The following is a 288,358-nucleotide window of genomic DNA, read 5'->3' as shown; positions in this document are numbered from 1 at the left end:
ACTTTGCCTTGTTGGTAGAATAACAGGGAAATCCAATCAGTTTAGAAAGGAGATTGCTTACAAATCACTCATGTGATCTGTCTTATAATATTGCTCAAGTGTGTAGGATCCATGCCAAATATGACTTAACACAGGATATTGAATACATACACAGAAAGGCAGCATGAATGGCCACAGATTTGTTTGAACTGTGAGAGTGTCTCAGAGATGTTGAAATAACTGAACTGGGCAAACTGTTGAAGACAGATGTAAACTATTATGAGAATTCCTATGAGTACTTACAAAATTTCAAATACTGGCATTAACTGATGTCTTAAAATATACTACAACCCACTACATATCACTCCTACAAGGATGGTGAGGACAAGATTAGATTAATTAGAGTATGCCCAGAGGCATTTAAACAGTCATTCTTTTGTGTGCCATATATGAATGGAATGGGAAAAAGATCTAATAAATGATACAATGGGACATACCCTCTGGCATGCACATCACAATGGCTTGCTGACTATGGATATAGATGTTAAGCTTTCAAGTAGCTCGTTGTTCACAAAACTCCCATTTGCCTTAGACTGACATGTTCTTTACATTGCCATTGGCTAATTACAGATCTGTCATTGGAATGATGGGTTTAATAATGGTGGATATCCTTATTTTTTGTAAAAATATGTAATTTTTCATGAATAAAACATATTGTATTTTGAATATAAAGACAAGGCATTGGCAGGATACTGAACTAAAGAAATAGTTGTTTGGTGATGGGGATGAGATGCACATGTCTCTTTATCTTAATTACTCTCTTCTGCATAATAAATACCTGTCTGTATGAGACAACCAAAATGCAGTGCATGAGTTCAGAGGGTACAAGTATGAAGTATGCACATTTTAGTATTATTTTGTCCCAGATTTTACTCAGGGCATTAGATGCATTGCACAAATTCCTCTATCTATTTACTAAATTCTTTTATGTATGTCCCACAGTAGAGTGTCATCTATCCACACACTAAGGAATTTAATGATTGCCTCTCAGTTTATAGGTACATTTTCAAATCTGACATAATCTATCCTTGCTGAAACTATACGTAATACCCAAAAATCTACATAAACAGTTCTGTCCTTCTTCAGAAACACTTTGTTTGTGTTTAACCAATTTACCAGCTGGAATTCATTAACACAGTGATTTGAACACAGTATGTGGTGTCAGCAACAAATATTACTGGTAGATCTTTTCAATAGCTTTAAGATACATCATTGATAAATATAATAAACATCAGTGGGCCAGGTGTGATACCTTGAGAAAGCCTTATCTAGTGATTTGCTACTCTGACTTTATGCTTCCAACATTTTCTGAGGTGGTTACAACTTTTTGTAGTTTTTCTGAGAGATGTGTAATCTATACCAGTCATTGTAATTCCCCCTATTTCCATAGTGTAGCACTTTACCTGTAAGAGGGCCTAATTTACCATTGACAACGAAAATGTTGTTGTGAGATCAAGGAATTCTCCTCTTGTATGCTTTCTGATATTGAGCTTGTTTGCTTTCTGTCATTAAGTGCACCTTAAACTTCATTTAAAATTAACATAAGACCTCATTTATTGATCTCTCTTTTTCAAGAACCAAAGTGATGGCTCCATAAGCAGTTGCTTTGCAGGAACTGAATAAAACAGCCATGTCCAGCTTCCTCAAGAACCTGGGATATGCTTGATGGGATTGAGATGGGTCTGTAGTTATTAACATCTGTTCTTTCTTCTTTTTTTAATAAGAGACAAATGGCATTTGCTACCTTGAAAATTTTAGATAATTGATCCAACACAAAGGAGCAGTTTATTATATCTCATAGGGTGCAAGACACATGGTGACAGATGTTTTTGAAACGTAATTGAATATGCAATAAATACCACATGAGTGTGAGTTGTATTTCTTTTTTTATAATAGTACAGAATTCAACTGGTGTGACTGGATCGAGAAACAAGGTTTTGGAGAACAGGTCCATTTCTGATCAGGGATAGGGCACAAGAGCACTAATTTGAAAAGAAAGTTTGTTGCCAATGTTTAGGAAGAGGTTATTGAATACTTCACATATTTCTTTAGGGTTAGGTATATCACTGTCCTCATTATTAATAAATGTTAGTGTGTTAATCTTTCTTCTCTTACTGACTGTCTCATTGATAACTTCCCACATGGTTTTCATTTTATTCCTAGAGTTGACCATAAATTCTTGGTTATACAGCTTCTTGGCTTTGCAAATCACCTTGTTGAGAATTATTGTATACATTCTAAATATTCATAGAGTTACTTATTGTCTGTAGTTGTACTATATATATAATCAACGGTTTTTTACTTTTGCAAGAGATTTATATTCCTAAAGATAACTGTTTCTTACTATATTTATTACATTGGTATTGTGTAGGTGTAAAACTGTTGTTGTAGGTCTGTGATTTGTTCTTCATAGTATAATACTAACACATTCACTAGTTTTTACCAAGGTAAGGACTCTTTTAAAACACAATGCATTAAGGTCATCATGTATCTAAATATGAAGATACCTTGAATTGTATAGAGTTGCAGCACTGTGTCAAGTTGCGAAATTTAGTATTTGTATACCACCATCTTATGATCAGTAGTAATGTATAATTAAAACCTTGATGAATTTAATCTCTACTGCTATATATTCAAAAAAAATTTCATAATTGAGTTGCTTGATTTTGAGTATGTGATTACACTGTAGACTGTTTATGGCAAAAAACAGACAGTGACATCACATTTTGTCACTTCTGCAGAAATGATTAACACTGTGATAGCCTACAAGGAAAAACAGTCAGCTTCATCATTCTTGAGTAAATGCTCAGCTACACATAGAAAATATACAGTTTCTGAGTAGTTCAATGAGAAATATCGTAGGTTTAAACCTTTTTTTTATCCATTGCAGCTTCTGGAAGAAAACAGTAATTCTTGTTTTTTGTATGTGTGTCTTGCTGATAGTTGATGTTTCTCCTGCATGCAATCACTTTAAATATAGGAGTAGCAGTAGTTTTATTTCATAGGAGTAGTAGTAGTTTTATTTATCTGTAGATCTCTTTTACAAGAATACTAGGCAGGTCTTGGTATTATAATTTAAGAACAACAAAAATAAATTCACATATTCAGACATTTACAGACTTATAGGGCTAGAAAGGCAAGGATGGGACAATTAGTCAGCCATGCCCTTATAGTAGCAAACATCCTGACATATGGGTGAAGTAATTTAGGGGAACCATGGAAAAAAAAATGGTTCAAATGGCTCTGAGCACTATGGGACTTAACATCTATGGTCATCAGTCCCCTAGAACTTAGAACTACTTAAACCTAACTAACCTAAGGACAGCACACAACACCCAGTCATCACGAGGCAGGGAAAATCCCTGACCCCGCCAGGAATCGAACCCGGGAACCTGGGCACGGGAAGCGAGAACGTTGCTGGAACCATGGAAAACCTAAATCAGTATGGCTGGATGAAATTGGAATTTGCACCCTCCTGAGCACAACCCTAGAAAGAATGTCATAACTAAGAATTGAGTGTACATATGGATTGTGTGTAACTAAAAGACAATGGCTATTACACATTGATGACAAGATTCTAAAAACATAACATGCTAATGCAAGTAACTTTGTTTTTTCTACACCACTTTAGCTGAGAATCAATATTCATTCTTAGAATGAGGAATGAGTGGCTCAAAAATTTTAAATCATTGGGAGAGGGACTGGTCTGTGCTCCTACTTATGCTAAATTTGGATTCTTGTTGAGGCAGGATATCAAAAATTCTTAAGGCTTGTGACTTTTCTGCTTCCAGTGATTCTACTGCTTTTCCTACTGACTTATGAGAATCTGTGAGGGTTGATGGAACAGTCTGGTGGCTCCACTACTGGCTTTTCTGCATGTGGCAGTGATGGCATTGTTTTTTGCCAAATATTGTGATCACCTTATGACAAATTATTCAAGATTTCTGACTGACTTGACTTGTCTTAGTTCCTGTCATTCCCTCTGGAACATAGGGCAATGACAAAATTCCTCCTCCTGCTATTATTTCTAGCAATTCTCTTCACTTCACTCCAGGTTTTCCCATCACCTGCACCTTCTCTCTCGATCATCCTTTTCCAAGTCTGTTTGGGATGACCACGTTTTCCAACTCCTTGAGGGTTCCAGTCTAATGCCACCCTTTCAACAGCTCCATCTGGTTTCCTCAATGTATGTCCAATCCATTTCCATTCTTGTTCCTTGATTTGCACATTGATTGGTTGCTGATTTGTCTCCCTCCAAAGATCTTAATTTGTCAATCTATCTGGCCATCTCACATTTAAAATACGCTGGAGACAGTGGTTGAAAAAACCTTGGAGCTGGTTTTTGATGTGGGTAGTCACCTTCCAAGTTTTGCAGCCATAAAACAAAAGAGACTTCACATTGCTATTCAAAAGCCAGAATTTGGTCTTCTTTGAGATGTTCCTGTTTCTCCAAACAGGGTACAGTTGAACAAACCCACCATTTGCTCTGCAGATGTGAGTACAGATGTCCTCCTCAGTGCCTCCTGTAGTCGTGACTACATCTGTGAAATCTAGATCTTCGAGCCTACCCTGCATCCCCCATTGCACACCTCTCTTCCATCCCCCCATCACTCTCATCTTCACATGGTCCAGCACCTAAAGAAATAGTGCTGTTGAAAGAATATACCCTTGTCACACTCCTGAATTAACTTAGAAAGGCTCTGTTAGTTCTCCACTATGTAGTACTTGGTATTCATTGTCTTCATACATTTCCTTTATGATGATGATAATCTTCATTGGAATGCCATATTTTGCAAGTGTATCCCACATGACTCTTTGACTGACAGAGTCAAAATCCTTTTCAAAGTCAATGAAGGTGAGATAGAGGGTGTGTTGCCACTCCACACATTGTTCCAGAATAATTCTGAGAATACTGATAAGGCCCACACAGCTTTGATTTTTTCTAAAACCCGCATGCTCTCTCCTCAGTTTTGCTTCCACAGAATCCTTAATGTGGTTTAAAATGATCCTCAAAAGTACCATATTCAGTACTGACATTACGGTAATTCCCCGCCAGTTGTTGCAGTCAGTAACTTCTCCTTCTTTGGGTATTTTCATGATAATACCCCATTTCCAATCTGTTGGCAATTTCTCCTCTCTCCCTAGCTTCTCTAAGAGGATGTACAATATCTCGACAGCGGTGTCCAAGTCTGTTTTCAGCATATCAGATGTTATGTTATCTGGTCCTGGTGCCTTCCCTTTCTTGATTTGCTTCAGGGCTATCTGAATTTCTGCTTTCGTGGGTACGTTTACACCAATGCTGGGACTAGGATCATTGTATTCCATTTGTTCTTATTCTTCTACCTCACCTCCAAGGTCTCTGTTTAGAACTTTGTTAAAGTGTTCCTTCCACCTACATGATTGTTCTTCATGTGTAGTTAGTATCTCCCCTCTCTTATGCCCTACTGGTCGGTTCCTCTGGAAACTTTTCTTTGAGAGCATCTTAGTGATATCATATAGTTCTTTCACAGCCCCCTCGGTGCTGCCTGTTCTGCTCTATCAGCCTGTCCATCTATCCATCTCCTGTGGTCTCACACTCCTTTTCACTTCCTTATCTGCTGCTCTATAACCATCTTGTGCCCGTGCTTTCTGTTGCCTGGTCCTGCTCTGGTTTACTTTTCCCTTGACCTCCTTTCTATGGGTGATCTTCCTCCAGGTATGTTCAGACCTCCAATCTCTCTGCTGGTGATTTTTAAAGCCAAATTGTCTCTCAATCACATGCACAAAAGTATTCTTAATTTCTGTCCACATTTCCTCCATGTTTATCCTCAGTCATCTCCAGTTCCAGTGCCTGGAATCTTTTCCGGATTTCCAGCTAGAACCCCTCAGCTATCTGAGGATCTTTCAGTTTAGCTACATTGAATCTTCTATTTCTTGGCTCAAATTCCTTTCTGGAAGTCACCATCTTCATTCGGAAACTGCCAGTAACAAGATGGTGGTCACTACTTTCATCTGCACCTTTTCTATTCCACAGATCTTCCAGGCTCTTCCTGAACTTCCCGGATACTGTGATGTGGTCAATTTGATTTTCTGTAATATGATCTGGGGATACCTATGTTATCTTATGGCATCTCTGATAAGGAAGCAAGGTCCCTTCTATTACAAGGTCATGGCTTGTGCAGAAGTCACTAAATCTTTCCCCATTATCATTCATTTCACCCAAGCCATGAACCCCCATTATCTGTTCCAACCCATCATTGTTATCTCCCACCATGGTATTTATGTCTCTCATAACAATGAGAATATCTTTCTTGCTCACTTTCCTTACAGCCTCTAGCAGCAGGTAATAGAACTCCTCCTTCTTCTCAATCTCTGATATCTCTGTGGGGGCATAGCATTGGATGAGCATCACATTTGGATCTTCATCTTAAATCTGGCAATCATGATTCTACTGGACACAGGTCTCCATTCTAGAAGGCTTTTCTTTGCTACCTTGGTCAACAATAGCCCGTCTCCATCCCAGTGTTCCTCTTACTCTTCACAGCCTGAGTATAAGAATGTAATTCCATCCAATGTCTGCATTTCACCAAACTCTGGCCACCTCACTTCACTCAATCCCAGTATATCAAGCTTATAGTTACTCATTTCTCTGGTCACTTTGTAATGATTCATGTTGAATGTTCCTTAACTTAAGTTTCTTCTGCCTGGTTCACTGATGAATGAATGGGAAATTTTCATGTTTCACAAACTTTATTCACATTAATTGACATACGAACTGCACACTCGTCATGTAAACAAAACACCGACAGATTTCACTGATCTCTTTGACTTCCAAAATTAACTTTAAAACTGACTGAGGAAACAACAACTCAACAACTCAGTTGCAGCCTTGCTGCATCACTTTATTTGGAATTTTAACAATAGCTTCCAAAATATGGCATTATTGATTTTATACAAATTTGATGTTGCAATTAAAATTTACAAAATGTAAAGAAACTGATGTTAGAGCCAAATAATGTACAAAGTAACTCTTGTATATAGATCAAACCCTTATGGTATGTGTATACTACTACTTGATGCACTGATAAGTAATTCTTGAACTTTGTGAAAGCCCAATAGACTGCTAACAATTCTTTTTCTGTGACAGTATAGGACTTCTCATGTTTTTGCAAAGTTCTACTGACAAAAACTCTTGATCTATGCTCCATCACACCATCTACAAGCTTTTCTTGGAACAAATGAGCTCCCAGTCCGTAGTCACTGCTGTTGGTCATAATGCAAAATGGTTCTGTAAGATCAGGTCTGTATAACATTTTACTATTGCACATCTGTTTCTTGATGATGTTGAAAGCTTCTTGACAATCCTTGTCCCATATCCAAATGGTGTTCTTCTTTAACAAGTTGTTCAAATGTTGTGCATTTAAAGCTTGATTGCTGACAAACTTCCAGCAGTAGCCACAAATTCCATAGAACAATTTAAGTTGTTTCTTAGTCTTGGGCGCAGGAAATTTTGCAATGGCTTCAAGTTTTTCTTCATCAGGCAAACTTCCTTCTTCTGAGATGGTATGACCTAAAAATTTAAGCTTTCTAAATCCAAATTTGCATTCCTCTAGTTTTAATGACATCCCTCTCTGCCTCAATCTGTATCACACTTCACCCAACAAACTATATGTTCTTCCCAACTCTTTCCTGTTACAAGTATGTCATCAACATAAAGGATTAGTTTGCCTAACAGTTCTTTTCCTAGAACAAAATCCAATGGTTGGATTAATTCTGCAACTGATACATTAAGGCAAAATGGTACAACACAATAACAATAACATCTTCCTCCATACAAAAGTGCAGTATATTTTCTAGAGTGTCTCTCCAATGGTACCTGATGAAAACCAGCTGTTAAATCTAAACTAGTCACGTACTTCATATGTTCAAACTCATGTAATAACTTGTCTGTGTTCTCAGGGTGATCAGTTTCCCTCTCAAGGTATTTGTTTAAATGTCTTGAATCGAGCACAAGTCTTACTCCACCATCACGTTTGGAAACTACCACCAACGGGTTATTGTATGCGCTATTGCACCTTTCAATTACTTCCCACTCTTCCATCTTGTAATTCTTCCTCCACAGCTTTTCTTTTTGAGATGGGTATTCCATATGGTTCGATGAAAAATGGTTCATGAGGTTTTAGTTTAAGTCTACATTATTCATAGTTTTTCACTTTCCCAGGTTTCTCACTAAACACATCTTTGTATTACCACAACAATTGATCTGTCTGTTCTTTGTCTAGACTTCCAGCTTCTTTTAGTTTGGTGGCCACTAATTCAGCATACTTTCCTCCACAGCATCCTTCTTCATTGTCTTCCTTGTTAACGTTAATCTTTTCAGTTGCACAAATCACTCTTCTAATTTGAAAATTGTTCTCTAGGCAATTTTGGATGATTAGTTCAGTGAAATGTGTTACATCTGTCTTTGGGTTGGTAAGCCTTAACTTTTTGTTATTCCAGTCAAAATCTACATTTAGTCCTTGTATCCAATTCATTCCAAACAAAATATTTTCACTGAGGTCAGGTATTACCAAATATCCTTGATTATACTGTACATCATTAATGGTGAAAGATATTAAGGCTTGCCTTTTACAACTTTGCTGTGCCTACCAGTTGCTTTCTTACTTTTGATTCCAATAACAGGATATTCTTCAAAGTCAATACTATGTCTTATGTGGTCTCAAAATTTTTCAGAAATGGCACAGACAGAACTACCCATGTCTAATAGGCAAACTCCTTCATACTTTGCAACTTTTATACATATATATGGGCAAGCGAAAACATTTTCCTTCCTGCATTCCTCATCTTCATGCAACAAATCATTCTCAATCTCTTCTAAAGTCGAAGTCATTTATATCATTTTTTTCTGCAAAATTTCACTCACTTGTCTGAATGTTACTTAGAGCTACATCAAATGACTGCTTGATGTCACATCCCTCTTTTACACACTGTCTACTTTTCTCAGAACTGATCTCATTGTAAGCCTGCTGCTTGGTTCTTCCTTCCCAGTTGGAATGCAATTCTTCACAAATAACCTTGATGACCCTTTTTACTCTGTCGCTGTCTCTATAACCCTTATAAGTATCCGATAAAGTTTCTAGCATCACATCTAAATCATAATGTCTGTCCACATGTTCCTTATCTGATTATACCTTCCCAGTTTCCATTGGTACAATCTGGTTCTCATATTCTTCACAAATACTACTGACATCATCTTCTTCACCATTAATTAAATCTTCATTGACCTTCTTATACACCATGCTGCCTAATTCTTCCTCCCATTCAACATTATTACTGTCACTTTCACAATCAACATCGTCACACATGATATCATCTCCAATACTAGGCACTTCAACATCTTTACAATTATCATCAGAATTGTTGACAGGTACACCAGTATAGGTATCATAACTTAAGTGCTTAACAGTAATATATTCTTCTTCTATTAATTTACTTCATACAAACTCATCAAAATTACCATCAGAACCAACATTCTCTTTACAAACTTCTTCACCACACTGATTATACAGACTTGAAATAGTTTCCTCCTCTAACAGAAATTCTTCAACATTCTTACAAATACTATTACTTCTATCTACAACACTCTCATTCATACTTTTCCAGAATTTACTTTCAAACTGTAATTTGCTAATGTGATGTGCTCTTCTTACATTAGTTCTGTCATTTCCACTCCAATATCTTTAATTATTCTGTCTTCTGTAATTATTTTTGATGTCTCTAGGCTGGAGGTGTTTAGCCTGATTTCTGTACTTATCTCTTGCCCCAAAGTGACAGGCTCCCAATGAGGCATATGTCTGTTTAAATTGCCTGGTCTTAATTGGTGCTTCTCCAGTTGTCTGTTATTATTCTCCCAAGGTCTCTCCCTGTTGTCATACCCTCTGTTTCCATTCCCATTTCCATGGTTGACCCATCTATTATCACTTTATTGTAACCTCTATTATTATTCTGATATTCACGGTCACTCCTAGCTTGATTACTGCTCCGATTCCACCCCCAGATGGTTGACCTCCTAATCTGCCATTACTTAACCTCTCATCTCTCTCAAAGACTCCATTCAACTTATATACATACCTCAAGAACTGATCTACAGAGTCATCTTGTCCACAAATCGACTCCCACTGTACTCTTTTCGGTAATCTCCTTTTTAAAACATCTATTTGTATTAGTTTGTAAAAAGGTTTATCTAAGTATACTAATTTCCTCAATTGCTTTTCACAAAAACACTTCAAGCTACCATCACCTTCTCTATACATTCAACCATTCAAAAACTCACGCTTAATCCTAGCTTTTTCAGATTCTGACTAAAACTTATTTAAGAACTTTCTTTCAAATTCATCATATGCCATGGTACAATTAAAATTCTGATTGGCCAATGGGTTTGCTTCTCCATCCAAAAATTTTTTAACAAATTTAATTTTAGCATTGTTTCTCATGTCATTACTAAAATTATCTTGACAATGCTGTAAAAAGTCAACAGGATGTAATTTACCATCTCCTGGAAAGCATTTTAAAGGTGTGCCACCCCATACACAATTATTATTGCTAACAAAATTTCTTTGAGCCACAATCTCTTTAGTTCTACAACTTTCCTACTTAAATCTTTTTACCCAAGTCTATTTTCTCATCGCACTTCAGTTCTACACTACTTATTTGATTAGTAATGTCTGTAAGTTTTGACTCAGAGTTCCTTTTGTAAGATTCTACTTTTTCTTCTAAAATTCTCCTAGTCTGGACAACCTCTACTTTAAATTTAGAATTTTCTACTTTTACATGTTTATCTAATTTTTTGAATCTTCTCATTTATGGATAACTCTTGTGTGAAGTTTGTTTCTAATATCCCTAACCTTCCTTCTACTGCTCCTACACAAGTACTGAATTCACCCTGCCCTGTCTCAACAGTAATTTTTAGTGCTGCCAAACCCTCCTCGATTTCCCTTATCTGATTAGTATTTTTACTTAATTGCTGACTCAAGTGTTTGCTGACTGGTATCCTGCCTAATCTCTTCCATCTGTTCCTTTGCTTCTTTCATGTGCTGCATTAATAACATTAACAAATCATCTCTGCCTACTCTTCCCTGTGCAATTGGAGCACTTGTGGAAACATTTTCACTGGAATCCTCTCCACTAAACCTTTGATCTACACTTTGATTACTATTGGGCAATAGTCCCCTGATACTTGTTCCTAGGTCCAAAGTGTTTTCTACAGATTCACTACTAACTCCTTTTTTCTCACTCATTTTTACATAGTCTTTATCAGCCATACTAAATTATAAAATATAAAACTTCCCACATAAATGTTTGTCACTTTCACAAAAACACTAATTAAGAAAATAAACTGTTACTCATCTGATGGTTGACGGTGCTGTCCAAGAATTTGGTCCTTTTTTATCCACACCAACTCTTCCCATGTGGCAACCAACATCTATTCGTTCTGTGTGTCCATAACACAACATTTTTCAAGACATTTTATGCTTTGGATTCATCTTATGTTCACCTGAAACAGTCACTTGTTAAACATATTTCCACATTTCAACATCGACCCCAGCTCAACTCAACCAAATGTAACAACTCATGTTGAATGTTGCTTAACTTAAGTTTCTTCTGCCTGGTCCATTGATGAATGAATGAGAAATTTTCATGCTTCATAAACATTATTCACATTAATTGACATCCAAATTGCACGCTCGTCATCTAAACAAAATACCGACAGAATTCACTGATCTCTTTGACTTCCAAATGTAACTTTAAAACTGACTGATGAAACGACAACTCAACAACTCACTCGCAGCCTCACTGCATCACTTTATATAGAATTTTAACAATAGCTTCCAAAATAAAGCATTATTGATTTTATACAATTTTGATGTTACACTTAAAATTTACAAAATGTAAAGAAACTGATGTTACAGTGGAACAAGGTATAAAATACAATATTCAATCACAGTCTTGTATAGTAATATCTTTAGTTTTCCATAAGAATATCATTCTGAACTTTAATTACAGTAGAATTTGGTTTTTTATATATATATATATATATATATATATATATATATATATATATATATATATGAACATAATAGAGGGAAACATTCCACGTGGGAAAAATATATCTAAAAACAAAGATGATGAGACTTACCAAACAAAAGTGCTGGCAGGTCGGTAGACATACAAAAAAACACAAACGTACACACAAAATTCTAGCTTTCGCAACCAACGGTTGCTTTCTCAGGAAAGAGGGAAGGAGAGGGAAAGACGAAAGGATGGGTTTTAAGGGAGAGGGTAAGGAGTCATTCCAATCCCAGGAGCAGAAAGACTTACCTTAGGGGGAAAAAAGGACGGGTATACACTCGCACAAGCTTGTGTCTGTGTATGTGCAGATGGATATGTGTGTGTGTGCGAGTGTGTACCTGTCCTTTTTTCCCCCTAAGGTAAGTATTTCCGCTCCCGGGATTGGAATGACTCCTTACCCTCTCCCTTAAAACCCATATACTTTCGTCTTTCCCTCTCCTTCCCTCTTTCCTGATGAAGCAACCATTTGTTGTGAAAGCTTGAATTTTGTGTGTATGTTTGTGTGTCTATCGACCTGCCAGCGCTTTTGTTTGGTAAGTCTCATCATCTTTGTTTTATATATATAATAATAGAGGGAAACGTTCCACGTGGGAAAAAATCATCTGTGTTTTTAGATATACATCGTACAAGGCCTTAGGAAGCACTGAATTGTCTGATAATTATCTGAATGCATATAAAAAAAAGGTAGTATTGGACATTTCATATGAGTCCTGGGGGAGGCAGTACCGTTATAACTTATTTCAGCTTGCTACTCTCCCTCAAGGTTCGTATATTCCAAAAACAAATTTTCATTTTCCTTTTCACGCCAAAGGTCATCACCAGTTCATCCATCTGGGTTTGTATTCTCGTCTCGGTTTCAGTAATCAGGTTATTTAAGAAGGGCAGGTGACTGGCCCACCGCTTCTGATTGCCTTGGTCGGGCAGCCACATTATCACCTAGGCACTGATGACTTACCTGATGTTTGGTATGTGGGCTTGGCATTTCCTCCACAACATTTCGTGGTTTAACCACCAGCATCGGTTTAATTGGGAGAATTTGAGAGGAAAAGAAAAAGAATGGGCTAGGGATAGGAGAAGGATAGGAGACAGGTGTTTGATAGGTTGTTGTGGGACACACTTGGTCTGGCTCCTCCCCTTCAGCCTGTCTGGCGTGGGTGACCCTGCTGACACAACTGCTGCCATAGCCCTCCAGATCCAGAGCACACAGACTTCCTTGCCCGCACGGACAGTGCTATGTTAAGGTGGCGTCCCCTGAGGAGGATTCAAGATTTCACTTTTAACTATATTATGGCTTGTAAAAGTAACCAGTTTTGATTTAATAGCTATTGAACAAATATTTCTGAATGTTATTCCAAGCTCTAGATGAAGAAATTCAGTGTTACACTCTCCTTCCTATATAAGCTTAAATTTCTCACTTACATGACGTGACTAAGTCATTGTTAAATGTTTCATTAGAAGCAAAATTAACAAACAATTTATACATATAATCACAGCTCACATTTTTCTTACCATGATAAAAGGTGAGAACTGCTATAGATCTACATTTTGTATCCAACTCCATTACAAAAAGAGAGAAAAAGCAAGTGAATATTATTGTTCTTTAATGATTGCTTATAGTAGATTGGTTTGCCATTCCTAGTAATCTCATTTTCACCTAACTGGCTTTCAGATGTCAGGTGATGTCTGTTTGTTGTAACTCTTTTGGCTGAATGACACTATTGATATTTTATCTCTGAGAACTGACCAGGGCACATGCATAAAAATGATTTATATATGCTGCATTGAGTTCTCATATCTTTAAACACTTTTCATATATTTATTTCTTCTGTGATATTTTACCATGAAAATACCGAACTAACTTCTCCTAACTTCTCAAATTCCTTTATTATGAAAGTACCCTTGGTGGTTGGGGGGGGGGGGGGGGGGGGAACCCGCAAGTATGCGCCCCCCCCCCCCCCCCCCCCGCCGCCACCACCACCACCACCATCACCCAGCACCCCAGCACCCAGCACCCCAATGATTCAGGTGAAAACTGTTTATTGAAAATACAAAATCTGTACTACGTTTTACATTCTACACTCCTGGAAATGGAAAAAAGAACACATTGACACCGGTGTGTCAGACCCACCATACTTGCTCCGGACACTGCGAGAGGGCTGTACAAGCAACACGTGGGGCGTGAGGTCTCCACAGTACATCGATGTTGTCGCCAGTGGTCGGCGGAAGGTGCACGTGCCCGTCGACCTGGGACCGGACCGCAGCGATGCACGGATGCACGCCAAGACCGTAGGATCCTACGCAGTGCTGTAGGGGACCGCACCGCCACTTCCCAGCAAAATTAGGGACACTGTTGCTCCTGGGGTATCGGCGAGGACCATGAAGCTGGGCTACGGTCCCGCACACCGTTAGGCCGTCTTCCGCTCACGCCCCAACATCGTGCAGCCCACCTCCAGTGGTGTCGCGACAGGCGTGAATGGAGGGACGAATGGAGACGTGTCGTCTTCAGCGATGAGAGTCGCTTCTGCCTTGGTGTCAATGATGGTCGTATGCGTGTTTGGCGCCGTGCAGGTGAGCGCCACAATCAGGACTGCATACGATCGAGGCACACAGGGCCAACACCCGGCATCATTGTGTGGGGAGCAATCTCCTACACTGGCCGTACACCACTGGTGATCGTCGAGGGCACACTGAATAGTGCACGGTACATCCAAACCGTCATCGAACCCATCGTTCTACCATTCCTAGACCGGCAAGGGAACTTGCTGTTCCAACAGGACAGTGCACGTCCGCATGTATCCCGTGCCACCCAACGTGCTCTAGAAGGTGTAAGTCAACTACCCTGGCCAGCAAGATCTCCGGATCTGTCCCCCATTGAGTATGTTTGGGACTGGATGAAGCGTCGTCTCACGCGGTCTGCACGTCCAGCACGAACGCTGGTCCAACTGAGGTGCCAGGTGGAAATGGCATGGCAAGCCGTTCCACAGGACTACATCCAGCATCTCTACGATCGTCTCCATGGGAGAATAGCAGCCTGCATTGCTGCGAAAGGTGGATATACACTGTACTAGTGCCGACATTGTGCATGCTCTGTTGCCTGTGTCTATGTGCCTGTGGTTCTGTCAGTGTGATCATGTGATGTATCTGACCCCAGGAATGTGTCAATAAAGTTTCCCCTTCCTGGGACAATGAATTCACGGTGTTCTTATTTCAATTTCCAGGAGTGTATTACTATATTCTATATTGTTGGATCCCAAGAATCTATTCTTTAATTACTTATTCTGTTATAAGCAGGCGTCATTCAACACTGTGCTCAGGAAAGAAAAGTGTTGTGGAGTAACATGAATGTTAATATCAGATTCCCATAAATGTGTTCAGTTACAGTTTAAGTACAGATTTATCATTCCTAAGTTAACTTCCTCTATCATTAAAAAATGTTAGATGCCTATCAAAGAAATACACATACCTTCCAAATTAAAATACAGGGCTTTATTGTCCTTAGGTGTTATGATATTTTAGAAGTGCTACCACACATGACATGATGCCAGCTAGATTTTTAGAGTTGAACAGAAAATGTAGAATGGTCACATAGTGTGCCTATGTTTATACATGGAGACATCATTTATAATTTCTGTGCTGTGCTGGTTGACATAAAAGGAAGAAAGAAAACAGAGCCTGAAGAAATTTAGTACTTTTCTTTCACTTCAAATCACCTGTCTTTGGGGTACGTCAGATCAATCACTTCTTAGATGCTTGTGCTCTTTTTTTCTCCCAATAGTTCTTCATTTTATCTGATCTCTTGTTTCTTTCCTCCTCTGATATCTGAATCGGTTTCCTGGTGTTGGTCTTAACTTGGAACCTCTTAGTTTTGTCTTTGGTCACGGTCTTAGCTGTACCATTCTTTAACATGACTTCGGTAATCCTTTTTCACTTCCTTAAACCAATTGGGTTTAGTCTTTTTTTTTATAAAAGAAGTCAAAATTTGTTTAGTTAGTCTGTTGGGATTCATTTGGAGTTTGTGTACATAGAGATAGAAATCAATCCTCCTTTTCCTCATGGTTTCTGAGAATCTATTTGACTTTGCATAGAGGGCTTTGTCTTATAGAACACTTGTTTGTTATTTTGGAATGTGGGACCCATGATCTTCCTCAAAAATTTTCCTCTCCTTGATTTCCAGTTTCTCCATTTGCCCTTTCCTTCCCATGACTAGAGTCTCTGCTGCATAGAATGCTTCCCACTTAATTACTATGTTATAATGCCTTAGGTATAGTGAAGGCAGCAGACAATCAAGTAGGTAAAAAGATGAGGGCTAGTAGAAATCCTTGGGTAACAGAAGAAATATTGAATTTAATTGATGAAAGGAGAAAATATAAAAATCCAGTAAATGAAGCACGCAAAAATGAATACAAACGACTCAAAAGCGAGATCAACAGGAAGTGCAAAATGGCTAAGCAGGGATGGCTAGAGGACAAATGTAAGGATGTAGAGGCTTATCTCACTAGAGATAAGATAGATACTACCTACAGGAAAATTAAAGAGACCTGTGGAGAAAAGAGAACCACTTGTATGAATATCAAGAGCTCAGATGGAAACCCAGTTCTAAGCAAAGAAGGGAAAGCAGAAAGGTGGAAGGAGTATATAGAGGGTCTATACAAGGGCAATGTACTTGAGGACAATATTATGGAAATGGAAGAGGATGTAGATGAAGATGAAATGTGAGATATGATACTGCGTGAAGAGTTTGACAGAGCACTGAAAGACCTGATTCGAAACAAGGCCCCGGGAGTAGACAACATTCTATTAGAACTACTGACAGCCTTGGGAGAGCCAGTCCTGGCAAAAAAACTCTACCATCTGGTGAGCAAGATGTATGAGACAGGCATAATACCCTCAGACTTCAAGAAGAATATAATAATTCCAATCCCAAAGAAAGCAGGTGTTGACAGATGTGAAAATTATTGAACTATCAGTTTAATAAGTCTCGGCTGCAAAATACTAATGTGAATTCTTTACAGACGAATGGAAAAACTAGTAGAAGCCGACCTTGGGGAAGATCAATTTGGATTCCATAGAAATATCGGAACACGTGAGGCAATACTGACCCTACGACTTATCTTAGAAGCTAGATTAAGGAAAGGCAAACCCACCTTTCCAGCATTTATAGACTTAGAGAAAGCTTTTGACAATGTTGACTGAAATATTCTCTTCAAATTCTGAAGGTGGCAGGGGTAAAATACAGGAGCAAAAGGCTATTTACAATTTGTTCAGAAACCAGATGGCAGTTGTAGGAGTTGAGGGACATGAATGGGAAGCAGTGGTTGGGAAGGGAGTGAGACAGGGTTGTAGCCTCTCCCCAATGTTATTCAGTCTGTATATTGAGCAAGCAGTAAAGGAAACAAAAGAAAAATTCAGAGTAGGAATTAAAATCAATGGAGAAGAAATAAAAATTTGAGGTTCACTGATGACATTGTAATGCTGTCAGAGACAGCAAAGGACTTGGAAGAGCAGTTGAACGAAATGGATAGTGTCTTGAAAGGAGGATATAAGATGAACATCAACAAAATCAAAATGAGGATAATGGAATGTAATCGAATTAAGTCGGGTGATGCTGAGGGAATTAGATTAGGAAATGAGGCACTTAAAGTAGTAAAGGAGAGCAAAATAACTGATGATGGTCGAAGTAGAGAGGATATAAAATGTAGACTGGCAATGGCAAGTAAAGTGTTTCTGAAGTAGAGAAATTTGTTAACATCGAGTATAGATTTAAGTGTCAGGAAGTCGTTTCTGAAAGTATTTGTATGGAGTGTAGCCATGTATGGAAGTGAAACATCGACGATAAATAGTTTGAACAAGAAGAGAATAGAAGCTTTCGAAATGTGGTGCTATAGAAGAGTGCTGAAGATTAGATGGGTAGATTACATAAATAACGAGGAGGTATTGAATAGGATTGGGGAGAAGAGAAGTTTGTGGCACAACTTGACTAGAAGAAGGGATAGGTTGGTAGGACATGTTCTGAGGCATCAAGGGATTACCAATTTAGTATTAGAGGGCAGCATGGAGGGTAAAACTCGTAGAGGGAGACCGAGAGATGAATACACTAAGCAGATTGAAGGGTATAGGTTGCAGTAGGTACTGGGAGATGAAGAAGCTTGCACAGGATGGAGTACCATGGAGAGCCGCATCAAACCAGTCTCAGGACTGAAGACCACAACAACAACAACAACAATGCCTTAGTTTGGTGTTCCAAGAGAGGTCTTTCTTATTGTTTGTGTTTTTTGTTTTCTGGAAAGGTAGTTCCATTTTGGTCCTTGTTGCTTCCATTGCTTTCCCTTCAGGGTTGTCCCATTCAATCCAATCTGCTAATACTTGAATACTTGAAACTCCTAACCACTTCTGTTTTTTGAGTTCCTACTTTAATTCTGTATCAGACCAGTCTCTGGTCTGAAGACCAGAACAACAACTGGTGTTTTTTTTTTTTTTTTTTTTTTTTTTTGGGGATATCTCAAGTCCTATCTCCCCTGCCTGCTCTTGTAACTTGGCGATTTGTTCTTTAGCTTCCTTCCATGTTTCCACGAGCATTGACATGTCATCAGGATCAGGAAATACCAAACACTTAATCATGATTCCTTTCCTTTTTGTTCCAAGTCTTATTCCCCCTCTCATTCTTGCATTCCATTCCCTGACAACTTTTTTGAGTGCACAGTTAAACAGCAGGGGTGAGAGACCATACTCTTGTCGGATCTGTGTTCTGATCTCAAAAGGTTCCAATAGTTCACCGATGAATCTGACTTTAGAGGACATATTCATGAGTTTTCCCATCCCAGCTAAACTCCTCCAAAATACTGAACAACCATTCTCTGTCCATGGAATCATAAGCTTTTTGGAAGTCTACAAAAGTCACTGTATATGTTTTCACCCTTTGCTTCTGAAATGCTAAAATGTTTCTGAGGGTTAGGATCTGTTCAGGGCAGGATCTTCCTTTCCTAAACCCTGCTTGATACTCCCCAATTTGGCAATCCAGCTGATATTCTGCTCTTTCTACTAAAGATCTGTACAATATCTTGTAGGTCACATCCACCAGGTAAATCCCTCTGTTGTTGTTGGGATCAGATTTAGGACGTTTGTTGTGAAGAGGGTGTATCAGGGCCATTTTCCATTCTTATGGAATGATTCATTTCTTCCATATATCCTAAAAAGTTTCTGGAGTAAGACATTTGTATTTTTGCTAGCATACTTCCATAATTTGCCTGTTATCTGATTTTCCTCTGATGACTTGAAATTTTCAATATGATTTAGTATTGCCTGGGTCTCACTAACAGATGGGGGTTAAGAGTCTGGGTTGGGGATGACTTTTGATGTGGTTCCTCGCAGCTTTGAAGTTCCTTGAAGTATTCTGCTAGTATCTTACAGTTGCTCCTATTACTGAATGCAATGCTCCCTTTTTTGTCCTGAAGATGTGAGATAGTTGGGGGGTCATATCTCATTAGCTTCTCCCTGAAGATCTGATAATAGCTTCTCATGTTGTTCTTAGTAAAGTCGTGATTTATCTTCCTGAGCAGTTGGTCTTCTTGTGCCTTCTTAGCTTTCTTGCCCTCCTTGGACACCATCTTTTTAGTTTCCATATAGTGCTACCAGGCAGTCTCGTATTTAGTATTATAGAATGGTAAAAGGCAGAAATGTGGAGACAGCTCTCCCATCCCAGTTCTCAGTGCAGCAACCTCATCTGCATAATAGGAATGCCACCATATCCATTCAGGCCTGTTGTTTCTTGGATTTATAGAACATTAGGTGCAGTTCTTCCTCCCAACAGCCACAAAAACTGATCCTGACTCTCTGCTACTGTAATAACAGTGATGCCAATAGGATATTCCCTTTATCTTTTCATAAAGACATAGTCCATAATTCCTATCCTTACAATATTTCTGAAACATGCAGATCCCTATCAAATATGAGTAACAGAAATACTGAACATATACACTGAAGGACAGCATGTAGGAACACAGGTTGATTTGACCCAAATGAGAGTATCACAGAAATGTTGAAAACCTAGAGTGGCAGGTACTTGAAGATTGATGTCAACTATCCCACAAAAATTTACTTTCCATGTTTCAAGAACCAGTATGTGTGTTGGCACACACTAAGTAAAACACAAGTGCACACTCAAGTTCATATTCATATTTATTCAGCTTTAAACATTTTACATGTAATTGATGTCATATAATAAAAGTTACAGATACATTGCATACATCTGTATAAATATATACACTCCTGGAAATGGAAAAAAGAACACATTGACACCGGTGTGTCAGACCCACCATACTTGCTCCGGACACTGCGAGAGGGCTGTACAAGCAATGATCACATGCACGGCACAGCGGACACACCAGGAACCGCGGTGTTGGCTGTCGAATGGCGCTAGCTGCGCAGCATTTGTGCACCGCCGCCGTCAGTGTCAGCCAGTTTGCCGTCGCATACGGAGCTCCATCGCAGTCTTTAACACTGGTAGCATGCAACGACAGCGTGGACGTGAACCGTATGTGCAGTTGACGGACTTTGAGCGAGGGCGTATAGTGGGCATGCGGGAGGCCGGGTGGACGTACCGCCGAATTGCTCAACACGTGGGGCGTGAGGTCTCCACAGTACATCGATGTTGTCGCCAGTGGTCGGCGGAAGGTGCACGTGCCCGTCGACCTGGGACCGGACCGCAGCGACGCACGGATGCACGCCAAGACCGTAGGATCCTACGCAGTGGCGTAGGGGACCGCACCGCCACTTCCCAGCAAATTAGGGACACTGTTGCTCCTGGGGTATCGGCGAGGACCATTCGCAACCGTCTCCATGAAGCTGGGCTACGGTCCCGCACACCGTTAGGCCGTCTTCCGCTCACGCCCCAACATCGTGCAGCCCGCCTCCAGTGGTGTCGCGACAGGCGTGAATGGAGGGACGAATGGAGACGTGTCATCTTCAGCGATGAGAGTCGCTTCTGCCTTGGTACCAATGATGGTCGTATGCGTGTTTGGCACCGTGCAGGTGAGCGCCACAATCAGGACTGCATACGACCGAGGCACACAGGGCCAACACCCGGCATCATGGTGTGGGGAGCGATCTCCTACACTGGCCGTACACCACTGATGATCGTCGAGGGGACACTGAATAGTGCACAGTACATCCAAACCATCATCGAACCCATCGTTCTACCATTCCTAGACCGGCAAGGGAACTTGCTGTTCCAACAGGACAATGCACGTCCGCATGTATCCCGTGCCACCCAACGTGCTCTAGAAGGTGTAAGTCAACTACCCTGGCCAGCAAGATCTCCAGATCTGTCCTCCATTGAGCATGTTTGGGACTGGATGAAGCGTCGTCTCACGCGGTCTGCACGTCCAGCACGAACGCTGGTCCAACTGAGGCGCCAGGTGGAAATGGCATGGCAAGCCATTCCACAGGACTACATCCAGCATCTCTACGATCGTCTCCATGGGAGAATAGCAGCCTGCATTGCTGCGAAAGGTGGATATACACTGTACTAGTGCCGACATTGTGCATGCTCTGTTGCCTGTGTCTATGTGCCTGTGGTTCTGTCAGTGTGATCATGTGATGTATCTGACCCCAGGAATGTGTCAATAAAGTTTCCCCTTCCTGGGACAATGAATTCATGGTGTTCTTATTTCAATTTCCAGGAGTGTATTTGACCAGAAAAATTACCTGCATAATATTATATTTCTAATTTTGTAATATATACTCCTTTCACAAAATGCACCATAAAAATTCAATATTATTTATTGCATTCTCTTGAAATTCTTGAAATGTATAAGATAATTTACTTTTTATCCATTTTGCTACTTTTAGTTTGAATTTATCCATGGGCATAGAATGTGCACTTCGGGTAATTTGTTAAAAAATGTGGGTGCTGGATACTTGTAACTACAGTGAATCTTTGATAGTCTGGCAAACGGAATGTCAATTGTATGTCCATTTCTTATATTATGTGAAAGCATTGCCAACCTAAGGTCAAAGTTATTTAAATTTTCTTTCGCATATATCAGGCAACTATAAATATATAAGCCAGGGACTGTCATTATATTTAATTCTTTAAAATGCTGCCTGCATGTGTCTCTGGGTGGTAGTCCTACAAAGCACCTGATTGCTTCTTTTTTTTCTCTTTTTTTTGCCATTTAAACACAGTCTTTCAAATTGGGCAGTTTCCCCACAGTATAAAGAGTGGAAGAAGGCAAAGTATGCGTATAGTAGAAGTGTTCTACTAACAGAGCCCCTCAGTTTATGTAACAAGAAGATTACATGTAAGAGTTTTTTGCATAGCATGCCTGTGTGAGTTTCCCAGTTAAGTTTTTGATCAATATGGAACCCTAGTAATTTTACAGATTTGTTTTCATGTTTGGGGCATTTAAATTAAATACAATATCTTCTGTCTTATTATTATTGATCTGTAATGAATTTGCCCGAAACCAGCTGATGCATCTGTCCATTGCCATTGTAACGTTATTCTGTAGGTCATCCATGTTGTTTCCCTGAGTAATTGGCATTGTATCGTCTGCATAGAGTGCTGTGTCACAAGGTAATGTAGGCAAATAATTTATGTAGACTACAGAAAGAAAAGTAGGGAGCCCTGTGGTACTCCTTTGGTAACTGGCAAGAAACTGGATCTTTTTTCATTTATAGCCACTCTTTGTTTTCTAGTGCACAAGTAAGATTGTAATAGTTGGAGAGCATTCTCCCCTATTCCATAATACTGTAGCTTTCTTATAATAATATTGTGGGATACAGTATCAAATGCTTTCTTAGTTTCAACAGTCTTGCACTAATTATGGATTTATTCTCAAAGGAGTTGTATACTTTAGTGACAATGCTCTCTGCTGCTTTCAGAGTTGAGAGACCAGTTCTGAACCCATACTGCGTGGAACATAACAGTTTATTCAATTCAAAATACTGGCTCATTTGCTGGTGGATACAGTACTGTATTATTTTTGAAATTATGGGAACTAGTGAGAGGGGTCAGTAATTGTCAGGTAAATCTTTGTCACCTTTCTTATATACAGGTATGATAACAGAAATTTTTAAACAATCTGGGTAAACACCTTCATTTAATACCTTATTAATTACCCTTGTTAAGGGGATTATTATTTCTTCTCTTATATTTTTATAACATAGTTAGATAGACCATAGTAGTCTTCAGTTATGGAGTTACTGAGCTTGGCTATTGATTCACTGACCTGTCTAGGAGTCACTAATCCCCATTCAAATTTATCACTCAGCTTTCTGTGTATTGTAGGTAGCAGTACTCCTGCCTTTCTCACATCTTCCTCTCTCTTAATGTCAGAGACAGGACTGGCAAAATGTGCACTTAATATATGTGGAGGAATTTGCACACTGTTTTATTTCTTTTGGCAGTTTATTTCTATTTTAATGACTGTCCATGCTGCTTTGCATTTATTTGTGAAATTGAGTATGAATGTGTCATTGGTTTTGCATTTTGCTGTCTTAATTTCAGATATATAGTGTTTTCTGGCTAGTTTGTACATATTTTTATCTGCTTCACTATGGTGAGACCTGTCATAATACATGGGCATAACTGTTCTTAAATTAAATGGTGACTAACTGACAACCTCAGCTGCCGACAGGTGTTGTTGATATACCTCAATGTGGACAGCTGAAAATGTGTGCCCATACCAGGACTCGTACCCGGGATCTCCTGCTTACACGGCAGAAGCTCTATCCATCTGAGCCACCAAGGGCACAGATGAATAGCACGACTGCAGGGACTTATCCCTTGCACGCTTCCCATGAGACTCACATTCCCAACTGTCCACAATTCTACATATGTATTGTACCTTATAGGCATTTGCCCACCCACTCATTACTCGTGCACACTTTGGCGATTCCCATAAGAGTTTGGGCAACCTGTGCGCATTCACACAGACAAAGCTGCACGGTCATCAACAGTAACCGTTCTTTTGAGAACAAATTACTGTCATTGTATATGTAGTTAAAGGCTACCCAGCCATTGACCTTCGTCTGTGCAAATGCGCATGAAAAATACATTTTTTAAACATTATTACAATCTGTTTATTGGCTAGCAATACAAGTCCCTGACTACCAATCCATTCAATGAAAAGCACACATCAATAGCACTTCCTATTTCCACAATATTTGTGATGCACGTTTTAGGAGATTCACCCATCTTTCATTCCCCTAGGGACAAAAAAGATGAGATTAGAGAATTCACAGTGTGCACAGATGCAGTTAAACAGTCATTCATCCTGTGCTCCATTTGTGAACTGAATGGGAAGAAAACCTAATATGTAGTAAAATGGGAAGCTCTTTGCCACACACCTACAATGGTTTGCAGAGTATGGATGCTGATGTAGATGCAGTGGAGAGATAACACCTGCCTCTACTCTATATTATCACAGTAAATACCACAAAGCTATTTTCCCTCCAGGTAGAGCTTTATAAATCTCACAGAAGACAATTCTTATGCAAAATAGTGGTATAAATGTTTTCCTGTTATGCCATAGTGTGCTGGATACAGGTTCCATACTGTCTGTGTCAAAGACAAAAGAGGTTACCATAAAAGAGATAATAAAATTCTTATTAAGGCAGACAACTCTGTTAAGTTCTGAAAATATGGAACTCCATATTTGTAAGGAAGGACAGGACCTCATCCACTTTGACCATTCCCTCAGTAGATTCAGCTGCCACTACTTAGTCCCTTTTTGGGCTGAGCAGCAGAGAATGAACTGGCGTCTCTGGTTCACCTGTAGTGTCAGCTGCAAATAAAAGTTTCTTGATGGATAAGTTCAGTTGTTACAGATGACCAATGGGGAAGCAGAAATAAACGTTATGTACCACGAAGATTTGAGAACTGCACTTACATTCTTCTGTACTGAAAAGACAAAATGAGTGTGTACTGAATTTTGTGGACAGAATTCAGAATATTAATGACAATACCTATGAATTGATGGGAAGCGATGAAGCAAATAGAATTATTGTAAAGTAAGCAGAACATAGGGTATTAGATGCAAACCTATGGGGATTACAGCCTGATGTATCAAGAAGGGTTTGAGCAGAATTTCCAAAGGACTGGTCTGACACCATCAGGTTGCAAAGACAGACATAGCAATGAAAGTGTGGGATGGAAGGAATGTCATCTCTACTCATATGAAGTGTTATTGATGTGTAGAAGTCCCATCTGAGAATGATACCATGACTACATTCTGTTAAAACAACAAAATTCAAGAGCCTTGTCCTGTCATTCATAGTTATTCTTGCAATACATATTCCTGTTGGCTGAAAGTATTTTCCATTTGCTACCTCCAGCACAACAACTTTCGTATCATGTAACATTGTTTTCCTTATGACAACCATTCAGCGTTACAGGAAAGGAAGCCACTGAGTCAACTGTCACCCAGACTGGTTGGCCATTGATAAAGACCTTGAATATCTTTCCTGTCATTTTAGTAATTGTCATCCATGGAGGGTTTTTGTTTGTTGTGATATTACCTTACCTAGTTTTCCTGAAGTCAGTAGCTAGGTGAGTGGCTGGGGAATGGCTATGGCCTGTTGGAGAGCAACCTCGTCCAGCGTACAGCAATGAGATTATTCCCACATGCTGTCTATAATCATCTACAGTTGATTTGTATAAATAGGACTGTTGTGATTATTGGTGCCTTGCTGTGTAGTAGTTTAACACTGTCTTTTTTTCTCTGCAGTATTGCATGCATTTAGGGCGTGCACAATGGAACAGACTGGCATGTTGTGTCCTTCTGTAGGGTGTTTTCCTGGGCGTGATGCTAATCCTGAGTGGTCAATTTGGCATGTTGTTGGGCCCATCTGTACCATGCTGCATAGTGTTGTGGCTGCAAAGCTGGACCTCGCCATGGACATCAGGAATGAAGTTGTGCACCGTGCAGCCTATTGCACACAGTTTGAGTTGTAATATGACATCCTGTGCCTGCACAAAAAGCATTATTCAACATGCTGGCATTGTTGTCAGGGTTCCTCTGAGCCATAATCCATAGGTAGCAGTCATCCACTGAAGTTTTAGCCCTTGGGCAGCCTGAGCGAGGCATGTCCTTGGCAGTTCGTGTCTCTCTGTAACTTTTCCATCTCTCAACATCACTTTGGTTCACTCCGAGACGCCTGGGCACTACGCTTGTTGAGAACCCTTCCTGGCACAAAGTAATAATGCGGATGTGATCAAATCGTAGTAGTGACTGTTTAGGCATAGTTGAACTACAGACAACGTGAGCCATGTATCTCCTTCATGGTGGAATGACTGGAACTGATTGGCAATTGGACTCCCTCTGTCTAATAAGTGCTGCTCATACATTGTTGTTTACATTTTTTGGTTTAGTGACATATCTTAACAGTCAAAGGGACTCTGGCTGTGATACAATATCAACAGTAAACGTCTATTTTCAGAAGTTCTGGGAACTGGGGTGATGCAAAACTTTTTTTGATGTGTGTACATTACTTCATAGAGATGGTCATGATGTCCCCTTCTTGATACAGCTGAGTCTGCATTGTCTATGTGGCTTCTCATTGTCTAGGCAATGATTCCTTTGCTGCTCTGGGTACAAGAAAAGGTACAGGTATTTGATTATCACTAGATTAATGAAATCATGACACAGGATTCCACAGTTTGTTTAAGAAAACACATATTTACAGCCAGAACTTGAAAATGACTGCACTCAACAGCGGCCAAAACTCAAGAGGCTGATATCCCATTGCTCACCAATGATCACAGTCATAGCGACAAAGAACAAACAATTTCTGTATTGATTATTGATAGCAACACCTACCCTAAAATCATATTAAGCAAATGCTTTTCAACACAACTTTAATTACTGTGTAATATACCAAAATGAGGTCTATTTGTCAGTTCCATTAGAATCCGTGTAATTGTTAGGAAAATGAATAGAGGCGAGGGTAGTATTGACGAAGTGAAAGCTGTTGGACATAACCTAGACATGTTTAAACCAAATGAAAGAGTAGTCAGCAGATAAACAGTTAAAACTGACATTATTCAGTTGATTTTGGCAAAACTGAGTGCAGTTACTGATCCGTTAATGGAAATATGAACTGAAACCAAAGATGAATTGGACAGGGTACAATACCAAGTAGACTAACTTAGTGATCAGGTTTCAAAGCTAAAAAATGGTTGTCAGATGGTTTAACAAGTGTGAATCACAATGTCAGTGTATTAAAAAGTTAATTTATTGTTTCGGAAAATGAGTTAGTTGCACAATCCACAAATCAGGAGAAGAATGTTAATGATGCCAGAGTTCAACAGAAGGCTGCAGAGGAAAAAACTGGAACAGAACTTCAGTAGTTTATATAAAAAAATCTTAAATGTTGAAAACAGTATGCTAACTAATGTAAATGTTTTAGATAAAAAAATTTCAGTAGTTCAGAAAAATTGTATTCACAACAATGTGTATTCAAATAACAGTATTGTGTGGTCCAATATTCAAATCAAAAGTTTTCCATTAGAGAATTTACATCCAATGGATTTTCTGCACCACTGTAGAGATAGTTTTGTGCTGGGCATGAGTGATGATAAAAAAATTAAGTTCATTAAAATATGTCTGTCGTGGACAAACATAAATTTAAGTCAGTGGGAAACATATCATATTTTTGAAAACACTTTTTTAAATAAATTTTGATCAGAAGCTGAACAAGGGAGAATTAAAAGTGAATTTCTGAATGGTCCAAATGATAGGGATAGGGACTGTACACTGAAAGAGTTTTGTGAGAATCAACATAAGAAATTAGCACACTTTGACAGGCCATTTGATGAAATGACATTAATTGATGCACTAAAAAGAGATTACCAGAAAGCTTGCAGTGGGATTTAGTACACAGACCTGATGATCGACTTGAACAATTTTTACTTTATTTTGACAGGCTGGATCAGACAGCAGAAAGAAAGATGTACCATAACAATCATAATGACAGAGATCATGGTGATAACTTCAGTAACATAGATAGTGGTAACTTCTATCACAATCAGAATGGTAATAGAGACAGAAACTTAGAACATCAGCAGAATAGGAATAATGGTGATAGCCATGGGCAATTTAATAAAGGAAATAATCATAGGGGTGACCATTCAGGAAATGGTGGTCCATCTCAATGAAAGTCTGCAGTTTTGGGGCAAGGAAACAGAACGAGTACAGGACCCCAATTTACACACAATAATAACAGTATTAATAATGTGGTACAGCTACCTGAGGTTGAACAGAAGGAATGTCAGATTTCTCAAGTATGTTTAGATCAAAAGTTTTGGAATACTATGTTTAATTGTAATAATGTAGATACTAATCACAAACCAGAATGTGAGAGTAATGAGCATTTTTATGTAGTGTATACTAATAATTTCTACTCTTGGTCAGACAATTGCATTATTGATATATGCAAAACAGGTGATTATTGTTTGAATCTGAATTATGTGATACTTTTGATGTAGATTTGAATGAGAGCTGTGAAATAACTGAGGCTGGTAAGTCTGAGACTGATAGCTTGTTTGCAAATGAATGTAGATAAGGTGTGTGACTTTGAAGTGATGAGACTTGTGTTGTTAATGATGTTATTGATAAAGTAATTTTGGAAGAATATGAGGATGATGATGATAATGATGAGTATAAAGTTTTTGTGGAGTTTAAGAATAATGAAGTTTCATAGTTATTTGTGAATACAGGTAAGGTAAGTGATGTTTGTGATAATGTAAGTGAGAGTTATGGAATTCCAGCACAGTCAAAGCAGTTTTTCTTTAATGTCATGCAGAGTAATGATTCAAATAGTAAAGGTGATTTATCTGTAAGCTTAGAGAATAAAGGTGAAAACTTTTTGAAATTTGTTTGGAGCCAGATTGATGATAACATAGATCATAGGGAAATGTGCATTCTGGAGTAAGTTAGCTGTGGTTATTCAAAATTTGTATCCAAATTGATGGGATGAAGTAAATGAATATCTAAGTAGGAAATGTAATTTTGACAGTAATATACTTTGTGTTCCTCCTGTAATAACTGATGTTAGTTGTGTTATTTAATCCATTCACTGTGTTCAATCTTTATCTGACAATATGAGTAACCAGAGTAATGCTATGGTACCAGTAAAGTTGATAAAACCCCACAAAAACCGTGTAGATGTAGCATTTGATGAAATTGAAGGTGATCTCTTACATGAAGTGTCTAATAACTGAGATGATGATTGAGATTTTGGATGTAATTAGATTAAGATTAAGATTTATCAGTGGGAATGAAACTGTTTGATTGATACTGATAGGCTAATTTGTGATATATCTGAACAGCTTACAGACAAAATCCAGTACAGTAAGAATTTTGTGGAAATGCCCATTGTAGGTGTAAAGATAAGGGGAGGTACAGGTAAGCAAAGCATAATTGATAAAAGCTCAGGTACTTTTAACATTCGGTATAAAAGGCAAAACCTTTGAACACGGATTCTTAGTGATCTCTAGTCTGGAAGAAAATATAATTCTTGGCATGCATTGGATAGTGAAAGTCGAGTCTTGTTTTGTATGTAATGCTAAAGAATTGTTTATTTTTGAACCTAAAAGTAATACTTATGTGAAAACTAATTTCTGTATCTTAAACCATGGGAAAAGTTGTAACTATTTGCAATACATTGTGAACCAAGGCAAGTACCAGATGATATAGATGTTTATTAGAGTGAGGATCTAGATTTTAGAAGTGAAGTAGATTCTAGAGCAAGGGAAGCTATAATCTTAATGACCTACAAAAGGAACAACGTAGGAATTTATCAGAGTTTAGAAATGTGTTTAATGAAAAACCAGGAAAAGTGAAAGGCCATCAGTGCATACTTTTTTTGGAGATCATCAACCTGTCTTTCTCAAGCCATATAATATACCATTTTTAAAAAGTAAAGATGTGGAGAAAGAAATTCAGAAGGTGGAAACATGGGGTGTAATTGAGAGAAGTGAATAATCCTTTAGTTGTGGTAAGTAAGAGAAATGGTGGAGTGAGAACCGTTTTGGACTCTACACATCTTCATAAATTTCTTATCAGAGAGACTGATCATCCTGAGATTGTGGATGAGCTGTTACACAAATTTGGTTATGTAAAACACGTGAGTAGTTTGGACTTGACTTCTGAATTTCATCAGATCCCACTTGAAATTAATTCTATGAAGTATACAGCATTTTTGTATGGAGATAAGTGTTTTCAATATTGTGTAGTGCCATTTGGGCTAAATGTATCTGTAGATGAATTCATATGAGCTCTTGATTCTGTCTTAGGAAATGAAGTGAGTTCAAAATTAATTGTGTATGTCGATGACCTTCTGGTCACTCAAAAGACTTGGGAACAACATTTGAATTTGTTAAGAGATGTGTTTTCAAAATTAGAATCAGGAGGCATGACTTTTGAAAACAGGTAAGTGTAAATTATGTGTGGAAGTAGTTAAATTTTTAGGGCATGTTATATCTGAAAAGGAATTGCACCAGATAAAGAGAAACTTGATGCTATTGGTAATTTTCCTCCACCTCATAATAAAAAACAGCTTAAATCATTTTCTGGGTTAACTGGATTTTATAGGAAATTTTGTAGCAGCTAAGCTTTGAATGCTCCATGCTTTTGTGGACTTTTGGAGGAGAATACCGGTGGGGATTGGAATCAGGAGTGTCAGGATGCTTTTGATGAGATCAAATGACAGTTGTGTGAAAGTCAGATATTGTTCGGACCAGATTTGTTTCTTCCTTTTTGTGTTATGACAATAGTGATGTTAGATTGGATGCTCATTTATTTCAGGCAGTTGAAGCTGATGGTGTTAGTGACCAAAGATCTTTTGCATTTGCTAGTAGAGGATCGCAGAAACATGAAAAGACATACACTGTAATTGAAAAAGAATTTTTGGTTGTACATTGGGCATTCCACAAATTTAAAAATTATTTACCAGGTCACAAAGTCATCATCTATGCTGATCACAAATAATTATGTGATCTTCAGGTGTGTAAACTGTGCTATAACAGAATTACTCATTGGGCTTTGTTTTCACAATAGTTCAATTAGGAAATCAGATACATTAAGGGCACAGACAGCGTAGTTGCTGATGCTTTGTCTAGGCTACCTTTAGGAAGTGAATCATCTAATGACTTTCATGAAGGAGTAAAAGAGATTAAAATTATGCACTTGAGAGGTGTGAAAGAGGAAAGAGAGATCTTGAAAATTTGCAAAGACAACCAGACGTATCAAAATCATGATCAAAATTGGAAATTGGTTAGGAGCATGTTGAGTAAGAAAGGAGGAGAAAAGACAGAATAGTATTATAAGGTACAAAAAGGTATTTTGTTCAGGAGACGTAAGACTGACTCAGAGGATTGGAAACTGTTGGCCAGAACAATGTATTGATACTTTAATTTCTTATACATATGAGAGTTTTTGTATTGTGGATCAACCAAATGCACACAAAAAATTCAGGAAAACATCTTCTTTTATAATACAGAAAGAAGAGTCAAGAAGAAGATTGCCATCTGTAACAGATATCAAAGAGTGAAGGTGAGTAACCAAACAAGTAGAGGACACATGCAAAACATACTGCCTAATGGTAATCTAGATCTCGTGTCTGTGGATCTTTATGGATAGTTACCTAAATCTAAGAATGGATTTTGTTATGTTTTAATGGTGGTTGAAGTTCATAAAGATGTTTCCTCTCAAGAAAGCTGCCAGCAAGCAAATCATTTTTAAATTTGAGAACAAATACTTTCTTCAGGTGGGTATTCCTAAAACTATTTTATCTGATAATGATTCTCAGTTTACACCTCAATCTTGGAAAGATTTTGTTGATTGCACAAAAATAAGGCATAGTCTAACCTTAGTCTACTGTCCTTCAAGTAATTCAGCAGAAAGATATATGAGAGAGATTGGAAGACTGTTTAGAATGTATTGTTGGAAGAATCATACCAGTTGTATAGATTATGTCAGTGATTTTGAGGATATAATAAACAGCTTACAACATTCTTCAACAGGTTTTCATCATTTGAAATCATGTTTAATCGTAGACCAGCTAACTTTATTTCTGAAAATGTAGAATTTCCACCAAGTAAAATTCTGTCGAGAATGTGTTAGGGAGATGATGAAAAAGCAGGGTGATAGGAGAAAGCAGAGACATGATGGTAAAGGTAGATTTTCTAAGTTTGAGGTAAGAGAGCTTGTGTTGGTGAAAGTAAAAGAGAAATCTAAAGTGTTGACATCAGAGATTAAGAAAGTTTTAGATATTTATATTGCACCATTTGAAATTCTTGAAAATCCACAGCCTAATGCACACAGACTTTTGTATCTTAAATCTACGAAGCTGTTTGAATTATGCAATATCACTAAACTGAAAGGATGTAGATATGATCCGTAAGTATCTAATTTTCGTTCGTTTTATCTTTTTCCATTGTCATGAATTTATTATGTAAGATCATGTAGTTTCCAGAGTTCTATCATATCCATTGACTGAGTTTAACTCTATCTGCATATGCATAAGACTAGATAATTGTGTTTTGTTTGCCTGGAATTTAGGATTTAAGATGATGTGATTTCTAAAGTCTTGTCTCATCTATTGACTGAGTCAAAGTCTATGATACACTACGTAGTTGTGTTCTGCAATAGATTAGGGATTTCAAATTTGATACATGTATGTCTTGAGAATAAATGAGTAGATCCTTTTGCAATTTTGAAATGAACAATATTCATAATTTGTTCTGCAGAAATTAGGAATAGTATCTTAGTATATCTGTGTGTAATACCTTGATAGTCCATTTTTTAAATTGCATTTAATTCTTTTTATTAACATTTCATATGTGAACACTTTTTAATTTCATCAGACATAAATCCCATATAAGCAAGTTTGAAAAGTTACAATATTGTGAAAAGGAAAATTGCTACTCAACATATAATGAAGATGCTGAGTTGGAGATAGGCACAACAAAAAGACTGTCACAAAGTTGTTCGATTTAGTTTGAAAAGTCATTAAGGAGAATGTATTTTGTGTGATGTGAAGGAGGTACTGAACAGCATATTTAGTACTCAAAACAATGTTTCAGGCTTTGATGTGATTGCTAGAGATGAAGTTACCTATCTGTTGGAGTGTGTCATGAGAACTCTAAGGAGGAAGCTGAAAGATCTCGGCGGGCCCACACCCCACACTGCTGTATGGCTGTACCCTGCTGGACCAGTCACTTTGCAAGAGATCAGAAGGTGCTGGGTAATGTACTCAAGCATCTGTCGACTGGATTTGTGTTGTGACTGATATTTGTGAATTGTTAGCCAAGACTGCTAAAGACAGTGTTATTCAGCATAAATGCATGTTTTTTTTCTCTTCAAGTAGGGGTTCTGTTTTTCTGACACATTATGTAACTTTAAATCAAGTTGGCATGGACAGATAGCAACTAGTGTGGAAGACATTTACTAGTAAGGACAATATTACAAGATTTATATATGTCTGTTTTCATACACTGATTTTGGTCTACATCTACATCTACACTTTGCAAGCCACCTGACGGAGTGTGGCGGAGGGTACCTTGAGTACCTCTATTAGTTGTCCCTTCTATTCGAGTCTCGTATTGTTCGTGGAAAGAAAGATTGTCGGTATCCCTCTGTGTGGGCTCTAATCTCTCTGATTTTATCCTCATGGTCTCTTCGTGAGATATACCTAGAAGGGAGCAAACATACTGCTTGACTCCTTGGTGAAGCTATGTTCTCGAAACTTCAACAAAAGTCCGTACAGAGCTACTGAGCGTCTCTCTTGCAGAGTCTCCCATTGGAGTCTATCTATCATCTCCGTAACACTTTCACGATTACAAAATGATCCTGTAACAAAGTGTACTGCTCTCCATTGGATTTTCTCTATCTCTTGCATCAACCCTATCTGGTACGGATCCCACACCGGTGAGCAGTATTCAAGCAGTGGGTGAACAAGTGTACTGTAACGTACTTCCTTTGTTTTCAGACTGAATTTCCATGGGATTCTTCCAATGAATCTCAGTCTCGCATCTGCTTTACCGACGATTAATTTTATTTGGTCATTCCATTTTAGATCACTCCTAATGCCTACTCCCAGATAATTTATGGAATTAACTTGTTCCAGTTGCTGACCTCTATATTGTAGCTAAATGATAAAGGATCTTTATTTCTATGTCTTTGAAGCACATTACACTTGTCTACATTGAGATTCAGTTGCAATTCCCTGGACCATGCGGCAATTCATTGCAGATCCTATTGCATTTCAGTACAATTTTCCGTTGTTACAACCTCTCGATATACTACAGCATCATCTACAAAAGCCTCAGTGAACTTCCAATGTTATCCACAAGGTCATTTATATATATTTTGAATAGCAATGGTCCTACAACATTCCCCTGCAGCACACCTGAAATCACTCTTACTTCGGAAGACTTCTCTCGATTGAGAATGACAAGCTGCATTCTGCTATCTAGGAACTCTTCAACCCCAATCACACAATTGGTCTGATAGTCCATATGCTCTTACTTTGTTCATTAAACAACTGTGGGGAACTATATTGAACACCTTGCGGAAGTCAAGAAACATGGCGTCTACCTGGGAATCCGTGTCTATGGCCCTCTGAGTCTTGTGGACGAATAGCGCGAGCTGGGTTTCACACAATCGTCTTTTTTGAACCCATGCTGATTCCTACCGAGTAGATTTCTAGTCTCTAGAAAAGTCATTATACTCGACATAATATGTGTTCCAAAATTCTACAACTGATCGACGTTAGAGATACAGGTCTATATTTCTAAACATCTGTTCGAAGTCCCTTGTTGAAAACAGGGATGACCTGTGCCGTTTCTCAATCTTTTGGAATCCTACACTCTTCTAGAGACCTATGGTACACTGCTGCAAGAAAGGGGGCAAGTTCTTTCATGTACTTTGTAAAATTTAACTGGTATCCCATCAGGTCCAGTGGCCTTTCCTCTTTTGAGTAATTTTAATTGTTTTTCTATCCCTCTGTCATCTACTTCGATATCTACCATTTCGCCATCTGTGCAACAATCTAGAGAAGGAACTACAGTGCAGTCTTCCTCTGTGAAACAGTTTTGGAAAAATGCATTTAGTCTGCCTTTAGTCTGTTATCCTCTGTTTCAGTAACATTTTGGTCACAGAGTGTCTGGACATTTTGTTTTGATTCACCTACCACTTTGACCTAAGATCAAAATTTCTTAGGATTTTTGCCAAGTCAGTACATAGAACTTTACTTTCATATTCATTGAATGCATCTCGCATAGCCCTCCTCACACTACATTTTGCTTCGTGTAACTTTTGTTTGGCGGCAAGGCTTTAGCTATGTTTATGTTTGCTGTGAAGTTCCCTTTGCTTCTGTAGCAGTTTTCTAACTCGGTTGCTGTACCACGGTGGCTCTTTTCCATCTCTTATGATCTTGCTTGGCACATACTCATCTAATGCATATTGTACAATGGTTTTGAACTTTGTCCACTGATCGTCAACACTGTCTGTACTTGAGATAAAACTTTTGTGTTGAGCCGTCAAGTACTCTGATATCTGCTTTTTGTCACTTTCGCTGAACAGAAAAATGTTCCTACCTTTTTCAATTGGATTGTGTCATCAAAGATAACTATCACTATGATTACCTGAATTTATCCTGAGTATTGCAGTATTGTATCAGATTGGAACTTGAGTTATGGACAAACTTGCTTAACTCTGATTTGGGTACCCCTGGTCATCACTACTGTGTGTAGACAAGGAGAGCATACAACCATTGATAGAGGATGGATGCTTCTAATAATTACTCTTTGCGTATGATTGAACTTATTGGTATGATTATGGACTTCATTCATTTTGTTGTGTCGAAACATTTTTTGCTGGTTTGCACCCAGTGTGGTTTGGATTCATCCCCACATTGTAAACTTAGGCCATAATATTTTTCCATTATTTTGTTCTTTCACGAGTCAATATATCTGTGAATACTACATTTTATATGGCTGGTTGGTGCCCGCTCATGATTGAGCATATTCTTCTAGTCTATACCTGTTGTGAGTTTTTTGAGTCGGCTCACTCATCGTACATTTAGGCTCCAAAATTTTTCTCTTCTCTTTTGTAGATTTTGAACAAGCGATTTTATGCATGTGAATGCACAAATTGCATACTAGTAATTTACATTATCTGTGTATTTATTTCTATAGTTTATTGCCATAATGTTTTAGTTTTGACCTTGCAGTATTTGTCTTGTGACAGTATATTCCATAGATCTTAGAATCTGAATACCAAATCCTGATGTATGTATATATTATGACTTGTATAGTAGATATTTTTCTTATGTTTTGTGCAAAGGTGAAGATGGGAAATCACTTAACTGAGGAGTTTGAAATTGTGACAGGACTCAGGCAAGGAGATGGATTGTCCCCTATCCTGTTTAACTCTGCCCTTGAGAAGATCGTACGCGAGACCTTCCAAGAGAACGAAGGGATTGAAATCGAAGGAAAGAGACTGGCATACTTAGCCTATGCAGACGACATCTGTTTACTCTGTAGGTCAGAAGGGGAGTTGGAGCAAATGACCAAAGCACTAAAGGAGGCTGCCATCAAATTCAGGCTAAACATAAATGAAGGCAAGACAGAGTACCTCGTTATGACGCGTGGTCATTGTCAGACTGCTGATCATCTATAATCACTTCAGGTTCGGGGCCATTCCTACAAGAGAGTGTAAGAATTCAAATACCTGGGGGCACTTTTCACTGAGAACTCATCATGTGAAGCAGAGATCAATGCCAGAATACAAGCAGGAAACCTATCTTACCACAGCCTAGTACAACTGCTTCGATCCAAATCTCTCTCCAGACAGTTCAAGATTCGACTGTACTAAACCCTGATCCAGCCTGTTGTTGTATATGGCTGTGAGACATGGAGTATCCAGAAACAGGACTTCCATAAGCTCCTTGTTTTTGAGAGAAAACTGCTTCGGAAGGTCTTCGGTCTGGTTCTGGATGCAGATACGGGGGAATGGAGGATCAGATACAACCAAGAGCTTGAGGAACTATACCAGCAGCCCAACATAGCATGAACTGTCAAAGCCAAACAAATGCAGTGGGCCGGTCATGTGGCCCGGATGGAGGATCACAGATGGCCTCGGAAGCTCCTGGATTTCACACCTACAGGAAAGAGACCGTCAGGGAGACCCAAGAAGCGTTGGAGGGATGGACTCCATGAAGATTTAAACCAAGTGTCAATAGATGTGGACGAATGGCGGATAGCAGCAATGTACAGACTACATTGGAGGAGGAAACTTGTAGATGCATGCGGTCCACTGGCCCTGATCACGTAGTAGTAGTAGTAGTAGTAGTAGTAGTAGTAGTTTGTGTAATATGTACCAGATACTTCTATACATCGATATTATAACCTGGGGATCATTTTGTATGCTGTTTGGCAAACTTTGTAGTCTGTAACAAAATATTGTAAACACCCTGTTTTTATAGAAATAGCCGACACCATCCATACTATTGATTCTTGTATAGGTGAACATTATTGGCTGTTTCTCTGAAGTAGTTTCATTTGATTTTGTGTATGATGTATTGTGTTTCAGACTGGAATGTATAAAAAGAAATTAAGTTGTTGCAGATGATAGAGCTAAAATTGTTTTTCTTTTAGAAATATCTGTCATATTTAAAATTCATATTATTAATTGCACAGTCTAGTGCTGATGATTGCATTTATTTCTGGATTCATGTATAAAATAATGTTATATCTTGGTGATGATTCTTCTTTTGTCAACAAAGTTTGTAAACTATTTTGCTGTGTAAATGCTTTGGAGTACCACAGAATGTAGATAGTAGTGAGCACACCTCTGACGGAAACACACATATTTTGCTACTCTTGTCAGAAGCAATGTAATTGATGGGTCTATGAAAACGAAAATTGTGAAGTCCATGTGATATAGAAGAATGTGATAAAATAAAAGAAATATACCGGCAAATCTTCATTTAGTCATCAGGAACCCACAACGTTAAATCAAAATTTCAGCTACAAGAATGTACTCCTAGAGGCAAGACTTGGAGCCAACTCCAAGAGAGGATGAACTTAAGTAAAAAGTTTTTCTTTTGTTTATCTTATGCCTCTCAAAGCTTTTGAAAATAATAGAGAGACTAAGAAAACATTAATGGTGATGTGTTGGAGGGTAAGATTAGAAGCCTAAGTCTAGGAAGCAAAGTTTTAAAAAAACCAATAAGCTTTTTGAGAGATTAAACATATAAAAAGGAAAGGCCTGGTAGAAATCTTTGGATATCACAAGAGATATTGAATTTAATTGATGAAAGGAGGAAATGCAACAAATGGAAAAAACAAAAAGGAATGTGAACACACAGATAATGAAATTTATCAATGAAAGTAATTAGTGCCTGAAAATGAAGTATTGACAGATAAAAAAAAAATCTACTCACCACACGTTGGCAAGTGGAAAAGCATAAAAGATGTGGAAAAGCATGAGCTTTTGGAACAATGGCTTCTGGCAGAAGAGTTGAAGGTAAAGGAATCCTTCTGCCTATCCCTTCAATACTTCTGCAAGAAGGAGGAGACACTGGCTTAGAAAGCTCGCATATTTCCACATCTTTTACATATTTTCTCCATCTGTCACTTGGTGGGTAGATTTTTTGATCTGTCTGTATTATATTTTTAAATAACGAGATTGACAGAAAGTGCAAAATGGCTAAGCAGTTATGGTTACAGGACAAATGCAAGACTATAGAAGCAGATATAACTAGGGAAACTTTATAAGGCAGCTAAAGAAAAAACAAGTAGAGCTTTGGAGAAAAGAGAAGTACCTGAATGATCAAATGGAAAGTTATTTCTTTCATTTTTCCATTGAGGGTTAATGTATGAAGGGTGCCAATATTTAGGTTATTTTTTAGTACAGTTGGTTTCATCTTCTTGTACTGATGAATATCATCTGATCTCCCATCACTCGCATTAGTAATTGAAGAAGCAGTGGGGTCAAATCCTGAGTGGTTCATTCCGAGGCTCGTCTGTGTTTTGAAAGTAGTATATGAAGACTTTCATACTGGCTTGCTAGGCCAAATGTAAGAAAGGATTTTCTGTTGTGGTTGTCTCCCTTAGCCTTTGGAGTTTCTCCTCCACCACAAGGCCGTGGCTCCCTTCTCATTTAATTCCTAGAAAGGAGGGTTACCTCATCTGCCAGCTATGTTATCCCAAAGTCTTCCTTCTCCACTGTCACTGTCATTAAGGTCTTCACCCATAACCATGGGCATGGGTTCCATGTTCTACCCCATGGGATTCGATCCCTGCCATCCTAGCACTCCGGTCTACTGAAGTGTAGGATGCCCACCCCTGCGACATGGACGCACTGGGCAGGAATTAGCCCAGTGGAGGAATAGGGAAGGGGACCCTACCTGGAGCCTGGTTAATGATTGTCTATGGTGCCACCACCAAAGGTCCTTCTGGAATCACGTAAACATATAATGTTACATATAATGTTACTACAACCAAATGTGCTTAAGTTACTTAAGTGATAAATGAAAGTTTTGTTATGTTTCCTTTAGATTTATTACCAAATAATTGTGCTGTCACACCTAGTTCAATTCCTCAAGCAGAACAGAATGAGTTGAACATCTGATTTAAAACTGCTGTTGAAAAGAAATGGTACATTTCTGGGCATGGGTTCTTATTCAAAATATTATGTACTTGCTCCCCTATACGAGTCCTAGAAGTTTGTAATAAGAATTTTGGAATGTCATGTATATGAGACAGGTGAAATGCCCTCAGACATAAAGAAGAATGTATTAATTCCAGTTCCAAACAAAGCAGGTGCTGACAGGTGTAAATTATCAATATAATAAGTCATGACTGTAAAATACTGATACAAATATTTTCGGAAAAATGAAAAAGCTTCTAGAAGAAATCATGGGGAAAATCAGTTTGGCATTTGGAGAAATATCAGAACATATGAGGAATATTGAGCTTGTAGTATATCTTAGAAGATAGGTCAAAGAAAGGCAAACCTATGTTTACAGCATTTGTAGACTTAGAGAAAGGTTTTGACAATGTTGACTAGAACACACTCTTTGAAATTTTGAAGGTAGCAGAGATAAAGTGCAGCAAGTGAAAGATTATTTACCACTTGTACAGAGGACAGATTGCAGTTCTAAGAGTCAAAAGACAGGAAATAATGCTGTATGGTAGATCTGCAGTTATTGGTGTTTAATGGGCAATTATTTGCTCTCTGCTCTTTCTGGTTTCATTCCTTATTTCTGCAACCTTGCTCCTGGTGCCCCACAATGCCACATATTTTTCACACTGTGGTTAGTAACACTCCATTTGTATGTGATTCAAACATGGAAATTGTGGAAGGTCAGAGCTCCAACAAGCACACATGAAAAAGATTGCTGTGGATGGTTGTTTGCCGTTTTATCCTGCCATCATTAACGAGATGAGTTCTAGTCATCAGTTGAGATGCCTGGTTAACATGTGAACCTTTTGTCAGCTGCAAAAAGCTACTCATGCTCATAAAAGAAATATGCATGCCAGCGATGATCATGACTTAGGAACAATGTTTGTGAGTAATAGCCATTCTGCATCAATTTTTGAATGCTTTCAAATCCAGTGTGGAGGAAATACAGAGCAAGCACTGAGGATCATCCACCAATTACACAGCACTCATATAGAGTGCTGCTGGCTGAAATGGAGAACCCAGGAGGAAGATATTGCAAGATGACATAACCGAACCTTCAGAGAGTCCTTGGTCACATCGAGTAAACCTTGTGAAGAAAGAAGGATAGCAGATAATGTTTCTGCGCTAACAATGACTGAACAAAATCATGAGGCAAGATATCTATCCATTGTTGTGCATTCATGACACCCTGGACAGCTTGAAAGGGACAAAATATTTCTCAACAATGGATATATCAGCTACTGCCAAATCCAGCTGACAAGGCTGATTGCATCTATGAGTTCAAGGTTATGTCACCTTCAAATGTGTGATGGAGAACCTGCTGTGGCACTTTAATGCATTGGCTTATTTTCACAGCTGCAAGCCATGCCACCTGTCAAAGTCATTCTCTACCTTCATGAGTGAGAGCCATGTAGTGTAACTGTAAGCTGTTTGTAATAGATCTTCAATTATGTTAAAAGATGGCACGAAGTGTTATATATCAATGGGAAGAGGAAAGATCAGTCTTTCATGCTGATCTTGTATGTTTTGATTCTCTTGACAATCTCAGTTGTAAGATAGAAATAAATTTGAGGAGTTCCATCCATTTCGACTGTGTGATAGTCAGAATCAAAATGTCATCACATAAGCAAAAGTTTCCATAGTGCTGCCTGACAGATAAGGAAATTAGTGATATTTTCAATAAAAAGGGAAGTGAATCTTCACGAAATTATAGTTCTAATTCTATTTCTGAAGATGAATTTAGTAATGAGAGTATTAATGAAAATGCTGAACTGACAGAATCTGATGGTGCAGATGGTGGTGGTATGGATGACACAGCACTCAAATGGTTCAAATGGCTCTGAGCACTATGGGACTTAACTTCTGAGGTCATCAGTCCCCTAGAACTTAGGACTACGTAAACCTGACTAACCTAAGGACATCACATACATCCATGCCCGAGGCAGGATTTGAACCTGCGACTGTAGCAGTCGCGCTGTTCCAGACCGTAGCGCCTAGAACCGCTTGGCCATCCCGGCCAGTGCAACACAGCACTCAAGTCAAGTACATAGCAGATAAAGAGAAATGAAGAGGACAGATGGAAATGGGGCAAACATTTAGACAGATCACTAAAATTTCAATTTCACAGAAACACAGGTATTATTCCAAGGTACTTAGATAGCTTCCACTTGATCTTTGCCCTCATGATGCTGCTTCTAGATTCACACAAGATGATTTGCAGAACTATACAAAAATAGAAACAAATGTGCAAGTAAGATTTACAATAGCAATCCAAATTATAAATGAGAAAATGATTTGAAACCACTGCAGAGTGACTGAAAGGATTTCTCTTTGTTTATTCTAATGTGCTGAGTTAAAAACACTTCTCTTCAGCCCTGTTGATTCATAAGAAAATCCATCTACACTCCATTCTTTTCATCCATCATGGCTTATAAAAGATTTCTTGTTCTGTCCAAATTCCTTCACTTTACTGATATTAAGAATCATGATCCTAATAACAGATGCTTCAAAATAATACCTGTCAGTCAACATATTGACACAAATTTCAGAGAAACCTATTATTCATAAGCAAATATTGCAGTAAATGAGAGTCTTATCAAATACTGGGGTGGGCTGTGCTACATACAATATAATCCATGAAAGAGGACAAGATTTGGTATAAAGGTCTACAAATATTGTGAATCTTCCAGTAGTTTTTGTTAAGGATTTCAAATCTACACTGGAAAAATCCAGATGATGCCACTGGAGAAAAACCCTCTAGCAGAACTGTGGTGGGGATTTTGTATGGTTTTTGTATATAACTGGTATACTTCCCTCTCTGTTAATCCGACTGATAGAAAGGAATGCTATGCAATGGGCACTGAATTGATGTCCCTGTCTTTGGATAATATAAAAACAAGTTTTCAAATAGCCACAGTAGTTTGTACTATGACATTAAGTATGTGACATAGGACACTAAAATGTCTCTGCATTGTGTTTTTACATTCAGTAATCACTTACTACAGTGCATTTTGGGATACCTTTCACAAAAACATACCTATTATGTAGTAGTTAATGAAGCAAGTGCCTCTCTCACCCACTGATCTCTTAAGAGGTACAATATTTTGCCAGTGCCATGCTGGGGAACATTACTAAAGATAAAGATGTCCCACACCATGAAAACCATAATTCCATTGATATATTTACACTCAATCAATGGCACATGAAGATACTTCTGTACAGAAATCTAACTGGAACCTTAAAAATCTATTCAAAAAAATTTCAGGCCCAAAATGAAATTGGTGATACAAGAACACTGCTTTTATTCTGCAGATGGTACTGTGACATTTATCATTTGAAAATTTGTAAAATAACGGATATCACAATCACTACCAAAAAATATACTTTGAAAATCTATGGTTAATTTTTTTGGAACAGTTGCAAGTGTACATCACAGTGAGATAAAAGTTCCAATGGCAAACCCACAACTAAGGAAAGTTTTAAAAATGTCACTGGGAAAAAAATCACTCTCACTCACTCACACACACACACACACACACACACACACACACACACACACACAGATATATACACAATTAAGGTGAGCCAGCCAATGATCTCTTCAGTGAAGGTGCACTCCATGCTTGAATCTTACACGAATTGGTGAAATGCCAAGAGTAATGAGGATAATGGGCAAGGGGCACTAAATTAGTAGTATGTGGATAGGTTGAGAATTTGGGTCTCACAGGAGTCATGCTACAGTAGTCCACACAGTTTTGATGTTCACTGTGTCCGGATGGCACAATAGTCAGCAGATCAGCCTAGTAAGTCAGAGACCTTGGTTTGAATCCCAGTTCGGTGTAAGTTTTCAACATTACTCATTGATTTAAATCAATGCCTCCTTGCAGCTAATTTTTGTAATTCCTTTGTATCTTAAAAATAATATAATTTTACACAGTTTTGACATTAAGGTTATCCGTAAACAATGAAGAGAGACTACCTGACTTACATTTGAACAAAACAGTAACTACTACTACACTGCCAGATTCCATCACTGTCTATAAATATAATCAACAATCAGCATTTTATGTAGCATTGTTTACACAAGTGCAGAATTAGAATTAAAATTAACAATTATAAATCTCTGACCATTGGAATACAGGATTTGCCATTAGAGAATACAGTTACAAATTTCATATAAATAGAATTTAAGTAGAAATAGATTTTAAGATCTAAAATGAGATAAATACATTTAGTGAAAAATATGAAAAAATTAATTTATATTTTAATTACTTATTAATATTCTCTCTGATTATTTAGCACAAAATAACAAATTTATACACTCAAATATTTAGTTACTATTCTGTAAATTTTTTACGTCAATGTCAAGTTGTTACAATATCTTCTGGGATATTCTACAAAGAAGTTTTATGAAAAGAAAATAATTGTTGTTTGATGGCATTGTGTTTGACATAATTATATTTGCAGACTGCTAATCAATCAAAACTGGAAAATGTCCATGGTTATAGTAAACACAAAAAGTTTATACAATTCCGATATTTGGTCTGGCTTGTTCATTAAAGTTATTAGATCAGATTCTAAACTAATCTGTACCATTACAGTATGAAACAAATGTGAAGCTGGAATGCAATGTTCTACATGCCTGGATATGTGAATGAGTAGCATTGCAGCCCAACTACATGAAGCAGATAGGAATAAGACCATCTACATTCAGCAGAAAAATTACACAGTGAGTTTCTCATTCGGAATTCATGTTTGAATGTTGGCATTGCATTAGAGTATCATGCTATGCCTCTACTAGAATATGTTGGAATTCAGGAGCAGCAGTATTGTGGACTATTAAGATTGAGGTTGATTGCTCCGTTATATTGCTGTTCATGTTATTTAGGATCTCAAAATGGAGAATATGGAATTGATGTGTTGAGGTAGGCTATACTCAGTATCATGAAGGATCTCAGTAGCTACATGTGAGTAACAGCCTAAAGAATAGATAAATTGTTCACTCAGCTGCACAGGATCATATGAGTGCTGTTCAATAAGTAATGCAACACATCTTTTTTTCTGAAAGCAGTTTTTACTTATGATTTCAATACACCATATTATTTACCACACTTTTTGCTATGAAACCCTATTTTTCAAAATAATCGCCATTCAATGAGACAGCTTTACACCACATTGCTGGGAGGGCCTGTATGGCCACATGGTAACACTCTACTGGTCTACACTGGAGCCAGTGTCTTGCTGCATTAGTAACCTCCCCATCATCCATGTACTGTTTTGCATGAAGTGCAGCGTTCATTGGGTCAAATAGGCAGAAGTTAGAATGTGAGAGAATCAGGCTTTAGGGTGGATGAGGAAGAACAGTCTGAACAATTTTTGTGATTGTCTCTCGGGTGAGTGAGGACTTGTGTTGTCATGGATAAGAAGATGTTCATTTGCATTTTTGTGGTGATGAACATGCTGAAGTTGTTTCTTCAAATTTCTGAGGGTACCACAGTAAACTTCAGAGTTTATCACTGTACCACGAGGGAGGACATCAAAAGGAATAACGCCTTCAGCATTCCAGAAGACTGCCACCTTGACTTTGCCAGCTAAGAGTGTGGCTTTGAACTTTTTCTTCAGAGGAGAGGTAATTTGGTGCCACTCCATGGATTGCTGTTTTGTTTCCATTTCATAATGATGGACCCATGTTTTATCATTTGTGATGTTTGACAAAAAGTCAAATGTCCAGTTGAGCAGCAAAGTGTTTGATTGTGACCTGTTGATTTCCTTGAATAAGAGCTCCACACATTCCAACATTGCAGGAGTTACAGCTCTGTATGGCCAGCTGGCATGTAGGAGATCAGAAAGGAAATCACACCAATGTCAAACAAACACATGGGACTGGAATGAAAACCCAGGCATCCTTTGGGAAATAGTGAAATGCATTGCATGTTTTTTAACGTTCTGCAATATTTGCACTTTGACTAAATTTGTTTTTCTTTGTATGTGGTGCTTAATGACTTACAGCATAATATTAAGTTGTAATGTTGTTAATTATCAGTCCTCTATTATGTTTCTCCATGTCCTTAAGCCAATCTTTTATGAAAGGGTAGTAAAAAGGAATCAGTCTTCATTAAAACTAACAATTACAATGTTCAGAATTGTATATTTTCAGATACTTTGGTTATAAAATAGTTTTCTTCAGTTTCCCACAAATTTGTGTTTCTTAACTTATGGCCTTTTAAAAAAGACTGATTCAGCTATGGCAATCACTTTTAATTTGTAGGTCTCCAAGTTTAGCTGTGATCATCTACATATATTTGTGCATGTATAGGAATGTTACATCAAATGCATTCAATAGGGGCTTGCTGCATGCCCTTGAGTCCTATGTACCCAGAGTCAAATAGCCCTTTTTTGTTTAATACTCTACAAATTTTATCCCAAAATACTTTTCCACAAGCTAGAAGGTATTGGAAGTAGCCAAAGTGAGCCATTCGAGCCGCTTTTACATCTACAGTTTCATGCTGCAGACCACCATGAAGTGCAGGGCAGAGGATATGTCCCACTGTAATAGTTATTAGGCCTTATGGGAGAAAGGCCATTCACATGTGGACTGCAGGAAAGATTACTGCTTAAATGCCTCTGTTCATGTTGTAATTAGTCTAATGTAGTCTGTGTAATCTCTATGGGAATGATACACAAAGGGCTTTAATATATTTGTAGATTCATCACTTAAAGGTGGTTTTAGAAACTTTCTAAGTAGGTTTTCACAGGATAGTTAGCATCTGCCTTCAGCATCCCCCAATTTAATTCTTTTATTATCATTCTGATGGTCTCCCATGAATCAAACAAACCTATCACCATTTGTGCCGCTGAGGAGCCAACTTCTGGAATGATTCTTAGAGCAAAACATGCCAAATTTGATCTCTGTGAGAGTTTTGTTACAAGATTTTTTTTACCAATTTAATTCTTGACCAATGTACTTTTATAAAAGTTTTTTTACATCACATTCTTTCTGTCTCATTGCCCCTCCCCATACCCCTCCCCCTCACTACCAGCTATAGATCTTAGTTTTGATTCACATTTCTAAATTTAATGTAATCTGTTTTCTTAACATTGAAGGTCAGCCTATTGGACTTATGGGCATTGAACTATGAATACAGGCAGTTGCTGTAAACACAGATTCCTCATCATCTCTCATTATTACACTAGTGTCATCTGTAAATGACACGATCTTATCTGCCATGTTTGACATCAACATGTAGCATATTACCTTGCAGTACACATATCTTGACTTTCACTTAAATCTTCCATTCTGACAGGGTTTGGTCAGTATGTAACGCTTTCTTCTAATGTTTCATCTCCTGCAGCCAGAGACAAAATGTTAGGGGAAATTTTACATACCAACCATGACCTGTCATCCTAGAAGTCTTAAGTGAAGTTAATACAGGCCTTGAAAGTCTACATTGTATATTTTGACTTTCCTTGCAGCAAATAGTAATTTGACTTTGTTATTAGTATCAGCTAACATAAATTCTGTTTCCAGTGTTCTATTTTGCAGACACAATTTGAACCAGCTATTTTCTACCCCTTTAATTTCTATTGCTTCCAGCTTAGCAAAAATAATTTCATGACTAACAATATTGAAAGGTTTAGAAAGATCTAAATTAACTTCTACAACACTATTATTGTGTTCCAGACTTCTAATAATTCATGTGTGTAATCCCTTGTTAATGTTTCTTTACTTCTTCCTGTCCAAAAGCCATGCTGATTCCTTTTCAGTGGCTTGTGGTCTTTTAAGTATTTGGTAATTTTGTTGTTTCATTAATTTCTCGAATACTTTAGGACAAGATGAGAGGAGTGACATGGGCTGATAGTTTAGACCTTTATGCTTGTTACCTCTCTTGAATAAAGGTATCACTTCCAAAATTTTTGATATCTGGGAGAAAATTCTCTCAGTAAATGACAAAACAGCAATGCATACCCAAGGCTTTGTAGCTTGTGAGGTTGAGACTGTAAGTGACGTTGGTACTTCATCTACACCTGCTGACATTTATATTGGAGTTTTTTTATCAGTTTTACTGTTTTATGTTCACTAATTGGAACTAGCCTCATGCTATGTGCAGGTCTTACTATGTGGGAAGTGTTATAAAGTAATCAGAAAAGCACATGGGAGTTGCTGCCTGAGGCAAAGTGTGTGTAGTGCTGTGTAATCAACATAACCGTAAAACACAAATTACGTTTCTCATAGTGATTTGTGCACCAGGATTAAATCCATGGATACAAATAACCCTAGATAATGAGCCTTAAAATGCTACAATCAATCTATAAAAGTGTGTACTACTGATGATGATTGCTAGCTCACTTTAAATTGGTCATGCTGCAATAAAAATTAAACCAACACTAAAAGGCAATTAATTGTAGTTGTTTCTGAAAAACTTTAATTATGTACACTCCTGGAAATGGAAAAAAGAACACATTGACACCGGTGTGTCAGACCCACCATACTTGCTCCGGACACTGCGAGAGGGCTGTACAAGCAATGATCACACGCACGGCACAGCGGACACACCAGGAACCGCGGTGTTGGCCGTCGAATGGCGCTAGCTGCGCAGCATTTGTGCACCGCCGCCGTCAGTGTCAGCCAGTTTGCCGTGGCATACGGAGCTCCATCGCAGTCTTTAACACTGGTAGCATGCCGCGACAGCGTGGACGTGAACCGTATGTGCAGTTGACGGACTTTGAGCGAGGGCGTATAGTGGGCATGCGGGAGGCCGGGTGGACGTACCGCCGAATTGCTCAACACGTGGGGCGTGAGGTCTCCACAGTACATCGATGTTGTCGCCAGTGGTTAGCGGAAGGTGCACGTGCCCGTCGACCTGGGACCGGACCGCAGCGACGCACGGATGCACGCCAAGACCATAGGATCCTACGCAGTGCCGTAGGGGACCGAACCGCCACTTCCCAGCAAATTAGGGACACTGTTGCTCCTGGGGTATCGGCGAGGACCATTCGCAACCGTCTCCATGAAGCTGGGCTACGGTCCCGCACACCGTTAGGCCGTCTTCCGCTCACGCCCCAACATCGTGCAGCCCGCCTCCAGTGGTGTCGCGACAGGCATGAATGGAGGGACGAATGGAGACATGTCGTCTTCAGCGATGAGAGTCGCTTCTGCCTTGGTGCCAATGATGGTCGTATGCGTGTTTGGCGCCGTGCAGGTGAGCGCCACAATCAGGACTGCATGCGACCGAGGCACACAGGGCCAACACCCGGCATCATGGTGTGGGGAGCGATCTCCTACACTGGCCGTACACCACTGATGATCATCGAGGGGACACTGAATAGTGCACGGTACATCCAAACCGTCATCGAACCCATCGTTCTACCATTCCTAGACCGGCAAGGGAACTTGCTGTTCCAACAGGACAATGCACGTCCGCATGTATCCCGTGCCACCCAACGTGCTCTAGAAGGTGTACGTCAACTACCCTGGCCAGCAAGATCTCCGGATTTGTCCCCCATTGAGCATGTTTGGGACTGGATGAAGCGTCGTCTCACGCGGTCTGCACGTCCAGCACGAACGCTGGTCCAACTGAGGTGCCAGGTGGAAACGGCATGGCAAGCCGTTCCACAGGACTACATCCAGCATCTCTACGATCGTCTCCATGGGAGAATAGCAGCCTGCATTGCTGCGAAAGGTGGATATACACTGTACTAGTGCCGACATTGTGCATGCTCTGTTGCCTGTGTCTATGTGCCTGTGGTTCTGTCAGTGTGATCATGTGATGTATCTGACCCCAGGAATGGGTCAATAAAGTTTCCCCTTCCTGGGACAATGAATTCACGGTGTTCTTATTTCAATTTCCAGGAGTGTATATGATTTGGCAGGCATTTTTTTGTCCCTGTTAATGTTATCAGTGTTCGCAGGTATGATTTCCTACTCTTGATGTCTCTTCCACATTTTGCCTTTTACAATTATCCATATAGATTTTTATTACTACCCGAAATTCTTATTGGGTTATCATTTCTCAGTTGTTTCCCTGTACCATTTTCTTTTGATATATTTTCTCTTAAGTCTTTATGTATTCCCCAGACAATCACAGTGGCTTTTCAGTCAACATAATGCCCAGCAGAGACTCTAATTTATTGATAAATCTGTCCATATCCTCACTAGGTGATCAATTTTAGGACAATCAGACATTCCTTATTTTATGGGCTCATCAGTTATTTAGTTTAAATATACCACTGTCCTGAAAAAATACATATAGGACATATATTATCCCGTTCTCAACTAACCCATTATTCATTATATTTTAGCTTGTTTTTAAGTAACATGTAGCACAACCAAATGGAGAACAAATATTATCATACCAAAGAATAGAGAAAATACACTCATTGATTAAACCAAATTGAATGTGACACAATTTCTGAAGTTCTTTGGTTGGTACCGTGTAATGCTTCCACAGCATGAGCAGTACGTCACTTCTGCTTTCTTTGTACATTGTCTATTACCTCAGGTTGTTGCATTCAGAAGTGTGGTTTTAGACTATTAGTCATAGGTTTCATTACTTGATGTGATATATTGCAAATTTTCACTTAAATGCCAAAAGGAAGTGCATATTTACTGAAGAAATTAACTCCCATCCCCCACTTCCCAATGCAGAGTCTGGCAGCCTTCTCATGCTGCCTTTTAGTTGCTGCATGCTTCCCCAGACAGTAGTCCTCCTCCCCCCTCCCTCCGTGCATACCTTGCTGTCCTTCCCCCTTCCCTGCCTCACTCCAGACTGCTGCATTTGTTCAACACAACAACTGCAATCTTACCAGAGTGGCTGAAGATAGCAGTCATGTGTGCATGAGGTGTGTCTGCTTTTGTGAAGTATGTATTTTCCTTTCTTTTCTAAAGAAGGCTTTGGCTGAAAGCTCTGTGTGTTACAGTCTTTTCATTGTGCCTGTCTGTAACTAAATGTTTCATGCTTACAGTGAGTAGCAGTCCACACTTTTCATAATTGTTTATATTCCAACCAAGACTTGTTCGTGGTCTTCCATACAGTTTTCTTCCAGATTCTGTCCATTGCAGAGCTCTTCTTGGTAGTTTTTCTTTTCCCATTCTTTTAACATGACCAAATAATTTCGTCCTATTTCCCTCCATGGATGCAACATGGGATTTAATAAAAATACAAACTCATCCACTTTTGGTAACCTCCATACTGCAATCACTTCATCCACTTTTGGTAACCTCCATACTGCAATCACTAACCAAATTACGAGGGCCGTTCAGAAAGTAACCTCCGGTTGATTTAAAAAAATACACCAAGTTAAATAAAAATATTTTAATATATACATCTTACAACTACATCTTTGCACTATTTTTCTACATAGTCTCCATAGCGATTGAGGCACTTATTGTATCTCTTCACAAGCTTTGAAATTCCTTCTGCATAAAAATCACCCGCTTGTGCCTGGAGCCAGCCTGTGACTGCATCTTTGAGCTCTTCGTCGTCATCAAACCGCTGTGACCCGAGCCATTTCTTCAAATGCATGAAGAGGTGATTATCACTTGGCACCAAGTCTGGGCTGTAAGGTGGATGGTTGATAACGTCCCACTTGAAGGACTCAAGAAGGGCCGTTGTTCTGCGAGCAGAGTGAGGACGGTCGCTATCGTGCAAAAAAACGATACCGGAAGTCAGCATACCACGGCGTTTGTTCTGTATAGCCCGTCGTAACTTTTTTATTGTTTCACAGTACACGTCTTGATTAATGGTCGTACCATGTTCCATGAATTCAACCAACAACACCCCTTTGGCATCCCAAAACACCGTTGCCATCAGTTTTCTGGCAGAAAAATCTTGCGAGGCTTTTCTTGGTTTGGTAGGCGAATTTGAATGTGCCCACATCTTTGATTGTTCTTTTGTCTCAGGGTTCACGTACTTAATCCAGGTTTCGTCACCGGTCACGATTCTGTTTAACAATGGTTCTCCTTTGTCCTCATAACGTGACAGAAAGTCTAATGCAGAGGCCATTCTTTGAGTTTTGTGGTGGTCGGTAAGAATTTTGGGCACCCATCGTGCACAGAACTTCGGTAACCCAATCTTGCTGTCACTGTCTCATACAAGAGAGTCTTAGAAATCTGTGGAAAACCAGTAGACAACTCCGACATTGAGAAACGTCAATTTTCACGAACTTTTGCATCAACTGTCTGAACGAGTTCGTCAGTCACCAATGATGGTCTACCACTCCTCTCTTCATCATGAACGTTTTCTCGTCCACTTTTAAATAAACGTACCCATTCATGGACAACTCCTTCACTCATAACTCTTGGTCCGTACACGGCACAAAGCTCACGATGAATAGCTGCTGCAGAATATCCTTTGGCTGTAAAAAACCTTATGACAGCACGCACTTCACATTTGGCGGGGTTTTCTATTGCAGCACACATTTCAAACTGCCACAAAAACTAAACTAGCGCAGGTACGACGTTCACTCGACCACGGCTTGGTGCCGACTGACCTGTGAGTGCGTGAACGCTCAGATGGCGTCGCTACTCCCCCCACAACCCGCACTGTGACCAATCGGAGGTTACTTTCTGAACCGCCCTCATATAATGATTTTTGTTAACAACACCTAATTCAGAATTTCCGCACCAGTGTTCCATAACACTCATACAGTCAAAATTAGCAACATTAACTGCAACTTCAAGTTCGAAAGTTTTGTTTTTCAGATTCCATATATTATAGTTTACAATGTGAAAACCTCTAGAACAGAGGCTGGTAACAGTTACACTTTTAAATTTCATATCTAATGCTGTTTTGAGACTGGTACCAAAAATCCATGAGCCAAAAATCCTTGAGTGTTACATAGTTCTTGTAGCCTACCTTGTTGGTCTTTCTCTGGCTTTATTGTAAGGCTCACTGAAACTAATACTGGTGAAGGTGGGTCTTCTGCTGCTAGTGAAAGGTCTTTTTCTGCTGTTGCTGTAGTTGGGTATCACCTGACAGTGTTGGGTTTGCTGCTGAATGTGACCTGAATTCTTCTGAAGTTTATCTCTGAACTGTCTCTTAACCATAGCTCATACATGGGTTTAATTCTTTCAATCCAATAAAAATTACTGTCCCTGTATCTGGCTATTTCTCAATGTCCTTTGATGTATATACATTTCATAATTATTTCAATGAAATAACCAAGCACACAAATCTTGTTGTTTCATTTTTTTTTTATGTGCATTTTCATTATGACACAATTCTTGTGAACTGAGTAGTACAACTGCATTAAGTGGAGACAGCAATACAATTTTCTTTCCTAGTTTTTGAAAAAATCTAGGATTAGGTTCTATCTTTCAATTATTCATTTTGTGTTGAATTTAGACTAAAACACTCTTAATAATGAAACTATCAATAGTGTTCTCACTGTGAAATTTCACCAATTAAATGGTTTCTTGATGAACTACATCAAATGATTTTAGTTACGCTGTGCTCATGGTGGCTTCATAAAAGATATAAGATTTATTGTTAAGTTGGACACTTAAAAATTGTTGACAGTGCCAAACTGTTTGAGGGAGAAATTTTAATTGTTGGCTTAATTTTTATTCACCAACTGACAATGCAACTATTTGTGAGATTTTAGAACATTTTCAACCCACGCATCACTTGAACATTCCTCTCTATCTCAGGCTCATTGTCTCTAAAAACCTTCATTGCAGCATCTAGCACTCAGAAAACCTCTGCCATCTCCTTTGTTGCCTCCTTTTTTGTAGAGTGAAATTCCTCCATTTCAGTTTTTCCTTGTTATCACCACCTTTCCCTCTGCTTCAGAATGAGGATTCACACACAAATACACACACACAAACACACACACACACATACACTTACAATGGCAAGCTTACTACCATTTTTTTACATTGTGATGTGTCTAGATAATTTTCTGGAATGAATACAGCTTCAGACATTGGTTTTCTTCTCATACTCCATTCATACTTTTCGGAATGGTACATGTTCCATGAGTCTCAGATTGGGAAATTCCCTATCTTAATAGCCTTGCAGCATATCTTTGAGAATCACCTCTTTATAGACCTGCAGAACAAAAAGTAGATCTGTCAAAGTGTATCAATTCCCTTCTTAATGATAAATAAAGTTTTTCAAAATAACTGCAACTAGTCATTTTTTGTGATGGTATAATTTTTATTTTACCATGACAGGAGAAAGTCAACTAGTGACTCATTGTCAAACAGTACACAGTTTTAATGACTGCTTGTAGCATTGTGGGGTCATTGTGTAGTGTAGTTTATGTTTTCTTGTTGTGTTGATTACACAGCACTACATAAAACACAAACTTTGCCACAGGGAACAACTCCCACATGCTTTGGGACAGAGAGAGAGAGAGAGAGAGAGAGAGAGAGAGAGAGAGAGAGAGAGAGAGAGAGAGAGAGAATACTACAAAATTCCAAACCACGTCAAATTTATTCTGCAGATGTTACCTTTCATATACTCTCCAACAAGCATTAAGTGTGAACTTCTCTCACAATATGGGCTGTAAGGAATCATAAATGCTCCCAGACATTCTACAGCATCTATAGTCTGCTCAGTTGAATACTGACATCCATTTTATCATTTCAGTTGCAAACTTTCTGTTCTTCTACAGTGCTATTCACCACTGATATTGTGCATTTTATTTCTTAATCTTGCCAACCTTCCACACATTCATCCTGTACTCAATTGTCTGTCATCATTTCACTCCCTCTGGCCACAATAAATACTTCATCATTCATATATGGTGTATGTTGTTAGAGATGAAACCATGTCGATTTTGGATTATTAATATACTACTTGATAACCACAGTACATTTGTGGTGTATTTTTAACAACTACCTGTCAGTTTCATAACAATGTTTAACTGCACAGAAATTATCATGAAAGTTAAAATAAAATCTGTGTTATTTAATAATTTAGCCTTGCACAAATTTCTTGTTTAGGTTCATTTTTAACAAAAGGAATGTAGAAAGTTCTGAAAATTTCAGGCAATACAAGCAAGAAATTCTATGTTAATCTTTTGCATCAAATCATGATTGGAGTCACAAATTGTTCCCTTTGGATCTACTCCTATTTCTTATCTTTGTAAACAATCTTAGACTTCACGCATACTAGCCAGTCTGTATGTTATGGAACTGACACAAATGTTATAGTTAATTGTATTAGAGAGATGGCAACTGAAGCAATTGTCAACAGTGGCAAAAAAATCTAGGGGGGAAAACAGTTTATTGAATTCCTTACAACAAAGAGTACTATGAATATGATAAATATTTCACCCTAACATGAGTCAGCAAATAAAGCATAATATTCCAAATTGTTGAGCATATGTTTGAAGAAAAATTTGAACTGGATTGAACATAATATTGACTTTCTATAATTGTTTGATTAACGACATCTACCTTTCACTTAATTGCTAAAGTATTAATTGCACAAAAGCCAGCAGAAATAATAGTATGTAGTGTTATTCAAAGTCATATTCCAGGTGCTTGTTTAAAGCAATCTACATACAACAAAAATGTTTTGCATCACCTCAGTTCTGAGACTTCCAGAACCTGTACAGAAAATGGGAATAGAGATCAATATAAACATCATTCCTGACCTTTTTATTGCTCATGAAAACCACACATTGCATGTTGTACCATCATACCAGTAGCATGTCCTCTTGCATTGATGCTTGAATGTTTTTGTTGTGGCATACTATCCACACTTTCATCAAGGCACTGTTGGTCCAGATTGTCCCACTCCTTAATGGTGATTTGGTGTAGATTCCTCAGAGTGGTTAGTGGGTCACGTTGTCCATAAACAGCCCTTTTCAGTCCATTCCAGGCATGTTCGATAGGGTTCATGTCTGCGGAACATGCTGGCCACTCTAGTGAAGCGATGTCATTATCCTGCAGGAAGTCATTCACAAGATGTGCACTCTGGGGGCACAAATCGTCATGCATGAAGACCAATGCCTCACCAATATGCTGCCAATACAGTTGCACTATCGGTCAGAGGACGGCATTCACATATCGTACAGCTTTTATGATGCCTTCCATGACCACCAGCAGCATATGTCGACCCCACATAATGCCACCCCAAAACAGCATGGAACCTTCACCTTGCTGCACTCACTGGACAGTGTGTCTAATGCATTCATCCTGATCGGGTTGTCTCTGTTATATCCTAGCCAGTAATGCCACCCGAGCCCGCTGCAAAAAGGTTGGCAGCATCAAAGTCCGGACGCCGTCCGCATAAGCAGTGCCAGCGAGACAGGAAATCGCCGCAAGTCTGCGCGCGCCACCGCTGGCTTCTAGCTTCTTAAGCGCTGGAGTCACGAGCGCTAGGACAGTTCTGCATTCGCCGCTCAGTTGTGTACTCGCCACCGAATTGTGTACTTGCTAGTCAGTTGGGTGTTCATCGCAGCAGAGTTGTTGTTTGTCGTCAGCCGACGCTGACCTAGCCGCTCCGACTTGAACTAGACAGATTTCCGTAGACACGGAGTTCACGACCTTGTTTCTGTATCTTTGTGAATAAAGATAAGTACCGACTTTTATTTAATCTGAGTGTTTGGGCTTTCATCTTTCTGTTCACTGTTCCAGCGGACCGGTCGGCCCGCTATTAAAAGTGTGGCGGTGACTTCGTAAGCCGTTTCTACAGCAAATTGCTTGTCGCTACGAACACCGCCACAAAAGTCTCCAGACATGTTTCTGACGATTGTTTGGTTGAAAGCATATGTGACACTTATCGGTGAGGAGAACATGATGCCAATCCTGAGTGGTCTATTCGGCATGTTGTTGGGCTCATCTGTACTGTGGTGTATGGTATTGTGGTTGTAAAGATGGACCTTGCCATGGAAATTCGGAGTGAAGTTGTGTATCATGCAGACTATTGCACAGTTTGAGTTGTAACATGACGTACTGTGCCTGCACGAAAAGCATTATTCAACATGGTGGCATTGCTGTCAGCATTCCTCCAAGCCATAATCCATAGGTAGCGGTCATGAAGTATTAGCCCTTGAGTGGCCAGAGCGAGGCAGTCATTGACAGTTCCTGTCTCTGTATTTCCTCCGTGTCTGACGAACATCGCTTTGGTTCACTCCGAGACATGGACACTTCCCTTGTTGAGAGCCCTTCCTGGCACAAAGTAACAATGCAGATGCAATCGAACCATAGTATTGACCATCTAGGCATGGTTGAACTACAGAGAACAAGAGACATGTACCTCCTGGCTGTTGGAATGACTAGAACCGATCGGCTGTCGGACCCCCTCTGTCTAATAGGTGCTGCTCATGAGAGGTTGTTTACATCTTTGGATGGGTTTAGTGACATCTCTGACTGTGTCTGTGATACAATATCCATAGTCAACATCTATCTTCAGGAGTTCTGGGAACCGGGGGTGATGCAAAACTTTTTTTGATGTGTGTATTATCTTCACATCTATACATATACAAGTAAACCATGGTCCATGCAATTTTGTTGCCTTGTTAACAGCCTTAAATGATTCATGGTTCTAGTGTGTGTTCAGTACAGTAATTGGATAGATACTTATCATTAAGTGCACCCTGCAACATACTGTCTTAGTACCTCTTGAGATGAATATTTTCCAATGTTGTCACATCATCTGTCTCATGGGCACCTACCACCATGGCACAGCACATCCCCAGGTTGCGGATAGGGGATATGGCCTTCAGATATGAAGGTTATCTGCGAATACAATGAATAAGCAGTCACAGACAGCTGGTGGGGAGCAGGCAATGGTGTGATGAACCATCCCTGTTTCTTCTCCTCTTACTATCAAATCTATTCATCAAGAATCAGCAACAATAATGGGCATGGGTCCCTTTGAAGTAAAACATTCCAGAGGTAAACTAGGTTCCCATTTGGATCTCCAGGCGGAACCTACTTCGAAGAGGTTCAGGCCAAAAGGAACTTTCAGGTTGGGAATATGGAACATTAAAAGTTTGAACAGGCCAGGAACATTTCAGACATTATTGGACAAATTAGATAGATACGATGTAGACATTACAGCTATTCAAGAACCTCGGTGGCAGGGGGAGGGTAGCATAAAGACAGGTAACTATACATTTTTCAATGGACATGCGGAAGCTCACAGTTTTGGAACAGGTTTCACAGTACAGAGAAAAGTGCTTCACGCAATCAGAGATATAAGGTTCATTAGAGACCAACTATCAGTTATAGTGTTATCCGGCAGGTGGAATAGACTAGTAGTAATTAATGTACATGCACCAACTGAGGACACTGAAGAGGTTGTTAAAGATGGATTGTATGAAGAACTAGATCAACTGTGGGATGAGTTCTCATTGTACAATACAAAATTAATCATAGGTGATTTTAATGTGAAGATAGGGATGGAGGAAGCATTACAGCCTACAGTTGGGGAAGAAAGTTTGCATAACATTTCGAATGATAATGGCACAAGGGTGGTTAATTTTGCTGTTTCAAAAGACATGATTGTTGAGAGCACATATTTCAAAAGGAATGACATTCATAAAGCAACTTGGGTCTCTCCAGATGGACACACCCGAAACCAAATTGATCATGTTCTTGTAGATCAGAGATGGCACACTAGTATAGAAAATGTTAGGACTTTCAGTGGAGCAGAATGTGTGATTCTGATCATTCACCAAAGTTCACCAACGGCTATCTACAGCAACATCAAGGTGTCACAATGCAGAACTTGTTAGTTTCATTAGTTTCAACACTGACAATCTAAATGATGAAAACTTTAGAAGAAGGTACATGATAGAAATTTCAAATAGGTTTTATGCTCTCAGGACACACGAAGACCAAGATGAGGATGTAAATAAACAGTGGAGCACTGTGAGGAATAATATCAAAGAGGCAGCGAAGGTCACAATAGGTACAATTAAGAACAGGAGTAAACCATGGTTTGATGAGGAATGCAAGAAATTGGTAGAGGAAAGGAGAAAAGCACGATTAGATTGGGATAGAATGGGAGACAGAAAATGAGGGGAGTTCTTGAATGTGAGAAGGGAAGTTGGTCGTAGGCTATGGGCAAAGAAGAGGGATTATTTGAACAATCAAATTAAAAAAATGGAAACAAACAGTAAAACGAAAAACATTAGGGAACTTTATCTAGACATAAATGAGTATACAAAGGGGTTCAAGGCTAGGACAAGTGCACTTCAAGTGGATGCCGGGGGAATACTGACAGACCCCAGTGCTATATTAAGCAAATGGAGGGCGTGTTTTGAGCATCTATTAAATGTACACCAGGAAGCAGGAAATGAGCAGGCGTACGAAATACATACAGCAGAACCACAGATACCTGAGCCAGCGTTAAAGGAAGTAAGAGATGCAATCAATAAACTGTAAAACCATAAAGCACCAGGATCATATTGTGTAACTGCAGAATTAGTTAAAAATGGGGTACAGAAATTGGTGGAAGTAGTTTACAAAGTGATAACTAATGTATGGATCTCAGAGATGATACCTGAAGAGTGACAGGAGTTGATTCTGATCCCAGTTTTTAAGAAGAGCGACAAAATGGATTGTAGTAATTATAGAGGGATATCACTATTGCCAGTATGTTCCAAAATTTTCTTGAATATTCTGCTAAGCAGGCTTACACCACATGCAGATGAAATTGTGGGGGATTGCCAAGCTGGCTTTTGGAGGAACAGATCAACTAGAGACTAAATATTCATCCTACATCAAATTTTGGAAAAGAAATGGGAATACAATAAACCAGTTCATAATCTTCTCATAGATTTTACAAAAGCATATGATTCAGTATTGCAATCAAAATTGTACAGAATTCTTTTGGAACTTGGAATACCAAAGAAGTATGTTAGACTTATAGAAGCAAGTTTGAAAAACACAAAAGGTAGAGTATGCATGGGGAAATTGGAGACAGAAGAATTTGTAATAAAGAACGGACTTAAGCAGGGAGATGCCCTGTCTCTGCTACTTTTTAATTTAGTCCTAGAATATATTATATGAATGACAGCAGATAATTCAGAGGGTGTGGAGCTAAATGGAAATATTAAGATATTAGGGTTTGCAGATGATCTAAAACTCATTAGTGATAGGAAGGAATCTGTAACAGCAAATGCAAATGCATTAATCAAGGCTAGTGAAGATGTAGGTCTAAGGATAAGTGAAGACAAAACTAAATACCTGGTTACTACTAGAATGCCAACAGCAGTAGATCAGGAAATGTTAGGAGTTGGAGACATGCAGTTTGAAAAAGTGAACACATTTAGGTATCTAGGTGTGGACATCATTTCGAGAAAGGAGATTGAATCCGAACTGAAGAAGAGATTATGGGTGGGAGATGCGTGCTACTTTTAACTGAATAGATTACTTTCATCACGGATATTGTCTAGGAATTTAAAGATTAGTATATACAAAATTATTATCCTACCAGTTATGCTGTATGGGTGTGAGACTTGGTCTTTCACTGTGCAAAATGAAAAGCTGTTTCGAGTATTTGAAAACAAAATTTTGAGGAAAATTTTCAGAGCAAAAAGGGATGACATTAGCAGAGAGTGGTGAAAACTGCATAATGAAGAGGTTCACGAACTCTATTCAAGCTCTGACATAATCAGTATTATTAAATCACGTAGATGCAATGGGTGGGTCATGTAGCTCGAATGGATGAGGGCAGGGCAGCACACAGAGTACTGGTACAGCACTTAGTGGGAAAACGTCCTGTGGGGAAACCAAGGCGTAGATGGGAGGAAAATGTGAAGGCTGATTTGAGGAGCCTAGGTATTGAAGATGAATGGAAGGAAATAGCACAGGATAGAGACAGATGGCGAAAATACATTGCTGCAGTAATGGACTCTCGAGCCTGGTATGACCAGTGAGAATGAATGAAAGAATGAATGTTGTCACATCATAGAACCAGCATAAACATGGGTGTAAACAATTAAAATTTTAAAAGGTCACAGAAAATAAAAGGAAGTGAGTCTTTCAAAGAGAAAATACAAATATAAAAGCTATACTCTCCTGGAAAGTGAATAGAATTTTGGTTCACTATGAGAAAAGTGGCCACACTGTTGACATTCAGTATGATATTGAAATTAGTGAGTTCAACTTGGGGACTACTGGTGGCAAGGTGGAATTAATTTAACAGTGCTCAGTGTTGAGCCAACCTCACCATAATGAGAGTGAATAAATTTTCCCAAGAGACCATAGGATAAAATGCAAAAGATATTAAACCTTTGGCTTTAGTATAATAATGATGAATACAGGCTTCATTCTTCACCTGCAGTTTATGCTAAATCTAAGGGTCTGTTCACTAATCTCACTAAAAAGTCTGGGAAAACAATTACCACTGTACCATTTCAGAAAGAACCAAGAAGGAAGATTTTTAACTTTGATGAAATGGAAATGAGTTTCAGCTGTACATCCTTTCTGGAGAAGTTAGTAATCATGTTTTTTGGTTGCCAAAATGTTTACTCCAGTTCAACATATCTCATCTTCATCAGAATTTAAGAGAAAGTGAATAGCTGTTGATCTCTTCAATTAAGTCCATTTTGTGCATTAGTTTGAATTACGTAGAATGCTTGGACTGTTTCTGATGTTATTAGCAGAGCACTCATCACCAGTAAGAAGTGTGTAAAAGTAGGACTGATGACCATAGCTGTTAAGTCCCATAGTGCTCAGAGCCATTTTGTAAAAGTAGACTGCACTTCTTCAATTTAAGTGCATTTTCAATCTATTCAATTTGAAAAGCTGTATCTGTCTCTCCATTACTATACTAAGAAAATGAACAAGATTTAAATGTGTAATCCATTATGTAATTTTTCAGTAATGTATGTATGGGAAGCATAATCATGAACTTGTCTTAATTAACTCTTTCATCTCCTCTCATGGACTAAACAGTCCCAAAGTAAGATACACTGAAGTCAAAGAAATATTTAATGTGATTTGTTATGGGGTTGGTTTCATCATGACAAACAACCTAGAAGGAATAACAGACATTCAATACATCAGTGAGAGAATATTGAAAGCAACATTCCATTTAGGGAAAGGGAAACTACTGGGTACTCCAGTACTGGAGTATGCACCCCAAACTGGATGTTGCCAGGATGATAAGAATCAGTTTCTGGATGGTTTGGAAAAGGTAATTAGTGAAGATATAATCATAACTGCAGGAAACCTGAATTCACATATTGGTAGAGACAGAAGCAAATATGAGAGTGCAATGGTACCTCATGGACATGGTGGAAGAAATGTACAAGATTAATGTTTCCTAGGTTTCTGTATGAGGAATAGTTTGGTGATAGATAAAACACATCTGAAGAAAGACAGTCTTTAGGTAACACAATGCAGCTGGGAGGGAGAGCCTAAGACTGTAATAGATTATGTCACTAAAAATGAAGAAAGGAGTAGATGTTTTACATATGCTACCCTGATACCCAGTGGTAGTGAGCATCACCTGTTAGTAGAGGACTTAAACACATCCATAGGCCAAAATCACAGAATAGGAAAATACCAAAAACAAGATATGGAAACTCAAAAAAATGGATAACAGAGGTAATCATCAGAACTTGATAATAACTTCTATATCAAATGAATTGAAAACTGAAGAGGCTGAATGGGCTACACTACAGGATACCTTGGTAAGGAAAGCAGTAGAGGTTTGTGAGGGGACAAGTGTGAATCCAAGAGAGAATGAAATGCTTTGGTGGAATGAAAGAGTGAGAACAGCAATAAGGGAAAGAAATCTATCTGGAAAGACAGACTCAAGAAAAAATGAAACCAAAACTTACTAAAAATGAAGCTAGGATCTCGAACAAACATACCAAAATAAGGAATTGTTAGTTAAAAGAACAGTTGCAGAAGAGAATACCAATACATGCCACATGATAACCCAGAAATTTAAAGAGGATAGTAGAGGCAATAATCAGCTTTTGTCTATTGTTATCAGACCTAAGGGGAAGCTAGTGAATGTTGTAATGACACTTCAAGATGAAAATGGAAATCTTTTTAGAAAAGAAAATGACGTCAGGGAATCCTGAAGGACGATTTTGACTAGTTAGTGACTGGATTACTTGCAGATTGTAACAAAGAGCCAGATATTCAAACCTGCAGTGAGGGGCCTCCAACACGTGAGTACAAACAAGAACACCTTTAAAATCTTCCCTGGAGGAAAATCTCCAGGTGCAAATGAAGTGAATGCAGATATGATAATGGAAGCAGTTGTACACAGCCTACATTGTCTGTCCAGAACACCAAGTGTACAATGGAAATACAACAAGATACCTACAGTCTGGAGAAAGGTTAAGAAAGGCAGTAGATGGAGGCCTACTAATTATAGACGGGTTACCTTGCTGTCACATGGGTTGAAAATCCTGGAGGAATTTATAGAATGGAAACTGAAAATGATCATAGAACTGTAGCTTCAAGAGAAGCAGTATGGCTTCTGAAGTAACTGAGCAACAGTGGATTCAATTTTCAGTACAGTACTCTCAAAAGCTGATTGAAAAATATTAGGCAAAGGGCCAGAATCTAATTGTGTCTCTAGATGTAAAAAAAGGCACGTGACAATGTTTGAAGGGAGAAGATGTGGGAGTGCCCAAAGAAAAGGGTTGTGTCTGAAGGACTGGTAACAAAAATCTGGATGCTGTACAGGGATGGTACTAGCTAGAGATGGACAATCTTCATTGTTGCCGACAGAGAGTGGAGTTCAGCAAGGCCGTGCACTGTCTTTGCTCTTGTTCACCACTGTTATGGATGATGTAATAAAGGACACCAAGAAAAATTTTGGGGAACTGATAGCAGTTGCATTATCTGGTGGTGTCATGATCTAAGGTGAACAGCAGATCAGGTCATTCGGACAAAACTCAGCTTGTGGAAATCTCATTCCCGTGACTGCAACCTCCACATCAGTGAGACCAAGACAGTGGTAATGGCACTCAACCAAGATGACAATCGTGCAAGGGTGAAACTGGGAGAACACCAGCTAGAGTGTTTGGGTAGTTTTCAATACCTCAGAAGTAGAGTTTGCAGGGATAGTCTAAATAAACAGGAGATTACAAACAGAGTATGCAACATTCCCTTACCTGTAGTTAGATGATTCTCTTAGTTTTGATGAAGCTCTAAGTCTCATATCTTGCTGTACTGAAAAACAGCACTGGAGACTGATGCTGTTGAGGATAATGCCAAATGATGTAGACCGGGCTTGAAATGAATTTTAAAAGTGGTTCACTCCATTAAAAACACACTATACTGTCATTGATTGCCAGTTGTGGTTTTGCAATTTGGAATTTATACATGTAAAGGGATATGTGTGTAACTAGTCCAACTCAACATGGATAAGTTACCCAGTTACTAGCTGGCTGCAGGCTGCAGCCTTTGGGGTAGAAGTGACTAAAGACAAGTGTAAGAAAAGATGTGTATTCTGAAATTACATAATGCTTTGAAATTCAGCTAGGTTAGATCTTACTAATTTGTAAGAACTCTAAGACTTTACTGTTGTTTGACTTATGAAAATATGTTTGTTTAGCAATTCACGAAAGTTCATGGAACATTACTGTTACGTGTTTTCTGAAATTCCCTAGTTATGAGCTGGCATCTATCTTTGAATAAATATTTTACAATTCTAAATGATTCAAAACCTTTATTACTGACTGAATTAATCCATGAGAGGTGTTGTCTGATTCAGAAAAATTACAGCAATAAAACTATGTTGTCGAAGTTCAGAATCTTGCAGTCATTAAAGCAAAACATGCTGATTTTTAATGTTGATTAATCCACAAGTTAACTAAATTTAAGGAATTTTAAATATGTTATTGGAAAGTTGGGAGTATCTGCTTTCAATAGAGTGGTACCAATACCTCATCTACTGCTTGTTTGCTCTCAGTGTTTTTCCCGTTGTATGAAATTGTTGTAACTTTAATTAGATGTCACTTGTAATTATTCAGGCTTCCAGTAAAACAAATGGTATCATTGTACTCATGAACAACAGTATAAGCAACTGAGTTATAAGTTTAAACCAGATTTTGCATAAATAACAGTTTTACATATTCCTGTACATATGATATATTACGTGTGCACTGCATTAGATACAGAATGAAAACTGAAAAAAAAGTTACTTTATTGGGTTATAACTTAATACATCTCAAATGCAAAAGGGTTTGAGTTCTAGCAACAAGTAAGAACCCTTTTATGGGATGGCATGATTCCATAAATAGCAAAACAATATTCAGCGTCTACTTCATACCAGTACTAGTACTAATTTATGGTACTGAAACATCTACTCTCACAAAGAGAGAGTCATTGAGACTTCAGGCATCAGAAATGAAGTTCCTTAGAGCAACCATCTGGAAGACCAAGATGGATAAGTTAAGAAATGGGGTGGTGAGGAAGAAATCTGGACTAAAGACATCTCTTTTAGACTCAATTAGCACTTCCTGACTAGTTTACTGATGCTGGGATGTGTTAACAGATAAACACGGGATGTTTTACTCTTGAATATTGCAATTCATAGGGATTCAGACTGTAAATGATTTTCACTGCTCCTCCGAATGGGCCAGATTTGATCGCTTTATAATTTCCAAAAATGGTTCAAGTGGCTCTAAGCACTATGGGACTTAACATCTAAGGTCATCAGTCCCATAGGCTTAGAATGACTTAAACCTAACTAACCTAAGCACATCACACACATCCACACCCAAGACAGGATTTGAACCCGCGACCGTAGCAGCAGCACGGTTCCGGACTAAAGGGCCTAGAACTGCTTGACCACAGCTGCCGGCTTATAATTTCCACCTCAGGTTTCTACTCGCAGATGAGAGTTATCTATCTTGAAGTTTCTGAGCACCTCTATGATCCTGTGCTTGGTGATTGGCATCAACACCTCTATGAATGTGTCACAACAGACCTGTATATTTATTAGGGCACTGGTTGACAGTAATGTACTTAAAGTGATCAATTTTCCTTTAAGCCCTTGGTTCTTCTTCCTCTAGGTCAGGCATTTCAACATGACAATATTTGAGAATAAATGCTTCTTGCCTACTCTTTTCAGGGATGGAGTAAAATGAATCTTGGAACTCTTTGATGCCAGATATTTTTAGTAATGAACAATGTTAACCAACTCTATGGTTACATGTATGATACTCTGTGATGCCTTTATCAGAACACCTTCACATGCAAAACAATGAAACCACCATAACGATTGTATGTTGTCTCTAAGGATAGTAGGTCCATGTAACAATTGAAGAAAGTATACAAAAATCGAGACAAAGCTATATACAAACAACAGTAATCATTTGTATTTCTCCATTAACATGACTAATTGTAAAATTATATTGACAGCACTGAGTATTGGATCATGTTTGCTTTGTTGGTTCAAGTTTTGCATTTTAATATTTATTTTTCTTGTATTTCAGTACATATTTTTAAACAGTGAATCTCTCACTCATTTCCCTATGCTCCTTTAGTCAACACTTCAATCCACATCATCACCAGAATGGCTGAAGCAATCAGTAATGAGTAACAATTTGCCCATCTCTCAGTCAGTAATATGGCCTGTACTACTATTCTCCAAGGCCCTGTATCTAAAAAATTCTTGGTGTAAAGCCAGATGAAACTTTTATAAGATTTCTCCCCATATACTCTTTACATTGTTTATGACAACAAAATTCTTCCCAACAGTTGATAATTATATAGAATACACACAAAAATGGAACAGTGTAGGTTACAAGCTAGCCTTACCTTTGTCTCTTTTCAAAGTTCCTTTTTCACTTTTAAGGTTACCAAATTCTCTACCTGGCTTTTTCTTCTGCGGCTGGTGAAACATTTTGTTCCATTTCACTCACTTAACTGTTAATTATTGGTAGTAATACAGGAAAAATTCTTCTAAACCTGAAGTATGGGTTAGCATGTTTGTTATCTTGGAAGAGCAGTTACCATGTCAGATTTTGAGGATCATTTGATCATATATGGTCTTATCATTGGTTGACATTGATTTATTCAGGAAATGTCTGATTTTGAAACCAAGCTGTTGTGTAGGTGTCCAGTTTTGAAGTGAACAGTGAACTTCAACATTTAATTTATCATAATTACATTCATTTCTGAAACAAACAGACTTTGCTCATGAAAAGATCAGAAAAATCCCTATTGGAATCCACTGATAACTAAATTTCAACCATATGAATGAATATGTCTATATATCTTTTGGTGTGAACTTATTTGGGTAGTCAGTCAGTGCTGACTGGTGAGATGGGGAAATATGGTACAGAGACATGCACGTGATGAACTTGTTATGTGACTATTTACAAATTATTTTGCCGCTCTCTTATACCCATTATATTTGGTTACTTATTTGGTTTACTGTTGTCAGTGTATTGAGGGAAAGCAAACTGATCATATCAGTATTACTAATGGAATTCTAGTCAACAAAACAGTAGTTTTATGAAAAGGTATTGTGAGGCCTGGTCATTGCTCAAGTGTAAATGAATTGGAATAAATGTGGAAGCAGTCAAATTGAAATCAGTAGTGTTACATTTGCCAATGAACTGCAGGACCAGAAATTAAAACAATTTCTGGATATGAGAAATAATTTTTTTGTGTGTCAATGAGAACTCGCAGTGATATCAACAGGTTACTAACCTTCTACACTGTGTAGTGTGTGTGGCACACGAATTTTTATTGTATGCTGTACTGTTGAACTGATTACCCAATAATATGAGAATAACCTTGCTTGTTAAGCTGTTCTAAATATGCCACTATTGAAGAGTGAATATAATAATCATTTACTGTTTTATTTTAATATTGTGGTATCTGTTAAGTTGAAAGGCTTAACTGAGTATAAATGTAAATATACATCTTGATATGTTCCCCATCCAGGGCAATTTCATTGTTGTACCAATCCATGGAACACACAAAAAATATATTAAGAATAATAAAGCAGTGGTGGTCTGCCTACTCCAGATAATATTGAAGGAGCTTCATGTAAGCTTGGAAGAGGTATATTACATAGCTTTCTGCTTTATCCCACAATACCTGCATAGTTTAGAATTTTTTTTTCACAGCTGAGTATGTATACTGGGAGCACTCCAGATTATGCTACTGAGGAGGTTACTGTCTGCAGGGCTACATCGGCTTACGCAGATCATACAATACTCATATCACTTTCTTTCATTTTGGTTTGTGTTCTAGTAAATACAAAAGAAATTCCTTTGTCTCAGTTATTTTATTGGTGTTTACAACAACTAACATCTTTCCAGTTTTGTGAAATTTGTGATATGGAGATGTCTGTATTCCATTATTTCATTTGTTTTTCTGTTCTGAAATTTCAGCTTCATTGGAAGAGGTTCAAACTGGACATTTCTTCCAACCAAGTGTGTCTGTTTCTTTTTTTTTTTTCTTTTTTTTTTTAAATAACTTGATCATAAATGTATACAGTGTCAGATGTTTGGTGCTGGTTACCCTGGCAGACCTGTGTAGCCCATTGTTGGATTTAGGTCAGTTGGTGCCATGTGAAAAGCAAAAATTATGATCTCCCTCAACAAAAAGAAATAAAGGTAATATGTATTGTAAACAGTTTATCTGCAGTGAATTTTTAATATGAGATGTGCAGTATTTATTTTTCTTCTTGGAATTTGTCACACTTTAGAGGAAGACCCACTAGTTTGCACATTTGCTTCTATCTTGCTCAATTTTTGGCCCTTTGAGTACTAACTCCCATTGTGTGAGGCCATTTTATAGCGTGTCAAGACAGTAATCCAATAATTAATATAAGTAATTACAGTGTAATAATGTTCATTGAGTTTTGAAGTTATAGATGAATTTAAATGAACTGGGTTCCAAGTTCATAAAATTCACTTTATGAAATTCTCATTGAGGTGACAGAAGTCATGGGATACCTCCTAATGTCATGTCAGACCTCATTTTGCCCAGTGTAGTGCAGCAACTTGAGGTAGAATGGACTCAACAGGTCATAGGATGTCCCAAGCAGAAATGTTGAGCCATACTGCATCTGCAGCTGCCCATAATTGCAAACGTACTGCTGGTGCAGGATTTTATGCACATATGGACCTCTCAATTAGGTCCTATAAATATGTGACATGGCACATTGTTGTTTGGGAATGTGCAGTCCATGAGTGGCTGCACATGGTCTTCAAGTAGCTGAAAATAAACATTTCCAGTCAATGATCAATTCAGTTGAACCAGATGATCTAGTCCATTCCATGTATGCATAACCTACAATGGATCCACTGCCAGCTCGTACAGTGCCTTGTTGTAGCTTGGGTCAATGGTTTCATGAGGTCTGTGCCATTCTCAAACTCTACCATTAGTTCTTACCAACTGAAATCAGGACTCATCTGACCAGACCATAGTTTTTGAGTCATCTAGGGTCCAACTGGTACGGTCACAAGCTCAGCAGAGGCGTTGCAAGCATTGTTACGCTGTTAGCAAAGGCACTCATGTTGGTCATCTGCTGATACAGTCCATTAACACCAAATTGAACTGCACTGTCATGACAGATACATTTATTTTAAGGCCCACATCAATTTCTGCAGTTATTTCAAATAGTGCTGCTTGTCCATTAGCACTGACTGCTCTATGAAAATGCTGCTGCTCTCGATTGTTAAGTAAAGGCTGTCAGCTAGTGCTGTGTCAGTGGTGAGAGGTAATGCTTGAAATCTGGTATTTTCGACACACTTGACATGTCGTGGATCTTATAATGTTGAATTCCATAGTGATTTCTGAAATGGAGTGTTCCATGCATCTACCATCTAACACCATTCCATGTTCAAAGTCTATTAATTCACACTGTGCAGTCATAATCTCATTGGCAACATTTTCACATGAATCATCTGAGTACAAATGACAGCTCTAAATGTGCACTGGCCTTTTAAACCTCATGTACATATACTACCATCATCTGTGTATGCATATCACTATCCCACAACTATTATCACGTCAGTATAAATTAACATAGTAAAATATGTGAGTTGGGTGTGTGGTCACCTGCCAGTTGTGATTTCCTATTCTCTACCTGTGTTCATCACAAGAGTCAGTGAATGTAAGGAGAAAGGTTAGATCACAACTGTTCCTCCCTCCTCTCTTGCACTCTTATGAGCACAAAAATTGTACTTTGATTCTTTTCCAACTAAGTTTGCATTCACCTTGATTATAGGACAAATTCAACCCCACTGCTCTATTACAAGAAATGGCAAAAATTTGGATATGGTGAGACAAAAATGATGAAATAAAGAAAACAAGTAAAGCTGAGAGTCAGCTTAACAAAGCCACGAGACAAATGAAGGCAGGACTGCAAATGGCACTCACGGCAACTGACTTTATATGTACTGTGATAGTCTAGTCAGGGCTACTGATGGGAAGAGTTTCACTTGTCATGAAGTACACGTAAGCAGATTTGAGAAGGGATGATTGATACAATTGATTTGTGAAAGTATAGTGGATGGTTCACAAGCCAAGAATGGTGAAATAGTGAAATACCTGTTGTCGTAGGCAGGAGAAGTAGGTATCCTAAATAGTGTCCCCACCAGCTTAAAATCTTATATAGGCTTCACTCCCAAGGCAGATTCTGACTCACAAAAAAGCATCATTGGGAAAATTAATATTGAATTTTTCACAGGTTAAGAAACCTTCAGCAGAACTCGCAATATATAAAAAATAATGTCCAGTAATGCGCCCCAGTCTTGGAACCACACTAATTTATGTCACAGAGTACTGGTGCAGAGATGCAGAAATCAAGTATGTAGTATTATCATCGTATGAAAGGACAGAATCTTAGTGTAGGACTTCTTCAAATGGTGTATAATCTTGCATTTATGCCAAAAAAGAAACAGTTTAAATCAGGACATTACCTCAGCACAGGTGGAGAAGTCAAATGCTTTGAAATATCGTTTATTGGATTAACATAGCTTGACCCACAACAAGATAATTATTTTGTGGAAATATGGATAACATAATGGTAGTGTGGATACTTTTTTTAAGTAAACTAACAACAGTTCTTCAATTGATAAAGTTCAAACCACAAAAATAAATACAATTTGGTGTAGTGACATAAACCAAAGTACAAATTTCACAGATGAAACAAGTTGCTTAATTGGGCTCTCAGATAATTTCTACTTGATGATAATGGTAAATCCAGGAATGGAAACCATCCCTAAACTTCAGCCATATGAAAGATTTCTATCAGAGTCCAAAATGCAAGATTTTTCAAAAGAAATAGCAAACGAAAATTTGGTCTTGTAAACTGTCATATGGCAGGGAGAGCCGTGTGCTGACCACATGCCACTCAATATCCCCATCCAGTGACACCTGTGAGCTGAGGGTGACATGGCGGCTGGTCAGTACTGTTGGTCCCGCATGGCTGTTCAGGCAGAAATAGTTTTTAGGAAACCAAAGCTGAGATGAAATTTTTAAAGAAGCCAATACGACTGTCTACTTCTCAAGATCCTCAACAATATTCAAACAAAACTTTGAAAAGACTTTTACAGAAATATTCATTACAGTGGCAAAATATCATGAAAAAAATGGCTAACTTTAGACATCAGAAAATCATCACAGACTCTTGAAAATGAATGCCAGATTTCTTAAATTTCTACCACAGCTCCAAAAATATTTATAGGAAGATACTGACTGCTGCAAAAAGGACTCCTAATGACAAAATAATATGCAGTGAAAACAGTAAAAACAAAGCAGTCTTGAATATCATAAAATAGAAAACAGAGCGAGGCAAACAAAAACATAGTAATACAATGATAAATGATATGATTTAAATAATAACAGACCCACACCACTTAGCAGACTTTGCATGAGTATTTTTAAAGTGTTGCAGTGGAATTATGACAAACGTGCACAACAGATGGAACATCAATAAATAATTGTGCATTAACTGCAGTGACAACAGAATGTGTAGCCAGTAAAACTGTATAAAATTAAACCTCAGTAGTATACATTACAGGGTTAATAATGCCTAGAATAAGAGTGATCATCAGTTGTCGTCATGGTCCTCCAGAACTGCAAAAGGCACATTTTGTCAACATATCCATGAAAAATTTCTTTGTCGAAATCAGAAAGAAGGATGGACATTCCTGAGTTTGTCGTTAAATGATACACAGGAGAGGGTTTTGTTCTAGGAACTGCCAATAACAAGTTTATGCTGGTTGGTGAACACTAAAAATTTTCCACAACAGTGGAAGAAAAACAGTTTCTGCCTATTTTACTACTGCACACAATATGCATTACGACTTACCCACAAAATTCCCTTTACATTTATTTGTAGTTGCAATCCAGAGAGGATTTCAACCTTGTCCATTTATGGCATGTATGTGGACATATTAGTAGCTATCTCTCATTTATTTTTAATTCTTCCCTGTGAAGAACATGCTGTTTTCCCATGTCAAGTATCCATAAAAATTTCCTATGTGTCTTTTTGGGTCAAGCACATTTTATATCATATCTATCTGATAATAGCCTTTAATATAAGAGGCAATAATTCTCTTTTGTAGCAGATAGTGAAATTGACCTCTGTCAGTTGATAGCGTATGAGGGTGATGAAAAGGCATTGCATGTCCGTTCACACAATTACCATATTTTTTATATGTAAAACATAATTTGACCTGTGCTGGTCATTTGCTATTACATGACAATGAAGTGGCGTTGTCTGTTTACTCACGTTATTTTTAGTAATGAGATAAAAAATTAATCTTGATAATATTCTTCATTCAGTGCATGTCAGCAATAAGAAGTGTACCTACATCAACTGATAAAAACACCAACTTGACCATCTGTGTAGAGGTTAACCGAGATTATTGCATTATGGCATTTCGGTGTTTTATGTTTTATGTCCTATGTCATCTTTCATTAATAGTGATGGGTGTGTTATGCAGCATTCATTGTGAAGGGGCTGATATTTTCTAATAATGTAAGTGTGTTCGAACTTATATAAATCCATGCACAGTTAGCTACGTGTTAGTCATAACCTGGTGCAGAGGTTCTATGTTTTAGATTTTCAACTTTCTTTTAAGATATAACTGTGTTGGTCTTTTATCTTTGACAGTCATGGTCTCAGTTAGACATGCGCATTGTTCCCCACCATGTTATTTTGCAGCGTGTTATCTAGTCCTACTTAGTTTCACGTGCGCTCCCGGGGCCCACTGCACAGCATCCATGGAGACGAGGCGCATGCCAGAGCTTAAGTTATGTCTTGGTGGTGACTTAATACTTATGTACCACATTTTTAAAATATGACTATGCCTACTCAGGCTGTTTTAGTTTTATTTCTAGACCATGCCCTGTTAGACAAATTATAGATTCAGGTATATCTTCTGAAGAAGGCTCAGTTATATGGGCTGAAACCTAGGTAAAGGTTGGTTTCATTACCGCAATTGATCCTGATAGTTTCTTGTATAGTATGGGTAGTGGTTATACTTGACAATCAGACTAAACTTAATTGGATCATTTTACAGACCCCCCCCCCCCCAAAATCAGAAGATATAGTTGCTGAACAGTTCAAAGAAAACCTGAGTCTTATTTGAAATAGGTACCCCACTCATACAATTATAGTCGGTCATGACTTCAATCTACCCTCAATATACTGGAAAAATTATACATTTAAAGCTGGTGGCAGGCATAAAACATCATCCAAAATTGTTCTGAATGCTTTCTCAGAAAATTACTTTGAACAATTAGTTCATGAGCCCACTCAAAGCATAAATGGTTTGCAAAAGCATACTTGACCTCTTAGCAACAAATAATCCTGGACAAGTAGGGAGTATCTTGACAAATACAGGGATTAGCGACCAGAAGGCAGTTGCTGCTAGGCTTAATACTGCAACACCCACAATCATCAAAAAGAAATGCAAAGTACATCTATTTAAAAAATGCTCTTAACGCCTCTTTAAGAAACAGTCTCCACCCCTTCTGATCTCATCACGAAAGTGCAGAAAAGATATGGAATGATTTCAAAGAGATAGTATCAATGGCAACTGAGCAATATATAACACATAAATTAAGAAGTAATGGTACTGATTCCCCATGGTACACAAAATGGGTCAGATTGCTGTTGCAGAAGCAATGAAAAAAGCGTGCCAAATTTGAAAGAATGCAAAATTCCCAAGATTCGAAAAGTTTTGCATAAGTTTGAAATATAGCACATACTTCAATGTGAATTGCTTTTAATAATTTCTACAACAAAACTCTGTCTTTGAACCTGGCAGAAAACCCAAAGAGAGTCTGGTCATACATAAAGCACACCAGTGGCAAGACACAATCAATACCTTCACTGCGTGATAACAACAATGAAATTACTGATGACAGTGCCACTAAAGCAGAGTTATTAAACACTGTTTTCCAAAACTCCTTCACCAAAGAAGATGAAGTAAATATTCCTGAATTCCAATCAAGAACAACTGCTTGGATGAAAGACATAGAAGTAGATATCCTTGGTGAAGCAAAGCAGCTTAAATCCATTAATAAAGGCAAGGCCTCTGGTCCAGATTGTATACCAGTCAGGTTCCTTTCAGAGTATGCTGATACAATAGCTCCATATTTAGCAATTACATACAACCACTTGCTCACAGAAAGTTCCATACCTTAAGACGGGAAAATTGCTCAAGTCACACCGATACCCAAGAAGGGAAATAGGGGTAATCTGCTGAATTATGAGCCCATATCACTAATGATGACTTGCAGTAGGGTTTTGGAACATATAGTGCATTTGAACATTATGAATAACCTTGAAGAAAATGATTTGTTGACATGTAGTGAGCAATGATTCAGGAAACATCGTTCTTGTGAAACAAACTAGCTCTTTATACTCTTGAAGTAATGCGAGCTGTTGACAGGGGATGTCAAATTGATTCCATATTTTTAGATTCCCAGAAGGCTTTTGACACTATTTCTCACAAACTTCTTCCAACTAAACTGCGTGCCTCTGGAATATTGCCTCAGTTGTGCAACTGGATTCATGATTTCCTGTCGGAAAGGTCACAGTTCATAGTAGTAGACGGAAAGTCATTGAGTAATATCTGGCATTTCCCAAGGGAGTGTTATAGGCCCTGATCTATACTAACAACATAGGAGACAATCTCAGTAGCTCTCTTAGATTATTAGCAGATGATGCTGTCACTTGCCATTTTGTAAAGTCATGACCAAAACGAATTGCAAAATGATTTAGATAAGATATCTGTGTAGTGAAAAAAGTGACAGTTGACCCTGAATAAAGAAAAGTGTGAAGTTATTCACATGAGTACTAGAAGAAATCCACTAAGTTTTGATTATGCGATAAATCGCACAAATCTGAAGGCTGAAATATCAAGTAAATACCTAGGGATTACAATTACAAGTAACCTAAATTGGAATGTTCACATAGATAATGTTGTGGGTAGAGCAAATCAAAGACTGCAGTTCATTGGCAGAGCACTTAGAAGGTACAACAGATCTACTGAAGATACTGCTTACACTACACTTGTCTGCCCTATTTTGGAGTATTCCTGTACAGTGTGAGATCCACATCAGGTGGGACTGACTGATGGCATCGAAAAAGTTAAAAGAAGGGCTGCTCATTTTGTATTATTGTGAAATAGAGGAGATATTGCCACAGACATGATACGTGAATTGGAGTGGCAATCATTAAAACAAAAGCATTTTTCGTTGTGATGGGATCTTCTCATAAAATTTCAATCACCAACTTTCTCCTCCAGTTGCAAAAACATTCTGTTGGCACCTACCTATATCACGGCTCACACAGAGAAATTTAAGTGCTCATTTTACCCACGCACCATTTGAGAGAGGAACGGTAGAGATAGCTTGAAGGTGATTCATTGAACCCTCTGCCAGACACTTAATTGTGAATAGCAGAGTGATCACATAGTTGTAGATGTAGACCATTTAGAAGAATGTGGGACCCAGAAATCTGGCTATTTATGCTATTACTTAAAACATTCCTAGCACATGTATAACTGATGTGTCTTCGGGAGTAATATACAGGGTGAGTCACCTAACGTTACCCCTGGATATGTTTCGTAAACCACATCAAATACTGACGAATTGATTCCACAGACCGAACGTGAGGAGAGGGGCTAGTGTAATTGGTTAATACAAACCATAAAAAAATGCACGGAAGTATGTTTTTTAACACAAACCCACGTTTTTTTAAATGGAACCCCATTAGTTTTGTTAGCACATCTGAACATATAAACAAATACATAATCAGTGCCGTTTGTTGCATTGTAAAATGTTAATTACATCCGGAGATATTGTAACCTAAAGTTGACGCTTGAGTACCACTCCTCCGCTGTTCGATCGTGTGTATCGGAGAGCACCGAATTACGTAGGGATCCAAAGGGAATGGTGATGGACCTTAGGTACAGAAGAGACTGGAACAGCACATTACGTCCACATGCTAACACCTTTTTATTGGTCTTTTTCACTGATGCACATGTACATTACCATGAGGGGTGAGGTGCACGTACACACGTGGTTTCCGTTTTCAATAACAGCGTGGAATAGAGTGTGTCCCGACATGTCAGACCAATAGATGTTCAATGTGGTGGCCATCATTTGCTGCACACAAATGCTATCTATGGCGCAATGAGTGTCGTACATGCCGCAGTACATATGGTGTAATGTCGCCGCACGCTGCCACAACACGTTGTTTCATATCCTCTGGGGTTGTAGGCACATCACGGTACACATTCTCCTTTAACGTACCCCACAGAAAGAAGTCCAGAGGTGTAAGATCAGGAGAACGGGCTGGCCAATTTATGCGTCCTCCATGTCCTATGAAATGCCCGTCAAACGTGTACCTCATCCCTCTTAGTAATGTACATGTGCGTCCGTGAAAAAGACCAATAAAAAGGTGTTAGCATGTGGACGTAATGTGCTGTTCCAGTCTCTTCTGTACCTAAGGTCCATCACCGTTCCCTTTGGATCCCTACGTAATTCGGTGCTCTCCGATACACACGATCGAACAGCGGAGGAGTGGTACTCAAGCGTCAACTTTAGGCTACAATATCTCCGGATGTAATTAACATTTTACAATGCAACAAATGGCACTGATTACGTATTTGTTTATATGTTCAGATGTGCTAACAAAACTAATGGGGTTCCATTTAAAAAACGTAGGTTTGTGTTAAAAAACATACTTCCGTGCATTTTCTTATTGTTTGTATTAACCAATTACACTAGCCCCTCTCCTCACGTTCGGTCTGTGGAATCGATTCATCAGTATTTGATGTGGTTTACGAAATATATCCAGCGGTAATGTTAGATGACTCACCCTGTATACTAAAAAAAGATCAAGCTTCAAGATTTAATTTTCATATCTACCTTAGGATTTTGATAGATTACAAATTTTCAAATAAGGATGACATTCCCAAAGAAAGGTGTGAGATTACTGAGCAGTTTCTTCCTCCTGAGTTTTGAAAGTTTCTTGCTCAGTCATCAAACGTGACTTATTTGTAGCAGAATTACAGAAAATTGTGAAATCTATTGCTAAGAACACCTGGCTGTGTGGGTGGATCCATATAGTCTCAGATTGGATGAGTATAGAATTATTTTTACCCATTCTACAGCATTTTGTCAAACATGACAATGATTGTGGACAATCATGAAGACTAGAAATGAATAGCAATGGTGTCATATGCAAAAGACAATGGTAATATTTTGCTCACTCTGCCTCCTCACACAAGCTGTGTGTTACATCCTCTAGGTTTGGAAATTTTGCTTCTTTCAAGAAATTCCCTATTACACCATGCTGTGATCTTACAACACCTTATGATCTTGGTAGATTAGTTTCCTCCACCAATTAAAATACACAGAAGTAGCAAAAGTCGCGGAACAGCAACAGCTGACATACAGAGGCCAGTAATATTGTGTACACAAGGCAAAAAAGGGCAGTGCATTTGGGGAGCTGTCATTCATACTCAGCTGAGTCATATGAAAAAGTTTACACCTATGTGATGGGAATTCAATATTCTGAGCTCCTCAATGTTGAGAGTGTGTCGAGAATACCAGAGCTGAGACATTACTTCTCACCACAGACAGTGCAGTGGTTGACAGTCGTCACTAAATGATTGAGAGCAATGGCATCTATATAGAGTTGTCAGTGCTAACAGACAGGTAACATTGCATGAAATAACCACAGAAATCAATGTGGCAAAATTTGGTGTTATTGTTCTATGGCAGCAAATGACTGATGCTAGTGTATTTGCTAACAGCACAACATTGCCTGCAGCACCTCTCCTGGGCTCATGACCATAGCGGTTGGAACCTAGATGACTGGAAAACTGTGTTTTGGTCAGATGAGCCCTCATATCAGTCGGTAAAAGCTCATGGTAGGATTTGAGTGTGGCACAGACCCCTCGAGGCCATAGATCCAAGTTGTCAACAAGGCACTGTGCAAGCTGTTGGTGGCTCGGCTCCATAATGGTGTGGGCTGTGTTTACATGGAATTGACTGAGTCCTCTGGTCCAACTGAACCAATCATTGGCTCAAAATGGTTATGTTTGGCTACCTGCAGAACGTTTTCAACCATTCATGGACTTGGTGTTTCCAAACAACAAGGAGCAATGTTGTTGGGCCACAATTATTTGTGACCGGTAGGAAGAATATTCTGGGCAGTTCAAGTGAATGTTTTGACCACTCAGATTGCCTGACACTAATTCCATTCAACATATATGGGACATAAAATCCTGCACTGGCAACACTTTCACAATTATGGACAGCAATAGTGGCAACATAGCTCAATATTTCTGCAGAGGACTTGCAACGACTTGTGCAGTCCTCAAGTTGCTGCACTACACCAGGATGAAGGGGGTACAATAAAATATTAGGAGTCACCTCATTACTTTTGTCACCTCAGTGTATATGAAGCATTTTAGAGCATGTGGTACATACTGAACTACTGAACACAGATATTTTAGGACTTAAAGAGCATTACCCAATTTGTCTGACTAATCTATTTTTGCCATGTAACTAATATGCCATTTACTTTAACTGCTGATGTTTCTGACTAGGTCATAATTACAGAGCTGAACACTCCTCAGGCTCCTTAAAAAGTAAGGGTAAGTGGCAAAAGAGCTGAATCAGTATCTCCAGAAGACCTTCAGCCTCATCCCAAAGCCCCTCTTTTGAGGAGAAAACAAATTAAGAAACATAAATCAGTGCTTTGACATACACTCCCATCAAAAATAGCTTTGAAGCAGCTAGATTAATAGAAAAAAAGAAATGAAAAAGTACAATAGGCATATAGGAAAATGGTCTAGAAATGAAAGGAAAAGAAACTTACCAAAAAATGTATTTGACTTGGAAAAATCTGTTGCATAAACATGACATTAGTATGGCAGAGGAGGCTGATATTGTATTGAAATTACCTAATCCATCTCAATTAAGATCTGCTCAGTATAGAAATATGTTGACTTTTAATTGTGATATGAATGAGTTCAGTTTGTATTAGCTCTTTATTAGCCTCTTGTGTGTTGTTCTGACTCTATAATTTATTGTTTGTATGTCGTTATATTGTATTTTGCAGGTTGCTGTCATTGGCCACATTAATGTCCATTTTGTTCCCAAATATATAGCAGCTAATGACAATGGTTCAATAGCTCCTCTGTATGGCTCAGATAACATCCTGCAGCAGATTAAGTGAAATACTTGCAGCTAAGTTACAGTTTAGTCTCTGCTTTTGTTAATATTTGGATTAGGCACTTAATATTTCATTCAAATGTTCATTATATAGCAACCAAAACTGTGATGTGCTCAACATTTACATATTGTGAAAAATATGAATATGAAAAATCAAAATGTGCAAACTGCCTCACAAGGGAAAATTCCCAGGTGGAAATCAATGATCCTGATCAAATTTGGTAGGTATTAAGAGAGATCAAATCAGTGCAGTTTACATTTTTTTTGTTTTAGCCCTATTGCACTTTTAAGGGCTAAAACACATCTTGAAACGTGATTTGACATCTTAGATGGAAATATCTTCAAAATGATGATACATAAAAAAGTGTTTCAAATTAAAGTTGAAATATATTTAATGTTATTGAGAACTGTACATTCAACTTTTGTAGTAAAATGAATTTTTTCAAAATATCCCATCCCTCTCACCAGTAATTAAGTTGGAGAAATGAACATTTTTTTTATGACATACATTAAAGAAACTTTTACACCACATACATCGATATGCAGTAAAGCTGCTTTGAGAAATACTATTTTTGGAAAATGAGCTGTACACAGTCCACATTTTCAATGTACCTATTTAAAATATTTTTACTTATTTGTGTTTTATGTTGTAAATTGCTAGTTCACATTTTTCATTCATATTTTTTCATGTTTTTTGTTATGTAATTCACTATTTTCTTAGCTGAAAATAATAAGCAACCTATTACTATGATACAAAATCATTACAGTAATGATAAGCTGCAAAGAAATGCTTAAAACATAATGTTTTTATACCATATGCATACAATGAATTAACACAATATAAAACAAAATTCAGTATGATTCTGAAATTATGACAGCTGATCCTGTAAATATCCTGGTTTGTATCAGGTGTATTTCAGTACAATGGAAAATTTGGTGAAGAGAATTGATTATGTACCATTACTAGTGACTGCAGCTTGATTATATTGTTTCTCAAGTGGAGGGTGACATGATAATCATTCAGCAGAACCCCAAGTGATATGGCTGTACCTATCATGTTGAGTGAACAAATTCCTTGTCACCAGGTACGATGCTCAGCAATGTTCTTTGGTCTTGACCACCCCAAGAATCTAGCAATAATACAGCTTTTTCTCTTGTACTGGGAAAGAAGACTTCTGTAAAATATATTTGATGCAATGAGAGTGAGCAGTGTGAAAAGAAACCATATGACAATCATACCTAACAACAAGAAATTTGTTTGTCTGGTGATATAAAAGGCTTGATGGCACAGGTACAGCCAAGGGATATATATGGCTTTTGATGTTGGAAGAACTTTGTCAGAAGAATGTTAGATTTATTTCTGTTTCCACTTGAGAACCAATATAATCAAGCTGCAGTTGCTAATACTGTACATAATCAGCTCTGTTCACCAAATTTTTCCATTGAGCAGAAATATGTCTCATACAAATCACGGTGCTTAGAAGATTGGTTATCACAATTTTAGAATCCTGTTGAATTTTGTTTTGTACTGAGTTGTTCACTGTGTGTGTTACATGAAGAAATTTTGTTCATTGTGTGTGTGTGGTGTAAGTTTTTAAAAAACTTTATGTTTGAAGCATTTATTGACAGATTATCATTAATGAAACAATTTTGTATCATAATAATGGGCTACTTATTATTTTCAAGTAACGAAATGCATATATATGAGAAAAAAACAAATAAGTAAAATAAATAATTTAAATAATAAAGAATGTTAAGATGCTTTTTTTATGTATGTTGGAAATAATCTGACAGCACATTGTTTACAGCTTAGTTTCCTAAAATATTATTTCACAAACCAGCCTTATTATGCATGGATGTATGTGTTGTGATAGCTTCTCTAATTTATGTTGTAAGAAATGTTTTCACTTCTCAAAATTAATTGAGGGTGTGGGGTATTTTACCCAATTTCAGATTATTACAGAAGTTGATTATGTGATTTTCAAGAATGGTTAACTGCATTTCAACTTTTATGCAAGACATGCTTTTTATATATCAGAGATCTGAAGATATATCCTCTAATCGTAATGTGCCAAATTACTTGTCAGGTTGTGTTTTACACCATAGTAGTAAAGTGGGCAAATACAAAAAAATATGTACTGGATTATTTTGACTTATCCACATACCCACAAAGTTTCATCAAGATTGTTTATTAATACCTTGGAATGCTCCCTTGTCAGTTAACCTAACTTGACTTTACTATAGGACCCCTGAGCTGAGTGGTGTATCAAAGTGTGACTGATATGCATATGTTTGAGTAACATCTGTTTGTTTATTGACCATGAACTAACACAGTACAGCTTTGGAGGATGAAGGTCCCCACCTATGTGCAACTTAATCGTTCTATAATGATGCACATAGGAGGCCACTACATGGCAAAGTTTACCGTAATCAGTAGGGATGAAGAGCTGAGGAGATGGACCTTCCAGGATGGTCGTTGGATGGTAGTGGCTGTGGTCCTGGCAGAGGTCACAGGTCCCATTTAGTGGGACCATCAAGAGGGGCTGACATATGGCCAATGGCTGTGATCCTGGTGAAGCTGTGATATGGTACGTCTGGTGTGTTACCACAATGACAGGCATTTTTATCTGAAGCATAGGCTCAAGGGCAGCTAGCAGTCAGTCTGGAACCTGGAGTTGAACTGGCCATGAAAGGTCTGAACAGGGACCTGAGTACCAATCAGCAGAAAAATACAGGTGTAGTGTCATGGCCATGTGAATGCACAGATCCAAGTAGGTGACTGCAGTGCAGCACTGTTTAAAATGACCTTCATGCTCCATAATGGCACAGTGCATGTCCCAAGATGCTATGCTGCAGGAGGCTTGGTAGTAAAAACCTTAGCAACTCTTCCATTGACAAACATCCTCCCAAGGTAAGACAAGGGCCATGCCTGGCCCTTGGATCATATTCGCAAGTGTAGTGGCTGAACATGTGGGGGCCCAACTCTGCCTATACTATATTCCTTCCCCCTTGAGGGAGGTGGTGCAATCATATCAGAGAAGTGTATCATCCAGGTGAAGAGGCATTGGGCATCTGTCAGAGAGAACTGAGACAAGACAACAGGACAAACACGCAATGGACACAAAAACTCATCCCAACAAAAGAAGCATGTTGTGTCCCCATGGGGAATGGCAGTTGACCATCATAGGCAGTGACAGGGAAGGTGTGGGTAGAGGAAGGTCTGGCTGTAAAGAGTCCCCATGAATATACAACCCAGGTGTGGACAACCACAACAGGATTGGTAGTGCCATCGGGTATGGCTTTCTGGATGCAGGGATGCCTGCAAAGGAGCTGGTGGCAGTGGCAGTAGTGGTGATCCCTGGGAACAGCACTGTGAGTGTCAGCTGTGACAAGGACAGTGATAACCGCAGAGGAGGCCATGTAGTCAGCTGTGGAGGTGGCCACAACAATGGTGGCAGCATTCCATGGGAATGGCATTGCAGAAGGTTGACTGTGACAGGAGCGATGATGACTGGAATGCCAGCCACGACAAGGCCAGAAAATGAGTGGGTCTCATTGTCTACAGGGAGGGAGTGTCGGCTCCACACAGATGGATAATGACAGGAGGGTTCACTGTGACATGACAGGGCCATTGATGAAGGCCTGGTATATGATGACATCATGTTCAAGGGCTGGGCTGGTACAAGAGGCATATCAAGAACTCTGTGAACAAGAAATGGAGTTCTGCATATCTACATCTAGATCTACATTGATGCTCTGTAGATCGCTGTACGCTGCATGGTGGATGCTACCCTGTACCACTACTAGTCATTTGCTTTCCTGTTCCACTCACAAACAGAATGGAGAAAAAGTGACTATCCATTATGCCTCCATATTAACCATGATTTCTTGTATCTTATCTTCATGGTACTTAAGCGCAGTGAATATTGGAGGCAGCAGAACAGTTTTGCAGTCAGCTTCAAATGTTGGCCCTCTAAATTTTTTCAATAGTTTTTCTGGCAAAGAATGTAACCCTCCCTCCAGGGATTCTCATTTGAATTTATGAAGTACCTCCATAACTCTTGTATGTTGTTCGAATCTGCCAGTAACAAATCTAGCAGTCTACCTCTGAATTTCTTCCATGTTTTCCTGTAATCCAACGTGGTGCAAATCCAAAAAGTGCAAGCAGTACTCAAGAATAGGTCATACTAGAATCCCACATGTGGTCTCCTTTGTAGATGAATCACACCTTCCTAGTATTCGCCCAATAGACCAAAGTCAACCATTCATGTTTCGTACCACAATCATCACATGCTTGTTCCATTTCATATTGATTTGCAATGTTATGCCCAGATATTTAAATGATGTGACTGTGTTAAGTGGGACACTGTTAATATTGTAACTAAAAATTATGGGTTTGTTTTTCTTACTCATCTGAATTAACTTACATTTCTCTACATTTAGAACTAACTGCTATTCATCATACCAACTAGAAATTTGGTTTAAGTTGTCTTGTATCTTTCTACAGCCATTCAGCTTCAACACTTTATCATACACCACAGCATTACTAGCAAACAACTACAGATTGCTGCCCACCCTATCTGCCAAATCAGCTATGTATACTGAGAATAATAGCGTTCCTGTTACACTTCCCTGGAGCTCTCCTGACGATTCCCTTGTCTCTGATAAGTACTTGATGTTGAGGACAACATGCTGGGTTCTATAAATTGAGAAGTCTTTGCAACACTCGTATATCTGTGAACCTGTTATATATGCTTGTACTTTCTTTAATAGCCTGCAATGGGTCACCATGTCAAACACTTTTCTGGGAATCCGGAAATATGGAATCTACCTGTTGCACTTCATGTATAGTTGGCAGTATATCATGTGAGGAAAGAGCAAGCTGAGTTTCACACCAGTGATGCTTTCTAAAACTACGCTGATTAACAGTCGGAAGCTTCTCGGTCTCAAGAAAATTTATTATATTTGAGCTGAGAATCTGTTCATGGTTTCTGGGACAGACCGAGGCTAGGAATATTGGTCTGTAATTTTGCAGTTCCATTCCTTTGCCCTTCTTATACATGGGAGTCACCTTTGCTTTTGTCCAGTCACAGTGCTGAGTGAGAGCTTTGTGATAAATGCAAGATAGGGAAGGGGCCCATGGTAAAATGCTCTTGGAAAAACCGAATTGAGATTCCAACCAGACTTGGTGATTTATTTGTCTTCAACTACTTCAGTTGTTTACGTACACCAGAGATGCTTATTACAGTTTCATGTATATGGGAGTCTGTTTGATGGTCAAATCATGGCATATTTGTCTGACTCTCATGTGTGAACAATTTTTTGAATCTGAAATTTAAAACTTTGGCTTTCAGTTTGCTATCTTCATCTGCCACACAAGACTGGCATTAAGTGATCGTTCAATAAGCCTTAGACCCAATCAGTGATTTTACATAGGACCAGAATTTTCTCAGGTTCTCTGTCAGATCTTTTGCTGAAGTATGACAGTGGTAGTGTTGTATACTTTGTGCATGGATATTTTCAGAGATGCATGAATCTTTACTAATCTTCTGAACTGAGAGTGAAACAGTGTCTACTTCTTCAGCATTTTACCAATCTTGTTACTAATCAATGGGGAATCTTTCCATACTTAATCCATTTACTATGCACATAATTCTCCAGGTCATCATTTACAATGTGCTTAAATTTTGTCGTCTTACTGCAGCTCGGTAATGTCAATTCACTGTCTAAATTAGGTGCTGCCAACTGCTTATCTTCTCTTTGTAGCCGAAACACTTTCCTAATCTCCTTAAGTGATTTATAAACTTTTGTAGTCATAGTTGCTATAATAATGTCATGGTCGCTAATCCCCATTTGTATACTAATGTTGTCAATAAGGTCTGGCCTTTTTGTAGCTACCATATGATAATGTTGTGCTAGGTGGCCCTGAGTGCCACAAACATAAAAGCTTCTGGGTGCCCTGTCCAAAAGCTGTGGAAAAAACTGGGGAATCTGAATGAGCTGAAGTGCGCCTTGCAGCAGGTCCTGAGATGCTCATCCCTGAAGTGATGGGCTGGAGGCCACAAGAGCTCTGATAATACACTAGAAGTAACTGATAACTTGAAAATATACAGAGACTTGAGAAATATGCAATCCTACAAAAGTATGTTAGAGAATGCACTGAGCAACAACATGGGAATGGATCCCCTGACTATGGGGAAGAGAGAACCTGGGCAAGTACAAGACCTGCTGCGAAATATGAGCATGGATGTCTCAGTTACACAAACCAATATTGAGAGAACCAAACACTGGAACATAGGTACTCAATCCAAGAAATGAGTAGTCCATATCTGGTATACGGGGAACATAGACACACTATAGCAAGGAATGAACAATCTGGGTCTGGTACGTGGCTAGACACATTTTTAGGAGTTGAATGCAGACTGGAATAGAGTGGGGACAAGAGTTGGCTGCTCCACTGAGACAACTTGCACACAAGCAAAAAAAAAAAAAAACAAAAAAAAATTATTAAATAAATAAATGAATAAAATAAAAATACGCAAACAAGTGAGAAGTCCAAAGCCCAGCTACAGCAATACAAATGAAGATACCTCAAGAAACATGGAAAAAAAGAAATGTGACGACACAGTCCCATTATTGTTATCCTGTCCAGGCCCTGCCATCCAGTGGAAGAGAGTCGGCCATGGCTGCATCATCTGGGAAAAATACAATGCAGCTTGGCATGGAGGAGGGCAGGCAGCTGGGTGAAGGGCAAGACCAGAAACTGATGGTGCAACCAATGAACCATTAGCAGGTGCTGGAATTAGTGAATCTTGAGGAAGCACTACTCTGTGAATCAACATGAACTCTGAGTGTCATGTGTATCATGAGACTGTTTTCCTTGTTACCTATTACTGTATATGTCAGACAAGGAAGAATTCTATGTCATGAAACCAATTATCTTTGTTGTCTACTATAGTATATGGTGGATGAAGTAAGAGTACTGTGAGGTGAAACAATTACCCTCTTTACTAACTATAGTAAACCTTGGCTGAGTGATGTTCCAACAGTGGGGTTAATATGCACACATTAGAGTAACAGCTGTTTGTTTATTGACCATTAACCAATTCAGCACAGTTTTGGAGGATAAAGGCCCATATACAAATACGACTGAAACATCCTTCCACAACAATATGTAGTGGAGGGCACTATGATGAAGCCCTCTGATCAACAGTAGTGGCAAAGAGCTGAGGAAGGGGGCCTTGTGGAGTGGCTACCGGTTGGTGATGGCAAAGGATGTAGGTCCAGTGTAGGGGGGTCTCCTGGAGAGGCAGATGTATGGTGAGTGGGCACAATCCTGGTGAAGGGGTGAAATGGCACGTCTGTTGGGTAGTGGCAGTCATTGTGGCCCAAAGCATAAGCTTGAGAATAGAAGGTGGTTGGTCTGAAGCCCAGGGCCGAACTGGGCATCAAGGGGCTGAGCAGTGACCTAAGTGCCCATCAGCAGAGGAATACAGGCACAGTGCTACATGGACACATGACAATGCAGACACAAGTATGTAGAAGCCTGCAACAGGCATAGTGTTATGTGGACACATGAATGTGCAGACACAAGTAAGTAGATGCCTGCAACTGCAGTGTTGTTAGCCACAACTTGCGTGCCACATATCAGTCTGTGCCCTCAGATGATATGGTGGCTGCAGGAGGCTTGGTGATAAACTGCTCAGTGACTCTTCTGTTGACAAACAACCTCCTGAGGTAAGGCAGGGGCCATGCCTCACTAACAAAGCATATCCTCAAGTGCGGTAACCAGACACACTATGCCAGCTTACATGCCACAAAAATAAAATTTACAATCTGAATATTCAGTGTGAGTTTATCAATAACCAAAAAGAGAACAATTGAGACACCTAAAATTTAATACAAGTTTAATGAGGAAACTGCTGGCAGGAAAGAATATTTGTATAATGAAAGAAAATAAAATACAGTTAATATCAGGAACAACAACATAAAAAAAGAATAGAATATCCAGGAAAATATGGAAAAAAAGTCTTAAAACAAGAGCTTTTCTTTACAAAAAGTGAAATAAGCAAGTTCTTAGTCATAATGGAATAAAAAGCTCCAAATATATCAGAAGACAGCAAAGTCTTGAAACTAATCATTTAGCAAAGATAAAATTAGCAACAAAATAAATGAAAAGTACTGAAATTCACTGTCAACCCACATTAAAGCATACCAAGGTACCAACTTTAGTAGCTTACCACAAGCTGTGAATCTGGTGTCTCACATCGAAGATGAAACTTAGAAATTCATCAATGTATAACATAGCAAGAAATGTATATTTTAGGAAACAACAATAGCTTTGAGATAACAGAAGCAGTAGCTATATCCACAACTGCAGAGAAACGGTTTAGCGACATCCTGGGGGAAGGTAGGAGATCAGGTACTGGTGGAAGTAAAGCTGTGAGGGCAGGACATAAGTCATGCTTTGGTAATTCATTCGGTAGAACACTTGCCCACGAAAGGCAAAGGTTGTGAGTCTGAGATTTGGTCCATGACACAGTTTTAATCTGCCAAGAAGTTTCATATCAGCTCACACCATACTGCAGAGTGAAAACTTTGTTCTGGAAACATTCCCCAGACTGTGGCTAAGCCATGTCTCTGCAGTATCCCTTCTTCCAGGAGTGCTAGTCTTGCAAGAGTCACAGGAGAGCTTCTGTGAAGTTTGGAAGGTAGGGGATGATGTACTGGCAGAAGTAGAGCTGTGAGGATGGGTTGTGAGTCATGCTTGGGTAACTCATTTAGTAGAGCACTTGCCCATGAAATGTGAAGGGCCTGACTTTCGGTCTCAGTCTAGCAACAACTTTAATCTGCCAAGAAGTTTCAAACCCTAATCTTCCTTTCACTTATTTAAAACAATACAACACACACACAGTTCAGTTCACAAGCTGCATTAGTGCATTGCTACAACCAAATCTATACCTTAACTGAATCAGAGTATGTTTTCCTGGAGCAGAATATAAAGAACACTGCTAATTTTTAGATTATTTACAATGTTCATTCATTAGTCATTCCATTCCTTGCACCACTATGAACCTTCTCAATATTAAAAATGTTTGCTGTTATGATTAATTCAATACAATATTTTTTATAATCCCAGATTAAGGGTCAAGCTATCTGGACCCTCACTATGCAAGAGTTACGACACATTAAACTACGTAAAAAATTTAACTTAATGTAGTACTCAGTGATTATCCAATAATTATAAAAATGGGTAAACTAAATTGTTCACTTACATTAATGTGACTACTACCTATGTTCAATGTCAATGTGGAATAACCACTCACAGATAGCAGGTGGCAGCAATGACAGTGGAGATTATACAAAGTATGTCAGGGGACATTGGAAACAGTGCAGTTGTTAATGTAGTGTAGAAATGGAGCAGTTAGTCTGATGTACAAGAGAGTGTGATCATTGGCTTTTGGGCCAAGGGTGGAAGCATTTCTCTAATGGCTAAGTTTGTAAACTGTTAGTGTGCTACCATGGTTAAAGCATACCGTGCATACATTTTTGACTGCTTGACAAAGGTGTGCCTGTGGCATCAAGGGTGCTGCTGAAGTAGGAGCGTGTGTGTGTGCACAGGAGGGAGGCAGGGAGGGGGGTAGTTTAGAGGGTCCTTTGCCATTTTTTTCATATATGTGTCAGTGTCACATCCCCCTGTGATTATGTCACTATAGGGCATTTAACAGGGTGAATGAAAAATCATAAATACCTTTTGATGCCTTGCATGATGTGAAAATTTCTGCAAACGGTTTTGTGTGTGTTGGGGATTATGGGTGCTCAATGTCGAGGTCATCAGCGCCCTGACACACATTAAAAGGAACGAATGTGGACAGACCTAATAAAACTGAAGCACACACACAAAGAAAGCAGGAATAGAAGGAAAATGCGACATAAGAAAGTAAAACGTAAGGAAAGGGAAAACGTAGCAACAAGAATGCCACAGGAAATTGTCATTGGCTGGCCACTTACATAAAATATGGGCGAGCTTGTCACACAGTGAGCAAATTAAGATCCTCTCCCTAAAATCTTTGTAAAAACATTTGGCATGGCACAGAACTTTAATACTGTAACCATATTCGTCCGAGTGTTGCCTAAAAGAGATGGCAGGTCCACTGGCAAGTCAGCCGCGGCTCGCTGGTCATAAAATAAAACACAGTCCAATTAAACGTGATGCCCAGTGACCTGGATGCCACAAGCACCACACATTGGAGGATCCTCTCGCTGGAGCAGGAAGCCATGCATCATAGGGCTGTAGCCTGTCCAAAGCCGAGTGAGGAGAACCTCCTCCCATCGACGGGGCTGAAAGGAAGTACACCACACACGCATTGTGGGCTTGACCATATGGAGCTTATTGTCAGTCACTTCCAGCCACTCATCCTCCCACTGATGCATGACTCGTGAGCTCAACAGCGAGGTGAGTGGTGCAGAGGGATAGCACACTGGGATACTTGTGGATCGAGACACGCCTCCTTGGCTGCGAGATCTGCCCTTTCATTCCCAGCAATGCTGACATGCCCAGAACCCAGCAGAAAGCCACCACCTTCCCAGTTGCTGTAGTTGGAGGAGGGCATCCTGGATGGTCTGCACTATTTTATCTGCTGGATACAAACGTTGCCATAAGTGAAGGGCACTTAGTGACTTGGAACAGACAAGAAATTTAGGACAGGAAGAATGTCTCATCTGCTCCAGTGCCCACAAGATCGCAGACAACTCTGCATCAACGACAGTAAAAGCCTGAGGCAGTCGGACCTTGAGGACACGATCCGGAAAAACAACAGAGCAACCAACGGAATCCCCTTCTTTCGACTCATCCATAAAAACAGAAACATAGTCGTGGTGCTCAGATAAAACGGCAGAAAATGCTGTATTAAAAACGGTGGCAGGAGAGCAATGTCTCTTGTACTGCAATAAATCTAAAATAACTCTGGGCCTCTTCAGTAACCAGGGGGGCAGGTGGATAAGACCCAGGCGTTGGGGTTGTACAGACTCCACACTGAGGGACTCTAGCACACGTTGCACACGGATCCCAAACGGCAACGTAGCCCGGGGACGGTGGGAAGAAAGGCACTCCAGAGGTGAATGAGCTACAATATGGTGAGCAGGTGAGGTTTGAGCTGCAAGAAACTTACAAGCCTGGTGGACCAGCAGGAGCTGCCACCGGATGGTAAGTGGCTGTTCCCTAGCCTCAGCACAGAGGCTAGGTATGGGACTGGTCCGATAAGCACCCGTGGCCAGTCGAATCCCAGCATGGTGGACAGCGCCAAGGATCTGCAAATAAGACGGCCTCGCCGACCCATACACTGTGCACCTGTAGTCCAGCCGTGAACGCACAAAAGCCCGATAAAACTGAAGGAGACGCGCCATGCCCGCTCCCCAAGACCTGTGGCTGAGGCACTTGAGGATATTCAGTGCCTTCAGGGTTCTGGCTTTCAAGTCACGTAGGTGTGGCAGCCATGACAACCTGGAGTCAAAAACTAGGCTCAGAAACCGAACTGTGTCTAAAATGTAGGACAGTAACCCCCATATGCAAGGCAGGCAAAGTAAAAAGACGACGAGAACGATTAAAATGAACACAAACACACTTATCGGCAGAAACCGAAAACCCGTCTTTGCAGCCCACTCCTCTAACTGCCGCACTGTTAGCTGCAACTGACGGCTCACGGTTGTAACACTGGAGGAGGAACAGAAAACAGCAAAGTCGTCCACAAATAAGGAGCACTGTACTGGACTCCTCACTGTAGACGTTTTACTGTTGATGGCTATGGCAAAGAGGCTAACGCTTAAAACACTGCCCTGGGGGCACCGTTCTCTTGCTCAAAGCGATCAGACAATGTGTCACCAACTTGGGTTCGAAAAAACTGCTGAGACAGAACAGACCGAATGAAAATTGGGAGGCTGTCACAGAAGCCCCATTGACACAGTTGTGCAAGAATACAGTGTCTCCAAGTAGTATCATATGCCTTACTGATATCAAAGAAGATACTGATACAGTGATGCCGACGGAGGAAAGCCTGCTGAATAGCCGCCTCTAGGAGGGTCAGGTTGTCGACCGTGGACCGAAATTTTCGGAATCCACACTGAGAGCGGCTAAGGAGCTGCGTGGTTTCTAACAGCCAGACCGGACGATGGTTAACCATCCGTTCCAGGGTCTTTCCAACACAGCTCATTAAGGCGATACTCCGATAACTACTGGGACATGTGCGGTCCTTTCCTGGTTTGAGGAGAGGGATGAGAATTGCCTCCCTCCACAAGGTGGGGAACACTTCTGTCTGCCATATGAGAGTAAAACATTCGAGGAGGATTTCCTTTGACGCCGCTGGCAGATGAAGCATGGAGTACCAGATGCGGTCGTGACCTTGTGTCAGAAGTCTCAGTAAGAGCTGATTCAAGTTCCCACATGGAGAAAGGGCAGTTGTAGGCCTTAGAACTGTTCGACCGAAAGTCCAAGTTTGTTCTTTCGACAGTCGCACGGTAGTGACGAAATGCTGGATCCTGGTTTGCAGTGGCAGTACTTTGTGCAAAATGCTCTGCCAGCGTCTGAGCAATGGCTCTGGGTGTCGTTTGGAGGCATCCCTGGTTCAGGACTGCAGCTATTGGTAAACGGCTGCGTTTACCGGAAATCCTCCGGATGGCTTCCCATATTTTTGTGGAACAAGTGGAATGGTTGATGGAGTCCAGGAACTCCTTCCACGACCTTTTCTTGCTCACTTTAGTGACACGGCGTGCCATGGCTCTCGCGATTCGAAAGGTGGTAAGACTGACCGCTCTTGGGCGGCATTTAAATCGTCGAACAGCCGCACGCCTGTCCCGGATGGCTGAATGGCGCTCTTCTGTCCACCAAGCCACAAGGCGCTGCTTAAGAGGGCCAAAAGACTTTGATATGGACAGGTCAGCAGCATGATGGATCACAAGTGTGATGTGATCCACCCATTCCTGTACGTTGTTGCGGCGGTCAGAGACAGCCAACTGACTGAATGGTGGCCAATTAGCCCTGCCAATCATCCACGATGGCGCCCTCTGCTCTAGCAATACACCATCCAGGAGATGTGATCGCTGGAATGAAGGTCGCCAGTGACCTTCCACTGGACAGAGTTGGTGAGGGTTGGAGAGCAGAAAGATAGGTCAATGGCTGAGAATGATCCAATAGCAGCAGAGAAATGAGTCGGAGTACCAGTGTTGACGATGCACAATACTTGAAATGTCAGGAGGCTCTCCAAAACTCGACCTCGAGCGCATAGAGAAGTGGAGCCCCACAGGACATGATGGGCATTGAAGTCGCCCAGGAGGAGAAATGGGTGGGGGAGTTGTTCGATAAGATCAGTGAGAGCATCTACGTTCACTGTATCCAGAGGAGGTAAATAAAGGAAGAAAACAGCAAGCCTCCGAAGTGAATGAATTTCAACTGCAGCTGCTTGAAGGTCAGTATCCAGGGGGAGAGCAGAGGAGTGGTGGCCATTATTGACAAACACGGTGACACCGCCTTTGGCCCTTTCCCCAGTCAGCTCATCCTTGTGATATAATGTATAGCCCCTTAGTGCAGGAGCGTCAGATGGTTTCAAATGTGTTTCCTGTAAACACAAGCGCAGGGGGCGTTGCTGTGCTATGAGTTTCAGTTCCTCCACATGTGTCTGGAATCCATTTACGTTCCACTGTTTAATGGGAGTCATCTATCAGTGTGGGAGTACCTTCATCTTCACTTTATGTCGGGGAGGAGAGCCCACAACAGGTGGAGGCTCAGTTTTGGGGCGAGATGGTTTCCCCAGTGTGACATCAAACTCCATCGCCTCTGAAGCGGAGTCGAGAGAGACGTCAGAGAGAATAACATCAACATCATCAGACTGTATAACTACAGTCTCCTTCAGCGGGCGAGTTTTGACCTCTGGCTCTGGCTTAGATTTTTTGGTCTGAGGTGGCATTGGTGCCAAAACCTCAGAAGCAGTAGGGGGTGTAGCAGCGCTGGGCAGTGCACAAGACTGGACCCAGGAAGGGGCAGGAAGGTCCATGATGTCAGCAACCAGGCCTGGTCAGAAGGCCGGGGGGAGCAGCAGGCTGCACAGGAACTGCAGCAGTACACATACATTGACAAACACAGTTGCTAGTGCTGACAGTAACAACCTCCGTTTGTGTAATGGCATCGGTTTTCAAGACTGGCTGTTTCAGAACGGAAGAAAAGGAGGCAGCGAAAGTGGGCGGCTGCATAGACTTGTATATTTTCTTTGCCTCGCCATACGGGATGCGTTTTGTGGTTTTAAGTTCCTGGATCTTCCGTTCCTCAAGGAAAACTCTGCATTCCCTACTCCACAAAGGGTGATCCCCAGAGCATTTTACACACTTGGGAGGAGAGGAGCAACCAACTCCCTCATGGGTGGCTTTACCACATTTCCCGAAAGTGGCTTCCCCTCTACAGCCGAGATTAGTTTGTCCAAAGTGTTGGCATTTAAAACACCGCATGGGGTTGGGGTAATAAGGCCATACATTGAGATGTAGGAAACTTGCCTTCACATGCTCTGGCAATTTTCTGCTGTTAAAAGTAAGGATAAATGAGTCGGACTTCATGAGAGCACCATCCACCCGTTTCATAACGTGTTGCACGTCGACAATTCCTTCCTGGGACCATTCAGCTTTCAGTTAATCTTGGGGAATGTCAACGATATCTCTGCAAGTCACAACACCTTTGATTTAGTTCAAGGTGTTGTGAAATTCAGTCTCTATGGCAAACTCCCCAAGAAATTGTGCCTTCTGAAGGTTCTTGACTTGCTGGAAGTTAGATGTTTCAACCAAGAAAGTTCCATTCCGCAAGCGCTTGACAGATGTTTAGGTGCCAGCAATGCCTTCTAAGACTTTCTGTATATAAAATGGTGAAACTTTATCGAAACTCCCCTCTTTTCTTTTAATTATAAGAAACACGTTCTGCGAAGCAGTTTGCATTCTGTTACCAGTAACTGAATCAGGAGGACTGGCTACACGAGCCCTCTTGTTGGATTGGGTGTTAGAACCTACCAGCGGCCCACCCTTTCCACTGGGAGGAGTAGAATAAAACTTCGAGGGTTCCATCTCGGTCCCACAAGCAGCTAGGGACTAGAAATCCACCTAGACAGAGCCCCACGTGCCTAGGTAAGCCGTATACAACTGAGGTTCGGCAGGTTTCCCAGAGGTTGCCCGCTAACGACTGTTCCTCCTCAACAGCCATGCATCTCATCAGCGCGCAGCACACCTTGAGATTGAGGGGTTGTTTAATGAGGTTTATTCCATCCTCCCGATCCGGGTGGTCAAGCCAAGATCCACATTCCCTGAGACACACAACATTCCACTGCCGCGCCGCACGGTGGTCGCTGAAGTATGCCCAGAGCTTACGGGGACAGGGGACTGGCGGCGCTTACCAGTCCCCAGCTCAGGAACCCAGGGATCGCCAAGCCCGTACCCAGCAAATGAATGCTGAGCCCCTGGGGGCTCAGACGGTTTTGAATGCCCCCTAATGGTCCCTCCCTGTATACAAAAAAAAAAAAAAAAAAAAAAAAAAAAATTGCATTGCTGGGCGGCGCTGATCTGACCTCTGTCGTCAAGAGAAATAATGAGACGTGACGACCTTCCCATCCCATGACAGAATTGTGGTGAGATTTAGTGCTAGTGTGACGTTATTCACCCACTTTCCGCGACACATGATCTTCTAAGCGCTGCCCTTTTTTCGCAGATGTTGACGCCTTGCCGTTTGAAGCATCACCGAGTCCGCGGGTGACGTTGCAGACCGCCACGCTTTTGCACCGTTTCAGAGGAACGCTGTAGGCAACTTTGAGCCACATTAGAAACGTCTGCTTTGCAATGGGGAAAATGTCGGTGGTCCAAAAAGCACCCCTTAAAATGTTTGCGCAGTGTAATAAGCAGATTGGAAATAGCAAGGAAATCATTTCTGAAGAAGAGGCCTATATTTACATCGTATGGTATATAAGTTTAAATGTTAGGAGGTATTTTCTAAAGGTATTTGTCCGGAGTGTTGCCTAATACAGTGGTGAAACGCGGACGATATACAGTACAGACAAGAATAATATAGAATTATTTGAAAGTGGGTGCTACAGAAGAATGCAGAAGATTAGTTGGGTAGATCGGATTAATAATGAAGATGTACTGAATCGAATGGGAGAGAAAGAAGTTTATGGCTCAAACGGATTAAAAGGAATTATCATTAAATGTTCAAAAAGGGTTCAAATGGGTCTGAGCACTATAGGACTTAACTACTTAAACCTAACTATCCTAAGGACATCACACACATCCATGCCCGAGGCAGGATTCGCACCTGCGATCGTAGCGGTCGCGCGGTTCCAGACTGTAGTGCCTAGAACCGCTCGGCCACCCCGGCCGGCCTTTAAATGTTCATTTGTTGTTATAGTTCATGTTTATTATTCACTCTTTATTCAGTGAAGTCTGTATCCCAACCTTTTCTATTGTTTTGTGAGTTGGACAATGTTATTCTGTATAATCTTTGATGTTAGGCAAGGTGACTGGACACTAGATGTTAGGTACTAGATGTATTTTTCTAGCTCTGTTTCCATCTAAAATGTCTGTTCGGGATCGGCTGTCACAAAATTTTGGCAATGGTTGTCCCCTTTACATCTGACAACGCCTAATTTTTTTAGTATTTTATTCGCTTATTTGAGATAAAAATGGTGTGAAATCGTAAAGGAAAGACAAACGGAGCAGACGTTGCTCCAAATATAATTTTTACAGAAGTGGAAAAAGGGGGATTATATCATTTATCAAACTTAGGTATGGTACTGTGAGAAAATTCTCCAAGATCAGGTGTAAGATGAACAGACTGTTCGGCCTTTCATTGCTGTTGGTTGTTCTCTATACTGAAACATTATTTTTTTGATGTCGACAAGAACGAATTAAAGCAAATCTGTTCTTTAGTCTGCTTATGTTCACTACGGTTAAACGCTGAAAGAAATCGAGTTTTTGGTAATGATCTTTACTCGGAAAATATACTAAGACTCAAAAGTGCGCGCAAGCCACCTCCTGTAGTGAAACCTTTACCAGATGCTGGCGACAGGAAAATATCCATTGACGGAAAAAAATCGCAACACCAAGAAGGACTTGTGCGACATAACGAATGTTGGTAGGCGTGTTTCTACATCTGAAAGATGATGTCTCTTCAGATTTTAAGCACGACACGTAAGAGTGACGCGAATGGTGCCAATATGAGCATGAATATCAGGTTTGCTTTAAATACGCGCTTAACGGTCGTGACAATTATTTACCTTTGAGATTGGACATGGTGTCTTGATGTTAGTCAAGAATTCTTTTACGGCGATAATGATAGCATTACCAACATCTTACGTAGTGTGAACGAGTCTTGTAATAGGGATACAGTGGCTGAATGTTCCTTCCGTGATATTGCCAGAACACTTGGCAGGAATGTAGCCACTGTACATGATCACTGGCAACCGTGATCACACGAATGTATGATAGGAAGAGGAGTGGTCTCCAGACAGCCACGTAGCATTACCGAGAGAGAAGGCCATTGTGTACAGCATATGGTTGTGCCGCATCGTACTGCATCTGCAGCAGTAGTTCGAGCAACAGTTGGCACTACAGTGACACAACGAACTGTTACAAATCGCTTCCTACAAGGACAGCTCCGAACCAAACGCCCTGTAGCGTGCATTCCTCTCACCCCATACCACCACCAGCTTGCTGTTCACGCAGCCAAGCGACCCTGCCAGGTTGCGCGCCGTGTAGGACTGGCATTACTATACTGTGGTCATTTGCTAAGCGCGATACACACGCTGGCAACCACGCTTCCCTCTACTCGCTCCGTTCTGAACTGTCAAAAGTCGCAACTTATTTTAAACGCTCTATAGACAAATTTATTCCCGAAATTTCATTACTTCATTATTAATTATTTTTTGGTGTTGTGGCTATTTCCTTCCCTGTAGAAAGAAATGTCGACCAAAACAGAAATGCCACATTTTCAAAAGATTCACCAGTTAAGAAACAGCTTAAAGAAATATTTGTAAATACAGTTAAAAATAAATGGAATGTCTAATTGGAAAAGCAACAGAAAATGACGCAAAAAATAAGAAAGAACGTAAATAGAGGGACGAACCAAAAATTGAAATTAGTGAACAAGAGGATGACAATAACTGTTTCTGCTTAGTGGTTTTGAATAATCATCTAATAGTAAAGCTAAGGAAAAATGGATCTAGTTTACAGAATGTAGGAAGTGAGATCATGATTTATATACCCCAGGCTCAATTAACTTTTATACATGTCAAAAATGAGAGTGTGCGCTCGAAAGTGAGTAGATTCACACAGGACCTTACGTTAAATATTTACTTACATTAGCGTACCACTTTAATATCAAATCGGTCGTAAATACTTGTCCTTTATCAAATAATTGTTTCATTTTCTTTTCTTAATACAACCTTTCTTTAATGAATGCACCGTGCAAAAAATTAAAGGCCCACTTTTTCGAAAACTCGTAGGTGTCTCCCATTACAATACAAAAAGTTTGAAATTTCACTCAAAGGCACCTAAAGCCTTGATCTGTAATGATGCAAAAGCGTGGCGCCCTGCAAAATTACACTCGGGCACAGGAAGGTGCCGACATATGCAAAAAGAAGTTCATGTGAGGTGTCAGGTGGGTTAATGTTGTCACATTGGCTGAAAACTTCGCCTCAGTTCTGCCCAGTGCCATTGTGGACGTGTCCAGGGCCACCGACTTATAAAAAATATTGAGGGAGGGTGGCATATGTGGGTGTCTTGCCCTGGGAAATTTTCTAAACTTTAGCCGAAAAATACTCAGTTTCGAAAGTTTTTAAAGTATTTTATAGTCATATGATCAGTGAATATATAGCTCTTAAAAGACTCAAATTGTATTTAAATAAATCCTAAACTATCATTAAAAGAATAAAATATAAAATATTGCTTTCGCACAGTAATAGTACTTTGATAAACAAGTGAAATAGCTAATTTAAGCTTACTTTGAATAAGGCTCAGGGTTAATTAAATAAAAACAATATCTCAAAGTTAATAATACAGTTAATAATATTTTCAGTCAAAAATATGTAAATAGTGGGTTTTAATTGTGTCTTACACCCTAAAAATGTTTAAGTATTTGAAAATAACTTATACAGTACTATAGTAATACAGTACTAAACTAGTACTAATATTTCGAAACTGAAGATTAAACATTATGTATGTTTTTAACTCTCTATTTTATAAAGATTTTTAATATTGCTTTAAATGCCATTATTAGGGCTAGAGTGTCGACTGCCTGACTGGATTACTGAATATGAAGCCGTTGATGACTGGTTCGATATCCAATTCATCCAAAACATCTCGGTGGGCATGAAGAACAGCCAAGTTGTTCAACCGCTTCTGTACCATTGTTGATCGGAGATATGACTTCAGACATCCAAGGCCGCTGTTGCTGTCGTGATTGGAACTACTTGGAGAAGCTTAATGCACTTAACTACTTCACATAACATTTCTCCAACTGCAGTTTCTTGAGTAATATACTTTCTTACATCACGCATGTTTTTTAAGACCAGTTTTTTTACAAGGGATATCGACTAGCATATTCAAGTCTAAGCGCAGTCTCTAAATGTCTAGGTCATTTCTGAAAAACTCAGTTGATTTTTCCAGATTTGTTTCACCTGTGTTTACTAAAAGCAAGCACTCTTGTTCAACTGCAAAGGCCTGTTTGAGTTCAGTTGAAGCAAACCACTCAGTAATGCAAGACTGCACCGTTTCACTAACTTCAACGTAAATAGTTTTGTAGTATTCCTTTGGGGTTTTGAAAGTGTGTGGTGAGCTGGCTTCATTGTCTTCATGCTTCTTTGGTATACTTCGATTCCGAGGAAGTGAAGGATCATCAACCTGTGAAGACTTTTCTTTGAAACACAATTCCCAAAAGTGTTGAAAACTATCACGCCTTCCATTCAATAAACAAATCAAGCCCTCATATATTTTTTCGATATCAGCAACACTTAGATGAGGGCATTGAATTTTTTCATTGACATCGTCTGATGGGTTCATTGAATCGCAATAAAGACGTAAAAAGAAATAATTCTTGAATTGCAACATTGACTCAAGATAGCCAGCACATTTGTAACCTGCCTCTGAATTGTCCTCTGCAGAAAATGTTTAAAAAAACGCTAGATGTTCTTCAAAGTTTTTCAATATTCTCAAGACACTAGAAGCTCGCATAGTCCATCGAGTCGGGCAAAGGGGTCGTAGACCAGCTTGGTCATTGGCGCTCTCACACCGTACGCTTCTGAAAAGTCCCATCCTTTTGTTGGATTCCCTTACAGTGTTTATTAAGTCCCTGGCCAAAGCCATAATATCCCTCATAGACGTAAGCCTGTCTACAACTGCCAAGTTTAAACAATGAGCAGTGCAGTGCACATAACGTGCTTTTGGTTGTATATCCAAAACCACCTTTTTTTAGTCCTTTGAACTTACCTCTCATATTCGAGGCACCATCACAGCACTGTCCTCGTAAGTTACCCATTGACAAATCAAGTCGAGCAAAAACGTCTTTTAAAATACTAAACAGAGTTTGTGATTCAGTGTTGGGGTCTCATATAGGCCAATAAAGTCTTCTTTGATGATTAAGGAATCATCGACAGTACGAATACAAAATGACACTTGTTCGTGAATTGAAGAATCACTAGTTTCGTCAACCATAATAGAAAAATGTCCACTCTTCTTGATTGAAGCCAATACCTTTCTCAACACAGACTTTTCTGGTAGATCGACGATCTAATTCTGAATATAGTGGGATGTCCACTTATATCCCGAACGACCTAACCAATCTTTAAACTTAGGTATGTCATTGTTTTGGAGTTCCAAAAATTGAAAAAAAATTGACTTTACATCTCCATGCCCTCCAATTGCTAGTCATTGTTGGCATAGAAATTGCATGGTAGTAAAAATTGTCTCAAAAGCTAAACGGCCTTTCTTCATAACACGATCTAGCTGTTCATTCAATTGGGAGGCCACACTTCGGTTAGTGATAGAATTTAGTTTCAGAATACCTTCTTAATGCGTAAACATATTTTCATGGAGGCGGAATTTTTCCAAAGCCTTTTTCCAGTTAGAAAATCCCATGGAAGTAAATATATCTTCTTTTTTTGAAGAAAATTGTAATAGATTTTTAGCATTTGCCTCTTTGCAGGTTTTGCAAAAAAAAAAAAAAAAATTCGGTGGATGCTTCATATTCTAGCCATGTATATTTGATCAACCAAGACTCCTGAAATGATCTCCCCTTGCTAGATTGTCCAGGTTTTGGCTGTGAACGGTTCTCGCCTGAAGATGACGAACCAATTGACGACACATGTTGTTGGAGGTTGACTTGCAGTATCATCAACTTCCAAGCGCGCCTTTTTGGTAACAGATTTATCCATTGCAAACTTAATTCACAATACACTAAGCGACTAAAGTAAACGAATAAAATATAGTCATGTAAAGTAGGCCACTAGACACTAAAGTCGGAACACTAAACACTTCTGCAGCGTGCACTGAACGAAACTATCCACACTGAATGGCAGCAGGGTGGGCTTTATACAGCCGCGGCGTCGTAATGTCTCGAAGCTTCAAGGCAACGTGAGGCGGAGGGTTCCAAGCACTTCTGCTCCCGTCCTTTTGATGTCACCGCAGCCGCAGCGCTGGCCCACCGGCGCCAGACCTTACCCAAAGATTAGCGCACCGGGACAAATTCTAAGAGTGCCCGCAGCACCGTATCACTCTCATGATTCACACCGCTCGTTTTCAGTTAACCTGCTTACTACCATAATAATTATTTGTTTTAACTCATTACTGAATATATTTTAAAAGGCAACTATCGACAAACAAGGACAGTAAAAAATTCCGATATAATTTTGTGATTTTACAAACTATAATATAACTAATAATTTTCTTAAATTATTGGGGACTTTGCCGCCCCAAACGAATTTTTAAGGGGGCTCGGGCCCCCTCAGGCCCCATGGAGCCAGCGCCTGTGGACGTATCGAACGGTGATAAGGTGGTCACATTTTACCACTTGTTTTGTCCATCTGCTAAGCTGGGTGGTAACGTGTTTGCTCACATGCACTGGGCCCGGGTTTCATCCCCGATCAGGTTCGAGATTTTCTCCGCTCGGATACTGAATGTTGTGTTCTCCTCATCATCTTTTCATCCTCATCATCAGTCACAAGTCGCCCAATGTCGTGCCGACTGGCACTTGGTGGCCAAACCCGAATGGGACATCCAGGACAACAATACCATACGATCACTTCATTTCACCCCTTGTTTTAAAGCCTCTGCGATTAAGGTTGGAAGCGTGATACCCAGCATTGAAATCACGTGTTTCTCATATGGGTGGCCGAGAAGAACACTTCACACACCACCTCTCTGTATCGACACAAGAATTCCACAGGCAGTGGCATAAAAGCCATTAATGAAATCTTCCCCTCTCTTGGGGCCTTCATTCCCACACTTTTCGCGTCGAAAGCGACAGTTCGCAGAGCTATTAACAACAGTACTACATTCGTGGCAGTCTTAGCTCCTGCTGCCTCCTACCCCCTCCTCTGTACGATTCACCCATTCCCTAAGGACACCGGTGGACTGCAACCCAACTGAATGCAACAGCTTTGTTACAGGGTAGAACTACTATTAGGGACCCCAGTTCCCAGAACCCCTGAAGATAGACGTTGGATGATGATATTGTCTCACAGACACAGGCCCATCGACTGTTCAGAGATGTCACTAAACCCGTCCAAAGATGTTAACAGCCATGCATGAGCAACGCCTATTAGATGGAGGGGTTCTGACAGCTGTTCAGTTCCAATCATTTCACAAGGAAGGAGCTACACGGCTAGTGTTGTCTGTAGTTCAACCGTGCATAGACGGTCAATACCGTGGTTCGATCACATCCGCATTGTTACTTTGTGCCAGGATGGGCTCTCAACAAGGGAAGTGTCGAGGCATCTCAGAGTGTACCAAAGCTATGTTGTGCAGACATGGAGGAGATACAGAGAGACAGGAACTGTCGATGACATGCCACTACTGCAGTGGTTGACCGATACCTATGGATTATAGCTCAGAGGAACCCTGACAGCAGCAATGCCACCATGTTGAATAATGCTTTTCGTGAAGTCATAGGACGTCGTGTTACGACTTAACTGTGCGCAACAGGCTGCATGATGTGCAACTTCACTCCCACCGCCTATGGCGAGATCCGTCTTTGCAACCACGACACCATGCAGCACGGTACAGATGGGTCCAACAACATGCCGAATGGACAGGTCAGGACTGGCGTCACGTTCTCTTCACCAGTGAGTGTCGCTTATGCCTTCAACCAAACAGTCGTTGGAGACGTATTTGGAGGCAACTTGGTCGGGCTGAACACCTTAGACACACTTTCCAGTGAGTGCAGCAAAGTGGAGGTTCCCTGCTGTTTTGGGGTGGCATTATGTGTGGCCGACATATGCGACTGGTGGCCATGGAAGGCGCTGTAATGGCTATATGATACATGAATGCCATCCTCAAGCCAATATAGCTACTAAATCAGCAGCATATAGGCTAGGTATTCGTCTTCATGGACGACAATTCGCGCCCTCATCGTGCATGTCTTGTGAATGTCTTCCTTCAGGATAATGACATCGTTTGACTATAGTGGCCAGCATATTCTCCAGACATGACCAGATCATGCCTGGGATAGATTTAAATATTTAAAAGGCGTGACCCACCAACCATTAAAAAAATGTTCAAATGTGTGTGAAATCTTATGGGATTTATCTGCTAAGGTCGTCAGTCCGTAAGCTTACACACTACGTAACCTAAATCATCCTAAGGACAAACATAAACACCCATGCCCGAGGGTGGACTCGAACCTCCGCCGGGACCAGCCGCACCAACCACTCTGATGGATCTACATCGAATCGCCATTGGGGACTGAAACAATCTGGACCAACAGTGCTTTGATGAACTTGTGGATAGCATGCCATGATGCATACAGGTGTAGCTGTCACAGCCAAATGACGATGTTGGCGTGTGGCGGAGGAATGTTGGATGTGGATGTAAACTGTCAGGATGCGCCGTATTAAAACTTGGCCATGATCTTCAAGTGTTTTATTATTCCCAGCTACAGTGCCAGATTCCTCTCTGTCCACGTCTGTCTGCAAAACAGCTTGTTGCGGAATGGATACCTCAGTGAGCCATGCAACGTACTGCGGCGTGCCTGCCGTGTACAGCCGCAGTGTTTTGACGCCGTCAGGATGCGCTGGCAGGTGACTCAGTGGCCTTTGTCCCCGTTGCCTCAGCGCCACTCGCCAGGAGCTGCAGGGTGGCTCACTGCATGCTTCTTCGCCATCGTGGTTAAGATTGTGGGCGACAACAAGCGCCTGCGATCTGATAGCCAAATCTGCGGCCCTCACCTCAGGATACCTCTGGTGTGTGTTGGGAGCCAACAAGACTGCCCGCAGTAGTAAGCCATTGAGTGGCGTGCCACTGGCTGGCTACAGACCCTGTGTTGGCCTCAGAGGGTCGAACCAGCGACCCATTGCGGACTGGAGTGCTTGTGCCCCATCTACTGCTGCGAGTAGCCGGTGGTGTGACACGCCGTGCCGTCCAGGAGAGCTGCCACGCTTCAATTCCCTCGGTAAAAAACCTGGACCAATTTATAAGCGGCTGTGCGTCTCTGTTTTGCTAGTGCACTGCTCTGAGACATGTACTCATAACACCTAGGCTGGGCCAGTGGACCCCTTCTGCCTGTAACCTGCGCCATGCAAACCATTGCGTTTACTCTTTTCAGTGGTTCTATGGCCCTGTGACCTCCATTCTACTTCATAACCACTGGTAAGCATAACTTACTGTCAACAGGCCCGCGCCTGACTGTAGCTTCTGCGCTCAGATATATTGCACCGAATCTAACTTTTCCCTGTCTGAAACGGGGGTGCCACTACATAGGCATTCATCAATGTAAGAGACATGCTACTGGGTGTTAGAGGTACCGGTGTGTGCAGCAATCTGGACCACTACCTCTGAAGGTGTCGCTGTATGTTGGTACAAAGTGTAATATGTGGTTTTCATGAGCAATAAAATTGGCGGCAATGATGTTTATGTTGATCTCTATACCAATGTTCTGTACTGGTTCCAGAACTCTCACAACCGAGGTGATGCTAAACGTTTTTTGATGTGTATACATCCAATGAAATGTGAACGTGATGCGAAGCTGTAAAGTGAGTTTGTGTTTCGTCAGCCCTTCTGTGGCGTCATCTGGAGGGGATGCAACATTGACTGACATGCGTAAATAAAGTGGCAAAGGATCGATCTGAGACACCCACCCCCCGTGTCACCAGTTCGGCAACATCCTCAGTACCAGCCATGCACCTTCAGGGTGCTCATACAAATGGAACTGTACGGAGACCACCAGTCCCTGAAAACTAGGCACCAGTGTGAAAGCCAACTATTTCGACGTCCCTGAGTGACGCCATGGAGGTCAACTAGCACACATGACAGCATGTAGGCTCTAAGGGGTATCGAAAGGGATGCCCACCACACTGGCGACTTGAGTCAGCGACAGGCTGTCTGTGCACAGGCACATTTGAAAAGCGTGGAACAAAGGTGCTCGGGTGGTAATAGTGGTGTTGCCGAACTAGAGAGAGAGGGCAGGGGAAAGCGTGAAACAAGAGGGCTGAAAAAGGATAAATGCTCTTTGGTGCTTGGGATCACGCTCAGATTCCGTTCAGTGGCACATTTGAAAAGTGCGGAACAAAGGCACTCGGGTGGTAATAGTGGTGTTGCCGAACTAGAGAGAGAGAGGGCAGTGGAAAGCGTGAAACAAGAGGGCTGAAAAAGGATAAATATTCTTTGCTGCTTGGGATCACGCTCAGATTCCGTTCAGTGGGTCTGAACAGTTTCTAGTGGCTCCGCCATGTATACCAGAGCAAAAATTACGGTCGCTCTACACTCCAAAGCCTCACTGTGTCCTTATCGAAGATCTTAGTCATCTGTGGGTTATCAGCAGTGTTGTAGGTGTCAAGATCGAAGTTCTGATGGACAATGTGCTCCAAACTGTCGTTTTCGAACGCCCCAAGGCAAAAGGTGGTCCCACTGGCGCTCTTTATGCATCTCCAAGAACGTTACGAGTATGATATGATTTTGGGCAACGATGTGCCTGAAATACAGGATCGTTGCTACATGTTATGTCATCTATGGGAGAATTGAAAAACTACACCCGATCTTTTTTACTATCATCGGTCTCGCTGATATCGCCGCCCCCCTCCAACACCACCAAAAAGCAATGTTTACAACAATGCAGATTTGCTGTTATACTTTTAATCAATAAACTGAGGCGACTAAACGTCCCTATTTACTGGGGACAGTTCTCAGTTTTAATGCTTTTCCACAATTCCTTTAAAACTGATTGAGGAATACAAATGTCCACAATTTCTTATTTTTTCTCCTCAATTTTTGAACTTTCCCAAAATAATTGAAATAAGAATAATGTGCTGAAACTAAGCTGAATATAACAGTACAACCAAATTTGGCATCAATTAGTTATTTTAATTACCTGCAAGAAAATGAACTAATAAAGGTGTGAAACTATACGTGTGAATGAATTTTTCCTTGAATTTAGAAGTTGTGCTAGTGAGAAAAATTCCGAAGCATCGGGCTGGGCCAGCTGCATAATCATGGTATTATTTCGTTTCTGTTTTAATTGAAACAATATGAGGTATAAATCTCATATTTTTCAGCATCCACTTCCTTGTGATTAAATTAATAAATGATGCATAGTTTTAATTTTCTCTTGAGAGTTATACAACTTTTATTAGCCGCCCCAGTAGCGTTGTGGCAAGGGCCTTGTTACAGTGGATACACCTGTTCCCGTCAGATCACCGAAGTTAAGCGCTGTGGGGCGTGGTCAGCACTTGGATGGGTGACCATCCGGGCCGTCATGCACTGTTGCCATTTTTCGGGGTGCATTCAGCCTCGTGGTGCCAATTGAGGAGCTACTCGACTGAATAGCAGCAGCACTGGTCAAGAAAAACCATCATAACGACCCGGAGAGTGGTGTGCTGACCACACGCCCCTCCTATCCACATCCTCAGATGAGAATGACACGGCGGTCGGATGGTCCCGATAAGCCACTTGTGGCCTGAAGACGGAGTGCAGTAGCGCAGGGATCTAGGAGATTTCCGTTTTCTTCTTAGTAGCAGCTGCTTTAGTTCAGAATTAAGTAGAGGCAATGAATTTACTTTTGTCAATGTAAGTAATGACTGAAGTAATAAATCACTATGCTTTTGAAACCAGTTCAGTGTTTCATTTTTTCCTCTTTTCCATTTGCTTCTCCTCTTTTGCTCAATTTTTTCGCTGTCTGATGCGAAATTAATCTTTTCTGCCCTTTGCTGCGCCCAAAATATGTCCGGCCTAGGCGGCCGCCTACTCTTGCTTAATGGTAGAAACGGCTCAGCTGAACCATTATCTTCGACCACTCATAAAAAAACGGTGTCATTTCAACGCTAGGTACCGCTGTTCTGACCTCCATCACGAAGTCATCCAAAGAGGGGGTGAAATGTTAGTAAAAGGGGCTGTGACGACCTTTCGATTGTGTGACACGTCTACGCTGGCGTCGGGCAGAATTGTGGTGAAATTTGGTGCCAATGTCACATCGTAACCCATCTCTCACATTACATGAGCTTTGTTTTCGTAAGTGTCGACATCTTGTTGTCTGAAGCGTCGCCTAGTCTGAGGGCGACGTTCCAGTGCGCCACGCGCTTGCACCAAGAATGAGGAAGGCTGCAGGGGCATTTCAACCAAATTTCAAACTTCTATGTCGCAATGGGGCACAAATTTGGTTTTTGTTAAAAGTGGCCCTTTAATTGTGTTGCACAGTGTAATTTTCTTCCCAACGTATATTACCAGAGACAGTGACAACTAACCCGGAGTTGGAGCTGGTTGTCACAAAAACTTAATCAGATAGAAAGTTTTCCTTCTAAAATGCCAAGTACAGCTATGACTTCAAATTTGTAGGATGCGTAGCCAAAGATGCATATTACGACATATACTAACGACAGAAAGTCAAACTGTAAACACTTCCGCTTCAAAAAATTAAAAAAAAAGACCAAATTGTGATAACCTGACCAGTTCTCGCCTAATTTAAAACAATTAAATGACACAAACATATTTCGACGTTTGAAATATGAACGTACCAAAGCTGTACAATTAATTTGTTGTGGTAATTAATACACCTTGTTTCAAAAATTGATATTAAATGAAACACAAAAGTTTACTTAATACAGTTAATGATACATGATACGAACATCTCCAATAAAAGGAACTTCCAGGAGGAAATTTCTCTCAGCATCAACCCCCCCCCCCCCCTCCGGTCTGTCAATTAGCTAAATCATTCTCGAGAGAGAGGAAGAGGGAGAGACAGAGAGAGAGAGAGAGAGAGAGAGAGAAAATGAAAGCTGACACAAACATCTAAATATGGATTTGTTGAACTCATTACGATTCTACATCAATTAACCTTAGTAAGACATTACAGTATTTTCTCAAAGAATGAAATTAGCCATAATTATGCCACGGAATCCTTTTCTGCCTTAGTTCTCAAGTGCTTCGTAGCTTTGTGTTACTAGTGTCAATTTAACTTAGAAATGTTAGGAAATAGAATTGTTTATGTCGATATCTACTGTCTATTTACACATTGATTGCTTTCACTTACAAATCTTTGGAAATAGAAGTGTTTGTATTGGTTTCTGCTGCCTATTTACACATTTATTGCCTAGCTGCAAGTATGATTTCGAAAGACAGAATGAAGGAAGGAAGGAACGAAGTATGAAAGTAAGAAAGAAAGGAAGATTAGAATTTAATGTCCAGTGGACAGTGAATTTATTAGAGACGGAGCAAAAGCTCCGATTATGAAAGGAGGGTGGAGGAAATCGACGTATTCTTTTCAAAGGAGCTATCCCAGAATTTGCCTGGACTGATCAGGGAAAACAACACAAAACTGAAATCTGGACGGCCGGACGCAAATTTGAACCTCCAGAAAGCGAATACAACGTGCTAACGACTGCACTAACTCGCTAGGTGTTCCGAAAGATAACCTGTTTTGTAATGAAATGTCGCTGCTCGACGGAAGTAGACGGTAAAATTCCATTCTTGTGTTCCGATAGCAGATAGTAAGAGCAATTAATATCCGAGAAAGAGGTAACACAACAGAAACTTAATTATAGCAGACAATATCTATTAGAAGGGGCTTCGAACATCACTAGAGTTGCGAGATAATTGGACGCGGGGCACTTAGTTAATTCTTCGATTAAGAAATGAACTGCCAAGGAAATTTGATGAGCTCTGTTCGCTGAACCTGAATCGTAGTACAGGCGTGCGATGGAGTACTCGACAACCAGCGACAGTGACAAATAAACATAATACTCGACGTTAATCTTTTAGTTTATGGTGCACACAGGCAAGAATATTAAGATATAAATAAAACAGTTTGTTCATGGCCCTAAAAATCGTGTTTTAAAGTGATTTTCGTTCTATATATTCAAGTCGAAACTCTTAGTTATTTTCTTGTGGTACATACAGCTTAAGATGCGAGAGCATACTTTCAAGACTGCCATTCAACCTTTGTGTGTGGTCAGCAGAGTATTTGGTCTTCTCGTGACAAGCAGCGAACACAAGACTCTAGAAACTATCAGTTGTAAAGTGCGGTGCAGGAGATATATCAGCACTGTCACAACCGTAGTATGGTTAGTTTGCATCATGGTAATTGGCATTTACTGTAGCTACAGCCACATCTGGACACATGCACTGCCATACATTGTCCATACTCAGAAGATGCCTGGAATATTGGGTTTTCTTCTGACGTGGATGCAATCAGCTGCTATGTTAAGCTCGTGTCTAATAACCCGGTGCAAGCTCGTAAGTGAAATTATCAATCTCATCGAGACAGTGGACGGGTTACTTTCGCAGCAGCAGCGCTGCTATTGGAGACAAGCATTCCTGCAGACTCGGCGGGTCTCACTTGGTATGTCTGTAGGATTTATTGCGCTCGTTCTGGGTCTTATTGTGTTCAGTGCGATGGAAGGTTATAGTGGTAGCTGGCACTATAAATCTGTTTATTACTTTGGAACATACTCTTGGCTTTGGTACATGCAGTTTCTCGGGGTAGTGGCTGTGGTGCGACACCGAATGGGCGCCATCCGCACGCAGCTGCTGAGGAGTGTGCGGCCACCGCTGCGAAGGGAGGCGGAGCTGGAGGAGGCGGCGACCTCCGGAGGGCAGTGGTGGGTGGCGGAGGGTGAGCTGCGGCGGCTGCAACGCGCTAGACTGGCTCTGCACCGCGTCGCCCACCTCTGCTGTCAACACTTTGGCCTCGCCCTGTCATTAAACGTCCTCTGCAACTTGATCCAAATAATGTTATTAGCCTACTCGCTTGTACTGTTGTTACACAAATGGCCCGATTTGACAGGAGGCGTGTTCCTGCTTTGTCCATTCCTGCTCCTTGCCTCTAGCAACCTACTGGTGATGTGCTGGTTGTGTTCATCTGCAGCAGAGCGTGCAACCTCTGTCGGCGTGTTAATAGACAGGTGTCAGTCACTCGCGCGACACGATGCAACACTACGTGCCCTGCGTTTGTCCGTGAAGGAACTAAAATTCTCCGCCGCCGGTTTCTTTAACGTTGATATGCGTTTATTTGTGACTTTTTCTAGTGCTTCTGTCACTTATGTCATAATACTCTCTCAATTTTATATGTAAAAAGTGAATTTTGGTTATAATTTCGTAGTTAATCTACTGCAAAGCTGGACATTACATATGCTGGATAATGTTGAACTTTGCTTAAAATAAATAATCACAGTGTTTCTGTGGCCTCGTGTATGTGTCTGTGTGTCTGAGTGTGTGTGTGTGTGTGTGTGTGGGCGGGGGGAGGGGGGGGGGGGAGTCAATCGAAACGAGCTTATCTGCATCCTTACTATGATAATTAGAAATGAATGTGTTTAATATGTCTAAAACATTAAGGAGAGGTAACATGCAATCTTAATGCACCCACACAATCAAACTGTCACCTAACCCTTAGTATTTTAAAATTGTCTATTTAAATGTGGATAACACAAGTCCATGAATGTGTTTAATATGTCTAAAACATTAAGGAGAGGTAACATGCAATTTTAATGCACCCACACAATCAAACTGTCACCTAACCCTTAGTATTTTAAAATTGTCTATTTAAATGTGGATAACGCAAGTCAAAGGCTGAAATAACTGATACCTCCCAAAAAAGATGAAAGTCTAGTCATCCTGATAATACATTATATACTCCTCACCGTTTTTTTTTTTTGAGTGAGTCGAACCTTTCACAGAGTCTTAAAAGTCTTACCTCAGTCGTCTCATTATCAACCAGAATCGAGAGCGCACCTACTTTAGTCACTGCCCTCTTGTTTGAATATGGAAACCAGTTACGCGACATGTGCCGTACTGTGACGTGTACAGTACAAGCACCATACTTTCCAGGGAACAAGAAGCCATTCATCAAGGGGCTGTGTCCTTTATGCAAATGACTGAGAAGTACTTTACCTCGTCTATGAGGCTGGAATGTGATATGACATGAGCAGGTTGCGACCTTACTAACATAGCTTACTGATTGTCATTTCCAGCGATCTTTCTTTCAATCTAGGCACGAGTCTGTACCTTAACAGCGATGTGGTAGCATGTAGGATGATGAGCCAATGAACCAGCTATCACTATACGTCCCCTTGGCTCCTTCATCTGATTTTTCGTTTGACAGTATTCCCATTAAGAATAAAGTAACTGTGAATGATGTGCAGTCTAAATTATCAGTCTCCCGGCACTTGGGTGTTTTCTTCCTACGTTTTGAGGGACCATCGCTGGCACTGAATCTGAAACGATAGATCAATGAATCTCAGAGCGGTGTAGGAGTCAGGCTGCCAGAAAGAAAAGAACAGGACGTATTGTGACAGACTAGTTGCCACTGGCAGAAGAAGCACATATGAGTGGACATAGCACTCACATATTAATTACAAAGTTCCAAAAATTTCACCAACGAAAGTATTTATATTTTACCCTAGTACTCTGTCGTTCAAAATTTTTGTGATGTTGCCATATGTACATGTGAAATATTAGACAAATTGACACAGTAATCAATTTTTCAGAAAATATATTCATAATTATCTACATGAAACAAGTGGCTGATCAGTGTGTAAACATACTATCTCCTCTCTTTTGAATTTGTTGAGGGGATCTGTAGGAATGTTGTAGAATTGTCAGAGTGGTATAGTAATATTGGACATCCAGTGTCATGGTATGGTGCTGCATAATATTCACAAAAATTCATAGACAAAATCTTTATTACCTACAGTATTTCCTACATTATTACCTAATTTTTATTACATTCACATACATGTGTATATGAGCAGGAAGTACATCACATTCATGTAATGTTTGATTTTATAATGTCATTCAATGATTGTGGAACATGTATCAAATAACTGTTTATCACTTTCACAGTTTATTTCTGTCAGTCTGCTCATTGCGAGCAACCATTAGGTCAACAGAATGTGTTAGGCAACCAGTGAGTTCGATACCACTGCAGAAATTGGTAAACGTGATGTTTTAGTTACAAGTGAATATTGGTACATAAATGAGCTAATTAGAGTATGTAAGCCACTCTCCATGATCTTTTACTCTGCATTCAACAGAAAAGATAAACGTGGTGGTGGGGTAGCTATCTGTACATAGATTGGTAGTAACTATAAGGTAATAGATGTAAGAACTTTATATGTTGAGGTGTAATAGAACTACCAGCGATTAATTACAAAAAAGGGATAGAGAAATTAATTATTGTAGGCCTGACAGACTTTCATCTGGCAGCATAAATAATTTCTTTGATGTTCCTAATGACCTGCTTGTTGACATAGATGGTAAACACTGCAATAAAAATGGCTGGGTTAACATCATACTAACCAGAGATTTAAAAATAGAGTTGCTGTCCAATGCATCTATGTCTAAACAACCAATGCTAATATGACATCAATTTAAATTAACGTTTCTGATAAATGAGTTCACTAGAGAGATCAATAGCATAAAATTATGTATTGACAACATTATAACTAACATGTAACACTTTACATATAATGTATCAAGTCTGAAGCTTGTCATTTCTGACCACCATGCTGTAAGATATTGATAGAAGCTGGAAATCTCCATGTCAACAGCAAAAAGGAACAAACTGTGACAAAAAGAACCACCGATGATGACAGTGTTAAAGATCTCAACAGTTTGCTGAAACACTTACAATGGGGTGAAAAAAATCATACCTTTCAGTGAATCTGCATCAGATATTTATTATTGCTTCAATGTCTCATGCCCAGAAATGACCTTCCCAGTAGATGACTGCAAAAATATACAAAAAACTGAATAAATCACGAACTAAAAATAGCAAGAGAAAAACATAACTTTCCCAACATAGAATGCTAAATAGTAACAATAATAATAGACTAAAAGTAGAATTTTAGAACTATCATGGTTATTATAAAGACCTGGTACTGGAAAGTAAAAGTAAATGTGTAGCTACAAAGTTAAGAACCTCTGCTAACACTGATTTAGCTGTGTGGAAAGTAATAAATAACTCTAGGAATTGAAAGGACAAATTAACTAATGATCTTACTATAAACCATAAAGGATGTATTGTGAAATGTCAATATCAGAGCCCAAATGGTTTTAATGAGTACTTTTCTTCTATTGGAAAATCTGTGAGTGACCATTTCAACATCTTCAGTATAGTTATAAGAGCATTCCAATTAAACAAAGCACATGCTTGCTCCAACTAATACTAAGAAAATAAAACGCATAGTGAGGTCATTAAAAAAATACAAACCAGCAAGCTTCGATGGTCTGTCTATCAACACAGACAACATATCTGATGCCATGGTCACAGCAGTAAACGATGTAATTGCATTTGGTAGTTTCCCGGATAGTATAAGGGTAGCACAAGCTACCCCAATACAAAAAGAAAGGTGATAAATCTAAAATTGGAAACCACTTCCCCATCTCAATTTTACCTGCATTTTCTAAGGTAGTTGAGAAAGTTATTTACACTAGACTAATGACATTCTTCAATCAACACAACTTAATATTTGAAAATCAAAATGGCTTTATGAAAAACAAATAAACTTTGGTAGCTGCAGCACAATTAACAGATGAAATAATAACTGACATAGTGAACAAGGAGTATGTTACTGGAGTGTTTCTTGATCTAGAAAAACTTATCGATTGCATCAGCATCATCATATGACTTGACAAGCTGTGGAACCTGCGTACTAGAAAAATTGGCTATGATTTAATAAAATCATATATGAGCAATATAAAACAATTTGTCCTACTTAAAACAGTGGGTCTTTCAAATCCAAAATTACTGATTTAGAATAAGGAGAACTTCAAGGTTCCGTCTTGGCACCACTTCTTTTCTTGATTTATGTTAATGATACATGGTATTGTTCTCTTAACTGTAAAAAATATTGTATGCAGATGATACATCAACTGTGTGCAAACAAGAAACCTATGACAGTCTGGAGATGTTGTGCAACTGTCTAACGAATTAAATAGTCATGTATTTCAATGAAAGCCATCTAAATGTAAGTTCTTCAAAGGCTGCAATAATGGAGTTTAACTCAAGGAAACAAAGAGAATTTGGCATGAAGTTACCCATTCAAAACGACATTGTAAAAAAGGAAAAATGGATAAAATTCTTGGGGATCACAATCCAGGACAAACTCAAAATGCATGTAGATTCTTAAGCCTGTAAGCTGTCAAGAATGTACTTAATTTTGCCATAAACCTTATTAGCAAATATTATAAGGATATATGTATCACCCACTATTCTCATCAAATTTAAACTATACTGTAGAAATGTGGGGTGCAACAACTCAAGCCAACCTAAGCACATTATTAACACTATTGAAACAAGTTGTCAGAATTATTTGTGGTGCCAAACCTAAAGAATCAAGTCCAATTCCGTTCCCAAAATTAGATGTGTTTGCCATTATAGATATAGACCACATTGAGAATTATATTTCTTGTGAAAACAACAAATTCAAATTTCAACTGTGACCTGCACCAGCATGGCACAAGACAAAAATTCAAATACCTTGTAAATAGCCATAGAACAAATTAGTACAAAAATGCACATGGCTGAAGCTACGAATGCGCTACCAAAAAGTTTCACAACTCTTTCTACTATCAAATCAAAAGACCAACTATAAGGAATTCTAATTGGAGACCTTTTTTATTCTCAATATGAGTACTTTTCAGAAGAGTAATTTCTAAGTGCATCAAGTTCATAATTTTAAGTAACTGACAACTGACCTAATATTAATAACAGCAATCTTTGTAACACTGTTATTTGTAAATTACCAAATGTAAAATGCATCAAAATGTTATTTTTTTAAATTTCAACAAATCTTTAGTTTGTAACTTTATAAACTGACATATTCAGAAGGATAATCTTCATGATGTCCTGAAAGTGTATTATTTCTAAGGATTGTACTTAATTATTTTATGTTGAATAAATATTATTATTATTATTATTATTACATTCTGGTGTTTTGCCAGTATAAATCAGTAATATTAAAACATGTGGAATTTAAATTTAACGCAAATGTGAGAATAGTGCACTGAATTATAGCAGTAGTCTTTAATTATTAGTATTTACCATAATATGAATTTAATTCCTTGCATTGTTTCAATATATGTGCTTAATAAATATTAGATAGACTTTGCAATAGCTGACATTTCTGCTCTAATAATTGTCCTAACCAATATTTTCTTCAGAACTTTAGCCTCCTTTACTAATCTTCTTGCTTACATAAGACTGCATATCTTTTCTCAGTCACCAATGTGAAATTTATAAATTTCTTGGCTTATTATTTTTCCTTAGAATACTGTTCTGTACCAAGTTTATTATTTATTTTAAGTATTATTATTTTTCTAGTTAGTATAAATTTACAGAACACTTTACAGTTAAGTTAGTAAATACTTGTGATGTTTATTTTCACACCCTTATTATCTCCAAAAAATTCTGCACCTGCTCAAAGTGGAAATTTAACTGTCATGTAGTACACCACATGAGGAAGAATCCTTACTTCGTATGGGCTTAAAACACTTAACATAGTTAATTGTGAAACCAGAATTCAATATCTTGACAGAATTCAGAGGTGTAGCACTAGCCTCAATCCCTTAGGATGTAGGAAAAATCTGACAGTACTCTTTTTCAACAGTTATCTATGCATTTAACTAATGTGACTTGAGCAGATCAAGGAAATCCTAATCATCATTGCTAGATTGAGATTGCTATCATCCTTCTCCAAAATGTAGTACTGCAGCAAAAATCACCCAGTTAACATGAAAATGGTTTGCAAAGGAATGTCAGATAGTAATTATATATCAAATTTTTTCAAAAGGAACTTAATAAGAAATTCAAAAGTTCCTATGCTATAATATTTGCATTGTTTCATGACGTCTGTTTAAAACACAGATGAACCAACTTATTACTGTATCTTCTTAAAGTTAATGTGTTTACTTCAAATGGTTCACGTGGCTCTGAGCACTATGGGACTTAACATCTGTGGTCATCAGTCCCCTAGAACTTAGAACTACTTAAACCTGACTAACCTAAGGACAACACACACATCCATGCCCGAGGCAGGATTCGAACCTGCGACGGTAGTGGTCATGCGGCTCCAGACTGAAGCATCTAGAACCTCACGACCACACCGGCTGGCAATGTTTTTACTTCTAACATGTCACAGAGTAAGTTTTCTGCAGATGATGACCAGCAAAAATTTCTTTGTAAATTGCCAGATATTTTAACAAATGACAATATTATTAAAATTTTGTCAGAGATAGTAAAAGGATTATATTTTGTGGAAACATCTGTATGAATTAGGAACACTAAGGTTCAATTCACTGAAGTATCAAAAATTCTGAAATAGTAACAACAACAGCCATTACTTTTAACTGTCATATTAGATGGGGAAGTTCAAATACATACAAATTATTTTAAAACATTCTACTCAGTAATAAATTTTTCTCTGAAAAATGTGTTCTGATGAACTGTAAACTTCAGATTTAATCTGCTCTTAAATACATGTAGAAAAGAAAACGTTTTTTAATGCTTATAAATACATGAATTATCTCATAAGAACTATATAGAATAGAGAGAATAATGTCATTCTTTATAATGAACACATTTCCTATGTAATATTAACATATATTGTTATGTGTAATTTGTATACTTTAAACTATGTACCATCTGTGTATTGGAAATAAATAAACATAATATGTAACTTCAGATACATAAATCACCAAACAATAGTGAAACACTTAAATATCTCCTTACGTTTCGGTAATTTCTGCTCAGATAACTCTTTTATATACCCTTTCTCAGAGGATAAAAAAAAGTACACAATATTCTTTTTAGATTTAGTGGCACATGAAGGTTTCTTGATATCTGAAAAGCTATGTCAGGAGCATATTGTTATATGAAAGTGACTTATGACTGTGTGAAGACAAGAAATAGAAGCATTTGAGTTGTGGTTTTACAGAAACATCCTCAAAATTATGTGGACATATTAGATAAGAAATTATTTGCTTAACATTAAGTGGAGGAATGGAAATCATAATAATTTGTTCAGACATCAGAAAATAGCTTCTATGGTAATGGAAAGAGCTGTAGAGAGCCAAAAGCTTAACGCAATCTATAGATTGGAATATGTACAAGAAAGTAATGATATCATTAGGTATAAACAATTCTTAGAGATGTAGAGATTGGTGTAGGAGAAGAAACTGGTGGGTCACATCTAATCAGTCTGGAGACTGATGACTCCAAAAAAGAAAGATTTCATTTCCATTATCCAATAGATACTAACGTACTACAAAATCTAAAAGTCATCAGACTGTTGTTGGATAAAGTGATGTGAATTTTGAACTTAACTTCTCCATTTACAATTATTAGTATTCTTGAATATTTTTCATTCCTTTAAAGATATATATTTTTGTCTGTTATTTACAATCACTGAAGAAACTTAGTAATACTGTTCAATTTTATTTTATATATTATTTAAAAGCAATAAAGAATATTTTTCTATTATCGATTTAAGAGAAAATCTGTTTTCGAAAAACTGAAAACGGTTCATGAATATTGTTACCTCTTGTCTTTCCACCTTAAATATGATTACGTATTTTTTAGAAAACACATCATTACATTAATACATATATTTTTCATTAATTGAACATATTTTCCTGAGTCAACTGAGTTAATTTTACCTGCAATAAATCATAGATTTAAACTGAATGAATAATTTATTTGCAAGAGTTCTGTCTCATTTGTTTATGTAACTCATTCATATTCAGTATTTCCAGATATATTTATAATATATGTAATAAATTTAGAGATACATATTACACAAGGATTTTCAACGACACCCCTTCTTTTCTTAGTGTTTTATATTTGAAGATACAAAGCTTATGTTAGCTTTTTACTGGTTAGGGCTAAATAATTATACAGAATGGCTACTTTAACATAAAATTAACTGTAGAACTTAGAATTATAGTAATAGTTCCAGTGAGGTAATCTTTGTAATATCATGTGGTAGAGCTGGTGTACTTGATGATGCAATGTGATTTATGAAAACCAGCAGAAGTTCTGCACTTAACTCTGTATCAAGGAATAAATTTAGTTTCTACTAGTACTGTATTTAGTACCGATTTTCATTCACACTAATCTGTTTGTTTGTATGAACTGCATCATACCTTGAATTCTAATACCCAACAGCAATCAGACCTGTTCCTCCATCTCACTGTACTTCTTACCTATCCAGTGTGGTGAGGCAGTAGGGTAACTGGTGAAGTCATGATAATGCTTTTCTGATAAGATGGTGTAAATTTTTCTGAATTTTATAGGCATGAATGGTTGTGAAGTCTGGTGGCGCTTCAGTCAGCTTTCTTAGTGGTGTCAGTGCGAAGCCCAAGCAGGTGAACATTTTGTGTAATCCCACTGATTGGCAGAAGCTGTAAGGTGGACAGTTCAGAATAGAAAGAAAGTTTACAGTAATTGTGACAAAGACTTAAAAGAGTCAAACTAAAAAGCCATTTAGAATGAAACTGTTAAATAAGGGAAACTGTGCGTGTGTACAAATATTTCTTAACATTATGGAATGAAATCTATTGAAGGAAAGATGTAGATGGAAAAGGAGCAGCGAACATCCACACACCATGTGGTGTCATGGGCTGTAGTGGTGTCGAATGTCTGAGTGCCTAGGGAAATGGGGACAGGATGTGGTGAGCATCAGAGTTGCTTGTGTAGTGCACAAATTAGGGTCGAACATAAACCTGGTAATATCAGTGCACGAAGTGACACAAATGAAGTTGCTCTTGCAAATGTGGGCAACAAACTTTCTCAGATTTGTAAAAAGGCAGTAAGCTGCAAAATATAACTAATGAACGGTAATATGATAATATGCACACTCTTGTGGTGTTACAAAAGTGAGAACAGTGACTACTTCCTGAGGGAAACCGATTTTGAGCGATTTCAACGTTATATATGGTTGCTATTGCAACAACATTAGTTAAAATTAATTCACAGCCCACACTGTCACCCCATTCAGCACAGTTTTTGTGTTGATGGTAAAATGTACAAAAGCATCAGTATAACAGATGCAAGAAGTTGAGATTATTTTTACTTGCCGCAAATATTACTCCCTTGTCCGACGATATCCAAGTACTTTTTTGTGCCAGAAATCGCTAAAAACATCTTTCTAGTACACAGATCAAGACGAAAGACAAAAATTCCAAGTGATTCTGTAAATGTCAGTGCCGGCATACAGAAGATGCCGTCTGCAATATCTTGGAGCTTTCACTAACCACCAAACGCTGAAGTGCCCACTGAGACTATACAAAACGTACCAACTCTTGGATAAATAGTAATGTTTAACTTACTGAAGATGAAAACTTGCAGGTCCAGTTACGTTATAAGTCAGATATCTTATTAAACCAGCAGTTTACTGACTTTCGTTGCAGGTCCATTATAAAAGCCACCCACTAGTGATACTTCAAATGTTGACCACAATCACAGTTTCTAGTTAGTTTGAGCGTTGTCCTGTTTCTTTCCTTCCTTTTATAGTGTCGTTATTTCCCGCGTAGGAATGTGGGTACCCCAGCTGACTGTGTATAGTGTCATTCAAGTTGAAATGATCAAACGTTTTACCAAACGCTGGCAGTTAGTGTAACTTAGGAGGGACTCGTGCACCAGCCTGGTATTCACCTAGTGGAAAACTGCCTACAAACCACATCCAAACTGGCCAACACGCTGCCCCTTGTAGTTAATCTGCCAGGCATCTGGGACTGGCACTGTAACATGCATGGCTATGCGCGTGGGTACTTTGTTTTAGCATAGGAATTGTAATGTAGTGAGATAACTGAAGATCTTACTTTTTACAATTTGGAGTCGACCTTCCAGTGTTGTGACTTCTAAAGTGAGTGAAACCAAGTGGGAGACGTGGTGACAGAGCTGCTCAATTTGCAGAAGATTATTAACTGTCAGTGGGACAGTGATGGGAATACCAAGACATACTGGACGAATGAGTGTTGAGTGGAGGGAACGGACGAATATTACAATGGGTGGTGTTAGCTCCAGCCGGCAAGGAGTCAGCCCACCGAGAGTGAAAGTTCAGACCAGCAGTAAAACTGCAGGAGGCCAAGCCCGCGTATTGTCCAAGGGTGCTAGCCAGATGTCGGACACAGGGTACTTTGTGGTGGCAGACGTGTTGCTGGATCATGCGGAGCGCCAGTGAGAATTAACTCAAGAGAACTGCTCGATCGATTCAGTTTATAGCGTTCGCCAGCTGGTTCGAAATGCAGTCCACAACAGATGGCGATATTGCCGCTACTGTCTTGCAAAAACACTGCATTTCTGTCTAAATGGTTGCTCGTTACTGTACATTTGTATATAGGTAGTGAGTCAAAATGAATACTGAAGAGCCGGAATCTGTCGGTCAGAAAGTCATACAAATCAGTAAGAATAAAGGAAGAAACAGATTATATGGATGAAAGGCACATGGGAGAACAATTTCCATGTAACATAAAAAAGTCGTTAACCTAGAGGAACGCAACGCAGATCGATATGTTGCGAAACGAGAGTGTGCGGACGCACAACGTAAGATAAACAAAGGAACACAAATGGCGACATTACTTCAACAATTGCTCACTCATTTATAATGGTACATGAAACCATACTTATCATCTTCAGAATCACAAACTGGAGAAAAAATGCGTGTAACCTAAATTAATGTAAACTCAAGGGGCGATGTTACAGAGGAAAGAAACGGGACAGGAACATATGTGTAGCAGTCGAATGAGGAAGATAACAGTAGAACATTTTATAAAAGAAGTATATATTAGGATATGCAATGGGTTAAAACCGTGAGAAGGTAAAAACAAAGTCAATAGAATATTAACAAGACTGAAAAGGTACTGAGTTAGACTTGATGGAGGGAAGGAAAAAGGCCAGTGGATAAACGAATGACAGTTACAGTAAGAGAGTTCACAACTTACCTGAAGATGTATGTGGTGAATACGGCTTCCCTGCCTATTAGCAGCTTTCTGTTATTTTCTTTTTGCAAACTATAATCACTCAAATCTACATCTGTTCCGTAACGCTGTAGTAATCTTTTCCTGGCGAAATTATTATCAGACTTGACATAGATCAACCAGGAGGAAAGTAATATCAATAAAGGAAATCGAGTGTCACTTAACACAGAAAAAGATGGTGAAGAAGGTGGTTTCGCTTGAGGTGGGAAAGCCATTGACATATTGACTAGAGGAAGAAGAAGGTGTGGCAGAAACGGTAAATGAAGGGTATTATCCAGTTAGTGTAATACCTCTGTACTGGAACACATTTTTGGTATAAAGCAAAATTTAGAAAATGTTGTGCCCTACAAGTGCTGACTCTCAACGTTATATGTACACCAGGTTTGATCGTTCGTATTTTTTATAAAGTTCAGTAGTGTTCATATGAAGCAGGGCATGGTCATTTTCTTTTACAGGATACGAGAGTAAGTATTGAATTAGTTCTCCTAATGTTCCAACCTACAAAATTAATTCTCGTTAAATATATGGTTGAGGACTGTGTAGTATCCTGTAAATGGAACAAAAGTACAATTTTACACGTACCTGTTACTGATTAAAGAGCTCTAAATAACCAAAAACATAAAAAGTCAGTGGAGCAATTATAGTACAACTTTTTATGCTTAGGAAACAATCTTGCCTGTGTTTTTGCAGAATGTGTATGACTGGTTCTTTGTGTTAACTCAGACGTGATTAACAGGTAGTCCAACTGCATATGAGTTTCGTATCCATTGCGTACTGGTATAAATCAGTTACATTTTCTCTGGCTCTGTCCCCGCAAAGAACAAGTATAATAAAATTCTCCAATGCTTCATGCACTGCTCTCACAACGAATGTTTTCCTTCTCAGACTGTTTCTAAATGGAAAGGGAATGCAGCGACTAATAATGAAGCATTCTTAAAAAGAAAAATTCAGACGCCTGAAGGTAGTCTGTCTGTATCCTTAATCTGAAACGTTGCTACGACAGGGAGCGGCATAGAGCATAGACACGTAATCAGATAAAAGGATCGTCAGCAATGTTCACTATGTGATCAGAAGTACCCAGACACTTGGCTGAAAATGACTTACAAGTTCGTGGCACCCTCCATCGGTAATGCTGGAATTCAATATGGTGTTGGCCCACCCTCAGCCTTGATGGTGGATTCCACTCTCGCAGGCATACGTTAAATCACATGCGGGGAGGTTTGTAAGGGAATGGCAGTTTATTCTTCACGGAGTGCTGCACTGAGGAGAGGTGCCGCGGGGAGTGGCCGCGCGGTCTCAGGCGCCTTGTCACGGATTGCGAGGCCCCTCCCGCCGGAGGTTCGAGTCCTCCCTCGGGCATGGGTGTGTGTGTTGTTCTTAGCATAAGTCAGTTTAAGTTAGTTGAAGTAGTGTGTGAGTCTAGGGACCGATGACCTCCGCAGTTTGGTCCCTCAGGAATTCACACACATTTGAACATTTGAGGAGAGGTATTCATGTTGGTCGCTGAGGCCTGGCACGAAGTTGTCGTTCCAAAACATCCCAAAGGTGTTAAATGGGATTCAGGTCAGGAATCCGTGTAGGCCAATCCATTACAGTGATGTAATTGTCGTGTAATCACTCCGCCAGAGGGCGTGCATTATGAATAGATGCTCGATCGTATTGAAAGAGGCAGTCCACATCTCCGAACTGATCATCAACAGTCGGAAGTAAGAAGGTGCTTGAAACATCAGTGTAGGCCCCTGTTCTGATAGTGAAATGCAAAACAACGAAGTGTGCAAGGCCCCTCCATGAAAAACAGGACCACACCGCACCCGAAATTTCCTGTTGGCACTACACATGCTGACAAATGATGTTCGACGGGATTTCGCCATACACACACCCTGCCATCGGATCTCCACATTGTGTACTGTGATTCGTCACCCCACACAATGTTTTTCCTCTGTTCAGTCGTCCAATGTTTACGCTCCTTACACCAAGCGAGGCGTCGTTTGGTATTTACCGGCTCGATGTGTGGCTCATGAACAGCCGCTCTACCATGAAGTCCAATTATTGTCTCCTCCAGCCTAACTGTCACAGTACTTGCAGTGAATCCTGCTGCAGTTTGGAATTCCTGGATAGATGTCTGCTTATTACACATTGCGATCCTCTTCAACTGTCGGCGGTCTCTGTCAGTCAACAGACGAGGTCGGCCTGTCCGCTTTTGTGCTGCACGTTCCCCTTCGTGTCGCCACTTCACGATCACATCGGAAACAGTGGACCTAGGGATGCTGAGTGTGGAAATCTCGCGTACAGACGTATGACACAAGTGACACCCGATCACCTAACCGGGCTCGAAGTCCGTGAGTTCCCTGGAGGGCTCCATTCTGCTCTCTCACGATGTCTAATGACTACAGAGCTCGCTGATATGGAGTACATGGCAGTAGGTGGCAGCAAAATGCACCTAATATGAAAAACGTATGTTTTTGAGACTGTTCGGATAATTTTGATCACATAGTGTACATGTTTCTTGGAGCCAAATTGTCAGCGCTGCTGAGTTGTGTGTGTGTGTGTGTGTGTGTTGAGGAACAGATTGACGGCAGGGTTGATTGTGACATAGTTTTCATCTAATGTTTTATGTATGTGGCCAAGAGAATGTCCATTATACGGCAAGCGGCAGTATAATGTCTTATTTATGGAAGAATATATATGTAATAACGTTAATTTTCACATATTCAGAGATCTGTATCCGTTGCGGTACGTTTGTAGGCACTTACAAAGAGAAAATTGGGACGTTGCATATAATGTATCACTATTAGTTTCCTATATTTTAACGTCACATTTTAAGAAACTTTCTCTTACAGTGACCATTAGAAATGTGTTTAGCGTTGATGGTGCAACAAGATTTTTAAAAAGGGTATAATAAATTTTTTACCATGATAAATCTACTAGTATTAAACGTAGGCCCTTATCTGATGAAGTTTCTGAGAATGTACGTTTGGACCACTACTTTGTATGATAGTGAAACATGCACTTGGGAAAACTGGAACGAAAGAGAATGGAAGCATTTGAGTTGAAGTCCTACAGAAGAAGGTTGAAAATTAGGTGGACTGATAAGATAAAAATAGGCGTTTCTCCGCAGAATCGGCAAGCAAAGGAATGTATGGAAGACACTGACAAGAAGAAGGGACATGACGCTAAGACATCTGTTGGGACATCAGGGAATAACTTCCATGGTACCAGAGTGATCTGTCAAGGGCAAAAACTGTAGAGGAAGACAGAGATTGCAATACATCTAGCAAATAACTGAGGACGTAGGTTGTAATTGCTGCTTTGACATGAGAAGTTTGTCACAGAAGAGGAAATCGTAGCGATCCGCATCAAGCCAGTCAGAAGAGTGAAGCCCTTAAAGAAATCCAAAGTTATTAGTTAAATAATTATTTTGTTTTAGAGTACAGCCACAGAAAGGTATTATGAAAAATGGAGTACTGATGAGTTGCTTGTTGTAACAACATATCTGAATGGGGATCATGGATGAAATGAACGTGCACAAATATAATGTGTGTCCAAACAAACAGGTAAGAGACATGCTGAAAATAAAACAAAAAATGAAAGTGGGAATATAGAAGTTTTTTCCAGAGTAAACTGACGAAGTTGGAAACGAAGAGCATATTATTCTCCTTCTGAGACAGTATTGTAGAGCAGACGCAAGTCAAGAACCGTGCTCGTATTTGTAACAGATGGATAAAAAGTTTACCACAGTTTTTCTTTGGCTAAATTGTTTAAAGAATCAATATTTAATTTTATACTCGTACGTTTAGAAGTAATCAAACCAGCAGCCAACAGGCGGAAAAGTATATAAGAAAAGATATTAAAATTTTGATGTACCTTAGCAGAGAGTTTTCTTAAGAAATGTGGGTCCACATTTTAACAGGAAGTGGTGTTAGAGAAGGTGAGAAAAAAACGTAAATAACATACTCAGCAAAAACAATGCAGCAATACCTAAAGAACTGGCTTGGAAATGAATACTTTTTTTACCATTCGTTTGGTAAAGAATATTATTAATCTATTAATAGAACACTTACCATATGTTAAAAGAGTGAGCCTGGTACAGAGTAATCACAGTTTGAGAGACGTTTTGGGCGGTGTGGGAGAAGCTCGTAGTGCCAATGAGATTATAATCACAGGCATTGCGAAGTTTATTATGAGGGGTGGCTCGTGAACTTAGTTCCTGAAGTTTGGGATGAGGAGGTGAACGAGGAGGAGGGCATGATAATTTCGAGATATGGAGGTTGTCATAATCGTAGGAGGACAGAATACCATATGGTAAACGATATGTTTCAGCAGTGAGTCTCTGAACTGTCGCTGATCAGAGTAAAGGATCCAATTGCCACAGGAATTCTCCACTTGTAAACTATAATTCTGCACTCTCCTCAGATAAAAATTTGTGGATAAACAGAGACTGAACGAATGTGCGAACCGCAGAGTAGATGGCGGTTGAGAGCAGGAGTTTAAGGTAAAGTGCTTGAAAAAGTATTTGTATGTATGAATGAGTTCATTCGTTTATGTGACGCCTATAAAATGTTGGGGAAGCTGTGGACTGGGAGAAATAAGCGTTGGATTATAAAATGAGAAATGATAATATGAGCAGAATAAAGGAGAAAGATTTATCAAAAATAATGAAAGATTTGACCTTAAGCACAGGCGGGAATTACGAAAAGAGAATGTTTAGCCGAGAACATCGTCTCAGGGAAATTGTAGTTATTCTTGATGCCGAGTCAATGTGAGAAGATTGGGAGTTGAAGGTGTTTCTGGTAGTTAAAAGTATGAGCGTGAAAGAAAATGGTGAATTACATGACATGAGACTATGAGCGATAAAGTGATTGAACTAAGAGAAGGGGGTGCGTTAAAGGAAGAAGGAGACAAATGAGGTTGGTAGCCAACAATCATTATTATGGGCTGAAGTAGAAGGACATGCATCAATCAGTGGAGATATAATTGCCAAAAGTACTTAGGGGAAATTCCCAAAGTTTGGGAAATGGGTCAGCGAGCTAATTGATAAGGACGCAGGATTTATGCAACAAGAGGAGAATAAGGAAAAGTGAATTAAATTGGTATGAGAGAAACGACGAAGGAAAAGTACAGTGATGATGTGAAGAAGGTGTAGAGCGTATAACAGAATTAGCCGCACTGATGATGAGGCAGAAGAAATTTCAAGTAGTAAATCTGATGGAGATTAAACTGATAATTTGGAAAAGTAAATTCTTAATTGTACAGGTGAGACACAAGAAGCGGCAACTGTGTCAGCGCAGGATGGAGAAGTACGAGTACAAGAGAATGACGTCAAACCAACGTAACTCAACCAAACAAAAAAAAAAAAAAAAAAAAAAAAAATAGAAAAAAAAGAACGAAGCGAATGTCTGTTATGTGATGCGGTAAGAAACGAGATCTAGCAAGCGAAACAGATGGAGCAGAAGGTTTGGGATTTTATTATAGGAAGACCTCATGCAAAAGAAATAACAGGAATTAAATTCAGTCTGATGCTACAGTTTCTAGGGACGTAGAAGATAATGTGGAGTCAGGAAGAGAACGACAGCCTAACATTAGAATCACGTGGATATCATTCTCAGTTGGTAGCTTTGTCTTCAAAGATGACTGATGTGGTGTCACCGCCAGACACCACACTTGCTAGGTGGTAGCCTTCAAATCGGCCGCGGTCCGTTAGTATACGTCGGACCCGCGTGTCGCCACTGTCAGTGATTGCAGACCAAGCGCCACCACACGGCAGGTCTAGAGAGACTTACTGGCACTCGCCCCTGTTGTACAGCCGACAGACAGAGATGGATCATTAACAACTACGCTCTCATTTGCCGGGACGATAGTTAGCATAGCCTTCAGCTACGTAATTTGCTACGACCTAGCAAGGCGCCATAGCATTTGATATTATTTTATATTGTGGTTATAACATGTACCGTCAAGAGAGATGTTCTACAATTGTGGATTAAAGTTAAGTATTACATCAACTACGTACTTTATTTGCTACTATTAATTCCTTTAACTGTTCCAGACCTCACGCCAATCTGCGTGAGCTTAACGCGTACCTTTCGGCTTCCTCTCATTGTGACTTGGCTGTCTTGCCAAGTCACAACAACTGAACTAGTCTCGCTGCTAGATACAGAATTTATCCCTGATAAAGTCTTTTTAATCAGAAGAAATGACATTTAGAACTGGCCAAGGAAAGAATGTGGGTAATTATTCCACTAGGCTCTGGAGAGCTCTAGCGAGAAAAATATTTCCTTACACAATGCCGGAAGTGTTCAACTGTCTCCGAAAAATAATTCAGTAACTACGTGTCTTATAAACTGGAAACTCTACTATAGTTTTGTCATGTAATGTAGCAGTAACATTCTCAAGTTCGGCCTCCCCTCAGTCTTGGCAATTTTTTTTTTTTTTTTGTACAATATTCGTTAGTAATATTCTGACTCATCGGGCGGCTGAATTTCAAGCTATCCCGGTATCATGGCCTCAGATGCAGTGTTCTCTACTCACACTCCGTTGCGTTCATCACACACCCGCTGACGGACGATCTGCCCAGCTAGCGGATTTTGCAGGCGGGAGAACACATGTTCACCTGTGCCAGTGGACCTCTGCTTACTGGCTTTCAACAAAGTTTAAATTACCGATCATTCAAATGGAAACAAGTACTTGTCAAAGGTGACTAGAATCGTCACAGGGAGTTATTTGGTTTTTGTGTGTGTCATTTCGCTCATTCGTTCTGAGTGTACAAATCACTACGCAATGTCAGTAGCTGTATCGAAAACTTATCCTTTGCGAAGAAAGATTTGATTTCACGTACCCTTTATTTCTGTTTTTGTGAGCTAAGGTGACTCATTAACAAGGTTAGAAGTCAGAAGAAGGACGTCACGTGAAAGACGTACCATATTCTCCATTATATTAAAGACAGCGCTTGAACAGAGTAAGCATTTTGCGACATTCGATGTCGCAGGTACTGTATAACGTAACTACCATAATGGCGTGGCACTGGACATTTGAAAAAAAAAAAAAAAAACTCAAAACTTGATCTGATGACAATTCGTAGAATTGGATTCTATTGAAATTACTGTTGTTGAATCAAAGTTGATTGTTTCCTAAGTACGCATTTCCTCTTTCATATTGTTATTGCACTTCTTTTGCTATTTTAATTAATATATCTGCAGTATTCAATTTTTCTCAGTACATCAACTACAACTACAATTTCTCAGCCTTCTACACAAATAACTGAGGCTACTTAGTAATAAATGGATACACTATGTGATCAAAAGTATGCGGACACCACAAAAAACATACGTTTTTCATATTAGCTGCACTGTGCTGCCACCAACTGCCATGTAATCCACATTAGCTACCTCAGTGGTCATTAGACACAGTGAGAGAGCAGAAGTCCGCGGAAGTCGGACTTCCAACGTGGTCAAGTGATTGGGTGTCACTTCTGTCATACGTCTGTATGCGAGATTTCCACATTCCTAAACATCCTAGGTCCACTGTTTCCTATGTGATAGTGTAGTGGAAACATGGAGGGACACGAAAAGCACAAAAGCGTACAGGCCGACCTCGACTGTTGACTGACAGAGACCACCGACAGTTGAAGAGGGTCGTAATGTGTAATAGACAGACATCTATCCAGACCATCACACAGGAATTCCAAACTGCATCAGGATTCACTGCAAGTACTATGACAATTAGGGGGGAGGTGACAATAATTGGATTTCATGGTAGAGCGGCTGCTCATAAGCAACACATCACGCCGGTAGATACCACACGACACCTCGCTTGGTGTAAGAAGGGGAAACATTGGACGATAGTGGAAAAACATTGGCTGGAATGAATCACGGTGCACAATGTGGCGATCCGATGGCAGGGCGTGGATATGGCGAATGCCCGCTGAACGTCATCTACCAGCGTTTGTATTGTCAATAGTAAAATTCGGAGGCGGTGTGGTCGTGCTTTTTACGGAGGGGGCTTGCATCTTTGTTGTTTTGCATGGCACTATCACAGCACGGGCGTACACTGATGTTAGAGCACCTGTTCAAAACACACGGGCTGTGGCGGAGTGGTTAGACGACAAAAACATAGCTGCAATGGAATGGCCTGCACAGAGTCCTGACCTGAATCCTACAGAACACCTTTGGGATGTTCGTTTTGTAACACCGACTTCGTGCCAGGCCTCACCGATCGACAACGATACCTCTCTTCAGTGCAGCACTCCTTGGAGAATGGGCTGCCATTCCCCAAGAAAAGTCTCAGCACCTGATAGAACGTATGCCTGCCAGAATGGAAGATGTCATCAAGGCTGAGGGTGGGCTAACACCATATTGAAGTCCAGCATTACCGATGGAGGGCGCCACGAATTTGTAAGTTCATTTTCAGCCAGGTATATAAATCTGTTACCATTTAGGATACTTTGTGAATAAAACCGTCTTGGTCACATAATAGATATCTTCATTTACAAATTTGTCCCAGCTACTGTCACGATAATATCAATGCTTAGAACTTGTAAAACAACGATCAGTATCAATATCCATACAACATCGGCTAATCGTGGCTTCAACTCACTGAGAACTCCACTTGGGCATGGGGTTTTATTGATACTAAGGCTGAACGTTGTTTTACAGTGTGTAAGTTCTGATCTGATCCATAAATCAGTGTAATAACCACGATATTTAATCATACTACCTCGTGCACTACGAAACATTATATGTAACTTCACCGTATTTTCTCTGGAGTCTTTTAAGATCAGGCTAATGTTGTCTGAGGCAATAATTGCGGTCTCACTTGCACAAGCATAAATGGTCCATCTGATCTCGAATTATATTTTCCTCTATCGATTATCGAGCTATAGTGGTTACATTCCACATCACATGCAAAGATTAGACTGAGTTACACGTTTTCGCATTGCGAAAGTTGATTGAGACTTTTCCTAACCATTTACTATATGTTGGTGCCGGGCACGTATCGTCATAGTACGACCATACCACCTGTATTTTGCTGTATTCAAGATCAGTTTCATGCTTCTTGATTTCTGATGTCATTCATCAGTTATTTGTAAAGCGACTATGGCGCTCTTGTGGAGCCTTTAATGACGCATATGAGACATGGATGGCTGAAAACGATATCACAAAGAAAGAAAAGTAAAGTAATAAAATTATAAACAGCCGACCAGTTGCAATGGATAAAGAATTCTTTACCTAGGTTTCAACAAATTTAAATTTGTCTTCTTCAGAATGTGGCAATTTTTCATTAGTATGGACTGATGTATCATCGCCGTTTTTACAAATGTCGGCATAGATCCATTTGTCAAATTAAAACCGTGTCGGTTGTGAGCTCTGCAACATCCATGTACTAATTTATATTTACGTGACAAACCCTATTTCTAGGGCTATATTTTAATTTGACAAATGGATCTATGCCGACATTTGTAAAAACGGCGATGATACATCAGTCCATACTAATGTAAAATTGCCACCTTCTGAAGAAGACAAATCTAAATTTGTTGAAACCTAGGTAAAGAATCCTTTATCCATTGCAACTGGTCGGCTGTTTATAATTTTCTTACGTGGAACCGTTGCTGTTGTGCAGCTATGTTTAAAATACTGGAAAGTAAAGTAAATGGATGGAGATGAGTGAGGTCGGTTATGAAAAATATTTACTTGAATTTCTCGTTAGATGTCGCAAAACAGCACAGCTTTCCTATCAGACTGCAATCCTTTACCATCGGTACTGCCAACTACTTGTTTCGAGTTAATTAGGAACCCCATACATGTTAATATGGAGTAATGAGGGACGATGTAATGATAACACTCTTGACACCATCGAAAGCAGGAATGTAATTCATTACGTGTGATTTGTCAGTGAGGTAAAGATCGTTGTAAGCAATTAATTTGAGTGATTGCAAACTAATCTCACTAAATATTGATCAAAAAGCCATCTACTTATTACATCTTCCGCCCATACTGGTCAACGACGAACATTCCACACGATATTTCAGACTATCTAGAGTCACCTGAGTTGCTATTTGCTAGTGGTAACGGTGTGAACAGAAAGCCGACTGTCTCACACTGTACTGTTCTTTGTTGAAATTGGATATGAGCAAACAATATGAGCAATATCTTGTATGGTTAGCCGTACATCATATATATTAAAAATCGTATCTCTGACTGTTAGTCTCAGACATAAGCATTCCGTAATGGAGAATTACAGTTTCAAAAGCGCTTTCAGACCATTGTACGTGGTAAGCCAAATCTGCGGTCTCAGTTCTGCACCCGGCGCCGACAGAAATGTCATATTTCAAGGTGGGATCAGACGACTTCTCGGTGCAGCCGTAAGTGCGGTGTGGTTAGTTGTCATCGCAGGTGCTGGCTCTTACTGCAGTTACAGCCAGTCATGCATGTATTCTCTTCCAGATTGGCTGCACGCGGCACAGTTTCTGTTAAATGTCATTATTCTGTTAATGTGGCTGGAACCCACATCGCTGCTAATTACGTGTCTTATTACGAGAAACCAAATTATATGTGAACTTACTGATCTGTTAGAAAACGTGGATATTTTACTTGCATGCCGGTATGTTAAAATTAGTATGCAGACTTTCAGGAAAACGAGAATGGTGTCCATTCTTCTGCTTGCTACCGTTTTATTAAGACTGCTTTCTGTGGCTACATCTGCTCTTATTGAGTTATCTGAAGGGTGGACAGTAAATGTTATCTACTTATTCGTACCATATTCGCATCTGTGGCATGCGCAGTTCTTCAGTATAGTGCTGATAGTGAGAGACCGGATGGGTGCCGTCTGTACACAGCTGTTGAGGAGTGTGCGGCCGCCGCTGCGCGGGGAGGCGGAGCTGGAGGAGGCGGCGACCTCCAGAGACCAGTGGTGGGTGGCGGAGGGTGAGCTGCGACGGCTGCAGCGCGCCAGGCTGTCCCTGCATCGCGTAGCCCGACTCTGCGGACACCACTTTGGACTCGCGCTGCGTTGTTTGTGCTCAGTGGCCTGGCTCGCATGGTGCTCATGGCCTACTACATTGTGCTGTCTGTGAGTCGGAAGCAGTTCCTCAACAAGGAGATGACTGTCAGCGTATACGTGGCCTCCGTGGAGCTGGCGGTGGTAGCAGGCAGTCTGCTGGCCGTGTGCTGGGCCTGCTCCTCCGCGTCAGACCGTGCTGCCACAGCGGGCAGACTGATCGACAGGATTCTGGCTCTCTCACCGCCTTCTCCAGCGCCGGGTATTCTCCACCTGTCAGTGGAGAAGCTTGCATTTTCTGCCGCCCACTTCTTCGACGTAAATCTGCATTTGTTTGTTGCTGTCGCTGGCACTGTCGTAACTTACATTGTTATACTTACCCAGTTTTTTGTATAATATCTGGTAGAGCCTGGATGCAGAGACTCACCAGTAACACAGATGCAAAAATTAAATAGTTTTTCATTGTGTAGCAGAAGCTGTTTAATGCCTTAACCCAGTGCTCTTCTTTTAGCATTAAATGAAAGTTACTACACTACTGGTCATTAAAATCGCTACACCAAGAAGAATTGCAGATGATAAACGGGTATTCATTGGACAAATATATTACACTAGAACTGACATGTGATTACACTTTCACGCAGTTTGGGTGCATAGATTCTGAGAAATCAGTACCCACAACAGCTACCTCTGGCCGTAACGACGGCCTTGATACGTCTGGGCATACAGTCAAACAGAGCTTGGATGGCGTGTACAGGTATAGCTGCCCATGCAACTTCAACACGATACCACAGTTCATCAAGAGTAGTGACTGGAGTATTGTGACGAGCCAGCTGCTCGGCCACCATTAACCAGACGTTTTCAACTGGTGAGAGATCTGGAGAATGTGCTGGCCAGGACAGCAGTCGAACATTTTCTGTATCCAGAAAGGCCCGCACAAGACCTACAACATGCGGTCGTGCATTATCCTGCTGAAATGTAGGGTTTCGCAGGGATCGAATGAAGGGTAGAGCCACGGGTCGTAACACATCTGAAATACAACGTCCACAGTTCGAAGTGCCGTCAATGCGAACAAGAGGTGACCGAGACGTGTAGCCAGTGGCACCCCATACCATCAAGCCGGGTGATACTCCAGTACGGCGATGACGAATACACGCTTGCAATGTGCGTTCACCGCGATGTCGCCAAACATGGATGCGACCATCATGATGCTTTAAACAGAACCTGGATTCATCCGAAAAAATGACGTTTTGCCATTCGTGCACCCAGGTTCGTAGTTGAGTACACCATCGCAGGCGCTCCTGTCTGTGTTGCAGCGTCAAGGGTAACCGCACCCATGGTCTCCGAGGTGATAGTCCATGGTGCTGCAAACATCGTCGAACTGTTCGTGCAGATGGTTGTTGTCTTGCAAACGTCCCCATCTGTTGACTCAGGACCCGAGACGTGGCTGCACGATCCGTTACAGCCAAGCGGTTAAGATGCCTGCCATCTCGACTGCTAGTGATACGAGGCCGTTGGGATCCAACACGGCGTTCCGTATTACCCTCCTGTACCCACTGGTTCCATATTCTGCTAACAGTGACTGGATCTCGACCAACGTGAGCAGCAATGTCGCGATACGATAAACCACAATCGCGATAGGCTACAATCCGACCTTTATCAAAGTCGGAAACGTGATGGTACGCAATTCTCCTCCTTACACGAGGCATCACAACACCGTTTGACCAGACAACGCCGGTCAACTGCTGTTTGTGTATGAGAAATCGGTTGGAAACTTTCCTCATGTCAGCACGTTGTAGTAATCGCCACCGGCACCAACCTTGTGTGAATGCTCTGAAAAGCTAATCATTTGCATATCACAGCATCTTCTTCCTGCCAGTTAAATTGCACGTCTGTGGCACGTTATATTCATGGTGTAGCAATTTTAGTAGCCAATAGTGTACTTGAAGGTGACGTCAATTTAATTGAAAAATTGAAATATTTAAATAGTCATGTACTCATTTGCTCTAAGGAAGAAACTGATCCTGAGTCACAGAATACAATTAACACGTCACACATTATAGAAATCAGCTATTGTAATTTGTCAGTACTGTAGCTTCTTTGCGAAACATATCAGTCTGTGGACAAATTTGAGGGTGATAACGTCAATCAATTGGAATAGTTTATCGGGGTGTGATACATGACTGTTAGTGGATCTTATGGGGTGCACTTTGAGTTCGTCTGGTTTGAGTTTGCAGTACAGGTTCACTGTTAATACGTCTACGTAACTTTCACCACTTCCCATCTCCATATTGATAGTCTGAAGTCAGATCGCAAATAATGCATTTTGTTTGGTGCGTGGGTAGTGGTCTTAATCCTGTAGGTGGTTACTTCAAGATAGAGTGAGCTATAATGTTAACCCTAGTCTCAGCAGGCTCAGATCTTTCATACATAAGTTTTATTTACAGTGACGTTGAGTACGAGTCACTCGTTTGACTGCATCATTTTGTGGTCTTTTGAATCCATAACTTTTTCTAAGTGATTTGTCTTAAAGCTCTGGCTGGACTTTTGAATATTCTGCTAATACATTAAGTCAGTTGGTAACATCGCTTCTCCTCGAAGTCACATAATAATTCCACCCTTTGAAAGCATTTTAAATAGCTGTAAGCCGTGCTTGCAGTAAAGTCTCATACTGACTTCGTCATGGCACATGTTACTTTAGGATTGTGCTGAGGCATTCATTGCATGTCTCAGTACAAACAAATGAAGTACACATGCTACTGCACTGTTTTTAGTTATCAGACCCTTGGCCGAATTTCACTGTTAGGAGAGAGAGAGAGAGCAGTTCAAAAGAGACGCTATCCTCATGAAAACATTCATTAACTTTATGCGATTCAGTAACTTGTTCAAGATTGTATGCATATGTGTTGTTTCATTTGCTACAAGGGTTAAATATTACCAACTGGGTTCTTCATGTTTTGAAGCAGGAGCCATCTGACGTGTACGTGTCGTGTTGAGGAAGTGTAACTTCAAATTAATCTCAGTTTCATGTATGGACCAATGCCAGGGTCACACAGTGAAAAATTCGCCTACGAAACAAAAATGGGTTGCATATCCTTGAGTTCGTATGTCTACAGAAACATGTGCCACCCTTAGTTGGGCAGATCCTCTGCCACATGTGATGCATCAGGCTAATTTTCAGTCTCATCATATCGATTAGCAGCTGTATCGCACTATTAACGTGTCTTAGAGCAACTAGAGCTGTGCGTTTATGATCCATGTAGACAGATTTATTTTGCGTACTGTCTATCTGGTCACGTTAGCTGCACACTATGTGGGTACGAATTTGCTTTAGATGAGTAGATGCTCTCTTTCTATTTTGTAGAGATGTGGTAGTACTACATATGCATGTACGTCTGATGTTGATAACTGCAGGATACATATATTTGCAGTTGGTACGTTGACAATGAAATTTGAACATCATCTGTTAAAATGTGTCCAAGGTACGCAATACTTTAAGAAATTTTGTAGCTGAGCGATGTATTCCCCACTACGTAGTAGATTTAGAGTCATGTACATTAAGATTAAAAGTCGTTTTATTTGGCCGAAAAGGTTTTCATTATTCAGGAACACACATTTTATATTACTTTCTAACAGCCACAGAAACTTCAGTTGCTAATGAGTATAATTTAAGATAAACGTAAAAGATTTAATGCCGATCAACTGATTTTACTCCACGAACGAATTTATTAACAGAACCACTTGATGTATATATTATTCGTAGTATCAAATAACGTTAGTGTTACCTAAAATCTGACTTGTGCACATCGGCAGTGCACTAATGTTTTCTGTGTAAGCAACTGTAATATAGTCGTCTTATGCACTCCAGTGATTATACGTCTACATGTTTCTGACAAGTCCGGTATTATCTTTTATATTAAAAATTTGTTCAGATTTTTTTACTTGTTTCAGTGCCCCTAGGAGCATCTTCTTCAGCGTGTGTGCATAAACCGTGGGCATATACAAATAAAAGCTTACATGCGCTCTGTGTACCACACAAACAGGCATCCACTAAACGGAGAAGAGTTTGACACATCACAGTTAGAACTCATGAGGCAAGCACTACTTGGCACATAATCTATGCTCTGTCTAAGTAGTAGATGGTTAAATCATTCTTCATGACTTGGCACTTGGAACAAGGCTAGGAACATGCAGCAGAATACTGAGACCACAACAATACTAAAAGTGCGGTCTGTGAACCAGCTGCACTTAGAATGTTTGGAATTTCCTCTCTCCAAGTATTTTATTTGATGACTAGTTGAATCTAAATGTTCGAAAAGTATATGTGTCTGTCGTAGTAATATTCACTCCTTACTGACCATAGTCCAGCGAACTTTAGGAGACAGTTGCTAGCTGATATCAAATAGTGGTGTTCATGGGATTTCCAGCATCGTCGGAACGCTGTTTCCGCTCGACCTAAGCGTTTACCTTGTTAACTCATAAACATTCAAACATACAATTCATTTTCTCTGAATGCATAAAAGAATATTTCTACAATACTTTTATTATCAGAAATGTTATTACACAAGTAAAACTTTATTGCAAGTTGGTTACTGGTTATAAGAGTATTTTTCTTCTTTGTCATTGTCTCCCAAAAATGTGCTCATTGGTTGTTAATAAAACCTGATTGTGAACGTACTGAAAACCGCGAGGTTCCGTAGGCGCCTTTAAACGATGAAAGTAGTTGTTAAAAATCGGTTTTTGTTTTTCATGGGTTTGTCGAACAAACGACGCATGCATACAAATCTAGTTTGACAATCATAACATAACGTTTGGAGCAGCTCTCATGTTGCGTAGTTACTATGACACGAAGTATTTTGACATAATTGGGAATGGCACCTAGCACAGAGGGTTCATTTGTTTGCAATGATGATAGCACTGCGCATAAAGAACAATAAAACAAAATGCTAATTTAGCGTGGGTTGAAAATGAGAGACAAATGTACCCATGAAAATCTGCTGTAGGAAATATTACACACAAAATCTAATGCATACATCAACTTTCTCATAATGTACAACCTTCTAATAATTTGTTACAAATACTTGGCGTTGGTATTGAAGAAGAGACGCTCTTATGCAGAAGTCTGCTCCATCTGCACAACATGTGTGCAGCCTGCCATCTCGCAAGTTTGATAAGCAACTGATCTTTGTTTGACCAACGCAAGTGAACACTATTGAACTTCTTTAAAGAACTGGATATCAACCCAAATTTCTCTCAAGCAGCATCAGAGGAGCAAGCTGTCAACTAATAGGTTATTTGATCGACTGGTAACTTTTATAAGACACACGTACTCCATAATGACCAATTAAGTAAGTAATAAAAGAATTTGTTGTGATTATAATTTTATCTACATGTGCAGCTAAATAAATACCTCAATCCACTAAATAAAACAAAGAAGCATCTTAAATCCAAGTCAGTTCTAACACACCCATATGAAATTTCTTCGTTTTGCAATTAATAAAAGCCGGTCGTTAAAATTAAAGTAGTCACTTTGATAGACAGTGCTGCCTAAAATTGATAGTTTGGTTTAAACCAATAGCTTCAAGCAATTCGAGATAAAAGATTCACAAATGGAAGAAACAAAATTTTCAGTTCAACATAGGTTTTCACAATATTTATCTTCACTGAGGCTCCATCGTTTATTCAATAGCAGTTCATTGAAGGCAATGTAGAACGACGTGGTATCTTACAACTACGGCACAATATAGACACAACAGGAATTTGTCGCTCAGAATCATGAGGAAGGCTCAGTCACAAGCACGGCAGGTGGTTGGCTTCGGATCGTTGGTTGCAGACTACGAAAACGCAAACTACAAAAGCGGTGGCTAATGAAACACTTGAACGATCCAACCTAGAATATTTCTCATAGGTTTGCTTTCCTCCTAGGAAAGCGTCACGGGGTGCTAGAAAAACTGAACTAGCAGACCCTGGAACAGAGACACAAACCATCCCATGGAAGTATACTTTCAAAGTGTCAAGAAAAAGCTTTAAGTGTAGAATTTAGGAATATATGAACTTTTTGCTTTCGGCTGGAAGACTACACGGCCAAATCTAGGAGTATTCTGCGTTTCCTTCTTGTTGGTCCCCCAGGGTTCATGATGATAAGTTTTTACTAGTTACAGCGCACACAGAAAGGTTTGAGCAATAATTCGACCAAAACCCCATATGCGAACATAAGGAGGAGAAGTCCTTGATGTTTTCAGCTATAAAAACGTCACGCAGCCAACAACAGAGGCAAGTGCAACTACAAAGTCCGCTGAACACAATCTCTTCGTTGGCTCGTCTGTGGAATTTTCGTTCGAATAGTTCTACTTTGTTAGGTACCATTTGACATCTGTCTCATGCACTCTTCCACATCATTTAACTGCTTTCATACGCTTGCAAATCATATTTCACAGAAAATTCACACACTGTCTCTAACACAACTACCTACTCTGTTTCAACTGTCTCGTTCTTTCTCGTCACTGGATTCATATAGATAATATTTTCTCTATGCACATGGCACTTAAATTACTTAAAATTTACCTGCATAAAACTTCACATATCTTGTAACATAAACAATATTAAGGAAATTAGGAAAAAATGTAAACCAACGCGCAAAGAAAATTTCTGATTCGGTTTCCCTTCTGACTTTGATAGTGGGCCAATGTATACTGCAGGCTAACTGATAGAGTATTCAGGAAACTGGAGAAGTATACTACTTATGCCACAGAACCAGCCAAATCTGAGCCAAATAGAGGCATATTTATTTTGAAGAAGCCACAGGCAGAGAATTGCAGCACATCCATTGGCAATCTTAGAGCGCCCAACGTCTCCCACGGGGCCAGTAACACCTGAACTCTGTCATGAACAGGTCTGACTGCACGGCTTGGCCTGCAGTCGACGAGCATGCCCAGCAGAACGTCAGCAGTCTGGTCAGGATGAGATACCTCCACAAGAACAATGCCAGTCTGATGATTTATGGAAAGGTTCAAATACCTTTCCCCAAATTAAACTTTAACCTAAGAAATGATGGTAAATTTCAAAAGGAAAACTACTCCAGAAAGTAACTAATCTTCTATCGCTATTCATGGCGCTGCAACTAGGTCTTTGGATTCTGGAGAGCCTAGAACATAATATAAGGAAGAGTCGGGGCTTCCTAGAACTTCTTCAAAGATAAGACACAAGAAAAAACACCTAGAGTTATTAGTACTTCAAGAAACAAGGCATGTGGATCAAATTCCTTTGAGTCAGGTGGATACAGGATCTACAAAAGAAAAACAGCCATTCAAAATTCCCATAATACGACTATATTAGGAACAATATTTATGGTCAAACAGCAACTTACGGAATCAATAACTAATTTTAGCTTTCCATCAGAACGAATTTATTTTCTGATGTTCAAGTCAGGCAATAAACGTTACACGATTATCAATGCAAAATTTTAGTGACCGACTTTAAAGCAGAAGTTGGCAAAGAAAGCAAATTTAAATCAGTAGTAGGAGATTATTCAGCACACGAAAGAACCATCAGAAATGGGGAAAGACTTATAGAGCTTTGTAATCAATTTGACCGAAAACTGATATTGACATTTTTCAGAAAACTTGTAGGAAAGAAAAAAAAAGAACATCTGTATCACCTAATCCAAATCAAGGTGAATATCAATTAGACCATGTGGAAATAGCGACTCGTAACCAGAAGGAAATCTTGGATGTCAGAATGAGGAAGGGCCTAAATACAGACTTCGACTATTATCTGATTGAAATAAAGACCATGTTCCAACCGAACAAACCTAACTCAAAACCAAAAAGATTTACAAGAGTAAAAACTAAATTTCTCAAGCAAAATCAGGACAAATTCTCTGATACATTAAATACAAGAAAAATGGATGATTGGGAAGAAATTAAAGAAACAATGCTCCAATCAGCTAAAGAAATAGGACAACCACGAAGAATACCAAGACACAGGTGGTGGAACGAGCTGTGTGATGAAGCAATTGACAATCGACTGAAGGCATGGAAAAATGGAACAGTAATAAGAAACATGAATACTGGGAAAAGTTTAAAGAACAAAGGAAAAAGACTGCAAAAATCATCAGATCAGTGAAAAGAAAATATGACAAAGACACATTAAAAGAAATGGATTCAGACTTTAAAAGGAAGAACACAGAAACTTCTAAAAGACTTTAAAAGAAGTTTTAACAGGATTCCAGTCACCAAGTTTACATTTTAAAGATAAAAATGGAGAATTGGCTTTAAGCAAAAAGAGAACTGCCAAATTTTAGCTGAATGCTTTGAAAATCTATTAAATTGTGAAGAGCTTACTGACAGACTACAGTTTCAAAACTACAACATGAATAACCACCATCGGAACAACCTACAGTAGAAGAAATAGAAAAGATTATCAAAGCATTAAAGAATAACAAAGCACCAGGAGTGGATGAGATTGCAGCAGAAATGTGGAAAGTAGGACGCTTATTCGCATAGCAGAAAATTCACAAAGTAATTAAAGACAAATGAACAAAAGGAACCCAGTGACTGGAAACAAGCACTGATCCATCCTCTCCATAAAAAAGAAGATAAAACCGACACCAACAACTACAGGGGTATATGCTTGTTACCAGTAACATACAAAATACTGTCTATATCACTTTTAAAAAGAATAGAGGAACAAGCAGTATCTAATATAGGAGATTACCAAGCAGGATTTAGAAAAGGTACATCATGTGCAAAACAGATTCTTAATTTAAAAACAATTTTGAGAGTGAGAGCTATACAAAATAAATATACAGAAGTTACTTTTATAGACTTCAAGAAGGCCAACGACTCAGTTGACAGACAAACACTATTCCAGATACTTTATGAATCAGGGATAGACGGAAACACCAGAAGACTTGTTGAACAAACGCTCACGGATACAACATCAAGGATTAAGTTTCTAGGCGAAATTTCTGACCATTGAAAATCAAAACAGGAGTTCGACAAGGAGATGAACTTTCCCCAATTCTCTTTAACTTGTTTTAGGTAAAGTAGTAAAAATATGGGAAAGCACATTAAAAAACAGAGGCACGAAGGGTATAAGCATGGGCCAAGGAAAGAACAAATTTGAAATGAAATGTTTAGTCTTTTCGAATGAAATGGCATTGATAACTGAAAACCGATCAGAAGCAACAGTTACACTTGATCTGTTACACGAGATTGCTGAAAAGACTGGGCTAAAAATATCCTATGAAAAACCCAGTATGTAGAACACAAACATAATACAGAGAAGTTTATGGAAACAAAGTATGGAAAAATTAAAAGAGTTGATGAATTCAAATGCCTTGGGGAGTGGATCCAAGCCAATGGACTGGATAACACAACAAATAAAGAAAGAGTAAAAAAGTTAGAATTAGCATATAAATTAACTCAAATCTACTACAATAAGAAATCAATATCCATACAAGCGAAGACTAGCCATTATAATTCAGTTCTTGGGACACAAGCAACATATGGATCAGAGTGCCTAGCATTGAATAAGAAAGGGAATTAAGAGAACTACAAAAAAACGGAGAGAAAAATGCTTAGAAAAATTCTAAGTCCTGAGAAAAACGAGAACATAGGTGGATTAAAAGGAGAAATGAAGATTTATATAAAAATACAGAAAAGGTCACAGATACAATGAGGAAGAGACGGCAATAATTTTATGGAAATTTAAAAAGAAAGGAAGAAACACGGATTACAAAGAAAATTTTTAATTACGTTAGTAAGATGAAAGAAACTGTGTGGTGGATAGAAGCAGTAAAGAAAAATGCAACAAAATAGGTGTTACAGAAGAAATAATACTTGACAAGAATCACTTCAGGCTACTGATAGAAAACGCGAACTATGAAGAAGATGAGCCAAAACCTTGACCCAAGAGAGTGTGGACAGATGAGGAGAGACGAGCAGTTGGAGAGAAAATGAAGAATACTGAGAGGAGAGGAAGAAAAAGGAACACCATAAGTCTGTGTGGGCTCCATAGCTGGCCAACTTCATAAATAAATACAAAGAAGACATATGTGAGCGTCAATGTGGCGCGACGTCAGTGCTATGGCGAACGACAGGTTGACCAGGGTGACGGAGGTAGCGAGCACGTTCATCAAGAGCGCGGGGCCAAAGTGTCGTCCACAGAGTCGTGCAGGGCGGTGGAGAGCCAGCCGAGCACGCTGCAACCGCCGCAGCTCATCCTCGAGCATCCCCGGATGCTCAGTCCGTGGCACCAGGTCCTCCGGTCTGACTCTCTGGTCACTGGCGCACGCACGTTTCTCAGCAGTTGCGCTTTCACAATGCCCAGCCGGTGACGTAACGTCAGCAACAGCCAATGAACTGAACGTGCCCGACATTGCAGCCTGCGAGTAGACTGAAGAAGAAGTCTGCTCCTGGATAAACTTCGAGAAAGTTGCATACAGTATTGGCGACTGGCCCGCAAATTAGGTCTACGAGAATTCACGGTAGCACATTAGTTGTTAAGCGCGTTTTCATAAATACTGTCTTGCCGTGCGAATTTACCCGTTGAGAAACCAAAGCGTCCACAAGTTCCAAGACATCAGTCGTTTCCTGTAATTTCCTTTTACCAGTTAACGGACATGTAGATAGTATCACAGCCGCTTCTAACCAGGTGAACAGAGCAGCATATGCGTAATTCGATTTAACAGCTTTAGGTTGGAGTAAGGATCTGCGTTCCATGGGCTCACCATGTAACAAACAGTAACTGCAAGAATGGTGGACAGCCAGAGTGAAGTAATTATTTATTTCAAGTTTCTCCTACCAGTCACTTTTTATTTTATGCTTAATCTAACATAATGCAACGCGTTTAGAACATGTTTTGTTCATCTTCAAGCGTTTATACATACATACATAGAGAAATGTTAATTAAAATAAACAGTCTTAAACTAGATTAATCTAGAACACTTTGTCCGTTGTTTTTTACTGCAGCTGCTGGTGTGGCATTTGGGTGGAAGGACGGGGGCAGTGTATGGCTAGAAATCGAAATCAGTGATGTCTTCTGCTGGTTTTCTTCTTTGGGGTTGACTATGTATATGACAGCAATTTCATCTTTTATGAAACTCTCTCATCTATTATGAAATTGCTATGATATACATAGTCAACCAGAAAGAAGAAAACCAGCAGAAGACATCACCGATTTCGATTTCTAGCCATACGCTGCCCCCTCCCCCCCCCCCCCCACCCCTCCTTCCACCCAAATGCCACACCAGCCAGCAGTTACAATAAAAAACAACGGACAAAATGTTCTAGATTAATCTAGTTTAAGACTGTTTAATTTAATTAACATTTCACTATGTATGTATAAACGCCAGAAGATGAACAAAACATGTTCGAAATGCGTTGCATTATATTAGATTAAGCATAAAATAATAAGTGACTGGTAGCAGAAACTTGAAATAAATAATTATCCCACACAGTCACGGTTCACAAACATAGCCATTACGTCTGAAAATAATTATGATACAACCAGAGTGAAGTAGTTGCTACACCAATGACTTTGTTGTTATGCGAAAATGAAGTGAGAGTTAGTTGCCGTCATTGATTATGAGAGCAAGGCCACCTATCTGACTTAGCAATAGGAGCGGCCTCACTGCCTTTCGGAAGCTGTATTCACACATTATCCTTATCTTCCATGGAAACTCTCACTGCATTAAAGTTTCTTGGCGAAACGCTGGACTCCAGTTAATTTTGTTTTGGAAACGTTACTAAAACAGCAAGTATTTGTGGTTCTCAGTAGAAAGTTAACCACCAGCGTAAAAACACGTAACTACTATTCCACAAAACACTGCTATTTAGCCAGACTTAATTTTAACAGTCGCTTAACACATATCTAATCCTTCTGCTACAGAAATGTCATCACACCAAAGCTAACGTCTTTATGGCTTTGTAATCCGTATGGAATATTTTCGTTCGTTCATTGCTGCTAATGAAACAGCGATCGAAGCTCTAATTTCTCAGAGTACAGGGCTTTCGCTATTACACAGACAGTAAAGAAACATTTGCCCTCTGTTTCATTTGCTACGTCGTTGTTAATGGTCTGCCACTCATAGCACATTAGAAAATTACTTTGAAAATGTCCTTTCGTTTTCGAGTATTAGTCTTTCATTAAGTCTCAAGTAAACACACTAACCTACATATAACTTTTTTGTTTAATTTATATAACAAACTCTTGATATTGCACTGTCCATTTTCTGTGATGGTAGGAAGTTGTGTCTACAAAATGGAACAAACTATCCTCCATTTTTCTCAAGGTTGCTACGTACTTTGTGGCACTTAAAGATATGGAAATCATATCATTGTTTGTCTCTAAATGCTTGCAGTATTACATTTGTCTACGTACATATTCAACCGTTTCTTTCCTGCAATTTTCCTAAGGCTGTAGATCGCTCAGAGGTTATGTTTTTCATACTTAATGACGTCCCTAATGCGGCGGGGACACTTGACAGAAAGCAGAATCAACTTATGTAAAATAAACGTATGTAAAACGCTTCACTCAAACGCCTGAAGAAGTATAAAGATCTCCACAGTCAGTGTATTTTTACTCTACGATTTCTTTTCACACCTGCAAACAGTGATATCACTAAACTTGTGGTACATAGATCTACAGTTCTGGCGTATAACGTTATCGTAACACCATATGAACACTGCATTTTTGAGAACATTTCCTTCAAGTAATTTTGGATAGAGAATGCAGGTAGGTCTTTTTAAACCAAGCAACCTATCTTTGAACTATTTTCTTGTAAGGCTGGCAGGTTACCACCAAGTAAATAGATTTTTAAACAAAAATTTCTGAGATTTGACAGAAATTAAAATACAATTTGTGACTATGGTAGGTTTCACCCGATGTCGTCAGTAGTAGATATATAAGAGTTCAGCGAGAAGCGGAATGCATAAGGTACTAAAAACCAGCAACAAATTCAATTAATAATGAGGCCTGTGTCCGAATTATGTAGGCAGTACGACAACATCACTGTTAGAAGACGAATGAGTGAATGATGCAATGTATGACTTGCAAGAAAAGTTCCACGAGATTCAAGAAATGACCGGTTCAGATATCTCGGGAACGTACTGCGTATCACGCAATGAAAATTAAATTATGGATCACGATGAGTGTTCCACCATTCACGTCCACTAAGAATGTGCCACCGACTCCTGTCTTCCAGCCACGCCTCTCTGGAAACACATCATATAATTAAAAACGTAGAGAAATAAAAAGGCTTAAAATATAATTGAAAGGCAGAACAATTTTGACTTTTTGCTATATTAAGGAAACATATATAAGATTTTCATAGGAATGTATACAAGAGTGCATCAGAATGGCTCGATATCTTACCAAAATAACACAAGAAAAGCGACTCTTATTCGAAACATCAGAAGAATAAAAATAGCGGACGAACGAAATTAGTGCAAAGTTTGCATTTATCTTGAAGACACGAGGTTTTAATTATCGATTAAGCAAAATAAGTGAGTAAATTCGGAGTAAGTGCACTGGTGCATAGATTACATCACTATGTGCAAATTCTAATTGACAAAATGGAGTAGTACATAGGCGTCTAGAAGGCTTGAAGGTATACGAAGTGCTGAATACCTTCAAGTCTTCGACCAGCGTTGGGATGAAAACCCTAGTACCATAAAATGCATCGTTTTCGCCTTTCAAGGAACCTTAGTAAGTAACGGCAATTGGTAGTGGTTAAATATACATGTAAAGTAAGAAAATAACAAATTATTACATAGTAGAGTCAGACAACCAAGTTGATCAATTTACACGAATAGCGATTGGTACAGAAAATTATCAATTATTGCCAGTTTCTAAAGTACCTGCATCTTTACAGGTAACATAATGATCCATGGATCAATCACAGATTGAAATGATCAGAACTATTACAGAAATACAGTGTGCTTCAAACAAATGATAAACAACAACTTGCTAGGTTGTGAATTACACATGGTGTACCAGATTTCAGTAATTTCAAATCGTAAGCATGTGTAGAATGAATTATGGATTAATTACGATGCAAATCATTTTTAGAAATTTGGCTGCATATAACACTAAGCAGATTCGACGTCATCATGGATAAACGATCAGCGATGGTCCAAGAAATATGTTTGAGTTATATAAACGCAATATAGACTCGATGTCTTTGGTGGTTAAATTAGAAATTTCGTTCAAAGAAAAGTGAATTTCTATAAATTCGAAGTCGACTTCTAGCCTCCCGACCTAGCTGATAGAAAATATGTCAAAGTGTGGTGAATATATACGAAAGTAAAGTAGACTTGAGGCGTTCTCATGCTGAGTAGTGTTGAAATACTCATAAAAATGGATGTATACAGTACCAATACAGACTCGTGGTCATCTGGTTTAGTGGTTTATAAATATTTGCGTATGTGATATATATTCAGTGTTACTCGTTGTTTATATGTTCTGCGCACCCATGGAAAAACACTTTAAGTAAGAGAGGGAGAGAGATAGGTCGCCTTTTCCCGTTGTTGATGACTGCAAGCAGCCCCTCCACGCACACCGTCATTGTAGCGGCAGTGTGCAGAGGCAACATGCGCTGGAAAACTCTGCAGTGCTTCCAACTGTTTGCTCAGTACTCCAGATTTATGAAAGAAGTCAAATCGTAGCATCAGCGCTTTATGAAGACTCAGTCGTGCAATGATGCCAATACTGTGTTCTGAACTGATGTCTCTCACAGTAAACAGATTCTTATTGCATGTAAAACTTCGGACACGATATGATGCACTAGGGACTTGTTTTTCATACACACTGTAAGTTAATAGTATACAGCCGGTCTGCTATCTCAACAGTTATTAGCGTTCAAAGAAATTAACCTAAACAAACAACGCTGCTTGACAGCGCAAAAAGGTCCCTCAAACTCACATCCATACTGAAGTGATGCCAGAAGCACTCCTGGAGTGTCCACATGTTGCACACACGTACATTTTAACTGCTTTCACAGAAAGTCTTACGAGTCTGAGAATGTACACGCCGTGTCAAGAATCGGGTTATCTGAGCCTGAGACCATTAATACCGCGCGTGACCAGGTGACTCAGAAGAATGTGTTTACTGTGAGAGGCATCAGTTCAGAACATAGCACTGGTATCATTGCACGATTGAGTCTTCCTTAAGCGCTGATGCTACGACTTGACTTCTAAGCTCGTCACATGCGTGTCTCAGATAGTGGTTGTGAAAAGTGCACTACCCGCAGGAACAAGATTATTGTGTCCGAAGATTCAGTGGAATTAAAGCACGAAATGTTACCTTTCCGAACAATCGGATAATTTCCCCGTTCAAAACAAGAGAGCTGTAAGAAGATAAAAGTTGTGACGCAATTCCTGATTGGATGTTAATTAACGTGTAAAATGTTTTATAACTAAGGCATAGAGGAGAGAATAGATTAGTTTGATTCACTCTTGGCGAATAATATTGTTACGTGCATCTGTTTGTGATGGATAAAAAGTGAAACGGTAATAGGTGGCGGTGCGAAGTAAATCTGTTGCACTCTGAATAAACTAAGTCAGTCTGAAGAAAGTACATTTCACTTACCAGTGGTGGGAGGTCGCGGAAGCAAGCGGTAGTTGCAGTAACAAATGGAGCTTTCGCTTCTTCTAGTGAACAATACCGAGGACTGTGAATTGCTAATGATATACACCTTTTGAAAGTTCACTAATTCAAAAGTATGTATGCACACGCCAGTCCGTGTGAGATCAAGGCGCAGTCCAAACTGTCGACTGCCGAGTGTGGTGACATAAGACTTAATTACTGTCGGTGTTGTGATACAGACGCGCACATTCTTAACGTTCAACGGACAAATAGAAGTTGTTTTCAAATGACAAAACGATGCACAAAGACACTGTAAGCTACACCAATGTTTAGTTATCCCTAGACTGAACATTCACTAATCAAAATACTACGACTTTATGAAATTTAAGATTACTGAGCCCACTGAAGATTCAGTATAATGAACGACAGACTTATCTTTTATCTACGTGTAATCGTACAACGTGTGAGTCAGACAAATAAAATGATGAAAGGCATAACTGCGGATCGCAAACAGACATTTGTATGAATGTTTTATATCAAGGAGGAAGTATGGACACGCAATAGTATTTTCTCTTTACTTTCTTTATTAGATGAAATTTATTATGCTATTTAGAGCTGATATAGTGGTATGATTGTGGAATACGTTATCTGTAATAAGAAAAGGATCCATGGATTATAAACGTAAAATAATATAAATGGCATCAGTTGAACTTTGGAGGAATAGAGTGAACAACGGGACCATTGTGTAAAAATCAATATTCGTCTTTTGTTGACATAATTCACCTGTTACTTCACTCTTCATCTTTCCTCGCCGCTGCCTTGAACAGTTTAGTCATATATGTTAATGTAAGTGAGTTTGAACAACAATAACGACTAAATTTACTTCCTACGTTATGTAATGCTTTTTACCATGATAATAACATGATTTTTTTATGTTATTAACAGATTGTGTGACGAAATGTAGATGAATATTACTGCATGAAGTAGTAGTTAAATCTTGATCACACATGTACACTCGTTTGAACTTTTAGTCTGTCTAAGAGAGTAGATGTTTATTCTTCACCCAGAGTGTCACAGACGTCGATAAAACAAATTTTAACTGACTGTGGTTTATACGAGGATCTGAGGCAGCCCTGTTCCCCCACAGGACCTGTACTCTGTTTTAACTGATAATAATGCAAGTGTGGTTCTTGTTTTAATGTTTTATGTGATGTCAGGACTTCCTCCCCAAATAATGGGTGTAAGATACCGATGCGTCGCAGAGTAGCTTGGTCACCCAAAGTTTCTAAGCATTCGTCTGTCTTATTTTTAACTGTGTCGCTATTGGTATTTTATACTTTACTTTATGTAGCTTTCTACTGTGCTTTTTATTACTTATATGTATTTTCAGTTCTTGTGTACAGACGTAACTTATTTTCAAAGCTTATTTTTAATTTTAATTGATTTCCATCTCCCTCTTCTGTATTTATTTCAAGCAAGTGCTTTGACGATCTAGCCGTTAAGCTAATTAAACCACTGATCATCGTCGTCCAAATCACTGCGTGACCGTTTTAGGCCATTAGCAATACAAACGAGGGTTTCAGGACGGAACCTTAAGAACAGCGTCGAGCCGAGTTATGAGCGACGTATCTATTTTGTGTTTGGAATAGAAGCCAATGTAGTCATAAATTCATCATGGAAGCTTTTTTTTCATTTATTTCGAACGACTAGAAGCTAGTTTTCTTGTCTGTTGGTCTTGGTGAGATGCTCCTTTCCTGTCTTGTTGGGATTTTACGTATTTTTGATGACTGTTATTCGCGGTTTTCGGTGTGTAGGTGTGGTTTAAATGAGTCTGTTATGATTTTTATTCATGACGACAGATAGTTTCGATTTACTACCACATTTTTTTCGTTTCCGCTAGTATGTATCCTAGTCTTTAATTTGCGCGAGATTCTCGCGCAAAACACTAGTGCCCATTCTCATTAGATGTGTTCCTTAGCGCAAATACTAATACAGAGGGTTTGAATTAGCACAAACTTCAAAATTTTGACGCGCATGAGTATGTATCCCTGAGTTTTCAAGTGCGCGAGTGTCTCGCGCATACATGTGCCCTCTCTCGGTGAAACTGCCTGCCCTAGTGCTTCCACACTCTCTTCACGCTAGTTTACAGGCTAGGTATTGATAATATGCCTTGTTCGCATCGACCATCTCTTCATAATTATGCTGAACAGATAGAGGTGATACTTTAATTTTAACTATTGACGACGCGCTTTGGCACGGTTGTTTTTTGCATATCCACTGCAGGATGTGATTTTAGTAAGTGATTGAAAGTTTTTTGGGCTTGTAATTACTTTGCTAATTTTCATGGTTACTTAAAGCTGTAAGTTTTTGTTTGTTATTGTATCTCAGTTATGTTGCTAAGTTTTTTCATAATGAATGTGTCATCCTGTTCAGGTGTATTTTTGCTTCTGATGAATGTATATTTAGATACACCGAAACCGTGGTCAAAGAGTTCGATAAATCTTTATCCTGCAGCGGTTTGGCTATTTCATTTACCGAGAAGATTTTCAACAGTTGCTTCTTCAGCCATGTTTAAAATTTTGATACTTAAAATGGTAATGCACATTATCATATGTAGCAGGGTACTGGGGCTCTGAGGACACTTCTGATATCAAATTGATGTTCAAATTAATTAAATTCATCAATTAATTACTCCCACCCTACCCACAATCCAGATGACGCCATGTCTTTTTCCCAGTCAGCACGTGAGGCCCACCCATTCCCCCTCCTTAAACATAGCCCTCACTCACCAAATGTACTGGCAGGAATTTAGAATGTTGGTGGGAATCCGAACTTTGGCAGGAATTTCGAATTTTGGTGGAAATTTCTTGCCCCAGGGCTGTGATGACGTCTCACCCCACACAGCACCCGGGAATTGACTGTAAATTAAGGATGGCGGTGCCTTTTGTGGGATTTGAACCCTGGTCCTTTTGGACAGAAAGTCTAAGTGCACCCCTCAACACATGGGAACAGCCCAGATGCAGGAGAAGAGGGTTAGGTTAGTGTAATTCATTTATTTTGGTTGGGAAATTGAAGCAAAAATCGGTAATAAGTATATAACTAATCGTAAAGATCGGTTCTAATTACTTAACAATATGCATTGCGCTACAGAAGGAGCTACTAAAATCGCAATACAGCTCAAAAACTAAAGATGCCACACAACTGGTGTTATCCTGCAGTGAAAAAAAATTTCACAGTAAAATACGGAAGTAGTAGCAAAAGTACTCAAACTCTATTCTTCACCTACAAGCTGGAAGGAAAAAATGCTGAAGCGGAAGTTACTATTTCTATTTTATGGTGGGCATTGCGTTCAACTGATGAGATGCTGGTGTTGGACAGGGAGGTGTTTAGTAAGTTTATTACCTGTAATCTTACAGCTGAGCACCGTATGTACTACTGTTTGAAGTTAGAAATCGCTACAGAAGGCTCCCGATGCATTGATGGACAATCACCATGCAGCAAAGGAAACAGAAGACAATACAGGCTATCACAATTGGCGGAAAATGGCTCACTGTTCTAATCACACATCGAAATTGTCGTGAAAAAAGCCAGCACTTGGAATCAATGAATCGTAGTGGAAGACATGTACAGGGAACTAGAGAAAATAGTCATCCCAGAAGATTGCAACAGGAGAGAGGGATGACAGTTGAAAATGCGCTCTCCTCGATGTGTAATCAGGAACTAGCGAAATTAAAGGCATTCTTACCACCCCTCATCCATCATTCTTCATAACATCACCCAAGGCAGGGAGATAGGCTTCTTCAAAAGGCCAATGGCTACTGTGCATTGCTCTCTTATTTGTGGTGCACCAGCCTCCTGATGGCAGACGAGTGGGTGCTCAACATCTGCACCCAGCCCACCTTGGGTGACAGCAGTAGATGGTCCAGGCAGAGGCTCATTGCTAACACAAAAGCCTGTAACACCCACTAAACAATGAAAGATAAATGAAGCTAAAATGAAGTAGTGCCGTAGTCCAGACAATCATTGGCAATAGCAGTAGATTCCTGCATTCTAGTTTTCTAAGCAATTGCTCATCAGAGTACAGCATATTTCACTCAATCTACTCATATTTCGTGAAAAACACTATCATTTCTAGGTTCCACATGTAACACCATAGCTCTAATGCTGTATGGATTTATTTTGACTTTTGTTTTATTTAATGTTACATCGTTGAGCTTCTGTAAATATTGTTTGATTGAATAGATAACACAAAATTGTATATTCCTTTGTTTGTACAAACTTTGATGTCATGATTTGATTGTATGCAATGTAGTATATCTGTCATTTTAACTCTTTGTCTCATTTGGAGGGAACAAAACTTACTATACATAATTGTAATTTCTGTGTGAATAATTTTTTGTAGAAATGTCAATATGTGCAAATTTTCTGTTTTATATAATGTGTTTGTTTGCTGTTATGTAAACTGCTGATCCTCACTTAGGGTTCTTAGTCATTTTGTATGTAAAACGTCTTGTGGTTCCCCTTGGGAACGGAACTGTGTAGCGCACACAAATTGTGGTTGGCCTAGTTAGAAAAGGTGGAACAAAGAGACAGTCGGGAACGAGCTACCGAACTGTTCACTGCTATGTTAATGTTGTATATTGTGCTCATTCCGAGAGAGGCTTTTTCTGTCATTTTACAATGCGTCGGATGGATGGATAAATAGCTGGAACGATTCTGGAATTGGTATTTATCATCGCCACCACGAAGGGCCTGAGTCCAGCCATTCTGTCTGCAAATCCACCTATCAACGTGCAGTTGCCACCACATTGCGCAATCACTGTAAGGGAGTACTATAATAATGTACAGTGAAGGATCAGCTTATTTGGTGATTTAGTGTGCTCAAATATAAAGTAATTTATGACTGAATTTATGTACCTACCTTGATTTTTTCCCTATCACAACACCTTTCAGGTTCCTCTCCATTTGGACTATGAATACTGAGTGTCCTATTTTGTGGAAAAAATGAAAGCCTCAAAGTCAGACAGTTAATTACATAATGTTGTTTGATCTTTGATAAGAAGGGAATATTCAGATTTACTGTGGATTTAGTGAAATTGTGGGAGATAGTAAATGTAGTTTTGTGAAGTTAAATCATTTACTTGAAAATAGAAGATTGTGGTAATAAAAACATTTTGCTGCTTCTTTTATAAATTAAAGCTCTTAAAATTGAGGCTTATAAAGTTTTGCTTAGTAAATGATCACATTGCTGCCTGTAATAAATTCTAAAAGGTGAGTCAGTTTCTTGCAATTTTGTCAACATTGTGTCTCACTATAGTAAAAGTGTTAAACTGCAGTAGTAGAAAATTATATGTTCATGATTGCTAAGTGTTTGTCTCTCTTGTGTATTGGAAGTGCATATTAATAGTATAACAGGGTCCACAGTTTGTCTATTATGCTAATGCTAGGTAACAAGTAATGGGAAGACCACTATTTATGAAAACCATAATTTCTTTATTCAAAAGATAGTGGGAAGCAACCTGTTAGTGGATTACAATTAACTTTCATTTTAAATAGTAAAGTACTTAACTGAGGGAGACTTTACCTATGTCCAATTTATGATCCTGCAGTAAATGTTAACAGTAATGTTATAAAGACCATTCAGTTTGAACAAGCCCTGAAAGTAATAGTGTGTTTCGGTATATGTTATAATTTTGCAAATAGTTTGTGCTGCTCTAACTGTTAGTTTCAATCTTGCTGTAAATATATGTATGTGTCAGAGTTCATTGCACTCCCGTGTGACAAAGTATAGGTTGTGTTTATCCATTAAAGTTACTAATAATAACTATTTTCTTGAACGAGAATGTTAATCATCTCTTGCCTAGTTAGGCTGTCGACCGTTTTCTTTATCCGTTAAACAGTACAGATAGGCAAAATTTTGTTTGTTACTGTTCAAATATTTACGTAATTCTGACTTTCACTTCTGATATGCCACGTCCATTAGGTACAATACGGTCAACATAATAAAATTCCTCTCAGAGGGTAACACTGCTCTGTTGCTTTATACCATAATTACTCAGCCAAAATAATTCTGTTTTTCAAACTGGCTCCAGCTTTGAGGTTATGGTATAGCAGTAGCGGACGGTAGTGTTATACACAGGAAGCTATAACTCATGTGGTGTCTGCTTTATGTTGAGAGGTTATGGAGTATCAAATAACACAGGACTAGCACTTACACTTATATTTAAAAACGCAATCGTGATGATAGTAATAAAAACAGACATGATTCCGTGAGAATAGATATATCCGATTCCTGTTAGTTTTATGAGCAAAATCGGTACAGTTTGATAGTAATCTGTGTGTTCGTGCACGAATGCATTACATTCATTACAGATGCACAAAATAACGTTACAAATCAGTATGTATACAGTTATATAATATGTTCAGGGGGACCCCTCATTATATTTTGTAACATCCAGAGTATGTAAAAAACTATGAACTATCAGCACCCAGACTTTAATCAGTCATACCACTCCATTTAATAGAAACTCCTATAAGATTTTACCACATCTCTCTCTTGCGATACTTCGAAAAACAAATACCATCTCGATGTTGACATAGAATATATACATATATATGTATTGGTCCATAGAAGCAGGTTGTCAGTGGTCGAAGTCGCTTGCACGGACTTATATAAAGTTTTGTCGCCTGTAGTGGAGGAAGACCATATCCAACAGACTATCAACCACAAGGGAGGAGACCTGTGTTGTTCATTCATAAGCGGTTTCATAGATTGTTTTTCAGCTGTAATATATCCAAGCAGTGTATGACTACAGCTTTGTACATTGCCATACAGAACTCCTGAAGATAGACGTTGACTGTGGATAATGTATCACAGACACAGACCCTTTGATAGTTCAGAGATGTCACTAAACCTTCCCAAAGATGTAAATAACCCTGCATTAGCAGCACGTATTAGACGGAGGGGTTCCGACAGCCAATCAGTTCCAGTCATTCCACCAGGAAGGAGGTACACGGCTTGTGTTATCCTTAGTTCAACCATGCATGCCTAAATAGTCAATTCGGTGGTTCGATCGCATCCACATTGTTACTTTGTGCCAGGGAGGGCTCTCAACAAGGGAAGTGTCCATGTGTCTCGGAGTGAACCGAAGGTGATGTTGTTCGGACATGATATATATATATATATATATATATATATATATATATATATAGAGAGAGAGAGAGAGAGAGAGAGAGAGAAAGAGATAGATAGATAGAGAGAGAGGAACTGTCGATGACATGCCTCACTCAACCTGCCCAAGGGCTACTACTGCAGTCGGTGACCCCTACCAAGGGATTATGGCTCGGAGGACCCCTGACAGCAACGCCGCCATTTTGAATAATGCTTTTCGTGCAGCCACAAGATGTCTTGTTATGACTGAAACTGTGCGCAATATGCTGCTTGATGCGCAACTTCACTCGCGATGTCCATGGCGAGGTCCATCTTTGTAACCACGACATCATGCAGCGCGGTACAGATGGGCTCAACAACTTCGCAAATGGACCGCTCAGGACTGGCATCACGTTCTCTTCACTGATGAGTGTCGCAAGGCCTTCAACCATACAATCGTCGGAGACGTGTTTGGAGGCAACCTGGTTGAACGCTTTAGACACATTGTCCAACGAGTGCAGCAAGGTGGAGGTTCCCTGCTGTTTTGCGTTGGCTTTATGTGGGGCCGACGTACGCCGCTGGTGATCATGGAAGGCGCCGTAACAGCTGTACGATACGTGAATGCCTTCCTCCGACCGATAGTGTAACCATATCGGTAGCACATTGGCAATGCTATCGTCTTCCTGGGCGACAATTCACGCGCCCTTCGTGCACCTCTTGTGAATGACTTCCTTCAGGATAACAGCATCACGCGACTAGAGTGGCCAGCATGTTTTCCAGACATGCACTCTATTTAACATGCCTGGGATAGATCGAAAAGAGCTGTTTATGGGCGACGTGACCTACCAACCACTCTGAGGCATCTACGCCGAATCCCCGTTGAGGAATGGGACTATCTGAACCAACAGTGCCTTGATGAACTTGTGGATAGTATTCCACGACGAATACAGGCATACAATATGCAAGAGGACGTCCTACTGGGAATTAGAGGTACCAATGTTTGCAGCAATCCGGACCACCACCTCTGAAGGTCTCAGTGTATCGTGTTACAACAATGAATGTGTGGTTGTCATGAGCAATAAAAATGGTGGAACTGATGTTTATGTTGATCTCTATTCCAGCTTTCTGTAAAGGTTCCGGAACACTCGGAATCGAGGTGATGCTAAACTTTTTTTGGTGCGTGTAGTATCCGAAGTATAAGCCATGCAGAGTTCAACGCTCTTAATATTCTAATTCGGGATGTATTTGTCCAGCATCAGATATACGACCACCCCGCAATTTTCCTACCCTAACCATTACGGCGACAAATTTTAAAAAGAGAAAACTACTTTCTTCCACACTATTCTGGAGTCCTAGGAAGGTATCGGCGGTGTATATCCGCTCTTCGAACTGCTTGTAAACCAAATAGAACGAAGCCAGGAGGTGACTGTTCTGTCTCTTAGGAAATTAATGGATTTTGTATGTCTTATTTAAGTCAGAAAAAAGCATTCCCTTAATCACACTTCCCACATCAGTCGTGCTTATTATTAGTAGTAGTACCTGCGGTATTGACGGATGCGGCTGTGCCGCACTAGGAAATAGAGCGAGGAAAATACGACATGAATATTTTCGATTGTTGACACATTGAGTCACCAATCAATCACTGCCGCACGAAAATGCAAACGAAGAAGCAGCAACTTCTTACGAGGGAGAGTGTACCACAATCTGTAACCAAGGGAGATGTAACAGTGTTGCTGCTGTTTACAGTAACATCACAACGGCTCTCGTAGCATTCCTGTAGCACAAAGAAGTCCTCATGTCTAGGATTACACAGAAATTTCGTCCTAACACCATGCTTCTCGAGTACAGCCTCCTCACACTATTAAAGGTGATATAAGTGGCATCGGTACACTCTCCTGCAGAGCACTCCAGGGCCAGCGTAAATCTGATAAAGGCATTGATTCTTCTCGTTAATACTTACGGAGTAACATTGATAATGAGAACCAACCATAATTCTCTAGTTCCTATATTCAACTGCATGTGTGATAACACAGTTCTGGGCCGGCCGGTGTGGCCAAGCGGTTCTAGGCACTTCAGTCTGGAAGAGCGCGACCGCTACGGTCGCAGATTCGAATCCTGCCTCGGGCACGGATGTGTGTTTTGTCCTTAGGTTAGTCAGGTTTCAGTATTTTCTAAGTTCTAGGGGACTGATGACCTCAGATGTTAAGTCCCATAGTGCTCAGAGCCATTTGAACCATTTTTTAACACAGTTCTGGATTGGGAGGCGTAAGTTACGCCTGCTTCAATATGGCACCCCTGTGAAATACTTATATCGTCTTCCCTGAAGTATGTGTTACGAAATTTGCAGGGGCAAGGGGATGGTTAAAACTGAATGTAGACAGAATATAATGTTTAATCTTTTCTCGGTCTTGAGTATCCAGGTATCCCCAGCTTACCTCACTTGCCGTCACATCCTCGTGCTTTTTGTCTAATGTTACGTATTTTCAGTCAATTTACGTAATTTTGCAGGTTATCCGCGATTTTACATACTTTGTCTTATTTCTCTCGTTTTTACGTACTTCCCATTAATTTGTCATAATTATACCAGGTTTTCCTCGATTTTTACCGATTTTATGTCTTTATTTATATTTTTTCGATAGTTTTCCGTGTGGTCATATTGCTGGCATACCCATTTGTTGTTTGATTTCATTCGAGGAAATCTGCGTTTCCTTTACACCAGCCTTCTAAAAAATCCTAAGAACTCCCCTCTCAGCGACGATCTACATGCAAGCATTTTGGATAGGAAGATCATGAAAGTGTAATAACACTCGCCTCATTGCTAGATGAGGCTCAATGTGCGGTGCAGATTGGAAACTCGAAGTCTGGAAACAAATCCGTGTACTACTACGACATAACAGAGTGCTTGTGTGTGATGCACCTAATAGAAACTCGAAGTCTAGCACAGTTCTACACATTCATTTTACTTACTTACACACAATCGTGCACTGATCTGCAACAGGCAGTTGACATGTCTACAGAGCTGTTTTTCTCTTGCTGTTGTCTTATTTTTCTCCGTAATTACATGCTCTTATTGCTAGCCAGAAGCAGTAGAATTCAGGTACTTCTTTATACTAGTAATAAGGTATTCGTTAGCTGACAGTGTGTCACCTGCACTTAGTATCCTGGAATGTAGGAATTCCCCTTCTCCGTATCTACAGAGTGATCATACCCGGCAGTGTAATTTATAGACGAATAGTTAGCCAGTCACGCATCTGAACCACGACCATCCGCCGATGACAGCTCTACACACATACGTATGGACACTATGCACGTACCAATCACGAAGTCTCCATTTCAACCACTTGTACGTTATTTTCGACAATGCTACAGCCTCGCAAACAGCGAGGACGTGTAATAGGTCTGTGCAATTGACTTTCATCACTGGCCACCTGCTGCAAAGTTTGAATGCAGATAGTTCGTAGTTTTTTGCCTTCTCTGAATGTTGCAAAATAATAATGAAGAGTTCTCTCGAATGTACTAATAGACTGTACAGATGCTGAACTGCATCGTTATTTTATACTGTTTGAAAAAGCCTACCTTCCTGCCGTGGGTGAAGGGATGGAGAATGAGGGATGGTAAGAGTGCCTTTAATTTCGCTAGTTTCTGATTGCATGTCAAGGAGAATGCACGATCACTTACCGCTCCTCTGACCTGTTACAATCTTTTAGGACGATGACTACCCCTCGTCCCCTGTACATGTGTTGAATTATGACCCATCCCATTTATTATGAGTGGTGTTTTTTTCATAACAATTTCAAAGTGTAATTAGAACAGTGAGGTATTTTCCATCAGTTGCGTTAGCGTGTATTGTCTTCGATTTCTGCACTCTGACTAAGAAATACCCACCAAAATTCGAAATTCCGGACAAATTTCGGAATTCCCAGCAAAATTCGAAGTTCCCACCAATGAGGTAGGTAGGTGAGGAGGAGGGGCGGGAATGGGGAGAGGTCGAGGACCCATGTGCCAGCTGGTGAAAACACACGACAACATTCGGAGATGGGGTGGGGGTTATTAATTGATCAATTTAATAAGTTTGCATACCATCTGATGCCCTTTTTTGAACATTACGACGTAACATGAGTTTCCTACAGACTAAAACGGCCGCTTCGTTTCGCCTATTACTCATATGAAGACTACAGAAAATAGTGGATGCAGCAACATCGTCTGGATCCACCGAGGTACAAGAAACACAGTAGTCAGCCTACACTAAATTACACATTTTGCTACGCGCAGTATTCCATCCTGCATGTTTGACGTCCAGAAACATATTAACAGGGCCGGTACGTACACTTACGAGCAACGTTCACTTTAGAGAAGATATTCAAAGCGACCAACTTGCATTTGCAAACACTTCGCCAGTCGCTAGGCCATACTTCGGTTTATCCTACGCCATACGCATGGGTCCACCATTGCTGAAGCGGCGTTCACACGAGCCATTAGATCGTGTACGTCCATGAGTGGAGTGGTATGAACGTGTTCCTTTAAGCGCCCCAGAAATAAAAATCTAGTGGCGTAAGTTCTGGTGAATGTGAAGCCAGAACATTGGACATCCATGACGAATCCATTTCCCAGGAGACGCTTCATTTAAATAGTTAATCTCATTCATTTCAATGTGTGGCGGTCCAACATCATGCGGAACTAAATACGACATCTTTTAGTCAGGCAAAATATTGCAAAGAAACGTACGACGCAGGGGCTCTTTCAACTTGTTCAGCAATAGCCAAGGGCACAAAAGCACTACTAGCACGATTCCTGCCCAAATGTTTATACCAAAGCGTGTCTGAAATCCACGTTAACGGGTGATTTGTGGTTTGTGTTTCGACCAATAACAGCCGTTGCGGAAGTTGAAAATACCGTCAAGAGTAAAAATGGTTTCGTTCGTCCATATCACATTATTTACAAGAGGTTCGTTATCATACATATGAAATGTTCGCTGTCTTCCACTCGGTGCAAAAGCCATTCACAAAACTAATCGTCGAATGCGGTCTTCTGGATGCTGGTGTTGAGTTAACGCGTAATGATACGGATAAATTTCTTCACGATGCAACATTTCAACAACCAGTCGACGAGACATCTGGAACTACATTGTAGTTCACAGAGGTGATTAGTGAATGGTTCAAATGGCTCTGAGCACTATGAGACTTAACTTCTAAGGTCATCAGTCCCCTAGAACTTAGAACTACTTAAACCTAACTAACCTAAGGACATCACACACATCCATGCCCGAGGCAGGATTCGAACCTGCGACCGTAGCGGTCCCGCGGTTCCAGACTGTAGCGCCTAGAACCGCAAAGCCACCCCGGCCGGCATGATTAGTGAATGGTTTCAAGAATAGCGTCTCTGTTTCTGGAATCGGTGTAGTCCCTTAAAGACCTCCGTCTGTTACTTGGGGATGAAGTTTACCGGTGTCCCGAAGGCGTTGCACCAGGCGACGAAAAACGTTCTTATTGGGAAGGCGCCTTAGAGGATACCGTGCAGCATACGCACGATCAGCAGCAGCAGCTTGGCTATCGGATGCACTCGATCTGGAAGCCGCCCTGTATTAAACTGACAGGACCAGCTACGTTTGCGAACTACGCGGTTAGTAGGCACGCGCATGCAGTTTAGCGGATCTCAACGACACATGATAGGCTGTTGTCATTTGACTAAGTTATGTCCTGCGAGTAAGCGACGAGAACTAGGCCAGACGTCTAAAAAATAAAAAGGAACCTCACGAGGATTCAAACGTAGCTCCATGTTGGATGTGGGTTAGATGTGACAGCAATGTATTCAGCTACGACGACTGGTACGGTAGTGTATGATGACACACGTTCCCATTTACATCTCGACGCCCTGCACCATGTGACAGTATTGCCAGCTATTCGTTTTCAAAATTTTTTTTAAAAAGCAGTCGATCTGTCTTTGCTAGATAAAATTTTGTCTTGAACCTGAGCGAGGTATCGCATGCCGTCATCCAAATGCGGCATTTTTTCTTCATCCTATATAAACACAAGCATAGGTTAACGCTATTGCCAAAAATTTCGAAAAGCTCTTCAATGATTTACTTCAAATTTTTATACGATACTCTAGTAAAGGTTCAGACGAACATATGCTACATATTTTTAGTACGGACAGTACATAAATACACATATACACACATAAAAAATGAGTTGCATCACCATGGTTCCCAGAACTCCTGAAGACAGACGTAGACTGTGGATATTGTATCACAGACACAGTCCCTTTGACTGTTCAGAGATGTCACTAAACCCGCCGAAAGCTGTAAACAACCATGCATGAACAGCGCCTATTAGACGGAGGAGGTCCGACAGCTGAACAGTTCCAGTCATTCCACCAGGAAGGAGGTACACGGCTCGTGTTGTCTGTAGTTCAACTATGTCTAGACAGTCAATACCTCGGTTCGATTGCGTCCGCATTGTTACTTTATGTCAGGAAGGGCTCTCAACAAGGGAGGTGTCCAGGCGTCTCGGAGTGAACCAAAGCGATGTTGAAACTTCCTGGCAGATTGAAACTGTTTGCCGGACCGAGATTCGAACTCGGGACCTTTGCCTTTCGCGGACAAGTGCTCTACCACCTGAGTTTCCCAAGCACAACTCACGACTTGGCCTTACAGCTTAAATTCTGCTAGTACCTCGTCTCCTACCTTTCAAACTTCACAGAAGCTCTTCTGAGAAACTTGCAGAACTAGCAGTCCTGCTGTTCATTTTGGGAACACAACGTACGACCATCTTACAGACAGAAGTGAGGACACCTTCTGCCGGACCCGACCATCATTTTGCAGAACAATGCTCAAACACGTACAGTGCAAACTGTACTGTTTGACTGATGGAGCTGCTAAGTTCTATACAACCTACTGCACTACCCTGACTTAAGCCCTAGTGAGTTGAACTCGATATCTAAACTGAAGGAAACACTTCACGGCATTGGCTTCAGAACTGCTGCAAATTTGTCGGGCAATAGACCGCGCAGCTCGAACTGTCAACGCAACTGGCACTGCTAAGAGTATCCTACGACTTCCACATCGCTGGCAACGGGTTATACACAATGTTGGTGACTACTTTGAAGGTCAGTAAACTTTGAATAAACTTTGAAACACGTATGTATTTTGTACGAACTGTAAATAAATAGTTGCCACTATTAAAGTTCCAACCCTCGTATTTATAGTTCGCTGTTGCTATTTGAGTTTACACATTATCATTTGGAGATAATGAGTGCTACTTTGAGCGCTATAAGATGGCGTGCCAAGTGGAAAACTCGGAGCATTTGTGACATATTCTTCTGTTTGAGTTAACGCAGTGGTGACAGCAGAGGAGGCAGCCAGAAACATTGGCGCCGTGTATGGGGATATTTCCGTTGGACAGAGCACGGCAAGAAAATGGTTTTCTCGTTTTAAGGAAGATAGTTCTGACACTAGTGACCCTCCCCGTTCAGAAAGATCGTTTAAAAGCATTGATCCAGAATCATCCACGTCATCGAACACGAGAACTGGTAAATGTTATGAATTGTGATCACTTCACCATCGTGCAACATTTTTATGCAACGGGGAAGCTTAAAAAATGGGGTATGTGGGTACCGCATGGTCTAAGCCAAAATCACAAAAATCAGCGAGTGACCATACGTGTAATTCTTCTTGATCGTCGTCAACTGGCTCTTGAACAACACCAACCATTCCTATTCTGTGTCGTTAGGGTTGACGAGAAATAGTGTTTTTATGCTAAGATGAAAAAAAGAAAGGAGTGGTTGAGCCAAAACAAAGCAGTAACTTCCTGTATAAAGACCTGCGCACATCCACAAAAGGCAGAGTTATGCATCTCGTGGAACGAGGACGGTGTGGTGTACTACGAGTTGCTTCCCCGAGCTGTAACCGTCACCGCTGACATTTATTGTCAGCAGCGGAGACGTCTTGCAGACTCAGTGGAAGAACAACGACCAGGAATACTTTCACACAATGACGCCCGCAACATCCTGCTAGACTGACAAAAAATTCTATACAGAAGAAGGGATGGGAAGTCATTCCGCATCTGCCTTATTCACCTGATCTTGCGCCCTCAGGTTCTAATCTTCTCCGCTCTCAATCGAACAGCCTTCAAGAAACTTCCTTTCCCGATGAAAATACGCTCCGAGCATGGGTCGACGAGTTCTTCGCCTCAAATTCATGTGATGTCTACCGTCGCGGAATCTAAACGTTAACCAGCGTTTAATATTTTTTTTTGTGGGATCTGAAATTTAAAAACCTCTCTCGCACCGGCCTGATTTAGCTTCACTGATCAGGATAGTAAAAACATGCGTATGTTAAGGGAATTTTCATTCACAAAGCAGGCTTATCACATTCACACAGTTCAATACTGTTCTGTCCTGATTAAATTAAGCTCAACTTAATTCCATAAGGCAGTGAAGCAATTTCGAAGTCTCGGTGCGACGAAAATTGTCAGTCGATCTCCTGAAAACATTTGTAATAATTATTAACTCTCGGTGATCAAATGGGGAAGACCGGAGATCTGCTGGTAAGACCGTGTTAGCCTATTTATTTGAAGTAACTGGATATCTTGAGCATACAAAACGGCAGGTTCGTCCAGTGTAAATCAGACGTTCCCCACTGACCCCGTGCAACACAGCGTAGTAAGCAGACACTGTCAATAATAAACAGTTAAATAATACGCGAACACACTTACTTTAGTTTAGTCCATGTATTAAATTCCTTCTCATACAGAATCTCATCAAAATGGCGACTAGCTCAACAATACATACAAATACATCCTCCTTTTTTCACGGCTAATCGGCAAGCATTGCCTCATTCTTTTCATAAGAGAAAACAAATAGCAGAGAAGCTATTCCATGGAGTAAATGGACGCTCCAAGGAATAATAGGGCTTGAAACTACTTTGCATTGATAATCATCGTTTATTAAAGTTTAGGAATCGGTAAGATAAGAAGAGATATTTCGAGATATGTACTGAGTTATATAATTTGTAAAAGTTCTGAAAATATCGCGGAGAGACCGCTGCAAGAGATATTTATAAGCGTTGGTACGTAGTTCAAACAGTGAAGGAGAATATATTGTTGATGACTGAAGTCTCTGTTATGTGCATCTGTTGTGTTTATTAAACTTATGGAAAGATTCTACTAACTTATGCATGAAACAAATAGTTTCTCCCTAAGCTTGAACGAAAATGCTGTATTAATTTCTTAGATTTGGTTACCACTAGAAAATAAAACTCGCAAACATTCAGCATTTTTCAGAACCCGAATACACTCACATCATTATAAATGCAAAATCTTTCTACTCATAATGCTACAAGGAAGCCTTCTTCTGATCCTTGATACATCATCTTTTACATTTGCTTTTGACCCAAAATGAAACTGAAAAAGAGATTAACGTCTTGAAACAGATTGTACTAGCTAATGGATACAGAAAAAGAGAGATCATCACTACGTATAAAAACTTCATAGACAAGGACACTCATAGACAGCTAGTGACGTTTCACCTTTCGGTAACAACAGTAAATCAAAAACTAGGTTTGTAACTAAGGCCAGTAATGGATACGTATCCCTCAAACTTGAGCAAATTTTCCTTTAATCGAATGACAACCTAGAAATCGAAATAACCGACACACTTAAAACGTTCCTCCGACATCGTATGGGCCCAGATTAGTGTATCAATGCGTGTTCCAGCCAAGATAACGATCTTGTCTCAAGATCCCAGATAAGGTAAGACTTCCCACCCGCAACTCGTCATCCCGTGAAAACCTATGCATCTTGGATGATTGCGTGAGTTGAAACTTCCTGGCAGATTAAAAATGTGTGCCTGACCGAAACTCGAACTCGAGACCTTTGCCTTTCGCGGGCAAGTGCTCTACCCACTGAGCTACCGAAGCACGACTCACGCCCGGTACTCACAGCTTTACTTCTGCCAGTACCTCGTCTCCTACCTTCCAAACTTTACAGAAGCTCTCCTGCGAACCTTGCAGAACTAGCACTCCTGAAAGAAAGGATATTGCGGAGACGTGGCTTAGCCACAGCCTGGGGGATGTTTCCAGAATGAGATTTTCGCTTTGCAGCGGAGTGTGCGCTGATATGAAACTTCCTGGCAGATTAAAACTGTGTGCCCGACCGAGACTCGAACTCGGTGCCTTTGCCTTTCGCGGGCAAGTGCTCTACCAACTGAGCTACCGAAGCACGACTCACGCCCGGTACTCACAGCTTTACTTCTGCCAGAACCTCGTCTCCTACCTTCCAAACTTTACAGAAGCTCTCCTGCGAACCTTGCAGAATTAGCACTCCTGAAAGAAAGGATATTGCGGAGACATGGCTTAGCCACAGCCTGGGGGATGTTTCCAGAATGAGATTTTCACCTTGCAGCGGAGTGTGCGCTGATATGAAACTTCCTGGCAGATTGAAACTGTGTGCCCGACCGAGACTCGAACTCGGTGCCTTTGCCTTTCGCGGGCAAGTGCTCTACCAACTGAGCTACCGAAGCACGGCTCACGCCCGGTTCTCACATCTTTACTTCTGCCAGTACCTCGGGCGTGAGTCGTGCTTGGGTAGCTCAGTGGGTAGAGCACTTGCCCGCGAAAGGCAAAGGTCCCGAGTTCGAGTCTCGGTGGGGCACACAGTTTTAATCTGCCAGGAAGTTTCATATCAGCGCACACTCCGCTGCAGAGTGAAAATCTCATTCTGGAAACATCCCCCAGGCTGTGGCTAAGCTATGTCTCCGCAATAACCTTTCTTTCACGAGTGCTAGTTCTGCAAGGTTCGCAGGAGAACTTCTGTAAAGTTTGGAAGGTAGGAGACGAGGTACTAGCAGGAGTAAAGCTGCGAGTACCGGGCGTGAGTCGTGCTTCGGTAGCTCAGTTGGTAGAGCACTTGCCCGCGAAAGGCAAAGGCCCCGAGTTCGAGTCTCGGTCGGGCACACAGTTTTAATCTGCCAGGAAGTTTCATATCAGCGCACACTCCGCTGCAAAGTGAAAATCTCATTCTGGAAACATCCCCCAGGCTGTGGCCAAGCCACATCTCCGCAATATCCTTTCTTTCAGGAGTGCTAGCTCTGCAAGGTTCGCAGGAGAGCTTCTGTAAAGTCTGGAAGGTAGGAGACGAGGTACTGGCAGAAGTAAAGCTGTGAGTACCGGGCATGAGTCGTACTTCGGTAGCTGAGTTGGTAGAGCACTTGCCCGCGAAAGGCAAAGGTCCCGAGTTCGAGTCTCGGTCGGGCACACATTTTTAATCTGCCAGGAAGTTTCATATCAGCGCACACTCCGCTGCGGAGTGAAAATCTCATTCTGGATTGCATGAGTTATTTGGTGTAACCTGAAACACCTGTGATGTGCTGCCGCAGCCACAGTCGGAAATTGAAAGAAATGAAACTGGCGTGAAATATAGGGTGAGTCACTAACTATTGCCACCTAGAATTACTCCGAAAGTAGGATAGTAGCTGAAAAGTTTGTGGGACAGATGCTGCATGAGACAACGGTGGCCAGAGTATGACGTTGGTTTTTCGTTGCTAGGTGGGGTCACTTCAGAGATATGAAGGTCAACTTCGTTCTTTTAAATGGGATTCTATAGTGTGGTACTTATTTTCTCATAGCAGCAATCGAGACGAATCCAACGATGTGTCACAGTAATGTCTTTGAAGGTCAACGAAGGTCACAAAGGAGACATGAACGTTCATTTACGGAAGATGTTCGAAGCGATGACCATTGGTATCCGTGCCTTGTTGCAATCTTATCATCGACTGAGTGGTATTCCTTATCATTTAGGCACTTATCGAAGCAGGGAACTGATGACCTCAGATGTTAAGTCCCATAGTGTTCAGAACCATTTGAACCATTTTTGAACTTATCGAAGAACACGCTCTCACAATTCTCTCTCGTATATCGTGCAAATAGTAAATATTCGCCGAATACGGCGTATCCATCTAACGTTCCATTGACATGTAAACACCATTCGACGGTTTCGTAATACAACACTAATAGAAACGCAAGACTACTATCGTCGAATCCAGCGAATGTGAATGATGTATTCCTTCGAAGAACAAGTCGATATGTCTCTAATTTACGAAGTATTCCAATGAAATTCAGTGAGAGCTAGAGACTAACACTGAAAGATATCGTCAACGTACTCACCCTACACGTCATACACTTAAATATGTGTGTGATAAGTTGAGAATAATTACATATTTAACGCATCGGAAACTTATCCGCCGGCCGTTGTGACCGAGCGGTTCTAGGCGCATCAGTGGGGAACCGCGGTACTGCTACGGTCGCACGATCGAATCCTGCCTTGGGCATGGATGTGTGTGCTGTGCTTAGGTTAGTTAGGTTTAAGTAGTTCTAAGTCTAAGGGACTGATGAGCTCAGATGTTAAGTCTCATAGTGCTCAGAGCCATTTGAACCATTTTTTTTTTTAAATCCATGTTGGCTGCGAGAAGTTGCACACTAAAAGCCGTGTCCGATGAATGTATTGTGTGGGATTCTGAAGGACATAGTTATTGGCCCCTACTTCATCGAAGGAAATCTTAATGGTCGGAAGAACACCACATTCCTGCAAGAAACATTAGGTCTGTTGCTGGAAGAAATATGTTTAGGAACAAGGAATACAATGTGGTACAAACACGAAGGGTGTCCGGCACATTTTTCGCTCATGGCTAGGAATGAGTTGCAGAGACAATTTCCAAATCGTTTGATTGGACGCGGAGGAGATGCGTCGTGGCCGGCTCGGTCGCCAGAATTGACGCCTCTGGATTTTTTCTTGTGGGGATTCGTAAAACACATTGTTTACTTTATAAAGACGTTGCACCTACACCTGAAGATATGCGAGAGAGAACTGTCAGAGCATGTGCTTCGAAAAGTACCGATATGCTAAGAAATACCACTCAGTCCATGATAAGAAGATTGCGGCACTACATTGATACCGTTGGTCATCACTTGGAACATCTTCCGTCAATGGAAGTTCATGCCACCTTTGTGACCTTCGTTGACCTTCAAAGACCTTACTGTGACACATCACTGGATTCGTCTCGACAGCTGCTGTCAGAAAAAACTACCAAACTACAGTCTCCCATTTAACAAAACAAAGTTGACCTTCATATCTCTGACGCGATCCCACCTAGCAACGAAAAACCAACGTCAGATTACGGCCCCCGTTATCCCATGCAACTTTCTCCCACAAACTTTTCAGCTCCTATCATACTTTCAGAGTTATTCTTGTTGGCAATAGTTAGTGATCACCCTTTATATCTCCTCCCCTCCCCTCCCCCGGACCACAATTGAGTGGCAGGAAACCCCTACTCTTCCTTTCCTCTCTCTTGAGCCTCGTCAGTTTCGCCCTGTGCTCCAGTGAGAGGATCAGGATCTTCTTTCATACATAATAACGTGTATCTAACAAATATCTGACTTACTACCAATAATATATTTAGAATACGTTATTTGTTTCGTACTTTAATAGAAAACGTATTTACATTGATGTAAATAGAGATACATATGGACAGTATGTAGCACATGGCCTTGTGATTGAAAGACTACTTGGTGCACCAGATGAGGATGTTGAGACGTGGCACAGCAGAATCGCAGGGCAGGCACTCCCAGCTGAGACACTGTTGGTAAATTGTGAAAGTAATAAGCGGTTCAACTCGTGCGACAATTACTGTCCGATGACGAATCATGGGAGGGAAAGAGGAGAGAATGATCTCAATGACCTAGAGCGCTCGTAAAAAAGAGAAGCTTATGACAAAAGGTTACACAGAAAATAAAAATTTATCGTAGGGGACGAAGTACTGCTCAGAACCCATCAAAAACCTTCCCTAAGGATGAAAATGAATACGATGTGGCAACTGATTTCTTCTGGACCATTTAGAGTGGTAAGTATACCCCGCCAGTGACGTTACGTAATAACATACGAAGCTTCGGAAAAAAAGAACCCGAAAGCTTCTTAGAAGATTAATAAAATTTTATATGTATTGCATCTGTAATGATGTGATATGTTTGTAGTTACCTATATTTACAAAAACAAAGGTGAAAATTTATAGCATAGTGTAGCCTGATATGAAACAATGTCCCAAGCGAAAGACGATTAAAAAGAAAATGAACTTGTGTAAAAGTCACCAATAAATCGGATACCCATTTTGCTAAATACAATGACTACGTTATGAATATGAACTATACGTGTGATTAATGGCTAGACAAACAATACTGCATAACTTAGGTTCTACGTAGACTGATATATATTTAATTTTTGTACGCTAAATGAATATTTTTCTTCTGCAACCCAATATAAGGATACTGCTTACAATATTTTCATGTGTTATACGTTTAAGAAGTGCGATACTAAACAAGTGCACTTGAGAATGCACAGTTAATAGTGATATGACGTGCACTCGTCAATTTGTGAATAAGAGATGGAGGTCAATGAAATGCATCTCAAGGCATTGGCATAAATTAATATAAGACAGAGAAAAACAGCAGGGTTGAGTTAATGACAGAGACAATTTCAGTAAAATAGCAATCGGATTTAGCGAAATGTAAACACGTGCATATTCTACTAACACTTGTAAGAGAAAAAGTTTTTACAAGTAATTGTAAGTCAGTTTATACGTTTTTTTCATGTATGTGTAATTTAACATGCCCATAAACAAAACGAGCTATGATGGATCTTCTAAGGGCTTGAAGACTCAGGGACAAATTCCAAATATGGCAAGTATGTTTGTGCTACCACATAAGTTTTTTCGTGTGTGGTATGCTTTGCATTTATCCGAGGTGGTCAACCCCGCAGAAGTAGGTACGTGGTACTTGCGGGAACAAACAAGGATGTACTGATGAAATCATAACGTAACTGTAGAAATATATATATATATATATATATATATATATATATATATATATGTATAATTAAAACAAATGTTAAAAATAGAAAAGAATACTAAACCACTCTGTATGTATCAGACCCTTAATCATACACGGGAGTCAAAGAAATGACTATATATATTTTTAAATTTTGTTGTATGTGTTGATGTGCAGACTACTGTGTATAATGGATTTAAAAAAAAAAACAACTTTACATTTAGTATCGCTAAAAATAAAATTGTGATCCCTTGGCAATAAAAATACGTACGCATCGGCAACGTAAATATTGTAGGACGCAAGGTGTGTACAAAGTAGGGGAAAATGTCGTACAGTGGATCTGCTATTGTGAGTAAGCTATTCGTATTAGCTGAAAAAGGACAACTTTGGATACTACTATGCGTGAGACTCGTGATTCAGTGTAAGAGCAAAGGCATAGGGAACATTGACTGAAAAATTAATGAAGTAATCACTTACTTTTCTCATCTCGAACTGCGAAGTGTAAATTAAATGCACAGCAGAGTCTGCAGTGGATGAGCTCTTCAAATAAAATAACGTAATTCCACAATCACAACGATAGACACTTTGGAGATACGAATCACCGCATACAACAGTGGGAACGCAGCGCTACTGTCAGTGCTTCTGCCAGCTTCGACAGTACAGTTATTGGCGAAAATCAGTTGCTACTTTTGAAACCTAGGTGCGTCACCACTGCAGTTAAGAACTAATTGTAAATTAGTAATTAAAACTTCCGGGCTAAGAGGCCGTGGTCCAATAGTAGAAATACTTCTCCCTGACGTTTCGTTGCCAGCTGCGGGCAACATCATCTGAGGTGAGTCTCACTTCTCCCTGACGTTTCGTTGCCAGCTGCGGGCAACATCATCTGAGGTGAGACTCACCTCAGATGATGTTGCCCGCAGCTGGCAACGAAACGTCAGGGAGAAGTATTTCTACTATTGGACCACGGCCTCTTAGCCCGGAAGTTTTAATTACTGAAGACGCCGGCCGTGAAAGCCTACACGCTATGATTAATTGTAAATTGTTACCGAAAGCTGTCATGCAAGGACTGTTCAAGAAGTCGTTGCGATGGTGATCCAGAAATGAATAAATACTATGGAGGACATGCCACTTCTTGATAAATAAGAAACTTTTTAACTTTATAAGAAAAATGGAAGGTTATTGACCTGTTATTAGTACACTACTTTTCATGACGCGAGCCAAAATTTCCATTGACGAATACGGATCAAATAAATAAAGGCAGACATCCAAAACAAATATTCTAACTTATTGTAAACCAAGGAAACCGTGTATTAACATCATTGCTGTTCAGCATAAGATAAAATATACTTTATCCTCTAGAAGACTGATACTGATGTTGCCATACGATTGTAACATGTAGTCACCCATGATTAATGGCTGTTCAGCTCGAAGGAGAACATCAGCCGAGTGGTACTGGCGTCAACAGATCGCTACCCAGAGCTGTACAGCAACAGAGGCGGCAACAGCTGCGGACTGACTGCAGTGGATCTCGTGTCGCCGATATGACAGCATTACATGCCTCCTCGCCGTCTCTTACCTGGCAAAGCTTTGAGTCTTCCGACGTAGAAATGCGACGTCAAAATCGTGTCCTGTAAATCTGATTGAAGTAATTAGGAGAGAAAACCATACTGAAAATGATGAGAATCGCATAAATGAATCCATACTAATTATAAAAATGGGTGTATGTATACACATATCTCACGTACGTTCCACGTCTCCTCTTAAACTACTCCAACGATTTCAACCAAATGTGGTACACATACCACTTACTGTCTGGAAATCATTGCTGTCAAGGAAAGAACCACCTGCCTATCAATGGGGTGGCGGTGAGAAAGAAGAGTAGACCCCGACGCCCAAATTCCCATATTTCAGTCATTCAAGATTTCAGAAGGAAAGCATTTGGAGACTTGGAACAAACTTAACACTTAATTTCGAAACTTTACGAAACTTTTTGCTCGTTCACTACCCGCACAAAACGATGAAATAAGAAAATTTCATCATATACTATATTTTTGTGCATCAAGCAATAAAACCGCCGAATGAAGCACGACGTTTTTATTAAGTGCTTCTTTAGTACTATCTATATTCGTGACCAATTTTGCAGACAATGTTGACATATCACACAAAATGTACCGTAATTATTATATCATTGTACGATACGTAGTTCCGGAAATATGACGTCATAAATACGGAGATGCGTAAACAACGACAGCATCATGCAAGACGTTTAAATTTATTACTACGTTGCAAATATCTCTATTCCCAGGACTTTTCACAGACAGTAACTCATCTGCCGCTTGATGAAGGTTCAAAAATAAATCACTGCATGCAACATAGTTCATGAAATATGACATAAAACACTAACATGCGAGAGAAACTGCCACATTGTGCATGACATTAATTTATTACCTCTTTACTACTACCTATATTCGCAACACATTTCGTACTCAGTATCCATGTATGTTGCTGAACGTACCTACAAAGATACATAATTTTTCAGCTCATAGTTCAGGAGGTAACGACATAAACATTGAGATGTGTGAAAACGAAACAGTAGAACGAAATTCGCTAGAGATACAGGTGAGATATGTCTACAAATACGTGTGGCACATGTTACATAAATGTGAAATATACATGACATGTGCGTACATGGATAGGAAACTCGTCCTAAACCCTTGGAAGGATATCAACCAAATTTGGACATGTATTAGCTACAACCTGGAAAGAAATAGTGTCGTGGTAAGAAGCGCCAGCCTCCTCCTGAGGTGAGTGTGATAACATGGAGAGAGAAGGGGGAAGGATGAGATGGACAGACTATGAGGGTAAACGAGAAGATGAGTACAGAGAGGAGGGTGGAGGAAATGGACAGAGAGGTCAGGATGGGGAAATGGACAGAGAGAGAGAGAGAGAGAGAGAGAGAGAGAGAGAGAGAGAAAGGAGGACATGGACAGAGAAATAGAAGAAAGAAGGTATGAATAGAGACAGAGGGAGGATGGAATGAACAGGTGTCCGCAGCTCGTGGTCGTGCGGTAGCGTTCTCGCTTCACGCGCCCGTATTGCCGGGTTCGATTCCCGGCGGGGTCAGGGATTTTCTCTGCCTCGTGATGACTGGGTGTTGTGTGATGTCCTTAGGTTAATTGGGTTTAAGTAGTTCTAAGTGCTAGGGGACTGATGACCATAGATGTTATGTCCCATAGTGCTCAGAGCCATTTGAACAATTTTTTGAATGAACAGGGACAGGGGGGGAGGAAGAGGGTGACAGAGAGAGTGGGGGAGGAGGAGATGGACGAAGAGATGGAGAGGAGTAGACGGACAGAGAGGGGAAGAGAAGAAAATTAAAGGAGGGAAGAGGAGATGGAGAGGGAGATGGGGAGGATGATGTGGACAAAGAGAAAGGGGAGGAGCAGATGAAATTAGTGGGTGGAGGAGGAGACAGCGGGAGGGGGGGGGATGGAATGAGGAGGGAAGGAGCAGGTGGAAACAGGAGGAAGGAGTAGCTTGGCAGAGAGAGGTGGTAGATGTACAGCAAGTGGGGAGATGGAGGAGGTGGACAGAAAGTGGGCGTGGAGGAACCAGGCACAAAAAAGGGGTGGCGGAGATGCACATAGATAGGGGAAGGAGGAGATAGGGTAACAGAAGATTGGAATAAATAGGTAACCGGGAAACGCCAGGTACTCAGCTGGTTTGTAAACATTAGGGACCCGTCACAAAACATCAACTAAACCTGTTATTGTGCAAGCAAGATATGACATTATTCTTTCTCTTTTTACGAATTGAGTATTCATTTTATATTTTTTCCGCTTTACATAAATGTACTCGTTCATGAATATAGTCTAATCAAATAGCATCGAAAATGAGGAAGTGTAAAGATTCAGATTGGGGTTATCAGGTCTGAGTTCCTCAATTTCAGTCCCATATGCGTGAAGGGAAAAAGAAAACAATCCAGACTACACTCAAAATGATTCCAGGCAGGTCGTCGCCTAGGAAGCGCCGGAATAACGCCGCCGCTGTAACTATCGTCGGACGCTGTCAACAGGCAACCACATGTCACGGGAGTCATCACTTGGGATGCGTTTTGGTAAAGCTCTGTCTCCGGGGACCGTTGTCCACCGTCGCCAAACAGCCGCCGCCGGGGATGGTCGATGTGACAGGTTACTGACCTATCCCACCGCAACTGCCACAGCCCGGAGCCGCAGTCACAACACAGGCCTATGTTGTGTGGTCTCAGTCGCCGTAGTACGACACTGCATGGACATAGCGGCGCTGGCGAGGCAGCAGATCCCAACGGGTGCGCGTGTGAGGGTCTGCCGACCACCTTCGTCGCCGTCGAGAACATTACAAGCGGCAGCAAACATCGCCCGGAGGGGCCACTACCATTATATTGCAGTTGCTATAACTGTTGCTCCCATCAGGAGCCATCCGTGGACACGCACCCACCATCGTCTTCCTTACAACCAGCAGAGATCCCACTTTCGAGTTCGGCGACGCGCAGTGGAGTCCGGTGCCTGTTAACATGGACTGTTTAAAATGGTATTATACTCTAGAGAAAACGTGAACGAACTTGTACTGTTCTAAACAGACTGGTCTTCATACAGGAAGCTGGATGCTCTGATCTTCATCCGTCCATACTGATCAAAGCTTCTGTGGTTTCCCTATAGTACTTCAGATTAATACTTTGATCGTCCATACTGAAAGGATATAAGTGACTGACTGTGTGGTCCAAGTCAAACTGCCGCGCGTGGTAGCTGCGCAGTATAACGCGCGTTGTCACTGTCAGCGCGGCTCCCCCCGTCGGGGATTCGAGGCCTCCCTCAGGCATAGATGTGTGTGTTGTCCTTAGTGTAACTTAGTTTTAGTTAGATTAAGTAGCGCGTAAGCTTAGGGACCGATGACCTCAACAGTTTGGTCCCATAACACCAGAAATTTCCAAAAATGTCCATGTCAAACTAGACACTGTAACCTCCTCCTTCCTAATCAGCCTACTGGATTGCGATGTAACTGACCGTGATGGCATACGCCTAATGCAGTTTTACAGTGAGGAAGGTTATAGTTATCGAAGCAGCCGCGCGGGATTAGCCGAGCGGTCTGGCGCTGCAGTCATGGACTGTGCGGCTGGTCCCGGCGGAGGTTCGAGTCCTCCCCCGGGCATGAGTGTGTGTGTTTGTCCTTAGGATAATTTAGGTTAGGTAGTGTGTAAGGTTAGGGATTGATGACCTTAGCAGTAAGTCCCATAAGATTTCACACACATTTGAATATTTTTGAGTTATCGAAGCAAAATAACACCGGTTAGTTGGAGGAAATTGTACAACAGGCCCTTCTGAAGGAAGAATCTATTCTAAACTGAAGCTACTGATGATAATTTTGAAATGGATGGGATATTCGAACGAACCGCGCTGGGCGAAAAAGGGTACCACGTAATATTTTCTACAAAAAACTATTGATAGTACAAAGAAAATACTGATTAGCTACAACGGGGACAACTAAAGGGTCGCCAGCCCACTTGGGCAATGAGTCTGCAAAATCTTAAGAAAGGTAATGGCTAAGATACCCAAGCAAATAATCACTGGTGCGGCAACAGAAGGTTGTAACGCTTTTCCAGAGCACAACAGTTCGCGAGAAAATAAATGAATCAGAAAGCACTGAGTTTGAAGTTACTTATTCGGAAATACTAAGTTTTGAAAGTAAAATTAAATGAAGTAACCTGTTAAACAAATGACAGGCTTTACTTAAACTGTGTTATGTTAAAAATGACTTTCAATAACCTCAGTTAAATGTAATGCAAAATTAGAAAAGGCAAGAAATTTACTTTTGATTTTTGAGCGACAGAAATGAGTTTACTTTAAGCAAATGAGCAACTGACTTTACTTTCAAAGTAGTAACACTAAGATACATACCAAGCCATCAGAAGTCACTCACTAAGATGAATATAAAATAACAGAAATAGCGCATTCCTAACTTGTGCTGCATCTTTAGTTATTAGTTTTGCCAGTGAAGTTTTACTTTAATTTAAGTGAATGAAGTTAATACACAAAACACCAAATTAGTTAAGATTCTGTTATAGAATACAAGAATGAACAGTTATTGAGGCAGAAAGTTTAGACCGAAACTGGTCATTACCAAACACGCAAAACTAACAGTAAACAGTTAATCAATTTACGTATTATTATGACACTCGGCAATTGCATGGAAAGGAAAGGAGACCCTGCTTGGTAGTAATGTCTGAGGACAATGACAACACAGGTGCCCTACAAGTTTTAACTATTGCAAGTTATTATGCAAGTTAGTCAGACTTTGTGAAAAAAAATGTAGCTGGGTAAAGCCCCTACATGCCTATATCTGTCAGTAACAGTCTTACGGTGCAGTAGCTGTGCGGACGGCGAAGAATGCGGCCGAAGACAATTCTGAGATGCCGCTGCTGTTTGAGAACCGCGAGTCGTCTCCAGAACCACGGATAATTACGGGGCATGCAATAGTTAGAATTTCAGCTACCTCGCCCGTCCACTCCTACCGTACTCTGAATACTCGATGGTCAACGAATTGGGTGCGTCTACAATGGCGCGATCTTAGCTACCGCGTTGCGGGAGCTCCCAACAAACACTTCGGCACTCTTCATCATTCACGCTGCTCTGCTTCCTCTCTGCTCACAACGCGACAAAGACTCTCTATACGCAAGGATAAACAACTGTACAGCGACTGCCGTTTGGTCATTGCTGTTAGTACGTTTACATAAAGTTTCCTTGACTATTACCCAGCAATTTACAATCAATAATATACAGTCAGAAATAAATACACTATTACATCTATTACGTATTAAATATAGTTTCTCCAATGAAGCTTACATATTCAGAATCAGAAGCACAATACAAGCTATCAAAGCATATTCAACGGCGAAAACTTTTGGTTGGTGCAGAAGGTATTTTATCTGCATTTTCGGTGTTACAACCTCTCGTATTTGTGAATGGCAGTAAATATGAATTTATGTTTGTTTGTTCTGTAAGTTATACCATGACATGTCTAATACCCGCATAAAAGTGATGCAGACATGAATAAAACTGCTATTGTTACTGCCGCTGCTACCGCTACTACTGCTACAACTGCTGCTGCCTACTACCAACACTAAAATATAATCACATACTGAATCTCTGCTAGATCACACACCACGAAAAGATTTCCCAAGTAAATAAAAAAAGGATATGCAAAACACATTTCTCGGAGGTCTAGTCAGAAATACTAGCATATAGCTCAGAAAATAAGTGTAGTGTTTGATAGGAAACCAACCAAACACAGTATACCAGCTCACATGTCACAAAATTAAGCAACAAGAGAATAATTTTGAGTATTAGATTTCAATATAAGGTCTACGAGGGAGCCGACTGCAAGAAAGAACATATGAATAGTAAAAGAACGTAATAGTGGGATAATACCTGGAAGAATTATATAAAAAAAGAATTTCTAGAAACACAGAATTACAAAACAGAGGTGCCTCTTCATAGTTATCCTCATAAAAATAGAAAACAGGAAACCCATGATAACAGCGGCTTAAAAAGCGGCAAATATTTCAGAACACAGCAAAGTAGTGTACCTAACGAATTAGCCAACATACGAGGGTTATTCCAAAAGTAAGGTCCGATTGATTGCCAAATTGAAACCACAGTGAACATCGGAAATGTTTTACTTGTAACAATTAGCTACACCTTTCAGCTACTTCTCTACGTAGTCGCCGTTCTGACTTAGACTTTTGTCATAGCGTTGTACCAACTTTTCAATAGCCTCATCATAGAAGGCAGCCGCCAGTGCTTTCCGCCAATTCTCCACGCTGGCCTACACCTCGTTGTCTGTGTCAAAATGTTGTCTTCAAAGACAGCGGTTCATGTGACCAGAGATGAAACTCAGGGGGAGACAATTGCGGACTGTATTGTGGGTAATCTAACATTTCCATTTGAAAACGATGCTGGAGCATCTTCATTGCCCCTGCAGAATGCGGCTGAGAATTGTCGTGAAGACGAAACAGCACGACAGTTATGTAATGTTGGCTGCATAGCTTCAGGCGAAATTTCTCACCAGGCCCTCGTACTTGGCGGCAGACACTATTTTCTAGACATCTTTACGCACTCACTGCGAGCTCAGAAATGAGAAGAGCGACGTGATGCTAACTGGGGTTATACTAGAGACACTACCCAACACATCTGTGCAAAGCTTTATCGGATTTTCATAGTCGTTTCCATTTCGCGACCGATCGGACCTTACTTTTGGAATAACCCTCGTATAATTAGTAGCAAAACAAATGAAAATTGTACCACACCAATTCACTATACAATTAAGCATATCTAGGTACCATCTTCAGCGGTTTTTCCACATACTATAAGCTTAATACCTTGGCGAGACCAGTGGGCAAACTTAGAAATTAATCCACACATAACGTAGCTAGAAACGCATAATTGAGGGAAGACTGAATTTTACCAGATAATAGCAGCTTTGAGAATACAAAATGTCTCATTACCTCCTCTGTAGCTACACTTACATAATTTAAAATCACATTTATGGGGAAGAATTACTGCAGTCCGCAGACCATCAGCATCATTAAACAGTGCCCACAGAAATGGAAGATCATGTCATAGTCACACCGACATAAAATAAGAAACTGTTTATAAGTAATTCTACAACATCACTTCTTCATATTTATATCGGTTCAAGATGGTCCCGAGTGGTGTTGACTTCGTAACAGGCCGTGATGGCGATGCAGGAGAGTAGAAAGGACAGCCGGTGCAAAGAATCAGTTCCTTAGCTATCGTGAAATTATAAATACAGTGCAAATAATAAGGGTACTAATACACAGAAAAATAAAACTGTTCACATCTCGCTGCAGTAACAAGACAAAAAACATCCCAAGTACAAAATACAACTGCTCTCCAAATATGGAATAAATCTTCCATCAGTAAGTAACGACCTCCAAAATCTACACTATCCTATACACAATTGTATCCACTTATCACTTGGAAATCCTTAAGGTGCTGATAAGTGTGCAAATTATGACGGAAAGTCATACTCCTACAAATAACAAAAAAAAAACGAACATGCAAAGTACAATTTAGAACCATGGAATTAATGTCTCCAACAAAATTCACATGCCTCAGAAAGCTACCACATATTGATTTTACCCACATATTATGATCACAGCAACACATGTCTTCCTTCATCATATGTACAAATTCGACACCATTTTGTTTGCGCGCGCAATAAGTGAATCCAGGAAAACATAAAAATACTAATGTACTACTATTTCCACGATCTCAGTGGATATAGTAATGTGCGTGTGGCTTGTGCAGGTGCGGCTAGTTTATCCTTCTTTCTATCCTCTTCCTCCTTCTTTGGGAGTGCCGCTGGTTCCAGTGGCAATGAATCAGGCGCGCTCCTTAAAGGCCGTATACGTCCGACATGTAGGACTATTATACATGTCGGCAAGAGCAGTCTGACGTTGACCGCTGAGGTCATCTCAATAACCTGATATGGATCTTGATACTGGGTGAGGAGTTTGTTTTTCTCCTTTGGGTGTTTGGAGATTTCCCTTTATGGTATTTGGACTTATCATTATGCACTGGCCCACACGATTCTCCGCTACCTTAGCACTAAATCGCTCACTACCTCTTGAAGTTCAAGGACGTCGGTACTGGATTTTTGTACTCGTTTTCGTGAAATTTCGTAATGGCTCACCGCTTTTCCCAACTGATATTTGATTATTTCAAATGGTGACAGAATTTTTCGATCAGCTACCATACATCACCATAGGCCTGTACTTTCATGGGTTTTAGAATCGTAAGCCATGACAAAGAATGGCAATAAGTGTACGTCATCAGTACTTTTCAGCTACTCTCCGCTCCATGCTTCTGTTCCCTCCATTACGGGGTAATGCATGATCATGTGCCTGCTCTACCACTTCTCGAAACGTGACAGGAACACAACACGTGGCTCAAGCTTTATCATACTGCACAGTACATCATCATGTGTGATGAAATGTGGTTTCATTCTCACCAGCAACTTGTGCTTTTTGCTAATGTGCAATAGTATGACCTAGTATCTGAATTACTCGAATCTTCGTACTAATGCCAATTGGATTACTCACGGCCACGTTTCCTATGTACTACTTCGAAATCAAACTAGCTCACTTTCAGCATACAGTGCGTAAGTCTACGAGACGAACCTTTAGCGCCAAGAACCGTTTCAAGGCTGCATGCACCATTACCACTTTCAATTTTTTACCACACAAATCAATCATAATGGGATTTAATAAGCAGAACTCATGTAGTCGAATTAGTAAGCATCCCAAGTGGCACATGTTGACCCTGGGTGGCAGAACCTTAGGTTGATGTCTGGTGTAGAATACGTGTCGATGTAGGATACTGTTAGCGACAGATACCACATGTCTCGAGCAGGTGATACTTATGGTCCCCAGTCTTTCTCTGTCATGCAGGACGTCATAACATAGTACACAGAAGCGGTCCAGAGCCAGTTCCCAGGGCCTATTGCAGTGGAGGTAGCCACCTCGGTGGTCCAGCCGTCCCAACATGCTGCATCGCAAATGTTCCAGGCCTGGAAGTTGGCGGCAAGGCTTGGTGTGTAGCAACTCACTCCCACGCCGGAACAGAGACTTTCATCATTAGACCTGAGCACGATCTAGCTTCTTCGGGGGAATGCCGTAGGAACCTCTCAGTTTGCGTGGCAAACAAGTAACAGATGCCAATTTGGAAAGGTGCTAGCAAAACAAACTTGACACCAAAATCAGCTCAAAATATGACTGGCTCTCCTACATATTATAATGCTGGATATCTCTCTTAAATGTTGTCTGAAGATATCATTTGAATATCTAGCGTAACACAATTGGTCTTAGTTGTACAAACGTGTTTACTTTCTGTGCAATGCCACTGCTCACTATTTTACAGTACTTTCATGTGGTACAGCCATTTTGCGAATGGAATTGTTGTTGATGAGATTGATAATAATGCAACGAGACTGTAATTATAATAAGAAAGTCCACATAAATTACCATTTCAATTAAGGGAGTGAAGCAGAATTTCTATTACCCTAACAGTTACTCAACTGACTCTGTAAGCCGAAACCACCCAACAATGACAATGCCAATTAGTACCATGCAGCTCAATCACAGCAACAATGTTAGGAGGCGCAGTGGTTAGCACAGTGGACCTACACTTGGGAGGACAATGGTACAAATTCACGACTGCCCATCCTGGCTTAGATTTTTTGTGGTTTCCCTCAGCCGCTCCAAGCAAATGCCAAGATGACTCATTTGAAAGGCCAGATCCTCCTTGAAACAATCTGAGCTTGGGCTCTGTCTCCAATGACCTTGTTGCTGATGGGACGTTAAATCTTATTCTTCCTTCCTTCAGTCGCAACAGAGAATCGTCAAATTACAAAGCGGAACTGAGATGAAAAATGGAATATGAGCTCTTTATTTTATGCCAATATTCCATTTCACGTTAATATACGATACATATAATTACAAGTACAGTATTATAATTAAATATTCACTGGTTCAAATGGCTCTCAGCACTATGGTACTTAACTTCTGAGGTCATCAGTTCCCTAGAACTTAGAACTACTTAAACTTAACTAACCTAAGGAGATCACATACATCCATGTCCGAGGCAGGATTCGAACCTGCGACCGTAGCGGTCGCGCTGTTCCAGACTGTAGCGCCTAGAACAGCTCGGCCACCACGGCCGGCTACTCACTGGTGCACGAATGCTTAATATTTCCTCCACTTTCCCTTCATGTGAGTAATGAAGTAACTTCCAAAAAGTTTTAGTTAATCGATGACTGTTCTGCAGTAATGTAATGTTTGAGAACATATAGAAAGTTCACAAGCTGGATAAGTGTAATGCTACAATCAGATTCATACCTTAATTGAATACGGAAATGTCATGCTGGAGAAAACTATATTGAACAATGCTAATTTAGAGAACAAATAATGTTTATTCCTTAGTCATTCCATCATTTGCACCACAGAAGGGCTTCACAATATTAAACATTCTTGGATACATAATTAATTATTTATCAGATTTATTCAACACAGTACTTCTTGTAGACCTAGATAAGTTAACTTATTAAATGATCTGGCGTAGAGCTGTAAGTAAGTAATTACATTCTTCAATAGAGACAGCAGTGTGACACATTAAACTATACACAAAATTTTACCTGCTGCAGTAGTCAGTGAATATGCAATAATTATAAACACAGTGAAAAAGTAACACTGGTTTGTTGGGTAGTGTTCTTACAGCAAAAGTAGTGAGTGCACTGTTAGTATACATATTTAAAATGGTACAGACACAAAAATACGTGAAGCAACAGTGAAGTTCTAACAGAAAATGGAATATAATGTAATTGTTACATTGAGGATATAGTCTTTCTAGTCTGACAAGTAAAGCAACTTTGTGATAAATTTTAACATTAAAGTTTTACTCATGCTGTGAAAAGAAACAACTGACGACAAATTAAATTTAATTGAGCTTATGACGCATAAAAAGTAAATCCAGCTCAAGTTTCCAGAACGGAAAGTGAAAAACATCACTAGCACAGTCACTCACATCACTTACCAGTACATACAGGCTATACATTTAGCGCAATACCCACATTGTGAGCACAATTTCAAAACCCAATTGTAGTGAACCATTATCTTTTAGTGGATTAAGAACTATGAAGAACGTCTGTGATGGGCAAGCACATGGATCCGGAACAATGTCGTTTGCGGAAGGTGTTACCAACACGTGTTATAAGGACTAATTCGAAAGTTCAGTTGCCTTTTGCCATTATTGAGAATTGACGAGTTGAAACTGCGAGCTGGTCCTTAAGGAAAGTGGAGTGCATAATAGGAGGCACATTGCCTACAAGAATCTAGACTTTGAAACAGTGTCCATAACAGCATCTCTCTTTTTGGCCGAAAAACACTACCATTGTAAGTCGAGTCTCTGTTGTCAAACAAGTGTAGGGAGAATGGAAATAAAAAGTTTATTATCAAAAATTAGTACCACACAAGTGATGAAACTGGGGAAATTTGAAGAGTAGTGCCTGTGACACGGACACTCACGCACATGTCCATGTTGAAAACGATAGAAGGGATTATTCCTGAACGGCCTAATGATGACAAGACTATTAAATTCTCAAAATCAGGGAGACGCTGCAGCAAACGCATACCGCTACAGAACAATTAATAGTGGAACATGATATCACTAAGAATGTCCCGGGCAGATGTGCTTAAGGAGACTGAGAGATTACAACTCTTGGATCTACCTAAATAGATGAAGTGTTTAAATTTATTTGCACGTAATTTACATTCCCCAAATAGTAAGTGGGCTGGCAGGCAGTTTGGAGAAGAAGAGATCCATGCAACTTGAAATGATTTGAATATATGTGTGGTTATGAAAACTGTAAATTTATTGGTATTTTTGGCTACTGGTAACTTTCTATGCAAGGGATCCGGAAGGAATAAGATTTGAATGAAGTGCTACTAAAACAATATGCGGGATGAGTATTGGTGAGGGTCAAAAGAGGTTGAAAAGTTGAAGTGGGGGTACGATGGAGGCAGGGGAAGGTAAAAATATACGGAAACGGAGGCAGAGAGAGTGAAGTTCACGAATTTGGGGAGTCTGGTGAAACATATGAGGGGTAGAGATCCAGACGTTATTTAAATGGAAGACGGATGGTTCCACCATCTAAAATACGACTTCTAATACACAAATTCATTTGTTTCTCTTTTCTTCTCTCTTTTGCATACTTGCCACATGTACCACAAATATGTGAAACATTAAAATTCTATTTCAAATTGTATTTTCTTAAACTTTATTTTGCAACTTATAATTTACGTCTAACTGAAAAGAAGTATAAATAGTTCGTAAAGGATCGTTTCCTTTAAATAAATGTTCAAAATCTAATATCTGACAGATAAATGTGTACTTAAAATTTTCGTCTCACAAGTAATTGTTTGTTACATGATTGACGTAGCTTCTCTTCACATAGAATATCGTATCTTCCCAAATGTTATTAATTTAAACACTGTTTCTACTAAAATGATTAATGATATAAAATGCCAGAATTCTCAAGTCCTGAAACATAGTCTTTTCACAGTTTTAGTGTTATGATACTATAGGCAAGTATTTCGTCCTTTCAGAAATGTGTAAGCTTACATTTACTAGACCAACATTGAGCAAGTTAAATGTTTGAGATATAAAACATGAATTTCTAAGACTATCTTGGTACTGATAAAAGTGCACATTCAAAAATGTGCTCCAGAGAAGGAAAGGCGATATTTATTTATTCTAAGGAAATATAGCCAGCAGTTAAACAAAATAACTCCATTGCCAAATGAGTATATACATACTTTCTGTCATTCCTGTCCATTAAGCTATAAGCAACAGTTTAAAAAAGGCTCTGCGAACGATGCCCTAGTCAGCCGGCATATAGAATGCATTAAGTAATTTTTATGCCGTCAATTTACGTTCCAAGCCAAAAGTGCATTTACTTGCATCAGGTTTATTTGAAACGCTTATACGGATAATGCCGTTTAACGCCTAAGTCCCACAAGTCGCCGCGTGGGACTTCAAGCTGCGGGGCGCCAGGAATGTGCAAAGTGCTACATTTGTATAAGGGGTGGATCAAAATTAACAGCGAAAACTGACACACATGAAAAGATACTACAGTGGACGCTGAAGTGTTCTAGTAAACAGTGTCGACAAATGCGGTTTTTGCAAAAGAATTAGAAATGTGTGATTGTTAGCCAACACTGACCTCTGTATGAAGCACTATCCAGGTTTATACGAATGTATTCGAAAAGTAAACGTTTGGTCAAATCCTCATCTAATTGGGTTCAAATTTCAACCGATAAACAGAGACTGGTAATGAAATATGAGCACAGTTATCTGGGGACTTATCGAAAAGTTTGCTCTTCATGTACATTTATAGTAACCAAGACAATGTTTAATACCGAAGTCAACGGCTGCTAACCACCTGTCTCTAATTATCTCTGCGAACTGCTCGCTTGCAGACCAATGTTTACTGGGACTTTTTAGCGTCTATTACCGTACACTCTCATTTGCGTCAGTCTTTTATATGTCCTTTGTGTACAGGACGTACTAGGAGGATTGGCCTATATTCAGGGGTACGGCTGGAATGATGATTCAAAGCAAAAGAGTCTACTAACGTGGGCTCTTAAATGCACACCTGAAGAGCAATAAGCATTCTTTCATCTTCTATAGTGGGAAACAGCAACCTTCAGTATCAAGCTCTTTGCCTTTCATATTTTGAGATGGAACAAAACAAAAATATATATTAAGTACTTACTAGATGGAAAAATTTGTTACGACATTAAGGCATCTACAGCAACCTGTGATAGAGGGTTTGGGGTCAAAATGGGTCATATAAAAGCGTCAGTCAGTAAATCGCGGAGTAATTTCAACAAAATTTGGAAAATATATTTAGTATACACATTATTTGTATAAAAATGCTATTGGAGTAAGATAGCCCTGCTAACGCTAGAGTTGGGGGTCATGATGAGAAGGGGTGACATTTCATGCACGAAAAATCATTTTTATCATTTATTTTGTACATGTACCTGTGTCTGCGTTGTATATGTGTGCCTCCTTAGAAATAAAAAGAGTCATTACAACGTATACTGAGCCAGGTAGTAATTAAATAACAATAAGTCCTCTGTGGCTCACAGTTTGGTACCAATATTTTCATCCAACACTATTTCACAAATGAGTGTATGAGTGTGTCAGCTGAAGTTGTTGATGTCACCAGTAATGGAACCCTGTGTGAAAAGCATAATAACTGTCTTTCAGTTTCAGAGGAGGACATTACATTCATGATAACAGTAAAATGAGTAAATTTCCAAAAAAATGGTTCAAATGGCTCTGAGCACTATGAGACTTAACATCTGAGGTCATCAGTCCCCTAGAACGCAGAACTACTTAAACCTAACTAACCTAAGGACATCACACACATCCATGCCCAAGGCAGGATTCGAACCTGCGACCGTAGCAGTCTCGCGGTTCCAGACTGAAGCGCCTAGAACCGCTCGGTCACACCGGGCGGCGGAAATTTTCAAGAAGGCTACTTATGTTTAATGTAGGTTGTAGGAACTAGAGCCTGAGATGTGGGTTGGAAGGGAAGGGAGCTAAAGTATTTGTGTGGAAAAATATTTTCGAATTGGCCTTAGGTATGTATCTTGCAGTACAGCCACTTGTTCATTTAAGATCGAATCCTTGAAGTCTGTGGAGTTGTGGTAACTGTACGATTTAGTATCGGCAAGCTGACTGACAACTGGTGACTAGTGGAAATATAGTCTCAAATGAAAATTAACTTTGACTAAATTTAGTTGAATTATTGGAAAATTGGTGAAGCACGTAGGAGAGATCAGCTGGAAATTAACTAAAGAAAACATACGAGGCAGTGAAAAGCTCAGAAACCAACACTGATAGTCATAGAATTTAGCCTTCCTGTTTGGCCAAGGTTGTTTCAATGTGTAACGGGGCAAAACCACTGATGAACTGTGGGGTCGTATTCAGCATATAGAATCATATTTTTTTTAAAACATTCCATTTATTTGCACATAAGAGCCGATAATAAATTAAATTTTATGTCACTAATATAAGCACTAACAAGTGTTCTACACCTTTATTTTTTGAACCATTGTTTTGATATCATAACTAACATTGAAATGGGAGATATGATACTGCGTGAAGAGTTTGACAGAGCACTGAAAGACCTAAGTCGAAACAAGGTCCCGGGAGTAGACAACATTCCATTAAAACTTCTGACAGCCTTGGGAGAGCCAACCCTAACAAAACTCTAGCATCTGGTGAGCAAGATGTATGAGACAGGCGAAATAACCTCAGACTTCAAGAAGAATATAATAATTCCAATCCCACAGAAAGCAGGTGTTGACAGATGTGAAAATTACCGAACTACCAGTTTAATAAGTCACGGCTGCAAAATACTAACACGAATTCTTTACAGACGAATGGAAAAACTGGTAGTAGCCGAACTCGGGGAAGATCAGTTTGGATTCCGTAGAAATGTTGGAACAAGTGAGGCCATACTGACCCTACGACTTATATTAAAGTTATATTAACAAAAGGTAAACCTACGTTTCTAGCATTTGTAGATTTACAGAAAGATTTGACAATGTTGACTGGAATATTTCTTTCAAATTCTGAAGGTGGCAGGGGTAAAATACAGGGAGCGAAAGGTTATTTACAATTTGTAGAGAAACCAGATGGCAGTTACAAGAGTCGATGGGCATGAAAGGGAAGCAGTGGTTGGGAAGGGAATGAGACAGGATTGTAGCCTATCCTGGATGTTATTCAATCTGTATATTGAGCAGGTAGTAAAGGAAACAAAAGAAAACTTCGGAGTAGGAATTTAAATCCATGGAGAAGAAATAAAAACTTTGAGGTTCGCCGATGACATTGTAATTCTATCAGAGACACCAAAGGACCTGGAAGAGCAGTTGAATGGAATGGACAGTGTCTTGAAAGGAGGGTATAAGATGAACATCAGCAAAAGCAAAACAAGGATAATGGAATGCAGTCGAGTTACGTGATGCTGAGGGAATTAGATTAACTTAAAGTAGTAAAGGAGTTTGCTGCTTGGGGAGGAAAATAACCAATGATGGTAGACTGGCAATGGCAAGGAAAGCGTTTCTGAAGAAGAGAAATTTATTAACGTCGAGTATAGATTTAAGTGTCAGGAAGTCGTTTCTGAAAGTATTTGTTTGGAGTGTAGCCATGTATGGAAGTGAAACATGGACTATAAATAGTTTAGACAATACGAGAATAGAAGCTTTCGAAATGTAGTGCGACAGAAGAATGCTGAAGATTAGATTGAAAGATCACATAACTAATGAGGAGGTAATGAAAAGAATTGGGGAGAAGAGAAATTTGTGGCGCAACTTGACTAGAAGAAGGGATCGGTTGGTAGGACATGTTTTGGGGCATCTAAGACTTACCAATTTAGTATTGGAGGGCAGCGTGGAGGGTAAAAATCGTAGAGGGAGACCAAGAGATGAATACACTAAGCAGATTCAGAACGATGTAGGTTGCAGTAGGTACTGGGAGGTGAAGAAGCTTGCACAGGATAGAGTAGCATGGAGAGCTGCATCAAACCAGTCTCTGGACTGAAGACCGCAACAACAAACAACTAACATTATTCAAGACACTAAAATTACACACCACTTTCGATTACAGCTAGTTTTGTCCACATAACACAGAGAAATCACTATTGACTAACAAGCCTACTTTGGCTGAGTATGCTGTGAGATGGGCCAAGTGACCGAGATCCTTTTTCTCTTGCATTTACTGTAACTACTTTTTGCCTTCACTTGAACTACCATCTAACAGAACTGACAATGGTCTGCCAATGGACATACTGACATGTACAGACTGTCTGATTCTGAATTATCACATCTCATGTCGAAAAGTAAAATTCATCGTGTTTTGTACTTGGGACGTTAGACCTAGACCTCCGGACAGAACAAAATTTCGTGAATCACTCTGTAGTAAAGAGACATTCAGTAAAATGTCGTTACCTAACGATTGGGAAAATCTGATCCAGACGATCTGAAGAATTCTCGGGGCGGGTGGTGGCAGGGGCGGAGTTTGAGGGGGACAGGGGGGAAGTGGCAGTTACTGGTGGAAGCAAGGTCCACCCACTGACTCACAGCACAATGTCAGCCGAGGGAAGAGTGGCTGCTCAGGGTGGGGTGGGAGGTGGGGGGGGGAAACAAACTGCACTTTTCTCTCGCAGTGCTGCCACTTCAAGCTACCTACTGTTTTTTTAGAGTATAACAATCACTTCATAACGATAATGGTACATGTAGATGGCCAATGCTGGCAGTGGTGGCGCACAAGCCAGTAGTGGGACGAAGTTGACCGATCTCAGCCAAATTCTGGCGATTAACAGTTGGGTAGCTCTGCTTCAGAGTATTGCGAACAAATGGTAGTCGTGTGTGGAAACGTAACACTACGACGTTTGGCAGGGGAGTATGACAACCCTGGTTTCACAGGAATACGATCAAACATAGTAATGAAATATACTGTAAAGAAACACTTTGAATTCAAAATTAATGTCAGGAACATAATATAGTTAGAATAACGTGGACTAGGTGAGCCATGTTACCACTAAACTTAACTGAAAAGAATAGATATCAGACTTCGGGTGTATTCTGGTTATGTCACTATTTTCCTGAATGATTTACGTTGTTTGTTACGAGGTTACATCGTCATCGACTTTAAGGCAAGTTTTGTTAACAATGTGAAGCAAATAATCTTCGTCTATAATACTCTGGTGTGAATTCGTAGTAATGCGCAGAAGCAAAAAAAAAAAAAAAATGTAATAATTATATTTTAGTTTAATGAAAGATAATGAAGTCAATGAATTTTTCAAGGGTACATAATTCTAGATACTGTTATAATAATTACATCAGTCCTAGACAAAGCTATTATTACCATTTCAACGTTGCTAACAGTTAATTTCTCAGCAGTAAGATAGACAGTGCGATGTGCGGCTCCTGACAGCAGGAGGCGTTTAGCACTTGCTGTATTGGTAAACTGCCTCTGCAGTTAAATAATTCTAGACGCGTATAGTTTCCTACATACTCCTGTATCTGTGAAATTCGACAAATATTGTAAGATAGGCCACAGCAGCGCTAACAGTTGACATGAACAAGTGGAGATTGATGTCAAAAAAGCCCATGGAGGAGAAGCGCATTGTGTCAACCGGGAGCCGAAGGACCTCCACAACCGCTCCTGGGTGCAACATCGGCTGCAGCCTGGACATCACGAGGCCAGCTCTGACGGCTCGGTCGGCCGCTGAGGAACACACCCAGCAGACCAGCAGGTGGCGACACAGCACGACTGCTAGACAAAAGCACGTCAACACTAGCATAACACTGGATGTACTCGATATGTTTAGCAAGGAATAAGTGAGGCAAGGTATGGCGACGAGGTCGCCAAAGACCGCCAGAAACAGTGCGGGTCCGAAGTGAAGAGTGCAGAGGCGGGCGCAGCGGTGGAGGGCCATCCTGGCGCGCTGCAGCCGCCGCACCTCTGCCCCCACCGCCTCCACCTTTCTTGTCTCACCCGGCTGTCCTGCGCGCGTTGCCAGCTCCTCCAGCTCAGCCTCGCTGCCCGCCGGCGGCCGGGTACTCCTCAGCAGCTGCCCACACACGATGCCCATCCTGTGTCGAAGTACCAGGACGATGCCAAGGAACTGCAAGCGCCATACCATTACGAATCCTTGGATGTAGATGAAGACAGCTTCCGCCGGTTGGTGTATCAACATGTATGCTGTTGCTACTATGAGGCACCCACCAGTGTAAACCAGGACGGTAAGCAACAGAAGAATTGATACAAAATGCGTTTTGTTTCCAATTTTCGTAATGTTATAACGTTCCCGGTTGGCGAGCAATGTGTCTGCTTGCTCCAAGAGTTCATAGATTTCGTCTATAATTTTATAACGAGTAAAGAGGCAAGTGCATATAGCTGTAAGCGGTTCTAACCAATTCAGTAAAGGAAATAAGACATTTATGACATATATTGTCGGCGGAGAGCCTGGAGGGACTTTTGTGTGTATTTCGACATAACTGAAATAAAGACCAGCAGCCAAGATGCAGGTAAGCCATGTTAAAGGGATGACAACGACTGTCATTCTCGTTAATGACGATCTGCGACTTGTTGACGTAGAATTTGTATTATCTCTGACAATCGGAGCCAAGCCGCACATTTGGAACAACAGAGATTTGGGGCGAACTGCGTTTCTCAAACTACAGGGACTCATCTCTACACTGAATCTAGAAGGAATGTATCTGGACGCCGCTCCTGAGACACCAGGGCTTATACTCCCTTGTATTTCGTCTTGTGTGAGTCACACGCGTGTCTCTGTCCTAGATCGTGCACAGTAACTCAACCAATGAATGCACTGGTGAGACGTCCGCTCCACTAACCACACAGCTTATCACAAGGTCGTCACAGCCTGTGCTCCTCTCAGCTAGAATTGTCCTTTGTGACCGACCTCAGTGGCCGTACTAACGCGCAACCCTCACAATGTGCCCGGCAAATCCCAATATCGTTAATGGTTTGCATCGATCAAGGGCACCTGAATTAATTTTGTGTAAAGAGCTAGATAAACAGAACGTGTTACCACAATGTCTGACGTGACAGACAGAAGTGACACGCACTGAACAGCACGCACCTTGAAGTTTGGAGCTTAACGCGAAGTAAAAGCAAGAACACTTCGATTAATTCACTGACAACTCTGTTATGTAGCGACTTTGGCATTACTGGAAAAAGGAATAATAGAAAAATGTGCCCATAATTTATGTAAATGTCATTTATGTCTGTCTGCAAGCATTTCTGCTTTCTTAGCTCACTTGTTAGCCCATACCACTGTATACAAAGGACCCAAGTTCAGTTTAGACCACAGCCAAAACTTTTTCATTGTAAAAACGATTGGGAGAGTATAATTTCGGAATATGAAGAAAATTTAGGGACTTTGTGAAATACAGTCACAGTCTCCGAGTTAAACAGGGATTCTTGAAAATCTTATCGGAGTTTTCATCGCTAGTATTCAGTATGGAGTCGAGGCGCTTTATGGGTATAATGGGCTACTTACCAAGCTACGTTGGCGGAGCACAAAGAGAAAAAGCAGCGTAGTTCTTTCGCTTTGGTAAAACTTTTGAATCAGTTAAGTTAAAGAGAAGACATGTGTGACAGTTTGTTTTCGCAGGAATAGCTATAATTACTGATTAGGATCTCAGTAAAGTATGATCCCAATGGTTCGTGAAAATTTCCGGCTATCTGATTTCGTCTTCCAGTGGAAACTAGCTTAGGTGGCATATTCATCGGTTTTTAGGGTTTTCCCATGTAAGACAATGTCGGATAGCTATAAATTATAAAATATAATCGTTATTAAGTGATGGAGTATGCAAAATCATTTAACAGTATCGTCCACGACATCTGAAGTATTTTGTAGATAATATTTTCGATTTAGAATACACCGCACCAAAAGCACAGACTACAGTTCTTGTGCTCGTGATAACATAGTGTTGAAGTTTTCTTTGTTACTGTTGTGCTTTAACTAACTGGGTAAGGGAAGACAGGCCTCACATTTTAGAATAACAAAAGTTACAGCTATTTTAGAACCTTGCTAAGCAGTGGCATAACGATCTTCCGTCTCATAAATGTAGAAAAAATGCTGAAAACCTATATCTTCTATCACAGCTTTACGTTCCGCGACCACTAACATTATCTGCAAGAGTTGGATTCCGCAACTGATGGCACAAGCAATAAAATTCTTAAGCGTTTACGACTACGTTGACAATGTGTAACTTCTCAGACGTTTCAAGGCCCTGCGGAACGCCGTCTGCAGCAGTGCTTGAAACGTCACATAATTTTACATGTTGACCAAGCGATGACATACCCCTAAGTATTTTATTGAGAGCAACATTATTGTATATGGTTTTATATATTATAAACGTCAGTGTCTTGGTGACATTCTGCTTTAATACAACTGATAACTGGTTTCGTCCTTGCAGCCATAATCACATCTAAAAATTTCAGAGGTGACACGTAGGCAAGTAGTCAGTACGTAAACTTGTCATTAGCATCAAACAGTCCTTAATCACTTTACAGCATGCTGTGTGTGGTTTTGAACATTGGGCCAAAATGAGCAGGAGAAATAATTCGAATGCGTGTTCCTTCTAAAGATCGTAAGCAGTTTTAAAAATCCAGGTATTGCAAATAATAATCCGTTATTTTTCTGAAATCATCGACGTGTGCAGCTTTCATTGCGGATCATTTGACAATTTTCCAAAACACCTCTAGTCACCAGTCATACAATTCTTGCAACCGATGCAACTATAACACGAAAACAAAATTCCAAATAATATAAATGTGGCAAGCATGGGTAGTAATAGTACTCCAAAAATTTATTGCGCACTAGTGAATTTGTAAATAAACTACGCCAATTATTTTTCTCTGAAGCGATGCCTTCCCATAGCGTCTTTTTGCTTCTATCAGAAAGGCACCCTCCATTTGTCTATATGACTGAGAAATATTTAGGAAAGCTGTGAATGCAATGTCGATCGAAATTCTAAAGGTACAGAAAAATCAATAATGCAAGAGTTAAGATTATTTTTAAAAGAAGGATTAAATTTCCATATCGTTAGCAAATGAAGAAATGGTTTTCCTTCTCTACACATTGCTCTCAAATGGTTCAAATGGCTCTGAGCACTATGGGACTTAACATCTTAGGTCATCAGTCCCCTAGAACTTAGAACTACTTAAACCTAACTAACCTAAGGACATGACACACATCCATGCCCGAGGCAGGATTCGAACCTGCGACCCTAGCGGTCACGCGGTTCCGCTCGGTCACCGCGGCCGGCCACTGCTCTCACCAGACGTGGTTTCGCAAGAGGTACACTTGGTGTATGGCTTTCATTGACTGGAGGAAAATTAATAACAAGACCAGCCTTCAAATGACCTGATCGTTTTGAGAAAACTATAGATTTCTTACACAATGGAACAAATTTCTTCCAATTATCAACGTCAGAAATCATATCACACATTTATTCGACGGATTACCGAACTAGCTTCCTCCCAGAACATTCCTTCTTCACGTCACTGATTCCAGAAAAACTGAAGACTGCTCGGTAATTTTGGTTGCTTATGTCTTTAGGGAGAAACGTAATAATTTTCTTTGCTTGATACTTGACTTGTGTCTTACGAAGACATTTCCACATGTGACTGAGCATCTCAATTGAGAGCTATAGCGTATCAGCTGACGGCCAAACCATGAATTCCTCCCTGATGCCATCGTTAAAGTTTTACAACTTCTCTTGGTGAAAATTCTTTGTTACAAAAAGCCTAAACTTTGGTCTTTGCACATGTGACTGAGCATCTCAATTGAGAGCTATAGCGTATCAGCTGACGGCCAAACCATGAATTCCTCCCTGATGCCATCGTTAAAGTCTTACAACTTCTCTTGGTGAAAATTCTTTGTTACAAAAAGCCTAAACTTTGGTCTTTGCACAAAGATAAATACTAGAACTGTGGACATACCAGGATCACTATGTCTACTACAAACCTGTTCGTACAGGCTAAATCTGAAGTTATCTCTCCGCCATCGTAAAAAACTTCAGTGAAAAGTTCTCTGGAAAATAAGATAGTTATCGTAAAAGCAGATAAAGATAGCTCTATCGTCCGTATATCAGACGCTGATTACGTACGTAAGGCATCGTTTTTTTTTCGTTCTAATGACATAGCGCAACTTATAAGTAACCCTCCTATCAAATTCTTTGGTCAGTTGAAGATATGTGTGAATGGTTCGAACATTCTTTTTGCATCCTAGGATGCTACACGCTGCCAGATACCCATGAATGCAAACCTACCAGTTATTCGGCCACATATAAAGCTGCGTAAGAGTGATTTACCAATGTGTAAAATTGTGGATAAATTCCAAAGTCCAAATTACAAAATTAACGGTTTTTGCTATGTTAAGCTAAAATCTGCATTCGCTTTTGAGGAAACCTGGTCCATAAAAACTAGTTATGAAATGGTGATGGTAAGATAAAATAAGATTCCAAATTGAGGCAGTAATGATGTCCCTTTATACAACCAATTCGTATACAAATGTTCCAACTGAAGAGAGTTTGAAAGTCGTCAGATTGAATTCTCTTCAACATCTAAAACTTGCAGTAGGGGAGATTATTGAACTGTTAGGTTTGTTGCGTATAGCGCCTACCTTCAACTGTATTACTTTTAGCAGTAAGACTTATCTTCAAAAAGACGGCCTGGCAATGGGTTGCTGCATTTCTGACGTTTGCCGATATTTTTATTAATGATAGAAAGAAAATTCCTTGCATATGCTTGGTAAGTGTCTAATAATATAAGTTGGTATCGTAGGCATTTAGATGACGTTTTCCAGCACTTAGATGAACAGAATAAAACATGATAGACTTAGCAGGCTCCTTTAATCTGTTGCACTCAAAAGCATGCGTCACGGTGGGGTTGGAATCAAACAGAAGTCCTTACTACTTAGGCCTGAATACTACTGTAAGTCTACAGATTTTTGTTCGGAAATTTTCAGAAAACCATCCACCACAGATCTAATTATGAATGTGGACTCTTGCCACCCAAGGGGTCATAAGCGTGGATTCTTCCGGTCTCTACTGGTTCAAATGGCTCTGAGCACTATGGGACTTAACATCTGAGGTCATCAGTCCCCTAGAAGTTAGAACTACGTAAAACTAACTAACCTAAGGACATCGCACACATCCATGCCCGAGGCAGGATTTGAACCTGCGACCGTAGCGGTCGCGCGGTTCCAGACTGAAGCACCTAGAACCGCTCGGCTACACCGGCCGACCCGGTCTGTATTCAATAGGTTAGTTAAACTTGACTTAAACCCAGCATGAAATTGATATAGTCACTCAAATGGGTTTGAAGAACGGTTTCACTGAACGTGAGAACGCAGCATTTGTGAATCGGTTTTCAATGGAAGGAAAAAACCTTTTTCAACCTAAATTTTCATCTATACAGGGCATTTCTGTGAACGAATCGCCAAAACATTTAAAAGCCAATATGCAAATTGGCTTATAGACGCTCAAGAAATTACGATAATTTTGCGTACATCTGTTGGGAGTATATAAAGTCAGTTGTGGATGCTGTGATAGTGTTGATAGAGCGTGACATTTTAAGCAGCCGAGAAGCTTGGTTAGATACACATACAGCGAAAAGGCTTAATTTAAATGCTTTGGAGTATTTTAGTGCTAACCAACATGGAACCTTGAATGAACAGATTCGCTCCTATAGAAAATAGTTTGTTGATATTTTTTAGGATTTTTCATGAGCATGGCTGTGTGTGGTGCCAGTGTCTGATTCCGGTTAACACTACTGTTTCATTCTAAATTTTGTACCGTACATCACTCCTGTCCTGCCTCCCTTCCTCTCTTTCCTCCCCCCCCCCTCCCCTTTCCCTGCCCGTCTGTAATTTCAACTGTCTGTGTCTTATATTCTATGTTTTGGGATGTAGGACTACACTCGGTATTTCATACATTTAATTTACAACTTTTGTAAAGCGTAACAAGAAACTACCTTTTTTGACGTTTGATGGTGCATGGTACCAAGTAACATTTATTAGTTTTATATATACATTACTGGCCATTAAAATTGCTACACCAAGAAGAAGTGAGATGATAAACGGGTATTCATTGGACAAATATATTGTCCTAGAACTGACATGTGATTACATTTTCACGCACTTTGGGTGCATAGATCTTGAGAAATTAGTACCCAGAAAACCACCTCTGGCCTTGATACGCCTGGGTATTGAGTCAAACAGATCTTGCATGACGTGTAGCTTCAACAGGATACCACAGTTCATCAAGAGTACTGACTGGCGTATTGTGATGAGCTATTTGCTCGGCCACCATGGACCACACGTTTTCAATTGGTAAGTGATCTGGAGAATGTATCCAGAAAGGCCCGTACAGGACCTCCAACATACGGTCATGCATTATCGTGCTGAAATGTAGGGTTTCGCAGAGATCGAATGAAGGGTAGAGTCACGGGTCGTAACACATCTGAAATGTAACGTCCACTGTTCAAAATGCCGTCAATGCGAACAAGAGGTGCCCGAGACGTGTAACCAATGGCACCCCATACCATCACGCCGGGTGATACGCCAGTATGGCGATGACGAATACGTGGTTCCAATGTGCGTTCACTGCGATGTCGCCAAACACGGATGCGACCATCATGACGCTGTAAACAGAACCTGGATTCTTCCGAAAAAATGACGTTTTGCGATTCGTGCACCCAGGTTCGTCGTTGAGTACACCATCGCAGGCGCTCCCGTCTGTGATGCAGCGTCAAGGGTAACCGCAGCCATGGTATCCGAGCTGATAGTCCATGCTGCTGCAAACGTCGTTGAACCGTTCGTGCATATGGTTGTCGTCTGGCAAACGTCCCCATCTGTTGACTCAGGGATCGAGACGTGGCTGCACGATCCGTTACAGCCATGCGGATAAGATGCCTGTCATCTCGACTGCTAGTGATACGAGGGATCCAGCACGGCGTTCCATATTACCCTCCTGAACCCACCAATTCCATATTCCGCTAACAGTCATTGGATTTCGACCAACGCGAGCAGCAATGTAGCGATACGATAGACCGCAATCGCGATAGGCTACTATCCGACCTTTATCAAAGTCATAAATGTGATGGTACGCATTTATCCTCCTTACACGCGGCATCACAACGTTTCACCAGGCAACGCCGGTCAACTGCTGTTTGTGTATGAGAAATCGGTTGGAAACTTTCCTCATGTCAGCAAGTTGTAGGTGTCGCCACTGGCGCCAACCTTGTGTGAATGCTCTGAAAAGCTAATCATTTGCATATCACAGCATCTTCTTCCTACTGGTTCTCTTCGTGCTTGCCAGTCCCTAGCTTGGTCAGCATGTTAGTTGAACCTCTCCGCAACTGACAAAGTTTGGAGCACTATTGACAGGACTCCCCGACTCTCTCGGGGTTTTGACGATCCGACGCGTCATTTCAAAAGGTTGGCACCATATCTCTTAGAACGACCTCCAACACGTCAAGCACTCCGTCTTCAGGCCACAAGTGGCCCATCGGGACCATCAGACCTCCGTGTCATCATCAGTGGAGGATGCGGATCGGAGGGGCATGTGGTCAGCACATCCCTTTCCCAGTCGTTGTGGTGGTTTTCTTTGACCGGAACCGCTACTATTCGGACGATTAGCTCCTCAATTGGCTTCACGAGGCTGAGTGCACCCCGAAAAATGGCAACAGCACATGGCGGCCTGGATGGTCACCCATCCAAGTGCCAGCCACGCCCGACAGTGCTTAACCTCGGTGAGCTCATCAAGCTGAATAACTGCTTGCTTAAGGGCCAGAGCAGGATCGGCGCCACATTGCCTTGCTCAGTTTGTGAAGCTATTTTTCTTGAATAGATGATATAATTTATATGAGACTGTTTGTTCGCCTGTAAATACACACCACATGTGCCGATTTCCATCGCATCCGAATGATTCCTTTGTGGTGCTTCGCTATTTTCCTACTTAGAGTGACGCAGGGTGATTTCTTGACGCCGCGCGGGATTAGCCGAGGCGTCTGGGGCGCTGCTCTCATGGCCTGTGCGGCTGGTCCCGGAGGAGGTTCGGGTCCTCCCTCGGGCATGGGTGTGTGTGTTTGTCCTTAGCATGATTTAGGTTAAGTAGTGTTTATAATATTACTTGAAAATACAGCTCTTCGGTTGCACAGGTAAAAAATTTTCAACTTTACCTAGGTTTCATCTGCTCTAAGGCAGCCTTCATCAGAAGTAAAAAAATTTTAAATTACCTATAACAGAGTTTTGGAATAATATAAATTCTTCACGATAAAGGATGACAGCCAAAAACAGTTGCAGGATAAAATTTTATTAAAATTTCTTGACCAAGGTTTCGGTACATATAAATATACCTTCATCAGAAGTAAAAAATCTGAAATTACATCATGTAATGGAGATTAATAAAACAATTATGCCAAAGGCGTCGTCAATAATTGAAACATCTTCTCCATTAGTACAACATGACGCCTTTGGCATAATTGTTTTATTAATCTCCATTACATGATGTAATTTCAGATTTTTTACTTCTGATGAAGGTATATTTATATGTACCGAAACCTTGGTCAAGAAATTTTAATAAAATTTTATCCTGCAACTGTTTTTGGCTGTCATCCTTTATCGTGAAGAATTTCAACAGTTGCTGTTGCAGCCATGTTTAAAATTTTGAAATAATATAAATATTATTAAATTAAACATATGTAATAAAATTACATCATAGCTAACTGCTACGGTACAGTAGACAAAGAAAGCATACTTACATAGAGTAAATAGTTATGAAATGGTTTAGAGCAACAGTGCTCACGTTAAAGATAGAAATATATTCGTACATTATGAAATTTTCTTAGGAATGCACAGCTTGATTAAGACGCGCCGCTAGGGGTCGCGTGTGCGGCCGGCACTGTAAGCAGCATCAGACTGACAGGCGCGCGCGCCGTCGATGTTAGCTAGTCGGCACCTTGTATCGCGCCATCTAGTATCGAATGCTTGTAATTTACAGTGACAACAGCTGTCAGAAGCATTGGAACAGGAGTGCACGTAATGTGCTGATTACATTATGTCAGATAGTATGTAACAGATCGAAAGTTGAACAAAATATTATGCTGTAAAATAGGGAGAGAGAGAACAATATTTAAGGCTACAGTACGGGAAGCATAATAGCAATATTCCGCGTTAAGTGAGTTTAAGCAAGGGCTTTACACCATCAAAGAAATTTTTATCACGTAATTGTAATTGCTCATTGTGGATTAAATGGTCTTTACGGAAAAAATGTTTGAAAATTTCCAACTGTTCAAGAATATCAAGTCTGAAGCCTTTCTTTTCCGTATGTAAGATACTAATGTCATGAACATCTTTAGGTTTGTGTCCTTTGATAAGAAGGTGGTGTAGTGGGACGAAATTAAGCGTCACCCATCCACCAAAGTCAGCCCAGTTTGCAGGTGACTGTAAGTTTAATTTAGTTTGTTTATGTGTTTTTCTTATTATTTGTAACAAATGTGAATTATCTAAAAGTTTTGTATTTTTTTATGTGTTTCATGTACGGAGAGGGCGGCGCAACAAACGGGGACAGCATCTTCGTTGCCGCGACCAGAGAGGATATTGCTGGCCGCTATACGTCGCGGGTCGACAGCCAAGGAGCAACAGAAGATCCTGGAACCGAGTTGTTGCGTCGTGCTTCTAAAAATTAAAAATGAATTTTTATACTCTTTTTGTACAACAATGACGTCATATAGAGCTTAATCTTATTGAAAAGTCAGTCACTAACTCTCAACGCTCAAGTTCACATCTGTATGTGTATGAAGCTAATAAAATAGTGTATGCTACTAAAGTTGAAACACGTGTCTTGAAGATTTATTTATGAAGAATTATGTGAACGGATTAATAATATATTTGACAAGATTAGTGATTCTTACGGCGTTCACCGAAACTTTGAATCTCAAAGGTTTATTTAATGTGTGATTCCGATATCCATTAGATCAAGATAACGTGTGTCAATATAATTTCTGAGGAGAAACAAACGAAATTTAAATCGAAAAGTTTACAAAAAACCAATAGGCCCAAGTGATGTAATTCTTTGCATACGACTCAACTGATGTTTTACAGTTTCGTTCAAGAACCATTCTATGAAAACTTTAAAAAGAATACGAATCATTTTGAAGTGGGTTGTAACTGACGTGGGTGACGAAGTCTGCACATGGTCATATATATATCAAACGAAAAACTTACGTCGTTTACACTACACCGTGGCGACCTTAGAAACAGGACTTGTGTGCAACGAAGGCACACAGGTACGAAACAAAACATCAAGAGTCCTTCGGAAGTCAACGCGAGTTTTCGTGGAGCCTTCACCAGCCAGCGCCGACTTCGCGGGTGTGGGCATCTGACGGAGCGCAGCCAAGCAGTACGGTCACGCAGTTGTTCCACGAGAAGGTGCATCTGTTGGGCAGCAGCTGAACGCTGCAAAACCCGACAACCTTTTCCCTCACTAAACTAATAGGCCCAGTACGTCAGCTGCGGGGCATTCCTCCGGCTGGTATTAGAGGTGTTGCTGAGGGCTTCGCCTGTCTACGGCGGTGCCGGGCGTGGTCGCAGTCAGTGACGTTTCCGGTGTTCGACTCAGCGTCCTGCCGGTTGCGGAAGCGGGGTCGCAGCGTCTCAGCGGCTGCATCGACAGCTGTTACTGCTGCAGCCCATAGCAGCACACTGATCATCGAGAACTACAAATTACAATATTAAGTGTCCGGTGAGTTTGTTTCAAGTTGGAAGTGGAGTGTTGTATATAGGGAGTGTGCTTTTATAGGATTGTTGATTACAAGTCTGCGTGTGTAAATAGTTAATATCTTACAATAATGTCGGGAAGTGAAATGTCAGACTAAGAGCAATCTATGTCCGATAGGAGCATGAGATCCCTTTTTAGGGCGATCGCTAAATTAAAACAATCTAACGGGGATTTTCTAGCTGAATTAAAACAGTCTAACGAAGAATCTACTGCTAGATTAAAACAGTCTAACGAAGAATCTATGGCTAGATTAAAACAGTCTAACGAGGAATCTACTGCTAGATTGAAAGAGGAACTAAAACAAGAATTAAAACAGTCTAACGAGGAATCTACTGATAGATTGAAAGAGGAACTAAAACAGGAGTTAAAACATTCTAACGAGGAATCTACTGCTAGACTTAAAGGGGAGCTAACAAAATCTACAGACAGGTTACAGGAATATCTTAATGAAACCAGTCGAGAATTAAGTGATAAAATAGAGTCTTCTAAAGTTGAAATGCAGGAAAAATTAGTAGGACTTAGTAATAAGATTGCTGATAATTGTAAAAGGTTAGAAGAACATATCCAGGAATCGCGCGAGGAAAAAGCTCGCATGCGAAACGATATTACTGACTTAACCGAGAGACTAGATAGTGTCAATATCTTAGTTGTAAATGAAATACAGAAAAACAACAATATGTTACGAGATGAATTTTCTATGCAAACGGAAACTGTTCGTAGAGAATTATTGGAATCTATTAAAGAGGTCTCTACCAAACCTGTAGAGATTTCTTCAATACATAATGTAGAATTAGAGACATTAACTCATCAAGTAGAAAAGGACCATACCGAAATCGAAAACATGAAATTTTTAATTACTGAAATATGCAGTAACCTTGAGACTGCCAGAGATAATAACATTGACGAAGGTACAGAGCGTTCACATCGTGAACACAGTGAAGAATCGATATTAGCTAATCGCGTTTCCAATACAGAAATGCGAATACAGGAAATTACTAAACGGTTATCGGAATTAGATAATAATGAAAACATTTCAGATAGCAGAGGTAATAACATAATCAGAGACAACAGTCGCATCGAATTTGCTAGCTCGGACGACAACAATATGAATAAAGCAATCACGGTAAGCCAATCCGATGCAACTCCGTCTCTGAAATCTAAACAAAATCCGACTATTTCTCTCGCAGAATGTCTAGATGACATAACGACAAATTCAAATGTTGCAAGTCGATTTCCTGTATTCAAACCAGGAGGCGAACTTCACCCTATAATCTTTATAAAAGCTTTTGAAACATCGTTATCTCCTAAATGGAGTAATGAAAAACGCATTCAATTTGTAATAGGACATTTAGAAGCAGAAGCTGCGGAATGGGCAGTACTGCATAGAACTGAATTTAGGGACTGGGATGATTTTGTTAAGCAGTTTAAACAAAATTATTGGTCAAGAGGAAAACAACAACACTTAACTTTAGAGTTGTTAGACCCTCCTCCATATTCTAAGCGGTGGGGAGGTTATAGGAATTATTTTGAATGGCATTTAAACCGTGCTAAATTAATTGAAGAACCAATTATTGAAAGTCATTTAATACGAGTCCTAATTAGTAGGTTACCGTATTATGTAAAGGAAAGAATGATAGAAAGAGAATGGTCACAGCCGTGCGAATTGTTAGGATATTTAGAGCAGTTAGATATACTTAATAGAGAAAGGGAAGACGAGAAGTTTAGATTTGGTAGAAATGACAATCCTCGAAATAATAATAATAATTCAGAACCACGAAAAGCTAACTACAGCAATCATAGCCGGTTTTGTTATATAAAACGTCAATCTAAAGGTAAAGAGAGCCAACAAAATCGTGGTAATAACTCGAAAATGCGGAAATTACACAATAACGATCATGAGATAAATCATCCTCAAGTAATTAATGAAGGTCAAGTGGTAGGTGACGTCATCATAGAAAGTTCGGAAAACTAGTAAAGTCCTTTAGTACGGGTCAACTAAAGGGAACTGTTAGTCAAGATTATACAAGACCCCATTGCAATTTATCATTAAGCTGCCAAAAGGACGGTGACTGACAACAAGATTTACTTCAGGAAGACAATCAGATAAGGGAGAATATAACTTATAAACCCGTTATTAAAGGTTATATTAAAGATACCAAAGTAAATATTATAATTGATTCGGGTAGCGAAGTAAGTATTTTATCCAAAGAATTATTTCAGCTTAAAAGAAAATATTGGAATTTCCCAACTTTACCTGTAACTGGGGTGAAAATTATAGGAGTTACTGGTAAAAGAAGTCAAAATATTACTGAGGAAGTTTATGTAACTTTTGAAATTGCTAAACAATTAATTGCTCACTCTGTACTCGTCGTAGCCAACTTAAATGTGGCCATAATTTTAGGTATAGATTGGCTGTGTAAATATAAAGCTATATTAGATTTTAAAGACTCTTCCTTAACCATCCATAAGGAGGCATGTACTTTTAAAGTGAGGTTTTCTAATAATCAAGTACCTGAAAATTGCTACGAATCCTTACAGATTAAGTACATACCGACCATGAACCTATTAACAGATTTTAGTGATCTTGAGTATGCAGTATACCAATGTCAGGCTAGTAATAGTATCGAAACTGAAGTGAAAGAAAAATGTTATTCTACGAATTGTCTATCCGAACAAGAAAAGGAAGAGTTGGAATCTTTGATGTTAGAATTTAGAGCCGTCTTCTCAGATGAACCGGGTAGAATTAAAGATTACGTTTGTAAACTTAAGATTAAAGATCACAAACCATTCTTTAAGAAACCTTATCCCATTCCAGTACAATTCAAAGAGCCGGCTAGTAGAGAAATAAGTAAGATGCTAGAACAAAACATTATCGAACGATCATGTAGCGCTTTTAACAGTCCGTTGTGGGTAGTTAAGAAAGCTACTGGTGGGGTACGACTAGTTCTGGATGCCCGTGAATTAAATAAAATTATAGAGATGGGAAGAGACAGACCTATTCCTATGGAGGACGTACTTCTTAAGATTGCTGGTTCTCGTTATATGAGTACAATGGATCTAACCGCCGACTACCATCAAGTAACATTACACCCGGATTCACGGCAATATACGGCTTTTCTTTTTGAAGGCAGATCATATCAGTTCCAAGTTTTACGTTTTGGACTTAATATATCAGTGTCAACTTTCATTAGGGCATTAGATTCTGCTTTGGGTCAGCAATTGTTACAAAAGATTATTTTATATGTAGATGATATTTTGGTAGCTACTAAAACGTGGGAAGAACACGTAACGATATTACGGGAATTGTTTAACCGTTTAATTGACAGAGGAGTTACTTTAAAATTATCTAAGTCTTACTTCGGAAAGGAGGAAGTGAGATTTTTGGGACATATAGTGGACCATAAAGGTATTAGGCCAGACCCAGCATGTATTGAAGCTATTGCTCGATGCCCGAGTCCTAGAAATCGGAAACAATTGAAATCATTCTTAGGAATGGTAGGATTCCTGAGAAGATTTCTTCCAGGGCAGGATATTGTTAATCCTAAATTACTAGATTTATTGAAAGAGAAGTCAGTATGGCTCTGGGGACAAGAGAAAGAGGAAGTTTTTAATAAGATAAAAGGAGCGTTAACCGAAGCCAAAATGTTATACCACCCAGATTTCAATCAGGACTTTTGTATGTGTACGGATGCCTCTGATTATGGTGTGTCTTGTGTAATATTCCAAGGTGATCTGACCAATGAAGAGGGATTATATCGTCCTATTGGATTCGCTAGTCGAACTTTAAATAAACATGAAAGAAATTATTTTGTATCCGAGAAGGAAGCTCTCGCAGTGGTATGGGGTTTTCAACGATTTAGAGGATTATTAATGGGAAGAAAAACAATTGTATATACTGATCATCAGGCTTTAATCTTTTTGAACAATTGCCGGTTACTTCACCGTAGGCTATTACGTTGGGTATTATGCTTGCAAGAATTTCAGTACGAAATTAGGTATATAAAAGGATCTCAGAATGTAGTTTCAGATGCTTTGTCGAGGCTTCCCGTAGGAATGGAGAATATTAATATTGCAGAAGAACCAGGAACAAATTACCATGTTTATTTCCTTTTAACTAAGGAGAACGAACGTAAGGTTAAACGGATAGTAACTGCTGTTAGGTGCAATCAAAGAAATGACGATCAATATAGGGACCTTATACAAAACCTTAATAATGGGGACGAAACAGTTAACACCCGGGGTGTGTGGTTATATTTTAACGACTTGTTGTATTGGAAAGCACAGAGGGAACACCAGAGATGGAAAATCTGCATTCCGAAAACTGTTGTGGACGAGTTAATTACTTATATTCATGAAGGTTACGGGCATTTTGGAATTCATAAATGTATTAAACATCTAATGAAATATTATTATTTCAAAAATATGTCCCGTATTGTGAGAAGTATTATTAGGGCTTGTGAAACCTGTCAAAAGGTTAAAGTTAATAACAAATCTAAGCGTTATAAATTATATGCTGTAATTCCTCGAGGTTTGTGGGATCTACTGTCATTAGATTTTCTCGGCCCTCTGCCTCGTAGTTCAGGAGGATTAACTTATGTGTTTGTTGTAATGGAATGTTGGTCCAAACATGTGAAGCTATATACTTTGAAACGAGCGAATACAGCAAGCGTTATACGCTGCCTCACCCGAAATTACTTTGTTAACTGGGGCATTCCTAAACGACTTATGTCTGACAACGGTAGTGCCTTTATTAGTCAAAGGTTTCAAGATATGATAAAACAATATGGAATCAAACATATCTTAATTTCGAAATATCACCCTCAAAGTAATTTAGTAGAACGAGTCATGAAAGAATTAGGACGATTATGTAGAACTTATTGTGCACATAAACATACTCGGTGGGCCAAACTAATGCCTGAATTCGAAAAGATATTAAATGAGTTGCCTCACCTAACGACGGGATTATCACCTATAGAAATTTTAGGCAAACGAATTATAGGTGAGCCTTTGCTAGCTGCACTACCTTGGCCACCTGTAAATGAGATCCAACAATGCATTCCAGACGAAAAAGTTTGCGAACAGATTGTAAAAAATGCCGAACGGAGAATTAAAAGTTATAATCAACAGGCTATAGAACCCTCATTTCAGGTAGGAGATCTTGTGTTAGTACGATCTCATCCTAAAAGTTCTAAGATCGGTAAGGCATGTAGAAAATTCTTCTTTATCTTTGAATGTCCATATGTTGTACATAAGATTGTACATCCCAAAGCATTACTTCTTATGGAACCTTCATCAGGTGTAATTAAAGGATTACATAGTGTTGATCAAATGAAACCCTTCATTCCTAAATAAGTTAGTATTTAGTATATGTTACACACGGAAGAGCGTTCATAGTTTATTCATGTGAAGTTTTTCGTGATAGTTACGTATTATTTTAAAGAATGAAACAGAAAGCTTAAACAAGTGTTCTACAATAATCTACTGGTACTTCAAAAAGAGAAAGATAACCAAAAGGGGGATTTATATGGAAGAAATTTTGCTCTTAGGTCAAAAGGAATTTTGCATATTTTAAATTTACTCGGATAGTAGGAACCAAAGGGGATGGTTAATAGTTTAAGGGACCATGGGCGTCCAGAGCTATATGGCTCACGAGAACATAGCAGAGTGCCTTTAATAGAGGTTTGTAATAGTGTTAATATAGAACACACCAAACGGGGCTCTCTCGCTCGTGCCGAGATTCTAAAGAAAGTTTTGCTTGATTTCTTCTTGACCTCAGGCATAAATAAGGCATTAGGGAAAAGAATGACGTAAAGTAAATAGTACTACTAGTTATTGTAAGAAACATATTAGTAATATACATTCTTGGAAAGAATAACTCTAGTAAATAAATGAAACTGAAACTAATCTATCACAATTTGAACGCTCTGTCCTAATGCAACAACGTTAAAGAACGTACTAAATTAGTATTTATTAGCAACTATTAAATGAAGAGGAGCAATCTCCCTATATTCGGTTACGAATTACCATAATAGCACAATTAAGAGTAAATGACAAATAGTCACAACAATATCGTATTAAAAGGATTAAATCTATCTAAGAGCAAGGACTCTAGGTTAAGTAAAATATGAGGAAAAAGTATTAACAGTTAAATATTGTATATTGAAAAATTTTATTTTCGGTTAAAACATGACAAACTGAGCTTGTGGGTGGGGTATGTAGTGGGACGAAATTAAGCGTCACCCATCCACCAAAGTCAGCCCAGTTTGCAGGTGACTATAAGTTTAATTTAGTTTGTTTATGTGTTTTACTTATTATTAGTAACAAATGTGAATTATCTAAAAGTTTTGTATTTTTTTATGTGTTTCATGTACGGAGAGGGCGGCGCAACGAACGGGGAGAGCATCTTCGTTGCCGCGACCAGAAAGGAAATTGCTGGCCGCTATACGTCGCGGGTCGACAGCCAAGGAGCAACAGAAGATCCTGGAACCGAGTTGTTGCGTCGTGCTTCTAAAAATTAAAAATGAATTTTTATACTCTTTTTGTACAACAATGACGTCATATAGAGCTTAATCTTATTGAAAAGTCAGTCACTAACTCTCAACGCTCAAGTTCACATCTGTATGTGTATGAAGCTAATAAAATAGTGTATGCTACTAAAGTTGAAACACGTGTCTTGAAGATTTATTTATGAAGAATTATGTGAACGGATTAATAATATATTTGACAAGATTAGTGATTCTTACGGCGTTCACCGAAACTTTGAATGTCAAAGGTTTATTTAATGTGTGATTCCGATATCCATTAGATCAAGATAACGTGTGTCAATATAATTTCTGAGGAGAAACAAACGAAATTTAAATCGAAAAGTTTACAAAAAACCAATTGGCCCAAGTGATGTAATTCCTTGCATACGACTCAACTGATGTTTTACAGTTTCGTTCAAGAACCATTCTATGAAAACTTTAAAAAGAATACGAATCATTTTGAAGTGGGTTGTAACTGACGTGGGTGACGAAGTCTGCACATGGTCATATATATATCAAAAGAAAAACTTACGTCGTTACACTACAGTGGTCAGCGAATGACGAATTATGTACGTTCGTACCTGTTTTCCCTAATAGATGCTCTATATATCTACTCGAAAAAACTCGTCCAGTCTGTCCTATATAATGAGCTGAGCAAGTATCACAGGTGATTTTATAAACGGCTGAGTCTTGCAGAGGCGACCGTCTTGGTTTTAAATTATGGATAAGATAATTTTTGAGAGAGTTGTTGGTAGAGAAAACTATGTTGCAGCCATATTTATTTTTAAGGAGACGTTACAATCTGTAGGTTGTTGGCCCTACATACGGTAAAGAGAAGTGTTTCTTCAAGTCGCTAGGCTCGTCAATAGTGGTCCCAAGCGTGGTAATTCTGTTATTGGTTTTCTGTCTGAAGATATCATCTACTATATTTGGTTCGTAACCATTATTAACTACAATGGTTTTAATTAGATTCAATTCGGTTTTTAAATTTTCAGAGGACAAAGGGGTAAAGATTGCTCTATGAACAGCAGAGTGAAAAAATGCTTTTTTCTGAGATCGTGGGTGTGTGGAACAGGCTGGCACAATTTGGTCAGAAAAAGAATCCTTACGAAAAATATTGAAAGAAGTTTTGTCATTCACTATCGTCAAAGTTAAGTCTAAATAATTTAACTGACGGGAGCTGTTTTCAAGTTCACATGTGAAGGTGATTTTTTTTCATGTAGTTTGTTAAAGATCTCAAACAGGTGATTAATGCCATCGTCCGTTCCGTTATAGACGATTAAAATGTCATCGACGTATCTAGAATATGAAACAATTCCTAAGGTGGTAGTGGAAAAATTTTTGAAAACTGTCTCTTCTAGAAAGTTGATAAAAATGTCTGCTAGGATGCAAGCTAAGGGATTGCCCATAGCAAGACCATCAGGTTGTTGGTACAGCTGTCCACTGAATTCGAAATAATTGTGTTTTGTTACGATCTGCATTAGGTTAATGAAATCAGTGATCTGTTCATCAGAGTGTTCTTTTTGAACAAACGTAACTTATTTTCCATGATATCTAAAGTCGTTAGTACAGGCACATTGATATAAAGGTTTTTAATATCAAATGAGAACATCTTTGTGTTTTCGTCGCAGTGTATGTTTTTTATTTTGTTGATAAGGCTCTGACTGTTAGCTATAGAGTAATTATTTCGAAAAACATAAGACCTTTTTAATTTATCATGAAGGAATTTTGCCAGATCGTGGTAAGCGCTGTTCATACTATTAGAAATAGGCCGAATAGGGTGATTTATTTTGTGGACCTTAAACTGGGACCGAAGTTTAGGCGGCTGGGGGTTCATGTTAAACAGCTGTTTTTTCTGGAATGGCTTAAGTAAGGAATTTGCATCATTGACCGCGGATCTAATTTCTTTTTGTAAAATTGGGGTAGGATCTACCTGTAGCTCATAAATATTGTTTTCCTCAAAAAATTCTAAAGTTTTTGCTACATATTACTCTTTTGTAGCAATAATAAGAGAATTACCTTTATCTGATTTTGTTATGAGAGCATCATTATCTCTAAGTTTAACATTATTAGAGTTGATTAGTTTTTTGTCATAATTGACATTTTCAGGGCGAACTACATTTCTACTAAGCAAATTACATACATCATGAGCGATTCTGGTCTGTTGCAATCTTTAGATTTTTACACTATCTAGACCAGTTTTAAGTTCAACAAATTTTCTATTGCATGCTGATCAGATAAGTTTGGTTTGACATTTATTTTAAACCTTTTCTTGACAAAGAGATTTCATCTTTAGTAAAAATTATGTCAGTTTTATTTAAAATCCTATTAAAAAACTTATGATCACTTTTTTCAAAATTATCAGTGCATTCTGCCTTGTTTACAGGTAAAAGGCGAAGAAGTTTATCCAATTTTTACTTATGTCCGTTATAAATGACTTGCCTATGCACTTCTATGCTCTTGCTATTGCGACTATTTAGGGTTGCTTTTCTGGTGAAACACACTTCACCCGTGAGAAGTACATAGGCAGTGAAGTAAGGACAGGCTGTAAGGCGCTGCAGGAACCGTTATCTGAACACGAAAGAAGATCGGAAGTCAGCAGGAGTCAAAGCATGCACTTCGTGTTGATGATAGGAAATTAGCTGCATTTCCCGTAATGCTAGCCATACAGTACTCTGCGCAACATTTATTTAAGGGGCAAGTGATCGAGTGCAAGCGTCTCAAGCACTGGACAAGCCCTATGTCTTCTAAGTCGGGACTTTATGTAGTTGGCCGCCCTCTTCGGTCGATGTACTGTGGCAAAAAATACCCTGTTTCACTTAATCGGTGGTAGAGTCTTGCACACATAATGAGAGCCATATGCATTATACACGGATATTTGGTCCTATAGAACCTACTCGCTTGATTGCTGCTTCCATTTGCTTGGCCATAAACGAAAATGGTGTCTCCAAGTTTTGACACTGGGAACATCTTCATCCGGTTTGAGCTGATCGACATTAACACTTCAACCTATAAACGCAGACTGCAGTCTACTACAGTACAGAAATCGTACACCAGAAGTACTCGTATCAGTACGCAGTAAACCATCTGCACTGGAATTAGTGGCATTATTACCCCAACCTCTACACCTAAGTGCTCTCTGGAATTGGCTACCCTAAAATCTTGGACAGTACCAGTACATGTTCGGTATTCTTGTATTAGAGGTATCAGAACGCCGCTTGTAATTTCTGACTCAGTCTTTTCCGGACGAGAGTCCCTTAGCTCACACTGATACCTTTACCATTCTCCGTCATCCCTGAAAGTCTGTAACTCCATTTGGAATATATATACGGTATGTCTCTTCTAAGCGCGTCAGTTTGGAACCGCGTGACCGCTACGGTCGCAGGTTCGAATCCTGCCTCGGGCATGGATGTGTGTGATGTCCTTAGGTTAGTTAGGTTTAAGTAGTTCTAAGTTCTAGGGGACTGATGACCTCAGTAGTTAAGTCCCATAGTGCTCAGAGCCATTTGAACTATTTGTCTCTTCTAAGAGTCGTCAGGCGCTTTTTCTATGTTGTTCCAACAGACTATTGTAGTTTCGTTTTTGCGAAGTGTAGCTCCAGGCAAACCAAAAAAAAAAAAAATACTGCTCCTCACGTCGTTCACATTATGCCTAGAATCGACAGGAAGCGTCGATTTGTTGCCTGTTGCAAAGTAAATGATTTTTATATCTGATTTTTACCTACCCATCAACAGATAGCTCCCAAGTTAGTCTACAATGACATTTGTTTTATCGACATGTATTAACAGGGACGGTAAAACACAAAGAATACCCAGTACTTCGAAAGCTACAGGACAGCCCTGGTCCGCGCTGACTGCTACGCCATGCAGCAGCACTGCTCAGCCGCTGCTGGAGTACTAGGTTATTCTTCGTGCTTTCTGTCTCTGTTAATCGCATGAACTAATCTGGGACCGTTCTGTCGAATGGGTACATAAAATTGCGATTTAAAAATCATTTTATTTGTAACGGGAAGGAAACCGACGCTTTCTATCTAAACTGGGAGATCCATGAGGGACGTAACGAGCACTATTTAATTGGGCTGAATGCAGCTAGTCATTGCGACAACGCAGTTGCAAATATCTGCTGAAACACTAGAGAAAATGCGTCTCATGGCCCATGACAGAGACACCTGGCACGTATATACGAGGCCTATTCGGAAAGTAAGTCCCGACCGTTCGCGAAATGGAAACGACTGTGAAAATAAATAAATAGTTAGCTACACCTTACAGCTACTTCTCTATATAGTCGGTGCTCCGACTTAAACATTTGTCATATTGCTGTACCAACTTTCCAGTCCCTCGTTATAGAAGGCGGACGCCTGTGCTTTCCGTCTAAACTCTACGCTCGTTTAAAGCTCGTTGTCTGTGCGCAAATGTTGTCTTCACAGCCAGCGATTCATGTGAGGAGATATGAAACCCCGAACGAGCCAATTACGAGCTGAGCTGTGGGTGGTCAAACGCTTCCCACCGAAAACGCTGCAGGAACGTCTTCATTGCTCCTGCAGAGCGCTGCCAAAAATTGTCATGAAGAACGAAACGCATGACAGTTAATGTTTTGTGGGCTGCACGACATCAGGCGAAATCTCTCACTAGGCACTCATACCTAGCGGTAGACCTTATTTTGTAGGCATCTTTAAATGCTGACTGCTCTCAGAATTGAAAAGAGTGTCTTGTCCCATCGACGGGCATACTATACTGGGGAGCTATCCGACATATCTGCATCGGCTTTTCACAGTGGTTTCCATTTCGCGACCGATCGGAACTTATTTTTCGAATGGCCCTCTTATATATATTTTCGTCAGTCCCTCCAGTTCGTCGTTGTAAGCATCGAGACATCGTTATCTTCTGTGGTACTGATGCGAGATGCCGACTCTGTTGCCGGGCTGGGTGGCCGAGCGGTTCTAGGCGCTACAGTCTGGAACCGCGCGACCGCTACGGTCGCAGGTTCGAATCCTGCCTCGGGCACGGATGTGTGTGATGTCCTTAGGTTGGTTAGGTTTAAGTAGTTCTAAGTTCTAGAGGACTGATGGCCTCAGTAGTAAAGTCCCATAGTGCTCAGAACCATTTGAACCATTAGTCTTCTACGTCTCTTCAAAGCCAAGAGTCTGACATGGCCACGAAACATCACAGTCGACTTAGTTGCGAACGTAGTAGTTCCTCGGAGAAGTACTTCTGGTCGGACGAAAAAGATATGTGGTGTCATAATTAGAACAGGGACTAACGACAACACTTTGTGCGTGTGGTATCGTTCAAAGATCTCGCATCAATACCACAGGAGAGAATGATGTCTCGCTGCTTACAACGACGTACTGGAGGCACTGGCGAAACCACAAACTCTTTCAACTTCGTAGCGCTACCGCACCGGGACACCGGTATACTGTACAGCTTATAAGAGGTAGGCTTGCCCCAGTCTGTGACCTCCGATTAAGCTGACAACATCGTCTAGTTAGGAGACTTGTGTTACTCATGTCTTCGATGCAGGTGTCACTCTGAACTTTGTGACTTTGTACTTCAAGAGAAGAGTTTGGTGAACATGTGCATCAAGTGCTGCTTTAATACGAGGGAGGTTTGTTAAGGTCTCGGAACGGAAAAAAATGTGCTTACATCACGGAATCCTTTTTTAATATTCAATGTAGTCTCCTTTCAGATTAATTCACTTGGTCCAACTATGTTCCAGTGCCTTGATCCCATCTCGAAAATGAGTTTCCTCCAGGCATGCAAAATATAACTGCCCCTATCAATTCTTTGTTCGAGGTGAAGCTTCGTCCACCAACAAAAATTTTCAGTTTTGGGAAGAGACGGAAGTCTGACGGAGTCATATCAGGTGAATAAGGCGGGTGTGGCAACAATTCATACCTTAGCTCGTGTAATTTTGTCATTGGTACGGCGCATGTGTTTTTGATCCAGCGACGAGCGTCAAGACACCCATCTTGCAGATAATTTTTTCGTTTCCAATTCTTCGGTTAAAGTGTGATATACCCTTTCAGATGACATCTGGCAAGCTTGAGCAATTTCACGCAATTCCAGTCGGTGATCTTCCACGATTATTTTGTGAACTTTTGCAATGATTTCTGGAGTAGTGACATATCTTGGGCGTCCACTGCGCAGATCACCAGCTCCCCCGACGAAATTTAAATTCATATATGTCCACTTGGCAACAGTTGAATATGAAGTAGCAAAGTACCACCATTGTACTCTGGAAATAGGCATCAATGTCCTTTGCTTTCATACCTTTCTTTACGAAGTACTTAATCTCTGCTAGAATCTCGACTTTTTCCATCTTCGCACATCAATATGCGGGAACAACAACAGAATCACGTCACCGCCACAGCTCTGTTCCAACAGCACTCACGTGGCACGTGTTTACAGGCAACAGTCCAATGAATATCACGTGAACAACTCGTTGCGCTAGCGCTGACCTCTCGTCGTGATTGTGAGAACTTTTCAAACCATCCCCGTATTCAAAGACGATTGAAAATATTTGACACATTCCTGTGGCTATGCATTGTATAAAGTGAAAACGCGCGGGGTATCCGCGCGGTCAAGGTGCTTTGTCATGGTCCTTGTGGCTACAATTGTCGGAGGTTCGAGTCCTCCCTCGGGCATGGGTGTGTGTGTGTTGTGCGTAGCGTAAGTTAATTTCAGTTAGATTAAGTAGTGTGTAGGCCTAGAGACCGATGCCTTAGCAGTTTGGTCACATAAGGCCTTAACACAAATTTCCAAATTTTATAAAGTGAAGTAAATCTTTTAATCATTCTCTTACATCATCTTCATCAAACTCAGCAACCCACCTAATAGTGTGTGGCGGAGGGTACTTTCGATACCACTATCTGATCCCTCCATCCCTGTTCCACTCGCTAACAGTGCGTGGGAGGAATGATTGTCGGTAAGCCTCTGTATTGGCTCTAATTTCTCATATTTTCTCCTCGTGGTCAATACACGAGATGTATGTGGGGGGAAGTAATACACTCCTGGAAATTGAAATAAGAACACCGTGAATTCATTGTCCCAGGAAGGGGAAACTTTATTGACACATTCCTGGGGTCAGATACATCACATGATCACACTGACAGAACCACAGGCACATAGACACAGGCAACAGAGCATGCACAATATCGGCACTAGTACAGTGTATATCCACCTTTCGCAGCAATGCAGGCTGCTATTCTCCCATGGAGACGATCGTAGAGATGCTGGATGTAGTCCTGTGGAACGGCTTGCCATGCCATTTCCACCTGGCGCCTCAGTTGGACCAGCGTTCGTGCTGGACGTGCAGACCGCGTGAGACGACGCTTCATCCAGTCCCAAACATGCTCAATGGGGGACAGATCCGGAGATCTTGCTGGCCAGGGTAGTTGACTTACACCTTCTAGAGCACGTTGGGTGGCATGGGATACATGCGGACGTGCATTGTCCTGTTGGAACAGCAAGTTCCCTTGCCGGTCTAGGAATGGTAGAACGATGGGTTCGATAACGGTTTGGATGTACCGTGCACTATTCAGTGTCCCCTCGACGATCACCAGTGGTGTACGGCCAGTGTAGGAGATCGCTCCCCACACCATGATGCCGGGTGTTGGCCCTGTGTTCCTCGGTCGTATGCAGTCCTGATTGTGGCGCTCACCTGCACGGCACCAACCACGCATACGACCATCATTGGCACCAAGGCAGAAGCGACTCTCATCGCTGAAGACGACACGTCTCCATTCGTCCCTCCATTCACGCCTGTCGCGACACCACTGGAGGCGGATTGCACGATATTGGGGCGTGAGCGGAAGACGGCTTAACGGTGTGCGGGACCGTAGCCCAGCTTCATGGAGATGGTTGCGAATGGTCCTCGCCGATACCCCAGGAGCAACAGTGTCCCTAATTTGCTGGGAAGTGGCGGTGCGGTCCCCTACGGCACTGCGTAGGATCCTACGGTCTTGGCGTGCATCCGTGCGTCGCTGCGGTCCGGTCCCAGGTCGACGGGCTCGTGCACCTTCCGCCGACCACTGGCGACAACATCGATGTACTGTGGAGACCTCACGCCCCACGTGTTGAGCAATTCGGTGGTACGTCCACCCGGCCTCCCGCATGCCCACTATACGCCCTCGCTCAAAGTCCGTCAACTGCACATACGGTTCACGTCCACGCTGTCGCGGCGTGCTACCAGTGTTAAAGACTGCGATGGAGCTCCGTATGCCACGGCAAACTGGCTGACACCGACGGCGGCGGTGCACAAATGCTGCGCAGCTAGCGCCATTTGACGGCCAACACCGCGGTTCCTGGTGTGTCCGCTGTGCCGTGCGTGTGATCATTGCTTGTACAGCCCTCTCGCAGTGTCCGGAGCAAGTATGGTGGGTCTGACACACCGCTGTCAATGTGTTCTTTTTTCCATTTCCAGGAGTGTATGTTATCTGACTCCTCCTGAAAAGTGCTGTCCCAAAACTTCAGTACTAAAGTTCTCCATGATGCACAACGTCTCTCTCGTAACGTCTGCCAATGGGGTTTGTTTATCATCTCCGTAACCCTCTCTCGCCAGCTATACGATCGCGCCGCTCTTCGTTGGATCTTCTCTGTCTCCTCTATCAGTCATACCTGATAGCGTTCCCAGATAAGTGAACAATACTCAAGAATCGGGCGAACAAGCGCCTTATAAGCCACTTCCTTTGTGGGTGAACTACATTTTCTTAAGATTATTCCGATGAAACTGAGACTTGTGTCTGCTTTTCCCACTATCTGTTTTATATGGCCATTCCACTTAACGTCGCTCTAGACATTTACGCCCAGATATTTCACGGCAGACGCTGTCTCCAGCTGTTTGTCATCTAAAGTGTAGCTGGTCAGTAATGGATTTCTTTTCCTGTGTATGCGCCATGTGTTACATGTATTTACGTTCAGGGTCAACTGCCACTGTCTGCACCATTCATCAGTTCTCTGCAGATCGTTCTGCAAATTCTTACTATCTTCTGGCGTTGCTACTCTGGTATAAACAACTGCATCATCTGCGAATAGCCTTAAAGAGCATCCGACGCTTTCTACTAGATCATTTATATATATAGTGAACAGCACCGGTCCTATCACACTTCCCTGTGGTACTCCGGATATTACCTTTACATCTGTCGATTTATTTTCCTTAAGAGCGACGTGTTGAGTTCTATGTGCAAGGAAGTCTCGAATCCAATCGCAGGTCTCCTCCGATACTCCGTAAGATCGTACTTTTTTTCATTAAACGGCAATGCGAGACGATGTCAAATTCCTTATTGAAATCAAGGAACAAGGAATTGTCCACTGCGCTGTGAATCTCATGTAGAAACGGAGCGAGCTGAGTTTCGCAGAATCTCTGTTTGCGAAATACATGTTGATTTTTATAGAGGAGATTTTCGTTTTCGAAGAAAATCATAATTCTTGAGCATAAAACATGTTCCATAATTCTACAACAGACTGACGTCAACGATCTATCTCTATAATTGTGTGGATCTGTCTTAGGCCTTTCTTAAAAAGGGGAATGACCTGTGCATTTTTGCAGTCGTTGATCAAGCGGTCTACGATAAATTACTGCTAGAAGGGGAGCAAGTTTTTTCGCATAATCTTTATAGAATATTATATGTACCTCATCTGGTCCTGAAGCCTTTCCACCACTAAACGACTGTAGCCGCTTTTCAGTTTCACGATCGGTTATCTCAATATCTGACATTTCGACGTTCACAATACCATTGAAAGGAGGGACAGTGTTACGATCTTAACTTTTAGTAAAGTGAACTAATATTTCACATGTTGTAGATCCACTTCACTATCTCACAGAGCAATGAAACAACCTACAGTTATTCTGGACGATTGTAGTTTCATCAGGTAGTAACAGTCAGCATTCAATGAAGCAGGATATCTAAAGTGAACAGATCTTCTAACTTATTTTATACCCCAGCGATACATTTCTTGATGTGAGTATCTGATCATAGTGTTACCCACAAAGTCCCCTCTAGAACTCATAGAATTGTTAAACGTTCTACATACAGGGTGTTTCAGAGACTTTGTATCAAACGTGTAGTTCTGACAGATCACGTCATGGAAAACGCTTTTCTTTACAGACAAAATTCTCACTGATGCTTCTCGGTATTGCTTGGTGTCCTTTTGTATCGGTTACACCTCTGAGAGGCGGCATGGCATAGGCACTCTATTGCTTGTGTGTGCCTTGAGTTATCTGCTCCGCATGAAACAGGGCAAGTCCACAAAAGTTAAAGTTCCTCTTTTGGTTCCTAGGCGTCATTGTCCGCTTACAGACACTCATTCTTAAGTATGTCTTGTTGAAATTCCCTCTACTAATTTACAATAGCAGTTAGTACGCAGATGCATGGGCCACTCCTCTTATTCTGTTAATGAGTCCCTTGAGAAATTAAGCTTGTTTCTTATGTTACATTGTTGAATGCGTGTACTTAAACTTATCGCTTGACCTTTTCTGGGTTCGTGGTTCAAATGGTTCAAATGGCTCTGAGCACTATCGGACTTAACATCTGAGGTCATCAGTCCCCTAGAATTTAGAACTACTTAAACCTAACGAACCTAAGGACATCACACACATCCATGCCGGAGGCAGGGTTCGAACCTGCGACCGTAGCAGTCGTGCGGTTACAGACTGAAGCGCCTAGAACCGCTCGGCCACACCGGCCGGCTGCTTCTTAAAGATTTCATTTTTATTTGTTATTACTTCTGTGTTGTAATTTCATGTACTGGCACGTTCCATGTTCTTGGAGATTGCTCCTTAATTTGGTCCTACAGAACTTGAGGTGTAAATAAGGAAATAAAGAAAAAATGCAGCACACCCGGCTAGTAGACCTTGTCCATACGGTCAAATCTCGTCAATTCAGGGCCCGGGAATTGGACGCCTATAGCCACCAGGGAGCGACAGTAAACATTTTGCCTCTAACGAAAGGTGTTTCCCATGACGTGATCTGAGACACCCTGATTCAGGGTGAGTCACTAACCATTGCCATCTAGAATAAGTCCGAAAGTATGATAGTAGCTGAAAATTTTGTGGGACAAATGTTGCATGGGACTACGGGGGCCATAATGTCTCGCTTCAGAGATATCAAGGTGAACTTTGTTTTTTTAAATGAGATGCTGTAGTGTGGTACTTATTTTCTGATAGTGGCTATCGAGATGACTCCAATGATGTGTAACAGTAAGATCTTTGAAGGTCAACATAGGTCAAAAAGGTGGCATGAACGTCCATTTACAGAAGGTGTTCAAAGTGATGACAATTGGTAGCACGGCGGTGTTGTAATCTTCTGATCATCAATTGAGTGGTATTCCGTATCACATCGGCATTTATCGAAGCACACGCTCTGGCAATTCTCTCTCTCATATTGTGCAAATAATAAATATTCGCCCAATACGTCGTATCCATCTAATGTGCCATTGATTCGAAAACACCATTTGACGGTTTCGCAATACAACACTAATAGGAACGGTAAGACTAGTATCGTCGAATCAAGCGATTATGAATTATGTATTCCTTCGAAGATCAAGTTGATATGCTTCTCATTTACGGAGAATGCCAACGAAATTCAATCAGAGCTAGAGACTCATACGCTGAAAGATATCCTCAACGTACTCACCTTACACGTCGTACATTTAAATATGTGTATGATAAATTGAGGACAACTGGATCTTAAACGCATCAGAAACATATCCGGCAAAGGGAAGTTACTAAGGAGGAAACGGAAATTAGTACTCTTACCACTGTGGTTCGAAGAGTTCGCGTCAAATCGCAAGGGAATCTGGCATGAGCCAGAGTAGTGTTGTTCGTGTTTTGCATCGCCAATAATATCATCCTTACCACATCAGTCAGAACCAAGAATTAACTGGTATGCATTGTATGCGTCGCATTGAATTCTGCCGATGGGCCCAATTTCAGGTTCGGAGGGATGACACATTTATTAACTTGATTTTATTCACTGACGAGGCTACATTCACGAACCATGGAAATGTTAATTTGCACAACATGCATCTCAACTGAAATCTATGTTGGCTGCGGCAGTTTGCACGCCAAAACCGTGGTCGATGAATGTATTGTGTGGGATTCTGGAGGACATAATTATTGGCCCCTATTTCATGGAAGGAAATCTTAATAGTAGGAATAATACCACGTTCCTGCAACAAACATTGGGTCTGTTATTAGAAGAAGTACCTTTAGGAATGTAAGGTGTCAGGCAAATCCAACACCTTCCATGAAAACCCTGACATGATATGCAAATAGCACATAGCTGCGAATACATCCTGACATTAAATTAACCAAAGTAATACGATCAACGAATGAGCAAATGGAATACTACAGACTAACACAAAAACGCCTAAATGCATGTCATACCTTCCCACCGTGAAACAGACGCAGTTCCGAGGGAAGAAACGAGAACAGAAGCCGAGAGCAGAACCGTGTTAAGGTAGAAGGCCCTACGATAAGGGACGGACACCCACGTCACCAGCCAACCACCAGGACCACCCCCCAGCCCATGTTAAAAGATAGAGCCCTCCAGAAGAACAATATAGATCTTACGATAACACTAAAAGGGCCACACCAGCTGCAAGTTTTAGCGTGAGACATTTTCGCGTCTCTGTTACGTTGCAAACGTTAAAAACATTGCCCCACCACGAAAAGTAACCGCCAGGACCACCCCCCAGCCCATGTTAAAAGATAGAGCCCTCCAGAAGAACAGTATAGATCTTACGATAACACTAAAAGGGCTATACCAGCTGCAAGTTTTAGCGTGAGACTTTTTCGCGTCTCTGTTACGTTGCAAACGTTAAAAATATTGCCCCACCACGAAAAGTATAACGTTTCTCATTGGATAGACAGAATTTTTGTAGGCAGAGCTTAAGGTTAACATTGAGACCCTGATTGGTCATATGAAAACACATGCAGATAGTTTTTTTTTAAACCAACTTCGGTAAATTGTAGTAAGGAGAAGTTAGGAGAGAGTTGCTTCCGAGACAGCGAGGTGCGTGGAGCTTTGCCGCCCGCCGCCCCCTGACGAACACTGATAAGATAATGAACGCACGCGATGCCGCATTTTTGAGCGCATAAGGCTTCACCGAGAACTGCAGAAGTCTCATCTGTTACATCCCCTTTTTACGTAATACTAGTGTCGATCGTCAATTGAAGCTCATGGTATTCACATTTGCTACGTAAGTTAAAATCTGAAACGTGATGATTTTTCTGTTATATAACTATTGAGAAGACACATCAGCCACTGTAATTTACGGCAATTTAGATAAGTAATTAAAGATAATTGAGGATCACTGTAGACCATTTTGATAGTTTTCTCTTTTGTGAAACTTAATTTAAACCTAGATTATAGATGTGATATGGCATAGGTCATCCTTCGATCCATTGTAGAACTTGGAAACCCACTCAGGGAATATTCGTTCACATTTTTGTTGAACGCAGCTGGCTTTTATCATCCTGTATTAAAATATTTCCTTTTATCAATACTGCAATTTATAAACAATGTTTTGTGAGTAGAATAAAATTTCCAATGGTAAACTTTACTGCTTTTTCGACGTTATTTTACCAGATAACTAAAAATAGGAAAGCCTTGAACCCCTTCCAGTAAATTTAGTTAGTATTAAGATTCTTTTACAGGGAGTGCAGTGGAGCTGACGCTGAAATCATTAAGTATTTGGTTATATCATCGCTAGTCTCACTGAATTCTTCAGAACTCTACAAGTCATGTGTGGTCTGGCGTCTCCTTACCAGCAACAGGTCCCAGGTTCAAACTGGTCAATTACCTAAAAACACGCTCAGAGCGTCGTTGCGTGAAAGTGGTAGGGAGACACGACTTAGAACAAACAGACACCACGCAGAATGTTAGAGGAGCAAGGAACAGAATGTGGTATAAAAATGGCTCTAAGCACTATGGGACTTAACATCTGATATCATCAGTCCCCTACACTTAGAAATACTTAAACCTAACTAACCTATGTACATCACACACATCCATGCCCAAGGCAGGATTCGAAGCTGCGACGGACTGAAGCGCCTAGAACCGCTCGGTCACAGCGGCCTGCAATGTGGCATCAACACGATGGTTATCCGGCACATTTTTCACTGATGGCTAGAGATGAGTTGCAGAGACAATTCTCTAATCATTGGATTGGACGCGGAGGAGATGTGTTGTGGCGGGCTCGTTCGCCAGACTTGTCACCTCTGGATTTTTTCTTGTTTCTTTTACAGATGTCCTGTCGTAATTTTCTGTGTCATTTTATAGCACAGAAAATACAGCGTTTAAGATAGTTATTACTAGAGTTATTGTTCTGTAGCATGGACCTGAACACAGTTTTTCTTACCTGACAACGAGCCAGTGTCCTTGACTAATTTATTTCTCTTGAGAGATATTTCATTTTATAGCTGCAAAACGAGTTCCTGCTCTCGATCGCGCGTGCATTAAAAAATCGTTCACAAATTAATGTCTGACTCCAATGACTGTATGTCGATTCATGATCTCTTCGCAATTGCGAAATTTTTCAAGGATTTTAGTGCAAGTTACTGTAACCAATTTTTTTTTCATGTTGATGTCCTCTATTAGAATTATAATAAAGCGATAAGTTCCTAATCGAGCAATAAGTTTAAGTTTTCTGTTTGTTTATACGTTTTTATCGACAAATAGGTGTTCTTGATTTCCTTCACATGAAACAAGTAAAGGTGTAACGAGTAACGTCCTCTAGAAACTTAATGACTATTTCGATGTAACGTTTACTATTTTCTTTCATGTGTACTGCTCAATATTCTTTACGACAGACCATGAACGACATGCGAATTTTACGTTGATTACTGGCTCCTTTAAACAAAGATCTGCCTTGTGCGCTCGCTTTTCGTACATTTATTCATTTTATGTGAAGATGCGTCCTCCGTGGACAGCGCTGTTACGTACAGGTTGACAAATACCAGTGCGACTCATTGCTTGCACTCTACACGTGCCGGTGTTGCATATAGAGATGCCCTGCTATTTTTTGTTGCCTGTGATAGATGAACAGATAGGATGTCTGTCTAAAAAAACAAAAACGCTGAAGGTGAACTTAGGGACAAAACACATGATGAAAGGCCAACACTTCCTGACGTGACATATATCACGTTGAGTGTTATTTGATCTCAGCAAACAGCCTTCGGTAGAACACAATGAGCTGGTAATCTTATCTACTGACACGTAGTTTTTCTGTCCCGGTATTTCAGAAGTAAATAATCTGCATGACATGCTACAGAGCACACAAATTCATTTGCAGAACTGCAGCAATTCGGGAATGCCTGACGGAACTCGCACTAGAGCTGTCGCAAAGGGATCAATTACTGGTCATTGCACCACTGCTGTTAGTTTTTGCTTCGTATCCTTTCGTTAGCAGTAATATGGCAAATTCCCCCCTCACTACGTGTGAAGTGACGTACATCCTCTGTCACGGAAGTAGCAGCCTCTTGTGAAGTGTTCTTCGGTCCTATGTTTCAGTTTGAGCCATGTTTATATGACATGAACAGTTACAAAAATACGTAAAACCGTGTTAATCGAGTCATCCACACGTAAAAGATGCATGTTTTCACTCGTTATAGAGGAGCAGGAGCCAGCTGTATCGAATGCTGAGGGCTATGACGATTCCAGCACCGGTGTGTGGTCGTAAAGGAGAACACAGGCGTCTCCTTACGCTCAGTGGTCATCCGTAGTCATACTGAAAGTGTGTAATTACTTTTTGTTGTGTGGTAATGTACAGTTATATATACTGGTATTTTGTCCGTGTAGTAAAGTGAAGTTAAACTCATGATTAGAGAAACAGTTAAGCTCGTATTTAAGTTCGTAAGTAATCTCGTAATTCTTGAAAAGTGATCAAATATGCAGAAGTTAATCAGAAATCCAACATTAAACTATGTTCTATAACGCTCGTGGCGAGAGTACAGTCTGTTCTGCTAAATTTAAGAAATTTGTCCTGTTAGCAACAATACAAGCAACCTGACTGCGAGAAAAATAAGGAATATAAATAATTACCAAAAACGCGCTGTCTGAAAAGTATGTCAGTGCTAAGCGTCAATTGTGCACACGTAAATTGTAAATGGCCTAAGTGTATGCGCAGTGAATAAATTCTATGCGGCAGCTATCTCCAAATAAATGCTGTGCAGCTTCTATCTCCAAACTACTACAGCTGCTTCTGGTGAGGTAGTTAAAAAATGAGAATATGCAATGCGTCCGTTAAACTATAGACACGCTCACAAAAATTTATGGTAGTAAATTTTAATTATTGCAGTGATCATTGTCAATTAAAGTTCTGTTAATGAGGAACTCGGGAAAGCACAATTATATATGTCAAACTTGGAATAAGGGGACTTTAATATTTCTAAAATTTAAAAAACCTCTCTTTCACACCGTCCTGATTTAGCTTCACTGATCAGGATAGTAAAAAACATGCGTATATTAAGGGAATTTTCATTGACAAAGCAGGCTTATCACATTCACACAGTTTAATACTGTTCTAACCTGATTAAATTGAGCTTAACTTAAATTCCATAAGGCAGTGAAGCAATTTCGAAGTCTCGGTGTGACGAAAATTGTCAGTCGATCTCCTGGAAACATTTGTAATAATTATTAACTTTCGGTGATCACATGGGGAAGACCGGAGATCTGCTGGTAAGACCGTGTTAGCCTATTTATTTGAAATAACTGGATATCTTGAGCATACAAAACGGCAGGTTCGTCCAGTGTAAATCAGACGTTCCCCACTGATCCCGTGCAACACAGCATAGTAAGCAGACACTGTCAATAATAAACAGTTAAATAATACGCGAACACACTTACTTTAGTTTAGTTCATGTATTACAGTCCTTCTCATCAAGATGGCGACTAGCTCAACAATACATACATATACATCCTCCTTTCACGACTAATCGGCAAGAAGTCCCTATTCGTTTCATAAGAGAAAACATAGATAGCAGAGAAGCTATCCCATGGAGTAAATGGACGCTCCAAGGAATAATTGGGCTTGAAACTACTTTGCATTGATAATCGGTAAGATAAGAAGAGATATTTCGAGATATGTACTGAGTTATATAATTTATAAAATTTCTGAAAATATCGCGGAGAGACCGCTGCAAGAGACATTACATCGCCCCTCGCAGCGAGCAAAGTTGATATGTATCCACTTTGCGAGCTAACTATTGGCTTAGCTAACTCGTTAGAATTTGTGGAACATACGTTCCTATAAATTTTAAGAAGTTAGTAAGATTTTTTTTTTTTTGATTACAAGAATTGAAAGAGATTCGGTATCTTCGTTAACTAGATACCTAATTGTTGCTTTCACGTGTACTGGGGCATACCCGCATCCCACGTTCACAACCAGGGAAGATGGACTTATATAGTTGTTAATCAGGTCTACCTATTCAGGTAGTGGCCTTCACAGGGAAACCCCGGAAAACCTGGAGGCTTAGACCCAAACTAGCTATCACAGATGATAGGAAAGACAGAATAATTTAGAAATTTGAGAGATATTCTAGAATTCATAGGAAAGATAAAATCTGCCTCATAGCCAACAAAAAATCTTTACACATGCAAATTTTTTAGAATCTTCTGAAAAATTTTCTTCATCGATGTCTTGCTGAACTGCGGTGAAACTGATCGAACAGGAACATGGGACACGGCACGGAGGACAGGCGTCGCATTGGCGTACCGGACAGGAGACGTAACGGATTTGAGAGACCAGAAGGAACCTCAGGAACAGGTACTCAGGATTGTGGCATGAAACAATCGAAATTCGTGTAAGGAATGGTCAACTATTAAAGATTCCTGGAAGAGAAGGGTTAGTCGAATTTCTCCAGATTCATTTTGAACTCAAATATGGACCTGATCCATCCAATCTTCCATCTGAGGAATGGGAAAATCCATTCGTCTTATACTTTCCACACCTAGATGTCTTAATCGATACTGTAGTTGCACAATATCACAACTCCAGAGCGGAAAACAATTTTTTGAAAACATGGATAATTTCATCCATCTTCTTGAGTAAGCCGAAAGGTTCTAATCCTGGTTTTAATTATTTATTTATTTAATTTGTTTTTTCGTTGGCTTTTCCAGGTGGAAGTAGATTGAATCTTTCCTAATTTGGTTTCAAGTACGAATGTGAATAGCATGTCAGAATATTAAAAACTTTATTATTTGAGACAATTTCCAAAAAAAAAATTATATCTTACTCATACATGATGAAAATGAAATTTTGCTGAAAGAGAACGTTCAATTAAGTCTTGCTGCATGATCTCTCCAGCTGAAATTAATCTTTGTTATTGACGATCAAATTTTTCTCTTTTATACTCCAAATGCCGCATTTTCTCATGAACATATATGAATGCAATATAACAATAAACAAATCCAAATGGAAAATGACACATTATTACAAATTCAATGAAGAACTTTGTTATTAACTCTAATTTTATAAACACACACTAAGCTGGTTAATTAAATTCTCTTGAATAGAATTTAGCTCGCGCAAAAAAAAAAAAAAAAAGAAAAAAGCCTAACGCGGTTCATTTGTTCTCCTGTGAACTGTCAGTTTACAAACACTAACTTCACACGCAAGCGCCGTATTCGATCATATAGTTTCAGTAAGCTTATTCTCACTGGAGATTAACACTCCCTGAATGTACACTCTTTGACATAAAACTCGACCGGCGGCCGGCCGCTTCAGAGGCTAAGTCCGCGCCGATCGCGACATGGGACAATAAAACTGGCCAACTCGCTAATTCTCTAAGTCCGGTTATCTGCACAATCTGGCAACACTGCAGACTGCGGCACTTCCTGGAGGAAAACTTGTCCCATGATAGAGAAACACTAGGCTGATTACGCCTGTGGTCTAGCGGTAGCGCGCGTTGTTTCTGTTCGTAATGTCAGTGGATCGAGAGCAGCTGGCATAAAATATTTTTATAGTCTCTTCTGTCTGAATGCTGAAGACGTGAATGTAATGGTAGCGCAGATTCAATCTATTTCGCTTTCTGACACACCGATATCAAACATTTATCCAGTAACGATTTTGCGGCAGATTTCCTGCAGACTGTCCTCCTCCGGACGCCGTATGCGGCAAAGCTCCGGGATCCATTTGCTGGCTACCTGCAGCGGCCGTGGCGACAGCAGCGGCGCTGCACTCCCCCGTTCTTTATCGAAAGCGCCTGCTCCCGCTCGTCGCTTTTGATGATTTAAAACGCTTTATTATTAAATGTTGCTCCACAGAAAATTTCTACGATTTCCATTCACGCTCAAAAGCAACGGAGACACACGCCCTGATTAGTAGGCGGGTATTATATTACATTAATCGGCTAGAGCTGAGTATGGCCCGAAATTAATTTTATAGACTGGGACGAAATTAAACCACCTCGCTACATTCGATGAATTTATAATTACTTCATACCTCGTTTCTTTTCCTTTCAAGTTCAATTATTTGTGCAGCTTTTGGTCAATGTTCGGATGTTTTCGTCAAGCCGGGGTGAGCGTCTGTGGTGTAAAGTGTATTACAGTTCTTGTTTCATTCCTTATGGTAACTCTATGCGATAAACTGTGTGAATACCTTGCAATGCATGCTCTATAGCAGTGCAGGAACACTGCACATTTGGAGTTCCATGTATGGGTTCATGAAGTGTTTAATGTTGATCGGAAGTGATAGTAAAGGTCATCAGATTTAGACCAGAAAAATTTGTCGTTTTGGAGGTTTCAGAGAACGGAAAGGAATTGCTAACGCCGGTGTTAGAAAACGTCTACAGTTAAATGCTATTGCAAAAATTTAGAAGAGGAGGACTATATTAATCAACATGTGCACTTCATAAACAACCTTCTGACATGTTACACCTATATGACGAACAAAACTCAAATTTATATCGTTGACAGTCGCTTTGAATCTTTTCATGATCTATTTTACAGTGAAGCACCTTGGCATTTGCAAAGCCGACATCCATGATATTAACTTAATTTACTAAGTCGAATCGGACGAAGATTGATGTTTAAAGGCATTCTTCAGATTTCGTATAAAGAATTTTTACTAGCCGTTTGCAACTCCATTAATTAAAATGGAAAATAAAAGTTTGTAGTCAGCGGCTTCCACCGAGATTGGAACTGCTTTGTCATACAGTACGACCACCGCAACGCACAAGGGAACCTCTCTTTTATAATTTTGCTTTTTTTCTTTTACTTTGTTTGACGATTACCCCTTTTTTTCTCTCTTATTTTAAAGCCCCTTAGGAAAATGGCAATAAAAAAAGAAACTAAGTGCCACCGCCACTTTTCATCCTATAACAAAAAAAAATAAAAATCTGGTCCACTTTAGGCGTTGGCTTCTGACTAAACCTACCCCAAGAGCTGCCTGCCTATATACCAGGGGAAATATGGGAAGTCAAGGTTAGGGCTATCATTACAAACAAAACAAAATCTTCCTTTTTCTGAATTTTATTTTTATTTTGATTTTTGTTTTGTTTATTTTTGTTGTGTAATTGATCAGACGCCTTCTGCGCCCCGCTGGTAATATGTTGAGTCACGTCTACTCGAAATTGGTGTGTTCCGTTCAGTAGTTCAGAAATGTTCATTGGTTCAAACTGGAAACCTTCTTCAATCTTGGCTTAACACATTCCAGCTGCGAGGCGGGTCGTGGAAAGCACTCCCAAGGAAGTTCGAGAAAAATTGTCTGTATTTTGGGTGGCGGACAACGACATAATGACGGTCGTTGAGGTATGTCCAAAAATCGAGTACAGAGTCTACAGTTTGTCCAACTAGGTAGTGAATGGCGTGTCCGCGAATCCAATTCACAGCATTGGTCTTTGTCCGAGGAAAATAGTCACGTCCCGGAACTAATAATGGAAGGGGAGTAGTCCGATTCAGAATGTCCCGCGTTAGAAAAGCCACAATATGACGAATAACCTCTGAGCTATCGACACACTGGCGACCACAGACGGACTATAGTCACTGCGATGTTGCCTGAGCCTCAAAACGCAACCTTAAAACACGCAAACAGGTGTTACTTATGTGAAGAACGCCGTTCTTGGAGTCCAGAAATTAATTATACTTTCTAAGTGTCTCATCTTACAGTGGATCGCACGAGTCTTCGATGTGGAAAACGAATGTCAAGTGACCTGAGCGAGGTAACGCCGGCCTACACCCGGAAGCAGATGCACTATCAGAGTGTTGACAAATACTTGCTACGGCGCTGCCATTTCTCGGTTCTCTTACGAGGCAGCTCTTCAGCGAAATGCTTGCGGTGATTCTCCGATACGGTCCTTCACAGTGGAGACGCGCGCGCACGTTTGGTTTTTATGCGGCGTTCTCCCCTGATAGTTTCTGACGTCGCCTTGTGGGCTATGTCTACATTTGAGACATTCAATTATCATTAATCTAGAATGATACAAGTATCAGCTTCCGGCGTGGAAGAAGGCTGTCGACGCCAACATTATATCATTACAACGTAGGGAAAGCAAAACGAGTCATTCAATGTTTCTCATTCAACATAAAGCATGTGAGATCATTTTCCGTAACGTTGATAATCATCTAAAAATACAAACGAAGTAAAAATACATCTGAAGCTTATTCGAATTGAATATAATGTAAGATACCAAACGCTTTGCACCTCGATGTCGAATTTGTCCACGTGCAATCTTTTGCAGCATACAAAAAGAATGTCATGATTACCACGAGAATGAAGAAATATGTTGGTACGGATGGAAGCAAGGAGAGACGCAGTCAACAAATATTCGATTCCTCATGGCATTCATTTCATTTGAGACGTAAGAAGAGTTAAAGCGGGATATTACTTTCGTTAACACGAAAGATATGCCGCACATATTGATAACGAGGAAGTCTGCGTCTTCATACGTTTCCTCCTTGAAATCTGTATGCTCTCTTACGTATATACTAAGTAGCCTGATCACTGTTTCAGTAATGTTACCCTCTTGTTTGACCCCGTAACGATGAACAGATTCCAAATGCATATCTCTGCATGAAAGTAGCTGTTCGAACCCTTCCTGGGTTGCTTTTTGTGTTTTATTGCTTGGAATTCCTGAAGCAGACCACTGTGCCATCTCCCCTTGTGGGTTAGGTCTCAAAACTAAGCCGCTTTTTATCCAATGGCATAATTTATTCAGACAGCATCAGCACAAGACTGTCAAACAAAGCCTTCCAATTACAGTTGCAACACTCTAACCAGCACAGGCCGAAGTGTAATCCACGGTCATGATCCGAAATTAGCAGCTTTCTGCTACTGTGGCAAAGTCCGTACTACACTTTCGATTCCGCAGCACCATTTTATCTGGTAACACTGTGTAGTTGCTGAGTTGTGCCAGCATATCTGTCTTCACACTGTCAACTTTATGTATCTCACTTCTCCTGCAGCGTTGATCACGAGGAGCAGAAGCAAATGAGTGTATTCTGCATGACGTAACATTCAGTATTCCCTTCTTTCATAGCCACTCTTCATGTGCATCGATACCAAATAGGAATGCGAAATCTCTTGCGAGTGAGAGGATGACAATAACAATCGTAACAAGAACAATCAAATAATGAATGATGTTTATTCCAACGCAGAACGAGAATGGCTTTAAATATAAAAATCTATATCTATATCCATATCTATTGATCTTTGAGTTGGCACAATGCAAATATATTCTTAGCATTTAGTTACCGAATTTAGTTCGGGATGTTTGCAGAGAAAAGGAAATGTCGGTACTTCTCGCTAGTGTAATATAATGTGAACCAGCAACTACCCTTTCCTTAGAACACGACTCTAGCAGGTTCCCAAGTAGGTACCAAGGCACTGCTGCATTCTGTTCCCTGACATTGCTCCGATGACGGTTAATGCAGATAATTCCGATTATGAAATACAAAACGTATTGCAGGTTAGTTCCTAGGATAGTAACATTAAATTTGCGTTGTAGACGGCACATGAACGTGACAACTATCCATATTACTCATCAATATAAAAAGACAATATTATGGGAATTTAGCAGGATTACTCAACATGAACTCTGAAATTGGTTGACTGACCGCACAGGTGCTAAACGTCGTCAAGAGTATACGATGTCCTAATCGCATTAGGATTATGAAGATCGTCTTCGACAGCTCGCAACTTTCACATTGCTATCTCCACCCTACTCCAGACAGCCCTCGGTGGAGTTGCACTAAGTTGCCGATGCAATGTAAGGCCTACAAACCGACAACAGACCACATATTGAAAATTACAAGCGAGTTCTCTTGCAGCGTAAGCTTATTATAACTAATCTAAAAATTATTGGACAGGAACATTGTCCTATTCAAAAAAAGCTGTCCAGCAGGTCCTCTAATCGCTCCTTGGTACAGTCGTTTGACTATTGAAAATGGTTCCAACAAGTCACCACCAGAAAACACTGCTCTGTACCGCAATAACTCAAGATGTAAAGTAATACCACGGTACTACAAATATCAGGGAACACCTTATCACAGACACGACGAACCGTCTTGTTCCGCATATGGATTCAAACCCAGCTCATGCAGACTAAGCAAAGATTTCGTTACTGACTGAAACTAACAGTCATTCCTGATTAAGCATACAGAGAGTGATATACCTCGATTTTAGACAGTATCAGTTAGCAAATATCAACTTCAAATTACATAACGCAAACATGTTTAAGAGACGCGAATTCCTACCCATCATCTGTTGTCCCTGTTAAGGAACTACGAGAGATGTTAAATATTGCTTCTTCACAAGTAACTTACTTGAAATGCCGTGACGTAAAGCTTTGTGTTGGACACGGATTCGAACCCAGAACCTAATCGGATTGCTATCGAAGCACAGTCAAATGTGACATATCGGATTTTCGCGGCAGTAGCTAGATGTTTTAACTGAAATGACGAGACGAAACATTAATTTTTTCCTTCCCAGGTCTCCTACCCGGCACCTATCGCTTTTATATTCTAGAGAAAACGAACGTTAAATATGGGTTCGTTGCGCCAGCAGTGATATGTGAGCATGTTTGAACTAGAATTAATAAAACGAAGAGTTCAGCGCTCACTGGGAATAGAGCCCTACATATATCGTTGTTGACTACACACAAAGAGACGTCAGCTACCGAATTTTTCTCCACCAGCTGCTCAGAATAACATCTTGAACTTACAGTCATCTCGCAAATAGTTCTGTGTCTCACTGGGAGTTAAAATCGTCAGATATCGTTAGTGTTGACAACGAATGAAAATACATTAAAAATCTAAATTCTTATCCACCAGCAGATAGGTGTTCTCATGCTAGAGCTTGATAATACATAATTAAATCTTTAGTGCTGGGCCAGGATTCGATCCCATTCACGCGTAATATGTGGAGATGTTGAGGAATCTGCAGTTTTGAACAAACAACAAATTGTAGCCGAGCTGTATTGTCACGAAGGGATCAAATTCCGCTTTAAGGACGGTCTGAGTTGCATTCCCAGTTCAGAACCAATCTTATCGACATACAGAAGCTCAGATAAAAGATGGAATAAGTGTCCTGTGACCATACATAGCGTTTGTTTGGTCACTTGAAATAAGTAACTAGTATAAGAAAGGTTACTGGTGATAGAGTTTCTACATGTCGCCACTCCAGACTTTATTGTGGTTCAACCTACCGTCTACTTGGTAGAGACGGAAAATCATCTTTAATGTGAATTTTCAGACCACACTGCCATTAGATCTTCTTCACTTGGTGTAGCCAGGAGAGATGGACTCTCTCTCTCCCTATCTAAAATCATTGACAGAAGTGGGAATCCAACCCAGACCATAGGTATAACAACCTACCATCCGTCCAAGAGACCACGAAATCCTCTTCTCTCATTTTTCTATCGTAACACCGTTGCGCCACACTGGATGAGAATTCTGACACACAGACGTCCTGTAGTAATTTGCACCACGTTCAGTAAATTCATTTACTTGGTTGACCGAATCACCATGAACTAGCTGCCTCGGCTACCCAGTGCATACATTCCACTCTATATTTTGTAGTCACCGAAATAAATTCACGTAACTGCCACCTACACAGAACTGCCAACAGTGTAGGATGCAGAAGTTTAAATAGGAAGTGTTTCTTTCCACTTGAGCTATTCTATTTCGCTATCTGTTTGTAGAAAACGTCGTTCAGTAAAAAAAAAAGGAAAAGCTGTAACTGTTTATCTCTCAGAAGTCAAGACCTGGCCATATGCATAATCTCACAGTGCTGTGGAATCAAAAAGTTCTGGAGGAATAGTTGTCGAGCTCTGGAGCTGTTGTAGCTACGTGTCAGCTAGTAGCGTAGATAAGATGTCGCGAGTTCGAATACATCCAGTGCTACATTTTTTAAAACGCAATTCTGCTGTCTGCTGAAGTTGTCAGTCTAATGGAACTTTGAACATACTTCCCTTCACTTCTCAACCCAAAGCAGTCGCATGGGGAAAAAGGGCTAACTACTGTGACATTTTGTTCTGTTCAGGTTTAATAGACAGCAGGCAGCAGATGCATCTCGAAGATGTGTAGGGAGAGCGCATCATGCCATAATATGTCAGAGAAGTATTTTCTACATTAGCTGTCGTGTGGTAGTGAGATCTTATTCTTCTTCAAACTTTGTTTGACAGCTTTAACACAGAACAAGTTTTCTACATGCATGTAATCAATAAACTGCACGTGCATTGTCATACTGTCATAGACAACATCAGAGAATTCGCGTATATCGTGATGATTAATTTCTCTCTCATGTTTACTATTGTTTTAACAACACTAAAGGAAACCCTACGAAAATTGTGCACTATATTATAAGAAATGAAATAAAACTAACCACGATAATCTTACGACGATAGTATGTTTTAATAAAACCGAGTATCTGTACACAGATGTGCCTCTATCGACACGAATTAGTAAAATACTACTCACTTAGATTTTGAATGGGTCTGTGTTTCATTGGTATGCTGTGTCGTACTCAAGAGGTATGCAAATGTGGCATTTCATAAATATAGTTACGCATTCCAAGAAACCCAAAATTCGCTTGTCAGCAGCGGAAAGAGGCGTTGCCTGTTGTGCAGCATTGTGAGTTTTTCAACATTGCACTATGAGCCGAAAGTATTTTCTTGCGATTTCCTTATTGATGTTTGATCCGACTCCTTGTAGCTCTTTCACAGAAGGGATAAAAACGTTGCAGTCAGTGAGACTGGAATTGCAAACCATAACAGACGCTTTTCCACAGGACAGCACGTTACCACAGAGCTGCCGAACAGGTATGGGTCTGAGCTTCCTCTTACGGGGGCAATAGTGCCTAGAACTCGTAAACCGCTATTTAAAGGTCGAGATTAGTTGCGATTTCCACCTGCAACGACTTTCCTCGGCTGAAAACCGTAAATTTACAATCTTTTGTTACCCTTCAAGCGATCATAACTCAGATTATTCAATGGAAATGACAGGTAAAATCAAGTGAACTTTGAGGCTTAATTCCGTGCACACCAGGAAGTAACTCGTCGATCACAGAGTTGCCAAACATACGTTGCCTTGTTGCCAAATCTCAGTTACAGTACCAGCAGGAAAAAGACGAACCGATGTCATCCTACAGCGGGCTGGGAAGTGACCATAGCTGGTGTCTCCAAGTAGCGGCTGCTACGGCCTGGAATACATAATGCGTCTGACTCGCTTACTGTAACTAGGTTTAGGGACTGGAGCGTAGTTACTAATAATACTCAGAACTGACTGCAAACGAAGCATCATAAATCAGTAACTCTCATTGTTGTTTTTATATTTCTTTAGTAAGTGTACTCAAAACTAAGAAACTCATTCACAGGCGTTTTCGTGCCTTGCCGATAGTCGAGCACAACAAACAAATAAAAATAAAAAAGGATGTTTATGTGTGTGTGTGTGTGTGTGTGTGTGTGTGTGTGTGTGTGTGTGTGTGTGTGTTTGTGTGTGTGTGTGTGTCTGTGTGTGTGTGTGTGTGTGTGTGAGAGAGAGAGAGAGAGAGAGAGAGAGAGAGAGAGAGAGAGAGAGATAAAAAAGAATGAGAGTGAAAAAAATTGTTGTAAAGAAATTGAATCATGGTATTTAAAGAAATCTTTCATTGTAATGACACGTCCCACATCATTACGAAATGTCGTATTCATGCTCTATGGAACAAGAAGTAATCTAATGTAATGTAATCTAATCTAAATACATCATATTGATGACTAGTCATAAAGAGTCATGAATTACCGAAATTTTTGCCAATACCAGTAACTAAATATAAACTTGAAAATAAAAGACGACAAGTTTGGTAATAAACCGTGACTCCTATCAAGACCCTTTCGTCCCTGTTATCTAATCACGAAAGATGTCTGATATACCTCCACTCTGAAGTAACAAAGTGTGCATGCATTTAAAGATGAAGTGCATGATGTGAAGTCCTGTGACGGAGATACAAACCCAACACGTAATCGGATTGTTAACTAAGAAAAATCAAATGTTACGTATCGGTTTTTCTTACGAGCAGCTAGGTGTCTGAATCTAAAATAAGGATACAAACTTTTGTGCCTAAGAGACAATCGAACTGCACACCTACCGTGCATCCACGTATGTAGCTTAAGTATCAGTTTCTTACTCACGAACAGTAAGATGTGTGCGTGTTTGACCAGAAATAACGACACCTGTTGCGGTTGTTGGCAACACATGAACAGACATTAAAAATGCGCGTTAATTTTCACTAGCAGGTGGGTGTGCACTTGATAGAGCTGGAAATGTAATTATGAATATTTTTGTACTGGATCAGGATTCGGACCCACATATTTACCTTTGGAGGAGACCTAGAGAAGACTGCAAGCTTGGGAAAAGGAACGAAATGATTGAACTATACTGTTCCGAGAGATTCAGATCCTCGAAAGAGGAGATACGAATGCGAATCACAGTCCAGCACCAAATTTTTCAACGTCTCTTGTTCAATCAAGTACAAGTAAACTAAGAGCCCTGTCCCTTTAAATGGCTATCGGTTCATCAAATAAAATAAAATTTGCTAATGTAAGTAAGCTTACTGGCTACTGTATTTCTGTTTACAATGACTTCCGCCTATGTCTTTTCCCATTGTAAACTGGCTCTGCCCAGTTGTTAATGAAGCAACGTGATGTTTAATGCTAATTCTGAATTATAATGTCTTTCTCTTGACGTTACCAGAGGTAAAATAAATCTGTTTGTGCCTCTTAAAAGCAAATGCCTCACCCCACGAATTGCACCTGTGATAGTTCGTTCCACCAGACCATTGTGGCCACATTTCCCAGCCCCTGGAGTGTGCTGCAACGGATAATGTGCTTAGCTTACAAAATTAATCACGGTGGAAAAAATGCGAGTCTATTAAATGGTTAAGTAGAAGCAAGCTTCTGACGCGGAGATTATGCTATTCTCATGTCAGCAGGATGTAAAGGCTCTTCTAGGCATCATAGGCTGGATGTGAAGCCATTTTGATTTTTCACAAATTCAGCAAATTTCTTAGTTCGAGAAAATCCACTGTGAAGTGTGAAGTTGCCGGATAATTCGATTATTACTGTTATTATTACTATCATTTAATTCATACCGCTGCTGGAACACGACCGTAGTCTTGAGGTAAAACGCGAGACCAGCTAATATGACGTCTGGCGACAGAAAGCACATATCGACAAAATTTTTATCGCCCCTTTCCTCTCGGTGCTGAAGCTATGAGTGTAATTCAAGCGAATCTACTATATAATATTATCTGGTCTCGCGTTTTACCTCAAGACTACGGTCGTAGTGAAGAGTAATGTACTAAGACTGGAGTCAAGACTTCCTCTGGGAAGTGCCGCAATCTACATGCTGCCAGATCGAGCATGTTGCCAGACACAGAATTCTGAGAGGAGCACGACTGTATTGTCCACCTTACGTGAACGACTCGGCGGTCAATTTTTTGGTCTAAGACCGTATCTACAACACATATTGCACGCTGGAGACCCAGAAGAATTAAAAAAACAAAAGTAGTTTACGAGAGCAACGTTAACCCTAGCGTTCGAAGTATTCATAGTATTGTATACGTGTGTGTAAACGCCTTCCAATGACCACTCAAGGAAGACAAGGATACACAGTCTAGCTTCAATATTATAAATACGTCTCAGTTTGTGGATGAACTCAGACTTAGGTTGATAATAATTTTGAATATTTAGCAGCACTGTACCAATTGGTGTTAAACTCGTTTTCAACCAATGATTCCCATAGCTACAGGAACACTACTTGTGATACCTCTTAGACAAAATACTTAAGCAGTGTTATCAGACGAAATGATCAACCTGACACAAACTGTGGGAAGTTTGTTTCACAACCTTCGTACCTGGACAATGAGCTTTTTCCTATTTGAGATATCTGTGAACGTTGCTGCTTAAGACGACTTAAGCAGAAACTAAATTCCCTCAGCTTTGATAATGTTTAAAGAAATCGTCTTATCGGCACTAACTCGTGATTTGTGAATTGTTTACCGGCCGCACTCTGCCGTATTTCGCCGGTTGGAAGGCAAAAGGTTACTGACAAATTTCAGACAGAAATTACTGTTACAGTGTACTTATAGAGCCAAATGAGTGGATTGCGTATTTTCCGGTGAGAAAGAGCACTGGCAAACAGTCTTTGCTACATGAGGTTATTTAAACTGGTGTCACTCTGAGCTAGCATTTATGGTCAGGTCAATGTTTCGGATGCGAGTTTTGCAACTGTGAAATACTTTCCTACATTATAGAAGCGAATATTAAATTTGAACTAATATTGCGAAAATTTTGTACTTGGACAGCTTACAATGAAAATACTTCTGTTTATTTCAAAGGGAAACAATAGATTTTCTAAAACATTGTCTGTCATACACAACTTGAAACAGGTCATGTCGACCAAATCATGTGGAAGAACTGACAGCGACGTATATCGGAAGGCAGTAAGAACTCTGGCCTTTTGGTTTGTCAGTACTCGATAGCCATTTCTAGGTGCAAGTAAATGACGAAAGGCAGCGCGTTTTTGTCATCAAGTAACGTCTTCGTCAATTACTTTAGTTTTAATGTAATCTAAGAGTCATTGCTGATGTTTGATATTAACATGAAAAGGATTCCGTAGACAGGGAAAGAACCTGTTCTTGGGAAACTGCTTCTATAGTAACCAAAAGGCATTAAATTATCTTCAAGCACTTGTGTTCCAGCAGCGGTATGAATCAAATGATAGTAATAATAACAGTAATAATCGAATTATCCGGCAACTTCACACTTCACAGTGGATTTTCTCGAACTAAGAAATTTGCTGAATTTGTGAAAAATCAAAAAGGGCTTCACATCCAGCCTATGATGCCTAGAAGGGTCTGTACATCCTGCTGACATGAGAATAGCATAATCTCTGCGTCAGAAGCATGCTTCTACTTAACCATTTAATAGACTCGCATTTTTTCCACCGTGATTAATTTTGTAAGCTAAGCCATCATCCGTTACAGTACACTCGAGGGGCTGGGAAATGTGGCCACAATGGTCTGGTGGAACGAACTATCACAGGTGCAATTCGTGGGTTCAGGCATTTGCTTTTAAGAGGCACAAACAGATTTATTTTACCTCTGGTAACCTCAAGAGAAAGACGTTATAATCCACATTCACCATTAAGCATCACGTTCCTTCATTACCAACTGGGCAGAGCCAGTTTACGTTGGGAATAGACATAGACGGAAGTCATGGTAAACAGAAATACAGTTGCCAGTAAGCTTACTTACATTAGGAAATTTTATTTTATTTGATGAACCGATAGCCATTTAAAGGGACAGGGCTCTTAGTCTTCTCTAGGTCTCCTCCAAAGGTAAATATGTGGGTCCGAATCCTGATCCAGTACAAAAATATTCATAATTTCATTTCCAGCTCTATCAAGTGCACACCCACCTGCTAGTGAAAATTAACGCGCATTTTTAATGTCTGTTCATGTGTTGCCAACAATCGCAACAGGTGTCGTTATTTCTGGTTAAACACGCACACATCTTACTGTTCGTGAGTAAGAAACTGATACTTAAGCTACATTCGTGGATGCACGGTAGGTGTGCAGTTCGATTGTCTCTTAGGCACAAAAGTTTGTATCCTTATTTTAGATTCAGACACCTAGCTGCTCGTAAGAAAAACCGATACGTAACATTTGATTTTTCTTAGTTAACAATCCGATTACGTGTTGGGTTTGTATCTCCGTCACAGAACTTCACATCATGCACTTCATCTTTAAATGCATGCACGCTTTGTTACTTCAGAGTGGAGGTATATCAGACATCTTTCGTGATTAGATAACAGGGACGAAAGGGTCTTGATAGGAGTCACGGTTTATTACAAAACTTGTCGTCTTTTATGGTGGTGGTTGTTGGATGTTTAAGGGGGACTAAACAGCGAAGGTCATCAGTCCCCCATTCCAAAATCAGGCGAGCCGAAATTCTACGAAGCAGATAAAAACCAAAGGGGGAGGAGACGTCCCCCCAGGCGCTAAAAGCACACAAATGCAGCAACAAACACTACAGACAAGAACAGGACAGAGGAACACCAGACAGAAAGAAACAGAAGAAAGGAAGATGGCCGGAGACTGGTTGACTGACCACGAGATCAAAAATGGGAAAGAGTCAACCATCTCACGGCACACCAGAACAGCAACAGACACAAGGACAATAGACACAGAAAGGGAAAGGCGCAGGACCTCCCTAAATCGAACCATAAAACGGACTACCACGGATAAAATGTAAAACGGTATCAGCCATGGAGGCATCGTCGGATAAAACCAAAGCCAAAGTGCCCGGGAGATTAAAAGATTGCCGGAGTGTGCGCAGTCGAGGACACTCCAGCAAAATGTGGCCGACCGTCAGCCGGGACCCACACTGACACAAGGGGGGATCCTCCTGACGTAACAGATGGCCGTGCGTCAGGTAGGTATGGCCGATGCGCAGCCGACACAGGACTACCGAGTCCCTGCGAGAAGCCCGCAGGGAGGAACGCCACACATTGGTCGTCCCCTTGACAGCCCGTAGTTTATTCGGGGCTGTCATGCCACGCCACTCAGCAGCCCACATCCCAAGTACCTTACGGCGCAACACCAGCTGCTGGTCGCGAGCCGTAAGGCCGATCTCCAAAGCTGGGGCGTCTATCGCCCCTTTGGCCAGCCTGTCAACACGTTCGTTCCCCGGGATGCCAACGTGAACTGGCGTCCAAACAAAAACCACCGAACGACCAGAGAGGGTAATGGTGGAAACAGACTCCCGAATAGAGGACACCAGAGGAGAAGAGGGATAGCAGCGGTCGATGGCCTGGAGGCTGCTCAGGGAGTCACTGCAGATGACGACGGACGCATCTGAGCAGGAACGCATGTGCTCAAGGGCTCGCAAGATGGCCACCAGCTCTGCAGTAAAAATACTGCAGCCAGCCGGCAAGGAGCGTTGCTCAACATGGGCAGCGTGAGCAAAAGCGTAGGCAGTGCGACCATCAACCAGGGAACCATCAGTGTAGACAGGCTCACAGCCCGGAAATGAGTCGAGGAGCGCAAGAAAACGGCGACGGAGGGCCACAGGCGGAACCGAGTCCTTAGGGCCCTGTGCCAAATCCAGATGGACGGACGGCCGGGACAAACACCAGGGAGGCGTAGGTGTACGGACCCGGAAGGGAGGCAGAAGAGGGAATGACCCCAGTTCTGACAGCAGGGACTGGACACGGACAGCTACGGAAAGCCCAGACCGAGGTCGCCGTTCGGGCAGGTGGTGGACCAAGGCAGGGAAAAGCAGGCGACGATTGGGATGGCCTGGCGAGCAATGTACGTGGACAGCATAGTCGGCGAGCAGACGATGGCGGCGAATCCGCAGCGGGGGAACCCCGGCCTCCACCAGTAGACTATCCACGGGGCTGGTGCAAAAAGCGCCAGTAGCAAGCCGAACCCCACAGTGATGTATGGGGTCTAACAACTTCAACACTGAGGGTGACGCAGACCCATATGCCAGGCTCCCATAATCAAGCCGGGACTGCACAAGGGCTCGGTACAACCGCAGCAGCATGCAGCGATCTGCACCCCAAGACGTGTGGCTAAGGTAGCGGAGGGCGTTGAGGTGCCGCCAGCATTTTTGCTTCAGCTGAGTAACATGAGGAACCCATGTGAGCCGGGCATCAAACACGATTCCCAAGAAGCGGCAAGTGTCCACCACTTCAAGCAGGTGGCCGTCGAGGTAAAGGTCAGGATGAGGGTGGACCGTCCGACGCCTGCAGAAGTGCATAACCCGAGTCTTGGCAGCAGAGAACTGAAAACCATGAGCCAGAGCCCATGATGCTGCCTTACGAACGGCGACTTGCAACCTGCGTTCGGCAACTCCCGTAGTCGTGGAGCTAAATGAGATGCAGAAGTCGTCGGCATACAAAGAAGGAGACACCGACGACCCCACTGCTGCAGCCAGACCATTAATGGCCACTAGAAATAACGAGACGCTCAACACCGAGCCCTGCGGGACCCCATTTTCCTGTATATAAGAGGAACTAGAGGTGGCACCGACTTGCACCCGGAAAGAGCGGCGCAATAAAAAGCTTTGAAGAAAAGCCGGGAGCCGACCATGAAGACCCCACCCATGCAACGTGGCGAGGATGTGATGCCTCCATGTGGTGTCATACGCCTTCCGCTGATCGAAAAATACAGCAACAAGGTGCTGACGTCGGGCAAAAGCCGTACGGACAGCAGATTCCAGCCGCAACAAATTGTCCACTGCAGACCGGCCCCGACGGAAGCCACCCTGGGATGGAGCGAGGAGACCGCGCGACTCAAGGACCCAACACAAACGCCGCCCCACCATACGTTCGAGCAATTTGCACAAAACGTTGGTGAGGGTAATGGGACGATAGCTGTCCACCGCCAGTGGGTCCGCACCGGGCTTCACGATGGGGACAATAAGACCCTCTCGCCATTGCGACGGGAACACGCCCTCGCTCCAAATGCGGTTAAAGATGGTGAGGATGTGTCTCTGGCAGTCCCTGGAGAGATGCTTCAGCATCTGCGCGTGGATGCAGTCCGGTCCTGGTGCTGTATCAGGGCAATCGGCGAGGGCAGCGAGGAGTTCCCTCTCGCTGAAAGGAGCATTGTATGTTTCATAATGACGCGTGTGGAATGAGAACGGCGTCCGCTCGGCTCGCTCCTTTAGAGAGCGAAAGGCGGGGGGATAGGATGCAGTCGCAGAGCTCTGAGCAAAGTGCGCGGCTAGCCGTTCAGCAATGGCGGCAGCGTCCGTGCAGACAGCGCCGTCCAAGGAGAGCCCAGGGACACCCACAGGGGTCTGGGAGCCATAAATCCGCCGGATCCGGGACCACACGTGCGAGGACGAGAGACGGGAGCCCAGGGAGGAGACGTACCTCTCTCAGCACTCCTGCTTACGCCGTGCAATAAGTCGACGGGCGAAGGCACGGAGCCTCTTAAAGGCGATGAGGGTCTCCAGAGACGGGTGCCGCCTATGACGCTGGAGAGCCCGCCTACGGTCGCGAATAGCCTCAGCAATCTCCGGCGACCACCAGGGGACAGCCTTCCGCCGAGGGAGGCCAGAGGAACGGGGGATGGTAGCCTCGGCCGCTGAAATGATGGACGTGATTAAAACACAGACCACCTCGTCAATGTCACCCTGTGGGGGAGACGCAATGGTTACAGCGGAAGTAAAAGCTGGCCAGTCAGCCCTGTGGAGAGCCCAGCGGGGCAAGCGCCCAGAAGAATGACACTGTGGCAGTGACAAATAGATGGGAAAATGGTCACTACCACACAGGTCAGGATGCACCCTCCAGTGGAGGGATGGGACAAGTCCAGGGCTGCAAATAGAGAGATCGATGGCCGAGAACGAGCCGTGGGCCACACTGAAACGCGTGGGAGCACCGGTGTTCAAGAGGCTAAGGTCGAGCTGAGCCAACACGTGCTCCACGGCCCGACCACGATCATCGGAGACACTCCCACCCCATAGAGGGTTGTGGGCATTGAAATCGCCCAGCAGCAAAAAAGGTGGCGGCAGTTGTGCTATCAGAGCAGCCAGGACATGCTGCGCGACAGTACCATCAGGTGGAAGGTAAATACTGCAGACGGTAATGGCCTGGGGCGTCCACACCCGAACAGCGACAGCCTCTAAAGCTGTTTGTAGAGGCACAAACTCGCTGTGAAGAGAGATCAGGACATATATGCAGACGCCACCAGACACCCTTGCATAAGCTGCCCGGTTCTTAAAATAACCCCGATAGCCACGGAGGGCGGGGGTTTGCATTGCTGGAAACCAAGTTTCCTGCAGAGCAATGCAAAGGAAAGGATGACGGCTGATAAGGTGGCGGAGCGCAGCTAGATGGTGGAAGAAACCGCTGCAGTTCCACTGGAGGATGTTATTAGCCATGGATGGGAAAGGCGTGAAGGGACTGGGGAGGCAGATTACGCCTCCGGGGCCCCTGCTGCTACTGAGTCACCACCTGGACAACAGCCATCTACTGCATCCGAGGGACTGGCGAGATCCATGTCCTCAGCGGACGCCAGAATCTCCACCTCATCCTCAGACGCAGAGCTTGTAGGAAGCGGTGGAATGGGTGCCACCGCAATGTCGGTAGCCTTGGGGAGTTTCTTCTTCTGCTGCCTCTCGCGCTGTGCCTTTGGTGGCGCAGGCTGGGAGGGCGCAACTGGGTCGGTCTCAGGGACAGACGACGACCGTGTGTCCCTACGACCAGGGACCGGGGGTTGTTTAAGCCAGTTGCGGCTGTCGGCCTTTGTACCGGACGGAACTTGGGAAGGTAAGTCCCCAAGGGACCCCTTCCTTACGAGAGTAGCCGAAGAAGTCTTACGCTTCTCCGGCTGGGAAGGGGGGACTGATGTCCCCGATGGTTGGGGGGGTGTTGCTCCTGAAGTAGATGGAGCAGGAGCAACAGGAGGTTTAGTGCCCCCCACCATCAAGGGGGCAGGTGTGGGTCTTCGACTCAGAGAGCTGCCTGGAGCGGAGGGAATTGTAGAAGGAGTGACAGTTGCGGCATAAGAAGTTGTCATGCGCACCGGATGAAGCCGATCATATTTCCGTTTCGCCTCAGTGTACGTCAGGCGGTCGAGAGTCTTTATTTCCATGATCTTCCGCTCCTTCTGCAGAATCGGACAGTCTGGCGAGCAAGGCGGATGGTGCGCACCACAGTTCACACAGATTGGAGGCGGCGCACAGGGATGATCAGGATGGGAAGGTCGACCGCAATCGCGACAGACGAGGTCAGACGCACAGCGTGAAGACATGTGGCCGAACTTCCAACACTTGAAGCACCGCATCGGGGGAGGGATATACGGCTTGACATCACAACGGTACACCATCACCTTGACCTTCTCAGGTAACGTGTCACCCTCGAAGGCCAAGATGAAGGCACCGGTGGCAACTTGACGATCCCTCGGACCCCGGTGGACGCGCCGGACGAAATGGACACCTCGGCGCTCCAAGTTGGCGCGCAGCTCGTCGTCGGACTGTAAAAGCAGATCCCTGTGAAAGATAATGCCCTGGACCATGTTCAGACTCTTATGGGGCGTGATAGTGACAGAGACATCCCCCAGCTTAGTACAAGCGAGCAAGGCCCGCGACTGGGCGGAGGATGCCGTTTTTATCAACACCGATCCGGACCGCATCTTGGACAAGCCCTCCACCTCCCCAAACTTGTCCTCTAAATGCTCTACAAAGAACTGAGGCTTCACGGACATAAAAGATTCCCCGTCAGCTCTGGTACAGACGAGATACCGGGGCGAGTATCTTTCGCTCTCATTCATAGCCCTTCGTTCCTCCCATGGTGTGGCCAGGGAGGGGAACGATTTGGGGTCATACACATTAGCCTTGAATTGAGCTTTGGAACGCTTAGAGACTGCTGACGGCTGGCCGCCAGCAAGAGATGATGTACCACGCTTCATTGCGGGTCATCCGCCCTGATGCCACCTACTCCGACCAAGGGCCCTCCCCACGGGCGCCACCCAGCCACAGCAAAGGCCACCTGGCAGGATGGCCATTGCCGGGAGTCCCGATGCCCCAGGGAGATGGGCAACTACTCCTTGGCATACGTGGGGAGTGAACGGCGCAGGCATCAGTAGAGCGATCCCTGTGTTGTCAGGGAGCTACAACCAAGAGGGTACATGGCGGCCCCACCACAACGGACTGGCTACCGTGCTGGATCTTAGGTGCAAAAATGGCCAAGGTCGTTGTCACAGTTAAAAGAAACACTGCAGAGTGCAGCGTGGTAATCGCCCAAGAGATCGAAAACGAGCGGGACACCATTGCAACGACGAGAAAGACGGCTAAAGGTCTAATTGCACGAAGGATACAGTGCACCATGTAAGGCGCCCTTCCCCAATTGGCTCGCTCTTCGGAATAATTTAGATAGATGGAGGTCAAACCCGAGAGGGGACCATCACATAAGGCCGAAACGTTTGAGACTCCTTTTAGTCGCCTCTTACGACAGGCAGGAATACCGCGGGCCTATTCTTACCCCCGAACCCGCAGGGGGGTGTCGTCTTTTATTTTCAAGTTTATATTTAGTTACTGGTATTGGCAAAAATTTCTGTAATTCATGACTCTTTATGGCTAGTCATCAATATGATGTATTTAGATTAGATTACATTACATTAGATTACTTCTTGTTCCATAGATCATGAATACGACATTTCGTAATGATGTGGAACGTGTCATTACAATGAAAGATTTCTTTAAATACCATGATTCAATTTCTTTACAACAATTTTTTTCACTCTCATTCTTTTTTTATCTCTCTCTCTCTCTCTCTCTCACACACACACACACTCACACACACACACACACACACACACACACATTCACACACACGCACACACACATAAACATTCTTTTTTATTTTTATTTGTTTGTTGTGCTCGACTATTGGCGAGGCACGAAAACGCCTGTGAATGAGTTTCTTAGTTTTGAGTACACTTACTAAAGAAATATAAAAACAACAATGAGAGTTACTGATTTATGATGCTTCGTTTGCAGTCAGTTCTGAGTATTATTAGTAACTACGCTCCAGTCCCCAAACCTAGTTACAGTAAGCGAGTCAGACGCATTACGTATTCCAGGCCGTAGCAGCCGCTACTTGGAGACACCAGCTATGGTCACTTCCCAGCCGGCTGTAGGATCACATCGGTTCGTCTTCTTCCTGTTGGTACTGTAACTGAGATTTGGCAACAAGGCAACGTATGTTTGGCAACTCTGTGATCGACGAGTTACTTCCTGGTGTGCACGGAATTAAGCCTCAAAGTTCACTTGATTTTACCTGTCATTTCCATTGAATAATCTGAGTTATTATTGCTTGAAGGGTAACAAAAGATTGTAAATTTACGGTTTTCAGCCGAGGAAAGTCGTTGCAGGTGGAAATCGCAACTAATCTCGACCTTTAAATAGCGGTTTACGAGTTCTAGGCACTATTGCCCCCGTAAGAGGAAGCTCAGACCCATACCTGTTCGGCAGCTCTGTGGTAACGTGCTGACCTGTGGAAAAGCGTCTGTTATGGTTTGCAGTTCCAGTCTCACTGACTGCAACGTTTTTATCCCTTCTGTGAAAGAGCTACAAGGAGTCGGATCAAACATCAATAAGGAAATCGCAAGAAAATACTTTCGGCTCATAGTGCAATGTTGAAAAACTTACAATGCTGCACAACAGGCAACGCCTCTTTCCGCTGCTGACAAGCGAATTTTGGGTTTCTAGGATTACGTAACTATATTTATGAAATGCCACGTTTGCATACCTCGTGAGTACGACACAGCATACCAATGAAACACAGACCCAATCAAATTCTAAGTGAGTAGTATTTTACTAATTCGTGTCGATAGAGGCACATTTGTGTACGGATACTCGGTTTTATTGGTTCAAATGGCTCTGAGCACTATGGGACTCAACTGCTGAGGTCATTAGTCCCCTAGAACTTAGAACTAGTTAACCCTAACTAACCTAAGGACATCACAAACATCCATGCCCGAGGCAGGATTCGAACCTGCGACCGTAGCGGTCTTGCGGTTCCACACTGCAGCGCCTTTAACCGCACGGCCACTTTGGCCGGCTTCGGTTTTATTAAAACATACTTTCGTCGTAAGGTTGTCGTGGTTAGTTTTATTTCATTTCTTATAATACAGTGCACAATTTTCGTAGGGTTTCCTTTAGTGTTGTTAAAACAATAGTAAACATGAGGGAGAAATTAATCATCAACGATATATGCGAATTCTCTGATGTTATCTATGACGGTATGACAATGCACGTACAGTTTATTGATTACATGCATGTAGAAAACTTGTTCTGAGTTAAAGCTGTCAAACAAGGTTTGAAGAAGAATAAAATCTCACTACCACACGACAGCTAATGTAGAAAATACTTTTCTGACATATTATGGCATGATGCGCTCTCCCTACACATCTTCGAGATGCATCTGCTGCCTGCTGTCTATTAAACCTGAACAGAACAAAATGTCACAGTAGTTAGCCCTTTTTCCACATGCGACTACTTTGGGTTGAGAAGTGAAGGGAAGTATGTTCAAAGTTCCATTAGATTGACAACTTCAGCAGACAGCAGAATTGCGTTTTAAAAAATGTAGCACTGAATGTATTCGAGCTCGCGACATCTTATCTACGCTACTAGCTGACACGTAGCTACAACAGCTCCAGAGCTCCACAACTATTCCTCCAGAACTTTTTGATTCCACAGCACTGTGAGATTATGCATATGGCCAGGTCTTGACTTCTGAGAGACAAAAAGTTACAGCTTTTCTTTTTTTTTTTACTGAACGACGTTTTCTACAAACAGATAGGGCAATAGAATAGCTCAAGTGGAAAGGAACACTTCCTATTTAAACTTCTGCATACTACACCGTTGGCAGTTCTGTGTAGGTGGCAGTTACGTGATTTTATTTCGGTGATTACAAAATATAGAGTGGAATGTATCCACTGGGTAGCCGAGGCAGCTAGTTCATGGTGATTCGGTCAACCAAATAAATGAATTTACTGAACATGGTGCAAATTACTACAGGACGCCTGTGTGTCAGAATTCTCATCCAGTGTGGCGCAACGGCGTTACGATAGAAAAATGAGAGAAGAGGATTTCGTGGTCTCTTGGACGGACGGTAGGTTGTTATACCTATGGTCTGGGTTGGATTCCCACTTCTGTCAATGATTTTAGATAGGGAGAGGCAGAGTCCATGTGAAGAAGATGTAATGGCAGTGTGGTCTGAAAATTCACATTAAAGATGATTTTCCGTCTCTACCAAGTAGACGGTAGGTTGAACCACAATAAAGTCTGGAGTGGCGACATGTAGAAACTCTACCACCAGTAACCTTTCTTATACTAGTTATTTATTTCAAGTGACGAAACAAACGCTATGTATGGTCACAGGACACTTATTCCATCTTTTATCTGAGCTTCTGTATGTCGATAAGATTGGTTCTGAACTGGGAATGCAACTCAGACCGCCCTTAAAGCGGAATTTGATCCCTTCGTGACAATACAGCTCGGCTACAATTTGTTGTTTGTTCATAACTGCAGATTCCTCAACATCTCCACATATTACGCGTGAATGGGATCGAATCCTGGCCCGGCACTAAAGATTTAATTATGTATTATCAAGCTCTAGCATGAGAACACCTATCTGCTGGTGGATAAGAATTTAGATTTATAATGTGTTTTCATTCGTTGTCATCACTAACGATATCTGATGTTTTTAACTCCCAGTGAGACACAGAACTATTTGCGAGATGACTGTAAGTTCAAGATGTTATTCTGAGCAGCTGGTGGAGAAAAATTCGGTAGCTGACGTCTCTTTGTGTGTAGTCAACAACGATGTATGTGGGGCTCTATTCCCAGTGAGCGCTGAACTCTTCGTCATATTATTTCTAGTTCAAACATGCTCACATGTCACTGCTGGTGCAACAAACCCATATTTAACGTTCGTTTTCTCTAGAATATAACAGCGATAGGTGTCGGGTTGGTGCCTGGGAAGGAATAAATTAATGTTTCGTCTCGTCATTTCACTTAAAACATCTAGCTACTGCCGCGAGAATCCGATATGTCACATTTGACTATGCATCCATAGCAATCCGATTAGGTTCTGGGTTCGAATCCGTGTTCAACACAAAGCTTTACGTCACGGCATTTCAAGTAAGTTACTTGTGAAGAAGCAATATTTAAAATCTCTCGTAGTTCCTTAACAGGGACAACAGATGATGGGTAGGAATTCGCGTCTCTTAAACATGTTTGCGTTATGTAATTTAAAGTTGATATTTGCTAACTGATACTGTCTAAAATCGAGGTATATCACTCTCTGTATGCTTAATCAGGAGAGACTGTTAGTTTCCGTCGGTAACGAAATCTTTGCTTAGTCTGCGTGAGCTGGGTTTGAATCCATATGCGGAACAAAACGGTTCGTCGTGTCATTTGAAGTTCATACATATTCTCAACTAGCTGCTCGTGAATAACTTAAATTTTTAATGTCATTTTGTGTTAAACAATAAGTTCGGTATGTTATTTTGAAGAGGAAATCATGAAAACGACGAAGTTACTACGTGCATTACCAATCTGACGTAATAATGAGAGTGGTAACATTTCAGGTATGTCATTTATTGTAATAAATGTGAGCTTACAAGCCTTAAGGACAGTCTTATCTGTGATAAGGTGTTCCCTGATATTTGTAGTACCGTGGTATTACTTTACATCCTGAGTTATTGCAGTACAGAGCAGTGTTTTCTGGTGGTCACTTGTTGGAACCATTTTCAATAGTCAAACGACTGTACCAAGGAGCGATTAGAGGACCTGCTGGACAGCTTTTTTTGAATAGGACAATGTTCCTGTGCAATAATTTTTAGATTAGTTACAATAAGCTTACGCTGCAAGAGAACTCGCTTGTAATTTTCAATATGTGGTCTGTTGTCGGTTTGAAGGCCTTACATTGCATCGGCAACTTAGTGCAACTCCACCGAGGGCCGTCTGGAGTAGGGTGGAGATAGCAATGTGAAAGTTGCGAGCTGTCGAAGACGATCTTCATATTCCTAATGCGATTAGGACATCGTATACTCTTGACGACGTTTAGCACCTGTGCGGTCAGTCAACCAATTTCAGAATTCATGTTGAGTAATCCTGCTAAATTCCCATAATATTGTCTTTTTATATTGATGAGTAATATGGATAGTCGTCACGTTCATGTGCCGTCTATAACGCAAATTTAATGTTACTATCCTAGGACCTAACCTGCAATACGTTTTGTATTTCATAATCGGAACTATCTGCATTAACCGTCATCAGAGCAATGTCAGGGAACAGAATGCAGCAGTGCCTTGGTACCTACTTGGGAACCTGCTTGAGTCGTGTTCTAAGGAAAGGGTAGTTGCTGGTTCACATTATATTACACTAGCGAGAAGTACCGACTTTTCCTTTTCTCTGCAAATATCCCGATCTAAATTCGGTAACTAAATGCTAAGAATATATTTGCATTGTGCCAACTCAAAGATCAATAGATATGGATATCGATATAGATTTTTATATTTAAAGCCATTCTCGTTCTGCGTTGGAATAAACATCATTCATTATTTGATTGTTCTTGTTACGATTGTTATTGTCATCCTCTCACTCGCAAGAGTTTTCACATTCCTATTTGGTATCGATGCACATGAAGAGTGGCTATGAAAGAAGGGAATACTGAATGTTACGTCATGCAGAATACACTCATTTGCTTCTGCTCCTCGTGATCAACGCTGCAGGAGAAGTGAGATACATAAAGTTGACAGTGTGAAGACAGACATGCTGGCACAACTCAGCAACTACACAGTGTTACCAGATAAAATGGTGCTGCGGAATCGAAAGTGTAGTACGGACTTTGCCACAGTAGCAGACATCTGCTAATTTCGGACCATGACCGTGGATTACACTTCGGTCAGTGCTGGTTAGAGTGTTGCAACTGTAATTGGAAGGCTTTGTTTGACAGTCTTGTGCTGATGCTGTCTGAATAAATTATGCCATTGGATAAAAAGCGGCTTAGTTTTGAGACCTAACCCACAAGGGGAGAAGGCACAGTGGTCTGCTTCAGGAACTCCAAGCAATAAAACACAAAAAGCAACCCAGGAAGGGTTCGAACAGCTACTTTCATGCAGAGATATGCATTTGGAATCTGTTCATCGTTACGGGGTCAAACAAGAGGGTAACATTACTGAAACAGTGATCAGGCTACTTAGTATATACGTAAGAGAGCATACAGATTTCAAGGAGGAAACGTATGAAGACGCAGACTTCCTCGTTATCAATATGTGCGGCATATCTTTCGTGTTAACGAAAGTAATATCCCGCTTTAACTCTTCTTACGTCTCAAATGAAATGAATGCCATGAGGAATCGAGTATTTGTTGACTGCGTCTCTCCTTGCTTCCATCCGTACCAACATATTTCTTCATTCTCGTGGTAATCATGACATTCATTTTGTATGCTGCAAAAGATTGCACGTGGACAAATTCGACATCGAGGTGCAAAGCGTTTGGTATCTTACATTATATTCAATTCGAATAAGCTTCAGATGTATTTTTACTTCGTTTGTATTTTTAGATGATTATCAACGTTACGGAAAATTATCTCACATGCTTTATGTTGAATGAGAAACATTGAATGACCCGTTTTGCTTTCCCTACGTTGAAATGATATAATGTTGGCGTCAACAGCCTTCTTCCACGCCGGAAGCTGAAACTTGTATCATTCTGGATTAATGATAATTGAATGTCTCAAATGTAGACATAGCCCACAAGGCGACGTCAGAAACCATCAGGGGAGAACGCCGCATAAAAACCAAACGTGCGCGCGCGTCTCCACCGTGAAGGACCGTATCGGAGAATCACCGCAAGCATTTCGCTGAAGAGCTGCCTCGTAAGAGAACCGAGAAATGGCAGCGTCGTAGCAAGTATTTGTCAACACTCTGATAGTGCATTTGCTTCCGGGTGTAGGCCGGCGTTACCTCGCTAAATTCACTTGACATTCGTTTTCCACATCGAAGACTCGTACGATAGAATCCACTGTAAGATGAGACACTTAGAAAGTATAATTAATTTCTGGACTCCAAGAACGGCGTTCTTCACATAAGTAACACCTTTTTGTGTGTTTTACGGTTGGGTTTTGAGGCTCAGGCAACATCGCAGTGACTATAGTCCGTCTGTGGTCGCCAGTGTGTCGTTAGCTCAGAGGTTATTCGTCATATTGTGGCTTTTCTAACGCGGGACATTCTGAATCGGAATACTCCCCTTTCATTATTAGTTCCGGGACGTGACTATTTTCCTCGGACAAAGACCAATGCTGTGAATTGGATTCGCGGACACGCCATTCACTACCTAGTTGGACAAACTGTAGACTCTGTACTCGATTTTTGGACATACCTCAACGACCGTCATTATGTCGTTGTCCGCCACCCAAAATACAGACAATTTTTCTCGAACTTCCTTGGGAGTGCTTTCCACGACCCGTCTCGCAGCTGGAATGTGTTAAGCCAAGATTGAAGAAGGTTTCCAGTTTGAACCAATGAACATTTCTGAACTACTGAACGGAACACACCAATTTCGAGTAGACGTGACTCAACATATTACCAGCGGGGCGCAGAAGGCGTCTGATCAATTACACAACAAAAATAAACAAAACAAAAATCAAAATAAAAATAAAATTCAGAAAAAGGAAGATTTTGTTTTGTTTGTAATGATAGCCCTAACCTTGACTTCCCATATTTCCCCTGGTATATAGGCAGGCAGCTCTTGGGGTAGGTTTAGTCAGAAGCCAACGCCTAAAGTGGACCAGATTTTTTTTTTTTTTGTTATAGGATGAAAATTGGCGGTGACACTTAGTTTCTTTTTTTATTGCCATTTTCCTAAGGGGATTTAAAATAAGAGAGAAAAAAAGGGGTAATCGTCAAACAAAGTAAAAGAAAAAAAGAAAAATTAAAAAAAAGGGGGTTCCCTTGTGCGTTGCAGTGGTCGTACAGTATGACATAGCAGTTCCAATCTCGGTGGAAGCCGCTGACTACAACCTTTTAATTTCCATTTTAATTAATGGAGTTGCAAACGGTTAGAAAAAATTCTTTATACGAAATCTGAAGAATGCCTTTAAACATCAATCTTCGTCCGATTCGACTTAGTAAATTAAGTTAATATCATGGATGTCTGCTTTGCAAATGCCAAGGTTCTTCACTGTAAAATAGAGCCTGAAAAGATTGAAAGCGACTGTCAACGATATAAATTTGAGTTTTGTTCGTCATATAGGTGTAACATGTCAGAAGGTTGTTTATGAAGTGCACATGTTGATTAATATAGTTCCCCTCTTCTAAATTTTTGCAATAGCATTTAACTGTAGACGTTTTCTAACACCGGCGTTAGCAATTCCTTTCCGTTCTCTGAAACCTCCAAAACGACAAATTTTTCTGGTCTAAATCTGATGACCTTAACTATCACTTCCGATCAACATTAAATACTTCATGAACCCATACATGGAACTCCAAATGTGCAGTGTTCCTGCACTGCTACAGAGCATGCATTGCAAGGTATTCGCACACTTTATCACATAGAGTTACCATAAGGAATGAGACAAGAACTGTAATACACTTTACACCACAGACGCTCACCCCGGCTTGACGAAAACATCCGAACATTGACCAAAAGATGCACAAATAATTGAGTTTGAAAGGAAAAGAAACGAGGTATGAAGCATTTATAAATTCATCGAATGTAGCGAGGTGGTTTAATTTCGTCCCAGTCTATAAAATTAATTTCGGGCCATACTCAGCTCTTGCCGATTAATGTAATATAATACCCGCCTACTAATCAGGGCGTGTGTCTCCGTTGCTTTTGAGCGTGAATGGAAATCGTAGAAATTTTCTGTGGAGCAACATTTAATAATAAAGCGTTTTAAATCATCAAAAGCGATGAGCGGGAGCAGGCGCTTTCGATAAAGAACGGGGGAGTGCAGCGCCGCTGCTGTCGCCACGGCCGCTGCCGGTAGCCAGCAAATGGATCCCGGAGCTTTGCCGCATACGGCGTCCAGAGGAGGACAGTCTGCAGGAAATCTGCCGCAAAATCGTTACTGGATAAAATTTTGATATCGGTGTGTCAGAAAGCGAAATAGATTGAATCTGCGCTACCATTACATTCACGTCTTCAGCATTCAGACAGAAGAGGCTATAAAAATATTTTATGCCAGCTGCTCTCGATCCACTGACATTACGAACAGAAACAACGCGCGCTACCGCTAGACCACAGGCGTAATCAGCCCAGTGTTTCTCTAACATGGGACAAGTTTTCCTCCAGGAAGTGCCACAGTCTGCAGTGTTGCCAGATTGTGCAGATAACCGGACTTAGAGAATTAGCGAGTTGGCCTGTTTTATTGTCCCATGTCGCGATCGGCGCGGACTTAGCCTCTGAAGCGGCCGGCCGCCGGTCGAGTTTTATGTCAAAGAGTGTACACTCCTGGAAATGGAAAAAAGAACACATTGACACCGGTGTGTCAGACCCACCATACTTGCTCCGGACACTGCGAGAGGGCTGTACAAGCAATGATCACACGCACGGCACAGCGGACACACTAGGAACCGCGGTGTTGGCCGTCGAATGGCGCTAGCTGCGCAGCATTTGTGCACCGCCGCCGTCAGTGTCAGCCAGTTTGCCGTGGCATACGGAGCTCCATCGCAGTCTTTAACACTGGTAGCATGTCGCGACAGCGTGGACGTGAACCGTATGTGCAGTTGACGGACTTTGAGCGAGGGCGTATAGTGGGCATGCGGAAGGCCGGGTGGACGTACCGCCGAATTGCTCAACACGTGGGGCGTGAGGTCTCCACAGTGCATCGATGTTGTCGCCAGTGGTCGGCGGCAGGTGCACGTGCCCGTCGACCTGGGACCGGACCGCAGCGACGCACGGATGCACGCCAAGACCGTAGGATCCGACGCAGTGCCGTAGGGGACCGCACCGCCACTTCCCAGCAAATTAGGGACACTGTTGCTCCTGGGGTACCGGCGACGACCATTCGCAACCGTCTCCATGAAGCTGGGCTACGGTCCCGCACACCGTTAGGCCGTCTTCCGCTCACGCCCCAACATCGTGCAGCCCGCTTCCAGTGGTGTCGCGACAGGCGTGAATGGAGGGACGAATGGAGACGTGTCGTCTTCAGCGATGAGAGTCGCTTCTGCCTTGGTGCCAATGAAGGTCGTATGCGTGTTTGGCGCCGTGCAGGTGAGCGCCACAATCAGGACTGCATACGACCGAGGCACACAGGGCCAACACCCGGCATCATGGTGTGGGGAGCGATCTCCTACACTCTCCGTACACCACTGGTGATCGTCGAGGGGACACTGAATAGTGCACGGTACATCCAAACCGTCATCGAACCCATCGTTCTACCATTCCTAGACCGGCAAGGGAACTTGCTGTTCCAACAGGACAATGCACGTCCGCATGTATCCCGTGCCACCCAACGTGCTCTAGAAGGTGTAAGTCAACTACCCTGGCCAGCAAGATCTCCGGATCTGTCCCCCATTGAGCATGTTTGGGACTGGATGAAGCGTCGTCTCACGCGGTCTGCACGTCCAGCAAGAACGCTGGTCCAACTGAAGTGCCAGGTGGAAATGGCATGGCAAGCCGTTCCACAGGACTACATCCAGCATCTCTACGATCGTCTCCATGGGAGAATAGCAGCCTGCATTGCTGCGAAAGGTGGATATACACTGTACTAGTGCCGACATTGTGCATGCTCTGTTGCCTGTGTCTATGTGCCTGTGGTTCTGTCAGTGTGATCATGTGATGTATCTGGCCCCAGGAATGTGTCAATAAAGTTTCCCCTTCCTGGGACAATGAATTCACGGTGTTCTTATTTCAATTTCCAGGAGTGTATATTATTTCACACGCACAAGCTTCTTTGGTGATCATCGTGTAGACAGATAATCCGTAAGTCTTCACAGCAGCAATAGCTACAGTTCCACTTACTTTTCAAAATATTCCTATACTATCACAGAAGCAATCGCTTACTGTTCATTAAACTATCACAGATGCTTGGCATGCTGTCATTTAACCTTTCACAGTAGCTGAGGCATACTGTCCTTCGCGCTTAATTTTTTTTTTAAACACCCAAATACTTCATACAGACTTTTCATTTAATTTGAAACACTTTCCTTAAAAGTACCTCTTTAGGTCTACATGGGGAAATAATCCTTTTATTCTTCCACAATCCGGATATGCTAATAAATACGCACCAGGGTTCGGTATATCAACTATTATATATGGACCTGTATAAATTAGATTCCGTTTTCTGATGGTCTTCTTCAACCTTGATGACTTGATGTGTCTTCTTAAAAGAATTTTTTGTCCGATATTGAAAGTCTGAATCTGTTTGATGTTTTTGTCATGGATTTCCTTTCGCTGTCTTGCTTTCTCCGTAATATTAATGAGAGCATTGCGAATATTTTCTTCCCATGACATTTTGGTGTCCTCGAGTTTAGGCAAGTTATCTACCCAAAAGTTTCTTTGTTATCTCTGAACATCAGTTCATTCGGGGTAAAGTTTGTATGAGGTAAATTATTATAAATCTGCTCAAACTCGATCAAATAGTTTATCCAGGTAGTTTGTTTATCATGACAGTACGTTCTCATGAATCTGTTTAGTTCTCGAAAAACCCGTTCAATTAAATTCCCTTATGGATGATAGCAAGATGTAAATTCCTGTTTTATTCCTAGTTGAGATACTAATTTTCTCCATAAATATCCAGTAGATATCTTCGCATTGTTAGAGATTATAGATTTTGGAATCCCTGCATGAGGAATGTAGTCATTTACAAACTTTACTGCGGCAGCTCTTGCAGTTGCTGATTTTATAGGATATAGTTTAACATATTTTGTAAACACATCACAGAATCCAATAATGTACTTAACACCACCTTTGGCTCTAGGAAGTGGTCCACAAATATCACATGAAATAAGTGATCTTGGTGCTTCAGGTATTATTGAGTGAAGCGCAAGTTTATTTCCCTTGTTGTCCGGCTTAGCCTTTTGACAGAGAACACATTTCTGTATGACTTTGTGCACTTTTCGCCTTATATTTGGGAAGTAATAATAATATCTAATCTTATTAGCACACTTTACAACACCAACATGACCCCAGGTCAAATGTGTAAACCAAATTAATCGTTCTTCATATTCTTCGGGTATGCAGACACACCACTTCGGATTCTCAGCCTTCCCAGGTTTAAAAAATAAAATATTATTCACAAGCCGGTAGTATTCCAAATTGACCATAGGATTTTTTTGATTGAATTGTCGTATTATAGCATTCCATCGTCGATCCTTCTTCTGAAGCTGAGCCATTGTCTTACATAAATGAATATAATATAACTTGTAATTATTTTCTTGAAGAAGAAGCACTGGAAATTCTGCCTTATTATTTACATCCAGTTCAGGTGATATTCCTTCTGGAGATCTTGACAACGCACCAGCTATAATATTTTCTTTTCCGGCTACATGAATAATTGAAACTGATATTCTTGCAGCGCCAGCGTCCACCTTGACAAGCGAGGATGCAGCAACTTACAAATTTGTAAAAAGGCTAGTGATTGGTGGTCAGAATAAACGGCTACCCTTGAGCCATATACATAATTATTAAACCTTTTCAAAGACCAAATAACTGCTAAAGCTTCCAATTCCGTACTGGTATATGCTCTTTCACAGGTGGATAAAACTCTGCTAGCAAATGCAATTGGACAAAAGGTTTTTACACCATCGATGTACCTAATTTGAAATAAACAAGATCCTAATCCCACATCTGATGAATCAGTGGCTAAACAGAATCCGACATTCATATCAGGGTGGTATAATAATGGAGCATTTATCAGTTGATCCTTAAATTCACAAAAAGCCTTTTCACAATCATTAGACCATTGCCATGGTACATCTTTCCTCAGGAGCCGGTTTAGTGCTTCAGAGTTCATTGCTTGAGTTTTTATAAATAGACGAAAAAATGAAGCCAAGCCTATAAAGCCTTTCAGTTGTCTCCTGTTTCTTGGCGTTGAAAAATCTTTTATCGCACTAATCTTCGCTTCTGTTGGATGAATGCCTTTTGCATTAATCATATGTCCTAAGAATTTAATTCTCTGTAGAGAAAATTGGGATTTTTTTAGATTTGCCGTTATACCAGTTTGTTTGAACACAGCAAAAATCCTCCTAATAAGTTGCACATGTTCCTCCCAAGTTTTAGAGGAAATCAATAGATCGTTCACAAAAATTGTTATTCGACTACGTAGTTCTGGTCCTAGGGCGTAGTCCAACGCAGAAATAAAAACTCTAGAGCTGATATTGAGACCAAACGGAACGACCTTGAACTGATAGCTTCTCCCTCCATATATAAAAGCAATATATTTTCTTGAGTCCTTGACTAACTGGACTTGACAGAACGAACTTCTCAAATAAATACTGGTTAAATAGGATACATCTTGAAATTTCTGTATTAACTCATCGATGTTCTCCGGATGTGTGCGCACAGGTACTATAATTTTGTTAATTTCCCTTGCATCTAATACCAATCGAACTTTTCCTCCTGGCTTTGGTACAACAAGTAACGGAGAACAATATGGGCTGTTCGACGGTTCAATAAGATTCCAGTTTAACATTTTTTGTATATCTTCCTGAACTGGTTGTTTTAATCGCCAGGGAATGGGATAGTGTGTGCGGCAAAATGTCTTATGGGGCTTAATCTGTAATGTACAAACATATCCTCTAATAATTCCGGGCTTTTCATCGAAAACTGACTCATATTCTGTTAATATATTGAATAATTGTTCCCTCTGACCATCCGTTAGGCAATCTGACTCAGCAATCTTCTGTTCGACTGTTTGTCTGAAATCCTCTTCTTGAATTGACTTGATCGGTAGTCGGTACATATTATTATTTTCAGCACAAATCAACTGTATAGCAGCACCACGGAAACATCGCTCATACACTGCCTCCTTTCTCAGTAAGATCAGTGTAACAAATTGATGTTCGATTTTAAATTGCACCTTTCCTTCTACCAAGTCCAACTTGCAATTGCAGGCTTGCAAAGTTCCAATGCCAAGAATACAATCTACTAACAACTTTTCCACTACAAGGAATGTGCATTGTTTAGCTACATTTCCCAATTTTATCTCTATAAGCGTTTGTATCTTGACGTTCCTGGATTTTGCTCCCACTGCACCTATAACTCGGCAATTTTGTACTGGTAGAACAGGGATTTTTTTAATTTTACTAATTCTGCGAAACAAAGTTCCGGATACTACGTCTGTAGATGAAGCTGTGTCCAATACAACATTGGTTAAAATTCCTCCCACTTCTGTGATGATCTCAGACACAGGAACCCCTGTATCTTCGACTACACAGGCCTCTAAGTCTCTCGTCAATTCATCTGTCATTAATTCGGCTTCATTATATCTCAACATTGCCACGGAATTAATTTCGTTTAAAACAGGTTTGCCCCTTTTGTATTCCCCGGCCGACTTTACGGAGCATAAAGCGGCCCTCTTCAGTTTAAATGTCGATTATTATTTCCTCTTGAATCATCTACTACTTCTGTTATGACTGGTTGTTGTTGATGACTGGTTGTGTTATTTGCTTCAAATCGAGGGTCAGAATTTCTGTACGCATTATTATTATTTGAAGACTGCTGGTTCTGGTAATCTCTTGCATTTCCAAACATTGGGTTGTATCTGCGACCCGTTCGATTGTCTCTGAATCTGCCCCTCGCAGCACAATTATTGAAATTTCCATTTCCGTTGAATCTCTGACTATTCCTAGGATAATAATTATTAAATCCGTTTCCGTTCCGGTTTGCGTTTGGCGCCTCATTCGCTCTCCTCTGCATAACCGGTTGTCTTGGCCGATGCTCATCTTCCTCGATCATATCTATAGTGTCAAGCGTAGTCATGAAAGAGTCAAGGTCATGCTCATTAATATACAGCATTCTATTTCTGATGCTGGCCGGAAGTCGAGATTTTAATATGTCAATCACGCCTTGTAGAGGCATAGGCTTATCCCAATACGGCAATTTGTTATATATTTCTCAAAGTATTTCTTTAAAGACCCACGTGAAAAGGAAAAAGGTTCCGGGTATAATACCTCCTGCCTTAAACGTTCTTGTACTCCTTCAGACCAGTACTTGGATAAAAATGCTCGTTCAAAATCTTCATATGTGTCCCAAGTTAATATCATATCAGATGCCCATATAGCTCCAGACCCCTGAATATAGCCGGTCACGAAACTAACCTTTTGCCACTCACTCCAATTTTTTGGCAATACTCCCCTAAAACTTCTTATAAACACTACTGGATGAACATTTTTCTTGTCTGGGTTGTAGATCTGGAATTGACGTTGTTTCAACATTTTCTCCTCAGTATTGCTTTTACAATTACAGTCATTATGACTACCCTCATAGTGTTGTGATTGATGTTGACTGCAAAAACGAACGTGTGTATTAATGTCCCTGTCTGTACTTGGTCAGCTAAATAATGTAGCTTCATTGATAGATCTTGTTATGGGTTTATTTCCTTGCGTGGAACACAAATCTTCTCGAGATAGATTTAAAGATCTCTCAATGTTTTCTTTATAAAATTCACACAATGTTTAAGTAATGCTCAAAAATGTGTCCTGTCACAGTGAAGCCAAATTTAATAACTCTTAAATTTAAAAAAGCCTCTCTTTCACACCGGCCTGATTTAGCTTCACTGATCAGGATAGTAAAAAAAACATGCGTATATTAAGGGAATTTTCATTGACAAAGCAGTCTTATCACATTCACACAGTTCAATACTGTTCTATCCTGATTAAATTGAGCTTAACTTAAATTCCATAAGGCAGTGAAGCAATTTCGAAGTCTCGATGCGACGAAAATTGTCAGTCGATCTCCTGAAAACATTTGTAATAATTATTAGCTTTCGGTTATCACATGGGGAAGACCGGAGATCTGCTGGTAAGACCGTGTTAGCCTATTTATTTGAAATAACTGGATATCTTGAGCATACAAAACGGCAGGTTCGTCCAGTGTAAATCAGACGTTCCCCACTGACCCCGTGCAACACAGCATAGTAAGCAGACACTGTCAATAATAAACAGTTAAATAATACGCGAACACACTTACTTTAGTTTAGTCCATGTATTAAATTCCTTCTCATACAGAGTCTCATCAAGATGGCGACTAGCTCAACAATACATACATATACATCCTCCTTTCACGACTAATCGGCAAAAAGTCCCTATTCTTTTCATAAGAGAAAACATAGATAGCAGAGAAGCTATTCCATGGAGTAAATGGACGCTCCAAGGAATAATTGGGCTTGAAACTACTTTGCATTGATAATCGGTAAGATAAGAAGAGATATTTCGAGATATGTACTGAGTTATATAATTTATAAAATTTCTGAAAATATCGCGGAGAGACCGCTGCAAGAGGCATTACAGGACCAATGTTGATTGATGGAGAAACAATAAAGTAACTGTATTAACAAAACTTTACATCGCAAGCACAAACCTATTTTAACACTTGAAATGTTAAAAATTCGCTTTACATTAACCGTGGAGAAACCTGAACAAGTTCTTTTTACTTTCCAACAAACATGCATGCTATCCATCTTTCAAGAAAAATCAGTAAATCATACATTGTTACGTTATCAATCTTCAAGTCTAAATCTCGACCAAATTAATCACTACACTTGGATGTTTCGACAAATGGGGAATTACAGTACCTTTTGATGCCTTCTGAATGAGTTTACAAAGTATCTCTACATAAATTAAAAAAATATGTACAGGGTGTAAATTTTAAGTTGACAAACCAGAATAACTCGAAAAATAAGCTTCACACGAAAAAATGTGTAGAATCCAAAGTTGATTGTTTTAGAGGGGGACATCTGCTGGTGCTACAATTAGCCCCCCACTCCAGCCCCAGAGGGGTGGGGCGGGAGGCAACCTTAAAATACCAAATGTGAACCACCATTTTTTATTGCAGTATCAGTTTCTACACAAAAATCTACGTACATTCTGTCTTAAACATTTACTTTGAATCTTGGTAGTTGGCGCTGTAATTCAAGAAAATCCATGTTCTCATTTTTTGCGTGGAAAATGGATATGGATAAATAAAAAATACTTATTTACTTCGTAAATTTTGAATCGCTAAAACTAAAATTCTCCCTCTCTCTGAGAGGTCTGGGATCTGAGAGAGAGGTATTAGAGTTTTACAAATGTTGACCCAGACATCAATTTTTTCCGCTGATTCGGATAAGTTTTGTTTGTTTCGTGGTAAAACTCTAATTCCTCTAAATCCTCTAATTACTCAGAAGTTACCGTATTCTGCATGTTTTCGTTTACTGATATCCTATGGTGTAATAATACTGGGTAACTCCTCATTTAGGTAAAGTGTATTCACTGCACCAAATAAACTTGCGCTCTTCGTTGGATCGTCTCTGTGTCTTCTGGTAACCGTATGTTGTGAGCGCAGACTTATGAAGAATGCTCAAGAACTGGTCGGACAACTGTTTGGAAAGAAAATTTTTTTTTTGTATGAATTACCTTTCCCTAAGCTTCACCAGAAAAATCTTGGCCTGCCACCTGCTTTTCGCACTGTTTGTCTAACGTGGTCATTCCACTTTGGGTCGCCGTCGACGGGGACTCCTAGGTGTCTTCGGTACTCACTGCTTCCACTGTGTTTTCACCAATAGTGCGAACTATCAGTAAAACCTCTTATCAACTATGAATTAATGTGCACTATGTTACATTTATTGATATTCAGGGTCAACTGACATTACCTGCACCATTCATAGATTCTCTGAAGGCAATTCCGCAATTCCGTACAGTCTTTTCGTTCTGAAACCTGGCTATACACACAAAAAAAAAAGAAACCTGGCTATACACAACAACATCGTTTGCAAACTCTTCTTACAGTGTCCGTCGTTGTACACCACACTAATTATTTGTAGTGTTAACAGTAATGATCCTGCCGCGCGGGAATAGCCGAGCGGTCTTAGGCGCTGCAGCCTCGGACTGTGCGGCTGGTCCCGGCGGAGGTTCGAGTCCTCCCTCGGGCAAGGGTGTGTGTGTTCGTCCTTAGGATAATTTATGTTAAGTAGTATGTAAGCTTAGGGACTGATGACCTTAGCAGTTAAGTCCCATAAGATTTTACATACATTTGAACATTTGAACAGTAATGGTCCTGTGTTACACACTTGGTGTTTCTTAGAAAATCCTGAGTCCTTTGCAGATCTAATTCGATGTCTGGTAGGCTCGTATTTTGTATACGAAACGACAGTGTGGAACTCTACGGAAGGCCTTCCGGAAGTGAAAGAACATGATGTCAACCTGGTCTTCTTTGTTTGCCGTGCTCTGTATCTCGCGGACGAATACAACGAACTTGAGCATTGCCCCCAAATATCTTCTTGGTTTGCTTTACTGCTTGCTCCATGTAGGAATCGAATAACATCGGGGGTAGGCTGCGAAGCTACCTCGTTGTCCTCTCAAATACTACTTCCCTTTCATGGCTTTCAAGTTTTATGGCAGTAGTTTCTGTACAGAGTCAAGATACGCTTTCGTCCCTGTGTCATATCCCTAACATCTCCAAAGTTCCGGAGACGGTATATCAGTTATCATTGCAAAAGCTTCCTCTAAATCTATAGATTACTATAAACGATAGATACCCTTTCTTCATCGTAACTACTGAAATACGGATTCTCAATACTGTTACCCACAGGTTTTGCTATATTTCTGCGGTACTCAAAGTAACACAAATTTACAAAACAAGTATTTGTGTGGTTTCTGCGGAGGATGGCCACGCAAACAATCTTGTTTAAGTAACTGTTGCCATCTGTTGTTGGGTACGGCAACTACCAAAATTGACGTTTGTCACACCCCTAAGCATCTTCATGTCATATTTATGGGTGAGACCAATGTCAATTTTAATAGTTCCCGTACCCAGCAACAGGTGGCAACACTTATCTCTAAGCTTTTACATTTAAGGTTAGCCCGTTTTTCCGCGCATATCTTCATTATTAGAGAGTAACAGTTCAGAAATGCAATTTACTTGTATTGTGTCTATCTAGATTGGTGTAATCTATTAACCTCTATTTGAGAAAACGAGATAAACCTGAAAAATAATTCATCGATGTAGGTGACAAATAGAAAAGAAATACGTGACAGTAAATTTACAATATTAAAAGATATAAGTAAAATATACGTTTGTGAACAGAGAGGATACTAAAATTATATCGCTATCTTGGTGGTAAATTTGATCCTTGCATAAAGATAGCTCAAAATACGACAAAAGAAGCCAGGTCTGCAATTATTACACCTATAATTTCGAATCTGCACGTAAAATAAAGTTTGCAATCATTAGGCTTCGTCGAGTATTTATCATTTTGTGCCGTAGAGACAAGAGAGATAGATTATACGTTGGTGTTTATAAAAACTGATTATGTTTTTTAGAGCAGTTCATGGTAATTTCCAACAACCGTTGCATAACGAAGTTGCAGTCTGCCTCTGACCGATATACCGGGTGATCAAAAAGTCAGTATAAATCTGAAAACTTATTACACCACGGAATAATGTAATAGAGAGGTAAAAATTGACACACATGCTTGGAATGACATGGGGTTTGATAAGAACAAAAAAAAAAAAAAAAAAAGTTCACAAAATGTCCGACAGATGGCGCTAGACAGCTAAGCGTCAGTGACTGCGCATGACAATCGTGTATAAGAGGAGCTGTAATGAGAGAGAGAATCAGATGTGCCAGCAGTCGCAGCATGTTGAAGTTACCTGAAACGGCGCTTTTAATGAAGCTGTATTATGAGAAAGGGGAATGTGCTAGTTCAGTGTTACGATCATATCGCCTTAGGAAGGGGATTCGAACGGGTAAAGGTCCGTTGACAAATGCAGCTGTGGCGAGAATGATTTCGAAGTTCGAAGCCACGGTTTGTTTAGACGATAGACCCCGTAGTGGCCGACCGGGCGCAAGGCGTAATGCTGTTGAGACAGTTCAGGAAGAAATGGAGACTGTAGCGGGTTCGTCTATGTACGGGGAAGTCAGCGCTCATGTGGTCGCACGTCGCACCGGTATTCCATACACTACTGTTTGGTTGGCACTTAGGCGTACCCTCCGATGCTATCCGTACAAAATCCATCGGCATCATGAACTATTGCCTGGCGATTTAGTGAAGTGGAGGGCATTTGCGGTGTGGGAGTTTCAAAAGATGGCGGAAGATGACGGTTGGTTGAGTAACGTGTTGTGGACCGACGAAGGTCATTTCACGCCCCGAGGGTCTGTCAGCGCCCACAACTGCAGAATTTGGTCTACCGAAAATCCTACAACTGTCGTGGAAACTCTACTGCACGACGAGAAAGTCACGGTATGGGTTGGATTTACCACATCTACCGTTATCGGGCCTTTTTTCTTCGAGGAAATGCGTGATTCTGGTTTTGTAACTGCTACCGTGATGGGTGAGAGGTATGCCGATATGTTACAGAATCGCATCATCCCCAGCCTGGCTGATAAACACCTGCTAGAACGTACGATGTCTATGCAGGATGGCGCTCCACCCCATATTGCTAGACGCGTGAAAGATCTCTTTCACGCGTCGTTTGGTGATGATCGTGTGCTCAGCCGCCGCTTTCGTCATGCTTGGCCTCCCAGGTCTCCAGACCTCAGTCCGTGCGATTACTGGCTTTGGGGTTACCTGAAGTCGCAAGTGTATCGTGATCGACCGACATCTCTAGGGATGCTGAAAGACAACATCCGACGACAATGCCTCATCATAGCTCCTGACATGCTTTACAGTGCTGTTCACAACATTATTCCTCGACAGCTATTATTGAGGAATGATGGTGGACATATAGAGCATTTCCTGTAAAGAACATCATCTTTGCTTTGTCTTACTTTGTTATGCTAATTATTGCTATTCTGATCAGATGAAGCGCCATCTATCGGACTTTTTTGAACTTTTGTATTTTTTTGGTTCTAATAAAACCCATGTCAATCCAAGCATGTGTGTCAATTTGTACCTCTTTGTCTACATTATTCCGTGATTTACTCAGTTTTCAAATTTATAGTGACTTTTTGATCACCCAGTATATCGAGTGCATGACTCTCGAGGTTGCGATAAGGATATTGTTTTCTGCGTTGACAACAGAACGTCTTTTAACGTTGTTTCCAGTGATGACTACATCCTGTGTAGTAACGAGTTCCAATACTCTCACGTGGCGGATGTTAATTCTGCTATTGTGTGATGTAGGCAGTTGTTTACAGTTTTGTTGGGAGTATGGTTCGTTGCCAATTCACGATCTTAGGAACTGCTTAAACGCGCGTGACACTCTCTGAGAAGACACGCCAATGCAGGCTTTCCTTTTCAGTAGCACTGCACAAAGTGCAAGTAAAGGAATTACATCTGGTTTTGCCCGGCACCAAAGTCATAGCTGAATACTTGCATTTTTATAAAACTTTAAAAAAAAGGCATATATCACGAATTTGTGAACCATGCAGTTGAGTTTGTGTCTTCCGACGATCCATGGATCCACACGCAAAATACGGAGTTGTTGTGGAAATTTTTTAAATCCTCAATTACGAGTGGGTGCCGACCAGTAGACCGAGACGAACTATATATTTTCCAGCATCTATACTTCCACAATTTATGATTGTCTGGCAAAATTGTTCCCTGTAAGACTCTGACGATATTTCTGAGAGACGTATCAAGAGTGTATCCTGGCTATGGAGAGAGGGAATACTCCGGGCATCCTACACCACACGCCAAATTGTCCACACTGAAGATGTGGCTGACGAATAAAGCAAGTGAAATTTCTAGTTCCCTTTGTAAATAAGTTTGTTACATAACGTTCGTCATTTGTAGTCGCTCTTGTCAGCGTTGTAAACAATACCCATATTTACCGGCTATATAGACGTCCGCTCAGTATGTATCGTTCGCAGGCACGCCGCGACTTCGGTATGCAACGCTTGTTAGAAATTTCCCAAGTCAGTGATATAATTACGGTCCAACTGCTAATGTAGTGTATAACTTAATTATAAATAACCACATATAAATTCCTAATGTGGTCTTTCGCATATTGTTATTGACTCATAAAGAGTACGAGGGATTAATGTTTAATTACTTGATATCCCGACTAAGCAATAACAATAGCTGCAAAACGAGTTGTTAATTGAAACCAGTAATTGTCTATAGGGCGAGGTATGTTACACGAATATACATGAGTATCTCAATTCCGACGACAAATTAGGCTGGAGAACTAAAATTGGTTGCATAATTTTACTTAAATACAAACTGAAAGGTGTATTATAGGAGTGAAACTAAGTAGGTTTGCAGTAAAGGAGAAGAAGAAGGTTGATAAGTCGTACTGGAGTCTGCATTGAAGGAAAACCGCGATTTAATATTAGAAATTCAAACACGTTCACGTAACGTCATAGCGATATATGGAGCTTTGAGCTAGGTATACATGACTCAGATACAAAATTGCGTAAGGGTGGATGTATGTACGTAAACGTGTACTGTCAAGGTGTAAACTTGGATGGAGACTGGCAGATCTTCTGCTCACCATTTATGCATATAAATGATGATCACTGATTACTTACGTAAGTACTCCAGACTATAGTATGGGTAGGAGGTGCTCAATACATCAAGTGTTGGTCAGGGCCATGCTTTGTTTTGGCCATGTAGTCGCGAAGTGCTGGGGTACTTTACGGACTAGCTATTACTTTGTGTGCGACGGCATAAAGAATGGCCGCTGTAGCAGTTCATAACAGAACTATAAACTTTCTAATATTGCTAGAATTGTCAGCAGCACCCTTGGATTTCCTCGTACATATACCAATCATATTATATCTGCATAGCACATTACTCTAGTCCGCTCAAACTTGGTTGTTACTAAGAAACTTACTACACAAATTTTCGTGTAGATCTTCTAATCTGGAACGCTTGAATCGTTTGAGTAAGTCGATATTAAGCCCAAAGTAATCGAGGTATTTAACGAATTAGTCCACATTTAGAGCGAAGTGAATATCGCCTTGGTGAAGAGGGGAACGACCGTGAAATTTTGAGAGCCATCTTTGATACGAACCGCAACTTATGTGCTGATTCGTGGGTCCCTGGCTCAGAAAGAGTAATTTGTTGGATCAATTTGGGGGGGGGGGGTGATGAGGAGACGAGTGTTGTACATGAAGAAGACATACGTGAAAACGTTTACTATTGGGCGGTTGAATGATAAAATAACAGAATACTGACAGACTTGGATATCTCATGTAGAACGATTGGATCATACATGTCTACCATTATCAGCGCACAATTATGAGAATTGGGGATTATGCAAAGCGATCAGGCTGAAGGCTACGTAAGTACTTTTGAATCATAGTATTTAAAGCAGTTAAGTCAAGTCAGAGATTCGACGACAGGATGCGCTAATGTGAGGTTGGCAGTAAAACCCTCAACAAAGGAAGTAGGGCAATCTTTTATGTGTGGATTTCTGACTATTGGGCGCTGACATTGGTCCGTTGAACATCACTTGGTACGGGTCAGCCATGTTGAACGCAAGTAATACACGAGAGTAAGTGGGAAAATTGACCTAATTAGCGGTTATCTTAGCAAATAGGGGTGTATGAAATATACCGACAAATTTTGTGTCGTTTTAGAAGCCTAACAAAACGGCTCAATTTTTCTGCTGTGAAGAATGCCGCAGTTTTGTGCAATAAACTGCTATTCGCGGGCAAAGGGTAGTATCAGGTTTTATCGAGTTCCACAAGGCGGAAAGATGCATAATATGACTGCATCAAATTGAAAGGGAAGATATGTTTCCATGCGAATCTGCTAGACTATTGCCAATAAATAAGCGTTCTCAATTAACTTGTATAATCTATTACACAGTAGTCACAAGGTGTGAGCTCTTGTAGCGTAGACAGATAGCGCACTGCAAATGCTAGGTTGGAAGCTCGGTCATCTTGCCGACAATTTCGTTTTCCTTTTCCTTTCTGTTCTTTTTTCCTTAATAGCGCCGTCTTCCTAAGTTTATTTTATTCTTAATACGGTTATGTGAGAACTTTAAATTCCGTATCGTAGTACATTTTAAAATCAATTTTTTTATTATCTTCATTTTACACCTTGTCAGTTTGAGATGAACTCAAGAATGGTGTTAAGAAACTGTATTTCATGCCTGATGTAGACCTTACCGTGAAGAATCTGAGAAACCATTTACTCTGCAAACAGATCGCTCCCACTTACATTTATTTCCACTAAGTCTGTTGTAAAGTTGTATCATCCTGAGAAAGAGAAAGGACTGAACATCGCGAATCTACAAGAAAATGTGGTAAGACCAGAGCATAACGATAAAACGAAAGTTGGCCCTTCGTAAGGACTTTTGAATCATAGTATTTAAAGCAGTTAAGTATGCAGTGGAAGAACTGGTACTTCAACCTTTCACGCTGTCAACTACACGTTCCATAGACATAATTTTCTTTTGGTTTACATTAATGAGCTGTAGGAACGGAAAAACAGCCATGCGCAAAGCTGTTAAAGGCAAACACGATGATGGTATGTAGTTGTCTACCAGTGTTATTACGCTATTTGAGAATTTAAAAATTTGGAAAAGAGTTGCCCCAAAAAATGTAGGTTAGTAGTTCTGGTAACAATCACACCAATTAACTATCAGAAATAACTTCTGAAAGAAGAAGATTCCACTTCTTTTACTATGGAGACTTTCATCAGATACCGAGGAAAAACTTCTCGGCATGGTTGGAGCATATAATGCAGTTCTAGACTCCTTCAGTCTTAAGACAATTTTGCGATTTATTGCTGTGTCACAGTATTCTCGTTGCAGTCGCGATGGCAGTAATCAGACAGAAAAAGTTCCTCATCGACCTGCTGGAAGAGAAGAATACTTGTAATGAATCACAAACCAACAATGATATAGCCAAGCCTGAAAGTGCAAATTCAGAGATACGCGACGTAGATGACGTTTGCACACAAGGAAGAACAGTCTCTGAATTATCTAGCTGGCAGACCGCTAAAACAAGTTACGCAGAAATACGTGTTATGTGTTGTGTACTGTGTACTACATCCAGCAAGTGAACGGTCTGAATGAGACTAACCGAACCCAAAACTACAAGACCGGCGACAGGTTAGACCGTGTATCCGAAGCAGCGTTAAACATTACTCAACTGCCAGAAAAAGTTTTCCGAAACAATGAAAAACAAATTTAGACTCGAAGTTTTTTTTTTGAAATACTGAAGGGAGATGCATGTAAATATTTTTGACGAAAGAGAGTGTATTCTTCAGAAGAAGTATAGCCGCCAGGCAGAGACACTGCGAAATGTGGCAATAAAAGTATAGGCATAAGAAATGGAGCAAGGTCACTTTAAGAGACAGCCACCAGGCGTATAATTTATTTCCAGTACCTTTTTCTAGTTATATTATGTAAGAGTAAGGAGAGCTATAATCGGGAAAACTAACTGAAACATTAAAGACGTTAACATGTAAACAGAAGTAGGCCTATGTATTTGTGTTTCAGTAAGGTCTGCAGTTCCCAAATATCCGCCTCTAACTGAAAAGACATCATATATAAAGCTATTAATTCTTGATCATGTATTATTTATCATAAAATTAAGTGCGAGGAAGCTTTAAGCGTTTTTTAAATGAAAATAAAATGCCATTATGTCAGTGACGGACTTACGAAATTCTCATTTCATTCTCTTTATATTTCCAGTAGAAACCAGGAAACAATTAAAAACAGTAGTTTTACGCACTAGAATTCCACACGCCCATATAGTCCCATTTACTTCCTCGTAAAAGAGAATTTAATACTTCTGTGCATAACGCTGCCATAGCTGCTTGGTCGAAAATGACGGCTGCCGCCCAGTTGGCGGTACTTTCTCTATTCAGGGCTTTAGTCTACAGTCCGAAGAGATGCTAGATTCCAGAACGAAAACATTCTTCAGTTGCAACATGTGGAACAGCTATAATCGTCTTTTTTGTATACCACCTGGAAGGCGGCGCGTGAGTCTGCTCCGGAGATCTGTAAAGTAGGCCGAATGAAGGAAGCGAGTCGGAGCAGGTGAGGTAAAGCATTCGCTACTGCAAGTAAAGTTAAAGAGGTTTGCTATAGTCCAAAAAAAGTACACAACTGAATACTTGACTTGGTACAGATGAGCACGTCGTAACGGATACAAAGTGTCTATAGCAAGCTAGGCTGAAGCGATGTTTCCGGCCGTCTGCACTTGATGAAAATGGGCAGAACGTCGAGTGGCGCTCGTTGAGTTCCACAGCGTCGGCTAGAGGGCGCTGTGGTCGGCGTAGTTCGTCCGCTCTCGTATTGCCAACCTGCGAGAGTGCACCTACGCTGTGGCATCGGAACTATCGATACCCCACCCCTCCCCCCTGAAACGGCCCACCGTAATGGAATAGGGCTTCCGACAGCGGGTGGTGAGACTCAGGGGCGGTGCAACTGAGGGGCGGTCAGTGGAACGGCCGGGGCGTGCTGTCCACCCGCGACCCCGAATTGTTCGCGAGGGGGCGAGGAAGACGCCCCGTGGAAAGCCTGCCCGGGACGCGCACCGCCACTGGGTATGCTCGGATGAGGAGCCGGAGCAACGACCTCCATGGGCGCGGCGTCGGCGGCGGCGTGACGGCAGCCTCAGCGTCCATCGGCTCCGGCATCGCGGAGGAACACGCCGGCGACGGCGGCCGGAGATGGGGCCGTGGGGCCCGCCCGGCCCAACAGACCAGACCGGCGGTGGCGCAGGCAGGAGCGCCCGTGCTGTAGGCGCGAGCGGTGGAGGCGCCGTCGGTGGAGTCGCCGACTGTGGCGGCGGAAGCCGCGAGCCATCCAATTTTGCCGGAAAACAACCAGCGGCAGAAAACCGAGGACGGCACAAACGGATCTAGTTCCGGTGTCCCTTGACAGTGCCAGAGGGATCAGAAATGACAAATAAGGGGCGGCCTAGCTGGCGAAAAATGCGCCCCTGCTCCCAGCGCTGCCTGGCAGAGAAAACACGATAGAACACCAAAGCATGCGGCGCCAAGCCAGAACGAGGCGAAGCAGCGGGACCGCGCAGCAGCGGGTGGAATACCTGCAAGAGAGACCTATGGGCGCGGCAATGTAGCTGTTCCGCCGGGGAATGGGCGCCGCGTGGCTGGGAGCGATAGGAAGCAAGGAAAGTCCATAGTACGCGCTCGCAAGAGTGCGTGGTGAGCAGCTTCTTCATCTGCGACTTAAATGTATGCACCAAGTGTTCAGCCTCGCTGTTCGACTGGGGGTGGAACGGGGTTGAGGTCAGATGGCGAATGCCATTAGCAGCACAGAACGCTTCAAACTCTGAGGACACAAATTGGGGGCCATTGTCGGAGACAACTTCAGGAAGGCCCTTAATGCAAAAAATAGACGTCAAAGTCCGAATAGTACTGGCAGTGTAGCAGAAGACATAGGCACAACAAAAGGGAAGTTGCTGTACGCATCAGTAACTATCAATCACCAGACGCTTCAGAAAGGACCCGCAAAATCAATACGAACGCGCTGCCAAGGCGCAGTAGGAGTAGGCCACGCAAAGAAGCGCTGGCGGGGAGCAGATTGATGCTCTGCGGAACAGTGACAATTAGCAAGCAAATTCTCAATTTGTTGATCAATGCCAACCCAACTGCAGGGACGACACGCTAATTGCTTCGTCCGCACTATACCCCAATGACCAGCGTGCAGTAATCTGAGGGTTTCCGACTGCAGCGAATGAGGTACAACCACAGGAGACTGATCATTCCCAGCTCATAACAAAACAACACTGTGGTGTACAGACAAGCTGTGTCATTGCGGAAAATAACGTCGAACAAGGGGATCACTAATCTGCGTAGGAGACGGAGGCCATTGAGTATGAACATACTGGAAAACAATCTGCAAAGAAACATCGGCGGCTGTCGCGGAAGCAATGCGATGAAAATCCACCGGAAACCATCAGCTAATTCATTATCCAGCGAATTAATAAACATGCATAACAAGTCGGAAGAATCAAATTCGAGGCGAGACAAAGCATCAGCATTGCCATGCTGGGCCGTAGGCCGAAACAAAATTTTGTAATTGTAGTTAGAGAAAAACAAAGACCAACGTTGCAATTTTTGTACAGTATAGGCTGGAACTGGCTTTGACGGGTGAAACAACGATGTCAAAGGCTTATGGTCGGTGACCAAATAGAACTTGCGACCGTACAAAAAAATCATGTAGCTTTGTCACTCCATATACAATAGCTAGAGCTTCATTCTCGATTTGAGAATAGTTTTGCTGGGCAGAATTGGGAACTTAGACGCAAAAGCGATCGGGCGATCGACAGAATTAATGCGGTGCGAGAGAACCACTCCGATGCCGTGAGAAGATGCATCGACAGGGATCAAAAGGAATCAAACAGCAATCACTCAAAGCAGATTTGAGCTTGTGGAAAGCAGCGTCACATTCCGAAGACGAAACAAAAGGAACGTTCTTACGCCTAAGGCGATGTGAAGGTGCTGCAATCTGCGCTGCATTTGGTATAAACCGAACACAATATGTAATTTTGCCCAACACAGACTGAAGTTCTTTAAAGTTATTGGGTGCCGGCAAGTCTGTAATCACACGGAGATGTGGCGGTGATGGGTGGATACTCTGTCCGTTAATCATATGTCCTGAATCACAGTTTGAAAAAATTTGCACTTGTCTCTGCTACACTTTAGTCCTGCCTGCAAAAGTACAGTAAATAAGGCACACAAATTCTGCAAATGTTCGTCCGGGGTGCGACCTGATACGACAATATCGTCCAGATAATTGGAACAACCAGGGACAGTGGCACACAACTACTACAAGTATGACTGAAAAATAGAGGAGCCGAAGCACAACCGAACGGTAGGTGGCGAAACTTGAACACTCCAAGGTGGGTGTTGATCACAAAATAGTGCTGTGTCTGTTCGTCGAGTGGAATCTGAAAGTATGTCCCCCGCAAGTGAATAGTGGAAAAGCATTTTCCCGCACCAAGCTTATCAAAAATGTCTTCAGGACACGGTAAGGGAAACTTAGCTACCACTGTCTAGGGACTTACTGTAGACTTAAAGACGTCACAAATACGGAGACGACCGTATGTTTTCTTCACACATACTATAGGCGAAGCACATGGCGAAGTAGAAACAGGTTCAATGACACCGCTGTCTTGCAAATACTTAAGTTCAGCAGCTACAGCGTCGTACAGTGTGTACGGTACCGGGCTTGCGTGCCGGAAAATAGGGATGACATTGTCTTTAACTACAACATGCGGTGCAAAGTCTGTGGCACAACTAAGGCCATCAGAAAAGAGGTCAGCAAAATCATCGCATAGTGCGGCAACACTGTCTTGAATGATCACTAGCGTTGATGCAAAGTACATCGTCCTGAATGGCGAGGCCAAAAAGTTCAAATGCGTCCATGCCAAAAATGTTCATAGTATCACTAGAGTGGAGCACTTGGAAAGACACTGTACGGGTCATTGCACCATATGCGGCTAGCAAACTGCACACACCGTGCACAGATTTCCTGTCCAGTAAATGCAGTTAGTATAAAATGTGAACGACGAAGCTGGGGCGAAACAAGCAAGTCATACGTTGATTTGTTCAGTATAGAAACTGACGCACCAGTGTTCAGCTGCATGCAAACAGAACGTCCACACATGTTCAAAGTCACAAAAAGTTTTCTTACATCGCTCTGAATGCGAGAGGAAGAGTCTGGCAAAACTTGATTCACACGACGAGCTGTTGACGCATGTGAAGCAGAAGGCATTAATGTCTATAGGAATCAAGATCACAGCGGTTGCCTTTGTGGTGACGCCCACGTGAGTCACACGAACGGGAGACAAGTTGTGAATTAGAGTTTCTCTTACTGTACACAGTTTGCACATGTCCTTTCTTATTACAAGAAATAACACTGTGCTTGACGGGATGGTCAACTGTCCCGTGGGTGGGCACGAAAACAGTTCAGAGAAGATTTTAGTTTCTTAGTGGGTGCCTGGTGTGAACTTGTTTACGTGCGCGCAAGCGACACGGCGTGGCTGGCGGTGCTGTGGCCGGGCGGGAGGGCACGTGTTATGCCGCGCTAACAGAACACACACCCAAGGTCACGTCGAACGCGGAAGTAGCCATGTAAAACGTATCTTGTCTGTCCAGCAAGTCCAGTACTTCCTGCAAAGACGGGTTTTTAAATTTGAGGATTTGCTCATGTATGCGGTGATCCGCCATATTCTGCGCAACAGCATCTCTATCCATTATATCCGCATATGAGCTTCCACATGAGCAATTAAAGTCACAATCAGAAGTTAGTCCCTGAAGGTCCGCTAACCAAGATTTATTGGACTGAGTAAGGCCACGTCCGGAGACAAAAGAATTTGTATCGTGCAGCTACCACATTTACACTGTCACGGAAGTGGGAGTACAAAGCGTCAATCACTTCGTCGTAAGTTTTAGTTTCTGTTCGGGAGGTGGGAAACAATTTTACGAGCACACGGTACAACACAACACCCGCATTGGCAATGGAAAAGGCAAGCCGCTCTGTACCTGATATGTTGTATGGTGCGAAGTGTGCCTCGAGCTGGGCGATGTGTTCTGGCCAGCGTTCAACGTCAGGACTGAAGGCACGAAATGGTGGCGCCGTCGGCGACGGCGTTGGTACAGGCGGAGGCGTCGGAGGCGCCGAAGTAGCTGCAGTTTGTAGTGGGACCAGTCCATTTATGGCAGCAAGCAGCTGCGTCATTTTCTGAGCCAGCGAACCTGTTCCTGTGGCGAAGCCATGGTTTACACAAATGAAAGTCTTATTGCGAAATATGGGAACGCATATTGTCTCAGTCACACGGAGATAGCACAAAAAAGATAAAGCAATACTGAGAAAAAAAGACATATCCTCGTCGCCAGTTTTGGATCCCGCCTAGTTGGCGGCGCGTGGGTCTCCTCCTGTAAACTGAAGGGTAGGCCGAATGTAGGAAGCTAGGAGGAGCAGGTCAGGTAGAACTCTCGTACTGCAATTAAAAGTGGTTCTACTATATCACAACACAATAACTTGAATACTACAATTGTACTTAACTTTGGATGAAATGAGCACGTAGGTGCGAAGCTGTGCATCAAGTTACAAAGGCAAAATGTGTAGTAGCTAGCGCGCTATGATGTAGAAACAATGTTGCTTGGTCGTCTACTCGGATTCAAAATGGCTGAATCTGGAGCGGCACTCGTAGAGCTGCACAACGCCGGCTAGGGTGCTGTCGTCTATGTGTCGTAGTCCAACCTACGAACTCGCACATTTGCCGTGGCATCGTAGCTATCGATACCACACATTACATCAACGCAGTAACCTCAGACCTGTCGATGGGAAGAAATGCTAATTTTGGCTACCATCTTCACTGATCGGACACCACTAAAACGTTGCAACCAGTGTTGACTGGATCAGTGTTCGTATCGTATACCACTCACATCAACATAAGGGATAAAAATCTTCTTAGGTAAAGAGTACCATGCTTATGGAACCATCACGATTCTGAAAGGGAACTTGAGTACCGTGACGCAAAAGGAACCTGTCTACTTGTACGGGATCCAAACGCTCAACGAAAATGACACAATTGTCAGAGTCGAGACAGGCAGTATGAAACTGATCGGACGTTACAAGAGTGGTACTGACGAGCAAGTCATGAATCTACAAAGAGCCGGACTGCACAGAACTGGATTTGCCAAAAAGCTTACTGTATCTTATCACAGAACATACTTGGAAGTCGTGGTCGACATTACGGAGCGGATTACGCCGCTACCAGCAGACACACGCAAGAGCTGCCTCGACGAATCAAACCATGATATAACACACACGAAGAAAAAATCCCGCAGAAGAGCCATCCAGGCATGCGTGACGCAACGCTGAGACGGTAAATAATCAATATCCCCGTTTGGCGCATGAGGCGGGACTGAATGCTTCGGCTGTTCGAGCAGCCTGCCTGTTCAACCCAAATACTCTTCTTATCGGGCACTACAGATGTAGTGTGCCCTGTCCAGTGCCCTCATTGCTCGCAGTCTCACGCTCATTCCCGCAAGAATTCATACGAAGAATGCACCTGCACTGAATGATAATTAACTGCTGTGAAGGCGCATACATTCGTATGTTTGTTCTCTGTTCTTTCGGACGTGTAAAAACATAATTTAATGCTTCCCATTGCATGTGCTGGCTGTTGGCGTAAGGCGCAAGAGACCGCCTGGCGGCCGGTTGCACGATGCCGGCGCCTGCTGCATGCAGAGGAAACCTTCCTGCATATCCAGGAGAGGAGGAACGCAGCATCGGTCGTAAACTTTTAATGTGTTTATTATCAACTACAACTGCTGTGGGTCCGCAGCTCGTGGTCGTGTGGTAGCGTTCTCGCTTCCCGCGCCCGGGTTCCCGGGTTCGATTCCCGGCGGGGTCAGGGATTTTCTCTGCCTCGTGATGACTGGGTGTTGTGTGATGTCCTTAGGTTAGGTAGGTTTAAGTAGTTCTAAGTTCTAGGGGACTGATGACCATAGATGTTAAGTCCCATAGTGCTCATATCAATTTGAACCATTTTTTGAACTGCTGTGTTGCTATATCTTCAGTGCAATTGCACTGATGTAACACAGATCATGGAATAGCGATAAGCACATGTACAGATGGTGGTAGTCTGGCGTACACAAGGTATAAAAGGGCAGTGCATTGCCGGAGCTGTCATGGTTTTTTCTCTGGAGTTTGACAAGCACAAATGGTGGGTGTAATGGGTACTTGAATTACGTAACCATTACGGCGGCTCACCTGAACCTCTCGATACCAGCAATATTCTACTGTGTTTCTGTAAAGTAGTTAACATGTTTCTGAGACAACATTCAGATTTGATTTAATTAATGTAGAGGTACTTTGATATATCGATATGTTTATGTTGCAATGATATTATTCTTATGTGTATTCTTTCTTTTGTCACTATGATGTTTGACGTACTTGTAACTTTGAATTTTGGGGGCGTAAGCGATTAGTAGTTTGTTAGAGGTCAAGTCTTGGACGTCATGTTGGAAAGACGCATATTGTAGCCAGTTTATAAAATGTGAACTTTAACAGTGAGGAAGGTGTTTTCAAGTATGTTTTGTATTGTGAAGCGATGTTTTGTGTGTTACGTGATGTTGCAGCAAAAGTAATAAAAAAGAAGTGTAACTTAAATTCGGAGTGCTGATTACTTTCTTACATCACCATTGTCCTGCAAAAGTGTAATCTTCAAGAATGGTTTGTGAAGCGCATCTACAAATCTTTTGAATATCACAGAATAAAACCTAGGCCTCTTTGCATCCGAGCTTGGAATCATCACCACCTAGATTAGCGACGATTGAGCCATGATTTTACAACGAGACCAGCGTGGGAAACACGAAAAGATGAGTGCCTAGTTTATTCATTATTACATGAAATGACTTTATTAACTGTGCTCTAATGACACCTGTCACATAATAACTACGTTGTTGCCCGAAAATGCAGTATTTAGCAGCGTGAGCAACACCACAATCATTATTAAATATTGACCTTTGTTGTGGTAGGGTTGTTCGAAGCTGCACCGTTAGGTGAGTAATGCAGCCACGCATGTCAGTGTGGCCACTCAGTATGATTTCAGGGTGGTCATGTCTCGTAAGAGATGTGAAGGTGACTTTACGAGAGACTGTTGAACGCTCTAAGAAAAACCTTGACGCTTGGGTACTGAAGTCGTTCACGGCTCTTTTACGAGGTAGGCTACATTGGTAACGTGAGGTGCAAGCATTCCTAGCTGTTCTCGCATCATACCAAGTGAGAAAATGTCAGGGTATCTACATTTGAAGCACAGAATTATATGGTAGCGGAATACGGACTGTCTGGAAACTGGAACAAAAGAGAATCGAAGCGTTAGAGATGTGGTGCTATAGGTGTTGAAAATTAGCTTGTCTGGCAAAATGAGGCATTAGGAGGTTCTCCGCAGATTGGGCGTGGAAAGGGACATGAGGAGAGCAGTGACAAGAAAGGAGCAGGACGATAGGATGCACATTAAGAAATCAGGGAATAGCTTACGTGGCACTAGAGGGAACCGTAAAGAATAACAAATATAGGGGAAGATAGAGATTAAAGTATAGCTAACAATAATAGTTTCGTGTAACTCGATGGGGTGACGCAAGTCTTTCAACTGTCCCCACTTCTGTTATTTCTCTAACCTGCCCCAGTTATCCAACCGGTGTGAGCGTGTAGGTGCTATTCTGTCATTCTGCGCAACGGATTAATCTGAGTTGTACCCTTTACCCTGTGGCTTCTGCAAGATGCAATTTCCACTCCCACACTACTAGAGAAGTCACACAGACGCTCCTAACGTTCTAAAGAGAAATGCCTGAAAAACTTTCAGCAATAAATATCTTCTGGAGCCATCTGCTGTAAGGAAATGACACAAAAATTCACAAAATTTCTTACGTAACTAGTGGGATACTTGGGTTCTGGAGTAGTGCTAGTTAGTGTAAGAAAAACACGAAATTAACGAAAATTATTATTTATTTTGCAAAAATTCTGAGAAATCATAATGGCACTTTTAGTTATGAACTGAACAAGCTATTTCCGGGTTCTTTTTGGAATGTGAAGTTACTTCTTAAGGATAGGATTCGCTAATGAAATTTCTATACAAAGTTTAAGACTGTTATTGACTTGGCAGAATGGCTGAGAGCCGTGCCTGCTCAACTTGAATAATCATCTGTTGGAATGTCAATATAGAGTAGTACTCCGATTCGTTCTCGACAGAGGTGTTCTCCCAGTGAAGTACTGAGGAGAGACTTGTTCCTCGCTCTTTGCGTACACGTATGAGCGCACACGGTCTCGTTACGTGTTCTTGCTCCAAGAGCGACAACGGAACGGCCCTCTCCACGCCAGACGTGAAGGGGTATATCTTTCTGTCTCTTCCATTACTCCTTCATCTCAAGGCATCACGAATATCGTCTGCAATCAGCACTGCTCTTCTAAAACTGGAGAATGACGTTTCGTTTAAGGCGACCCATCGGGAAATCCGTAGCATCGGCGTTTGGCGTTTGCTGTCTCCCTGTGAAAACCTCTGAAACTGTGTGCTATGTTTGTAAAGAATGCGTAGGCTGGACACTCCCACACAGTGTAGTGGAATTTGGTTTTAAGCCGAACACGGTGTCGTTCTTCCCTTTCACTCGGGCAAATGCTGTCCGCTCCACGGGCAGTAGCTGTCCGACATAGATAGGCTGAATCGTCCTCTGAAGGGAGCGGCCTCTCGGCGTGTGGTCCGCCTCTCCCGAATTAAAAGCTCTTGTGACCGTCATGTCTTGAATGTGTGTGTGTACGCCAGCCTCGAGTATTTCAACCCCAGTGCACACTTGTTATTTGTGTATCGTTTACATGAATTCATACAACATTGACTTTATCTTATCGACTTTGGGTTTGAATGAAGTGTCTTGATGTGCAGAATATGATTGTGAGGGCGGAATATGTAAGCAATGAAAGTCAGGAGACCACGACGTCTTACACTGGGGAAAAGGGATCTACGGTTCAATGCGGAATCCGAAAAACTTGTCATTTCTAGTGACTCATAGCATCGCTGAGAAGGGAAGACTCTGTTAAAACACAGACTGAAAAAACAGTGGTCGACCAGGATTCGATCGTGGGACTTCTCTGTTTCAATGCACACGCTTTACTGTGGAAGATAGGTGCGTCTGTGGCAGTACGCTCGTTTAATGTTTCTTATGTGCAACAATAGGTAGTTAAATATTTCATTTGGTCAATGTACGCATTTCCTCATTCTTCCTATACATTTTTCCATGTAGTTTTAGTTTTTTTTTTTTATAAAAACCAATAGACAACCGCGAACCTTTATATACGTGCTGTTCTGAGATGACGAAGTTAACACAAGAGGGAAATTAGGGCGGCGGGCTGCATGAACTTCGCAGAATCCTGAGGATCTAATCCAGAGGCCCATACGGTCCTACGACGATCTAAAGATGTTAGATGCTAATTTCTCGCTCTCGTCTATTGGGTGGAAATTTTAAAGGTCTACTCAACAGGACAGGCGTGCACTACACAAAGGAAGCAGCTAATCGGGTACACTTGATGCGAATACGGAATTGTGCGTAATGGCGTCCTCACTGTTTTTTCCTCTTTATCTTAGATTAGACGAAACCCTCCTTGGGACCTGTGATTAAGTGGCTCTAGAAATCGACGTTAGATCAGCTACATTAATTTCGGAAAACGTTCGTCCTCTTAGATCGGAAAGAAAAAGGTTAGTAACGTATCACACAACTGTGGGAACAGCCAGGGCCATGTCCCAACATTAATACGTTTGTTAAAAGTAACAGTAACACAGAGTTGGTGAAAACTTAAGTGAGTAGCAACGACCCATCTAATTCAGACTGGAATACGTATCGCAAGGACAGAGTAGACGCCAATGGTGCAAAAAAAATGGCTCTGAGCACTATGGGACTTAACATCTATGGTCATCAGTCCCCTAGTACTTAGAACTACTTAAACCTAACTAACCTAAGGACAGCACACAACACCCAGCCATCACGAGGCACAGAAAATCCCTGACCCCGCCGGGAATCGAACCCGGGAACCCGGGCGTGGGAAGCGAGAACGCTACCGCACGACCACAAGATGCGGGCACGCCAGTGGTGCCGTAGCCTTTATTTCCATACTGATTTACACTAAAGCGCCAAACAAAATTGGTATAGGCATGCATATTCAAGTACAGATGTATGTAAACAGGCAGAATAGAACGCTGTGATCGGCATGGCCTATATAAGACAACAAGCGTATGGCGCAGTTGTTACATCGGTTACTGCTGCTGCAATGGCAGGTTATCAAGATTTAAGTGAGTTTGAACGTGGTGTTATAGCCTGTGAACGAGCGATGGGAAACAGCATCTCCGAGGTAGCGATGCAGTGGGGATTTTCCCGTACGACCATTTCACGAGTGTATCGTAAATATAAGGAATTCGATGAAACATCAAATCTCCGACATCGCTGCGGCCGGAAAACGATCTGCAAGAACGGGACCAACAAAAATTGAAGAGAATCATTCAACGTGACCAAGTGCAACCTTCAGCAAATTGCTTCAAATTTCATTAGTGGGCCATCAGTAAGGGTCAGTGTGCGACCCTTCAGCGAAACATTATCGATATGGGCTTTCAGAGGCAAAGGCCCACTCGTGTGCGCTTGATGACAGCACGGCACAGAGCTTTACGCCTCGCCTGTACGCGTCAACACCGATACTGCACTGTTGATGACTGGAAATACGTTGCCTGGTCGGACGAGTTTCGTTTGAAATTGTATCGAGTAGATGGACGTGTACGGGGATGGAGGCAACCTCATCAATGGATGGGCTCTGCATGTCAGAGGGGACTATTTATGCTGGTGGAGGCTCTGCAGTGGTGAGGGGCGAGTGTAGTTGGAGTAATGTGGGACCCCTGATACGTATATATATTACTCTGACAGCTGACACGAAAATAAGTACCCTGTATGATGACCTGCATCCATTCATGTCCATTTTGCATTCCGGTGGACTTGGGCAATTCCAGCAGGGCAATGCGATATCCTACACGTCGAGATTTCTACTGATTGGCTCCAGGAACTGACTTCTAAGTGTAAACAATTCCTCTGGCCACCAAACTCCCCAGGTATTAACGTTAATGAGCATATCTGGGGTGCCTGGCAACGTGTTCTTCAGAAGAGATCTCCACCTCCTCATACTCTTACTGATTTAAGGACAGTCCTGCAAGATCATGGTGTCAGTTCCCTTCAGCACGACTTCAGACATTAGTCGGATACATTCCACGTCGTTTGCGGCATTTCTGCATGCTCGCTGAGCCCCTACACGATATTAGACAGGTGTGCCAGTTTCTTCGGCTCTTCAGTGTAGAAATATGTAGTTAGGTTATCGCAGATTACGAATGTGAAATAATGTAGGTGACGTCATGCGTCAAAGGTGGGTGAACGATGTTAAATCGGATGCTTTTATAACCATCTGCTTGAGGAGCTGTGTCCGTCCTACTAGCTGAGTGGTCGGCGCGTCTGACTGCCATGTAGCAGGCCAGCGGGCCACGTTCGATTCCGGGTGGGATCAGAGTTTTCGTCACTGGGGGACTAGGTGCAATGTCTTCCGCATCATAATCGACACGCAGGGCGCCCAATGTGGTGAACTGAAAGGGCTTGCAACTCGGCGGCCGATTTTGCCAGGTGGGGACTTCCGGCCATCAATGCCATTCAATCATTTTCATTTCATTTTCAGGGGCTTTAATGGCAGAACGCTTGTGAGAATTCGCAAAATACGAGTAGGGTTCCTGATATTGCCTTCACTGTAGAGGAAGACTTAAATTTTCTATTTATACAAGTGGAAAGTCATGCGATCCAAACTGGTGCCGGAGACAGGGAATTGTGAGCTATTGCTCTGAATGTCTTGCCTGAAGATTACTTTGAGCAGATAGTTACTGAACTGAGTAGTGAGGGAATCGTCTTATAGCTTCTAGCAACTGAGTGGAACTTCTGGTATCAATTAGTGTAGAAGAGTGCATGAATGATCATAATGCCGACAGCGTCCATGCCTATGAGTGTTACGAGGAACGTCGAGAAAGGCGGGAAAATACTTGTACTTACCAGCTGTGGAACGATATAGATTACACGTCACTTGAGTAGTTACCCTCAAATGTTCAGCTCTGAGGAAAACGGTAAGTAAAAATGAATAAAATTCATAAACGTTGTCAGTACACTTTAGACCAGTATATGCCCAGCAATGTGTTAAGAGGTCGCTCAGTAACCGTCTTGGAAGGTTGATATGAAACCAAAAAGACTTTCATCACGGATTTAAGCGAATTCAATGCCTACTTGACGAAGAACAGATAGATTAAGCGTAAGGAGAGCATTAGGAAAAGCGTTCATAGAATCTGAAACAAAAATTTTGTCAACTGATAGACGAAAGGCCCTCAGAATTAATGGTCTCACATAAGGAAGGCAAGCGGATCGAAGTCATCCATTTAGTCACTAAATGATTATACTGGAAACGAAACGGAATAAGGCGAAGTACTGAATTCGGTCTTACGACACTGATTCATCGCGGAATTTCGTAACAAGGTACCTGATTTCAGTTTTGGCACAAATTCTCAAATGGCACATACCGAGGTAAGCGTTAGATGACTGGAAAATCAACTAATATCATTGTAGTGGAAAGGTATCTGGGCCGTGTGAGGCGCTACAAAGGTTTAGCGAAAATACTTGTGCTGCTTGTAGCAGCTGTGTATCGCATGTCGTTGGAGCGACGAAGAGTATCAAGCAATTAGGAGAGCACCGGCCATTACCGCTTTCAAGAAGTGTCTCAGGACAGACGCACGTAATTGTAGGCCTGCGTCGCAGACACCTATCTGCTGTAGAATTGAAAGCATGAGAATGATAAGTGGATACAGACCAATTTTTTTGAATTAGAGTTATTAGCACAGAATGCAATTAGAATGCATGCTCCAGCTACTCGTGTGTGAATGGTACTACAATACCTCCAACAGGAGGCGCTAGGGGGCTCTGCAAGTTATCGTCTCTAGATATCCACTTTCCATTGAGAATGAGAAGTGGACAAAAGACTTGAAAAATCCTGTTCTCGCTCTGAATGTGATAGTTATACCACAATGAGTTATTATACCTCTGATGAAAGGGTTTATGATCCTAGCTATGTTGTGACAGATTCTGGTGCCAGTGATGTTAACGTGGTTCAAGAATTTCGTAAGAAATCCAAGAAAAGACCTAGAAATATAGCATAATGGAAACAAGTCAACAGAAAACTTAACCGCATTAGTGGACAAGCACACATGTCCACCAGTGGAAAATTGGTTCCAGAATATAGATCTGAGAGTTGCCAATGCAAGAGGCAATGCACAAAGAGGTTTTCTGAGGATATAAAAAAAATTATTCTCGACAGTTTTAATAACTCGAAAGCAAAGAAAATACAGAACGTTTGACATCAGTGCAGCCTGTTGCAAGGTATGTATAACATATATTGTTATTTAATTATTTTGTTATTGGAGATTTACCAATGAAAATGTGTTTGTATATTGTATGAAATAAGAAATCTTCAATTTCATATATCAGGAGACGGCCTTATTTAATACATGGAAGGAAAGAAGTAAAACAGTGCAACCAAACCGAGTCTTCATATACTCCAAAGCACAGAAAGTGTTCATTTTACTACAGTGCATATACCTGACAATACTCCATTACATTTTTATTGAGGTGTAAACATCTTAGCGCTCGGTTCACGATAGGGGCTAGCTGAGACTTCGAATGTCAGACGTGTAAATAATTCGCGTGAAATATTTGTAAATTTACATTTGTTTCGGTGATTGACTTTATATTCCACATAAGAGAAGTTGTACTTCGATCCTATAGTTAGTTGTCATTTGATTGCTTTCGTGTACGCTGTATTATGAATATTAATAAAGTTCCGTGTGATTCACGCAGGTGCTTTTATTTTGTGTTTTTAATATTACTTTCTTTATTAAGAATGAGTGTGGCGCAGCCTGTGCTGGGTCTGGCCACTACCGTCCTGTTTTAATAATATTATTCCTCTTTTACGCTATTTTCGCATAGTTTTATTGTTTTGGTCAAAACATGATTATAATCAAAACCAGTGCGTGACCTCAAATATTATTTTCCCTAAACAAACTAATACGAACTCACATATTTACTCTTCAATATATTCGTGAGTACCTTGGCACTAACACCCTTTTTTAATAATACCAGTTCTACATTGTTTTAATTATTTATTTATTTATCTATTTTAGGTTCATGTTGGTGCAAAGGAAGTAGTTGTTTGTAAACAAGCATTCTCTGGTCTTCATGGCATAAAAAAGGGAAGGATCGACAGACTAGCGCAGCATAGGATTCACAGTGCTTCCCTGCCTTGTCATCTGATGTCTCTCTGAAAATTCAGGATGTAGTAAGAAATCTCAGTCTCTCATAGCTCAAGTGGAGGATCACATAGGGACTTTCCCATCCCAATTATCACATTATTATAGAAATACTTCCAAAAGAAAATATTTAAGTTCAGAGTTGACAGTAAAGAAGATGCATCTCCTTTGTTTGGAGGAATATGAACCTATAAACTTTTAAAAATTAAGACTATCAGTAAAGTTAAGGTAAAACCAAGCGTTAGTTATGAGTACTACAACAAAATTTTTCGCATACGGTTCAATCTGTCATTTGGTGCACTGAGGTCAGACACACATCCTAAGTGTGATTCCCTGAAAATTGACATCGAGAGTGAAAGAGATGAAACAACGAAAATGCTACTTATGCAATGGCATGATCTACATTTGACCAAAGCTGATGGTTTTCATAAGGACCTGAAAGAAATATCTTAATTTACCAAATTAAATAGTTTTATGGAGGTTTTGTGTTTTGACTTCCAGCAGACTCTTCCTTTGCCTTGCTCAGTTAATGAGAGCAAGATGTACATGTACGATGAAGTGACGGGAAACAAAAGCTGTAGTGAGACAACCTTATTTTTGAAACTTCATATAGATAACTTTGTACCTCCAGAGGCCCAAACTTTGTATCTCTACAGTGACAACTGTGGAGGTCAGAATAAGAATCTAGTCATGCTGAAGTTTCTGCCTACTTTAACTGCAAGTGGAAAATTTGACAAAATAATATATCACTGTCTTGAATGTGGCCATTCATTCTTTCCATGTGAAAGGATGTTAGTACTTATTGAGAAATTAAAGAGAAAGAATGAGTATGTCTTCAGTCCAGAAGATCGGTATTCTCTAGTAAGGAATGCGTCAAAGAAGTTTAAAGTTGTCTTTGTGAATCAAGATCTCATTAAGGATTTCCAGGCCCATCTGTCACCATTTTTAAGAAGTTTATCAAAAATGTTACACAACCATTCACAATAGAATGTTTGTATATTCAGGACATAATATTTTAGTGTCTGAAGTAAAGAGAAACACTTTGACATATCAGCTATTGAATTAACAAGGCTTGATATTACCAAGAAATTAATCATTTTGTGTGTATAGGTCTCCCAGTGGCAGTGTGGACACTTTTTTCAATGAATTAGCAGAGGTTCTAGATAAAGTCTGAAGTACAAAGGTCAACATAATTCTGTGTGAGGACATTAACATCAACACTAATATCGTAAATGAATCCAGCAGCACCCTCATAAATATCCTTCAAAGATTTGGCATATCCCTATTGGTCAATAGTGTAGTAAGGCTTACTACAATGACTGCATCAGTAATTGAACATGTTACCACAAATATGGACAGGGAAAAATGTGATGTAGCTGTAAAAGATCTTAGACTATCAGCCCACCTCTGTCAAATAACAACACTGAAATCAGGAATTGAATAATTCCTTAAACTAAAAGCCTAAAAACAACATCTATCATAAATCAAAATAAAAGATATTTGAAAAGAACTAGCAAATCAAAGCTGGGATGAAGTGTATAGAGGAACCAACGTGAATACGAAATTCTCTAAATCCTCCACATGATTTAAATTGAATTTTGAAAAGGCATTTTCTAAAGTATGCATGTCTGTATCAACATCTCACAAAACAGATGGATAGTAGGCAGGTATTAAGAAGTCCTCCCAAACACTTAAATACCTCAGTTCCATGAAAAAGAGTCGTAGTGATGCAGAATTCTTAAATTTCTGTCATATGGTCGAAAAGATCTATAGGAAGGTGCTGATTCCTGCAAAAAAGTCATTTAATGACAAAATAATACCTAATGCAGAGAATAAAAGCGAAGCAGTCTGGGATGTTACAAAAAAGGAAATGGAGATGGGCAAACAAATGCAGGGGAGGGGTGTAAGGCAATAAATGATCCACAACGCTTATCAAACTATATAAACGAGCATTTTTCAAGTATTGCAGAGAAGTTACAGCAAAAATTCCCTAAAACAAATATAGCACCTCTAAATAATGTTGAACTAAATACAATGACGTTGCTTCCAACCACAGAGAATGAAGTCAATAAAACGGTTCAAAAACTAGAAAATAAAACGCCAGTAGTCTTCGATGAAGTACCAACGTGTGTACTGAAACAATGCATAGAGATTATACAAGGCCCCTTAAGAAATATAATAAATGAATCCTTCACATCAGGGACATTTCCAGAGCAGTTAAAACAGGCAAGAGTTGTTCTTTTGCTTAAGAAAGGTAATGCAGAAGACATAGAAAATTACTGGCCTATTTCCCTGATGTCATCATTCTCAAAAATAATACAAGCAATTATGAAAGACTGATCAATGAATTACCTGAATAAATAAAATCTTTTAAATGAATCACAGTTTGGTTTCCAAGTGGAAAAAGTACAGAATCAGCCACAGCAGAATTTAAAAAAGTTGTATGTGGTGCTCTTGATAAAGATGATAGTGCCACAGGCGTATCTTTGGATCTTCCCAAGGCCTTTGATACAGTCGACCACAAGATCCTATTAAGTAAATTAGAAAGCATTAGGAATAAGAGGGGTACCTAATGACTGGTTTTGATCATATCTACCAAACAGCGTACAGGGAGTAGAGATGACAGATACTTCAAATAGATCTAAACATTTAGTAAAACAGCTAACAGAACCAAATTACATTAATATAGTTAAAACAGCTAACAGAACGAAATTACATTAATATAGTGGTTCCACAAGGTAGCATATTAGGACCAATACTATTCCTGATATACAACAGTAACTTTTCCCATAGTCTTACTAATGGTGAAACAATTCTCTTCGCTAATGACAGCAATATTATAGTCACTGAGAAAACAAGACAACTCCTTGCAGGGAAAGCAAATGAAACTCTCAAGGAAATTTACGATTGGTCAGTGAGCAATAAAGTGAGACTGAACATAAAGAAATCTAATGCCTTGACCTACAGTTTGAGGAAGGAAAATGACAATGTTAAATTAAATGTAGATGGCTCCTCTATAGAGCGTGTAACAATTGCAAAATGTCTAGGAATGTATATTGATTCTCAGTTGAAGTGGTGTGAACACACAAAGGTAGTTGCAAACAGAATGTCATCAGTATGTTATGCCCTTAGAATCCTATCATCAGTGTGTA

This window comes from Schistocerca piceifrons, chromosome 1 (genome assembly GCF_021461385.2).
Source record: "Schistocerca piceifrons isolate TAMUIC-IGC-003096 chromosome 1, iqSchPice1.1, whole genome shotgun sequence".
Lineage (NCBI taxonomy): Eukaryota > Metazoa > Arthropoda > Insecta > Orthoptera > Acrididae > Schistocerca > Schistocerca piceifrons.
The sequence above is the reverse complement of the archived record's forward strand: the minus strand, read 5'-3'. Positions refer to the sequence as shown.